Source organism: Cnephaeus nilssonii, assembly GCF_951640355.1.
Source record: "Cnephaeus nilssonii genome assembly, chromosome: 19".
Taxonomy (NCBI): domain Eukaryota; kingdom Metazoa; phylum Chordata; class Mammalia; order Chiroptera; family Vespertilionidae; genus Cnephaeus; species Cnephaeus nilssonii.
In genome coordinates this window covers 9,461,024-9,699,450 of record NC_137090.1, presented here as the reverse complement: position 1 = coordinate 9,699,450, position 238,427 = coordinate 9,461,024, and the positions used below count along the sequence as shown (strand labels likewise).

The window sequence follows — 238,427 nt, the reverse complement described above, 5'->3', positions numbered from 1 at the left end:
CTGAAGCTGAACAGAAACTTAAGGTAAGCATTGAGGACCCTTTCATTTTCAGATATTCTGCATTTTCTAGGGAATAGTCTCCAGTATGGCGGCTAGCCTTTGGGATCTGGTGACTTAAAAACAACAACACCTAAATGGTAACATCTCTATATTGTGAACTGAGTCAAGAAGAAGCCAGAGACAAAAAGCAATTCAAACTGCTTATATTCTTTAGTCCTGGGAAGCTGTACCCTGAGATTTCTAGATATGGTCTATTTTAGTTCAAAGTGTGATCACACTGTATAAAATATACATTCACTGAGAATGAGACATAGCACAGATACCCTAGGGACCTGACATCAGGAATTAGGGCAGGCCAAAAAAAAAGACAAAATTCTTTAGGCAAACAGGCACAATTCAAACATTCAAGAGGGATTTATAGTTTTCTTGCCCCAAACCTACAGTAACTATGAAGTGGGAGCCACAGTTTTAGGAATTCTACATCAGGGAACATCTATGTACTTTTGCTAAAGTGATTCATTACTGTCTCATCTCAATGTAAAAGGATATCAATATGTGGAACGGAAGGTGACAGAATCAAAGGAATTAAAGAGGTGGAGGGGAGGAAAAAGTCACTATTTTACAGAAAGTGTTATTCTTACTGTCTGATGGAGTAAATCGCTTACTTTTTTAAAATATATTTTTATTGATTTCAGAGAGGAATGGAGAGGGAGAGACACATCAATGATGAGAGAGAACCATCGATCGGCTGCCTCCTGCACGGCCTACATGGGACTGACCCTGCAACCCGGGCATGAATCGAACCCGGGACCCTTCAGTCCGCAGGCTGACACTCTATCCACGGAGCCAAACTGGCTAGGGCAGTAATTTCTTTTTCTTTTTTTAAATATATTTTATTGATTTTTTACAGAGAGGAAGGGAGACGGATAGAGAGTTAGAAACATCGATCAGCTGCCTCCTGCACACACCCCACTGGGGCTGTGCCCGCAACCAAGGTACATGCCCTTGACCAGAATCGAACCCGGGACCTTTCAATCCGCAGGCCGACGCTCTATCCACTGAGCCAAACCGGTTAGGGCAGTAATTTCTTTTAAGGCCTTTGTTTTCCATAACTTTCCCCCCTTCCTGGTAAAGGGACAGAGAAATCTAATATGCCATATTACAAATACTAGGATTCAAACTTAAATTTTGAGGGTAGGCATAATAAGTTGAAATGAGTTCCTTTTGCTTTGTTCTTTTTTATTATTGTTATAGGGGACTTCAAGTAAAAGAGGACCAGAAACTGACACAGAGCAGAGATAGAAGCAGTAATTTGTCCAAGGTTAACTGCAGAGTTGTGACAAAAACCCTGATGAGTAGAATTTCTGACTCCTAGTCCTGTCTCTTTTCCAAATATCCTTGCAGTTGTGGGTAACTGTCAGAGGACAGGTGTTGATATATTAGCGGGACTACTTGCCCTAGATTTTATCAGACAGTCCTGGTTTCACATTATTCCCCACCTTTGTCATAGCCATGTACCTGTCCTAGAAATTCCAATATTCCAACATTTGAGTTTAAAGAAAATGAAAGAAGAATTGTGTACCTGGGAGTCAAAGCAAAGAGGGCACACACGATAGCTGGTGTCAAGACTCGGTAACAGGAAGGAGACAGAAAGATCTGATTGCTAGAATAACCAGGCAGCTCAAATGAAGGTAATAGAATCCCATGCTGCAGAACATCAGCTGATGCTAAAAAGAATGCTCTCTCCATGAGTGCTTAACACAGACTCGGAGCAATATTGCTGTTTGGAACCCACCTCTGGAGCACTAAGACTCCAGCCTCCATTAGAAGCAGGCTTCCACCTTGGATATCTGACATAGTATGACGAGTCCTATAAAACGGAAGAATCATGGGGATAATCCCTTAGTGAAAGAGGTGGGGGAAGAACTTCATTAGGAAAAAAAACCAAAAAACATTTTCATGAAGCAAATTTGAAGTCCTCAAACTGCTTTACAAAATCAGGTCTGTTCATACCTCACTAAGAATAGCAAACCTAGCAAGAGAAACAAGTTCTCTAGGTTAGTCCTGGGCTCTTAGCCCCTACACAAACAATCCCTAGAGATCCTATTGAAGTATCCTCTTCATTTAGTACAACTAATCCATTACAACTCTAAATAAATGGAAACACATTTAAATGCTTTTCAAAGTATTTTTCAGTGTGAAAGAGAGAGTAGAAACCCATGGAGCACAAGAAAGGTTCAGTTTTTTCTCGTCCCATGACCATTGCTAACCTTTTCATTCCATGTACTAACCCTAAAGACATATTCTCATCAGCCAGGTGGGGCCTCTTGTTCTACAAAGTAGACCAAGTAATTCTCCCGTAAGTACAGGATATCTACTTAAATTTGGTTTTCAGGTAAACAATAAAAAGTTTTTTAATATAAATATGTCTCAAATATTTCATAGGACATGCTCATACTAAAAATATGCACTATTTGGGGGGTATACTTATACTAAAAACTATTCATTGTTTATCTAAAAATCATATTTTATTGAACATCCTGTATTTGTATTACCTAAATCTGGCAATCCCACCAGTAGTCTGCTTTCAGATTTTGAAGACGGCAGCCCCATGGCTTTGGAACTGTTTGATTATATAAAAGGGAATTTTAAAATAGCTTTGTGTGGTACTAACCATTTTGGCTCAGTGGATAGAGCGTTGACCTGCAGACTGAAAGGTCCCAAGTTTGATTGCGGTCAAGGGCATGTACCTCAGTTGCAGGCTCCTCCCTGGCTGGGACCCTAGTCAGGGTGAGTGCAGGAGGCAACCAAAACAATGTGTTTCTCTCACATTGATGTTTCTCTTTGTCTTTCCCTCTCTCTTCCATTTTCTCTAAAAATCAATAGAAAAATATCTTTGGGTGAGGATTTTTTTTTAAATCAATAAAAAAATAAAAGAAAACAGCTTTGTGTGTTTGCAAAACTTTTTCTTGAGAGTTGATTGGCATTCTGTCATGTTTAGTTTTTTTTTAAAATATGTTTTTTGTTGATTTTAAAGAGAGAGGAAGGGAGAGGGATAGACAGAAACATCGATGAAAGAACATGGTTCAGCTCTCTCCTGCATGCCCCCTCCTGGGGATTGAGCCCACAACCTGGGCATGTTACCTGATCAGGAATCTAATGGAGGACCTCTTGGTTCCTGGGTCAACATTCAACCACTGAGCCACACTGGCTGGGCATGTTTATTTTTTTAGACTATGAAACCCCTTCAAGGACTTTCTTCTAATTTTCGTACACCCCAGGTATTAACCTTAGTGGAAAACAGCATAGTTTAATGTCAACTGGCTCCATTAAAAAATCAACTTGTCTCGTCAGATATTTCAAATGCTTTAAATACTTTTTCTGAGATTAAATACCCATGTTCAAAATAGGGTGGTGATTGTGCCATATTTTATGAGAGAAATTGCTTTGAGAGTGATGTTGGCAAGATTATATGGAGTAGCAGCCAAATGCTGATCTACCACACTGGGAAACCAATGATAGTTTTTTATTTCTTTCTCTCACCACTGTTACTATATTAATATACTTTTTAGTATTTCCACTCACCTGAAAATGATGCAGTCAGACATTATAGACCTGATTCTGCCACTCCTGTAGATATTGCTAGTAAAGTTTAACCATTTTAATGGGGAAGGGAAAAAAAACTACTGTGAAGAATAAAAATTCACAGGATTTTCATAAGGAGTTTCTCAAAAGAATCTCACATTTTAACATTACTCAGGAGAAGGAAATCTTTCCATAATTATTAATAATTTGGTTCTTTAAAAAAATCATCTCTTCCAACCTGTTTCTTTTTCTTTTTTTCTTTTTAAAATATATTTTATTGATTTTTTTACAGAGAGAAACGGAGAGGGATAGAGAGTTAGAAACATCGATGAGAGAAAAACATCAATCAGCTGCCTCCTGCACGCCCCCTATTGGGGATGTGCCCGCAACCAAGGTACATGCCCTTGACCGGAATTGAACCCAGGACCCTTCAGTCCGCAGGCCGACGCTCCATCCACTGAGCCACACCGATTAGGGCCCAACCTGTTTCTTAAACATTTATTGCTACTGTGTGCTACTCTTGAGTGTATGTGTCTTCTTTTATATACAAAAATTTGTGCATGAAATTTGTGCACGGCGGGGAGGGGGGTAATTCCTCAGCCCAGCCCAGCCTGCACCCTCTCCAATCTGGGACCCCTTGAGGGATGTTCGACTGCCCGTTTACAGGGATCGGGCCATGGGGGTGTGGCCAGCCTGGCTGAGGGGTTGAGGGCTGTTTTCAGGCTGGCCACACCCCCTTCAGGGTGAGGGTCCCCGCTGGGGTGCCTGTGTGAGGAACTGATGGCTCTTTGCAGGCTGGCCACACACCCTGGTGACCCAAGCTCCCAGCCCCTCCTTTTTTCTTTTCTTTTCTTTTTTTTCAGCGCCTCCTTGACTGGAGGCCAGGGCCATCTGGGATTTATTTATCTTCCATAATTGAAACTTTGCACAAAAGATCCACCTAGACCTTGAGCGGAGGCCAGGGCCAGCCAGGGCTGGTGGGAAGCTTGGCTTCCTCCATCACTGGGGGCAACCCAAGCCTCCTGCTCACTCCAGCTCCGTGGCCGCCGCCATCTTTGTTGGGTTAATTTGCATACTCGCTCCTGATTGGCTGGTGGGTGTAGCGGAGTGATGTCAATTTGCATGTTTGTCTTTTATTAGTGTAGACTAGAGGCACAGTGCACAAAAGTCATGCACGAGAGGGGGGACCCTCACACCAGCTTGCATCCTCTTGCAATCTGAGACCCCTTGAGGGATGGCGGGCCTAAACCGGCAGTCGGACATCCCTCTCACAATCTGGGATGCTGCATGCACTAGTGACCATACTTTTCATACAGGTGAAAGGCCTCTTGCTGTTGTATGGGCAGCTACATTTTCTTGCCCTGATTATAAAAAGTAGAACATAACATGATCCTTCTGAGGCAGTAGTACCATCTTCCCCATCTTATGGGTGGAAAAACTGAAGCGGAGAGAAGTTAAGTAATTGGCTTTGTCACACAGTTATAAGGGTCAGAATCAGGGCTGACCACAAAATGTGCAAGCCAGAGTCCATGCATGGCATTGCTGCATCATCCTGTGTTTTCAGTGTTAGAGTAGCCTTGTCAGGTTTTAAATTTTAAGTCTAAGAGACTGTTCCCAATATATAGGGTAGGGTTCCTAGGCCTGGCTGGTGATCAGGGCCATCTGTGGGGCAACCAGTGGGCAGGGCAATGCGGGGGGGGGGGTGCCCACTGGCACCTGCCTTGGCTGGTAGCCCAGCGCCACCCGCTGGCTGGCCCCACCCTCCAATGCCACATAGCCCCCCTCTGCAGGGTGACCGGTGGGCAGGGCGATCGGGGGGCCTCACTGTCACCTGCCTTGGCTGGTGGCCTGGTGCCACCCACTGGCTGGCCTTCCCTCCCTCATCCCCCACCGATTTCCGGCCGCTGGTTGCCTCCCTCTCGGGTGGCAACCGATCGGGGGCAGCTCCTGCGTTGAGCATCTGCCCCCTGGTGGTCAGTGCATGTCATAGTGACCAGTTGTTCCTCCATTTGGTCAATTTGAATATTAGGGTTTTATTATATAGGATGGTTTTGATCTACACATGTTGGGTGTATCAGTAGTTCATTCTTTCATATTGCTGAGTAGTATTTTAAGACTATACTGCAACTTTTAAAGAACAATAAACACCTTTATTACATGAGCTAAGATAGGAGGGAGGAGGGTTTATTTGTCTTTCCGGGCTTTGGTTTTCCTTGGTAAAACCCCAGCTCCTTGCCTCTAGCACATAGCCATCTGCTTGGCAACAATGACCTGCATTCAAGAGACTTACCTTGCTGGAAGTTCACCTCTAGAAGACTGTTGATTTTGGCATTCTTTTTCCTTTCATCATATTTCTTTTGAATTTTCTTTGATCATTAAAATCTCTGTCTCCTCAGGAGTCACCTTGATCCCCTTCTTACAGTGCAGGAGCATTGCCTAGTGGGACAATGGTCAATGGACCAGGCCTGATCACCCCTAACTGCCCTCCCCTGCAGGCCTGGTCCCTCCCAACTGCTCTCCCCTATAGGGAGCAGTTATAGGGTTAAGCCTCGGACTGACCTGCTGGCAAAGTCGCAAACAAGTCCCAGCTTGGAGGGCACAACCCTCTAAGCATAATTCTTGATCTTGTGACCACACCCTAGATCTTTCCTGGGTAGCTAATGGGCTGTGGGAGGGGCAACAAGTGCTGCCAAAACAAGTGAAACTTACAAGAACATTGTAAGTTACCTTGTTTACCCCTGACTATAAATAAAGCATCAGCTTTGCAGTTTGGATCTGTTCTGTGGCCTCAGCAAGGCACAGAAGATCCACCTAGACCCAGCTTATTCTCTTGTCTGTCTTTTTCTTCATCCTTCACCGGCCCTCCCTCAGGCTTGCTGAGCCCTTGGCTGTGCTGGTGCGGCACACTCCCCTGCAGGCCTGGGTCCCCCCCAACTGCCCTTCCCTGCAAGTCTGGTCGCCCCCAACTTCCCTCCTCTGCCAGCCTAGTCACCCCTAACTGCCCTCCCCTGCAGGCTTGATCACCCCCAACTGCCCTCCCTTGCAGGCCTGGTCCCTCCCAACTGCCCTCCCCTGCTGGCCATGTTGTGGTGGCCATTTTGTGTCCACATGGGGGCAGGATCTTTGACCACATAGGAGCAGCCATCTTGTGTGTTGGAGTGATGGTCAATTTGCATATTACTCTTTTATTAGATAGGATAGAGGCCTGGTGCATGGGTCGGGGCCGGCTGGTTTGCTCTGAAGGGTGTCCCGGATCAGGATGGATGTTCCCTTAGGGCGTGGGGCAGCCTGGGCGAGGGGCCTATGGTGGTTTGCAGGCCAGCCACACCCCCCGGCGACCCACACAGAGGCCCTGGTATCTGGGATTTATTTATCTTCTATAATTGAAACTTTGTAGCCTCAAGCGGAGGCCAAGGCAGGCCAGGGCTGCGGAAAGTTTGGCTTCCTCCATCACCGGGGGCAACTCAAGCCTCCTGTTCTCTCCAGCTCCGTGGCTGCTGCCATTTTTGTTGGGATTTATTTATCTTCTATAATTGAAACTTTGTAGCCTTGAGTGGAGGCCTGGGGCAGCCAGGGTGTGCGGAAACTTGGCTTCCTCCATCGTCGGGGGCAACTCAAGCCTCCTGCTCTCTCCGTGGCCGCAGCCATCTTGGTTGGGTTAATTTGCATACTCACTCCTGATTGGCTGGTGTGCATGGCTTGTGGGTGTAGCGGAGTGATGGTTAATTTGTATATTACTCTTTTATTAGATAGGATGTTTGTGAGCGAGAGAAAGGTTATGAAAACTCATATTTAGTATATTTCTTCCTATCATATTAAGAACAAACGTATAGCCAAAACCGGTTTGGCTCAGTGGGTAGAGCGTCGGCCTGCGGACTGAAGGGTCCCAGGTTCGATTCCAGTCGGGGGCATGTGCCTTGGTTGCAGGCACGTCCCCAGTGGGGGGTGTGCAGGAGGCGGCTGATTGATGTTTCTCTCTCATCGATGTTTCTGGCTCTCTGTCCCTCTCCCTTACTCTCTGTAAAATATCAATAAAATATATTTAAAAAAAAAGAACAAACGTATAGACAGATAGATATTATAGATCTTCCCCCCACACACACACACACATTTGATTGTTTCTTAGGCTAAGTATCTAGAAGTAAAACTCTGGATCAAAGAGTGTGAACATGTTTTAAGGCTCTAAATACACATGCCAAACTGACCTCCAGGAATGTACCAATTTACAATTTACACTCCTTTTAGCAATATATAAGGATGTCTGCTTCCACATCCTCCAGCATTATTAGCTTCGTTTTCTTTTCATCTTGATTTGGTAGGTGAAAGTTATAGCTCATTGCTGTTTCCTTTCCATTTCTTTGATTTCTGGTTAGGAAGAATTTTCTTTTTCATTTTGGCCATATTTATTGCTTTGGTGAATTGCTATACACTTTACACTAAGTATTCTTTCACTTATTCCCCCAAGTACTACATGGAATATATGTTGTTATTTTCATTTTGGAAAACTGAGAAATGCATGAATTAAATGACCTGCCTGGGATCTCGGTGGCTATTAACTGGCAGAGCGAGTGCCAGAACAAACCCAAGTCAGTCTGATTCAGAGCAGGCACTCTTTCCTCCTCAATACTCGGTCTTCCCATCATCTCTTTCTATAAATTCCAGTGCTGACGTAACTTAACCCAAAGAATGGAACAAGACTAGGAGGAATAGAGCTTGAGTTCCTATTTAGCTCATCACTAACAGATGGTGCGTAGCACGGCCCACTCAAGAGCAGATGAGTTTCCATCACCTGTTTCACTTAAATATTAAGAACTATTAAAAGACATTGTTTTCTCTTGATGACTCTCAGAATCTCCTGACTTTCCAAAAATGCCACCCAAATCCTTTATCTATCTCTGGAACCTCTCAGCGCCTTAGTTTCTTCATCTATAAAATTACATGTTGGAGTAAGTTATATAAATGTCAAAGAATTATGTTGTACACCTGAAACTAACATTATATTGTATGTTACTATAATTGAAAAATACATTTTTAAAAAGGAATAAAAAGGTTAGATGTTGTATTAGATACTCTTTGAAGTTCTTTCTAGCTCTTAAATTATTTTTTTTCTACTAATTTTTTGTAGAAAAAGTTATTATACTTGCATCCATCAGCTTTGCCAATGAGGGCTACATTCAACAGTTTGTGAAGTTTAGAAAATTCCCCTTAAAAATGTGTTTTCTTACATACCTTTCCATCCTGACTGTCCTTTCCCCTTGATATGTTGTATTGTTTTCCAGAGGATCTCTCTCTCTCCCTCCCTCTTCCTCCCTCCTCCTCCCTTACCCTCCCTCCTGCCCTGGATTTGAATAGTCCACTCCACCCAATTTTGTTCCTATGTTGCAACCTTTGTGTTTCTACTTTCCCTCTCTATCTTTCTCTGGCATTTTAATTGCATCTATTCTCTATGTCCATCTCTGTGAAACCTACAAGGTAGCCATAAAGCCTGGAAAAATACATAATAGCTTATTTTTTAAAGATTGAACTCCATTGATTACTTCTTCTGGACTATATAGGTTTGTTCAGTGGAAATTAAAATTAAAGATAAGTTATATGAGACAAAGCATCACAGATTCATTTGCAGGAATTGATAGAAACTCTATAGCACTGTATGCCCTGTAGGTTGATGCATCACATTAAACATTTCTAATGAGGGACATTATATTGACCATATCATGTAATGTTATTGAACATAGAATATATGATATTATAATATTCACTAGAGGCCCGATGCATGAAGATATGTGCAAGAATGGGTCTTCCTTCCCCTGGCTGCCGGCACCGCCTTTGCTCCAGCCTGGAGCCACCTTTCTGCCTTTGCTCCAGCCCAGAGCCGCCTTTCTGCCTTCCCACGCTTCCCAGAGGCCCGGAGCGGTGGGGGGCGGTGCGTCGTCGCCATGGTGATGATGCAGACGTCCTGCACCGCCCCCAGCTGCTCAGCACCTGCGTATGCAAATTAACCTGCCATCTTTGTTTGGTTAATTTGCATACTCATTCCTGATTGGCTGGTGGGCGTCACGAAGGTACGGTCAATTTGCATCTTTCTCTTGTATTAGTGTAGATAAGCCTTCAGTTATGGATGTTCACCTATGTTTCCAGATTTTCTGGCCACTTGTGTTCATCAGTGGATTTTTGTTCTTGCCTTTTCTTTCATTTTGCATTATACATATTTCTTCTTAAGTATGCTCTTCATTAAAACTAGCCCATGTATTAATGATTTAGCTTTGAAGATAAAACCAAATGCTTAAGTGGAGTCTATCAAGAACCAGAAGTTGTAGAACAGTTAAGTTCTAGCTTGCCCTTCTATGTTTGTCAATGGCCAAATTTCTGTCCCAATTAAGAGGAGGAAGTTACTCAAGAGAGGCCCCTGAGCAACACTCAGCATCCATTTAGAAAAATAGTATATCAGCCATGTCCTTTTTACTTTTCTGAAACAGTCTGAGAAATTATTAAAGACAATAAAATATATCTCTACAAAGTGCTATTTCCTGAGCCATTAAATCTATATTTCTTACTCCTTTCTTTCATTTTTCACAATATTGAGAGACAAGAATTTATGATTCCCACAACACAAATGAGAAAGTGGATGTACAGATAGGTTGTGAATTTCCAAAGCTCACAGTAAGTTGGACCAGATCTGAAAGCAGAAACTGGATCTCTCTGCTGGCTGAGTCTCCTGTCCATGGCTCTTTATACTGCAAGAAGCTGTCTGGCTAATGTAGAGGATGTGGCTTGCTTATTCATTGCTCTTGGAAAATGAACCTTTCTCTTCCTCTCTTCCTTCCTCCCTACCTCCTACCTTCAAAATACACACACACACACACACACACGCACACACACCCCTTCACTTTATTAAATGAGCAAGAGGGGGAAAAAGTCCATAACAGCCTGCCATCTGGAATGGCTCAGGTGATAGCCAGCCACCTAGAAGCAGGGAAATGACTGTGTGGTCACTGGTGATTTCAGTGATTTTTTCCCCCCACCACCAGCTGTCATCACAATTTCCAGAAAAGCTGCCAAGAAAAAGCAGTAATTAGCATTTCACAGAACCCTCTCCCTCCACACTGTTATGGATCTTGGAACTTTTTCTGACTGCCTTTTGCCCACATTCCCTCCTTCCTCCACCATTCTGGATAAAGAGACAAGGTATTTGACCTCACCTACAGATGAAGAACTCTTGAAGATGCTTCCCTTCTGCCAGAAACCCTTACTGAGACTGAGTTATTATTCCTTTCCCTAATCTGGATTGTTTCCTTTAAATCAACCCCCCACCCCCTAGGAAAAAGCCCCTTATTCCTACTTTCCTTTCCCCCTTTCTCCTGTTGAGCTCTCTCACTCTCAACAATACACGCAGGCCTCTAGCTCTTGAGGCACCTTATCACACTGTAGGTAACTAGCAATTGAAGTGCTTATCTTCACTTCTAAGGAATGTGACTTAATGTATCCTAACCCAGCATATAATGCCTGGCCCATTGTTAAGACTCAGTCAATCTTTGTTGAATAGAATTTGCCTAAATTGGCCTCAGGCACCTCCCGAATTTCACAGTGTGCTGTGTAAACCAACTGCTCCCTTCCTGTCTGGGGAGACCCACCCAAAGACCAGAAGAGGGAGGTCACAGCTCTGCAGAGACAGGGGCTTGACTGATGTCCCCCTCTGCCTATAATCCTACTCCACACTTTCTCCTCTGCCACAGGCTAAGTAAGGCAGTCCTCAAACTTGTTTTTTCCAGACACATTTGTGCGGGCAGAGTTGCTAATAGAACCGGCTATGGACTAGGTAGGGATCAGGGTAGAGTTCAAAGCCTGAACTATCCTATATAATAAAAGGCTAATATGCAAAACGACCGAACAGCAGAATGAGCGGTCGCTATGACGCACACTGACCACCAGAGGGCAGACGCTCAATGCAGGAGCTGCCCCCTGGTGGTCAGTGGGCTCCCACAGGTGGAGAGCCGCTGCTCAGCCAGAAGTCAGGCTCACCGCTGGCGAGTGCAGCAGTGGTGGCGGGAGCCTTTTCGGCCAACCAGGCAGTCAGACATCTCCCGAGGGCTCCCGGACTGTGAGAGGGCGCAGCCCGGGTTGAAGGACCCCACTGAGTGCATGAATTTCATGCACTGGGCCTCTAGTATTATAGAAATCTCTAAGAAAGTTAGATTAGAATTTGATATGGACCGACAATGTACTAGACTGATAACCCAAGAGAGGTCTGTAGGGGTGGGTTAAGAGTGCTGTCTCTAGCCCTAGCTGGTTTGGCTCAGAGGATAGAGCATTGGCTTGTGGACCAAAGGGTCCCGGGTCCGATTCCAGTCAAGGGCACATACCTTGGTTGCAGGCTCCTCCCAGGCCCAGGCCCTGGTCAGGGGTCATGCAGGAGGCAACCAATTGATGTGTTTCTCTCACATCCATGTTTCTCTTTCCCTCTCTCTTCTACTCTCCCTAAAAGTCAATGGAAAAAATATCCTTGGGTTAGGATAAATAAATAAATAAATAAATAAATAAATAAATAAATAAATAGTTTCTTTAAAAAAAAAAAAAAAGTGCTGCTCTAGAAACCTGCTATCTAGGTTCAAATAGTATTTGTGCAATTTTTAATCTATGTAACCTTGGGCACATTAATCTCTACTTTATCTCTCTATACCCCAGTTTCCTCATGAAGTATGGATAATAATGGTACCTGTGTCATAAGGTTGTTAAAGGGTTAACTAGGTTAATACATGTTAGTGCTCAATGTTGTTATTACTAAGAAAAATGGCTTTGGATGGCACCAAATTTATGATGAGGATTTTATGTGTAAATGCAGGGTTGAAGCAAAGTTAAGTAGCAGGGTCTGGAGATAGCAAAATTTTTTTGGATAAATGAGTGCAAAGAATTTGGAGTTTAGGGTGGGGGAACAATTAGAGAAGAAAGTAGAGAAATAGGGAGAGAGGAAATTTTAAAAGCAATTTCAAATTTACAATAGTAGTTAAGAACAGGTATATTTAATTTGAAATTGTTTATGTTGCTGAGATCTAAACCACCACAAAAATAAAATGGTACAATACTCCTTGGAGAGTAATTTGGCACTATCAAAATTAAAATGTATATATTTTGGACCCTTTAATTCTATTTCCAGGAATTTATCTGACCTTGGTACTTGCAAACAGACTCATGACCTTTTTTGCAAAACCAGAGTTTAGGAACCACCACCTATCAATGGAATACTATGTGTCCATTAAAAATATTGAGGCAAGGTTATACATATTATACAGTATATCTATGCAATGGAAGACTATGTGTCCATTAAAAATATTGAGGCAAGGTTATACATATTATACAGTATATCTATGCAATGGAAGACTATGTGTCCATTAAAAATATTGAGGCAAGGTTATACATATTATACAGTATATCTATGCAATGGAAGACTATGTGTCCATTAAAAATATTGAGGCAAGGTTATACATATTATACAGTATATCTATGCAATGGAAGACTATGTGTCCATTAAAAATATTGAGGCAAGGTTATACATATTATAGCCAATCTAAAAAAGAGATACATATCTCAGGCAGAAGAGGAGCACTAAGAGTCAATGGAAGGAGCCAGAGTCTAACCACCAGGAAGAACTTAGAGGCTTCCTATTTGGAGTGGCTGGCGGGGGTAATGAGGGATGAGAATCGCAAAGCCTCCCACAGAGTTGCGTGGAGGGAATATCATCATGACAGCAGGTGGGGAATTAGCAAAGGGGAAGGTCCTTGATAATTCCTTTAAAAACATCAGGTGCTTGTAGGTCCCATACAGAAATCTGTAGTTGTGTGGTCCCTGGGGTGAGCCTGGTTTGCTAAATGCCCCAGGGACAGATTGAAGAAAGGTAGTAATGGAGCAAGAAGATGGGGCTAGGAAAATGAGCCGGGGAAGCTATGGGTGGATAATCACAGTTAGGTGGATTTATTATTATTATTACTATTATTATTATTATTATTACTACTACTATTTTGCTGATCTGACCAAAAAACAGGTATAATTTTGATTCATTCACACTGGACAGCTATTGTTGTGTTGGCTCTTGTCATTTTTAAATTTGACAATCTCAGGGAAAAGAGGTCAATGCCTCTGACTAAATAATCAGGTATTGTGTGTTTTAAAAATTCTTGTGACACACCACTTGAAAATTGCTGACTTAGATGATGATCTCGCTGGGACAGATAATTAATAGAATGGATGATAGAAGCAAGATTTAAAATAATCTTGACAGATTAGAACAAAGTGCCAAAATCAACAAGAAATTTGACAGGGATAAAGTGAAGACTTACATTTAGGTTTTTAAAAAATCAATTGTACAGGAAGGAGTGAGACTGGCTTGACAGCATTTGACGTGAGAAAGGTTTGTATCTCACTAAATCCGGTGCTGGCACAGTTTCATGAAAAGACAATGTCAGATCAAGAGAGCTAATAGTCTCGCCATGTTTTGAACTGACCAGTTCTGACTGCCCCGAAGATATTGATGAATTAGTGTATATCAGTGAGAGATCAGGTTGGGGAAAAAAAAATCCAGTAACTTCACCAAGTGAGGAAAAACGGGTCGAGTTTAGAGATGTTAAATATGGGGGAGAGAAGACCACGGTGCATAGATAATAGATGTCCTCAAATAGCTGATTTTGACAAGTGTAAGGTAACACTATGAAATTGCCAATGTTTAACCATTTTGATCCCTAAACTGGCCATTTCATTTGGTTCAACCTAGTGGAAGAGGATGTAGACTCTTTTTGTAATGCTGCAGAGACACATGAGAATCGTTGGGCGAAAGAGGGAAGCAAAGATTACATCAATGTAAGAAGGAGTTTGTCACAATCAGATGCTCTAGAGCAGACGGACCTGCCTTACAAAGTTCTAGGTTCCTTGTCACTGAGAGAGCCCAGGCAGAGCGGGGCAACAGTCCCTGGAGGATATTTAGAGTTTTCTGCATTCAGTGGGAGACTCCATGATGCAGCCTGAGCCTCCAGTCTCTCCAGCTCAACTCCACAACACACAGACAACACAGCAGCCTGCTGTGAATGCCTTGGCCATTCTGTGTTGTCTTCTACTGCTGTGTTTTTGTGCACATCAATCCTAGAATTTCACATCTCCTAACTATGCACCCTTCAAGTTCCTACTCACCTCTGCAGACTCAACTCAAGTGTAGGCCCATCTGAACTCTCCAAATGGTCTGCCATACTCTCGCCTGTGCACCTTGTACCTACTGCTTACTCTGTAGTGTCACTTAACATTCTTTTGTAATTTTCTGTGGACCCGTCTCTTTCCTACTAGATGTGAGCTGCTTGTGGGCCAGAAACATCTCTTCCATCTTTATATCCCCAGTGTTGGAGCAGATTTTGTAGCTTCATATTCTTTTAATAACATTAAATGAATGAATGATATTAATACTGGATGTTTTGATTATATCTGTAAAATTTAAAAAATTATTACATATGCATTTTAATAAAATATTAATTATTCAAAACTAATGCCCTTACTATGAGTGATACACATTGATATTTTCTATTTTATTTTGTTCATTTTTAAAAATAGAAGTCATAATCTAGGTCCCAAAATTAATGTAGGTTTCCAGCCTTATTCTGAAAAACACTGAACTGTATAGTCAAGAGCAGGGATTTGAGCTCTGGCCTGGTAGCTCATTTGATTAGAGTGTCATCCTGATACGCCAAGGCTGCAAGTTCGATCCCTGGTCATGGCACATACAAGAAGCAACTGATGAACACATAAATAAGTGGAACAACAAATCAATGCTCCTCTCTCTCTCTCTCTCTCTCTCTCTCTCTCTCTCTCTCTCCCCCTCACTCTCTCAAATCAATTAAAAAATAAAAATAGCAGGGGTTTGAATGGAAGGTATGAGAACCTAATGGAAGCTGTGGGCCTTCTTGTCAGAAAGATGCGTGTGTGCACTAAATAGACATTCCATTTCAGAGGCTCCGTGTACCCACTAAAGTCCTCTGTGCATCGTGGGTTATGAGAGTTTCTTCTAACTTCTGTTTTTCTGAGAAGCATGTAGACGTAGTCTAGGAACATCTAAGAGTCACCCATAGAGAGAGCACAAAATTGGAAGGGAGGTACATAAAGAACAAAGACTAGAGGGAAATTCGGAGATGGGGCAGGCAGGACAGTTAAGTCCATGTGAAAGGCAAAGGAATGGGGAGCAAAGTGAATCCTGGTTAAGGGTTAGGAGGAAGGAAAGGTGCAGCGCCCCTGGGTCAGGGGATTAGGCCTGCTGATCTGATATTCTTTCCAAACTCTGGGGCTTTCTCCCCTCCTCCCTGTGGCTCACTTTCCTTTCCTCCCCTTTAGGCAGCCCTATGGAAACTCTGAAACTTCTCCTCTTTTCCTCCAGATGGGGAGCTCTGGCAGAAAAAGCGTTCTGGCCCGTGTGCAATGACGCCGTTCCCTCTGCCAAGGGATCAAGTTAAAATCTGCTTCCTGGAAACCAGCTATTGTCTTTAGGAAGCATGACCCTAGTTAGGGAGAGATAGGGACCTTTGGGCAAAGGAGGGATAGGAAAATAATTTTCAGCATTCGCTGATATAGTAACGTACAAGGATAAAATATGAACACCGCTCTAGCTGGTTTGCTCAGTGGATAGAGCGTTAGCCTGAGGAATAAAGGGTCCTGGGTTCGGTTCTGGCCAAGGACACATGCCCGGGTTGTGAGCCCGATCCCCAGTAGGGGGTGTGCAGGAGACAGCCGATCAATGATTCTCTCTCATCGTTGATGTTTCTGTCTCTCCCTCTCCCCTCCTCTCTGAAACCAATAGAGAAATATATTTTTTAAATAAATAAATAAAATATGAGCACCAACAAATAATTTAAAAATGGAATCTCCTATTTCTTAGATCTAAACTCAGGATCACAGACTTGATAAGGTCTTCCTTCAATCTTAGATAACTCTAAAGTGTTTCCAACAACATGTCGAGGAGGCAACAAACATATATCTTACATTCCACAGGACATATAGTGAAAGGGACATAAGCATAACACAATTGATTTCCTATTGCCCCTCAGGAATTTGGGGGTTATAAGAAGTCCTGTAAAATCCAGAAAGCCCAAGACATTATTATAGTCCATAATTAACATGGCTAAGGGAAAAAGAATGAAATTTGGGGTGGGGTTAGGAACCTGAGTTATGTGCCTAGATAGGCCCTGACTCACTATGTGATAATGGCCAGTCACTTCCTGGCTCAGTGGTCCAGTCCCCCCTTTCCCCAGCCCCTTCGTCTGCCCAAGTAAAATAAAATAACAATTTTATTCTTTCTTAAGAAAGTTAAACCTGATTGTTTCTATAAAGCACTCTGGAAAATAGCCAGTCTCTGAGTGTAGCAATGTGAGATGATTTTATTCATTTTATAACCAATGTCCTGGGTGGTACCTAAAGCATGAGGACTAAACTTCTTATTTTCGTTGGAATCCTCAGATGGGGAGGAAATACGTAGGTGGTCCGCTTCCTCTTCTCTTCTGTCTCTTCTGTCTTCTGGGAATGACACTGTTGTGTTGCTAAAAGGTCCGTGGGGAGATATTTGGGAGATAACTGGGTAACACCCAACTAGGTCAGGGAATGAGTCAGGGCTCAAGGACTCGATACCAACCTCTCCCACTCCTGCCAGGAAACCTCCTGGGGTGAGACAGAGATGAGAAGGGAGCCAAGGGGCTGGCCTCTCGGCTGCCTGCCCTGGGGCCTCTGGCTCGCTGTTTCACCCTGGTTTGCCCTGCAGCTGTACTGTGTCCGCGGATGTGCAAGCCCTGACACACTCTCCCTCCCTCTCTCCTGAACCTCTGCTCAGTCTCAGGAACAGGCGGCACATTCCACCCCAGAAGTGACTATAAGAGAGACGAGAAGGAAAGGGAAGAACCGAACCAGGTGGAGATCTATCCCTTCAGAAAACACAGGGCAAAATACAAGAGACATTTTGCCTAGGAGGTGAAGAGGAAGTAGAAACTGAATTCACCTCTGAGGACTCAGGATAAGTAAAGAACAGAAGAGCATCATGGCCGGGCTGACACAGACAATGATAGAACAGGATTGAGAGCTAAGGCTGAGAAGGACCAAGTAATATCAGCCTGAAATCCTGCAAGACTCAAGAGTGAAATGGCAAAAAAGTCTCAATTCTTGTTTGGAAGTCCTCAGCTCTTGCAAATCCGTCTCTCTTTCAACATCAATCCCAGTTGGTGGCAATTCTTAGAACTCTCCTCCAGGACAAACAAAACAATTTTAGGCACCTAATGTCTACCAGTCTCATGTTTCCATAAGTGATTTCACTTAGTAGTACTCACAACAGCCTTACCAAGTAAGTTTTATTATCGCCATTTCACAGAGGGGTACACTGAGACTTTAATCACTTCAAGGATTAAAGTGATTTGTTCACAGAATTTGGAAGTAGTGGGGTCTGTACCAGCTACCAGAGTCCCCAGAGATTCCATTATACCAAGCTAGTGGCCCTGCACACGAATCTGTGCAAGAGTAGCTCACTGCTGCTTGCCTCAGCTGGCGGCCCCGCCTACTGCCACTGGTAGCTCTCCGCTGCACGTAGCTCATAGCTCATTGCCCCGCCCTCCTGTAGCTCTCTGCACACTGCCCCTCCCTCCCCACCCTCCTGCTGTTCGGTTGTTACCAGAGGGCAGTCCCGAACCAATTTGCATATTACCCTATTATAAGTATAGATTGCCTTTGATTTGAAATCAAATTAAAACAAAATGATGTCAAAATAGTAGAGATTTCTTAAAGCTCCCAAGGAGCAGTAAGGAGCAGACCAAGTAAAGAGCAATGGTCAGAGACCTCTAAATCTCTAAATGTAGGTACTTAAAAATCCTGGAATTGTTGGGTTTGCATAGGCCTCCCTGCAGTCTGAGATCCCAGTGCAGCCTTGGTACCCTCTAGTGGAAGTTTTCTGCATTCACACAGCTTCCCTTCAACCCCAAAGAGCTGGAGAGCATCCCAAAAGAATGGTCAGCTGGAAGGTACATGTTTATATGTCAGAGTCCATGGCTGGTAAACAAAAGAATACAGACTAAAGGTATGCTAAGCACTTGGCTCACAAGGGGCCCCAAAGGGAGTCCTTGCCAGTGTATTACAAATGAGCGCAGGCCTTTGTGCATTATTGATAAGAGCTAAATACACATCACATGAGACTGGAGGCTTTTGGGGCTCTAGAGAGTGACTTTTTAAAAAAATGAGGAAAATTAGTGGTCAGAAATGTGAAGTGACTTTCTTTAAAGCAAGGTAAGCCAATGTCAGCAATGGTGGGATTTGAACCCATGTCTCCTGCCTCCCAACCCAGAGCCCTTCCCACTGTATCACACTTTTCTATGTGTTGACTTTAGACATAAATTGATGTGCTTATAAGGACATGAGGTTGTAGGTATAATCAGGAAGTTGTTTTTGCCTTCATCTGCCCAGAATCTATACAGTTTTCAATGTTTTTGTTCAACACATTTATAGAATGCCTATTATTGCCAAACACTACTCAAGGAATTGCTTTTTTTTTTTTTAATATATTTTATTGATTTTTTACAGAGAGGAAGGGAGAGGGATAGAGAGTTAGAAACATCGGTGAGAGAGAAACACCGATCAGCTGCCTCGTGCACAGCCCCTACTGGGGATGTGCCCGCAACCAAGGTACATGCCCTTGACCGGAATCGAACCTGGGACCTTTCAGTCTGCAGGCTGACGCTCTATCCACTGAGCCAAACTGGTTTCGGCAGGAATTGCTTTTTTTTTTTTTTTTAATATATTTTATTGATTTTTCACAGAGAGGAAGGGAGAGGGATAGAGAGGTAGAAACATCGATGAGAGAGAAACATCGACCAGCTGCCTCCTGCACGCCCCCTACTGGGGATGTGCCCGCAACCAATGTACATGCCCTCGACCGGAATCGAACCTGGGACCTTCCAGTCCGCAGACCGACGCTCTATCCACTGAGCCAAACCGGTTTCGGCAAGGAATTGCTTTTTAAAAATATATATTTTATTGATTTTTTACAGAGAGGAAGGGAGAGGGATAGAGAGTTAGAAACATCGATGAGAGAGAAACACCGATCAGCTGCTTCCTGCATCCCTCCTAATGGGGATGTGCCCGCAATCAAGGCATATGCCCTTGACCGGAATCAAACCTGGGACCTTTCAGTTCGCAGCTCTATCCACTGAGCCAAACCGGTTAGAGCCTAGGAATTGCTTTTACAGGGTACCCCAGCATATGAGAACAGTGCCCAGGCTCCAGAACCCCGTGTCTACAGCCCTCCCCGCCCCCCCCCCCCCCCCCCCCCGCCCCCAGCTTCTTCCCCATTTCCCAGCGCTAACGTGGGTGTCAGATTTCTTTCTGTCTCCCTCCTCCGGCAGAGGTAAACCCTGGGAGCGAAAGTGGGTTAGAAACAGATTACTCTGATCCAGGGGCTTTGTTCTCTCTTCTCTAAACGTGGCTCTTGGCCCGGGGGGAGGGGTTGGGGGGGGGTGGACGTGTAGGGGGAGAAGGGACGGTGTCACAAATAGCTTGAAATTCCCTTTTAGGATTATTGCTTGATTTAGCCAGCTGGGGCGAAAGTGGAGCAAGAAGAGGCTAGGGATTAATTCTAGACCCAGCTTGAACAGCGGGCAGCATGGGCTTCTTTTCTGGCTGAGCTGGAATGAGCAATATCTTTTTCTAAACATACCTTTAGAAAAACACCGATCAGCTGCCTTGTGCACAGCCCCTACTGGGAGAAATGGTAAATACGGAAAAGGCCTTTGCCCTCAGCAGTAGGGATGAGTGGAAGGACAGATGAGAAAGAAAAACGGCTAGGAAAAGAAAGTCGTGCAGCACAGAAATAAGAAATCACTTTTGGACTTGGAAACTGCCTCTAGGTGGTCTTAGTTTCAACAGAGGTGAGAACTGCTCCCTAGGGGACGGGCAGCTAACTCACAGGGCTTCCTGAGGATTCCCAGTGCCTGTCTGAGTTAGGAGCCCTCTTGCTTTAGGGACATTGCACTGGGGTGGACTCTGGGGGCAGGGGTGCTCTCTGTGTCCAGCACACAGAGCACTCACACGTAGCAGGACTCTGCTGGGCTCTATACATCCCTTCCGAGGTCATAGGGCTTGGAAGCAGAGGCCATAACTAACCAGAATGGGAACGTGGATTAATTCATTTAATGATTTAATAACAATTGTATGAGTTAGGTACATATTTACCCGCTTTGTATAAGAGAGGAAAAGAGGTGGCGCTACGATGTAAATTTAGGCACTATAGCATTCTTAACCCTTATGTGAGAGTCATAGAGCGTTAACTCTTGGGGTGACAAAGAAGCTCGGCTAACATTAGCTGAAAATCACTTGAGAACATTTCCTAGAAAGTCAGAATTCTTGGCTTTTCTATGCCACTTTATCTTGGAGAATTCACTTCTGTTCTTCATGCTCTCAAGGGAAGGAAGTACAGCAGGAATACATGGCAAGCCTATTACTTGCACTGTAATCAATAAATACATTGTAATCTGATTCGTTCAGTTCTCCAGAAGGATTTTTCTTCTTTGAATCAACTGTGCTCCTCTTAGAATGCAGGTTACCAGAAAGAACTTCCGGAATTTCAATCTTAGACGCCACCTGCCCTGGGAGGGGGAAACAATGCAAGTACACGCCCCCACTGCTTATGAGATATCCCATTCTTTTTGGCTCCGTTTAGAAATTTCAGAATTTGGAGAAATAAGAAATCAATTTTGCCTTCTGCTTCATCATATTTCATCTGGGATTCTATTCATTTAATGAATAAATACATGAATGTCTACTATGTGCAAGACTGTCCTTTGCGAGGCTGAGCCCCTAACCACTTTATTCCTATCTCTAATTGCATGAGTTCCCTTCTCTTGCTTTTCCTGAAATGTGAATTACTAGGGTTATAGAATTAAGACATACCCGTGGTCTTACTTCCCCAGCAGACAGCTCCCAGTTTTCCATGGAATTAATGAGATTGAAAGATAATATGAATTTTCCAAAAGAGCGGCTAATAGGAAAAGAGAAGCTAATTCATTCATCTCAGAATGAATTAAATGATGTTAACTTCCCGTATTATTTCATCCAGGCTGATATGAAACAAATTTGCATTCCTTGAGAAGTTGATCAGAGGGCAGGCAGAGGATGACCTGTGATTTGTTGGCTACCATGTGAGGCCATCAAGAAACTCAACAGTGGAGCAAATAATGCCAGACAGACTATACCAATATTCTGTATTAATCAATAACTACTCAGTGGAGTGTTTTGTGTTTTTTTTCACTTCGGTGGTGAGACAAGTAAAATAAAAATTTAATGTTTTATTTTCTGGGGCATAGATTGACAGAAGTCTGTTAAGAAATGATTAGACATCTCTCATTTAACTACTTAGTGATATATGTTCTTTAATTAATACATACATAGAGCAACTAACTTCATGTTGCTATTAATGTGTAATGCTATAGGTTCAGTGCTGTGGCTAGGACTGATAGCGGAATTCTTACCCTTGAAGAATTTGCAGTATAGTTGAGAAGTCAAGATTTAAGACAATACATGTGATCCCCAAACCCAAAAGTAATCTCTCTCTTTTCTTTCATAGTCCTTAGCATTTTACCTGGAACTTTGTAGCAATTCTATTCCAGCCAGTAAGCTCTTGTATGTACACACTATAGTTTCTAACTCATTGCAAAATACTATAGGTAAGTGCTCAATAAACACTAATTGTCAGGATAAGAACCTATGGGTAAGAGGAAAGTGTTTGCCATTCAGCAATGATTATAGCACTGGATTTTCCAGGATGATGCCAACGTCATGCATCTTTAAACAAGTGAATGTGAAGCAGGACAGCATAGTAGTTCATGGGTTCTGGAATTAGACTGCTTGGATTTGAATCTCAGTTCTGCCAGTTATTAGCCATCGAATCTTTTTTTTAAATTATATTTTTATTGATTTTAGAGAGGAAGGGAGAGGGAGAGACAGAAAGAAACATCAGTGATGAGAGAGAATCATTGATTGGCTACCTCCTGCACGCCCCACATTGGGGATCTAGACCGCAACCCAGGCATGTGCCCTTGACCAGAATCGAACCTGGGACCCTTCAGTCCACAGTCTGACGCTGTATCCACTGAGCCAAACCGGCTAGGGCTAGCATCCAATCTTAATTAAAATTTGTAATTTCTCTGTGACCCAACCTCCTATGTAAAAGGAGAATATTATACTTCTTTGTGGTGAGAAGCAATTAAATTAATATATGTAAATGCTTAGAAAGTTGTTTGGCACCCGGTAAACATTTCTAAGTGTAAACTATTATTTGTTCATGTTGATCCCATGCCTCTTTCCAAAAAATGACAGATAAGAAATGTTTTTGTCATCCACGTGTCTTTTGCTTCAATAAACGCAGTGGCCACTATGTTTGTTCAATAAACATACTAGTCATCTGACATTAAGAAAAAAATTTTCTTTACACAGTACAGATCGGGAAAACTAGGGCTTCAGTTGAAGGTTACCCAGCACATTGAGGTCAGATACAGACCCAGAAACTAATGGTTATTGCCTATCTGGGATCCAAGTAGGCATGGGTGGGGGGTGTGGGGGGGAACATTTGTCTCAGGAGAGCCACACCTTTCCATTATCCTCCGAACTGAAACAAGGTGCAGCGACGGCCCAGTCACCTAAGAACGCAGCAACTCCCGGCCGCCTGCAAGCCTCCTGCACAGGCGCAGCTCGCGCTCCGGCGCTCTCGGGTGGGCGCGTGACAGCCGTGCGCTCCACCCTACCCCCCAACGCCGTCTCCGTGCGCACGCGTAGTCTACACGCCACGCGCACGCGCGCGTTCACGCTGCTCACCCTCCGGCGGAGGGCGCGCGCCCTGGAAAATTCCACACCCGAGTCAGCTCCGCCCTGTGCGCCTTCTCTCCGGTCCCAGGCTCTTCGCTCTGCGTCCCCTACCCAGAAGGCTTTGCGTGGACAAAATGGCTGCCCCCATGCCGCGGGGGTGGTCTTGCTTATCCAGGGCTTTGGGATGGTGGTCTCGACAGGTGGGTAGGGAGGGGGCGGAGGGGGCTGTAGGGGCTGGAGGAGGAGGAGGACAGGGTAGAGGAAGTACTCCCTTCGCAGTTGTCCTTGGGGAGCGTGGAGGATGCGAGTCACACCGAGGCGAGGGAAGAGTTTAAGGTAGACGGAACCCAGCTACTGAGCTAAGGGGCTAAGCGGCGAAAGCCTCGGCAGGGCCATGAAGGGGAGCACATTCTCGGGGACGAAGGTTCTCCGGTTTGGTCGGGTTTGTTTGGCGGTAAGGGTTTAAAGGGGAAAGACGTCATGGCTTGGAAGGTGAGCTCGCTTCCCCTGGATTGTATAAACGGAACAATACCTGTCACTGTACCTGCCTGAGCAAACCTCATGGTCAGAGAGAAAGGAGAACTGGCCTTTAAAGAGCTTATTAATCAGTTGGGAGCTATAATGACGGAAATTTACAGTGAGGATACCAATAGAATGAGCAGAATGTAATCTCAGTAAAAAAATAAAAAAAAATAATAATAGAGGAGATGCCAAGACGTTTCTTATGCTTTAATAATAGCATTCTGCTCATTCCAGCATCGGGTCGGGGTTTAATCCCCTTCCGACTGAAGGCTCTTTGAAAGCAGAAGCTTGCTTTAATCAGTCTGTATCCCTAGGAGTTGGCATAGCCCTGCACTATGGGGAATACTAAAGGGAAGCTCTTAGTAAATGTTGAGGCATTAGTAAAAGTTGCTTACTAGCTTCTAGTAAGAAACGCCCATAAATATTTAAGTAGTAATGCATTCCCCTCCCCCCATATGTGACTTTATAATTGTTCCTAAGTCATTCTTTTCTTTGAAAAAAATATTTTATTGATTTTTTTACAGAGAGGAAGGGAGAGGGATAGAGAGTTAGAAACACCGATGAGAGAGAAACATCGATCAGCTGCCTCCTGCACACTCCCTACTGGGGATGTGCCCGCAACCAAGGTACATGCCCTTGACCAGAATCGAACCTGGGACCCTTGAGTCCACAGGCTGACGCTCTATCCACTGAGCCAAACCAGTTAGGGCCCTAAGTCATTCTTGTATATTCCCTTTCTATCTTTGCTTAGAGTTTGTTCAAGATAGTTTTTTCCAAGTTTACTATATCCTAACCTTTCCTACCTTCCAGCCAGTCCTGATGACTCAGTCCATAGCTGTAGTTCCGGTGAGAACTAAAGCACGTTTCACACCTCCTGCTCATGAACCCAAATACAAATCAGAAAAGGATTTTATAGAACGTTCCCGGAAAGCAGGAGTTGTCATTCCTCCAGAGCGTTTGGAGCGTCCCATACATCTGGCCTGTACAGGTGAGGCATGATATTTCTGAGACCTTGACCCATTCCCCTTCTGTCAGAGATCATCTGGGAAGCAAAATGATTTGGACTATGATTGACACTAGTTAACCACAAAATCAGTGGATCAATAGAGCCTCAATAATGATTTACTTTGTATGCACTGTATTTCATGAGGTCATCTTTGATCTTGTTTTCCCACTATTCCTAGAAGACAAAGGTGAAATTTCCCCATTTTCTATGAGAAGACACTGAGGCTCTGAGAGGAGACTTAAATGATCTTATTCTATTTTTTTCTAATGTAACATGATTCCCTTTACATGAAAGTCTAGTTCGTTAATTTATTTAGGATCTCTCCTAATTTTATATGACTTCCAGATGACTTTTTCTCCGTCTTTCAATGCTTTCTTAGTTGTCTCCTTTCATTTCAGGTGGTATCTTTGACCCCTATGTTCCTCCAGAGGGTGATGCTCGGGTATCAGCTCTTTCAAAGGAAGGACTGGCACAGAAAACGGAACGACTGAAGAAGAATGTGGCATCACAGTTGTCGTAGGTGTCTGAGACAACTGGGAGTTAACATTAGAATAAAACTTCTGGTTGCTACTTTATTCCAAAGAGATCATCTTGGATTAATTGGATTGGATATAACTCTTATAACAATTTGACATTATTTTCTTTCTTTGTAATAGAGTCTGTAGTTAATGTAGAATAATATGGGCATTCTGATTCTTAGCATCTCAGCCTTTATTGGTTGTTTTTGTCACATCAATTAGGGAGTTGACTTTGAAGTTTGTAGGACTTTTAAAAAATATTTTTTTAATTAAAATAAATTTTATTAAAATATATGTTTATTTATTTAATTATTATTTTTTAAATGTTTTTTTAATTGAATTCAGAGAGGAAATATATTTTTATTGATTCCATACTGGCAGGGCAGTTTGTAGGACTTCTTTTAATCACATATTTTGTTTTATTATTTTTTTTATTATATATTTTAAAAATATATTTTATTGATTTTTCCAGAGAGAAAGGAAGAGGGATAGAGAGTTAGAAACATTGATGAGAGAGAAACATAGATCAGCCGCCTCCTGCACACCTCCTACTGGGGATGTGCCTGCAACCAAGGTACATGCCCTTGACCGGAACCGAACCTGGGACCTTTCAGTCCACAGACTGACACTCTATCCACTGAGCCAAACCAGTTAGGGCTATTATTATTTTTTAAAAATGTTTTTATTGATTTCGGAGAGGAAAGAAGAGGGAGAGAGAGAGAAACATCAATAGTGAGAGAGAATCATTGATTGGCTACCTCCTGCATGCCCCACTCTGGGGATTGAGCCCAGATCCCGGGCATATGCCCTGACCAGGAATCGAACTGTGATCTCCTGGTTCATAGGTCGATGCTCAACCATTGAGCCATGCTGGCCAGGCCTGAGTCTTTTTATAAAATATTTTTATTGATTGATTTTAGAGAGAGAGAGAGAGAGAAAGAAACATCAATTTGTTGTTCCACTTATTTGTGTATTCATTGGTTGATACATATATATGCACTGACCAGGGATTGAATTTGCAACCTTGGTGTATCAGGATGATGCTCTAACCAACTAAGCCACCCAGCCAGGGTTCATTCTGACTCTTTAAAATTATATATATATATATATATATATATATATATATATATATATATATATATATATCTTTATTCATTTCAGAGAGGAAGGGAGAAGGAGAAAGATAGAAACATCAGTGATGAGAGAGAATCATCAATCAGCTGCCTCCTGCATGCTCCCTACTGGGGATCCAGCCCACAACCCTGACTGGGAATCAAACCATGACCTGGGTCATAGATCGATGCTCAACAACTGAGCCACATCAGCCAGGCTCATTCTGACTCTTGAGCCTTTCTATGACACCTGTGTTTTCTTTTTTAGTGCTTATAGGATGTTTTCTTTGATGCCAGAATTATAAAATTTTACTATAAGAAATCTTGGTCTCTCTTTAGGATGATTAATTAAAATGAGAGTTAGAAGGTTGAATTCATAGGACTTGACACATTTAAAAAACAATTAATGAATAAGTAAATAGACATTAATGGAGGTTAATATAAGCTGTGAATTATAGAATTGAACAAAGTCTTTAAAAATGATTATCATGCTTAATTTTACAGCATACGGAAGATAAGAGACTATGATGCTAATTTTAAAATAAAGGACTTCCCTGAAAAAGCTAAGGATATCTTCATTGAAGCTCACCTTTGTCTAAACAAGTAAGTGAACTCCCTGTCCTATTCCCACTATGGTCTCATAGCCAGCAGTACTAAAACCATGGCATCATTTGCTCTGGTCTCTGCATTCCACCAGGCTGACCAAAATGTGCAACCCCAAAATTTCGGAGGGCAAGGTATCTACTGTCTGCCCTAGCACCAGCCATCCACTCCAGAAACACAGGCCACTATCCCCACAGTCATGACAGGGCTGGAGGAAGGCGGGTGATAGATAGTTTGCACATATTGTTCTACCTGAGATCACTAGCCTCTCCCCTCATCAGGCACTCCCCTGGTTGTTATAAGTGTCCATTCAGAATCCAGAGTTCTGAAATAGTGGTTCTGGTCATTTTTTCTTAAGTTACCAGGTGTTTCAATGGAGGGACCCACCCCTAGAGTTTCCTACTCCATTATTTTGCTTGATGTCTTGAGTCTGTTGTTTTTACTGGGTAGATTCCAGATCTCCGTTTGAAACGTTTAGTTGTAAGCTCATCTTCATTGGAGAGTGTCTTCTGAGGAAATCCTAAACAACCTAAGTTATGAACATACTCCCAGAGAGGTTTTGTGTGTGTTTCTGCCAGATACCTCAGGGATATCATTGCCCAGGTATCAGTTTTTATGTTAATTTCTTAGCTTAGGAATTCTTACACCATAAATTTCATATCCACATTTGTGTATAATGTGGGCTTAGGGCTTTAATTTTTCAGTTTCTTTGTTTTTATTTTTCCCCCACTCACAGCCCTAGACAGAGAGAAGAAGCTTTATCTCTAGATTGGTAGGCTATTTTTCTAGTCTCCATTCCCTGCAGGTGCAGGACTCTTATAGTCATAGCTTTATTCAGGGATTTCAGTTCCAACTCCCTGTGTTTTGAGGATCCAAGGTTTTAGGAAGAGACCAGTTCCTAGTCTTCAGACCTTATTTCTGGATCCCTTCGTCATCCCTGCTGTTGTAGCAGATTGTATTCTTTCCATCTGGTTTTCGTTCCCTCTTCCTTTCTGGCATCTAGGGATTTACCTATCTTTCTAGTGAACTAGGACAGCGTATTGAAAAATGTGTGTGTGTGTGTCTGTGTGTGTGTGTATCATATTCTACCCAACATTTCTAGATGTTTATAGTGGGTGTAGTTTTATATTAGTTCAGTCCGTTATGTTACCAGAAGCAGATGTCTTTATTTTTCAGTGTAAGTTCCATTGTAAAATAGTAAGTGAACTCATAGGAAAGGGAATTTATTTCTACTGAGGATTTCTAGGTCAGTACAGTGAGGAGGAAGGGTTCATTTAGAGGTGCCAGGCATAGTGGTTGAGGTAGCTATCACCACAGTTCAGTCTAGTCTAGAGCTACAGCGGGAGAAATGAGTTGGAATCTTTCTCTTAGAAATAGAGGTGGGAGGGAAGCAGATAGAAATAATACTACTCCATTCTGGGATTAGAGTCAAGAATTTTTAAAGGGATAAAGACTTAAACTGCCCAGGAAGTATTAAACTGTGAGGGAAGGTCATGAATGTATACATAAAGAAACTAATCTGTACTCTTAGGTTTATATGAAACTCCTCAGTTAGGAATCTTCCTAAAATCTTGTATGTACAAAGGCTGGGGTTTGCTGTTTTCTTACTCTTACTGCACAGAATCAGCATGACTAGGACACTGTGGCAGTAACAAAGATGGGCGTGGGGGAGGGGAGCATGGCTCAGAAAAGATAGATGATTATCTTTGGCTAGGTTCAAAGATGACAGTGTAAGATTCAAGGCCCAGCCAGTTGGTACTGGTGATGTGTCTGCGGTAAGAAGAGAAGATGAGCTTTTGATTGTTATTTATGTTGGGTTTTGTTCCCTGTTGTAGCTTAGAACAAAAACCAGTCCCCATGTCAGGGTCTCTTGCCCATCTTAAGGATGCATATAATAATTTCAGAGAAATTCCTTTCTGCTCCTGAGATTCAGACCTAACTTTACTCGGCTATGGAGCTCAGGATTTTCTGGTAAATCAGGTTACTGTTCATCTTTGTGTCTCCAGGACTTAGCATATTACCTGGCTTATGGTAGGAGTAAAGAAAATATTTATAAAAATGAATTGAATTGTTTTTCATTTTCAACTTTCATACAGGGTATCATAAAAGTAGGAGTCAATGATATGTATCTCTTTTTTAGCTCAGACCATGACCGACTTCATTCTTTGGCAACTGAAAACTGTTTTCCGGTAGGTTCTCGGCCTTAGAATTATGGGATGCTGAATGGGCATATTGTAGACATCACCTTTGGTTTTCTTAAGTAAGATCAGTTTCGACTGTGCAGGAAGTTTCAAGCAAAAAGCTGAAGTTCCATTGTTTTTGCCTGAATGATAATGACTTGATGTGGACTTTGGTAAGGGCCATGCAAATGAAGGAGAAAGTCCCTCAACAAGCAGTACTGAAACCTTAGGTGTGGATCTTGAGCTCAGGGTGTGGGCCACATTAGGCCAGCCTATACTTGCCTCCACTATAATAAAGGATTTAACGAGCATTCACAAGGCTTACATTGTGTGGTAACAGAGGTGCTAGGTACTTTGGGAGACCCCCAAGGAGGGGGACTTTGTGATTCAAGAATAAGAACTTCAGTTTCTATCAGTTTGGCCTTATCTTCCTAGGGACAGGGATAGCTAACCAGGTCTTAGCAGTGTAGCTTTTATATCCCTGTAAAATCCCACTCTTCTCGGTAGAAAGGGGAGGGGGGCAACATATATGCAATCAGCAGCAATACATGCAATAATTACCAGAATATGAAAGTGTATAGGAGGCTGGGTGGTGAACACACAGTGTAATATTCAGATGATGTATTATAGAATTGAACACCTGAGACCTATATCATTTTATTAATGAATGTCACCCCAATAAACTCAATAAAAAAGGGAAAAAAATAAAGCTGTCAATTTGGAGTGTGGTTTTCATTGATTTGGAGAAGGGTCCTCAAGGAGGTAGGTTGGTCCTGAGTTGTGATTTAAATGAAAAGAGGGTTGTTGTGAGGTGGGCTTGAGCAATAGTTCACTGAAAACTTGGGATGGTTAAAAAGAAAGCATTTGGTGGGAAATGTTGCATGTTGGCTGCAATATTGTAAGAGGTGAGAGCAGGTGTGGAAGGAAGCACCAGCTTTCCTAACAGGAGGGAAAAACTCAGTAGAACTTGTTCTCTTCTGCCTTCAGGACATGGTCTGGGACATCCAATATAAGACCGTCCGCTGGAGCTTCGTAGAGTCTTTAGAGCCAGCCCGAGTGGTTCAGGTTCGCTGTTCGAGTATGGTGAACCAGGGCAATGTGTATGGCCAGGTCACCGTCCGCATGCATACCCGGCAGGTAGAGTCACCAGTCTGCGTTCCTCCCAGCTGCCTTTCTTCACTCAGGTTGGGCACCTACCTCTGGAATTATGGCTACAGCTGCCAGGACTGTGGGTTCTCAGGAAAGGCTCACTGTGGTCTTCCCTGCCCTTTCACTATGCCCTTCCTCCTGCCGGAAGTTAGCTCTGCGAAGACAGATGCAAGGATATTCTCTCCTACCCTTCCTAGTCTCAGCTTCCTCCCTCCTCCCCTCCCCAGTCAAAAATACTTCTAAAAGTAAAGTGTCAGTAGTTGATCAGTTCATCTAGATTCAGAATTCTGAGATAATTTTTCTACCCATTAAAATGTTTTGTTACAATTGTTTTTAAAATGGTTGCGTGCAAAAAAACAAAACCAGACACGACAATTCTGAGGATTAACTGGCCAGAATTGGTTTCATCCTTGCAGACTTTGGCCATCTATGACCGGTTTGGCAGATTGATGTATGGACAGGAAGATGTGCCCAAGGATGTCCTAGAATATGTTGTTTTTGAAAAGCACCTGACAAACCCCTATGGAAGCTGGAGAATGCACGGCAAGATTGTGCCTCCATGGGCACCCCCGAAGCAGCCTATCCTTAAGGTAGGGCATCTTGCGTGATTTAAAAGAGCTGAGGCCCTACTAGCGGTATCCTGTCAGTCCTGTTAGACTCCCCCTAGGGGAGAGAGGGGGTGATGCAGCACCGGGGAAGGGGTGGGCATGAAGGTGAGGGTGAATCTCCTGGGTGAGCCTTGGGCTTGGATGATAGATAACTCAGCTTCCTGCTTTTCAGACGGTGATGATCCCTGGCCCCCAGCTGAAACCTGGGGAAGACTGTGAAGAGCCACAAGGAGAGGCCCATAGGTCTCAGCTAGCCTGATGGCAAAAATGACTCCTGGGGTGAAGTATGGGTGATGAGATGTCTGGGACTGTGAAGACATCCATCTCCATCACGCTGTAGCAAGGACTATCTTTGTTCTCTCCTGTCCTGCTTCGGTCATTACAGAGTCTCATCCTCAATAACTACAGCTGATGGCCGGGCCCAGGTGGGTGGCTGTTATGCACAGCCCTGGACCCACTTCTTTTAAATTGTATATCTGCCTTCTGGGTCCAAATGAAAGACACTGTGTTTCAGAGAACGTCTGACACCAGTTTTTCCTGCAGCAGGGACTGTCAGGAGCAAACTGGCAGAATTTTCTTCCTTACCACAGGACAGGGGTCAGAGTTTGAAATAAAACACTCTTGCAGTGTTGGATCAATTGTGGTTGGTTCTGTCCATATTCCCTGGTTCAGGCTAGAAGTAGACCAGCCTTCAAATGGCAGTAATGGAAAACAGGCTTAATTGTGAGTGATATGACTTCCAGGAAATCCAGACTTGGGAAAAATAATTACTGTTTATCAGAGATGGTATCATTTAAGAGGATCTTTTCTCAGACACTGACTCACTGAATCAGCATTCGTCTTTCACAGAAGAATATAAATCCAAAGATATCATTTCTCCCTCAGCCTTTGGATCGTGTTCTTAATTATCAGCTGCGCCCTGGCATGATCCCAGGAAGCATGGGGGAAGTTCATACATTGGTGTAATCCATCTGTAAATCTTGGTTCCCTGACTTTGATCGCCTTTGAGAGTAGGCGACTATTTTCAGCCCAACGCCGGGAAAGCAAAGGTACCACCAGACTATGGGCCTGTGTAGAGTGAAACAACCCAGCCCCTCCTGTTCCTCTGCTCCAGCTGGACTGTCAGGAGGAAGAAGTGGGACTGCCCATGTGTCCTGTGTCATTGGCGGGTAATGACATGGGAAATCAGTCTGTACCTACCAGCAAGCTTGGCTTATAGTACTATTGCTTTCGTCAGCCCAGTGTGGCCTTCCCTGGAAAAACAGGACTTTAATTCTCATACTTTGTATTTTTCAAGCCTAGAGTTTTCTTTTAAGGAGTCTGTAAGTTAGGAATAAGGATTAATCTGTTCTGACCTTGACCTGAGAGTAGAATCCAAATAAACTGGAATCGGTTGAGAATAATCTAACTCCTCAGTCCCTCTAAAGCTACCATCTCAGCAAAGCAGCAAACGGACCACGCCTCACCGGGGAAGATAGTTGTTTTTGCAACAGCTGCTGAGTGCTGGCTGTGGAAACAAGATGTGTGTGCTTAGGAAGAGGCAGCATTGATGGGTTAATCCAAAACAGCCACTCTCATCATGCTACTTAGTGTCATCCTCTTCGGCTTAAAATGTACATCATTTTGCAGCCCATGTAAGGTTTGGTCATATCCTATTCGTGTGATCCCCAGATTAAGGCAAAATGAGATGGGAAGTGCTTTGAGCAGGATCCACAGCCACGAGGAATAAGGGGCGGTAACGCAGGTTGGGTAGGGAAGCAGAGAAACAAAGCACACTTACTGGGCAAATGATACATTGATTTCTCTGAATATGTGAAAACAGTGCTTTAAATAATCGGTTTCACCCCACTCCCCTCGATCTGTCTCCGGGGTCTCTAGGTAATCCTAAATAGCAGCTAAGCAGTAGCTGCCACCAGGGAGCCAGAGGATAAGTGCAATTTTCATTTCCCCTTGGGATCAAATCCAGATGAGCGAATGGCCCAGATGTGAAGGATTGGCTAGGAAGACCAGGCAGAGACCATCTGCAGTGCCAGCCACAGAGCTGAAGTCCTGAAGGCTGCAGTGTTGTTACCTTGGGCTTTAGAGCAGGCATTGTTTTAATTCCTGTTCTTGTTTAAAAACATTGAGAAAAGAAAATCACCATAATGAATAAAGCTAGAACCAACTGCCAAGGAAAAGCATTCTTTATTTTTTTCTATATGGTTTATTTCACAGCAGTGGGTATAAAGATAATATTTTTGTTCCCAGCTAGACCAGACCCAATGGGATTGTTCTGAGGTGCACAGTTAGCAAAGTATGCATTGGTTCAGAAGCTGTGGGGTTAACCAGCCAGAGCCCAGAGCAACAACACACATCAAATACTTACGTAGATAGGAGAACAAGGGTATTTAGTCCCTGAAAATGTGGGTTACTCCATTCCTTTTCCTCCTTTTTGGAAATGTAGCTACTTTTTCTGTGACCTGCTGTATCTGCCCAGAGTATTCACATGCAGACTCATTTCTTCCCCATTGGGTATTTGGTTTTATTTTGCCTTTCCTCCTTGTGAATGGCATCAGTATCTGTTTAGTTAACAGGTGGGCATACTGCCATCTTTAGTGCCTCTGCCCAGTTCTGCCATGTTTAGCCTGCATGTTTCTACCCCCACTCAACCACTACCAATCCTGGGACTTCTTTGACCAATGTTTTTCTCTTTCCTCATTTCCCTCTGGTAGTATCATCTAATTCCAGCACTCTGTTATCTAGGATTGCTTAAGAAAGAGGAGCTTGAACTGACTTGAGAGAATAGAGCTGAACTAAGAACAAGAGAGCTCCCTAAGAAAGAAGGCTTTGTGTTTGCACGATGCCCTTTCCCCAGCCCTCAGGCCTCTCACCTGCTCTGGAGCACTACTCTTTCTGGGGGCAGTTTATAGTGCTGGCTGCAAACAGGACCTCCTTTCTTTCTCAGGCTTCTCAGGAAGGAGACTGATGTGGGCCTCTTGTTACTGGGCAAGTGATTTGGAGTGGTTCTTGCATCAGAACCAGAGATTCCCTCTGGCTCCAGTTGCATTGACAGCAGAGAGGGGTCCCTCTGATGACAGCACTGAAAGGCTAGGAGCTGGAGAATGAGCCAGTGAGATGAACTCTAGACGCAAAAGATGGGGCGGGAAGAAGGGGCCATCTGAAAGAGCTAAACTGGGAGACAGGGTGTCTAGAAGGGAGAACTTGACCTTGGCCCGCGTGGGGAGGACCTGTAGCGATTGCCTTTCCTTCTCTGCTCCGTCTAATACTGCTTTGGATGGCAGATGATACGGATGTACGAGTGCTCAGTTGGCTCTGCTTCATTAGTAAACAAGGCAGGTCTGAGGATCGATTAAGCCGAAACTGGAGATCCAAAGTCAAAATGACAAGGTCTTAAGGCCTTTCAGGCACCTCCTTTGAGCCATTTAGGTTTTTCCTCTTATTTATCTTTGAACTTCAATTAAGTGGCTTCTTAAGCTTCCCATGGTGACCTGTATAGCCTTCTGTAACCCTCAGCCCTTGTACAGTCAGCACCGTGTTTGGCTTCGTTTCTTCTTTAAAACAAAAAGGTCCTTTGTAGACTTCAGAGAAGACGAGGTCTCCCCATGAGAAAACGTGGGCGGGCACTACTGATTTCCTTTCATCCCTAACCTTGGCTTTCAAGTGAGGGTCTCTAGACACAGACGGCTTGTGTTGAGTACTCTAGCTGGATAGGAGGATTCCTTAGGAGCAGAGGGTCTGGCCTCTGTTCCCTACAGTAGGAAGAACTGGAGGTAAAGAGAGGGTACGACTTCCTGTCGGGATTTGAGCTGCACCCTTCTTGTACAGTTTGTCTTTGAGTGAATTGACTTCTGGCTTTCCTGGAAAGGCGTGGTCCAGGGTCTTTGTTTCAGCTCTTCGGGAACACCTAGGACTTGGACAGGACTTTGGCTCCTGAAAGCCAGCCACCCGATGTTTGACCTCACGCGAGTTTAAAGGGAATTGTTACTCCCAATCCCAAGGATAGACAGTTGGAGGGACGAGTTCTTCATGTGGATCTTTGGAAGCCACTTCTCCTTGGTGTTCAGTTAGGGAAGAAGAATTCTGAGCCTCAGCTTCTTGGAGAGTTGGCCCTGCAGCTAAGCTGGTTCTTGGCCCAAGCCCTGAAGGCCCTTGGAATTCTCTGACACCTTCCGGAGTGAAAGAGCTGGCTGGCTGGCTCATTTGGGGGCGGGAGCACTTGCTCTCTGGAAGGAAGCTACCCAGAGGCCTCTGGATGGAAAGGCCAGGTGGGTTCTCGGAGCCTCTGGGGGAAAATGTTTCTGTCTGCGTTGCTGTTAAAGCCGGGAGGCCAGATTCCTCAGATGGGGCTCCAGATTCCTCCCAAGGGCAGATGTCTGCCATGGTGCCTTTTATTTTATTTCCTTCTGGATCTGTGACTTCCCATTGATACAGCTCTGGCACCCTGCTCCCCACACTCCTTGCTCCAGGGGGACTGACTTTGGCTTGGTCAGCGTCCAGAGCATCTGGCTGGGGGAGGAGTCCCCCTGAATCCATGCCTGCCCAGGGGCAGACGGTCTCCTGCTCTCTGCTGCCTTTGGCTGCTGCTTTTGAAAAGTGGTCTTCAGCCCCGCCAGACCCTGCCTTTGGAAGGAACACCTCTCCTTGCCCTTGGAGTGCTCTGTCCACCTCCTGTTCGGGGCCCTCTTCCTCTGCGGCCGCTGTGCTCATCTCCCAAGGGCAGATTTCTGCTCTCTTGGCAGAGAGAGCCTCTGCCGCTTCCCATGGACACGCTTCTGCCACGCTGGCCTCCACACTGCCTGCTGCCTCCACACTGCCTGCTGCCTCAGCAGTGCCTTTGCTGCTGTCAGACGCTTGTGGAGCTGGTTGTGGGGACAGACCTCCTCTGTCTTGACTCTCCCAGGGACACACAGCCTCCTGCTTCCTGTCTGCCCTCTCGGGCTTTTCCTCAACTGCCCCAACTTGGGGCTCTGGTTTTCCTGGAGCTTTCCCCTCCTCTTGAGGGTCCCCTTTTCCGCTCCGTGTTGACACTCCTCCTTCAGGGATTCTTTCCGTCCCCTCCCAGGGACAGACCTCTGCTTTGATGCTGCTGTCAGGCTGACGAGCATTTGAGGCAGGAGCATCCCAGGGGCACACCTCCGCGCGCCTGCCCCCGACGCTGACCAGTCTCTGAGAGCCGGCTCTCGGTTGGTCGGGGCTGGGGGGAAAGGTTGCCGGGGCCGCGCCCTCCCACGGACAGACAGACTGGAGCTCCTCGTTTGCTTTCTCCCCGTCTTCAGTAGCGGCTCCTGCCTTTGAAGATGGGGCTTTTCCGTGGGTTGTGTGTTCCTGGAGGGGATCCGTGTTGGGGTCTTGGATCAGGTCTCCTTTCTCCGCCACCTCGTCATCGACTCCCAGGGAATGCGCCTCTGCCACTCCCCTGCTCACGCTGCTCGGTGAGTCTGAGACCGGGGCCTGAGCAGACGGTTCCCTCAAGTCCTCCCACGGACAGATAGCTTCCTGCTCTTGACTCAGTTCTGTCTCCCTTTTTGATTTGTCTTCTTGCAGGGAGGTGAGTCTCCCCCTTTCTGGAGTTTTCTCTCTCTGCTCTGCTGAATCACTCCCCACCTCTCGTTCCAGTCCCTTCCCAGCAGCTCCTCCATTCACTTCCCAGGGACAGATCTTGGCTCTTTCGTTGGTAGATGCTTCCTCTATTTCCCAGGGACACACCTCAGCTGGCCTGCCCCCCACGTCATCCAGTTCCTGGAATCCAGCTTTTGATCGGTCAGTGTTCACAGTGTCTGAATGCTGGGAGGAGCTGCCTGGATCCACGCTCGCCCACGGACAGGTCACCTCCCGCCCCCCAGCTGGCCTCTCTGGCTTCTTTGGAGCAGTAACAGCTACCTCACCGGGTCCAGGATCTGCAGAATCCTTTCCTGTAATGTTTGGAAGTTTCCTAATGGCCTCACCTCCCAGAGCTTGTTCCTCCCCTGCTCCGGCACTCACCTCCCAGGGACAGATCTCTGCCCTCTCAGCAGACAGGGTGTCCTCCACGTCCCATGGACAGATTTCGGCAGCTTTGCTTCCCACACCGCCTGACACCTGGAAACCGGCTTTGGGTCTGTCTGTGTCTTGAGGACCTGGTTGTGGGTGGAATCTGCCAGGGTCCACACTCTCCCAAGGACAGACGGCTTCCCGCTTTTGGAGCTCTCGTCCCTCAGGCTTCCCCCAAGCGGTGACATCTTTGATTCCTGGTGTTTCAGGCATTTTCTCCTTGTCCTTTTGAGATTCTCCTCCTTTGGGGGCCTGTCCCGATGTCCAGTCCTCTGTTGCTTCACTTACCTCCCAGGGACAGATTTCTGCCTTTCCCTCTGGCTCGAGGTCTTCCCGTGGGCATCCCTGTGTGGCCCTGCTTCCTCCATTGCTGAGGAGTTGGCCGCCGGCTCTGGAGCAGGAATTGTCCAGACCTGGGCTGGAGTGCCCAGGGGCTGTGCTCTCCCTGGGACACAGCGGCTCCTGCTGTGGACCAGATATCTGCACTGCTTTCCCAGTTTGTCCCCCGGTCTCCCCAAAGAGCCCATTTCTGGAGGCTTGACCCTCTTCTTGGACAGAGTCTCCACCGGTCCCCTGATGTAGCATTTCCTTCCCCACTTCCTCATCACCCAGCTCCCAGGGACAAATCTCTGCTTTCCTGATAGCAGGAGCCTCCCCTGCCTCCCGTGGACACACCTCCGCAACGCTCCTCGGGCACTCGGCAGTTCCTGGCGCCTCCGTAGAGATTGCTACGGGGCCGCGGAAATCAGTCCTCTCCCATGAACAGTGAGACTCCAAGTCTCTTCCCAGTTTCTCTTCTTTCCCGGAGGTTGCCTTCCTGGGACTTTTCTGCTCTTCCTGGGGCAGCTTCTTCACTCCCTCCTGGGATGGTTTCTCATTCTCTCCTCCTTCACTGGCCTCCCAGGGACAGAGCTCTGCCTTGGCCACGTCAGGTGTACACGCTTCTGGGCCTGTGACTTCCTGCGGACACTTTCCCTCCTCTTTAGCCTCCAGACTGCCCCCTGCCTCAGACCTGCCCGTGGTTCTCTCAGAGTCCTGAGGGGCCAGGTCCCTGGGATTGGCGTTCTCCCAGGGACACACTGCCTCCTGCCCCCTGACCAGCCTCTCGGGCTTTTTCCGAGCCAGGGCAGCCACACCTTTCGGCTCGGATTCTTCTGGGGCTTTCCCCCTCTCTCCTCGGGGGTCATCTAGATCTTGTCGTAATGCTCCCTTCTCCGGGCCTCCGCTCACCTCCCAAGGGCAGATTTCAGCCTTGTTGCTCTCAGGCAGACTTGTTTCTGACTCGGGGACTTCCCAGGGGCAAACCTCTGCCACCCTGCAGCCGGCACTGCCCAGGTGCTGGAGGCCGGCTCTGAGCAGCTCCTGCCTCCCTGCAGGCCCTTCTTGTGCTTGCTCAGCACTTTTGTCCCCAGCTGTGCCCTGCCTGACTTGCCTCAGTGTGGCAGGCCCTGTTCTACCTGCTCTCTCCACGGTCCCCTCCCCTTGGCCTTGAGCTGTTCTCCTGCCTCTGTCTTCTTGTTCCCTGCTGCCCTCCTGGTGACAGACGTGGAGCATTCTGCTGGTGTGTGCATTCTGCTGGTTCTGGAGGGACTCCTCATCTTCGCAGGGGGCGAGGGCGGCCTGCTTACTCACCACCTTGCGCCCGCCTGGCCTGGGGGACCTGGGGCATGCCCCCACCCCCTCTCCTGAAGCTCGGCCCTTGTCCTTCTCAGGACTCCCTTCCCCACTCCCCTTTTCCCTGTGTGTGCTCCGGGAACGGGTCAGAGCTTTGATCGCCAGTCCCAGGCTGCGCACCGAACCCTGCTGAACAGGGGTCTTGAGGCTGTGGGATTTAGAAAAGATCTTGGGCCTGTCCTCGTCCACATCATCAGCTTCCCCCTGGAGACGCCTGTCCTCCGTGTCCCTCCCATTCTCCCCAGCACCCCTTTTCTCCACTGCGACAGAGAGGGCCCGCCAGAGCCTTGCCCGAGCTGGGCCAGGGGAGTGGTTGCCTCGCTCTGGCCCTGAGGGGCCTTCTTGGGCCACGTTGTCTTTCTTGACTGGCAGCTCTGCATTCTCCCAAGGGCAGATGAAGGTGAGTAAGCTGGGGCTTTGGGTGAGTATCGGGACTGCCGCGAGGGCAGGGACTGGGGCCAGAACTGGGGCTGGGCCTGGTCTGAGAGCTGGAGCCAAGGTGGAAGTGGGAGCCAGCATCCTTGGCTCTCCCGGGCAGGCCCCAGACAGGGCCGTGATGGGCGTGGAGACCTGGTGCCGGATGGGTGAGTGGGTCAGCCTTCGGGCAGCCTCTTTCTGAGGCTTCCCAGGGGCATAGGAGCTGTCCATGCTGCTGCTGCTCTTGGCAGGGGAAGGTGGGGCTGACAGAGGGGCCCCTCGAGCTCCCTGCAGCCTCCTGGCCGATGGCCTCCGAACTGGGCTCCGCACTGGACTCCGAACTGGACTCGCCAAGGCCGCCTCTGCCCTCTTTCTCTCCTCTCGTTCCTTTGCCTGCCGATAGCTCTCCTCCAGATAGGCCTGGCTGGCCACCAGCAGGGCCTTTTCCCCGGAGCCAGCCATGACGCTGAGCGACTTCTGCAGGGAGGCAGGCCGGGCTCTGGGCAGCCTCTCTCCCACCGTCAGGTTGTGGGCGCTGGCCGACCTGAAGCCCAGGGCAGGAGGCCCCTCTGCCAACTCGCGGCTCTCCGCCGGGGAGGCCCTCCTGGCCAGCTTCCTCCGCAGCAGCGAGTCGAGGAGCGCCGGGTCCTGCTCCCTGCAGTGGTTGTGGTCGTAGGTGCTGCGGGACTTGCGCAGGGCCCGTGGCCCCTCGGGGTCCTGGAGGCTGGAGCTGAGGAGCCTGCGGCGGGAGGAGCTGGGCAGGCTGCCGCGGCCTGGGGAGCCCGAGTCCCGGGAGTGCTGCCGGGCCAGGTACCTCATGAAGGAGCGGCCCAGGCCCTGGCGCGAGTTGCCCCGCTTCTTGGGCAGGTGGGGGTTGTTAGCAGCCATTTCCTTGGTCTTGTGGACCTCCAGCTGGGCGTAGAGCTTCTTCAACTCATCCTGGGGGAAGGGAGGACCGAGGAGAGCAGAGCTGACATTGGGACCAATGGGCTGGTCTCTCCGTCCATTGGCTGCACTGTTATCCCCCTCAGCCCTTATTTAGACCATTTTCTCTGGGGGAATCGCTTCCCCCCAAGCTGTGTCCCTTCCTTGCTTTTAAACATTGCAGGCCCTAACCGGTTTGGCTCAGTGGATAGAGCATCAGCCCACAGACTGAAGGGTCCTGGGTTCGATTCCAGTCAAGGGCAAGTACCTCGGTTGCAGGCTTCATCCCAGTCCTGGTTGGGGTACATGCGGGAGGCAACCAATCAATGTGTCTCTCTCACATCAACATTTCTCTCTCTCTGTCTCTCACCCTCCTTTCCACTCTCTCTAAAAATCAATGGAAAAATATCCTCAGGTGAGGATAAACCAAAAATAAATAAATAAATAAATAAATAAATAAATAAGCCTCTCAGCCCAGCCAGCATGGCTCAGTGGTTGAGCATCAACCTATGAACCAGGAGGTCACAGTTCAATTCCGGGTCAGGACAAATGCCTGGGTTTTGAGCTCAATCCCCAGTAGGGGGCGTGCAGGAGGCAGCCAATCAATGGTTCTCTCTCATCATTGATGTTTCTATCTCTCTCTTCCTCTCTGAAATCAATAAAAATAAAAGAAACCTCTCAGAATTCACCGCTCCATTTCTGCAAGAGCAGCGCCAGCCTGGTTCGCAGCCGGACCCACTCAGCTCTGAGGACGCAGTGTGTACTCACTTCCCGGGGCACTGTGGTCTGAGGGGGGCAGGAAACCTGAGTTTGAGGCTGCTGACTGATGTGCCTCGAGGGTGTTTTCTTGACCTCTCTGAGCCTCTGCTTCTATAAAATGACAATAACTGGCTGCCTAGTGTTCGCTTCCTGAGAAGGATTATGTGAGATTGAGGGACGATGAGTATGAAAAGTGCCATATTCAGGTGTGAGTGAGACAGTGGGGCCTGGGAAGTCTCTGATACTCTGGATCTCTGCCCAGAGCCGGCCTAGGGAGAGTAGATTGGTTGCTGCTCCGCACAGTGGAGGGCCAGGGGTGGCGTGGCCGTGGCCGTGGCCTCCACACTCTCTGGGTTCCCTGCAGGATTGGGGTCTCAGTTCAGCCTATACCCAGGGGGCAGGAGGCAGGGTAGGCAGAGCTCAGACGGTGTAGAGGACACAGGGGGAATGAGAGCCAGAGGCAGTTGGGACAGGAAGGAATTGGGAGATGTAACAAGTCAGGAGGAGAGGTGGGCCCCAGTGGAGGGGGAGGGATGGACAGAATGGCTTCCTGAGGGTTCCCCACACTAGGTTTTATAAGACAACTAGAGGCTTGGTGCACAAAATTCGTGCACGTGGGTGGAGGGTGTCCCTCAGCCCGGCCTGTGCCCTCTCACAATCCGGGACCCCTCAGATAGGGTCCTAGGCCTAGCCTGAGATCAGGGCCCATTAGGGCTTTCCTTCCCCCGGCTGCCGGCAGCTGGCCCTGCCCCCGCCACTGCCTCTGCTTGTCATCTGTGCGGCGCTGCCCCCCTCTACAGGCGACAGGTGTGGGGTGCGATCACTTGGCTGGCCTGGGCCTCCCTCTGCGGGACATTCATGGGGTGATGGCGGGGCCCCTCCACCAATCACATCGCACCCGCCTTGGCTGGCCTGGCGCCAGTGCGTGTCATAGCGTGGTCATCCAGACAGTCGGTTGTTCTGCTGTTCGGTCGTTTGGTCAATTTGCATATTACACTTTTATTATTATTGACGGGCTTAGACCGCCAGGTCTCCTTATTTCCTACCCACTGAGCCCCTCATTAGGGTTCCCAGGACTGTAATGATATCCCTAAGCAGCAAAGTGAGAGTACGGATGCGCTCCTGTGAGACTCAGGAAGAACTTCCTTCTCTAAGAGCCAGGAAAAGGGACCCTTGGTAGCCACTCGCTGCCTGCCCGGCCCCAACTGGCTAGAGCCACCACTGCCCCAGTGTGCTGGAGACTCTGAGTCTGCCCCTTGTGATGCCCCTGCAGCTGGGGAGTGGGGGACGTGGGATGAGAGCTCTGCCTCTGACTTTAAAGAGAGTCAGGGGAAGGAGCTCAGGGCGATGGTAGAGAAGGGAGGGAGGCAAGTCTCGGAGGGAAAGCTAGGAGCAGGGCTGCAGCGCTCCCTGCCGGGTCCCTGGAAGCTAGCACCAAAGGGAGGTGGAGAGGGCAGAGGGCAGGGGGGGGGGTGCGGAGAGGGCGAGAGGCACCTACCCGAATGTCTCCAGGGTCCAGGCTGCGCTCGCTCCAAGCGGAGACGGTGCTGCTGTTGAAGTAGGAGCCTGAGCGCTGCAGGTCCAGCTCGTCCTCAAACTCCTCATCCACCATCTCCGCTCGGGGAGGAGCCCCCGGCCTCCAGAACTGCCAGGGAATGGGCGGGAGTGGGAAAAAGACTCGCCTTGGGTCCCTGTTCACGACTCCCCCGCCCACCTGCCCCGTGGAATAAGTCTTCATGAATCTTCACCCCCTCTCTGACTCGGAATTCCGGGGACCGAAGACTTGTGCTTCCTCTCATCCTCCCTGATCTCGAGCTTAGAGACCAGGGGGTCTCGGCCTCCTTCCTGCCTCTGTAACTCCTGGCCATGTCTTCAGCTCCCCACCCCTCTCTCTGTAACTGCTCCCCGGTGGTCTTCAGAGCCCTCCCACCTTAAAGCTTTGTTACAAAGACCCCTCCAGTTCTTCCTCTTACTTCCCTTGCCCCGGGGTTGGGGGTAGCTTCCTCCCCCCAAGTGGGCTCCTTCCTTAGGATCAGAGCCCGCACACCCACAGGGTGTCCTCTTCCCCAGGACCTGGGGATGGCGCTGCTGCTGCAGATCCGCGGGGCAGGGTGGGCGGGGGGGGGGGGGGGAGGCTGCCTTATATCCCGAGGGGGAAGAGCTTACCTTAGGGATGAAGAGCAGAGCCAGGGTGGCGGTGACTGTGCTGTGGGTGTGGAAGAAGAAGAGGAGGAGCGTCCAGTCCGGGTGCAGGGAGGGAACCAGCACAAACCTGAGAGTGGATGGGAGGGAGATTCTTACCGTGGGTGGGGTGGCCTCTTCCCCTCCCCACTCTCCCTTGCCCCAGCTCCAGCCTGATCTCCATGGAGCTGTGGGTGGGTGAGGAGGGCACTCTTCCTTCTCGCCCTCTCTGGGATGGAGGTCCTGCCTCCAGGAGCCCTCCCATACGCCAGCTCGCCTTCTCTGGCTGCCTCCAGTACAGGCTTGGCCCCACAGCCCTATTATGGATCACCTTGTGGGCAATTCTGCCTCCACCACAGGGCCAGGTCCTTATGGACACACGGCAGACGTGCTACTGGGACAGCTGAGATGGGAGGTGGGAGAGTCAGGGAGAACTGAGCAAGCATGGGAGGGCACTTCCTCTTCCTGGGTGTTGGGTGAGACATGGGATACGAGAAGGGTATCTACGGGGTAGGGAGAGAGCTACAGGCAGGTGGGCGGGGGGGGCTTCCTCACCTTGCTGAGGCATAGGGGTGCTGTAGGGATGGCCATGGGGAGGGGGTGCCTCATCTAGGAGGAGCGAGGAGTAGTGTTGGGGGGGGGGGGGAGTCGTGAGTAGGTGGCCTGTCCTCACCTGGCTGCATGGAAGGCAGCAGAGAGCAGCAGCTCGTTGTGCAGGGCGATGCCCATGTAGCGCGGCTCGTGGAAGGCGGAGGGCACCGCCCGCGTGGCGTAGCAGAGGAAGCTGCCCCAGCAGAGGAGCAGCATCTCGGCTGTGGGGAGCCGTGAGGGACAGAGCGGGCGCCCCCTCAGCAGCCAGCCTACCCCTTTCTCTGCAGGGTTTGCTGGGAGGGACCGGGGCAAGGGCTCGGGTACAGGGCAGGAGGAGCTGGACCAGAGGACGTGGAAAGGCAGGGCCGGGCCCAGCGTGAGACTCACCAACAACCATGGTGTAGTCCCAGCGGTCGTGATGGCAGAGGTAGAAGTGGCGGCCCGTGGGCGTGTGGCCTCGGGTCACCAGGGGGGTGTGCAGCACGCCTCGCTCCAGGACCCGCACTGTCCACACAGCCAGGAAGCCCAGCACGAGCAGCAGGAGCAGCCCCAGACGCCGAAGCTGCTGCCCGCTGCTTAGATGGGGGCCCCGCTGGGCCGTTCGAGACAGAAACAGCTGGAGCACTCTACAGGGGTACAGAGGGTGGGTGGGGGAGAGGGGAGGGCCTAGGAGCGGGGGCCAGGGCTCTGTCCTCTGACCACTGCTTCCCTCCCCTCCACATGTACCTGTTTCCCCATCCCTTCCATGGTTCGCTGCCTCCTGGACCCCAGAAAAGTGATGTGGAGGGGAGGACAATAGTGATGGGGGCAGGCCTTGGGGACAGGGCGTGGAGCTGGTACGGATCTGACTGTGAAGAACTCCATTCCACCGGTGAGCTGGGCTGGCGGAAGTGAGCAGCGTGAGAGCAGGCCTGCTCCAGCCCCTACCTGTAAAGCTTGAGTATAACGGTGCCGTAGACAATGGCAAAACCCAGCAGCCGGACCCAGCGGAGAGCGATGCAGCGGAACACACTGGGCTTGAAGTACAGGATGAAGACCTGTTTGGGGGGGAGATGGGGGCAAAAATGGCTGCTTTCCACTGCACTCCTACTATGTGCCAGGCCTCCTAACAACCTTGTAACGGAAGCATCATCACCTCCATTCTGCACAGGAGCAGCTTAAGAACCAGAGAGGTGCCCTGGCCGGTGTGGCTCGGTTGGGCCTTGTCCCATGCACAAAAAGTTTGCTGATTCGATGCCACATGCCCGGGTTGTGGGCTCAATCCCCTGTAGGGGGTGTGCAGGAGGCAGCTGAGCTGTTACCCTTTCCCATCGATGGTTCTCTCTCTCTCCCTTTCCCTTCCTTTCTCTCTAAAAAAATCAATAATAAAAAAATCTTTTATTTCTAAAAAAGAATCAGAGAGGTTAGGTAACTTGTCCTAAGTCACACAGTGGGTCATAGAGTTCTTTTAAGCCTGCCATTTGTTGATCTGAGTAGGGGGATTTAAAGGTCTCTTATCCCCTCCCCCCACAGGGCAGAGAATAAACATTCTGGGGTTTGGAGGGTTCCACGTTGGGACTGTGGGGACCCTGGGGGGTGGAGGTCAGCCGCTGGCCATGAACTCACAGGGAAGTAAAGCAGCAGGGATCCAAAAAGGATGGTTTCCAGCAGGACAACTCCAGACGCCCGGATCCTCTGTGAACCCAGGAACAAGAGAGGCGGGTAAGCAGGGTGGGAGGACAGCCTGGGTGAGGGTGTGGGAGGGTCGCAGACCTGTTTTAGGGGTCACTCAGTGGTCCTGGGCTAAGACTTTACCCCATAACAGTAGCTCCGCCCTCCATCCTCAGCCGCACTCCTATTCCCACCACAGGCTCTTAGCTCCCCTGGCACGAAGCCTGGCTAAGGCCCTGGTTTCAGCCCCCACCAGCCTAGCCCCATTCTCCTCCCCACCCCAGCCTGGGCCTTGCTGCAGACCTGGGCTCAGATCAGAGGCTGCTGCAGCTGGAAGGTACCTCAGGCACCCCCTCCAAGCTTTGGTTCAGACTGCTCCCTGGTCTAGAGGTCTCCATCCCTGCCCGGTAACCATCTGGTTGAACTTCAAATGGCACATTCTCCAGAACGTCTTTCCCAGGTCAGCTCAGGCAGGACAACGGGGTCCTTTCCTGGGCTGCCACAGAAGCCAACACTTAGCTCTGTCCTCAGCCCTGTCTCGCTGCGCTGTCATTTATTTGCATGTCTGTGTCCTCCATTCACCTGGGAGCTCCCTAAGGGTCCAGATCACATCCCCTAGTAGCTCCACACTATTTTGAATCAAGTCAAGTGCCTTCATTTTACAGGTGAAGGAACAGGTCTAAGTGGTGAGGTCACTTACCTAATGGCACACAGGGTGTTAGATTAAGAATCCAGACCAGAAACCCATTTCTCCCAGATTCTCGTAGCCTCTGGTCTCGTTGACGCTAGGGGCCCAAGATGGGTAGGACGTGTGTGTAGAAGAGAGACGTGGAGCCTTGCTTACCTTGCTCTGGCGGCAGCGGTAGGAGACCAGCATGCTCAGGAAGACAGTCAACATGCAGCAGGCCTGGCAGGCCAACACCGCTGCCCGCAAAGCCCGGGCCTCCTCTACCAGGCATGGCGTGGCATCCAGGCAGCTGGAGCAGCCCTCAGCACAAGGCTGGCACTGAAGCAGCCTTCCGGAGCTGCCTTGCGGGGACCCAAATTGCCCGGTAGGCTGGGTGGCGTTCTCCTCTAACCCTATAAAGAACAAGATGGGCGCAGAGAGAGCGGCACGGCTGGCGCATGCTGACATCCTAGCCTTCTCTCCCAGTGGTCACCACAGCCCTCTTCCTGCCCTCTGTGGTGGCTCTGGGATAGGGTCAGGAGGAGAGGAATGAGGAGGAACTCCACAATTACATACCCCTGGAGAGGTTTGCCCCGTAGAAGCCAGGTTGGCAGCGGCAGAGGTAGCGGCCAAGGACAAAGCCCTGACTCTCCAGAGGGATGCACTGTGGGAATGACAAAAAAAAACACAACAAAACAAAACAACAACAAAAAACATACAATAGATATTTGTATGGGGCTTTCCCTCCCGGTAAGAGATGGAGGATCGCCGAAACCGGTTTGGCTCAGTGGATAGAGTGTCCGCCTGCGGACTGAAAGGTCCCAGGTTTGATTCCGGTCAAGGGCACGGGCCTTGGTTGTGGGCACCTCCCCAGTGGGAGGTGTGCAGGAGGCGGCTGATCAATGTTTCTCTCTCATCGATGTTTCTGGCTTTCTATCCCTCTCCCTTCCTCTCTGTAAAAAATCAATAAAATATATTAAAAAAAAAAAAAAAAAAAAAGAAAGAGCCGAAACCGGTTTGGCTCAGTGGATAGAGCGTCCGCCTGCGGACTGAAAGGTCCCAGGTTCGATTCCGGTCAGGGGCACATACGTTGGTTGCGGGCACATCCCCAGTAGGGGGCGTGCAGGAGGCAGCTGATCGATGTTTCTCTCTCATCGATGTTTCTAACTCTCTATCCCTCTCCCTTCCTCTCTGTAAAAATCAATAATAATAATAAAAAGACTACAATATATATTTAAAAAAAAAAGAAAAGAGAGAGAGAGATGGAGGACCCATCTACCTTCCTATCCATTGCACCTGGGTCCACCCTAGGGCATCTCACCAGAAGCCCTCCTTAGTCCCAGGGAAGCCTTCCCTCAGTGGGGACCCTACTGTACCCCACACCCACTGCCACTCTTCTCCAAGAGACACCCAAGCAAAGAGGATGGGGCTAGACCACCCTTTTATTCAGACCAGCGGTGACAGGAGCCTCCCAGGTCCCACTTCCCAGCGCCCAGCGGGGCGAGTGAGGTGCTGCGGGAGGTGGAAGTAGGAAGAACTCTGAGCCCAACCACACCCGTGTGCCGGCATCCTGCTTCAAAGGGTGCCTTCAGCCCCCTCTTGGGCATACCAGTGGATTGAAAAGGCTCCCACAGAGGAGTGGCTTCCTCCGTCAGGGGCCATCTGGCCTTGGCACAGGCCTGCTTTCCCCAGCCCTAATGCCAGGCTAATGCCAGGCTGGTGGGATGCCAAGGCCAGCTCTTTATTCCACCTCCGCCCATTAATATTTACCCAGCAGGGGACAGAGCAGACCTCAGAGCCGGGTGAGGAAGATGAGCCCATGGATGAAACCAGGTCTGCTGTAGGGGAAGGCTAGAAACAGCATCAGGCAAGGGAAAGGGTGAACGCTCAGAGATGCTTTTTTTAAATTTTATTTTAATATTTTGTGTATATTTTTATTGATTGAAGGGAGAGGGGTATAAAATAGAAACATCAATGATGAGAGAGATTCATTGATCAGCTGCCTCCTGCAACCCCACTCCTCCCCCCGTCCCCTACTGGGGATCGAGCCCGCAACCAGGTCATGTGCCCTGACCCTGAATAGAACCGTGACTTCCTGGTTTATGTGTGAATGCTCAACCACTGGCCAGCAGACCCTTGGAGATGAGGGTGCTGATTCTGAAGCCGTGGCCCAGCTTCCCCTCTTGCCTGAACCACCGGATCACGTTCTGCTCTTGCCACCGTCTGCACAATCAGACTAAAGCCTGCCCAGAGATGTGACTGTGGCTAGGATTTAAAATGCACCGGACAGTAGGGTCCCTTCTCTGTCCCTGGACTGACAGCTTCAAACACATGTGCCTGGAAGAGCAGCAGATGCCCCAACTGGCCCCGGGGCTGCAGGGCTCGCCTTGGCTTCAGTCTAGCTCAGGAACAAGCATGCAGTCAGTGCGACTGTGGAGCAGATTAGCGCACTGGCCTCCCAGTTCCCCAGTACTGGGCTTGCAGGATGACCAGCCATTGCTTTCCATTACCCAGATTCTTCTGCATCCATGGCTTTGATTCTGCTGGCATCTGGCCTGGGTCCCATCACCTATACCATCCCAGAGCTCTTCACGCTCCTGCTTTGGTTAGATTCCTCCCACACCTCAACCAGCAATTCCCCTTATTTCAACAAACACCAGCTGAGCATCCCTTGTGGGTCAGAAGGAGCCTGGAGCCCTGGTGACATGACATGACAATGTGGTCCAGGAGAAGGGGAGGGGATGACTAATAGAGGCTCAGAAGACGGTCCTGGAGAGGGACCCTGGAGCCCCCAGTACCAGAAGGGACAGCAGACAGGGAGGCTCACTGACATTTCAAAGAAATGAGGGTGGCTGTCTTGGGTAAAGGGTGGGGGTAGGCTGTACATGTCCCCACTTTTTAAAAGCCTGGGAACCCGTTTTTAGCTCATCACTAGGAGCTCCCCTGAAGCCCTGAAAGGCTGGTGTGCCTTTGTCAGCTGCCCCTGGGAGCTGGGTGGTGGCAGTGGTGAGAAAGGGAGGAGTCAGGACCCTATGCCCCCCCACCCTTATCCTTACCTGGGTGCTGTTGAGATCACACAGGTGCGTGTTAGAGTACCATCCTGGGCCGCTGGCACACTGATTGATGTCCACCTTCTGAAGATCTATGTCCATCTGCACCTGCCCCCTAGGGCAGCGAACTGGCAGTTAGAGGCGTAGTGGAGGCTGCCAAGGTAGACATGTGTCCTTGGGCCCCAAACTATGGGCAATGCAAGCTCTGCAAACTAGCACAGCGGTTGCAGTGTGTAGAGCGAGGGCACACGTGCCTCCCATTCCTCCAACGCTAGTAACCCTCACTGTCTCTGTGGGCAACAATCCCTCTCCCCCAGGTCGTCTCCCATCCCCATCCCTCAGCTTTTCAACCTCCTAGCACTGTGGTCGGCAAACTGCGGCTCGCGAGCCACATGCGGCTCTTTGGCCCCGTGAGTGTGGCTCTTCCACAAAATACCACGTCCTGGGCGAGTCTATTTTGAAGAAGTGGCGTTAGAAGAAGTTTAAGTTTAAAAAATTTGGCTCTCAAGAGAAATCTCAATCGTTGTTCTGTTGATATTTGGCTCTGTTGACTAATGAGTTTGCCGACCACTGGCCTAGCATTTCCTGGTTTCTATCAATTGGTAGAGGGAGGGGGCATGTCAAGACATTTGGGAGCTGGGACTTTGATGATCTGTTTGAAGGGGATTTTCACACGTTCCCACTGCATGTACACACACACACACTCACACACACATACACATTTGGAACTCAAGTATTAACCACCCCTTACCCTGCCCAAACCAGGTCTGAATTCATTATAGCAAAGGAGATACGGAATGGAGAAGCCCTGAGTTACAGCTGACGGGCCCAAGGGCTCCCAACCCCTGCTCTGGTTGAGTGGGGAGAGAGCTGGTGGGGAGCCCAGCTTCCTGCCGGCAGCAGGGAAGCCCTGCTGGGGACAGTGAAGGGGGACATGCTGGAAAAACAAAGCTGATTGTTGAGTGTCTTGAAGTACTGTGCCCATTGGCTGCCTCCTTCCCACCAGGACTCCCAATCACCTCTTTATCCTGGTTGAGGGGGGTCAGTTATTTGAGGGGTATCACAGACTCCTTGGCCAGGCCAGTCAGGAGAGTGGAACTTACTTGACATAAGAATATAGCCATTGGGAGTGACCCGAGGACCTGGCCAACTGCTGAGCAGAAGGGGCAATGGTTTCAAGTACCTCCCCTCCCCCAGCCAACTTTCTTCCTCTGGGAAAACCCTCCTTGTACAGCTCTGGATTGCTAGAAAGCAGCGGGTTCAGCTCCTGAAGTGCCCACCTGGCTCCTCCAACGTGCCTGGTGCAAGGATTATCATTTCCATCCACACCAAGCCCTCTCATGCTTCTTATGCTCAGACCTGGGGGCCGAGACCTACACCTGGCTATATCCACACCTCTTACATCTGTGCACACACAAATGTGTATCCCTATGTGTAAATACATTGATTCATACACAGTACACAGTATGTACCCTCACGCCTGTAAGTGTTCACACAGCTACACATACAGAGTCAACTGCAAATACACACTGCTGAATGCAGGTATACACATCTGTGTCCCCCAGACACACATGTGCATGCTAAATGGCCCATGCACGGCTGGGTGGACTTGGGCCCCATCCCCACAAACCCACAAATGCATCGAATCCTGAGCAAACCCACTTACCTGATCTCGGGGCTGAGGTCTGGCTTGAGTCCATAGAAGGCGGCCGAAAGAGTGAGGAGCCAGCCTGGGCGAAGCCGGCCCTCCTGGCATTCCAGGAAGGGAGGAGACAGCCGCACATGCTGCAGGTCCCCCAGATACCCATCTCCCCGGGGCCACTTGGGGCTTCCGAGGCTCCCTAGGTCATTGGTCAGCACCCGCTTCTGCAGGGCAGGGGTGGCCAGGGCCCCGGCTAAGCTCGCTTCCAGCACCCGATTCCCAGACAAGTCCTGAAGGATGGTCTCCTCTCCCATGCGGGTGGCCTGCAGGGCCAGCGGCAGGTGGCTGGCTCCTGGTGGAGGGTTAAAGGTCAGCAAAGCCCGGTATGCCCTTGGGTCCCCCTCGGCCACGCTGCGGACCAGTGCCTGGTACCACTCCACGTCCTCCTCCACACTGGACTCGCGGATGTCGTTGGCTTGCAGCAGCATGTTGAGGAAGTTGGCGGCCTGGGTCAGGGTGCCCGCTGCCCTCCCTAAGACGGGGGGAAGCCCTGGACTGGCTTCTGCCCCTGGGGCTTCATAGCGCTCGCTGCAATTCGCCCCCAACAGCTGTTGAGCATCTCCAGAGTAGAGAAAAGCCAGGGCTGCTTCAGCCCCCTCCGGGGCCACCCACTGGGGTACATATCCCGGCCTGACTTGGGAGGACGGCGGGGGCAGAGAGCGGAGGGGCCGCAGACCCCCCAGAGCCCAGCCACAGAGGAGACAGCAGCCCAGCAGCCCCCACACAGGAGGGGGCATGACCACTTGCCTGGTGCCCATCCTTGGGGCAGCGCTCCGGGAGCCTGGGGGCCCTGGGGCTCAGGAGAGCCCAGGGAGAGAGTGGCTGCAGCCTGGGTCTGCCGGCCCTCCCGCCTCCTTTCCTCGCTTTCTCTTTTCCTCTCCCCCACTTTCTCTCCACCTGTGCTGTCTTGCCTGTTTCTTTCTTCTTCCCAATGTCATCAGCTGGCTTCTGGACTTAGGCACGAGGGCTCTGCCACCTCCTCTCCGTGTGGCCCCCATCGCAAACCCTCTAATCCTGGCTCACCGCTCTTCCCTCCCCCTCTTATCCAGTGTTTGGGCTCCCCCCACCCCCCGCCACTCTCCACCCTACATCTGTTCCAGAGAGAGATAGACGGGAGGGGAGAGGGGAGAGGAAGGGACCAGTCATTCTCTCTCTCCTTCCCTCTCTTCCTGCCTCCCTCTGCCCTTTGCTCCATTATGAGAGATGGGAAAATCTGGGATGGGATGTCATAGCAACCGCAGATGAGCCCGTGCTCCCCTCTCCCCCACCCCCATTCCGCCTCCTGGCAGCAATTGCGATGGGCATGATCAAGGGGCAAGCTGCATCTCCTGGCAATCTGCTTTGGCTGCCTGTACCTCCCCCCCGGCCCCCCCCCCCCCGGACAGCATGCTCTGAACTGGAATTTGAGATTGGGGATGGCGAGGGTGGGAAGCTGAGATTCATATAACTATGATTGTACAGACTGTGGCAGTTTACAAAGTGTTTTTCATAGGCATTACCTCAATTAATCTTCCCCACAACTACGTAAGGTGAATATTCTTTTTTAAAAAATATATTTTTTATTGAGTCAGAGAGGAAGGGAGATGGAGAGAGAGGAAAACATCAATAATGAGAATCATTGATCAGCTGCCTCCTGCATGCCTCACACTGGGGATCGAGCCAGCAACCCAGGCATGCACCCTGATGGGGAATCAAACCGTGACCTCCTGGTTCATAGGTTGAGGCCCAAACATTGAGCCACGCCAGCTGGGCACCATTCCATGTTCTTGGCATTACCAGTTACCATTATTTAAGTCTAAAACACACTGGGTGAAGACATAATAGTGAGCTGTTTTTACCCTCAAGAAGCTTTTCATAGTAATAACAACTAACATTTGTAGAGTGTTTTAGCATTTACATGTAAGTCATTTAATCCCCACAACAGCCCAGCGGAGGGAGATTATTATCGACCTGCTTTTACAATGAAACACAGGTTCAAAGATGTTTAATTCTTTGCTCTTGGTCATACATTCAGGAAACGGCATGATTAGGATTCAAACGAGATAGCAGGCTCCCTCCAGTGGGACAGGGACTGAGCCTCTCTCCCTCATCACTGTACCCTGAAGCCTGGCCCATTGCTGAGCGACTGAAGTGAACCTGGTTTACATGATCTGAATTGTTCTTCACGAACTTTAAAAACTAGGGTCCTGCCGAAACCGGTTTGGCTCAGTGGATAGAGCGTCAGCCTGCGGACTCAAGGGTCCCAGGTTCGATTCCGGTCAAGGGCATGTACCTTGGTTGCGGGCACATCCCTAGTAGGGGGTGTGCAAGAGGCAGCTGATCGATGTTTCTCTCTCATCGATGTTTCTAACTTTCTATCCCTCTCTCTTCCTCTCTGTAAAAACAAAAAACAAACAAATAAAAACTAGGGTCCTGCCACTGTGGGGGCCACTTTTATAGCGTTCAGTGAAAGAGGTATGTGTAGACACAAAATCTGCTCAACGAACATACACCCACCCAACTCATATACAGATATACTTCCTTTGCTTGCATCCACAGGCCTGGACACTCACGGAAATGGAGAAAGGCAGCATTCCTTGCCCTCCTTTAGAAAGAGGCTGTGTGCATTCCCTGCGCCTCTGTGTACTCGGGACAGGTGGAAATACTCCAGGTGGCAGGCCATCTCCCTCTCAGGCCCAAAACGCAGAGGACAGCAGAGGGCGCTGCAGAGCTACGGACCTTGCGTTCTCTGGTAATCGGGTCTGGGGCCAGAGCTTTCCAGAAACAGCCAGGGATCTTAGGTGGTCTTGGTAGGCCTCAGGTGTTCTGTGATCCTATAGCAATTTCTCTTCTTTTCTCTAGAAACCTCAGCGACACCTGAGAGGTAGCTGAGGGAGAGGAGTTAGAGAATAAAATATTTGGCATCAGACAGGGTTGATTTTGAATACCACTGCAACTTTTGAATTGTGTGATCTTAGGTGAATCACTGAGTTTCAGTTTCTTCATGGGCAAGGAAGGGTATTGTTGGGCTGAATGAGATCAATTTGTATCAAGAGCCATAAGGTGTGAGGTTGAACAAACATTCAATACTTATTATCAAGGGCTTACTCTGTGCCCAGAAGGAGTCCTTGGCACTGAGAGTCCACAATGGGCAAATGTGGCCCTGACCTTCATGGAACTGACAGCTTGGTAATGGAGAAAGACTTCAATCCAACAACTCCACCGATGACAAATTATATCTGTGCCATTAAGTGCAACAAAGGAGTGGTCCTGGACCTCAGGACCTAAGGAGGAATGCCCAGGCAGGGAGATTTCCCTGAGGTAGTGAGAAGTTCAGTCTGAAGAATGAGTAGACATTTACCAAGCAAAAAGAGAGGGAAAAGCCTTTCAAGGAAAGGGAATCGCTTATGCAATGGCCAGATGTGTGCAAGCCTGACACAGGGCGAGTGGAACTACCGGGGAGAGAGAACAAGGGGAAGCTTGGTGGGAAGAGGTTGGAGAAAGGCAGGGTCAGATCACACAGGACCCCAAAAGCCTCCTTAAGGAGTTTTGTCTTTAGCTTGAAAACAATGGGAAATCATGAAGCATTATAATTACTGGCTATTGGACAAATTTCCATTTTAAAAAGGTCTTTCAGGCTGCAGGACTCATAGCAGACCCTCCACCCTCTTCCCCTCAGTGCACCCTGGGGTACCAAAGTTGCTAAATTCTGTTGGCTGCTTCTTCCTCATGATCCCTTGCATCCCTAAACACTTCGCACAGGACGATTGCAGTGGTTTCCTAACTGGTCTCCCTGCCAACAGTCTGACCTTCTCTACACATCAAGCTTTTGTTTGATCTTCACAACATGCCTGCCAGTAAGTCAAGCAGCAATCCTTATTCCTGTTTTTTCAGATGAGAAAACTGTGGTGCGATGGAGCTGGCTCATACAGGTTTGTGAGAGCCAATTATAAACATTTCAGGAATTCTGCAAGCCAGTTGTGAAACATAGCCAGTGTTAAAATTAAATTATACAAATTTATAATGGAATAAATATTAAAAACAAAGGTAATGAATTCTCAAAACTCATCACTTCCTAATAATTTTACTATTATGAATTACCTATGCTCTTGGGATTATTTATGTTGTTGTATTTTGCATGATGAAACTACTACATAATGGCATGCTACTGCTCATCTCTTTCTAACTCTGTGTTCAGATTGAAATCAACCATGACAGGAGTATTTACACCATGGAAATTGGCAAACCATACAAATGTAGTGTTTTGTTGATTATCTAGACTTTAGGAAGTGATGGAGAAAATGTTAATAGTTCAGATTTAAATTTAATGTGTTATGCCTGTGGCCATTACATTGTGAATAGAACAAAAATTGTGGACATATTCAGTATTTGAAAACCGTTTTCTGATTCAGCAAAGAAGTCACTCCCATAATTGACAGTGAAGACTGTCTTTTTTTTTTTTTTTACTTTGCTCTTACATTGACATAGAGGAAAATATTAACCAACATTCACTCCTTGGTCAACTGACACCACAGGGCTACCCTTCAAAAGCGTGGCAAAAATCAATAAAAGCATTTTGCGAGAATCAATTGGTTACATGGAACTTGCAATTGTATATTATTACTAGAGGCCCGATGCACGAAATTCATGCAAGAGTAGGCCTTCCTTCCCCTGGCTGCGGGCACCAGCTTCCCTCTGGCACGGGGATCGGGGCTTCATCGGGAAGGTCCGGTCTAATTAGCATATTACGCTTTCACTATTATAGTTTTTTTGGTAAATTGCGTGCTACCTATCTTTACATCCGTAAAATTTATGCCAAACGTATGTATTCTATACATATATCTGCATACATCTCCTTTCCCCCCCAGAGTGCCAGTTCAACATGTGTCAGCACACCTTAGAACACATCATCCATGTGTCACTGCATATACATTCACTACGTGCCAGGGGTGATACAGCTTGTCAATGAAGAAAGGACTCCGCCTCGGTCACACATCGCCAGCGGCATAGGCAGGACCAGAAACCGAGTTACCCCCGAGGCCAGCAGCTCTCCCCCGAGATCAGACCTGGAACCCCAGGGCTGGTCCCCCCTCGCCGGCAGGGGCGGCTTCGGCCTGAGCGCCCGGGAAGTGAAAAGCCAGGGTCGGGACTGGGACCAACAGCCAAGCGAGAAGCAGCTCGCGGCCAATAGCGGGCCAGGCCGCACGTGACGTCACGCTCCCCGGAGGCCCGCGCGAGACCGCCCTGGGGGAAGGGGCGTGGCCACCGCCTCCCGGAAATGACGCCACCCGGGGGCGGTCCTCCGCGGTGGCGGCGCGCGGCCTGGGCTTGCGCTTGCCTCCGCGCGCCCCCCGCCCCCCTCTATGAGGCAGAGGCCGCGGCGGCCGTTAGCGCTGTCGCTCCGGGGCCCGTGGCGGGCGGGGCTCCGGCGGGGCCCGGCCTAGTCCCCACCCCAGCCCGGCTCCCAGCCGCCCGCCCTCCCTCCCTCTCCCCGATGCAGGGGGCCGAACTCCGGGATGGCGAGGCGGCGGCGGCGGCGGCCGCTTCGTACCGAGTCCTGAGCCGCCTGCTCGGCTACGGAGAGGCGGCCCCCGAGCCAGGCCCTCCGCCGCCGCCCCCGGGCCATGGCCCCCCGCCGCCATCCTTCCTCGCGCGGCCCGGTGCGCGGGGCTCCCGGCCGCCGCAGCTGATGGTGTTCCGCAACGTGGGTCGGCCGCCGGAGGAGGAGGACGCGGAGGCAGCCCCGGAGCCAGGACCCTCGGAACTGCTGTGTCCCCGGCACCGGTGTGCCCTGGACCCCAAGGCCCTGCCCCCGGGGCTGGCGCTCGAGCGGACCTGGGGCCCGGCGGCTGGACTGGAGGCGCAGCTGGCAGCTCTGGGGCTCAGGCAGCCGGTGGGGCCGGGGGTCAAGACGGTTGGCGGTTGCTGCCCATGCCCGTGCCCCCCGCAGCCGGCCCCTCCGCAGCCCCAGCCGCCTGCTGCCACCCCGCAGGCCGGGGAGGACCCCACGGAAACAAGCGACGCGCTGCTGGTCCTGGAGGGCTTGGAGTCGGAGGCCGAGAGCCTGGAGACCAACAGCTGCTCGGAAGAGGAGCTCAGCAGCCCGGGCCGCGGAGGAGGAGGTGGCCGGCTTCTGCTGCAGCCCCCGGGCCCTGAGTTACAACCCCCGGTGCCCTTTCCGCTGCAGGACCTGGTCCCTCCGGGGCGCTGGGGTAGAGGGGAGCAGCAGCAGCCGCCGCCCCCGCCGCCGCCTCCTCCCGGGCCCCTCCGGCCGCTCACAGGCCCTTCTCTGAAGGGCTCCCTCAAAATCCGCCTCAGTCGCCTCTTTCGCACCAAGAGCTGCCACGGCGGCTCCGGTGGCGGGGCCGGGGCCGGCAAGAGGCCTGCGGGAGAGCTGGCTGCTTCCGCGGCGAGCCTGACCGACGTGGGAGGCTCTGCCGGCCGGGAGCCGGACGCCGGGAGGTAAGACCAGCTGGGGGTCTGGCAGGCAAACGTGCCTTTTGTGCTTCATTTCCCTTTTATTCTCACGAGAGCCTGACCATTCTTAGGACGTGGTATTCGTAAGGAGGCAAAGAATTGGGGCTAAAGGTGGTGACATCGCTCGTTAGGTCAGAGCTAATTATGGGAAGCAGCTTTCACCCTGAGTTCATCCCCCTTGATATTTCTCACCTGGTTAGCATCTCGCTCGTTCAGAGATGGTTTGAAACCATGCCTCCACCCCCTACCCTACCCTGGCCCAGCTTTTAAAGTTTTCCCAAGGTGTCGGTCTGCCATGAACGCTCACAAAGAGATTGCTGGAGATGTTTGTCCTTTGGGACAAAAAGTTGGCGTTGCATTTTGACCACCTCGCTTATTGTTACTCTTTCTGTTCTACCAGCACCCCACCCCCTTCACTTTCATGCATACAAATGATGGGGTGAGTTGTAGGCCCACAGTCAGTTGGGCCTCTCCACACCAAGATTTCATGTTTTCCTGGTTGGTCTCTTACGTACTTGGTATCTCAAGGCTGTGTGCTGAGCACTGTCAGTGGGAATAGAAAATAGCTTTGCTGTCAAGCCCATGTGAGAATTCTAAGTCTGAGGTATAAGTATTGGTGCATGAGTCCCAGGTTAATTGATGAAACTTTCAATCTTAGACATTTGAGGGTTTTTCCCCCCTGCATTTCTGAAGGGTGGACTGCTCTGTGTCATCCAGTATATTGGTTTAGAAAGCTGTCAACTTCTGTGTCAATGAAATGAGACTTCCCTTGTGGTAACTGCCGTTGTGGTTTGTGCTGCTGAATGGATTCTTAGAAAGATTGGAATTGGTTTTGGTGCAGCTCATGTGATGGATCCTTGAGACACACTGGCAGCCACAACTCAAGGCTGAAGAACAGGTAGACGACAGATTGAGGACTTTGTGCACCAGAATCACGTGGGGAGCTTTGAGAAAAGATCAGTATGTCTTGAGGGCCCAAGAATTTGATTTTTAAAAAGCTCCCCAGCCCTGACCGGTTTGGCTCAGTGGATAGAGTGTCGGCCTGCAGACTGAAGGGTCCCAGGTTCGATACGGGTCAAGGGCACGTACCTTGGTTGCAGGCACATCCCCAGTGGGGGGTGTGCAGGAGGCAGCTGATTGATGTTTCTCTCTCATCGATGTTTCTAACTCTCTATCCCTCTCCCTTTCTCTCTATAAAAAAATCAATAAAATATATAAAAATAAAATAAAAAGCTCCCCAGTTGATCCTGAAGTATGACCTGGACTGAGAACCACTCATCCATGGACTTCTCTTTTCAAGGGAACTTGGGTACTCCAAAAGGAAAGTGTGGGGTTACTTTGATGTTGCTACCCTTCCTGAACAGCTGTGCCAGGGGCTTATTTTGGGTATCAAACCAAACCAAAAGTCCCTAAAGAAATCAGTAGGTTGATGCATGTTACCCCTTCAGGTAGACCTGTTTCTGCATTTGCCTCCAATGAACTCATGCTCAGGTCCTAAAAAGTGTGTGGCTGCTGAAACAGCTCTTTTGTAGTAGGCTCTGCATTCGATGCTCCACTTAACCAGTATAGATGAAATTTTCATCATATGGGGGAGGGCAGGATTGAAGCTGTGGGTAATGACATAGGACAGATTGCTAATTTTCTTGTGATTTGTCTTGCCTTTGTTCCATATTGACCAGGCCTTGGTCTGAGATTCCAGAGACGCTAGATATGAGGTGTGGCGTGAAATTAGCTGCTCCGTCTAATAGATTAGGAAGAGGAAAAGGCATATAACATTATACGGTTTTTGCCTTTGGAAGCAGAATTTAATGGTCATTGGCTGCTCTGTCACCAACCCTCACACTAAGCACAATACAGACTTCTGCTGCAGAGCAATTGGGCTGTAGATCTGCAGAGCTTAGTTCAGGGCACTGGAGAATTACATTTTTTGGTCCAAGGGCTTTTTCTGATGAATTGGAGAAGAGCTAGGTATTTGTGTACGAACGTTTGGTTGACTGCTGTTAGGAGGCAGCTTGTTGGGCAGAGAATGTGAACACCTAGACTTCATTTAGAACTCCAGCATCCGCTGTGGGATGCTGGCCAATTTTGTTTTCTTCATGCTTCTCTCTTTTTATTCTTTAGTAACTAGCTCCCTATCCTGACCTTGTAGGAATAGAGTGAAGACAAGAGAAGTGGAGATGGAATATTTTGTGCTTTTGGAGCAGTAATAAGATTGAACTGGTGATATATATGTTTTTTTTAATGCTAGATTTGCTTGTTAGCTTTTACACAGCTTACTATGTGCCAGTCTTGCTGGCAGCCTCGCAGCTGTGAGAAACTTGGTAAGTTTGGCCAGGGTAGTTGTGATTTCTATGGATCTGCACCTCCTAAGGAAGGAAGAATGAGTTTGGATATTTAGCTTGTTCTCTTGTTTTGATTGGTAGGACCTGGAAGCTGTGAGAAATCTCAGTCTCTTGCCAGAAGGTATATGCCTTCCTCCTTAATGATGGTTGGAATCTCTGTAGTCTTTGCTGTATAATTTGGGGCTTTTACAGTAACCTCTGGATAGGATTCTCTTTGCTCTGCTTAATATCTACCTTTCCCACAGTTATCACTAGAAAATGCTTCCTATAATCATTTTATAAGGCTAACAGTTTCCATATTTTAACATTAAGAAAAACTTTAGTTCCTTTCAGATGTTTAGAGTGTGCTCAGTGGACCTGCCTGGTTATTTTGAGCCTTAAATCTAGTTTGAGTTAGCTTAGAGAACTCTTGAAGCGAAGGATGAAATGGGCCCACCAACTAATCAGGTTTCTGTGGTGGAGAACTGGGCTAAGCCTGTAACACATATGTTGAATTCACAGAGCTGGGCTTGGTGCCTGAGGGCTTCAGTGTAATATAGAATTGCTATTTCAGGAAAACCAGAGAAGTTCCCTTTTCTGTTTCACATATGTTGAGCTGATTGTCTTCCTTTATATTTGGTGAGAAATGGTATTTGATCTGACTTTTTAAAAAATTATCACATAATACACACTTGGTTGTAAAGTTTCATTGTTTTTCTGAGTTAATGGCTAAGGCTATTACTACATCGATCTTCATAGTTGTGAGGTGGAAAAATGGAGAACAGTTCTGTAGTCGTTTTCTATCTATTTGTTTGCGGGGGGGGGGGGGGGGGGGGCGGGGAGGGATACAATTCTGGAAAGAGAGGCAGGCTGCCTTGGCATCAGTTTGGAACCCTGCTGTTGTGGACAGAATTGGCAGACATGAGAAATCCTTTTCTCTGTTTCCTTGGGTCTTCAGGTCCAAGGGGGTAGTTTTAAGAAATAGCATGACATACTGAGAGCAAAATGATTGTACGGTGTGTGAGGAAGTTCTGACTCTATGTTTGAGTTTTGGGTCCATAACTCTATTGATCTTTTTAACTATTTTTCACAAAGTGGTTGTGGTTGTGGTTGGCAGCTCTTGTTTGGAACGAGCAGCCTGGCTTCAGAAAGCTCTGTCCATTTGAGTCTTGTATCTTTCACTCCTTGGTATTTCCCCTGCTAACATCAGTCCTAAGCTTTTAGACCTTGCACTGTACCTTTTGGCTTTTCCCTGGAAGTCCCCTCCATAGGTTCTCTAGTTGGTTTATGATGGAGTTTTGGACCTGACCTTGCTGCACAGATGTCTGTGTATTGGAACTAAAAATGAACACAAGGTTTTTGTGCCTGTAGCACATGAACAGACACTGGCTTATGACGTGTTGGAAATGGCACAGGCTGGCTGACTTGGCACTGTGTGCTTCAGCAGGGGCAGAGGTAACTTGCGGCTGTAAAGCCTGATATTTGGACATTCTTGTTTGGAAGTTACTCTAGAAAAGAACATGTGTAAGTCTTAAGGCATCAGTAGAGGAGATTAATGGACAAGGAAGGGAAGGCATTGCTATTTCATTGTTTATATTTTACGTTTCAAGGAATTTGAAAAGTGGCCAGTGGTTATATCAGTGTGTTGTCGGCCTGTCTAGTCTAATTCTTTTAACTCCTTTTATCCCACAGATCTATTGCCATACAATTAGCCATTTTCAGAGTGGGGATGGACAGAGGCCTTCTGTCTCTTTGTTACCTGCAGCACAGGCAATGCTTAGCTGTCACAAAGGACAGCTTAGCCTCAAAGAAGACCTTTGCCTAAGGTCTCCTGCCACCCACCTGAGGCATAGCCCCCCAAATCCTACCGCACCCCACCCCCAAGTCTTTCTGCTACTAAGATGCACATCGCCCACTAGCAAAGTTACAGTGGCTTAACTTTGCACCCTAATGCTTGTCGAGGTGATGTGGGGAGAAATAAAATAACATGGGAATGGGTTATAGAAAGGTTAGTTAAAAATGTTATCCCTATCATTCATGCTTAAAAAAAAAACCAGCACATCCAGCTTTTATCATTTTAAATGTTTCATGTATACAAAAGGAGGTGTGTGTGTGCACTATAACAATAAATGCATACCTAGGCACTCATCTCTAAGCTTAGCAGATAGAATGTTACCAGCTACCTTTGAAGACCCCTGTGTGTTGTTTCCTGACTCTATCTCCACAGCTACTGTAACCACTGTCCTCAATTTTATGTTAATCATTCCCTTGCTTTGTTTTTTTAATTGTCATCTAGATTGGTCTTTTCATGAGTGACTGCCATTAGAAAGCTCCCAGGATCCTTGAGACAGAAACTGCTTTGGATTTTCAGTTAGTGTCTCCCCGAAGAGAGAAAGAAACATTTATTATTAGCCTTTCAGCCTCTTAGACCTACCTCTCCAAGCTTCCAGCTCTGAGGCCCCCTTATTTGCCAGGAAAAAACCCATCCCAGGGCTCTTAAATGACTCCGCCTGGGTTAGATTTGTATGTATTTCTTTTTCCAGATCCTAGAAACTATGATTTCCTTCTTCAAAATGCTGGGGGCGGGGGAGGAGACGAGGTGGAGTGAGAAGGCCTTCGCAAGCTGTGTGCATTTGGGTACTGCGTTCTCCAGTACTTGGCACTGAAGAGATTCGTCCCCAGCATGGGCAGATGGCAGAGGAATGCAGCTTCCTTTGAAAAGAGGCAAACAGCCAAGTGGCTGAGGTGTGAACCCTGTGAAAGACCAGTGCTTTAGGCTTCTCCGTGCTGGGTTTGATGTTGCACCATAGTTATCAAGTAAAAATCAGTTTGGAAGCTCTTCAGTCTTAAGTTCATGTCCAGTGGAATTACCTTTCTATTTCAGCCCTCTGGAGTGTTGGAATTAAGCTGCAGACGGTCATGAGCAACTTTTATAAACAGGGACCATGCATGCTTGTGTCTTGTATGATGCAGCCATGTCTCCCGTGGGTGCCATGGATGGGGCATTTATAGTGGGCACCATCATTAGACGTCTTGAGTCTCAGCATGGAGGGAGGTTGCAGAGGAGGGAGTTCCGGAGCGGAAATCTAGCTTCTGGGCTATTTTTGAGTAAGATCTTTACAGTATGGTTTTAAAATTTCGTTTGAAGTGAGTTCTGAGAATCTCAGATATCTATGCTCAAACATAAATGCATAAAGATCTGAAATAAAATAATTTTAAATACGATTTTCTTTGCTTCACCTCTCCTACATTGGTGCAGTTAAAGTTTCATTTAGTCCTTTGGATGAGAATAATTTTGGAAGGTCAGCCAGCTACAAGGCCCAGAGTCAGGCCCTCAAATCAGTGGTGGGAAGTTTTTGTTTGTTTGTTTTTTATAATTATTTATTGTTGAAAGTATTACATATGCCCCCCTTCTTCCCCATTGACCCCCTCCAGCCTGTCTCTCCACCCGCCCCCCTGCCAGGCCTTCAGCACCCTGTTGTCTGTGTCCATGGGTTATGCATATATGCATACAAGGTCTTTGGTTGATTACCTCCCACCCACCCACCCTCCCCCGCCTTCCCCTGAGATGCCACACTTGTTCCATGCTCCCATGTCTCTGGATCCACTCCATTCATCCGTTTATTTTGTTACTTATATTCTACATATGAGTGCGATCATGTGATACTTGTCTTTCTCTGACTGACTTATTTCACTTAGCATGATACTCTGCGGGTCCCTCCATGCTGTCTCAAAGGGTAAGATATTCTTTTTTACTGCTGCCTAGTATTCCATAGTATAAATGTACCACAGCTTTTTTATCCACTCATCTGCTGATGGGCACTTGGGCTGTTTCCAAATGTTAGCTATTGTACATTGTGCTCCTATGAACATAGGGGTGCATACATTCTTTCTGATTGGTGCTTTGGGTTTCTTAGGATATATTCCTAGAAGTGGGATTGCTGGGTCAAATGGTAGTTCCATGTTTAATTTTTTTGAGGAAACTCCTTACTGTTTTCCATAATGGTTGCACCAGTCTGCATTCCCACAGCACTTACCATTTGTTGATTTGTTGATGGTAGCCATTCTGACAGGTGTGAGGTGATATCTCATTGTTGTTTTAATTTGCATCTCTCTGATGATCAGTGACTTTGATTATTTTTTCATATGTCTCTTGGCCATCTGTATGTCCTCTTGGAGAAGTATCTATTTAGGTCCTTTGCCCATTTTTTTTTTTTTTGGCCCCGTTTTTTAATTGCATTGTTTGTCTTCCTTTTGTTAAGTTGTATGAGTTCCTTTTATATTTCGGATATTAACCCTTTATCAGATGTATCATTGCCAAATATGTTCTCCCATACAGTGGGCTCAGTGGTGGGAATTTTTTTAAAAGTCTGGTTTATTGAGGTAGGATTTATATACCACCTAAAATTCACGTTTTTATGTTCTAGTTCTATTAATTTTGATAAAGGTATATAGTCATCATGACGTCTGTCACAATCAAGATGTAGCATATTTTCATCACCTCCACAAGTCTTTCCCTAGTGGTTGTCAGTTCAGTCATCCTGAGGTGATTTTAAAATAATGTGCACGGTTTTATTTATAAAATTTATCTTTATTGTTGAAAGTATTGAACTTAGCACATTTCTAGCCAGAAGGTCTATCTTTTCACAGGAGATCTGGGTTTTTCCAGCTCGCTCCCTGGAGCAGCTTCAAGGGGAAATCACAAGGAGAGTGTGTGACTGGCAGTTCAGAGAGGAGAAGGGGCCATCTGGTTTGGGTTCCGGGCAGAGCCCCTAACCTAAGGAAGCCCCCTTGTTAGTTGCTGGCTTAACCCATGGCTTGGAGACATTTGTGCATGTCTTTCATGGTTGAAGATTACATGTGCATCCTGCAGTGCTGGTCTCCAACCCAAATATGTTCCCTGGTTCACTTTGGGACCTGCTGTCCTAGCGGCAGGCCCAGAGGGAAAGCACCTGGCCAGATCAAGAGGCTTTTTCTTGGTTCCCATATGAAAATCAACCGTGTTTCTGACTTCTTCTAGAAATAGACTTGCTAATTACCACTCAAGGTGTTTTACTCTTTCAATGTGGTGGGTGAGGAGAGATCCAAAGGGATTTCTCATGCTTTTGTAGGCTGGTGAATGCTGTAGCCAGATCTATTTAAGGAATTGCCTTAATTATTTTATTCTCCCCCTTTAAATTTTAGGCTTTATTACAAAACTGTTGCTGATAATGACTGGGTTTGCTTTGTTTTTCAGTGCATATGGAATTGAGTGTCGTAGAGATTTAACCACCCCCCACCCCTATTCTCTCTGTGCTCTCCACCCCCTAGGAAACCCAGGTTGACAAGAACTCAAAGTGCCTTTTCTCCGGTCTCCTTCAGCCCCCTGTTCACAGGTAAGGGTGGTCTCTTTTTTTTTTCTTCTTCTGACATCTGAAAGCAGGAGTGTTCTGAGACCTGTCAGGAAACACAGATGCATTGCAGAGGGAGCTTCAGGCCTATCTGTGCTTATTTTCTTCATTCCCTGCCTGCTGAGTTTGGGGTGGGGCTATTTTTATGGTGTAGAATGTGTTCTTGACTTTGGATGCTTTATAGGTTGAGGAGTGACTGCTTGCTGGTAATTAAGTGACCCTGGCAGTTATGCCGTCCTTAGTTCAGGGTCATCACTTATAAATTAAAAGGAGGAATTACAAATTTATAGGCTCGAAATGCATGAAGAACTCCTGAGAAGTCATACAATTCCTGTCTCTGCTTCCAAGGGAGTTCATGGATTATCTAATAAACATGACCTATGATTATCTGGTCTATTTTTAAAGACTTTGGGCAAAGGGGATTACATGAACTCTTGTCTTACCCATTTTAGGGGGTAGCAGTTCTTACAGCTGTTAGAGTTCTTTATTGTGGCTAATTTAAGTCTGTCATCTAACAGCAAGGAGCACAGTTGCTAAAGTAGGAAAGCAGTTGAATGTCCTTTGGGCAACTGCCTTCTCTTTAATGGGGAACTTTTTCAGAGGGAGACCTTTTGTTATGTCAGTCAGATGTGAAGCTCCTGCTTGAATAAGCTGGCTGCATGAAAGAAGGTCTTCGGCACATTGCTTCAAGTCTCAGAAACTGGGTACTCATTGATGGTGACTGAGAAGATTTAAAAAAAAATCCCAATTTCAAACTCTTTTGGTACTGTGTCTCTCAAAAAGATGATTGGAAGAATTATGATTAGGGATAGACATTTCCAGAGTTAAGCAGGCTAGTGGGACCCCCCACCCCCAGCCCTTACTACATAGACAGCCATGAGCTGTCAGAACAAGTGTGCTGGTACCTGTAATAGGCACAGGTGAAGAAGGAGATCTCTGTTTTTACCTCAAGCCCAGAATTAATATTTTTTAAATATATTTTTATTATTTTTTAAAATATATTTTTATTGATCTCAGAGAGGAAAGGAGAGGTAGATAGAAACATCAGTGACGAGAGAATCATTGATCGGCTGCCTTCTGCACGCCCCCTACTGGGGATGGAGCCCGAAACCCGGGCATGTGCCCTTGACCGGAATCGAACCCAGGACCCTCCAGCCTGCAGGCCAACATTCTATCCACTGAACCAAACCGGCTAGGGCCAGAATTAAAGAATCTTATCATGTAGTAATATGTCTTTCTGGTTAATAATTGTTTCCTCTCTAAAGTAAGGAACACCCACATTTGAAGGGTTCTTGTTTCACGCAGCTTAGCTCTTTTGAATTATATATTTTTATTGAGGTGCTACACCTACAACCTAGACCTCTCTGACCCTTCAGGAGGCACACTTGTCTGGGTTCATTGCATTGCTCTGGGCATCTAGGCTATCAGTTACTAAGCTATGTGATGAGTCCAGCATGTACTACAACTTCCACTGATGACTTTTAGAAGAGCTTTTCTGTTTATCTTAATCTATGTTCAAGAACTTTGTAAACAACAACAACAAAACTGTATTAGGTTCTAAAAGCCCTGCTCCTGACCTTTTAGAGACATTGGTCTTTAATAATAATAAAATCCAACTTAGGGGCTAATTGAGCCTCCTGAATAAGAAAAAGATGTTGGAAATAACACCCTCAAATTAGAGAAATCCCGAGTTCTGACCTATTTTTGGCTGTCAACCTTAGTTAATAAAATACCCTTCATCCTCTGGTGACTCAATGGAGAGAGGGTAGCTAGGGCTGGGTGGCGAGGAGGAATGTATATGGCAGAGAACAGAACTGCGTCACATGCTGGGAAGTAAAGAGAAACCACATGTCATCTCCCTAACCTCCCACCCCCAATCAACTTCCTACTGAGAAGCTTCCTCGAAGCTTACCTGACTCTTGGCTGACTGTGGAAGTAGTTAATTATTAGGGTTGTAAATGTACTTTTCAACCTTTGTAACCTCAGCTATTAGGAACTAATTCATATCTGAAATGGGTTCTCTTATGAATGAATAGTCTGAACACTCTAGACATGGAAAGCCATTTAGGAAGAAGTTAGGGCTAACATTGGGACCTTTATTTGCATGCAGTGTACCATGCAGCTCTTATATTTTTTGGCACTTGCTTTCTATGTCCACTTGGGCTTGTGATAAGCTGCTTGCTTTGCTCCCTAAGGCAGAAATTAGTATACAAGTCTGTAAAAATAGATGGTGTGGTGTTATTTTAGTATACAAGTCTGTAAAAATAGATGGTGAGGGTGTTATTTCCATTTGAATAAAGAAGATTGCTTGGTCAAGGTTATATTGTCAATGGCAGAATCACAATTAGTTGACTTTCCCACTGTCAAGTCCATGTTTTTATCCTTAAAGAATCCTTGACCATTAAGATGGTAAAGAAATGATAGCATTTAAAATTGACTTCCCAGGTGTTTAGGGGGTGATTCCAGCCCTGGGAGCATTAGATTTGGAGCTTTTTGAGAGCCAGGGACCTCTAACTTCCCTTGCTTGCCCTTTGCTTTCCTTTGCTCTGGCCTCAGCTTTGGGCAAGGTGTTCTATAACGTGCTTGCTCCATGAATCCCTCAGGTGAAACAGTATCGCTTGTGGATGTGGACATCTCTCAGCGGGGCCTGGCCTCTCCACACCCTCCAACTCCCCCTCCTCCTCCGAGAAGAAGCCTCAGCCTCCTAGGTATAGTCTCCTCCACTCTACCTTCCTGCTCTAGTGGGAGTGGGATCTGTTTTTCTTTGCCAGGAGCCAAACAAGCTCCTGGGTTTCTAATGATGAACCAATTATTTCCTGTCCCTTTCTCAGCACCCCTGTCATCTCCTTAAGCGGTTGAATGAGTGTCTTACCTGCATGCTATTACAGCATTTATTATCCATATGTTGATTAGATCTGCATTTATCTTGCCCTGAATCTCAGCTAGTGGGCTGCTTTAAGAATATCCTTACCTTCCTGCAGAGGAAGCCAGATTAAGATGATTGTTGCCCTCTGTACAGAAAGATAGGGTGAAGGTCAGGCCATCTTGCCCCAGAGGGCAGCCTGATGATCCTTCTCCCTCTCCTCTGCTTCACCTTGCCCAGTCTGTGCTCATATTTCTGAATCTTTTGCTTTTGTTCTCTCTTCTAGATGATATCAGTGGGACGCTGCCTACATCTGTCCTTGTGGCTCCGATGGGGTCTTCCCTGCAGTCTTTCCCCCTACCTCCGCCTCCTCCACCCCATGCCCCAGGTTAGCTTAGCTTAGAGACAAGACTTGCAAGAGTTGGGAGTACAAATGATAAACTTTTTGAAGGATGGGAGAAATCTATTTATGGAAATAACCGAACTTATAAGAAAGCTTATAGAACTCCTTGGAAATGAGGCCAAGAACTGATTTTACTAACCTGTTTTTATTTATGTAATTGAATTTGATTTTTGTTAGAGATAAAGGACTACTGAATTTTTTTTTGTCTTTTTGCTACTGAGACTTTGTTGTTGTTGTTTTTAATCCTTGAGTAGACATCACTGAGGAAACTAGTTTAATTTCAGGACAGTGAGGAGGTTTAATATATTGCTGGTTTTCAAAGTTCTGTGGTTTTTCTAAGCTTTTAGTACTGACTCTGCAGCCTTGTAAATATGTAGCAAGCATTTAGTAGCCCATACCTGCTTTGCCAGCCTCCAGTACCCAAGGAATAAAATGAATGAAATCGGCATTTTTTTCTACTTGCCTGGCAAAATCGTTACACTTCCTGGGCAAGTAAGCGAGTCACTATTTCCAAGGCTGCTTTACCGGCATTTCACCTCGAGGTGGGAGAAGTTGGAATCACTCTAGGCTGGTGAAGGCCCTGAAGTAGTCACCTTAGTCAGGTTAGTGAGCAGCTCCCCACCTCCTTCCTGGGGTTCAGTGCCCTCACCCATCCTTCATAGCTTACACAAGCCCACACAGCTTTTGTTCCAGCCCATCAGCTCTTTCCCACTGCTTTGGCTTTCACCCTTTCCAGCTTAGCTTCTAATGCCTTGCCCTCTTCGGTTAGCATCTCTGTTTTGGGAGGAGGGTGTACTTGTGGTTGGGAGCATTGAGGGTAAGCAAGTGACCACAACTCTCTCGCCTTGCAGATGCATTTCCGCGTATTGCTCCTATCCGAACAGCTGAATCCCTGCACAGCCAGCCCCCCCAACACTTCCAGTGTCCCCTCTACCGGCCCGACTCGAGCAGCTTTGCAGCTAGCCTTCGAGAGTTGGAGAAGGTAGGTGGCACTTGAGCACTGGAGGCTTGCCTCCTCTCCCACTCCCTAGTTCTGTATCTGGCTCCCTTTTTATTATTTTTAGAGGGAGAGTAGTTTCCTTGTCTCTATATTTATAGTGACAAAGCAAGATGCTACTGTTATCAATTCCATAAAATATATTGTAAAATTGAAACGGGGGGAGGGGGGGTGGTTGGGAGACCTGGAATTGAATGTGATAAGGAAAGGTGTGGAGAAATGTTTACATAGTCTAAACTGATTGTGGCAGATTAACTGACTCGGGTCCCTCTTCTCTTCTTTGAAGGGCCTTGGTAATGGAATTGTAGAATTTTCCTTCTACTTTGGAGGGTTAAAAGTATATTGAGCCTGATGTTTATTGCTCTTACAGCTTTTCCCTACTGAAATGCTTTGGAAGTGGGGTTCTCCTGTGGTAAGATAGATTGTGCTGAACACTTTGACATTTCTCTGTTCTGTTAACCACTTGACCCCTTTTTATCTTTGATAGTGTGGTTGGTATTGGGGACCAATGAATTGGGAAGATGCAGAGATGAAGCTGAAAGGGAAACCAGATGGTTCTTTCCTGGTACGAGACAGCTCTGATCCTCGTTATATCCTGAGCCTCAGTTTTCGATCACAGGGTATCACCCACCACACTAGAATGGAGCACTACAGAGGTAAGAGGTGCAAGTGTTGGGGGGAAGCCTTTCTCTACCTTTGTTATTTGACTTTTTCATAGGATGGGTTCATAGAAATGGAATTGTGAAATGGAGAAAGAATCTCATAGAGTCAATTGAATGCTGATGTGGGCACTGATTTCAGTCACTAGAAGAAAAGTTGGCAGGGGTAGGGATGAGAGAGAGTAAGGGTTCCATTTAAAAGTATTTTCAGCATCTTGTTTCCTAAATAGGAGGGCCTAAACAAGACTAGTGAAGAACAGAACAAAGCCAGTAAAACTCTCTTGGTAAAAAAAGAAATAACCTAGACAAATTCTCCCAAACTTTGTTCATAATTAAACTTAACATTTAGAGATACTTTCTATTAAATCGTATGGACGGAAAGGAAAATTTAGTGTTGATACTGGATTGTTCTGTTCTAAATTTCTTTGCCTGATAGTACATCAGCTCTTCTGCCAGTCAGCATGGTGATGATAGTTCTCTCTTGGTCAACTTTGTAGTCTCTTAGGAAATAGTCATCAGAACTCCAAGAGTCTGTGAAATCAATGTGCTTTATACACTGTCTACCTGCTTCCCAGGTGGTGCCTCTTTCTCTGTGGTCATGTTGTGCGGAATGTTGCCGTCATGTCTAGAAGATGACTTGTTTAACACCACTCTGCATTAACTTTGCAGCAGGGCATTCTGTACTTAACGTGGGCCAGAAACTGTGACAGTCATTGGTGGTAGGACTGGATAATATATCATTTGTTGAAACATCTGCATATGTTATAAATTTTAAAAGTGTAGAGAACTTTGGGGAGTTTTAGGGACTTGCCTCTCCTCTCTCTCACACTCCTCCCATGTGTGACCACCTTAAATGAGCTGTATTAGACATCCATCCCAAATGAGTCTCTTTCATGCTCTTCTGAGGCACCACCATGTCTTTTCTGCCTCCAGCCATGTTCTGCTGGATTTATTTGGTTTGCTTCTCTTGTGAGGCAGGAAGTAGCTGTTTAGGTCAGCATGGTTTCCTCTGCCTCTACCTTTGTCTTAGAGATGCAGGAAGAGAAAGGAACTTCAGTCTAAAGACCTGAGCATTAATTAGTTAGATCCTTGTGGGATAGACTGCTGCCTGTTTTCCTGCTGTTTCTAAAAGCAAAAATCAGACAAACAAATGCAAAACAAAGCATTTCAGAGTGAAGTATTTTTATAAACCTATTTTAAAATAAATGACTAGGCCATGGGAATAAATGTTTGACCTCTAGGTTCCTGATAGGTGAGATGCCAGGAATGAGAGAGCTCTTTCAAATGGTTCTCCAGTTACTTTTTATTCAAAGGGACTTTTCTTTCTTGAATAAATGGAATTTTTAATAGAAGCCTTGTGGGCCTTTTAGTTGCCAGTTTGCAATAGAGCATTTGTCTTTGTCTTTTTAAGTGATACTGTAAGACTAGCTAGCGAGACTCAGATCTGCAGTTTTCTTGAGTGATTTAGTTTCCCCTTTGTGGGTGATTCTTTTGGATTTAGAGCTTTAGTTTTTTTTTTGTTTTGTTTTGTTTGAAGTCCTGGAAGTTCAGATTCCTTTTTACCTTTGGGATCTTGAAGTTTGGGGTGGGATCTTTGTAACATGTTGGGGCATAGAATTTTAGAAGTTAAAGCAAAGACTTAGAATTTGATTTTTTTGTGCCCAACACATACATGAATGGGTAATACTCACAAAACCTCTCTTCTTGTCTTTCTTCAACTGTCCCATGAATACTTGAAAACTTAGATCTTTTTGAGGGGAATGTCATTTAAACTCGCTTTTGCTGTGGCAGTCTTTTTTCTTTTTCTCCAGTTACAGTTGACATTCAATGTTAGTTTCAGGTGTACAGCATAGTGACTGCACAGTTATATAACTTACAAAGTAATACCCTGATAAATAAATCGAGTACGTATCTGACACCATACACAGTCTCTCTCTCTCTCTCTCTCTCTCTCTCTCTCTCTCTCTCTCTCTCTCTCTCTCTCTCTCTCTCTCCGTATATATATAGTTAATCCTCACCAATGGATTTTTTTCCCCATTACTTTTTCATAGAGTAGGAGGGAGGAAGGAAGGGAGGGAGAGGGCTGTATGTCCTCTTTGGAGAAGTGTCTATTCAGGTTTTCTGCCTGCTTTTTATTTTACATATACATCCATCCATGTGTATGTGTATATGTATATGTGTGTGTGTGTGTGTGTGTGTGTATTTCAGAGAGAAAAGGAGAGGGAGAGGGAGAGAGAGAGAGAAACAACAATGATGAGAAAAAATCATTGACTGCCTGCCTGCTTTTTAATTGGATTTGTTTGGGGGTTTTTTGCTGTTGAGGTGTGTGAGTTCTTTATAAATTTTGGATATTAATCCCTATGGGATGTATCATTGGTGGATATCTTCTCCCATTCAAGTGCGAGTCTTTGTTGATGGTTTCCTTTGCTGTGCAAAAGCTTTTTAGTTTGATATAGTCCCATTTGTTTATTTTTTCTTTTGTTTTCCTTGCCTAAGGAGATATATCAGAAAAAAATATTGCTAAGAGAAATTCAACAAAGTATTTTTATATCTTTTTTCTGACTTGAATTTATTATTTACTTTAACAAAAGCCTTGTAAGACCTAATTTATGTCTTATTAAAGGCAATATCTTTCTTCCCATTAACTATAGAACAAGTAGGAACAGGTGGCTTCAGGGACCTTTGTCTGATTCAGCTTGCCCATAAAGTCTTGTCCTCCGAATGATAAAAATGTGCAAACCAGCTTCCCAGATCTTTTTAAAATGTTTTACATTTTTACCTCTTCTTAATTTTTACTGGTAGGAACCTTCAGCCTATGGTGTCATCCCAAGTTTGAGGATCGCTGTCAGTCAGTGGTGGAGTTCATTAAGAGAGCCATCATGCACTCCAAGAATGGGAAGTTTCTCTATTTCTTGAGATCCAGGGTTCCAGGTATGGCTGTGGTTATTATAAAATTATTTAACTTACTTGGGTATAGTCCAGTATAGTATCAAAATGCACCCTCCCTCCAAAAAGGCCACACTTGCTTAAAGCTTTTTATCTTGGCTCTTATAGGAAACACTCTTTCTAGAGTCCAGTGGTTAGTCCCCTACCCTTGTACATTAATCCCTCAGCGTATGAGAAGGAACCTTTGCTTCTCTAACCACATGAGTGAGAAAACGGAACCTTCCTCTGATGTCTAGGCATCATGTGAATATTTTACACTCTGAGATGTCTCCTTGTCCCTGATCCAGGCATCTTACACTGACATGTGAAACAGAGGTGAGAGCTCTCAGCTCATTTGGGAAGGTAAAAGAGTGTTCACTAGAAAGGCAATGGTGAGGGTCAAGAATAGATTCTCTTGAGTGAAATCTAGTAGTTGTAGTTCTGCAAATGGAAATCAGCAGCCTTTGTGGAAGGAAGCTTTTGCCCAGAACACATAGGTGAACTATAAAGAAGCCCATTTCCTTTCCCTGGACTCTTCATAAGGGAAGCCATAGCTGATTGTTCCTACTGAATATTTCTCTTGGTTTTCCTTCTTGAAGGACTGCCACCAACTCCAGTCCAGCTGCTCTATCCAGTGTCCCGATTCAGCAATGTCAAATCCCTGCAGCACCTTTGCAGATTCCGAATCCGACAGCTCGTCCGGATAGATCACATCCCGGATCTCCCACTGCCTAAGTATGATGCGGTCTTTAGGGCTGGGGCAGGAAGGAGGGTTACTTACAAATGGTAGTGAGGCCTGCAAACCAGTTGCACCGGCAGAGCCTGGCAGTGTTCACAGGTTTCACTTCTCCTTTGTCCTGACACCTAACTCTAGAACTGTTGTTCCCTTGCAGCCAGAGGGAGGAAGGTGTGTGCGTCAGCCTCCCTTCTGCAGTCTCTGTGAAGGTGGAGGGAAGGAGACAGAACTATAATAAAGTGGGAAAATGGGAATTTTGTTAGGGTTGCAAAGTCTTTGGTGCAGTCTCAACCATATAGGGATTGAAAAGAAGGAAGAGTTGAACAAAGGTGGTCTTTCTTTTCAATCTACATAAATGACACTTTGTGTGTATTCCTCTTATGTTTTTTACAGACCTCTGATCTCTTATATCCGAAAGTTCTACTACTATGATCCTCAGGAAGAGGTATACCTGTCTCTAAAGGAAGCGCAGCTTATTTCCAAACAGAAGCAAGAGGTGGAACCGTCCACGTAGCGAGGGGCCCTGCTGGTCACTACTGAGGGTATGAGCTCTCTGCCTCTCGTCCAGCCATGTCTCTTCCTGGGCAGTTGTCATCATGCATGGGCCTTGTCCTCCCCGCCCCGCCGCCCCCCCCCGCCATCCCATGTGTATCCAAACATCTGCCCATAGAGTTACCACATCTGATAGCAGATTCCCCAAGGGGCACCCCAATTGGAAAAGAGCAGGTAGACAAGGGAGACTTAAAGAAGAATATTTTTGCCAATAACGTGCAGGCTAACTACTGGATATGAAGAAGGAGAAGAACACACACGTGTAACTAAGTGTTCAGCCTTCTCTCATACTGCAGCTGAGCTCCCTGATGTCGCACAAATGATATACAAAGCTGGAAACCAAAATGGAAGGAATCTTCATCAAAGGAAACACAAACATGCCTTTAATTGCAATAGAAATACACTTCAAGGAGAGCTCCACTGTGTCCCATGGCTCGGAAAGGGGTAGAGAAAAAACAGCTCACTCTTCCCTTTAGAGATCCATTTAGGCCACTGGAAAGTAAATGGTTCAATAGAGTAAGTGAATTAACTAAGGAATTCATTTATATAAGAGGCTATTCTCCCATTCCACACTAAGTTCTACTCATTTATTTTCCCATAAAATATCATGGAATACTGGTTTGTGCAGATGAGTTCTAATTAGTCTTTTACATTTCATTAAGGTGAACATTGAAAAGTAGAGGTGAGTAGGGACCAAATTCCCACAGAATAGTGATTTTGGTAGTGTGGGTTTACATGCACAATCTCACATTCTAGTGATGGGGTGCTTGACAACCCATCCTCCTCTTCCTTTAGTGTGGAGTTTCCTTAAAAAAAAAAAAAAAAAAAAAAAATATATATATATATATATATATATATATATATATATGTATATGTATATATGGAAGGGAGAGGAAGGAAGAAATAGAAACAGTGATGAGAGAGACTCATTGATCGGTTGCCTCCTGCACGCCCCCTACTGGGGATCGAGCCTACAACCCGCAACCCAGGAGTGTGCCCTGGCCCTGGCTGGGAATTGAACTGGTTCATAGGTTGATGTGCAGTCACGCCTGCCGGGCTCAGCTCCTTTTTAATCCCTAGAGTACTAGTAGGTAGGCCTTGGTGGGGAGGGTGGTGGAAATAGGTGGAAAATTAAGGACTAAGGGAAATGGAAAGAGGGAAGTTAGAACTAGTTTTTGGCATCCAGGTTGTAGGCTACTCAGGCCTCATGACAAAGGCTGTTGCTGCATCCCCAGCCAGCTACAGTGTTTGTGGGAGTGTTTGGCTCCATTCTTCTTTTGAGCTATACTACAGAGGCTGGGCTATGCCTTCACTCTATTCTGGTTCCACTCTGTTGAACCACTCTAATTTTTTTTTACTTCCCCTCCCCACTAGGTATTTGGTTGCCAAGCTCCAGTTTTGAAGAACCAAATGAAGGTACCATGAAAAGAGGAGTGAGAAAAAAACAAGAGGAAATAGGAAGGGTTGGGATCCTCTGTGCAAAGACTTTGGTCCCCCTCGCCACCCTGGGGCTTGGAAGAAGCACACAACCACACTGAGTGGGGCTCCAACCTTTTCCATCCCTCCCATCTGGTGTCTTGGAACTGGATGAGCTCCTGGAAAACTGGAAGAAGTCTCAACACTGTTCCTTGTTTTGGATATTTGTTTTGGATATTTACATTTCTTGGTATGGAAAACTCAAAGGCAGCTGGGTTTTGCGCCCATTGGATTGGAAGTGGTGTGAAGGGTGAGCAGGTCCAAAGGAGGGCTGGGGAGGGGATTGCCAGTGCCGGTCAAGCAGCTGGTGCCAAAGGCAGAGTGCGAGTCTTCACCATTGACCTTGAAGAAGGGGAGAGAAGGAGTCAAGTGCAAATGAAGTTAGGAGTTTCTGAAGGATGAGAATCTGCTTCTCTGTAAGCATATGTAGCTTCAGTAGGAGCAGGGAAGAAAGGAGGTGGGTGGTCTCAGAAGATTACTGCACAAAAACTGGCAGATGGCCTCTGCTGGGGGAAGTAGTGACTCCTTGAATCCTTTCCTTTTAATTTAGGAACCTGATTTCAGAATCACCTCTCATAGAAGCTGGATTCGTTTTGTTTTATTTAATTTTTAAGCTTTGTGACCTCAAGTTAACCTCATTCTTTCTCCATCCTCAACCAGTTCCCCAAGATAACTGTACATTTCATTCTGGTCATGGTCACGTCATTCCTATTGCTTTCGCCAGCTGTCAAGGCAATAGTTTTCTCATCACCTGAGCAGTAGCGCTCCAATCATGGCTGCTAACGTTAATGGAGCATGCCTCCAGATTCTTAATGGCAAACCGTACCCATGACTTAGGAGCCAGTGTTACTTACCTCCAGATGTCTGTCAGCCAGTGAGAGGGACTGTGGAGGAAGGCCGTGAAATGAAGCTATCACGGTTGTGCTCTTCCTACAGAAAGCTCTCTAGTGTCTCAGCCATAACAGGATGTCCTTAGATCAGAGAGGAGAAGAGCGCTACATCTCGTGGTTTATCACTGTCGTCCCCCTTCTGGAATGGGAGGTAGCAAGGGCTTCTTAATTTTCCTGTGTTCTTTCTGGCAACCCAAACATTTCCCTGAGATCCTGTTTGCCCTCCTTTCACTGGGAGTCTGTCAGATGCTGATTTCAGAGTTGCCAGTCTTCCAGTGGAAGTGGGAAGGAGGAAGACAAACTCCAGTGCTTCTCACTGGTCCTCAGTTTTCTCTGAAGCAGGCCATTGTCAGATCATGTAAGATTATGCGTTTGCTTTTATGTAGTTACTCTGGGGAAAGGTTTGCTCCTAAGATGTGGAAGTTGAGCTGTTTGGTCTTTACTACTCTTTTGCAGTAGTGTTCCATTAGACTGCCTCTTTTGCTTCCCCTGTGCACATCTCTGTCTCATCTCATTAGATAAATAGTACTGTCAGGTCTGTGGTTTCCTGGTGGCTTGGGGTGAGGCCCAGTGATTTTGGGCCTCACCTTGTAGCTGAGCAGGGAGGAAATGTGCATTGTTATTGCCTCTGAAGAGGTGGCCCACAAAATGAACTGTGAACCATAAACACAGCCCACCTCTGGTTTGTCAGGAGGGACCTCTTTCTGGCTTCCATGGTAGTACTACCAACCAGTTAAGGCTGTGATCCCAGAAATGGACTTGACCTGTGAGTCTTGCTTCTTGAGGGTACAAATTAATTTGCCATCTTGCAGAAAGCACCACCCTCACCCCCACCCCACCCCCACCACTGTAGAGCCTGAAGTCTGGAATCCATTGAGATCCTTGAGTGGCTGGTGTGCAGCTACCTGGGATTTTTTTAAAACCATTTTAGCTATAATTTACAAACTATTCTTAGAGTTTGTTTGCCTGGCTCTGGGCTAGATATTGAGAAAAACACGAGAAGTGGAAGACATGGTATCTGGCCTTCATGACCTTTTAGGTGACTGCCACACAGGAAGCAATTGGAGAATGACTCTGTGGCAGAGAATTGGGGCTGTGTTGAAAGAAATTCAGAGTGGTAAGATCCGGGTAGACCAGATGGTGTAGGAAAGCTGAGGCGGTGAGGCTTTGGATCGTGGGCGAGGGCAGGACAATAAGTTGAGAAACACAGGAGCCAAAAGCATGGAGGCAGAAATCTGCATGGTGTGTACTGAACAGTGCACAGCCCCACGTTAGAGCGGAAGCACTTCAGAATCCATTCTCAGTGCGGTGGTCTAGACCGAAACTTCCAGGTATTGGGCAGATCTGATTGCTGATGGCTTATGATTGGGTCCAAAGCCAGAAGTCGCCTGGGTTCCTGCCCATGGCCAAGGACCTCATTGCTCTCAGTGCAGCCTGGGTGAGGGAGGCAGAGCTCCCGGACCTCTGTGGTACCAGGGTTTCTATTGGAGATTTCCTATGTTCAGGTACAAGTCCAAACCCTCCGAGGAGCCCCAACCTCACCCTGTCCTCCTCTTTTCTGGGAAGGGTGGTGTTTACCTGTGTCCGAGATCTGTGCTGCAGCCTTGTCCTTCCTCCGTAGCGTGGGCTAAAGACCGAGGAGTGCAAGGGGAGACGGGCTCCACCAGATGTGGAGGAAGAGGGGTGGCGGAGGTGCCAGCCTGCTCAGAGAGGAAACGGGGAGCAGGAGCGGCTAGCCTGTGGTCAGCACTTCCCTTCATCTCTCTGGCTGGGCCCACCCCCTCCTTTGCCAATTCTGTGCAGTGCTCATTGAAATGCAGTCTACAGAGGGTGCTTATTCCTTTTGGTTGTATTTTAAAGTCAAACTGGAAAAGGCTCTCACTCCTGGAGACAGACCCCTCATTGATAGCTAAGTGTGGGTGGGTGGTGTCAGTCCCCTGAGGCCCTCCACGTCTGAGGAGCCTGTTTCCCTTCGCACTACTCTGTCTTTAGCCCACTACTCTGGAACCTTCCTCACTGTGAGCTAGTGACAACTACTGCTACAACTTGCTACTACTTGAAACTCTGTGCTATAGGAGCACATGAGTAAGGAGGGTCGGGGGGTTGGTGTAGGGACTAGGTAAATGGGTGACGCTGGGAGTTTGGGACCATTGGTGATGACCTTGGCCTGGTCTCCTGCCTGTGCGTTATCGTGAATGTATATTCGCTGGAGTCTGAGCTGAGGACTGCAACCATCAGCCTCCCGTGAGGAAAGGCATGGCCGGAGCTCGCCGCCCAGTCTATGCTCCTCCACCTCTTTTCTGCTTTTCACTTAGTGATTTTGCAGGCCCCTTAAGAAGGCTGGGAATGATGTTAAGATAGCCTCGAACACCCATGCAGTGCACATCCAGGAAGAACTGGGGAGCAGGGAGAGTGGCTAGTGGTCCCAGATCTGGGTGTGAGAGAGTAGAGTGGAGCTGATGCCCTGGGGTGGCCGCCCATTCCGGCTTCACTCAGAGCCCCCAGAAGAGCTGGGCCTGCTAGGAGCCCTGAGGGCTCAGCAGTGGGTGGGGGGTGGGAGGAACTTTTCCCTTAGGTTCCATCTGTCTGCCCTGCTGCCTCTCCCTTGGCCTTGAGCCCTGAGCTTGGAGGACTGGGCACTGGGAGAGCGCTGTGGCTGCTGGAGTCAGTGTGAGAGGAGTGTGTGCATTGTGTGTGTGTGTGTGTGTGTGTGTGTGTGTGTGTGTGTGTGTGTGTCTTCATTTGTGGAAGTCTTGTCACCAGTTGGGGTGTTGAGAGCATCTCCATTGGCGGGAGACTTGCCATTTGTTTTCCACTTTTAAGAGAATGACATGCCCCCTGTCCCTAAGGGAGGAGCTTTTGAGTTAGACATTTTCCCTATGGGAATCCTCTTGGTTTTGTCTTGTGGGAAAGGGGGGAACAGATGAATGATTTTTATCTCTTAATCGTCAACACAGCTGTTCTTACACTGAATTTGTGCTATTGCATACATGTAGCCATCTTTCTTTTCACTGCAGCAGTGTTTATTAGTAGTTCAAAATGATTTATTTGCTCCTGGGGAGTAAAACCTTTTTTATTAAAAAAAGAAAAAGACAAAAAAATGTGACCCCCCTTCCCCCATGATCGTGATCAGATTATTGGGCCACAAAGCTCAAGAAGGCAGAGTCAAGTCTGCCAGTCGCCTGATCTGTCCTGTTTTGACATTGGAGCCTTCTTGCTCAGCACAAAATGACAGGAGGCCTGCAGATGTAGAGCAAAGCCTTGGGAAGAGCGAGGTGGGGTTGGACCGCAGAGACGGGCACTGGGGACTCGGTGCTGCAGCTAGAAAAATAGAATAATGAATTGTATTTAAAATATTGACTCTAATCTGCCAGAGCAAGACCTTTCTTTACATGCAGATTCTATGTTGTCTTTGTCCTTCTGATCCCTTCTTGCCCTTCCTTGGTGTAGGTGCTGTCCATTTCTTTCCTGTCCTTTCTACCTCCTCCTCCCATCTCTTTCCCGTCCCCTCTACCTCCTCAAAAGCCAGTCCTGCATGCTGAGTCTGTGACTTGCCTTCACACCCATTTCATCTCATTTTGAGGGTACCTGGAACTGCTCCCTCCCCGTCTCCCAGCCCCCCTCCTCTGCCATGCCAAAGGCATCAAGGGGCAGGCAAAAGGCAGCCAGCCGCGGCGGAAGACATGCATGTCTGGTTGCAGCTGGACTACGATCTCATAGTTGCCCCTGGAGATAGAGTGCAAGGAAAGCTTAGGACACTCTTGATCAGAACCCAGGGTAATCACAGCCCCGCTCAGAACTGCATCCTAAGCCCCTACCCAGCTCCGGTGGAGCGGAAGGCTGGTCTGACTACTCCATCCTTGGTGCTCCGCTGAACAGGGACCCTCCCTCGCTGTTAGGCCCAGAACCTATTCCAAGGGACAAGCATAATCCAGGCACCAGGCTGTGGGCAGGCCAGGTATTGGAATGCCCAAACTGGTGCTGCCTGTGGCCTAGCCACTGCTGTACATTTTTTGGTTATTTTTAAGAAACTCAAGACGGGTGTCATTCTGTGCTTGGGTAGTTGCCAATTCTTCACCAGAGGGGATCCACACCCCCTGCAACCACTTCTGCCCTTCAGCCCCCACCTGCCACCCATACCCCTGCCCTCCTCCAAGCCAAAGCGTGGCCTGGCTTTTATCTTCCCATTTAGTTTTCCTCCTCTCCTCTCCCTTTTTGTGCTTAATTTATTAAAATAGTTACTGTATAATTTATTTTCATAAGCTATAAAAAATTACTAAATGGTTAAAATAGACTTGCAGGCCAATCTTAAATGGGGTGGGAGGGGCTGAGGGTGGGGTGGGCAAAGATGTTTTGATATAAACAAAACAAATGCACTTTGGGTGTGTTTTGGTATTTTTCTGGGGCTAGAGGGGGTGGGTTGGGATGTCCCTGTAGATTAGTTCCAGAATGGGTTGTCTGTATATATTGTATTAATAGGCATGATTGACTCTTGTAAAGGGACGTTAGTAGCTGCTGCAGGTCCTGTTTGGAACCCCATGTACAATTCCCAGTTTTTTGTAAGTGTCAGTGCGGGAGACATTTGACTCTTGTGTTTGTATCTCCTTTTTATGGTTGCTGTACTGACCCATGTCTTTTTGGGGAGGGGTGAAAAGAGATTTGAAATAAAAATGTTTAGAAATTATTTCATGTTATTCGAGTGTGTGGTTTTCAGTCCCTCTCCATCTCATATGACTCCTCACACCATACCCCCTAAGGTCAGATGACCCACTCTTAGGGATTGGGGAACCCCTGTGACATTAGTCAACTTGAGCGCATTCAGAACTGGGCTTGTCAGAATTAGAGATGTTGAAAATGAATTTTGAGTCTGATGACTGCTGCTCAAAGCTGCCTTCTCCTTCCTTAGGACATGCGGGAGCTTTCTGGGACCAAATGCCTCAGCCGTTTGCCTTGGTGAGCAGTGGTATGGGCTCATGTTTTATCTTAGAACATAGTCATTCCCAGTATATATCTAGGCTGGCAGTCAAGGTTCTTTCATACATTTATCTGTATCCCTCTGCCTTTCTAGCTCATTTCCTTGAGCTGTACTCCTTGGGGAGAAAAAGATCAGGTATGTTTCTCTGACAATTGTGTGTACTTGGAGCCACTCAAGTCTCTCCTCTTCACCTTCCCACCCAATCCATTACCAAGTTCCCCACTGAGAGGGCCCATATACCACCTCGGCACATTTTGGGGAATTTTCTGCAAACTCTCTGCATCCTCAGGGTGGGAAGCATGCTGAGTAAAATAAAACCAGAGTTCTCAGAAGTTGCATTTCCTGAGGACTAGAAGTGCCTCAAGGAGGGAGTCTGGGAATCCCTGGTCCCCGTCAGCTCACAAGTCCCAGGTTTGAGGTCGGATGAAATATAACATGTCAATGACAGCATTAACTCCTGATTAAAGATTTCTTTTCCTTTTGGAAGAAAAGGTGCTCCAAGCTATGAATTGTGAGCAGCATTACAAGGGAAAATGCTTAACTCAGAATCAGCAATTCAAATGCTCTAATGACCAATACCAGTTGGACACAGTTGGTCAATCATAGGGAATCTTTGCTAACATTATCAGGCAAGAGTGTGAGTGTGCATCTCTGAAAGTAGAGACATAGGTTTTCCTCACTTCAAATTGGCATCATTCATATTGGGATTGGTTTGTTTGGAAAGAGGTACTAGTCTCTTCTGACCTGGGTGACAGAGCCAGGGAAGGAAAGACATTCTTTTGGAAACAGGGAGCCCAAAATTGAACTACCACCTCCCATCCTCTACCCCCCAAACCTGAAACCACTGCTCCATCTCCTGTGTTCCCTGTGTTCTCCTTTAACCATCACTTTAATTCTCTCACAGGCTGTTCCATCTCCTCTCAGCCGTGTCTCCTACACACACTTAACTTACTTGAATTCAATGATAAGCATGTGGCAGATAGCAATAGTGCAAGGGATTTCCTCCTCCGTTCCTTTGTGTGTCCGCCTGATGGAAGACGAGATGGGAAGTGAATTTTGGTTCCCTCCAGCCTCTCCCAGTGTGAGCAGCTTGTGCATAATGATTCCCGTGCCTATTTGTGTCACGTGGGTTCTGAAGACCAACCATGTTCACCTGGTGCTCAAAGGCACAAGAGTTGATTCTCGTTCTGAAGAGGCACCAGCTGGGTTGTCGTTCTCTAATGAGGCCCCTTCCCAAGAGGTTTCCAAGAGGAATTTTGACTGCAATGTTATCCCGTTTAAGCTGTGATTTCATCACGCATCTCCTTAATTGCCACCTCCTAGTTGAGGCAGTCGCCTTTTTCACCTGAACAATTCAACTATTGCCCAACTGGTCTTCATGTTTCCCCTCGATAGTCCTTCCTAAGGCCCTCTAAAAATAAAGATGTACTTCACTTCCTAGTTTAAAATCGTCCATGAGCCCAGCCATCATGGCTCAGTGGTTGAGCGTTGACCTATGAACCAGGAGGTCATGGTTCGATTCCTGGTCAGGGCATATGCCTGAGTTGCAGGCTCGATCCCCAGTATGGAGCGTGCAGAAGGCAGCTGATCAATGATTGTCTCTCATCATTGATGTTTCTATCTCTCCCTCTCCTATCTGAAATCAATAAAAATATATTTAAGACAAATAAAATCGCCAATGACTGTCTACCTAGAGAAGAAAATCTTGACTCCTCAACTTGACATTCCAGGCTGTTTCTCCTCTCCTGCCACACAAGCTGCACTCTGGTCACAATGTGTGACTCGAAGTTCTCAGATCATGGCAGCCCCTTCCTTCATGCCATCCCCTCTGCCTGGAGGACCTGTACTTGTCACTCTCTTTACCTGCAAATATTCTGCTCATTCTTCAAGGTTCTGCTCCAAGGCCTCCTCTGGAATTTTCACCAGTCACTCCCAGCCCAACACATGCTCTTTCCTCTGGTTAAGATATTTGTTCATGCCCAGCTGGCATGGCTCAGTGGTTGAGCATCTATGAACCAGGAGGTCACGGTTCAATTCCAGGTTAGGATACATGCCTGGGTTGCAAGCTCAATCGCCAGTGAGGGGCATGCAGGAGGCAGCAATCAATGATTCTCACCCTCTTCCTTTCTGAAATACACACACATACACACACACACACACACACACACACACACACACATCCTACCTAATAAAATGGTAATATGTAAATTACCATCACTCCGCTACGCCCACGATTGGGCCAGCGGGAGGTGCAGGGGGCGGGACTCGGGGTGGCCGGGGTAGCCGATTGGGCCAGCAGGACGCTGAGCTCGGTCGCCAGCGGCTGCGTGAGCTCAGCGTCTGCACCATGGCTGTGCTGCGGAACAGAAGGGGCCTCTGGGGCAGGGAGCTCACGTCCTGCCACGGACCATCAAAAGCGGGGGAGCTGGGTGCCTGTCTGCTCCGGCACCAGGCCTTTCGGAGGCTTCTGAAAGGCCTGGTGCACCAGCGGACAGGCACCCAGCTCCCCCGCGATCGAAAGCGAAAGCGAAAGCGTGTAGGGGACCCTACACGTGCATGATTCAATCATGCACTGGGCCTCTAGTATGTATATATATATATATATATATACACATACATATATATATACATACATATACATATGTTATATATATAGTTATATATATATATGTGTGTGTGTGTGTATATATATATATATATGTTATATATATAGTTCATGTGACTTCCTGCTCGCTCCACTGTGAGGGATAGAGCCCATGTCCTGTTCAGCTCTCTCCCTGCCCCCAGGCCTGGCATAGTTGAATAGATATGCCAAGGTGGTTGAAGAAATGTGAGATCAGCCCCCTTCCAGGGAGTGCTGCTTGTTTTCCTGGATCTCTAGTCAGCCAGCCTTGAACCTGGATTTTCACCTTTCACACAGGACAGCTTGATTGTATGGGGGGGAGGGGTGGCCACTAAATGTCTTCAGAATTTTCCCAAGGGTTTCAAGTTCTGGTGGTTGGAGTAAGAGTGTGGACTGTGTGATACAGCTGTAAACTCAAAATATTCCAAACCTGGGATGTGGACTGTGGACCATTGCTTCTTGGAGCCAATGGCATCAGGGAGAATGACAGCTGCTGCTGCCCTCTGGGTGGAAGGTGCTGCTGGTGTAGGGTCAGCAGGCTTCGCCAGTGACCAGAGGTTGCACTGGGAACCCGCCCTTCTCCAAATCCTGGGCTTCTCCTCTCATTCCTTGGGGTATCAAGGAGGGACGGGGCAAGCCTTTGTTCTTGGCTTTGTTTCTGGGCCTTTATTCTGCAGGTGGAGGGCTGGTGGGACAGGCAGGAGAGCCGGAGAGGCTAGCTGGGTTCATCCTGGGAGAGGGAAAATAGTGTGAGAAGGTAATGACTGAGCTTGGGACGGGCGTGGCAGGTTTGGAGTGGACAGGAGAATCTGGCGCCGCTATCTTATATGAGGGATTGATAGAGTTAAAGAAGATTTCAGGGACTCTCTGTGCACTGGGTGTCATCTCCTGGCGCCCCACCCCTGCAGCTGCCACCCTCCCCCACGCCCTGGTGTTGGTGAAGAAAACTGCAGCAGAGACAGACACCCTTTTCTCCTGGATTTGAGCATATGTCTTTGAATGGGACACCATAGGCAGGAGTGACTGCAGACCCAGCTTTAGACATGTTAACTCTTACCGCAGCTGGAGAGTGAGCTCAGGGTCTTTTTTTTTTTTTTTTTGCTTTTATTGATTTTTAAAGTGAGAAGAAGGGGAGGGAGAAGGGAGAGAGAGATAGAAAAGCCAATGAGCCCCAGCTGGTTTGGCCTGTGGACTAAAGGGTCTTGGGTTTGATTCCAGTCAAGGGCACATTCCCAGGTTGCAGGCTTGATCCCCAATAGGGGGCGTGCAGGAGGCAGCCGATCAATGATTCTCTCTCATCATTGATATTTCTATCTCTCTCTCCCCCTCTCTGAAATCAATAAAAATATATTTAAAAAAAAGAAAAATCAACCAGAGAGAAACATCAATTGGCTGTCTCCTGCACTCCCTCTACTGGTGATTGAGCACACAGGCATGTGTCCTGACCAGGAATTGAACCAGGGACCTCTTGGTTGATGGGTCGACACTCAACTACTGAGCCACAGTGGCTGGGCTGGACTCTGGGTCTTGTTCATCATCTGCTCTGCCCCCTACCCCACAACCCAGCACTGGGCCAGCACCCTAAGAAATGCCCCAGGTTTTCTGGATACGATGGAGTAGGTCAAAGACAGGAGGGAAGGTGGCAGTGGGGAGGGTCCTGTGAGTGTGGAATAGGAATTCTCATCGGAGGCAATACGGGTGAGGGGAGAGCCCAGAATGGCACGTGGAGTCTGGAGGAGAGGCAGCAGGGCGGGGTGCGGTGGTCTCAGCCAGGACAGCCGTTTTGTGGGCCTGATTGTCACTTGCACAATCTTTTCAAACCTCACAGTCTCCCCTAGACTAAGATACCTTCCCAGAATCTCAAGGAGGTAGATTCTAACACTCCTGGGGAAGACCCCTCCCAGCATTTGCACACCCAGGTTTGAGTGCCGGCTCCACCCCTTGCAAGTCATGTGATCTTGGGCACTCTATTAATGCTTTCTCAGTCTGTTTCCTCTTGCAAAGAGGGAGAGCATTTTTATTTACCTCCTGTGTGAGTAAAGGAGATAATGCATGTAAAATGCCTGGCACTTCTTCAGCACAATAAATAGCCACAGGCACTACTTATTACCATCATTAGCGGCATTTTGAGAAGAACTAGAAGCTTTTTGCCTTCCCAAAGGCAGAGGGGAAATGAAAAGACTTCAAGCCTTTTCAGGCTGCAGAGACGGGTGGGCTGGAGGGAAGAGGGAGGAGGAAGGAGAGGTGGCGGAGAGGAGGGCTGAGGGATGGTGGTGGGAGCCAGTGGGACTGGATGGATTATTGGGCTTTTCCTGCCACCTAGTGGTCTCCTCTGGGATAGGCCACCCAGCTGTCCTCAGGTCTGGTGGTGATGGGGTGAGGCTGGGCGTAAATATTCCTGAACACAGTATCTCCTTCCTCTTCTGCTGACCCCCTTCAATGCCCTGGCCCTTTGGGGACGCTGGCCCGTGACACACCCTCCACATGGCCCTGGTGTGTGGGTCACGTCCCCTCCCCCCGGTGGAGGACAGGGGGAAGCCTTTGTTCTCGGCTCCCAGGCAGAGTGGGGATCCGAGGCAGACACCCCAGGGGCTGTTGGAGGCCACCCTCACCCGCATGGGCTTGATGACTGCTAATGGCATTCTTGCCCAGGAGGATGCCAGGGCCTCCTGGCACTGGGGCTCCAGACCCGTCTCAGCATCTGCCTTGGGTTGTAGGTAACTCTATAGATATGTACTCCTCTGTGCAGGCCCTGGGCTAGGGTTATCCTGAGCCTTCCCCTCCCACCGTCTGCAGAGGATTTTTGCCCTTCATCTCCAGGATGAGGGGAAGGAGGGACAGAGCACTGCAACCCCAGGTCTGCTGCTGACGGGCCCAGCTGGGGCCTCTGAGGCAACTCGGAGTCTGGGTCTCTCATCATCGCCCTCCTCCCAGGGGCGGGGCCCTCCCCTCCGAGGAGGCCGCCTGGAATGATGTCCTAGTTGCATCATGTCCCACTCCAGCTGTGACTTTTCGGGGAGGGCTCTGACCCTGGGGGGGGGGGGGCTTCAGGAGTAGGCCAGGAGCCACGTGAAGGAGCCACATATTGAGCTGGGAATTTAGGGTCCGGCATCCACAGGCCCCCCGTGTCTGCTGTGCCCACTGCCCTCCCCACCCTGGACACCCACTCTTCCTCGATGCCTTCAGCCTCAGCTGCAGCAGCCAGGATTGCATCATCCTTGGCTTTGTTTGCAGAGCAGCAGGTGGAGGAGTGGGGCCTGCTGCCCGCCACCCTCCTCCCCTCTCACCCCCTGCCACTCCCTCCTGGGTACTCCTCCTCCTTCCTCCCTTCTCAGGCCCAGGGCACCCCAGGAATCGTCTGCCTTACCCTGAGGCTGCCAGCTCCCTTCCCACCTTCTCCTGCTCCCCAGGGACCCCCGAGGCTCCAGGCTGCAGAGGCAAAGGGAAGGAGACTGGGGGCTGGGATCAGCACAGGCTAGAAACTGCCTTTCCTCCTCTCTGCTCCCCACTCAGCTGAGGGCAGGTGCTTCCCCCAAAAGGAACACCTGGTTGTAGGCAGGGGATGGCCTCCAGAATTTAGGGACAAGGTCAGAAATGATCACCTGCTAAACTAAAGCTAATAATAATCAGCATAAGATGAATCAATTCAGTGTTTTTTTTGTGTGTGTGTTTTTTTTTTAAAGTACTTCTATTGAGTACTTATGTGCTTGGTCAGAGGACCAAGCATTTTATATTCGAATCTCCTTTCATCTTGCATCAGCCCCGGGAGGTGGTGCTGCTATCATTCCTGGTCTATGGGCGAGGAAGCTGGACCTCATCTGGTCTGCTACTCGATGGCAGATCTGGGGTTTGAATCTTGGCTTGTCTCCCTCCCGCATGACCTCAATGCTGACCAGTCTGGACATTTTTTTTTTACCCCCTAAAAGGAGGTTTTTTGCCTAAAGATACTCATCACGAGACAAGACTGTCCTCTTTTAATTTTATGAAGGAAATGAAATAAGATACATATCAAATGGGCCTGGGCTGAGCCCTGCCTCCACCCCCCCACCCCAATGCTGCCCCTCTGAGGTAAGCCTGTTGCTGAAGGCTCCGGCCCATGTGGGGTGTAGAAAAAGAAGACAAAGAGCAGGAGCTTTGAGGGGGGGGGGGTCCAGGCAGCCAGGGAAGACTGGGGGGTTGCACATGCGGACCCTGCAGGCTGGGGCAGTACAGCCCGTCTCTTCCGTTCACAGGGACTCTGCTCGTGAAGTCCCTGCAGTGCCCGAGGTGTGCTGACAAGCCAGCTTTGGGTTTAGCAGTCTAGCCACCACGACTCCAGCTGGCAGGAGTCTAGTCCTCAGGGAAGCCCAGCATCTTTGGGGACGGACAGTTTTCAGCCTTGCAAAGCTCAACTCGAGGCCTTAGGCCTGGCCAAGCAGCAGCTGTTTCAGAACCCAGCACGGGCGGCGGCTGCCACCCAGGCCACCTCCTCCTCGTTTTCTTTGCCCGGCGGCTGCTCAGCTCTGAAAGAAAACCAGAGGGAAGCCGAAGGGAAGAATGGAGCCTGCCTGCCGCCGTGGCCTGAAGGACGGCTTGCTGGCTGACACTCCTCTCTGTCTCTCGTCTGTTTAGCCCAGGACTGACTCCGTCTGAAGGGACAAAGGGCCCCATTGACCCTATAGCCTTGTGACCCCACCCAAGTCTGTCCCTTACCCCCCCGCCCCCCAGGCAGCCAGCAGGGCATTCACTTGGGTAACAGACAGGGGCCACGAGGCTGCTGAGAGGGCATGGCAGGGAAGCCAAGAGGAGCTGCAGCTTGCTGGGCTGGGAAGACTCGGAGTGCATGGGCAGTGCCCACCAGATGCCTGAGAGGAGGGGTGGCCAGGGGTGCAGGGCCGCCAGGTCTCCTGGCTGCAGTCCCAGGAGCAAAGCAGCAGATATCCCAAAGGGCCAAAGCATGGGAGGGTAAGGGGAGTTCAATCTCAGCCCCAAACTGGGCTGCCCCGGAGCTCAGGGCCTCCCTAGCCTGCATTCCTGCCTCCCTGCCCCCAGCACGCCCCCCACGCCCGGCCTATAAAGCCCCCTTTGTCTGGGCCCACTGAGGATCTGAACTCCCCTCTCAGCTTCCTGCCCCCCTGCCCCCTCATCCTCTGGTGCCTAATGAAGAGGCCAGGGCACAGCGAGAAGTGGTGAAACCCCCTTCATGCCAGCCTGGGCACCAGCCTAGAGGGGTTGGGCGGTCAGCCCCCAAACACTGATGCCCACAGCCCACCGCCTGCCTCAGGGCAGGTTAATTCCCACCCCTGTCCACCCTACTGCCCTGGGCAGCATGCCCGCCTCTCACATGCCTGCTCATGTGATGCCCCCCTCAGTCTGGCCCTGCCCTGCCAGGGCAGGACAGAGGAGCAGTGGGCCGGCAGCAGCCAGGCCTGCTGGAGGTGGGGCTGAGAGGAGGACGGGGCAGCCTTTTCGCCACCTGCCTGCTCTCCACCAGAGTGGGTGGGTTCACAGCCCACAAGGTTCTCAGTTGGCATCTGGGCTTCAGACGACCCTCCTCTGGTGGTGGACAAACAGTTCAGCCGTCCGGCTGGGCCCACGCCTGGGGCATGCGCAGGGTGGGCGGCAGGAATCTCCGTGCTGTCCCCACACCCAGCCCGGGGCCTCGGAGCACATGTGAATAGCGGCTGGACCTTGGCCACAGCGGGTGGCCCCTCCCCACTGGGTCCTTCCTTACAGGGTCACAGGGTCGGATCCCCACGCGCCCTGGTGGGGGCCACGCGGTGTCTCCCTGTGTGCCAGGCTCTGCGGGCGTCTCTGGCCTGCGCTCCGGCAACCCCTGAGGTGGGCGTCAGCCTGGGAGCCCGTGTTCCCGGCCGCCGCATGGGGTCAGCTCTGTCCTGAAGCTGCTGCGGGACCTGGGCCCGCCCCTCTGTGGCCCCTGTACGATGCGGGGGGGGGGGGGGGGGCATCTGGTTCTGCTAAGCCTCAGGAACGAGGAGAGGGGCTCCCCTTGCAAGGTGTCTCCTCTGGAATCACAGCGCCCCCAGGGCAGGCAGGACCGGGGGTGCCGGCAGGGATGAGCCCTTGAATGTGGAGGAGTGTGTGTGTGCATTGTGTCTGCGTGTGACTGAGTGCGCGCGCGCGTGTGAGCGCGGAGCCTCCGCCGCGTGTGGAGGACGCGGGCGGGAGGGGGCGGAGCCTGCGGGCGGGCGGGCGGGGGTCTGGGCGCTGACACCCGGGCTGCTGGGCTCGGAGGTGCCGCGCGGCCCTGGCGCATGGAGGGGCCGCCGCCCCCCGCGCCCCCCGGGGCTGGCGCTGCGCAGACGGCTTAGCCGGCCGCGGCATGGAGCAGGTGAGTGGGCGCGGGAGGGGAGCGGGGGGGGCACCAAAGGACAAGGTGCGTGTGAGTGCGTCCAGGGAGGGGTCGCAGCCGCCGCGGGAGGGTGGGGTCCCCGGGCGGGCGGGGCCGAGGCTCTGGGGGAGGAATGGGGCTGGTTTGGTGTGTACACACACACACACACACACACACACACAAACGCGTGCGCACATACGAAGTACCCCCCCCCCCCGCCTCTCCTCACCCCCTCCAGAAGGAAGCCCCCTCCCCACTCCTAGGGTCCCAGCCCTGCGTGGATCCTGGGCCCGAGGGGGCTGCGGGCTCTGCAGAAGGAAGGAGTGACAGGAGGCGGGGTGGCTCTCCCAGGCACACAGCGACCACCCCGTGGGACCCCACGATACAACTGTCTCCTTTGCCCCCTCCACATCAGGGTTCCCCTCAGCCGGCTCCCCTCCTCTCCCAGTTACAGCAGCAGCTGCTGGCCCTTCTCGGCAGTGAGGAGATGGGCTGGGGTGGGCTGGGCAGCCTCTCTATACCCCCCCCCCCCCAAATACAGACCTGCACCCCTCTAGGCTGGGGGCGCTGACTTTTCACGCAGGCTCCATCAGAATGGGGCAGGTCAGAGCTCAGCAAACGCTAGGTGAGCCGGCTAGTTTCCTTAAGAGGGGAGGGCCCTATCCCGACTGACCTGCGCCCCTGTTCCCAGGGGCTGGGCGAGGGGCTGCTCCGGGCCTGCCTCGCTTCCCCCCTCATCCCCCGACTTGGTGCCGAGGTCTGGGGTGGGGCCCGGAGTGGCGGTGTTTTCTGTTCCTGGGTGACTGCCTGGGAGAGCTGGGCTTGTGCGCACGCCCAGGCCCCCTGGGGGCTGCTCCGCCTGCAGCATGGCCTGGGGCCCTGGGCTGAGACCCCCACCCCCTTCAGACTGAGCTGGCCCCTGCCTCTGTGGCAGAGAGAGGGGTTCATGGGCTGTCTGGGGGGGGGGGGGGGGGGGGCTGAGGAGGGGTGGAGGGAGAGGGGAAGGGAGAGGTGGAGCCGGGGGTAGGCTGATCAGGATCACTAAGTCGTGCATTGGAGAGGGACACTGGGAGGGAGGACGAAGTGGTCTGGACATCTGCTCTGGGTTCCGAGGGGGGTTTGGGGTGGGACTGTGGGCTGGTCTCGTGTCCGGGCCTGTTGGGCATCTTGGTTGTTAATTTAAATGGCCAGTGGCAGCTCCCGGGAGCGCCAGGCCGGGCAGGGGGAAGGGGACTCGCTTCACCATTATCTGCTGTTGTCATTACTGACTCCATCCTCAGCTCCACTCTGAGCGCGAAGCTATAGTGGCGGGGAGGGAACTTCTAAACGCCACTGACTGGCTCCATGGGAAAGAGTTAATTTGATAGAATGTGAAATCCACCTCAATAGCAAAAGGGGGGCTAGGGCCCAGCCAAGCTTCCTGCCCACACCCCCCTAACCGCCGCTCACTGGGGGCGCAGCCTGGCCTGAGCTGCTCCTCAAAGCAGCCCCGGGTCACCTCCCTCAACCTTCTGTACTTCCTCTGGGGGTCAGCTGCTCCCCCTTTTCGGGGGGACAGAGCCTGTCTCCCCTGTTCTCCGGCATCGTGGAAGGGAGGAGAGAGCGGGCTGGAGGGTCAGGACGTTGGGCTCCTGCGCTGGCCCCGTCAAAGGGCCGCGGGGAGGCCTAGGCCTCTGCCCTCTCCGGGTGCTGGGAGACCCCTGCCCGCTGTGCTGAGCGGAGGTTTTCAGGGTCCTTTCTAGGCGTCCTCGGCCCCTCAGCGAGGAGCACAGCGGCCGGCCCGTCCCTCCACCCCATGGGGAGTCTGCTGATCAGCACAGAGCACCACCAAGGAGGTGCCCAGGCTGATGGCAGTGCCTCAGGCAGCCCCAGCCTGCCAGCCCCAAGGGCATGGCCAGCTTTCGGGATGTGCCGGAAGCAGAGAGCGTGTGGGGTGCTTCTGAAATCAGAGCTGCTCTCCCGGCACCAGGGGAAGCTCCTATTTTAAGTTTCCCATGTGCTGAGCCTTCTTGTAAAGCAAAGAATCCTTTTATAGTGCAAGAACCACCCTGATGTGTCTGTTTGGTATGTGTGGATTTTGGCATGTAGGGTTTCCTTAAAGGGGAGCATGCCTGGAATCTCTCACAGGGGCTGGAATTGCCCTGCGGTGTGTGTGGGGTGGGGGTGGGCTTGCCCCCCCCTGTGGTCAGTGCCCTGCCTCTCTGTCCTTTCCATCGAACGCCCCTCACCCCCACCCAGGGCTGGCTCAGGGCCAGACAGAGGCGAGGGGAGCAGCTGCCGGGGATTTCCAGAGCTTCCAGGGGGAGGTGGGAGCCACCCTCCCCCTCTTCCTTTCACCCCTTCCCTCTATTCCTGTCCCTTCTCCTTCTCTTCCCTTCCTCTCCCCTCCTCCTCCTTTCTCCGCCAGCCCCACCATGGAGGAGCGTGAGCAGGCCTGTCCTGTGTGCAGGGGTGTGCAGGCACCAGGAGGGGCTGGGCAGGGTCGGGGGGCCTGTGTAGACAGCAGGGTTGTAGGTCATTTGCTGGAAGAAGGAAAAAGCCCTCACACAGAACCATGGGATTGAGCATCTTGGAGCTGGAGGGAGCACCTGGCCTTGCTTTGTGGAGGTCATGCTTTGGAGAAGGAGGAAGAGCTTAACATGAGGCTTCAGCAAGTTGCTTCTCCCCCTGAGCCTGGCCCTGCCTTTAGAGAACGGGGCAAATAGGAGCTCCTGGGTGTTGTCACAGGCAGTATGTGAACACCCGTTTGTAAAGAGCTTGGCACCTGGCAGGTACTCAACACATTTCAATTCCTTTCCCCTCCATCTTGGTGTTTTCAAGCTCCTGCGAGGTGATGTCATGGTCCTTATAAGTCATCTGTTACCCTTGCACACACCCTCGCACACATTCCAGGCCCCCGGCTCTTCCATGGCCAGGTGGCTGCAGGGCTGAGACGCCAGGCCACAGCCACGTCTCCCCCCGCCCCCTTCCCCCAGGACACAGGTTCCCCGACATGGTTTCCCTGAGGGGCTGCCAGTTGACAGTGGCAGGGCCGGGGCATCTGCCCTGACCCAGGGCTTCTCCGGGTGTGGCTGGCTTGCCCTGCTCCCAGCCCAGAGAAGCCAAGCCTCTCGCTCCCACCCCAGCCAGCTGTCCAGAGGTTGCTGGGCTGGGGCCCCAGTGCTTTGGCCGGTGGCCAGTGTGCCTTGGCCCCAGCCTGGCCAGGGGTCTGTAACATCCCCTGCCCGAGGGCTTCTCCGGTGGGATTCTTCTTACCCAGATTCCTCAGGGAGCTGGAAGCAGGGATGAGGGTGGGGACTGGCCACACCCGAGGCCATTACAGATGCTCAGTGAGGTTCACTCTATGGGATGCCTGGAGCTTCTTCCAGAGCCTTCCCCCCCCCCCCCCCCCCCCCAGCGCTCAGTCTCCAGGCCTCCTTCCTCTGCCACTTGCCAGTTGAGAGCCTTCATGGTCTAGGTCGGTGGTCGGCAAACTGTGGCTCGCGAGCCACATGCGGCTCTTTGGCCCCTTGAGTGTGGCTCTTCCACAAAATACCACGGCCTGGGCGAGTCTATTTTGAAGAAGAGGCGTTAGAAGAAGTTTAAGTTTAAAAAATTGGGCTCTCAAAAGAAATTTCAATCGTTGTGCTGTTGATATTTGGCTCCGTTGACTAATGAGTTTGCCGACCACTGAGCTAGGTCAAACACTGCCCCACCCCCCTTCCCCTCTCAGTATGGAGGCTCACACCCTTTTCTGTGTCTGTTGCCCTTTCCTGGAATACGAGTTCCTTGCAGGGAGGCATGTCCATGCTTCAGTGAGCTGTGCCCACCACCCCACACAGCCATTTGCATATAGTCAACGCTCGATAAATGTCTTTGTTGTTGTTGTTAATCCTCACCTGAGGATATTTTTCCATTTGTTTTTAGACAGAGTGGAAGGGAGAGGGGGAGACAGAGAGAAACATCGACGTGAGAGAGACACATCGATTGGTTGCTCCTACATGCACCCCAACCAGGGCTAGGGTACCTGCAACTGAGGCACGTGCCCTTGACCGGAATCGAACCTGGGACCCTCTAGTCCATGGGCTGAGACTCTATCCACTGAGCCAAACCGGCTAGGGCAAATGTTTTGTTTACTTGAATGAACTGAGCCGCCACCTGCTCTGGAGATGAACATTTAGGTGAGGCTGGGTTGCTTTTGCGGGACAAGCAGAGGCTCTGGTGGCTGAAAGCCAGAGACGCAAGAAGAGGTCAGGTCTCCAGTCTTCAGCATTCCCCTTTAGTCCTGCCCTCTTGCCCTTCTCCACAAGGGGGTGCTCTTTCACCTCCGGTGGAAGGGCCAAGAGCTGCGGCCAGGTTCATGGCCACCTGTGCTATAACCCGCCTTCCCCCATTGCTTTTCCGTTTCCGCTCAGAGCCTGCTTTGAATACATATCAGATTGGAGGCAGGCGGATAAGGCCTTAATCTGACAGAGGGTGAATCTGAGGTTCAGAGAATGTTCTTTTCCTCAAAGACTTACAGCTGCCAGGTGGGCAGGATGGGGACCTGAACGCAGGTCTTGGGACTCAGTGCTCCTCGATGACACCATTCAACACCTTGCTGGCTCCTGGGCCAAGCCTGGTCCCGACCCTGGATGGTCTGGTCTGGGGACCCCCTGACCTTCCCCCATGCTTCCCTTCTAGCCCGACCCGGCCCTGGCAAGATGTGTTGGTTCTTTTCCCTCCACTCCACCCATCACCCCCTCAGGCTCTCTCTCCCTTGGTGCCTGCTCAAGTCTCCCCTCCCCAAATGGAAACGTGCCCCGCCCATGGCTCACCTGTGCCACCCCCTCCCACCCTTTCCTGCTCATTCTCTTAGCAGGCACGATTTCATGACCTCACCCCTGAAGCTCTTCCTCACCGCACGACCTGGCCTCTGCCCCCACCGCACCCTGACGGCGCCCTCTCTGCCCAACACCGTGCCACTTCCTCCGGCCTCCTCTGGCCTCCTGGCTGCCTCTTCCTCTCTGACCTGCCACGGAGGGTGGGTGCCCCCAGGGTCCTGTCCCACGTCTGGTCTCCTCTCCGCTTTGTCTCGGGAGAATCTGAACCACACTCCCGGTCTACCAATGACTCAAAGCCATGTCTCCAACTCAGGCCTCCCTTCAGGGAAATGCATGCGGGGTTTAAGCTGCCAGTCACCACGCCACGCAGCCTTAGGGTTAAGTCTGTGGACTCTGGAGCCCAAGTGCCTGGGTTCAAATCCTGAGTGGCCTTGGGTAAGATATTCGAGCTCTCTGGGCCTCAGTTTCCTTATCCATAAAATGAGGATTATAATATCTATTTCCCAGCCCCTTTGTAGGGCTAAATTTGAATAATACCTACAGAAGAGTTAGCATAGGGCCGTGGTCGTCCGAAGGCAAACTGAGGCTCGCGAGCCACATGCGGCTCTTTGGCCCCTTGAGTGTGGCTTTTCCACAAAATACCACGGCCTGGGCGAGTCTATTTTGAAGAAGTGGCGTTAGAAGAAGTTTAAGTTTAAAACATTTGGCTCTCCAAAGAAATTTCAGTCGTTGTCCTGTTGATATTTGGCTCTGTTGACTAATGAGTTTGCTGACCACTGGCCTAGGGCATGTCTCCTCTCCCTGAGAATTCTTGAAACAGAAACTTTGGAGTTGTTCTAGACTCTTCTATTTCCTTCCCCCAACACCCAGTTGGTCACCAAGTCCCAGGGCCTCTGATGTTTATTGCTCCATGCTCTGGTGTAATGCCCCACCTCCTTGCAGCCCCCCCCCCCCTAACCCGCCCCCAACATCACGCCACAGGGGCCATGGCACATCTTCTCTTGAATCCCTGCTCCAAGCCAGGCTAAAATCTAAGTGCCTCAGGCCCAGTCACTCCAGGGTCATAGCCCCACCGGTGTTTCCTTCCTCATCCCTCCGTGCTTCCTGTCCACGTACCCTCTGCTTGGCTCCAGCCACACCCACACCCCTAGTGGGCTCCCTCCTGCTTCCCTGCCTTTGTCCATGGTAGTCCTTCTCCCAGGAGTGCTTCCCCCCATTCCCCATCCTGCCCACAGCCCATCCATGAAGCCCTTAACAACGCAAGGCCACCTCCTTCGGGGAGCCTTGCTCTGCGTCTCCAGCCTTGCCTTCTCCTTTTCCGGGATCTCACCCTGGAGTCAGGACGGGTGAGACCCAGCCCCTCGAGGGAGGGAGCTAGGCTTGTCTCTAGACCCCAAGGGGCCACCTCCACTCCCCCATGTCCTCCTGTGTTAGGGCTCCCAATAAACATTTGTGAATGAAGAAAGGTGATGGGGTTGGGAGGGGCGTTTAGAAAGAGTATAAGGAAGATCCGTAGTGAAGGAACCCTCCACCTCACGCTGGGCTTTCCTGCCTGAAACCCCAGAAAAAGAGTACCCCAGGAAGAGAGTGGCGTTGGGGGTGGGTGGTGGGATGCAGGGAGTGAGATGCGGGAGTCAGGGACTGGGGAGCCAGGACGGAGAGGAAGGATGGAAGGAAGAGGTGCTGGAGAAGATGGATGGGGGAGGGCGGGGACAGGATGGGGGTGCGGGTCAAGGTGCAGGAAGAGGTGGGAAGGGCAGCCGGGTGGGGGCAGAGCACACTTTCTGGGAAGTGGGGGAGGTGAGTGCAGTGCATTGTGGAGGGAGAAATTGCCTGCCGGCCAGTGTGAGCTCATTTCCTCTCACCGCCTCCTGCAGTGTCTGAGGGGATCAGGCTCTGGAAAAAGTGAGCCAGGGGCACCCCAGGGGCCACCACTCTCCTCTCCTCCCCCACAGCCTCAGTTCGGTCCGGATCTCAGATGCCAGGGCTTCCCCCTGTACATAGACACCCACTTGTTTTGGGAGGAAAGGACCCCTCAGCCGGGGTGGCAGCGAGCTTTGGACCACTGGAGCTACGAGGCAGGAAGAATCAGAAACAGGAACCCGGTTGAAGATGAAGCAAAAAAATACAAAATAAAAAAATACAGTGTGATGGATTACAGTTAGATAGTAGGAAGGACTTCTCAGGAGGGGGGGATAATTCTGGCTGCACGTGACCTTGATGAAGAGGGGTGGGGAAGGAAGCGGAGTCATTTCTGCCCCTCTGTCATTACAAGAGCACCCATTCCATTGACTTCCAGGGGATTTAAAATAAATTAAATGAAACGTAAGATTTAAAAGCAAGTCAGTATCTCCTTCCTCAGGTTCACAGGAGTCGGGGTGGCCTTGATCCCGATCAGAGGTGAAGGGGTGGGGGGCTTGGGGCTGATGGGCTCTCAGGAGTCCAGGTGGTGGTGGTATGAGGTCTTGCCCCAGAAGGAGCGGGTGATTCCAAAGAATACAGAGTTGGCCTTCCCACTTTCCTCGCCTGCCTTATCCACATCATACTCCAGTCTATCTGTGGCCTCTCCCTTCCTTTCTTCATAATCTGTAAACCGCAAGAAGGCATGGGAAAGAGGTAAGCACGGGCTGTAGGAAATGGGAGGTAGGAAGGATGTGAGATAGCAGAGAAAACGGCCCCTCAGAAATGAGGGACCGAGGGACTGAGCCTTCCTGGACCGGCGAGAGGGGTCCTGCTTGGGGGCAGAAAGATGAGGAACTGGCTCAGAACCCCAGCGGCTCTTTGGGCCCAACTCAGAGTGAAGCAGGGTTGCTTGTGCCTGGGAGGCCTGAGGGGTCTCTGCTCTCACTGCTGCCTTGGGGGTGGGGGGGGGGGAGGTCTCTGAGCTGCCAAGAGGCCTGAGCCACAGGCTGGCTGGGTGGGCGTCCGGAGGGCTGGGGCACCTGCCAGCCTCTCTCTTCCGGCCTCCGTTCCCCAGCCTCTCTGAGGTCCTGGGCCGAGACTCTGACTTGGGAGGGGGTGTTCGACTGAGGGGAGCCCCTGCGGGTTCCCCTCCTCCCAAACCCACGCGGGCATCTCCGTCTCTGCCCTTGTCTCAGCTTCCCTGAGTCTCGGGATGGAATGTTCCCTAAGCTTCTTTCTGTCTTTCCCTCTCGTCCACCCCAGGTCTTTCATCTCTGTCCCTGACGTCCCGGGCCTCGCTCATGGTTTCTGTGTCTCTGCCTCTGTTTCTTACGTCTCTGTCCAGCTGCGCTTCTCTCTGCTCCCCTTCCCTTCCTGCCTCCCTCGCGCCCGCTCCCTGTGCCAGTTTGTGCCCCTGTCCTCTTTCCTGGGCCGGCCCGGATCGCCGTCTATGTGGGCCGGTCTCCTGCAGGCTGGCCCGGACTGTCTCCCCGAGACCCTCTCTCTCGCCCAGGCGGCGCTCTGCCCTCCCGCTCTGCGGCCGGAGCGGACCTGCCTCAGCCCCCGCGACCCACCCAGGGCCCGGCGGAGAGGCGGCGCGTGCGCCCCGTCGGGAGCTCAGGGGGCGGAGCGAAGGGGAGGCCCCGCCCCCTCTCGGGTCCCAGCCCGCGCGCCCCCAACAGTGTCCCGGCCGCAGAGTCGCCGCTGCCGCCCGATGAATGGAGTCGCTTTCTGCCTGGTCGGGATCCCGCCCCGCTCGGAGCCCCGGCCCCCCCAGGTGAGGCGCTCGGCCAGGGGTGGGGGTCCGGGCACTGCCGGGGCGCTGGCGGTGGGCCCGGGTCGCGGCGCCCCTGCTCGGCAGGCACAACCCAGGGCGCAGGGCGCAGGGCGCACGGCGGGCACGGCTGCAGGGGGTACCGGCTGCTGGGGGTACCGGCTGCTGGGGGTACCGGCTGGCGGGGGGCCGGGGGTGGGGTGGGGGGGGGGCTGAGCGAGAGTTGCCCTGGGCAGGACGTCGGGAAGGAGGACGGTAGGCCGGGGGCCGGGACTCCCGGGGCTGCCAGGGCAGGGGGCACGGGCCGGGGCGGCCGTGCCAGGACCCCGGCGGCGGGCCAGCGGGGGCGGGAGGTCCGCGCCTTTTGTCCGGGTTTTTCAGGCGGGGCGCCCGCCGCCGCTTCCTCTGCCCGAGTTTTCGTTTTCCGTTGGCGAGGCCCCGGCACAGCTGGAGGGAGCGGGGGTGGGGGAGGGAGTTCCCGGAGCGGGACGTCCTTGACCGCCGCGGCCGGACACCCCCTCCCCGCGCCCCCCGCGCCCCCTGCCGGGCCGGACGGCGCAGCGAGCTGCCTGGCGCGAGTCCGCCGCCCCCCGGGGTCCCGAGGAAGAGACGCGGGTTCGGGCCCCCCGGTGCTGCCCGCGCGGCTGCTCCCTGTCCCCTCGGACTGGCTGTGGGTGGGTCTGGGCGCGGGGTGCCAGGGGATTACTCAGCGCTGGGCTGCTTTGCTTGGGTTCTTTCATCTGCCAGCTGCTGAGGGCGGGGAGGGGCCGGCGGGGGCCTCGGGGCCCCATGGGGTCCGGCCCCCACTGCCGAGCCTGGCCGCCCACTCCTCCCCTTCCCGAGCTGAAGGACTGAACTGTCAGGCCCGGCGTTCCCCGGGCTGGGAAAAGACGTTCCCTGGGGGTCTGTGTTGGGGTCAAGGTCTGGGCTGAGGCCTCTTCCGCTTTTGACGGGGCTGGAGGGAGTGGGGGTGCTCCTCCCAGCCCTCCCCCCAGAGTTGGAGCTGGGGTCTAGCGCTTTGCAAACTCCGAGACTGCTGAGTGTCTCCGGAGCTGGAGGGCCGGGTGCTCACTTCCCCGGACTCCCCCTCCGCCGCTGAGCCAAAGTGCTCCTAATTACAAACTTGAAATTCAGGATGGACAGGGGGTGGGGGTGGAGGTCATTAAGCCTGAGTGAGTCCCTTGGATTACACCCCACCACCATCACCACCCCCACCCCCACCACCAACACACACTCCATCTCCACTCCTCTACCAGCTCGCCCCCACCCTTCTCCTGTGGCCTAGCCTGGGGTTCTCCCCCTCTGCAGGGCAACAGTCCCATTCCCAAAAGTGGCCGCTCGCTCTCGCTGAGATGCTGTGCTCATTGGCATTCGATGTGAGTCTCCATTACTTAACGTCATCTCACCTCCAAACATAACTCAAAGGTCCCCAACCTCAGCCTCTTCCACTTGCTCACATGGTGGTTGAGTCCACCCCCCAAGGGGCTAGGAGTTCCCAGTTTCTGCATCCCAGGCCCCCCAGTCTCTCTCTCTCTCTCTCTCTCTCTCTCTCTCTCTCTCTCTCAGAAAGGAAGGGAGAGGGAGATGGAAACATCAATGATGAGAGAGAATCATTGATTGGCTGCCTCCTGCACGACCCCTACTGGAGATCAAGCCGGAAACCTGGGCATGTGCCCTTGACTGGAATCGAACCCGGAACCTTTCAGTCTGCAGGCCGATGCTCTATCTACTGAGCCAAACCAGCTAGAGCCCCCCAGCCTCTTGATGGGAGTCACACGCTGAAAGCTTTTCGGAGGAGAGCGTTATCAGGAAGGTGGCTTTAGGACACCATGGGGAATGGGGCAGGCTTTTGGGGATCCCAGTCCAAGAGAGAGGGACTGGGCCTGGGGAATAGGCCCTGTGATTGGGCAGCCTGGATGGAGTCTGTGGGCCCCCTCCTCAGGCTGACCCTGAGCTCATGAAAGGGGAGCAGGAGGCCAGTCTGGTCCTCCAGGGGTGCAGCATTTTCGGCATGAATGGGAGTGGGGGTGAGGGAGGGTGCCGGTACAGAGCAGGGCAGTGCAGGAATGGGCAGAGGCGTTTATTGCTTCATCCTTCATTGCAGGGGTTCTTAGGAGGATTTCATGGTGTGTATGGTTAAGAGAGTACAAAGGAGGAGAATGGAATGAGTTACAATAGGAGGGATTGCAGTTAGCTCTTGGGGAGAACTTCCAGGGAGAGGCTTAAGAGCTGCAGCATCCCAGGCTAGCCTGGAGCATCATGCAGGGAACTTTCCTCCACTATAGCGGGCCTGGTAGATTCCGATGGAGTTGGATTCCAGTGCAGAAATACAGAGCGATTCATAGGGGATCAGATATAGTCAAATGAGCATATACATCAGTGCCCCTAAAATGTGTTTTTAAGGAGGGGGAGTTTCTTTAACAGTACAGCTGATAGCTAAGACATGGATAGCAATTACGCTGGGCCAGCATTCATATAAATGACCTCTTTAATTTTCACAACACAGCCATGAGGTGTGGGTACCATTATTCCCATTTTACAGTTGAGGGCACTGAGGCACAGAGAGCTAATAGCTTGAACAAAATCACATCACTCATAGGTGGCAGAGCCAGGGTAGGGTCCCGGCAATCCGGCTGGAGTCCGTCCTCTCACCCTGCGGTCCCTCCTCTCAGGATCTGCCTTGTGCTGCTGTCATTCGCACCCCAAAGCTGGGTCCATCTTGGACACAGCCCAAGATCAAGGTCAACCTCTTGGAGCTTGGTTGTTTTTCTTTCAGTTGGGTCAGGGGTGGGCACAAGAGGCCTCAGGGTGGCGAGGCCTTAGGTGCCCACGGTTGGTGGGTGGGGAACTAGCTCATTTACTGCTCCAACCCCGGGGCCCCCTGCAGCCCATGGCACTTGGTCCTGGTTTGGTTCATTAGTGTTTTCCTTCCAAAGCGACATCAGCCCTGGTCTGTGGGTTCAAAGGTGAGATATTGGCTTGGTCAGGGATTTGGATAAAGCCTGGGTTTAGTTATCCCGCTCTCTCTCCCTCCCCAGAGAGAGCCATGAATAGGGCCTGTGGGAGCTGGCTCTGCCTTTCCCCTAGCACCCCCACCCCTTCCAACAACCCGCCTTTAGATCCAGGCCCCCTGTTCCATGTGAAATGGTGCCAGCTCATCAGCAGGGCAGTGCCAGTTAGTGCCAGGCAGGCGTCTTCTCCCCACTGCCTCAGTGGGACAGCAGGCTGGGGTGGCCTTGGGACCGGACTTTGGGGCGAGTTTAAAGCCCTGTGGGGATGGAGCATATTCATCAGCTGTCAGTGTGGGTGAGGACCAGAGGGGTCTTCTTCTTCTTTTTTTTTTTTTTTAATATATTTTATTTTTTACAGAGAGGAAGGGAGAGGGAGAGAGAGTTAGAAACATCAATGAGAGAGAAACATAAATCAGCTGCCTCCTGCGCATCCCCTACTGGGGATGTGCCCGAAACTAAGGTTGACCTTGCCCTTGACCGGAATCGAACCTAGGACCCTTGAGTCTGCAGGCCGACGCTCTATCCACTGAGCCAAACCGGTTAGGGCCAGAGGGGTCTTCTTGTCCAACTCCCTCATGCTCCAGTGGGGAAACTGAGGTCAGAGAGTGCCCAATGGCAGGTGGCCTGTGAGTGGTGGACATGAGCCCAGGTGTTCTGATTGCCCAGCCCCCAGGCCATGCCTTCCCATGCACAGTTGGTTCTGTCCTTAGTGTCCCCCTCAGTGCAGGGTTCTGGGACTGGGCCCAGGAGGGAGAAGGGAGGGCGGAGAGGAGCAAGGATGAGTGGACAATGTGTCCTGTTCATCTCTGTGTCCCTAGTGGCCAGCACAGTGCCTGGCACAGAGTGATTCCCCATAAATGTTTGTGAAGTGCAGGCCAGGGAGCAGCGCCCTCCCCCCCCCCACCCTGGCCTCCCAGGGTGCACCGTGCCTAGCTCTGCCCCTGGCATTGTGACAGTCGGTCTACAAGTCAGTCTCCCCGACCAGACTGGCATTATTTGAGGGCAAGAAAAATAATAATAGCAACTACTTCCGAAGTGCTTGCCACTCTAGGTAGGTACATTATCATCACCCCATTTGACAGACAAAGAAATTGGCACAGAAAGATTACATGGCTTCCTCATGCCACACAGCCGGTGGCAGAGCTAAGGAGTTGACCTTGCTCTTAACCTCATTCCAGGCGGGCCCAGAGGTGTCCTATTTATCTTGGTGTCCACAGAGCCTGGCACGCAGTGCTGTTTGTTGACTGACCGAATGACTGACAGTGTATGGAAAAACCTCAGAATTTGATCATCTAACCCTTTGGAAGTAGCTGGGATTGGTGTCTTGGGAAGGCAGCCTAGAAGTGCATCACTGTGTTCTCTGCGCCAGGAGTGCCTGAGCCAAACCTAGAAAGAAGAGGGGAGCTCACCCACACCCTGTCACGAATGTCTTCCGCCGCTTCACAGGGGCCACTGGGGGCCCCCAGTCCTCGGGCTTCTCTCTTGCCCTCTCTCCCTCCCTTCTTCTCCCAGAGTTCCAAGGGGACAGTGCTGGGCAGTGGGCACGTGGGAAAAGACTACAGATTGGATTAAAGAGGCCTGTTCCTTTTTTCATCTCTCCGGCCCTGAGGTGTTCAGCTTAATAGTTGGAGGGCGCACGGCGTGTTTGGTTTGGGGCAGGGCCTGTCATAGGCATCAGTTCTCTCTGCCTCACAGGAAAGGGTATTGGATTTCCAGTCCTAAACCCTAAGATGGCCAGGGTCATCTCCTCCAACCTGCTCAAACCGGTGTGCTCCTAGGCAGGTGACTGCTTCCCCTCTGACTCCCCCTGCTCCCCATTTGCTGGTTTGAATGAACATCAGACTCCATCACCAGGTCACACTTCAGGTACTGACCAAGGCTGGTGGGGAGCTGGACCGGAAAAAAGGAGACTCAGTGTGGGGATGTGGTCTGCCCCGGCATGGCGCCTGGGCACACTGGGAGGTAGGTTGAGTGCCTGGGCCGCGACTTCAGCCTTGCTGAAGTCCAAATGTCAGCCCTACCCCTTGTTCACTATGTGACCTTGGCCAAGTTCATTGTTTTTGGCCTCAGTTTTCTTGTCCCTGAAATAATCCCTCAAAATTGTTTTGGATTAAATTGGATTAAGTGAGGTAATATAGGTAAAGTGGCTGACATCTGGTAATCTGCACTAGTAGTAACAACTGTGATTAAACAAACAATAATCAATGGATGGAAATGAGAACAACATACTTTGGGCTCAATAAAGGGAACCCTTTATGGTCTGAGTAATCTGAAGAGGAAATGAGCTGCCCCTGGAGGTGACGAGGGCCCCAATCAGAGGAGGTGAGCAAGCCCCGGCTGGACTAGAGAGAATTCAGGCACTGGGTGAGAGGTTACCTCAGCAAACCTGACAGGCTCTGCTTTGGGATTAGCACGGTGTGGTAGGAAATTAGAGGAGCAGGTGGGACCGGGTTCCTGCGATCAGGGACTGGAGAGAGGAATGAGAGGTTCGCTGCTGTGCTGTGAGGTTCCTCCAAGGACAGGGCGTCCTGGAAGACTTCCCGGAGAAGGCCTGTAAGCATGGGCATGGTTCTGATGGGTGGGAACCCCTTGCAGGCCTGCAAAGGGCTTGGTGGTTGAGGGGTGGTGAGGCCCCGGGACACTAGTCCTGAAGTCGGCCCCAAGGCTGCCTCCACATTCTGGCTGCCAAGGGGGTGGGTGTTTGGTGGTGGTGGTGGTCATGGGGGAGCTGGTAGCTCCCTGTCTCCCCCGACGCCCCAACTCCCAGTCTCTCTTGGAGGAGGGACCAGGGCTACTCCCAGTGGCAACGAGCAAGGGCCTGTAAGGAGCGGAACTGGGGAAAGAAAGACTTCTTATGCCCAGTGCATTTGGGGGCGTCTGGGGGTCGGAGGAACAGTGGAGCCTTTGTCCCCAGCCGCCGGGAATCTGGCCGAGGAGCCAGCCCCGGGTCTGGCTGGGCTCTCCCAGGCAGGTCCTCTTTGAAGTGACCCTTTCAAAGCTCAGCCTGAACCCCTGGGTGGAGAGACAGCTTGGGGCGGGGTGCAAGGAGGACAGATCTGCAAGCCAAGGATGGAAGCAGATGCAGTGTCTTCGGGCAGCCGGCTGGCGGGAGGTGTGTGGGCTGGAGGAATGTGGCCAGGCTGGGGGCACTTGTAGGAGCCTGTGGGAGGACAACCGACCCAGGGTCTTGGCCTCCAAGTGGGGGGTCAATATAGGGAAGGGCAGAGTTCATTTTGGCCCTGATAAAGGTTCCTTTGGCTCCTATCATGATTTCTGTCTGATTCTGGGCTCCTAAATTCATAGCTTCTCTCTCTCTCTTTAAAAATATTTTATTGATTTTTTACAGAGAGGAAGGGAGAGGGAGAGAGAGTTAGACACATCGATGAGAGGGAAACATCGATCAGCTGCCTCCTGCACACCTGCTACTGGGGATGTGCCCCCAACCAAGGTACATGCCCTTGACTGGAATCGAACCTGGGACCCTTCAGTCCGCAGGCCGACGCTCTATCCACTGAGCCAAACGGGTCAGGGCCTTTCTCTTTTTTAATTTCCTCAAAGAGTGTGAGAGTTCCTTGGAGAGAATGGGGGTGGGGGACGGGGGTGGATGCGGGGCTTAGAGCCCTTGGTAGGAGAATGGGGTAGAGATCTGGGTCATCAGAGCTTTTCCTGCTCCTGAGAGCCCCCAAAAGGCTGAAAGGGCGGGCTGAAGTGGAGACTCCCACCCTCCACCACAGAGATTCCATATCTGGATTGTTCTCCAAAAGAGAGAGAGGGGCGGGGTGGGGGGGGGGAGGAGTTCCCTAAGATGGAACAGCTTCAAAAGTTTCAGCTGGTGCCCTGGCTGGTTCGGCTCCGTGGATAGAGTGTCAGCCTGTGTACAGAAGGGTCTTGGGTTCAATTCAAGTCAAGGGCACATGCCCAGGTTGCAGGCTCCATCCCCAGTGTGGGGCGTGCAGGAGGCAGTGGATCTATGATTCTCTCTCATCATTGATGTTCCTATCTCTCTCTCCCTCTCCCTTCCTCTCTGAAATCAATAAAAATATGTTTTTTAAAAAAGTTTCAACTGGAGATAGGTCACCCCTACCTCCCTTCCTCTCCATTTGACTCATGGGGAAACTGAGGCCCGGAGACAGGACAAGGAGACAGAGGCAGAGGGCCAGGGAGAGGCTAAAGTGGGAGGAAGAGGGAGGATGGAAGCCAGCTGAGAAGGGAGCTCCGGTCGTTGAGTTACCATCCAAGGGTAGTGAAGAGTCCCTAGTCTCTTGTGACCTGCTGTGGTTCCATGGAAGGAGGGAGTGGAGGAGTGGGTTTCTGTTAGTTTTTGTTTTGTTTTGTTTTGTTGTTGTTTTTTGATTGAGTAGTGGATAGCGGAGCCTCTGGCCGCCCAGGTGAGAACCCTATCCTGATGCTGCTTTCTACACCCCAGTCTCTTGGCATCATGGCACTCTCTGTACTTGGGAAGACTCTCCTAAATCTCCCTTACCTCTTCCCAGGATGTGGCCCTGGTTCCCCTCCAGAGAGGGGGAGGAGGGAGCTGAGGGCCCGAGGTCCTCCTGATGGGGCTGCAGGCGGGCCTGGTCCTCTTCCGTATCTTGCACTGGCATCTGCAGAACTGAGCCCTCATTAGCTCTAATGAAGCCTTGGCACTGTGCCCCCCTCTGCCCTGCAGCACCTGGTGGGGATGACGGGGCAGCTGAGGTTGGGCCCAGAGACCAGGAGGAGGGTGGGATGTCTGTAAGAGGAAAGAGAGGGAGTCAGGAAGTGGGGGCCATGCAACAAGGCTAGGGCTGCTGACAGACAGAGGCAGATATCTCACCTGACCGGCGTGGCGGCGTGGCTCAGTGGTTGAGCATTGACCTATGAACCAGGAGGTCATATACCTAGGCACATGCCCAGGCTTGCAGGCTCAAACCCCAGTGGGGGGCATGCAGGAGGCAGCTGATCAATGATTCTCTTTCATCATTGATGCTTCAATCTCTCACTCCCTCTCCCGTCCTCTCTGAAATCAATATATATATATATATATATATATATATATATATATATACACACACACACACACACACACACACACACACACACACACACACATATAATATATATTTTTTTAATGTAAAAAAAAAAGATGCACACCCCCCCCCTTTCCTTCCCCACTGGGACCTTTTCCTTGCCAGTGGCTCCCAGATGCTTGGGTCCCATAGTGCTAGGGAAAGTGTTATCTGGGAGACGGGGTGTGGCCCAAGAGCATTAAGGACATTCCCAGGCCTGGCTTTCACAGAGTGTTGTCTTGCCCTAACCCTAATTGCAGCCTGGGGCAGGAGAAGGACCTGACTCCAGAGCCTGGAGGTTCCGTGCCTGGGAAAACTAGGCAGCAGCCAGATCTTAATGCCAACTGGCCTTTGTTCACTTGGTGATTATTCCTGTGTGCCCTCTCATTTCCTGAGTTTCAGGCTCTCTGTGGGTCTTGGGATCTGGATGAAAAAGACACAACCCTGCTCTCAAGGGGGTTCTTGTCTGTTTTTCCTGCCACCCAACAGCTCCACTAAGATTTTATAACCACAGGTTCTGAGATTTGCATCTACCCTGTCTGCCAGGCAAGAACACTCCTTGACACCCTCTGTCAAAAATATTACGGCACGGCCAGCGTGGCTCAGTGGTTGAGCATCGACCTGTGAACCAGGAGGTCGAGGTTCAATTCCGGTCAGGGCACGTGCCTGGGGGTTTCAGGCTCAATCCCCAGTGTGGGGTGTGCCGGAGGCAGCCAATCAATGAATCCCTTCCCATCATTGATGTTTCTATCTCTCTTTCCCTCTCCCTTCCTCTCTGAAATATATATATATATTTAATTACATAAAAATGGTCTGGCATAACTGGGGAGACAGAACCAAAGCAGACACTAGCAAGTATCTTCACTGTGACGTCATTTGAGTGTGCATGTGGCCACCAAGGTGGTAACAGCTGTTTAAAGATGGAAACAGTACCGCTGGGTAGAATCGCTGTAGGGAGTGGTTAAAAACCAATTGGTGATGTGATTAATCTCCTTTCTCTCATTTCCTGTTTCCAAACCTACCGTTGAGGATTCTTTAGTGAAACTTTTTTTCTATGAATTTTCAAGGGTCCTTGTGAAGTGGTTATGCACTTACTGATACAAGAACTGAGACCCTGAGAGGGTAAATAACCCCATCAAAGGTCACCCAGCATCTGAATTTAAGTCTGGGTCTTTCTGAATCCTAAGCCTGTCCTGTGTCACTGCTACCTTCCCTGACAAGGAAAAGCCTGGGAGAGGTGGACACTCCCACCCTGGGGAGGGGGACACTCCCACCTTCCCCCAGCTGAGCCCTGAAATCCAAGTAGGGGTCTGCATGATGATGAAGGAGGGGTGGAGGGTGCAGATGCATGATTATATTCTGCTTCTCCATGACTCTGCCGTGCCTGCTTCCCCTTGTGCCTGCCTAGAGTCTGGGTTTGCCCTTGAGTGGTATGGAACACCCAGGGCTCCATCAATAAACATGGCTGAGCCCCTGGTTCTTCTAAAGATGCTCGAGCTCTGAGGGAAAGAAAGCTTCATTGAGGAAGCAAGGCTGTCCCGGGCCTGAAAGATGTCTCCTGGGGCAATCGAGGGGTGGTAGGCATAGAAGGGAGAGATGGGCATTCCAGACCCAGCATGACTTGTTTTCATAGAGACTGTGGAGCATGGAAGGGTATCAGGCAGCGGAGACAGCAGACCAGATGATGAGGGCTGAAGCTGGAGTTGGGGATGGAGAGGACAGGATAGGAGCAGATACATCACCCTCTTCCCTTTCCAGAAACTTGTCACACCATCGCTTCACCTTCTCTGAATAGCCTTTCCTGTCTTCTCTATTTCTCAAACTCCTATTCATCCTTCAATGCCCAGTTCAAATATCCTTCTCTGTAAAGCACCCCCCCCCCCACTAAGTCCTCAAATATATGGGGACTTCCTCCTCTGGGCACGAGGCTGTAAGCCCCATGAGGGCAGGCTTTGCCTTGTTCACTGTACTATCTCCAACTTCTAGCCTAGGTCCTGTTGACTGAATAGTGTTGACTCATGAACTGTATGTTCCCATAGCATCTGGCACTGCATTGTGGGAACCACATAATAACAACAGGAGTATCGGGTGTCCTAACATTAATTGAGCATTTCAGTGCCAGACATTGCTGTGCTGAGCACTTGACACACACTATCTCTTTAATCTTCCCAGCAGCCCCATGAAGAACAGATGATCTCTGTTTTATAAATGCAGAAAAATAAGCTCAGAGAGGTTAGTAACTAGTCCAGCGACACACAGGAAGTGGGACCAAGTTGGGATTCAAACCCAAAACTCCTCTGAATTCTGTTTTGGAACTTTTAAGCACTATGGTCTGCATCCTCTTTATTTGTTGCATGTTTATCTCTTGATAAAGTCAGAGACTACTTTATTAATTTAAAAAATCCCTTGTGGACTACCAAACTAAGATTTGTTAAGCATCTTGTAGGTGCCAGACCCTCAGTGACACCAGCCCATGGTTCTGGAATGAAAGAAAAAAGCAGTGGGGCTGAGGTTGACTGACTTGTTTGGGGGTACACAGGGGCAGGGCAGGGCCGGGCTGGGGACTGGGTTTTTGGCCTCTAGCCCAGTGTGCTCCCCACTGCGGTCACTGATGAGGAAAGGGGGTCCCCAGGCAGGGCAGGTGCAATTCCCAAGGGCCCAACTCTCTAACTCCACGGAGGCGAGGCTGACCTGGCACTGGGGTGGGCAGAGACGGTGTCCGAAGGCAGTAGGCCCTTGACAGAGAGGGTGCGAGGCCTCCTGGGCACAATATCAGTGGAATTTGAGCCAGGGCGACTCCAGGCTTGGGAACCGCAGACGCCAGGGAAGCGGAAGAGGGCGGAGGCCCGGCGCGTAGCTGAAGGACGGGGCGGGCTCTCGCTGATCCTGGTTGAGTGCCCATTGGGCACATGTTCCCAGGCCGGCAAAGACCCGCCAATCAGATAAGCCCGCTGCTCCTTATTTGCATGACCACACCCCTTCACTCAGGCTTCGCCCCCCAGCGTGCCTCCTCCGACTCCGCCCCTTTTCTGGCCCCTGTGGGCTACCAGGGCTGGCGGGGGAGGGCGGGGAAGGGCGGGGGCGGGGGTGGGGGAAAAGGGGGGGCTGGGTGGGGGGCTGCGGGCGGGAAGCGCAGACCTAGGCTGCCAGCCTGGCCGCACTATTCATAGCTCTGGGGCTGGCGTAGTTCGCATACTTGGCGTTTCTCACGTCTGGCTGGCCCAAAGCTGTCGCCCCTTCGCGCTCCTCCCTCCCTCCTCTCGCCTCCCCTTACCTCCTCCTCCCTCTGCCCCCCCCCCCCCTACCTTCATCCTCTCTGCCAGTCTTCTTGAAATCTAGAGTCCGAAGTGGGAAACTGAGGCCGTGAGAAGGGGCGTGCCTTCGGGCCGGGCCTCCAGGGAGAAACTGGCAGTCAGGAGGCATGTAGTGCGGTGGCCCGGAGCCTGGGCTCTGTCGGCAGACAGACCCACCGTGGTCCTGGGCTTGAATCGGAGCTGCCACTCGCTGTGGGACCCTGGCAGGCTCCTTAGCTCGCAGTCTGCACTCCGGGAAGCTTTTCAGAAGCAGTCAAGCTGAGACCTAGAGGATAAGGGATCCGTCAAGGGAAGATGAGGGAGGGGGAGAGGCAAGGGTTCTATTCCAGAGAGGGGGAACTGTGGATGTGGTGGGCCAGCCCTGAGTGGACAAGGACTTGGCCAGCTGGACTGAGGGGACCGAGGACACTGCAAAGGGGATTGAAGCAGTTCCCCCCTCCCCCACCCCTTATCCTTATTCCAGCACCCCCACTTTCTGGATCTGGTTCCCACTGAGGAAGGGGTAGGATGCAAAATAAATTAGACAAAGATCTGAAGCAGCCCCTGCACCAGGCAGACACCTCCCAGAGACTCTCTCTGAGGAGAAGCTCATCCATCCCTTCACATTCGGAAGTGGTATGCCCAGCACTCACCTTGTGCCAGGAGCTGGGGATTTGACACCAGCAAAGCAGCCGGTGCCTGCCTTCCAGAACTCACAGTCCTGGGGGTGGGGTAGGAAGAGGGTCAAAATAGCCTCGTAAGTATATAGACGCCAACTCAAGAGTGCTGTGAGCGGGTGCAGAGGGGCCAGACCTGGTTTGGGGCCCAGAGGAGGTGTCTCTGGGGAAGTGACTTTTTTTTTTTTTTTCTGAGAAATATAGGGTGGGTAGTAGTTAATTAGGGTGTGTGTTGGTAAGGCAGGGAGGGAGCTGGGGAAGAGAAAACAGCATTCCAGAAACAGCATGTGCAAAGGGCCTGAGGCCGGAAGGAACTGGAAGGAGGCCAGGGTAGCTGGAACACAGAGGGAAGGGGTGCGGTGGGTGTGTGCGAGCCTGGAGGCATGTCCCACGGAGTCTGGTGGTCATAATAGTAAAGCAATCAGTCTGGACTGCCAGGGGTGTGATGACGGCTTGGGGCCGAGCAGTGCACATGGTGACGTGGAAAACAGAGTTCGCTCTGATGGGCGGAATGTAGGGCTGGGGCCATAGCACCTCCCATTTATCAGTTCCCCAAATGCTTTCCCAGCAACTTTGTCAGGCTGCTATCCCCAGCTTCATGTTGCAGCTGAAGAGATAAGAAAACCCGCGTGACCTTGAGGTCACATAGCTGGAAAAGGGCTAGGGCCAGTACCAAGAGCAAGTGTGACCCTTTCTCCATATCAGCCTTCTCCGTGCTGGGACAGTGACCTCTCAGTGCTCCTGTGGGTTAGCCCAGCATTTCCTACCTAGCACCAGACTGGGGCTTGGAGGCAAGGGGCCAAGATGGCGTGTGTGTGTGTGTGTGTGTGTGTGTGTGAGAGAGAGAGAGAGAGAGAGAGAGAGAGAGAGAGAGAGAGAGGAGATCCCAAGAGGCTGCTCTGCTCTTAAATGAGGTCATGCATGTGCAGCCTGCCTGGCACATAGTAAGGACTCAACAACTATTAATATGGGGCCAGGCCAACTGGTGAGGGGTAGGAGCTAGGGCTGAAGGCAATGCCGTCTGTCCTCTTCTGACCACAGAGCCCAGCCCAGAAACCACCTCAGCTCCCTCATGGGCCAGAGCCAGGGGGGGGTGGTCCCTGCAGAGCCATCGTCCCCTCCACCCTCCCCGCTGCCTCTGGGGCATCACGGACTGGGTTAGGGAGAGGTTCAGCTCCTAGGTGGGGTGAAGGGGTGACCTGGGCAGGTTGGGCAGGGCCTGGCTGAGGGGGTGGGTGGTTTCAGGGGTGGGGCTGAGAGCCTCTCTTCACAGGGAGCCCCGGGTGCCCTGAGGGAGACTTTCGGAATCTGCAGAGGCCTGCCCTGGGAGGAGATGTGGTCTCAGCTTGACTAGGACTGAGGTCTCCCCTGAAAAACAAAACAAAACAAAACAAAACAACAGTGGGTGCACCTGTTGTCTTTGCCCAGGTGGTCAGACAACAGGCAGGTATTCATAGAGAGAGCCACTCCCAGAGTTCTCCCCCCCCCACCCCCCTCCTCTTGTCTCCACTGAAATGGGCTTTCCAGTGTGGAGTCTCAGAATGGATATGATGATTTTGGAGAAGAGTCATTGTATGCATTCTCCTGCCTCCAGGAATGACGGCCCTTAACTCGATCTAAGAGGCTCTAGCCTCTCTCCAGTGCTCCGGGACCAAAGTGAGAACCTTCCTAAGGTTCCATGGTCATCTGCTCCCCTGAAGGAGATGGAGAGGGGTGGTCCTGGGGTGTGGTTGGGGCGGAGGGGCCTGGAGGATGCAACGGTGAGAGGCCGGGTGGAGGGAATGAGGGCCATGCGTGTGCTAGTGCTGGGCCAGCAGGGGGCTCTGCTGCACATGGACCTGCCTGCTCTCTGACAGGACTGCCTCCTTCCGTGGGCAGGCGTGTTTGTCTTGGAGTGTGCGCCTAGGAGAGCATGTGGGAACAGGAACTTGCCTGTGTGTGTGCACCCTTGTGTGTATATGTTATGGGTGTTTTGTAGGCTTAGCATAGACGTGTGCGCTGTGCGGGGTCAGCCCTCAGGAGGCAGGAACCTCACCCTTAGCCCAGCTTTTGCTAGGAAAATTCTCCCAAGGTCCTGACACCATGGGATATGGCATCCCCAGAGACGGTGCCTCCATCAGGTCAGCCTCTGATAGATGGCAGGTCCTCATCGATGCCAAGGACCTACGGGATCAAAGTTCAGACTCCCTGGCAGCCCCAGAGCGCCCCCTGTGCGGGGAGTACGAGGGCCCCCAAAGATGACAGTCAGGGGTCTGAGAAGGCAGGGAGGAGGGAGGGAAGGAAAAGTCCCTCAGGCAGGAGGTTCCCAGCCGTCCCGGACAATCTCTGGGTCGGGCTTGCTGCTGGGCCCCAACGGGAGATTTGTTCACTTGTTCTATCTGCTTTCAACAGAGTTGTTTTTTCCCATTTGAATTCTGATCTTGCCATTTTTTTTATTGTGGTAAAATATATATAACATAAAATATACCTTTTTTATTGTTGTTGTTAATCCTCACCCGAGGATATATATTTTTTTTTTTCTTTCTCCCCCCCGCCCCCATTGATTTTTAGAGACAATGGAAGGAAGAGAGAAACATCAATGTGAGAGAGAGAGACACATCAATTGGTTGCCTCTCACAAGCACCCCTGGCCAGGGGTTAGGAATTGAATCTTGACCAGGTATGTGCCCTTGACCAGGAATTGAACCAGAGACCCTTTGATGTGGGCAGATGCTCTAACCACTTAGCAACACTGGCCAGGGCTAAAATGTACTATTTTTAAGTGGTATTAAGTACATTCACATTGTTGTGCAGCCATCACCACCATCCATCTCTAGAAATTTTTCATCTTCCCAAACTGAAACTCTATACTCATTAAACAGTAACTTATATTTCCTGTTCTCCCAGCCCTTGGCAGCCACCATTCTGTTTTCTGTCTCTATGAATCTAGGTATCTCATATAAGTAGAATTATACAGTATTTGTCCTTTTGTGTCTGGTGTATTTCACTTAGCATAATGTCCTCAAGGTTCATCCATGTTGTAGTAGCATATGTCAGAATTACCTTCCTTTTTAAGACTGAATAAAATTCCATTGTATGTATATACAACATTTAAAAAATTTTAATTTAATTTTCTCCCATCACCATTTATCCCCCCATACCCTCTTCCACCTCCACTCACTCCTCCCCCCCTCCGCCCCCACGCAATCACCGCACAGTTGTTCGTGCCAATGAGTTCTTTCTTTTTTTTTCTTTTTTGCTCAATCCCTCCACCCCTCCCAGCCCACTCCCCACTCCCTGACAGCTGTCAGCCTGCGCTCTGTCTACAAGTCTGTCTCTATTTTGCACGTTAGCTCAGTTTGTTCATTAGATTCCATATACGAGTGAAATCATACGGTGCTTGTCTTTCTCTGGGCTCATTTCACTTAGCATAATGTTCTCCAGGTCCACCCATGCTGTTGCCAAGGGTAAAATTTCCCTCTTTTTTTTTTTTTTACAGCTGATTAGTATTCCATTGTGTAAGTGTACCATAGCTGTTTTAGCCACTCATGGACTGATGGATGCTTGGGGAGACCACATTTTGTTTATCCATTCATCTATTGATGGACATTTGAGTTTTTTCCACCATTTGGCTTGTGAGTAATGCTGCCTTGAACATGAGTATGCACATCTCTATTTGAGTCCCTGCTTTCTTATCTTTTGGGTACAGAGGCAAAAGTGGAATTGCTATGTTTAATTTTTTGAGGAACCACCATACTGTTTTCCATAGCAACAGCACCATTTTGCATTCCCACCAGCAATAGCATAAGGGTTCCAATTTCTCCACATTCTCACCATTAACAAATAGCTATTGAGAGCCTACTATGTACAAAGCACTCTAGAAATACAAATCTATACCTGAAAGTTCAGTAGCTCCTGTCCTTACGAAGCTCTCAGCCTGCTGGGGGAGGCTCAGGTCATGCCCTTGAGCCGTCTCCAATCTGAGGAGAAAGACATAGGCCGTGACCTCTGGGAGACCCTAGATCAGTGATTCTCAACCTTTTTAATGCCTTGACCCTTTAATACAGTTCCTCATGTTGTGGTGACCCCCAACCATAAAATTATTTTCGTAGCTACTTCAGAACTGTAATTTTGCTACTGTTATGAATCGTAATGTAAATATCTGTGTTTTCCGATGGTCTTAGGCTCTACAGCAGCGGTTCTCAACCTGTGTTTGAGAACCACTAGCAGGGTCCTAAGACCATCGGAAAACACAGATATTTACATTACGATTCATAACAGTAGCAAAATTACAGTTCTGAAGTAGCTACGAAAATAATTTTATGGTTGGGGGTCACCACAACATGCGGAACTGTATTAAAAGGTCGTGGCATTAAAAAGGTTGAGAGCCACTGCCCTAGATGGATATGGGGCAAAACAAACAAACAAAAAACCCCGACCCTGCTGTAGGGAGCCCCCAATCTGAGGGAGGAGGCAGAGGCCCTTCTTTTGGGGGAGTCCCAGACAGACCCAGAGACCAGCGTGGACACATGGAGGGCATGCACGGAGACACGCAGGGGCTGCTGAGTGGAGTAAATCAGGGGTTGGAGAGGGCTTGTGGTGGGCCCTGGCCACACTGGCCTGCAGTTGCCTAGGCAATGGCCCTGCTGTTTACTTTGTGGCTGGCTCTAGACTCACCCTTTTCTTCAAGTGCTCATTTCCCACCGCGAGGAAAGACGCTCTTCTGTAGCCCTCCCTCCCCAGGAGGAAATGGGCTCTCTTGCCGGGAAAGGCCCTGCCAGCCGGGCACTTTTGCCAGGTTCCTTGCCGGCTAAGAGCAGGCCCCGTCCTGGGCTCTCACGTCGCCCACCCCCTCCCCACTCCCAAAGGACCTACCGGACAAGGCTCTGGGCCTGCCCAAGTTCTGCTAGGGAAGGGGGCTCCTGAAGATTCCTCTCAGCTTGGGGAGGATTGGGGCATGTAGGAGCCTGGCGGGGGGCTGGCAGGGGGAGGTGGCGGTGATGCCCACGTGAAGGGGTTCACCTGGCTCTGGGCAGATCTCCCTACGGGTCTGCATGTGTCACCGTGTCTTTGTGTACCTGTGGCTGAGTTGTCTGTATGTCTCAATGTGAGTGTGGCTGGGTGTGTGCGAGTGTGAATATCCAAAAGACAATCCAAACAGCTTGCATTGACCTTGAGGGCATTATGCTAAGTGAAATAAGTCAGACAGAGAAAGGCAGGTACTGTATGATCTCACTTAGATATGGAATCCTAATAAAAAACACCCCAAACCAAAAACCCCACCAAGCTCATAGAGGACGGATTGGTGGTTGCCAGAGGCTGGGGAGGGGGGTTGGGGAGCTAAGGGGGTGAGCGGGGGGGGGGGGGGGGGAGGGTATTGAGGGAGTTGGCCAAATGGGTGAAGGAAGTCAAAAGGTACAAACGTCCAATTCTAAAGTAAGTCATGGGGATGTAATGTTCCGTATGGCAGCTATCGTTAATAATACAGTGTTACATATTTGGAATTGCTCAGAGAATAGATCTTAAAAGTTCTTATCACAACAACAAAACATCCTGTAACTATAGATGATGACAGACGTTAACCAGACTCATTGTGATCATTTCGCAATGCATACAAATTTTGAATTATTATGTTGTACATCTGAAACTAATATAATGGTGAATGTTAATTATATCGCAATAAAAGATTTTAAAAAATATATTTCTTTATTGATTTCAGAGAGGAAGGAAGAGGGATAGAGAGATAGAAACATCAATGATGAGAGAGAATCATTGATCGGCTGCCTCCTGCACGCCCCCTACTGGGGATCGAGCCCACAACCCGGGCATGTGCCCTTGGCCGGAATCGAACCCGGGACCCTTCAGTCTGCAGGCCGACGCTGAGCCAAACCAGCTAGGGTGCAATAAAAGATTTTTTTTTTAAAAGGAAAACAACAACAAAAATCTTGCATTTATTGAATCCCTACTATGTGCCCAAGGGCCTGTGTGTGCTAAGCACTTTCTTTAATTTACTTAATTCTCCCAACAACAGGTGAGCTGGAAATTAGTGTCATTCCTATTTGATTGGTGAGAAACCGAAGCTCAAAGAGATTAAGTAACTCTGGGCAGGTCTCAGCCAGAAGGAGGTAGAGACGGGACTCAGACCTGTCTGCATCCAGGACTGCAGAGCCCATGTGCTCACCCCTGGCCACGCTGACACTGAAGAACTAGGTGATACTGATCCTTGGTCCCTTCCTTGAGATGACAGTGGAATTTCTGGCATTGCAATTGCTCCTCTCCTCCTCCCCCCTTACCCCGCCTCCCGCCCCCCCCGCCCCCCCGCCAGCCTTCCTTGGCTCTGGCCCAGTTTGAGGGTGGGAGAGGAGTATCACAACTACCCCAACTCAGGGCGAGCTTGGTCCTGGAGGGGGAAAGCATGAGTCTGGAGAGACTCTTTGAACTACACCCTGTCCATGGGACCATACCAAGTCCTCCCAGGGACTAGGGGTTATCTGCACATGAGAGTGCTGGGGAGACGCAGGCTTGCCGGGCCGGCTCATCAGCTTGGCTTGCTGGGGCATGTCAGGATTGTACACAACTGGTGCTGGGAACCAGGCATCTGAATGGGGCAAAAGGGTGGGGGAGGACCGAGGGGGCAGCTGCCCTTGAACGAGGAGACTGGGTCAGGGGTTGGAGGCCCAGGCGTGGGCGGGCAAGATGCCGTGGGTATCGCATTGCCCGCATGCCTGGGATGGACGGAACCGGCGGCGGATTCGCTCTGTCTGGGTGTGAGGTTGTGGGGTGGTTGCAGATCTGCTTTTGGTGGTATGTGACGGGTGTACGTATGGGGCGAGTTGAAACTTCCGAAGTGCCAGATCATTCTCTTGGGGTGGGGGGTACTGTTTGTCTCCTGATTTGGGGCCTACATTCTGGGAAGAAAGCCAGAAGGAAAAGCAGGCCAATTGACCCCAAGTCCCTCTCTCTCACTTCCTCCAAGGTGTCAGTTTTCCTCCTCGTATCCCCTGACCCTTGGGCCCCAGGACACTCTCCTCTTCCTGCTCCTCCAGCCTAGGCCACGCTCTGGTTCAAGGGCTGACCTGGGAGGCCCCTGACCCCACCCTCAAACAAACTGTCCTCTCTCAGGGAGAGGAGGCCCCAAGCCCCTGATAAGGCCCCCGGACCCTGTTGATGTGGGAGTCTCCCTGTGTTCTGGAGGAAGGCAGCTGGCTCTGGCCTGACTCTGGACCTGGGGGGGCCCCCTAACGTTTCATGAGCTGGGGTGCTAGTAGAATTCTAAGTGTCCCGAAGACAAGGTCTGCACTTGCCTTGTTCTCCAAGGCGCCCAGGCTCTGGCACAACACCTGGCCCACAGCAGGCACTCAAGGCATGGCTGTTGGAAGGGTAAACAAGAGGGAAATGGAAACAGATCTGACTTGGGCTTTAGAACTTGGGGATCTGGTCCCAGCTTAGTAAAAGTGAAGCTTTGAACCAGTCACTTTTTCTCTTTGCGCCTCAGTTTCTACATCTGAAAAATGGGTATTAAAATATCCCTGGACATCCAATTCTTAGGATAAGGGTCCAATAAGATAAAGCCAAGTGCTTTGAAGCAGTAAAAGATGATTATCTCATTTGGAGAGAAGACTGGATGCCCTCCCCTTGGGAGTGCAGCCCCCAATACCTGTCCCAAGGACCCTCAGGAAGATAAGGTTGAATGGATTTTGCAAGCTGGTCAGACCAGAGGATGATGGGAGGGACTGCTCAGCTGGGTCATTCCTGATTTGCGGGGAGGAAGCTGGGGAGGGTGTAGGGAAGGAGGACTCACACTAGGCAGGAAGGCTTGGAATAGAATCTCAGCTACGCCTGGTATTTCCCAGTCCTTGGCCCCCTCCCCCACCGCCCTCTGGGGCCCACCCCACATTCCTTTCCCAGAGGAAATGGGGGAGGGGGTGAAAGGCTCCCCAGGGCTGGAGGATCATTTATTCAAACTATGTACAACCTTGGAGGCCCTACTGTGTACATCCCCCTCCCGATGTCCCTGAAGAGGCAGCTGGGGCTAAGGGGGAGGAGTGTGGGTTTGTGTTGAACCGGGCCGTTACCTCCTTTGCTGGGCCTTGCTGTCCCTGCCCAGTGAGAGGGCAGGAAACGGGCATCACCTATGTCTCATCGTTTCCCAGATGTCTACAGGCCTGGACACAGAACCCCGAGTCCGGGGGTTGATCCAGACACACAGCAGCACCTGTTGGCTGAGAGGGGAGAGTCACTCCATTTCCTCAGAACCTGGGACTGGCCTTGCAGCACAAGGACAGGAAGTTAGGTGTCGGGAAGGACTGACAGGCTGCTTTCTGGGACACCAGGCCAGGCTGAGCGAGGACAGTCCCGTGGCCACTGCCCTCTGCGTGGGGCCACGGAGTCTGACATGGCTGACGGCATCTTGGTGCTTTCCGGCTGGGATGTGACAGGGAGGCTCAGGGTGGGGGGTGCTGATGGAGATGTCATGAGTTCTGCTCCCTTGACTGAGGGCCTTTCCCGCCCTGCCCTAAGCCCTCCTGACTCAGCGGCCGGTGGCAGCCTCACTCTTCCCGTCTGGCTTCCGCCAGGGTGGGGGTGGGGGTCCAGCTCCTGCACAGGGGACCCAGCAAGCAGCAAACAGGAAACAGGAGAACAAAACCGCTCCCTGGCCCCCGCATGCCTCACTCTCACCCTTCTTCCTCCCTTCCTTCTCCCTCCCTCCCTCCTGCTCACCCCTATGGCCCTCTATTTCTCCTCCCTCCGCCCCCAGGACCCCTCTCCTCTCTGTGCCCCTCCACATCGTCGCTCCCCTACCTCCCGCAGGATCCACCTTCAGAGTGTCCTTCCTCGGATGGGATAGGAGCCAACTCTTCTGCTCGGTGCTCCCTCTGGGTGGCTGCCACAGGGGCCCCGTTCTAGAGTCTTCCTCCCCACACTCCTACCCCCAACCTCCCTTCTCTGACTGCTGGCGAGAATTTGGGAGTAAGATCCAAAATTGGAGTGAGGGGCCTGGGGTTTGGGGTCCCGGTGCTTCCATAACAGCCTGGGTGCTCTTGGGCCTCAGTTTCCTTCTCTGGAAACGGGATCATAGCAGCGACCCCAGGCCACGGCGAGGGGCTGTGGGGAGAAGCACGCTGTGTGTGAACAGTCAAGTGGGATAGAAATGGAGGTAGCGATTACAGACCCACCAGCCAGGGCCTCTGCCAGCCCCACCCGGGAAGGGGAGGAGGGCAGGGTCTGCCATCAACATGGGCTTCCTGTCTGACTCATATGCCAGGGATGGGGTGGGGGCAGCTTGGAGCCCATGGTCAGCGTGGCCGGTGGCCCCTCTAGGCAGAGCGAATGGGAAGGGGGTCCCGGGGAGGAGGGCCAGTCACACCTCCCCACAGGGATGGTGGGGGCTCCACCTGTGGCCTGAGGGTGTGTCTGGTGTGGGGTGTGAGGGGAGTGAGTGCTGCTCCCTGTGCCGGGCAGTGTGTGCACATGTGTGCGGCTCGCGCCCGTATGGAGTGGGTGTGCTGGGTGGTATGTGCATGTCACCTGTCTGCTTTTGTGGGGGTTGTGGGTGTCTCTGTGGGGCGTATGTGGGATGGTTTTATGGGGGGGGGGGGGGGCGTGTCGGGTGTGCTTTTAGGCCACAGGGGGTATGCTTGCAAATGCGTCTCTGTGGGATGTGTGGACCATACATGTATGGGAGGGTGTCCAAAGTGTGTGCGCATACAGAATGGAGCCCATACAGTGTGTATGTGAGGGGAATAGTGTGTTGATGTGTGTGTTTCTGTGGGGTATGTGGACAGTGGGTGAGTGAGCAAGTGTGTGTGTGTGTGTGTGTGTGTGGTTGAGAGGGTGTGGGGTCTATGGATGCGTATGTGTCGTGCGGGTCTATGGGTGGGGAGGGTGTGTGTGTATGTGTGCATGTATGTGAGGGGCATGCATACGCATGTGACTGAGTGTAGGAGGCGGGTGCCGGGTGAGTTCTGTGTGAGGGAGGTGCAGTGGGTGTGTGCTGTGTGCTGCACAGCGTGTGCCGTGTGTGGCTGCGGGGGCGCTGTGTGTGGGTGTGAGTGTGGGCTGGGGCGCCGAGGACGGGCCGCCCCGGAGGGGGAGGCGTCTGCCCTGCGCGACTCGCCGGCGTGTCCGGGCCTGGCGCCTTCAGCCGGGAGGCGCGGGAGGCGCGGAGCCGCCCCAGCCGTCCTGCCGCCCTCCGCGCGGGCCGGCCGTCCCCTCGGGGCCCCCGGGCCCAGGGCCCGCGGCTCTGGGGGGCGGGCGGGGACCCCCGGGGCCCGCCTGCCACTAGGAGGACCGAGAACTCCGACCGTGGGGCGCCGAGGAGCGGCCGCGGTCCCCCGAGAGTCGCGCCCTGCTCCGGAAGCCGGGCCCTGCGCGCCATGGGGCCGGGGCGGCGGCCGGGGCCGGGGCCGGGGGTGCCCGCGGGCTGCGGCGCTCGAGGGCAGCGCCGTGTGGCGCGCCGGGGGCTGGGCCTGGGGGCGCGCCGTCGGGGTGGACTGCAGCGCCCCCGAGCCGCGCTGCCTCTGGCTGCCCTGCCTCAGTCGCGGCGACCGCCACGCGCCCGGGTCGCGGCGGGCCAGGGTGAGCTCCGGGGTGGGGGCCGGGGTCGGGGCCGGGGCGGGCCCCCTGGGGAGGTGGGGCAGGGTAGGGGCCACCCACTCCCTGTGATCTGTGAGCTGTGTGCGCCCTGCGTTCTGGGACCGGGGCCCCCAGTGGGGAGGGGGGAGGAGCTGGAAAGATGCCTGTGAGGGCGGGGGGGCCTGTGGCTGAGAGCTTTCCCAGGGTGCTGGGGTACAGGCAGCCGGAGGATGGAAGGGACCAGGGTTGTTTGGGGAGATGCCAGGGCATCTGGGGTCCTGGGGAGTTTGGGCTGGCAGGGGCCTTGAGCCAGAGGCAGGCAGGAGTGCCCGGAATGGAGTGGTGGGCACCCCCGGTCTGCCTCCCCCTGGTAGTGGGCACAGGGGCTGACCGGGGTCTTCTAGTGGGTACAGGAGGCTGAGGCGGCAGGGTGTGAGAGATCTGTGGGTGAGGATGGACAGGGTAGGAATGGGGTGGGGGTGGGGACAGTGTTTCTGATGTTGGGGATCGACCAGGCTGGTGGGGTGTGAATCATAGTGGGCGCCGTGCCCAGCGTGAGCGCTGTGCTCCCTGCAGTGACCTCTTTATGCTCCTGGGGGAGGAGCAGGACTCCTGGGTCCCAGTTCCTGGTCTTGCCAGCCCATCCTGGGCCCCGTTCTGTGTAATGTGTGGCCCTCAGGCCGTCTGTCCGCCCTTCCTCCAGAGCCAGTTGGTCTTTCTGGATGCCGCTTTCTTTCCTGACACGAGGGTGGGAGCGTTGGGAAACGGGTCTGGGGCCGGAAAGTATGAGTGGTGTCCCTGTGTCCGCCGAGCCTCTCCCTCCGCGTCCCCTTATCTCTGTGCCTATCTCAGAGAGCAGAGTTGGGGGTGTGTAGGGGCTGTACCCCATCCCAATCTAGTCACCTTCCTGCTTCTCACGGGGCTGCCTCCTTGTCTGCTTCTGCATTTACCACCTTCCTCCCCCTCAAGCTGAGAGCAAGACCCGGTATTGCCCCGGGCCTGCGGAGGGGAGAGGAAGTATGCATGTGTCATAGCGTAGAAGGACGAGGCCTTCCTATGGCGGGGCGGCCAGAGCCGGCTGTCCATGGGCAGGCCTCCTCTCCAGGCAAGAGCGTGGTGGCTGTGGCAGCCAGCGGGGTGACCAACTGCCACTCTCAGGAGCCTGGTTGGAAAGGGTGGGGGAAGGGAAACGGGACGAGGGAAAGAGCAGAGGGAGAGGCTGAGATAAGGGTGGGGGTGGGGGTGCACCGTGCCTGGGCGAGGAGGGGACCTGAGGAAAGAAGGCATGCCTACTGCCCTGGATTACACACAGGCCCCCCAGAGGTCCTCCCCCCCCACCCCCCCAGCAGCTGGCAGCTCCGGGCAGGATGTGTGCCGGGAGGAATGGGGGGCATGCGGGGACCTGTCTCAGCCACTTCTCGTCACGGGGGCAGCTGGTGGCTTAGACCTTAATCCAGGACACCAGCAGAACAATGGGCCCTGCAAACAGCCTCCGCTCCGAGCCTGGGTGGAGGGTGTGCAGGGGCGGCCGCCACGCTGGAGCGGAGCTGGGGCTTCTGGAAGGAGGGCAACGGAGGGTCCTCTTTTCTCCCCCATCAGTTCATCGCCAGGTCAGCAGAGATAGGAAACCCAAGGGAATTCAGACCTCAGCGGAACTACAGAGAATTTTCTCCCCTGACCCCCACGGGACTGTGGGTCTAAGTGGGAGCGTCCAGGCGGCCGCCATAGGTGGAGGGAACGGAGGGGCCATCACCGGACCTCCGTCCCCAGCCCGGGATCCCAGCTAAGACTGGGGGTCGTCCAGCTCTTGCTTGGACCCTTGCGAGGACAGTGAGCTCACAACCTCATCCGGGTAGTTTTCCAGATGTACATGTTAGAATAGTCACCTCGTACCTCCCACCTCACTGTGTCCTCTGGGGCTGCGTGCAGCCGGTACTGCCTCCGTCCCATTTGTCTTGCATCTTCCCAGCGCCCAGCAGAGTTCCCTAGCATAGCCCCGGGCACCGGGCAGGCTTCCCTCCACCGGATGTGCTCACGGGGGAGTGGATGGATGGATGATGGAACTTCTTAGTATCAGATTTGAGTGGCAAATCTGAGCCTTCTCCAGCTATTAGACGGGGAAGAAAGGGGGGGGGCTTAATAGTAAAGTGGGAGCTCCTCACCCCAGAACTAGTGGCCTTCTTCCTTCTGCGCCCCACCTCGCCTTCCTTTCCGGTGCCAAGGAGGAGTGAGGGGTCGGAGGACTGTTTAGGGTGGGGATGAAGGAGCTCCTTGTCCTCTGAGGGGTGAGGTTAGGCTGCCTGAGGTGGGGGCTTGAAGACCCCCCAAGGGAGGGCCCGTTCTGCTCTTGGCTCCCCTCCTCTCCAGTCGGCCCCCTGCCTCCCCGTGACCACATCTCTCCGACACGCTCCTGTCACTCACTTTCCCTCTGTGTGTCTGAGCAGGGGACCTGAGGGAGCCCTCCCTCAGGCACTGTCCATCCTCTTGTCCCAGAAACAGTCCTGTGTGTCCCCAAACCCTTGTCCTCAGACATGTCATCCTGGGGAATCTCAAGCATTCCAGTGGGTGGGCCAGGGGGCAGCCAAGTGTCCCCCACCCCCACCTGGTTTCTCACTCTGTTCCACTGAACCAGCCAGGCCTCCCTTGTGGCTCTTAGTCCCCCACTGTTCCCCTGGCTGCTCCTGAAGGATGTGTGTGGGGGACCAGTCTGTCTGTGCATGTGTATGTCTGTATGTGTGGCATGTGCTGTGTGCATGAGACTGATTCGGTGTGACTGTGTGCACATCTCTGCGAGTCGACATGAGTGCGTGTGTGTACTCATCTGTGTGTGCACTTTGCACATGAGGGTGTTTGTCTGGGTGTTGTGGTGTGTTCTGTGTGCATGAACCCGTGTGGCTGTGTCTGCGTCTGCATACGTGTGTGAGCATGTGTGAGGTTGTGCAGCGGCAGGAATGAGCTCAGACAGCAGCAGGCACTGCGTGTCCAGCGCCTGGCACACAGTAGGTGCTTAGTGAACATTTGGTGAACTGAACTGAGCCAACACCTGGCTCACTGCAGCGAGTCATTTCCTTGGCGGCAAAGGCGTTACAAGGGGATTGAGAGGAAAGAAAGAAGGAAGAAGCGGTCGGGCTGATGAGTGTGAGAGAGGAAGGAAGGTCTGAGGAGGAGGAGGGTGCCTGGAGCCCCATGGACCCCGTCAGGTCCCCGTCAGGTCCTTGGGGCTGTGGGTCACAAGGCCACTCACCCGTCTCCCTGTGCTCCCACAGCTGCCCCTGGGCCCGAGAGATGGGTGCTCTCCTGGGCGCCCCCTCCCCTGGCAGGGGCCGCGGACACTGCTGCTGCACAAAAGTCTCCAGGATGGCTTTGGCTTCACCCTGCGCCACTTCATCGTGTACCCGCCCGAGTCCGCCGTGCACTGCAGCCTGAAGGTACGTCCCGCTGGCCCACTGCCCTGGCCCGTCTGAGGAAGCCGTGCTGCGGGAGAGGAGAGCGCTTTGCACCGTCCCCTCCGGCACAGTCCTCCTCCTGTGGCCTGGGCCATCTTCTTCTTCTCAGGGGAGGGGCGGGCGGCTGGTTCAGGACAGGCCGCCTGGAGGGGAGGGAGCCCCGGCCCTGGAGTCACTCACACCTCGGACTCTTGGTCTCTGGAAGGTGAACAGCCGGCTCGGAGAGATGCAGTCCTGGGACCCCCTTGTCCACTGGCCACTTCTGAGCTGGGTTTGTTGCCCCCTCCCAGCCTGAGCTCTCAGGGAGGCTGTCCTAACACACCCCTGGAACCACCCCTCGAGCGCCCCGGCCCGTGCCGGCCTAGGCTCCGGCTCCGTGTGCGGGAAAGAACCCTGGGCTCCAGCCCTGGCACAGCTCCTCGCTCACTGCGGATCTCTGGGCTGCCTTTTCCTGCTGGAACCCCAGGGCATTTCTCTGCTTGACCCCTGAGGGCCCTTCTAGCCCTCATGTAAACGTCAAGGTCTCTGAGTCTAGGAGCCAGGCTGCTCAGCCCAACCCGCAGTGTCCGCCGGGAGGAGGGGTCCCTGAAGGTGAAGCAGGGGTGCAGGAAGGCATGAGGGGCCCTGGGCCAGCACACGGGCTCCCAGGAGGGCCCTGCTCCCTTCCCCAAGCCCTTCCCAGCAGCAGAGGAGGAAAATTTCCTTTGGAGTCAGTGAACCCATTTCTCCCCTCCCCCCCGAGCTGAGTCCAGCCTCACCGCCGTCAGGAGACTCTCCCACGGGGAGCTCGTTGCCAGAGAACCTCCTAGACACTGGATTTTTCACTGCCTGTGCGTGCACTGCTCTTCGTGGGCACACATGCATACATGATATGCTGGTCATGTACACGCATGTGTGTATCTAGACATGTGCATATCGATGTCTGTGAATACACATCATGTGTACATGGCTGCACACCGCCCCTAGCCATGTCTGAATCTGGGCCGGGGGCCGCAGCAGCTCTCCTCACTGGCTGCTGAGTGTGAGTGGGGGCGGATGGTGTGTGGGAGGGGCACTGCCCCACCCCGTGATGCCCAAGGATACCAGCCCCCTAGTTCCCTGGAACCTTCCGTTCTTTCTTCCCTCTGTCTTCCTGGCCTCTGCAGACTTCCCTCAGGGGTCCCTGCTGAGGGGTGACAAGAGCAGAAGCAGCCTGGGTGGTCTAGGCTGGGTGGTGGACCTGTCTCCAAGAGCTCACGTGGGTGGGGTAAGCCAGGGACAGCTCCATCCCCTTTCCAGAACCTGCCCGGACTGGGAGCCTGCAGGGAGCTCGGCCGTCTACATGCATCCGTCTGCCTCTGCCACCCGCTCCCATGATGTCCACTCATCAGCGGGCAGGCACCCCATATGGGAGGGCGGGGAAGGGGGGTCTCTCCAGCAGTGCCCCGAGCCTTCTTGTCCTGGCTGGCGTGCCAGAGTCCTGGGTTCCAGCCCTGGCTCTGCGTCTGAGTCCGAGCGAGCAGCCCTGGACAAGTCACCTGTAACATGGGTGATCTGCGGGGGAGGGTTAGATAAGATGACGCCGGAGGTCGGATCCTGCTCTAAAATGCTGCTCCTGCTGGCCCTTTGTGTCTCTCTGACCTCCTCCTTTCTCTCATTTGTTTCCTCCCCAAATCTAGTGCCCTCCGCCCTCACTCACCAGGATGAGCCCAGAGGCCTCCCCAGGGGGTCCCCTTGACTCAGTTCTTCTTAGCCCTGAACCTAGATGCCAGAATCCTCTTCTCTAACTGGTATTTTCACACCCACTCTCTCCCACTCAAGAACCTTCACTGGCTCCCTCTTTCTCTCATCTCAAACTTGAATGCTTTAGTCTGACTTCTGTGGCTTGCTGGTATTGACGCTCTCCTTCAGCTCAGCTGATTCAGTGCTACATATGCTTGCTTATTTCTGATACCAAGCGCCTGCACACTCCACTCCCCTCACCCAGAATGCCTTCTTCCAGGCTTTACAGTCCCCTCCCCCAGAGGGACACTAATCAGGCCTGCCCTCCCCTTCTCTAAGAACTGATAGCCACTGTTTGCACTTGTCATGCCTGCTTATCTGTGTCTGTCTGGGTTCTCTCTGTGTGTAAGTATGTTTGGTTTGAGCTCCCCAAGGGGAGGGGTTGTGGGTCCCCCATTGAAGTGGGGGCTTTCAGATGGCTGAGATGTTGACCTGGTGGGATCAGCGTGAGAGAGAGCGCTCCTGTCTTTGGGGAATCCTGCCTGGCACTTGGTGTCCCCATAGACACCCCTCCCGCCGCCTCCAGGCGCTGGGCTATTTGGAGAAGATAAGAGGGGAGGCCGTTGGGTGAGGGAGATTGAAGGGGCCCGCCCAGGTGGAGCTGGGCCTCCCTCTGTGCTGCTGAGGGCCAACACCCATCTCTCTGTCCCCTGCAGGAGGAAGAGAATGGAGGCCGAGGAGGAGGTAAGGAGTCGGCCTGGGTTCTGCTGTGCCCCTCGCCCTCGACTGCTGTTCCTGTCTTTGCTCTTCTCTGTGTGGCCACTCTGGACATCTGTGCGCTCTCTCTCTCTCTCTCTCTCTCTCTCTCTCTCTCTCTCTCTCTCTCTCCCCTCCCTTTCTTTTCCCACATTTGTCTCCCTCTGGGCCTTTCCATTTCACACTAGAGGTGGCTCTGTGAGGAGCTATCGATTTCTAAGACCTGGCCCCTGCCCTGGAGTCACTCCCAGCCCAGACTGAGGCACACACAGAGGGTGTAGGGCCGGGGAGTGGGGGGCAGCTAGGGGGTGCAACCGATCAAGGGCTGTCCTCGCGGATACGTTGGGCATAAGGGGACCCTGACGTCATTATCTTTTCCAATGTGAGCCTCCATCCCCTGGCTGGCACCCTTGCTATTTCGCAGGGTCCCTTGCTGGCACCCAGGCTCCCCAGGGTGTTCAAGACAGGACTCCTTGAACAGGCAGCCTTCCTCCTCCGCCACTGGGGTTTCTGCGGGGAAGCCACGGGCACGCTCTCTTCCCGAGTCCCCATCACAGAGGCCTGTGGTGGGGGAGGCGCCCACTGACCTAGAACAGGCCATTTCGGGTGGAGACAGCTAGCAGCAGAATAGTGTTGCTGGGGAACACTGTGATGTTGGAGGGTGCTGTGGGTGTTGGGGCCTTTCTGCAGCTCCCCTGATCTGTGGGTGTGCATGGGAGTGTCTCTCCCCGCTGATGTGTCTGCAGGGCTTGATATAGCCTCTCTTAGGGTGCCCTCTCCTTTGTCTTGTGCTGTGTGTGTGTGTGTGTGTGTGTGTGTGTGTGCGTGTGTGCGTGTGTGTGTGTGCGTGTCGATCTGTCTGTCCCACCAGACAGCGAGCTAAGGAGGGGAAGAATAGTGTCTCCTTTTCAGTGTGGCACGGTGCTGGGACACAGGAGACATACGAAGCCACTCAGTATCAGTGTAGGTTTTCCCGTCGGACCCCGTGCATCTGTGCCCCTGTGGGCGTGCGGGTCTCTGTGTGTTTGTGTCTGTGTGAGTGTGAGTGTGAGTATTCTCTGAGTGTGTCCTCTGTGTGTGTAGCTGTGCATGGGTGTGACCTTCAGCAGCCTCTCCCAGCTAACCTGGCTGATGCTCACCAGGACCCTCCCCCCGGCACCGCCTGGAGCCCATGGATACCATCTTTGTCAAGAATGTGAAGGATGAGGGCCCTGCCCACAGGGCGGGGCTTCGCACAGGTGAGCTGTCCCAGTTCCCTGGCTCATCGCACCCTCTGGGTCTCTTCTTCTACCCAGGAAGGGACTCTAGGACCCAGGTGCTAGGAAGGCTTCTGCCGCCCGCTGCCATCCATACCGGACAGGGGTTCTTAGGTGGGGCCACCGACACGCCTTGGCCTGCTCACACGTGGTCCTGTCCCTTGTCCCCAGGAGACCGGCTGGTGAAGGTGAATGGGGAAAGTGTCATTGGGAAGACCTACTCCCAGGTCATAGCTCTGATCCAGAACAGGTGAGCGCCCCCTGCCTCACTTCTCCCAGAGTAGCTCTGCCCTCTCACTGAGTCCCTGCACCCCCACCCCCTTGGCCCTGGGGGTGCCCTGGCGACCAGGATCCCTGTTCTCCCAGACCCTGTTGCCTCGGCTGGGCCTGACCCCCTGCCCTGTCTCCGCAGCGATGATGCGCTGGAGCTCTCCATCATGCCCAGGGACGAGGACATCCTCCAGCTGGTGAGTCCCCTCTGCAGCCTGCGCGGCGGAGCCCTGGGGCCCGGGGGGCAGAGCGGAGAGTGAGGGGCAGCACCGGGCTGGCATTGCCCAACCGGGGATGCCAGGTCCATCCCTGGGCGGGGCTAGTTGTTGCCTCATTCAGGGCCGCTCTGGGGGAGGGGGAGGTGCCAGCCTAGGCAGACGGGATTCCTGCCAGGGAATCTGGAAGGAGAGTGGCCCAGCGGGCCCTGCCAGACGGGCACGTTTTTGTCAGCTCCAGTGAGACTCCTGCTACCCGCCCCTTCTCGCTGCCCGGCCCCAAGTGAGCGTGTCTCTTATGGCTGTGTCCACACTCAGGCACACCCCACTGTCGTGTGCTCTCGTTCACACAACACACCGCACAATACACAAGCAGAACACGCCAGATACACAGCCACACCACATAACCCCTCAGCACCCCTTCACCCAGCACGCCACATACCGCGGTACGTGACACACACACACAGTGCGCCCAGCACAGCACACCAAGCGCACGCCACCACACACACGGCCTCTCCATGCTCCACACAGGCACCCACTACCACACAGCCCCCCTCAGATATCGCCGTGCAGCACACACCACAACACACGTGCTCGAACTTCTCACCGCTCGCTGATACCACAAATACTCGCCGTTGTCACAACACAGATGCCCACAAACCTCACAGCACGCTTCAGCCCGGGTGCTAGCGCTCACCAGCATCGCAGTCACCAAACCCTGCATGATCATGGTCCAAGCACCCTCCCCCACGGGCACGTCAGCGCACCTGAGCTCTGCGCCGGGCACAGAGGATACCAGGACATCGCAGGCAGCATATCCTGCACTCACATGTGTACCTGTTAACCCCACATACTCCATGCACACATACATGCCCACACACATGCACATGCTGCCTCTCTCTGTTCCCCCTCCCAGCCTTGACCCAGAGCCCAGGGCTGTCCTCTCTGCCCAGTGCCCGGGGCCCTGGTCTCAGGGATCCCAGCCAGATGTCAGCTCGCTTGCCCCCAAGGTCACTGCCCCCCAGGGGAGGGCTGAGTGCCAAGCCCAGGAGGCCCTGAGAGCCACTGTGCTGGCTTCTGCCCCGGATGTGTCCTCATAATTCCTGCAGTCCTAGTGCCATGCTTGGCACCATGCCCCTCTGGGAACCTCCACCCCCTGACCTCAATTGTCCCCTGGCCCTTCCTGGCGAGGGGGAGGCAAGAATGGGGGCCTAGAGAGGTTTGGGGCCCCAAATCTCAAACACCCTGCCCATACACCCCAAGGCTGAGGCTAGGCAAGCTGTGAGATGGTGCCCCACCTCCAGCCTGGAGGGGGTGACAGGGCAGGGCCAAGGGCGTGTCCTCCCACTCCCTCTTCAGCTGGCGGGGGGCAAGAAACAAGGGGGGCAAGGAAGGAGGAGGGCAGCAACCTGGAGCTCTGCTGCTCAGTCTCTGGTGGGCAGCCCCAGATGTCAGCATCTGGGAGCCTCCGCCGGCCCCCCTGTCCCTGTCCGCCAGAGGGTGGGGCCCAGGCATTCCTGTGGTTGGGAGCCAAGGATGAAGGCCAATGGGGCCGCGGCAGCCGCTGACGCCACCGCCGACGCTGCGAGGCCCCTCCACACCCATCCTTCCCTCCGTCCGCCCTCCTCCTCCCGCCAGCCCGGAGAGCCGGTGGGGGCCAAGGGCAGCCGCCGGGAGGGCAGACTGGTGGGGGGGCTACGGAGGCCAGGGCTGGCCAAGTGGTCAGAAGGGGTTAGCGAGGAGGCGGTGGGGGAGGGGGGAGGCGGGAGGGATGCTGCCGCCACCCGCGTGATGCGGGGAGCCCGCCTGCGGAGCCGGCAGGATGGCAGGAAGGAGAGGTATGTGTGTCCCTGGCCCGGCTGTGTTGGCCCGAAGGGGGGGGCTCAGTGTGCGGGGGTGTGGTGTAGCTCATTCTCCTGTGGTGTGTGTGCCGGGACTGGAGGTGTAGTTATTTGTGTGTGTGTGTCTCATTGTGTTTCTCTGTCTGTGTTAGTGTGTTTCTGGGTGTGTATTTTCCTGTGTCTCCTATGGTGTAGTGTGTGTGTGTGTGTGTGTGTGTGTGTGTGTGTGTGTGTGTGCTTATTTGGTTACACCCTCCCACCCTTTGATACTCACCCTGAGATAGGCCACCGGGCAGCCCACCAAGGGCCAGGCTAGGGCAGGGCCCCAAGGCTGCTGTCCCTGGGGGCTGCCTCCTTTTTTGGCCTTCCTGGGCACCGGCCCTGTCACTCCTCAGCAATGCAGCGTCAGCCTCAGCTCCTGGAGCCAAATTCCAGGCCTGGGTGGCAGAAGGTGGCCCAGGGCCCCTCAGCCAGTCTGGCCCCTCCCCCAACCTGGCTCAGAGGGAGCAGGAGGTGAGCTAGTTCCTCCTCACCCCAGCGGCCACCCCCCCCCCCCCCCCCCGGGCCAGGCCCCCAGCTCCCCATCCAGGGGAAGGTTGGACAGCTGGGCTTTCTGGCTGCCTACCACCCCTCCCCCCCCAGACACACCCCTTAACCGGCTTCCTTCTCTGTCATTTGCCACCTTGACTGGTCTCTGGTGGGACTTCCCAGCCCCGCCCAAGGGGCTGTGGGCACTGTTGGACAGAGGAAGCAGAGAGGCAGCTGAGGCCAGCGGGGGGAGGACCCCAGAAAACAGATGTTGGAATGTTTGTGGCTAAAGGCAGTCCTTGTCATAAGTCTTAGAGAAATCCTGGCTCTTTCTCCAGTGTGAGTGTGTGTGAGTGTTTGTGTGTGTGAGTGTGTGTGTGTGAGTGTGTGTGTGAGTGTGTGTGAGTGTTTGTGTGTTTGAGTGTGTGTTTGTGAGTGTTTGTGAGTGTGTGTGTTTGTGAGTGTGTGTGTGAGTATTTGTGAGTGTATGTGAGTGTGTGAATGTGTGAGTATGTGTGTGTGTGTGTGTGTGAGTGAGTGTGTGTGTGTGAGTGTGTGTGTGAGTGTGTGTGTTTGTGAGTGTGTGTGTGTGTGAGTGTATGTGAGTGTGTGTGTGTGAGTGTGTGTGTGTGTGACTCTCAAAGGCCTCTTATTTCTGTCCTCCACCCACTGTCTTTGGAGCACGCCCTCCCTCCCCCACCCCCTCAGGACTGCTCCTGCCTGGTCCCCTTCTCTGTCATCCTTTGCTCCCAGGGCTTCGCGGCCCTGCCCTGTGGGACGTGTGCAGCCCTGCTCACCTGCCTCTGTCCCCTGCCAGGCCTACTCGCAGGATGCCTACCTGAAAGGGAACGAGCCGTATTCTGGAGAGGCCCAGAGCATCCCAGAGCCGCCCCCAATCTGCTACCATCGAAAGACGTACGCCCCGCCAGCCCGGGTCTCCACCTGGGCCAGTATGGTGCCTGAGCCCCACTCAGCACTGCCCAGTGACCCCCGGAGTCCTGCTGCCTGGAGTGACCCGGGGCCCCGCGTCCCATCTACTGCCCGCACCCATTTGGACAACCCTTCTTTGGGGATGAGCCAGCCCCGCCCCAGCCCTGGTGCCTTCCCCCACCTTCCCTCAGAGCCCCGGACACCCCGTGCCTTCCCGGAGCCTGGCAGCCGGGTGCTCCCCAGCAAACTGGAGTGCCAGCAGGCCTTGTCACACTGGCTGTCCAACCAGGTGCCCCGCAGGGCGGGGGAGAGACGGTGCCACGCCATGCCCCCTCGGGTCCGCAGTGCCTCCCAGGACCGGTTAGAGGATGTGACTGCCCGCCACCCGTGGCCCTGTTCCACCTCCCAGGGTGCCTTGAGCCAGCTGGGCCAGGAGGGCTGGCACCGAGCTCGCTCAGACGACTACCTGAGCCGGACCACCCACTCAGCTGAGGCGCTGGGGCCAGGGGCCCTGGTGTCACCCCGATTCGAGCGCTGTGGCTGGACTTCCCAGCGTCCATCGGCCCGCACGCCAGCCTGCCCGTCCAGAGACCTCTCCGGGCCCCAGGCTCCACCCGCACCTGGTCTGCAGGGCCTGGACGACATGGGGTACATCGGGTACCGGAGCTACAGCCCATCATTCCAGCGCCGGACTGGCCTCCTGCATGCACTGTCCTTTCGGGACTCACCCTTTGGAGGACTGCCTACCTTCAGCTTGGCCCAGTCCTCCGCACCGTTCCTGCCAGAGGCCTCTGAACCACCCAGGGTTGTTCGGCCAGAACCCAGTACCCGGGCCCTGGAGCCTCCCGCCGAGGATCGTCGAGATGAGGTGGTCCTCAGGCAGAAGCCTCCAACAGGCCGCAAGGTCCAGCTCCCCCCTGCAAGACAGACGCACCGTGGGTTTGGTGACGAGTCCTCAGAGCCAGAGACCGGTGGGCGAGGGGAACGCCCGGGCAGGAAGGTGGCCCCTTTGACCACGACGGAAGACTCTCTGGCTTCCATCCCCTTCATCGGTGAGCGATGGTGCAGGGGGCTGTCTGGGGCGACTTGGTTATCGGTGCCCTGTTGTACCCCACCCACCTGTCACCATGGGAAAAACTCCGGGTTGGGTGTTGATGGGATCAACCTGTTTCTTTGTCCATCCATCCATCCATCCATTTTTTTCTTCCTCCCTCCTCTCTTTGTTCATTCATTCATGTCTTTCTTTCTTCTTTCCATTCTTCCATCAGCCTTTCCTTTCACCCTTCTTTCCATCCTTCTATCTTTTCTTTGTTTCTTTCCTTCTTTGTTCTTTCCATCTATCCTCCAGCCTTTCATCCATCTAGCAAGTAGTTGGTCAGGCCCTGTGCTAGGCTCCATGCTCTCCTGGAGTGTGTGGTCCAACACGGGGATATATGATCAGACAAGAGCAATCCAGTGGGATGAGTGTGTGATGGGAGTGCAGGGGGATCTAGGAGACGGAGAAGGGCCACCTAGCCTAGATTGGGATAGTGGCCAAGGAGAGAACCTTCGAGAAAGGAGGTTTTGGCTAAGCCTAGAAGGACGAGGAGTTAGCTAGGGGGAGAATGTTGAGGGGGGGAGACTGGAGTATGCAAGGACCTTGAAATGATAGAGGCAGGAGTCTCTTCCAGCCATCAGAATGGGTCTGGAGGGGCCTTGTCAGGCCAGGGGGTTTGGACTTCATCCTGAGAGCAGAGGGAACATGGGAAGTTTGCTGCCTCTGGGACAGATGTTGGGTAAGGGAAAGACAAGAGAGTGGAGAGGCCAGGCGACGCCCAGGTTTCTTGCCTCGCTGGAGGGTGAGGCCTCCCCTCCCTTTGGAAATGGGAGGGAGGAGGGCAGGGAAAGGTTCCGGGTTTGCTGAATCTGAGGCACTTGTGAGGGAGCAGGGTGGGCTGGGCTGGGTCGAGGGGCTTGGGAGAAAGACTGGGTGCAAAGTCATGGGACTGGAAGCCAGGAGCTGAGAAATGGAGCCGAGGCTCGTGAGCTCACGGTAGTGTAGCTGTGGGGAAAGAGGGCGAGGAGACCCAGGCCTGGCCCCCCACAGCCAGCCTTCAGTCTGAGTGGGCAGACACAGCCCTAGTACGCTCCCAGTCTGAGAGGGAGGTAAATCTTTACTTTCAAAGTACTCCCAGGCTGAGGGGGAAACAACCCTGCCTTCAAGGAGCCCGCAGCTAAAGCAGGAGACGGTCTTTATCCCCAAGCAGCCCCCAGTCTGGTTGGGGAGACGCAGCCCCTGCCCTCAGGGGCGTGGTCTAAGAAGGGTAGCTCCACCCCTTGCCTGGTGCCCTTGGTGTGCTGAGGAAGGCAGGGCCTGAGCCGCCATGATAACAGTCTGGTTGGTGGGCACCCTTGGCTGTGGGCATGTTGTCAGCAGGGCCCTGGAGACTTGAGGGGCCTTGGGAATGTGGTCTGGGCCCAGAGGCAAGGCTGGGGGTGGGGGGACAGGCAGGTTCAGCTCCCTGCCACCTTCACCCACCACTCCCTCCATACTCGCAGATGAGCCCACCAGCCCCAGCATTGACCTACAAGCCAAGCACGTCCCCGCCTCTGCTGTGGTCTCCAGTGCCATGAACTCGGCTCCCGTCCTGGGCACCAGCCCATCCTCCCCAACCTTCACCTTTGCCCTCGGCCGCCATTACTCCAAGGACTGCAGTGAGTGCTCCCCACACCCACACCCACCCTCCCCCTTGCTGCATGGCCTCCACAGTCTCTGTGGGGCCGGCTACTGGGTGTCTGACCTCCTGTCACTGGCTCCAGCTCCTGGCCCTGCCCAGAGAGGAGGGCCCCATGGAAGCCCCCAGCCTACGGCCCCCCTGACCCTTTGGCCCAACGCGGGCGTTTTGCAGGCAGCATCAAGGCCGGCCGCCGCTCCTCCTACCTGCTGGCCATCACCACGGAGCGCTCCAAGTCCTGCGATGACGGGCTCAACACCTTCCGGGACGAGGGCAAGGCTCTCCGGTGAGGACGGGGTGGGTCCAGCGCAGCCAGCTTGCCTGGGCTGTGGCGGGGCTCCCAGCCCTGGGGTCCTCTACACACCAGGGCGGCGAGCCCCAGACGGCCCCTGAGCCTCGGGGCTTGGGTGGTTCAGGTCCTACCTGTGCTTCCCACATTCCTCACTCCTGGTCCTTGCTCCCCAGGCGCCTGCCAAACCGAGTACCCAGCCTGCGGATGCTCCGAAGCTTCTTTACTGATGGGGTGAGTGGCGTGTGTAGGGGGAGGCGAGGGTGTGGGAGTGCTGGGCAGGGCCTCGGCACAGGGTCCCGGCCTGTGGCCTCTGCCATCACTTAAAGGCACCGTATCCCCTCCCAGCCAAGGCCTTTGCGCTGGTCGTTCCCCCGTCTAGAATGCCCTTTCCCCAGCCCCACCGCAGCCATAGGACTCACTTTTTTACTGTCTTCAGGTTTCTTTAGGCCTTCCCTGAGATTTCAGCCTCCACCCCTGACATTTTATGTCTCCCTTCGCAAGTTTGTCTTTCTCCTTCGCACTTGTCATGTTCGATAATTTATATACCCATCTCCTTTCCTGCCTGTCTCCCAGCTGGGACGTAAGTTCCATGACGGCAGGGATTTTATTTGGTCTGGTCGCTGCTTGGTCTCCGTGGGTACCCAAAACAGTGCCTGCACTAGGGAGGCACTTGGTCAGTATTTGAGCGGTGTTTTCAGGGGACTCCGAAAAGTGTGTGTGTGTGGGGGCGGGGGGGGCGCGGGACACAAGGTTGAGAATGACGGAGAAGCTAGAGTTTCCAGCCTCAGAACCTGGGGAAACATACGGCCAATTCTGAAATGGCCTTAACTCCTTATTTATGGATGGGCTGGAAAAGCCATCTTGATTTCAAACTCTCGCCATCTTTGGTTCATTTAGCATCTTGCTGTATTTTCACTGGCTTTTTATTTTTTTAAAAAATAAAATTTCTTTATTGATTTCAGAGAGGAAGGGAGAAGGAGAGAGAGAAACATCAATGATGAGAGAGCATCATAGATCGGCTGCCTCCTGCACACCCCCTACTGGGGATCAAGCCCGCAACCCAGGCCTGTGCCCTTGGCCGGAATCGAACCTGGGACCCCGCAGTCCACAGGCTGATGCTCTAGCCACTGAGCCAAGCCGACTAGGGCCACCTGGCTTATTCTTTATAACTGCCTCTGCCTGCCTACTTCTCCCTCTGGCACGTCATCTCTGTGGCTGGAGTCCTATTGACACGATCATTTCCTCTGTTTAACCCTTTGTGGCCATGACTACCTGCTCCCCTAACTCTGTCCTCATTGATGTTCTGACTTCCTCTGTTTACTTAACTCTGTGTTGACACAATTACTTCCTCTGTTTCCTTAACTTCTTCAAGTCTATAAAATCACGGGTGTCTCCCGATTGGCTTTTCTGGCGTGGCAAGGCACGTGGTCTGCTGGTCAGAACCTTTCCTCCTTTCTGGCTTCCCCAGCACGTGTGTCTCATGACCTCACCCCAGAGGTTCAGAGTGGGCGAGCAAGGCCGCGAGGCCACACACAGCAGCAGAGCCTGGCACAGGCTCGCACCCGGCCCTGCGGCTGCGCGTGGCCCATGGGGTTCCTGAGGGGCTGGCCCTGTGGGAGCCACCTTACACTGCCCTCTCTTGTCTTGCTGCAGTCCTTGGACAGCTGGGGCACTTCCGAAGACGCTGACGCTCCTTCTAAGCGACATTCAACCTCTGACCTCTCGGACACAACCTTCAGCGATGTCAGGAGAGAAGGCTGGTTGTATTATAAGCAGGTCCTCACCAACAAGGGGAAGGTAAGATGGCCGGAGGAATGCGGTGACGATGGATGGCAGCTGGATCAGCAGAACCCTCCGGCTCCTCACACCACAGCCTCTGGAGCCAGAGAGAACCGGCTGAGGCTGTAGCAGGAGGGGTAGAGGTTAGATGCTGGGAAAAACTCCCGGGGACCCAATGAACTCATGAAAAAGAGGTCTGTTCCATGGGATGGATCCGATGAAGTTGCGCTCGGGATTCTGACAAAACCAGTCACAGCGATCCTTGGTTGGCAGATCACCCCCCAAATGGCCAAGGATATTCATGGAAAACGAGGGAGCAAGGCCAGGGTGATTCTCTTAGAGGGGCTGAGGCCCCCACAGAAAGCAGAGGTCAGCCTTTTCAAGGTCAGCAGAGGTTTTAGTCTTTATCCCAAGGGCAGCTGACAGCCCCCGGGGCCTCTTTCGTGTGGCTTCCTGGGGAGTGAACTAGAGAGGGCCCATGTGGAGGCCAAAGAAGATGAGTTTAGAGCCGCCATAGAGATCCAGGTGAGCGATGAAGGGGGCTTGGGCCTGGGGGTGGAGGGCGAGGGCAGATAACCAGGGTCCGAAGAGGAGAAGGTGGGACCCCTGGCCTGTGGAGACTGAACCTCTGTTCCAGGCCGGGGCCATGGCTGAGGGGGTGGGAGGGGAGGCAGCCCCACTGCTGCGCCCCCCCCCCCAGCCCCCCGCTTCCCCCCAGCAGCCCAGGCAAGGCTGAGCAGAGTGGTGACCATAACCTGGGCCTGTCTCTCGACGGCAACACAAGTTGCTGGGGAAGCTTAGGTGACTCACCTGTCCATGACTCCATTTCCTCGTCTGTACATGGAGCTAATAATATTCCTTAGTTCTTATGCCTGTTGCTGAGGATTAAATGAGATGGATTTACCCAGTGCCTGGCATGGGGGAGGCGGGTGGGGCTGCTGTTCTGCGTATTGCTGTTACTTGAATTTTCCACCCTGCCTCCTAGGGGTCTTGTACTTGGAAAGAAGATAAGCTTTGAGGTCAGACTGACTTAAATTCCTGCCCAGCCACATATCAGGCATAAGGCTTTGGGCATAAGGTCTCATCTTCTGAGCCCCACTTCTCTGACCTGCAAGATGGGAGACACCCGTATTCTACTCCAAGGGCCGATGTGTCATCCAGGCAGGATTGGCTTATCTGTGTCCCCATCCAGTCTGTGGATAATGACTAAGGGTGTGGCCCACCCTGATTCTCAGCTGAGGTTCTCAGGATTTCGTAGTGAGGGATCCAGGCCAGTCCTGCCCGGCTGGGGTTCATGACGAGCAGAAATAGCTCAGTTGCATAACAGCTACGAGTGCCTGATGTTGATGATGGGGGTGTCCAGGGCAATGGCATACAGTAGGTGACCCTAGCCTCGGAGCGGTGGGTGAGACATGAGGGATGTGTGAGAACCCACCAAGCTGGGAGGGGAGAGAGCGGTCTGACAGGGAGATGCCCTCCTGGATGGTCTGGAGAAAGGTGGGTGGCTGGGAGCCAGGGCAAGAGGTGGAAGCCAAGGTGGGGGCGTTGGGTGCCTGCTCGGGGGGCCTTGTCACCCAGGGCAAACCTTGGCAGGGATGTAAGTGGAGGGTGTGTGAGGCCAGGAGGCAGGTGTTGATCCTGTGACAGGAAGAGGCAAGGCCACCGCTGTTGTCCAGGTGAGCGAGGATGGGGGCCCTGACCAAGACTGTGGCAGGGGGCTGAGGGGAGGGGACAATTTAGAGAGATTCAAGGGGAAGAAAGGCCTGGGTTTGCTGATGGCTGGGAGGTGAGGGAGGAAGGGGGAGGTGACGCTGGCTCCTGGGGTCTCCGCTTGGGTTGTGGGGTGGTGGGTAGTGGGACCTTCCCCTGAGCCATGGGCACTGGAGGCACAGGTTTGGGGAAACGAAGCCAAGAGGTTGCTTTGGGGTCTTGTGGAGTCCAAGGGTGGAGGTGTCCTGGGAACAGAGGCTCCGAGGGTGTGGGCTCAGGATGGAGGCCCACCTGCCGGGGGGGTGGGGCATTGGTCCATCAGGGGGTGCTCGGCACCTGCAGCCATGTTTGGGAGCACCAAGGGAGAGGACAAGAGACAGGCTGCACCTTGAAAGGAAGTGGGGGGATGGGGGCCAAGGAGGAGAGTCAGCAAGTGGCTGCAGACCAGGGTGACCTAGGAGGGGCAGCAGGGGCCAGCGGTGTGGCTGAGGAAGGGCAACCAGGTGTAGACAAACTCTTCTAGCCCAGGATTGGAGCCCCGTGGAGGCCTCTGAGGACTGCTACTCCTGCCTGCCAGGCAGCCTGTCCCCCGGCTCTGGGTGGCCCCTGAAGCCCACCCACCATGTCTCCCAGGCAGGGAGAGGAGCTGGCCCCTTTCTGCTCAGTGAGCAGCTCTGGACAACAGGGGCTTCCACTCCCATCTTGACCAGAACCCACTCTCCCTCGTCACCTCGGTACCATGGCCTGGGAGTTAGGAGAGGGCCCCTCAAGTCAGTTTCTGGCCCTTGGTCTATTCAGAGTCCTGATTGCCAGTCAGCTGTTGGTTTCTCCCACAAGCCCAGCCTCTCCTGGGTCCCTCCCCCCTCCCACCCCCACCTAATACCAGTCTGTTTCAGAGACATTGACTATCAGGCAGAGGGGAGAGGGTGTGACATCTCCCTGCAGCCACGGACGCAGCACTTGAGCTGGATGCGACCTTGGAGGCCAGCTAGTTCACCTCTCGTTTTAGCAACAGGGAACGCTGATGCCAGGGGAGATGGGCTTGACTTGTCCAAGGTCACCTAGCTGGTTCAGTCTCAAAAGGGCAGCCTTATCACCACCTTACTTGGACATTGAAATTCTTCTGGAGGGTCCTGCTGTGTCCTGCCCGGGTCCCCAGGTCGGTGGTGGTGGGCAGGGCTCACAGCCAGACGTGGCTGCGTTCTCCCGTGCTGCTCTGAGGCAGCCACCAGCCAGGGGAAAGGAGCTCGCAGGCTGAGATGGAACCCCTGCCCTCAGGGTGCTCCGAGGAGGATTCATTCATTTGTTTAGTAAATATTGATGAGCACTTACCTTGGGTCTGTCGAGGCTCTGGGATGTGGGATGTGGCCTGAGAGGACAGACAAGCTTTCTGCTCTCAGAATCTTACCATAAACCAGAGGATTCAAACAGGGACATCAAACAGGCTGATGTGATTGCCTTTAAGTTGGGAGTGGTGGGGCTGCCTACCGAAAAAAGTTATCAGGGACGGTCTCCCCGAGGAGGGGATGTTGGTGACCTTTGAGCTCAGACCTGAAGGGCGAGAAGGAGGCAGCCACATGAAGCGAGAGAAGGGGCTCCTGGCAGAAGGAACAGCAAGTGCAGCCTGGCTGCTGGGATGGCTCAGTGGTTTTACCTCAACCGGTGAACCAGGAGGTCACGGTTCGATTCCCCGTCAGGCCACAGGCCCTGGTTGCGGGCTCGATCCCCGGTAGGAGGCCTGCAGGAGGCAGCCGATCAATGATTCTTTCTCATCATTGATGTTTCTATCTCTCTCCCTCTCCCTCTTGGAAATCAATACAAATATATTACTTTATTTTTAAAAAAGAAGAAGGAACAGTACGTGCAAAGGCCTCGAGACAGGGTGGGCATGGCTTGTTCACTGAAGAAGGCCCTGTGGCTTGACACAGTGAGGAAGGAGGAGGGAGAGGAGATGGGTTTAGAGAGGGAGCAACCAGATCACAGAGTCCTTAGATTTCATTCCAAGACCCTGGGAACCCAGGAGAGGGTGCTAAGCAGGGGAGACACATGATCTCGGTTACATTTTAAAACTGTGGCTGCAGCTGCTGGGCAGGGAACGGATTGTGGGAGGTGAGAGCGGAGACTGGGCAGGTTTGTGCCATTGTCCAGGCAAGAGGTGTTGATGGCGTGGACAAGGTGTGAGCAGGAATGAGGGAGTCAGGTGATGTTTGGGAAGCAGAAGTGACTTTCTGATAGGTTGAACGTCAAAGGTGAGGAAAAGGGAGGAGTCCAAGGCACCTTTCAGGTTTCTGGGCAACTGGACCGATTTCCTGAGCTGGGAAAGATGAGGGTGGCAGGGAGAACAGGTTTGATGGTGGAAATCAATTGTCCCATATGAGCATGCAAGTGGGGCTGCTGCTCAGGGGGCGGGAGGCTCAGGACGGGCTGAAGGGACGCTGGGCATCGCCATCAGCCGACACATGGCTGAAGGGACGCTGGGCATCGCCATCAGCCGACACATGACGTCACTGGGGAAGCTGCAGGGAGAGGGGAGCCCAGGACCACGTCCCGGAACTCCCATCCTTGCGGGCAGGGTCCCAACCTCAGCTCTATTGCCCTTTGGGGCCGGATGGTTCTGTGTTGTGATGCTCTCCTGAGCATCGGGGGCTGGTTAGCAGCACCCTTGGCCTCTACCCACTAGATGCCATAGCACTTCAGGTGTGACGGCCAAACTTGTCTCCAGACAGATGTCCCCTGGGGGTGAGTCACCCCTGTTGAGAACCACAGGTGAAGAGGAGGGACAGTGGAGACAGACAGAGCCAGTGGGATTGGAGGAAGACCAGGGACTGTGGGGTCCCAGATGCCAAGAGAGGCTTTGAAGAGGGTAGGCATGGCCAAAGGCTGCAGAGAGGCCAAGGAAAGGGCCGGAAGGGCCGGGAAGCTGCTACATTGGAGACCTGCGTGGCCTTGAAAGGGGCTTTCTGGGAAGGGATAGTGTGCGGAGTTCTGAGTGAGCGGCAGAGAAGCGGGGAGAGCTAGTGTGGTTGACACTCTTGACCGGTTTTGCTGTGAAGGGGAGCAATGTGGACTAGGAATGGCTTTATGGGGATTTTACGTAAGGTGGCACATGCTGGGTGGGGCCCAGTGGCCCTCCCAGAGCCCTTACTGGTTCTCCCAGTCATGGCCAACGCCCGGTGAATGTTGACGCTAGTCTTTAAGGATGCTAGTCTTTAAGGATGCTAGTCTTTAAGGATGCTAGTCTTTAAGGATGCTAAGCTTTAAAGATGCTAAGCTTTAAAGATGCTAGTCTTTAAAAAGAAGGTTGCAGACCCTCTGGGAGACTGAGAACGATGGGTGGGGTGTCCAGGCAGGCGAGGAGCTGAGAGTTGAGGACTCTGAGCAGGAGGCTGTCCCAGGTTCCCACGGAGTGAAGCAGGGGGGCTCCTGGCAGGCAATGGGGTGTCTACAGCTTCTAGCCCTTCTGGGGCGGGCAGGCAGGCCTGTCCTCTCACACCCTCCTCCTCCGTATCTCCTCCCTCCTTGTGTCTCCCTGCAGAAAGCGGGCGGCGGCCTGCGCCAGTGGAAGCGGGTGTATGCCGCGCTGCGGGCGCGCTCCCTCTCGCTGAGCAAGGAGCGGCGGGAGCCCGGGCCGGCAGCAGCGGCGGGGGCGGCGGCCGTCGCAGGTGAGGACGAGGCGGCGCCCGTCTGCATCGGCTCCTGCCTGGTGGACATCTCCTACAGCGAGACCAAGAGGAGGCACGTGTTCCGGCTGACCACCGCTGACTTCTGTGAATATCTCTTTCAGGCTGAGGACCGGGATGACATGCTGGGCTGGATCAGAGCGATCCGAGAGAACAGCAGGGCCGAGGGCGAGGTGAGGGCCGGGCCCAGCCCCCACGGGGCCAGGGAGGCCAGAGCAGGCCCCGGGGCCACCTCTCCCCGGCCATGGACCTCCCTTCCTCACGCTGAGCCTCAGTTCCCTCTGCCGTTACATGGGCCGACCACTGTACCCCCCTAGGGTCTGGTGTGAAGGGGCCGAGCACGGTGGCTCACGGAGCGCCCGCGTCTCCAGGGAGCCGTGACTGGCAGTGACAATCACTCTAGGAAGCACAGTGATTATTAGTGTTATTAATTATTGCCGTGAGCGCAGGCTCTGGCACAGAGAGGTCAGCCCCAGGCCAGCCTCCGCTCCCTGCTGCAGGGTCAGTGAGGGGGGGGGTGTTTCCTACAGAATGCGGCACAGAATGAGGTGTCCTTGTGCCAGGGCCCTTCTGACAGGACTGGCCTGTCTGCAGGGACATGAACACATTGACCTTGGGAGGAGGCCAAGGGGCCGGGCCTTTGGCAGCAGGCAGCAGGGACTGAGCCAAGGTTTTGGCAGGGACTCTGGAGAATTTGAAAAAAAGGGTGCCCCTTCCTGGGCAGCTGCACACCCGGGGCCCGGGCTGGTGTTTCCGCTCCACCCGGCCCCTCCTTGGCCAAGTGCCCGCACACAAGTATCCGGACACACCTGCACACGATGGCGTGGGGGCCCGGGCCGGGGGCTGGTCTCGGCCTGGCTGTCAGTGCCCAGCCTCTGGGCCACAGACCCTCTTGTTGAGGACATAGCCTCCCACTGACCCAGGCTCTGTGCACCCCTGCCCCCCAGGACATTGTCTCCTTCCTCACGGCAAGGAGGAAAGCACCTGGGATCTGGGCCCTGCCCTGGGACGCGTGGCTGGGCTGCCCCCAGCAAGGCATGGTCAAGGGTCCCAAGCCACTTTCCTGCCCGCAATAGCTGCCCTCCTGGGGCACCTCTCCTGGGCCTTGGCAGGACTGTGAGGAGTGCTGTGTGCATAGTTCTGCCCCCAAGCCCTGAGGCTGCGATATTGTCCCTCCCCTGCCACTGCGGAGGGGACTGAGGCTCAGAGAAGCGAAGTGGATTACCCAGGGTCTCACGGCTGGCGAGGGGGCGCCCAGGAGCCCAGCCCTGGTCTTGCTCGCTCCAGGGTCTGTGCTGTCCAGCTGGCAGATGGAGGAGAGGGGAGGCGAGGCTGAGGCAGGAGCCAGGGCTGAGTTCTGGGGCGGGCCGTGCGGGCACTGACCGCATCTGCGCTCTCTTCGCCTCCTCCAGGACCCCGGCTGTGCCAACCAAGCTCTGATCAGCAAGAAGCTTAATGATTACCGAAAAGTGAGGTGAGCCCACCCTCATGGAGCAGGCCTGGCTTGGAAGGGGCGGGGGGGGGGAACACCCCCAGCATAGGTCATCCTTCTGGCTCACCTCCAAGGAGGGCAGCCCCTGGGGACAGGGAGGGGGCAGGGAACTTGAGGCCTCCGGTCCCCAGAAGGGCCAGGAGGGTTTGCCTCAGGGATAGCGGGGAGGTCCATGGTGGTGGGAGGCCAGGGAAGGTGGCGTGCTGGGTCACCCGGATGAAGACCCCTCCTTTCCCCCTCTTCCCATGCAGCCATAGCTCTGGGCCCAAAGCTGATTCCTCCCCAAAAGGCTCTCGGGGCCTGGGGGGCCTCAAGTCTGAGTTCCTCAAACAGAGTGCAGCACGTGGCATCAGGACTCAGGACCAGCCTGCAGGGAGCAAGGGTAGGAGGCGGCTGCTAAGGGGGTGACATGCATGCGGCTGGGAGAGTGAGGTCAGCTCGGTGGGTCTGCAAGGGAGCAGAGGGCCTGTGAGTGTGTGTGTGTGTGCCTGTGAGTGAGTGTGTATGTATGTGTGTATGTGCCTGTGAGTGTGCCTGTGAGTATGTGTGCCTGTGAGTGTGAGTGTGTATGTATGTGTGTGTGCCTGTGTGTGCGCCTGTGTGTTTGTGCACCTGTGTGTATGTGTGCACGTCTGTGTGTGTGTGTGTGCGCCTGTGTGTGTGCCTGTGTGTGTATGGGGGGTGGGGGTGTGCGCACCTGGGTTATCCCGCTGTGTCTGCCCATGTGTGTAGGCCTGTGAGGGTCTGGGGTTCTCAGAGTCTCAGGGCTGGAAGGGCCTGGATCCTGATTTTCTTCCAAGACCTCCCTGCTGGATAGTCACCCAGTGAGTCTGTGCTGTGTCCCCTCAGGGGCGGAGGCTCGTCCTCGGAGGATGTAGCCTTTCCATCTTCACACACTCTCTGGGCTGTTAGAAGGTCCTTCCTTTGCGTGTACCAGAATCAACGGCTCCGCCCCCCTGTGCCAGCCCCGGAGGCCACACCGAAGTCCTTACCTAATTCTGAGGCCTCTCTCCTCCGGGCTAGAGCCCGCTTTCCTTTGGCCTCCACACTTGGTGTATGGTTTCCCATCAGCCCTCAGCATCCCAGGGGCCTCTCTGAGAGTCCCCACATGTCCAGGCGTGTGAGTGTGGTGGGTGAGTGTGGCTGCCACCCCTCCTGGGCCCAGCTCACCCGGCGCTCTCTGCCTCCCCCTCCAGATGACAGTGTTGCTGCCCCCAAAAGCCCCTGGGGCATCAACATCATCAAGAAGAATAAGAAGGCAGCGCCCAGGGCATTCGGGATCCGGCTGGAGGAGTGCCAGCCAGCCACGGAGAACCAGGTGGGTCCCCACCACACTGCAGAGCAGGCAGGGGGAGGGGGAGGGGGAGACAGAGCCGAAAGGGACCTGGAAGCAGCTGTCCGCCTGGTCTTACAGACACAGCTGGGGTGGGGCGGAGAGGGAGCAGCAGAGCTGAGGCAGAGCCCGGAGCCCCTGCCGCCTGGCCAGTGCCCCTCCTCAGACCAGGGCGAGGCGTGGGGGTTATTCTAGCCCCAGACCGCAGGCAGCGAGGGCATTTGTCCCCAGAGAGGGTTCCTGGCAGAGCTGGGCCTTGCACTGCCCCCATCTTGGTCTCCCCACCTCCTCTGGTCCCCTGGTGGAGAATGCTGCTCTCACCTTCCCTAACACCCCGCCCTGCCCGTGTCCCCAGCATGTCCCCCTGATCGTGGCTGCATGCTGTCGCATCGTGGAGGCACGAGGGCTGGAGTCCACGGGCATTTACCGAGTGCCGGGCAACAACGCCGTGGTGTCCAGCCTGCAGGAGCAGCTCAACCGTGGGCCCGGTGACATCAACCTGCAGGATGAGGTGGGCATGGCTCAGGGGAGCTGTGGGAGGGGGGCCGAGGCGGTGTGTGTGTGTGTGTGTCTTTTGTGTTTATCGTGCCCTGCAATGTGCCTAGCACTGGGCCAGGGCACCAAGATGGGTATGGCAGGGCTTGCCCATGCTGTCCAGCCCTGGGGATGGCATCCCCCCAGCTGAAGTTGAACAAATAGATGCAGTCGGGTCCTAGGAAGCCCTGAGACAGAGGCCGGCTGGCAGCAGGGTTTGGGGCCCTAAGGGGGAGTCGAGTTCACTAAAAGCAAGAGAGAGCCAGCCAGGGAAGGGCATTCCAGGCAGAGGAAGTGGCCTGAGCAAAGGCGTGGACTCTGAAGGCTTGTCATCCATCTACATACCTTTTCTGTGAAGGGCCAGGTAGTAAGTATTTGAGGATTTAGTTACTATACAGCAGGGGTCCTCAAACTTTTTAAACAGGGGGCCAGTTCACTGTCCCTCAGACCGTTGGAGGGCCGGACTATAGTTTAAAAAAAACTATGAACAAATTCCTATGCACGCTGCACATATCTTATTTTGAAGTAAAATACAAAACAGCAAAAACACCCACATGTGGCCCGCGGGCCGTAGTTTGAGGACGCCTGCTATACAGTCTCCATTGCATACCTTTCTTCCCTTCCTCCTCTTTTTCTTTGTTTTGTTCCCAACCCCCTCCCCCACTCCAATGATCCTTTAAAAATATAAAATCCATTCTTAAAATAAAATAAAAATAAATAAAATCCATTCTTAAGGGCCATGCGAAAACTGGCCGCTGGGTGGATTTGACATACAAGCCATGGTTTGTAGGCCCCTGGCTTAGAAGAAGGGGAGTATACGGTGTTTTCTGAAGTGGCCAGCAATTTGGGGGCTGCAAGAAGGGAAAGGAAGCGGCTGATCACAGGAGGGGAGCTCATGAATCTGACAGCCACCCTTGAGAGTTTGCAGCAGGGCCGTGGTTCCCAGACTGTGCTTTCCAGAATCTTACGTTCCTCTAGAGGGGCTGTGGGAGGCCAGGGCCGGCTCAGGACCCCGCTCCTCGCTTGAACTAGAGCAACCCCGCCTTATTGGGTTTTCATGTACAACTGGGTTTTCACGTGTGATTTTATTTAACAAAAGGGGCGCTGCTGAAAACGAGGTTTTGGGAAACCACGGATCTGGGCATTGAAGTCTCATGAGTCACGTACCATGAAACCTCATGTGATCCATGGCAGTCTTCCTGCCCTGGGGAAGGGGAGGAGGAGACAAGACAAGTGTATGTGAAATCGTGGGCCGGAGAGAAGGCTGGTCTCTCATCAAGGACCAGATTGTGCGATGGGGAAGGGGAGGATGCTGAGTGCTGGAGCAGATGGTAGGCTTGAGTGTTTGAATCTTTGAAGGGTGAATAGGAAGGGGGGCAGGTAGGCAGGAAGGCAGCCCAGGCAGGGCATGATGGCATTTTCTAAAATCCCGGAGGAGGGTCTAAGCATGGGGCCAGAGAGTAGACCTCACTCCTGGGCGTGGCCGTGGGGAGGGTGAGACGGGGGTGCTTTTGGCGGCTTCACTGAAGCCGTTGACCTTGATCTAATGGACAATAGGAAGCCTTCGACGGGGCGGCATAAATGAGAGTGGGGTTTGAGAAAGTAGAGCTTTAGTTTGTACCTAATGCATATGAACGAGGAAGGGCCAGAGCAGGGCGTCCAGGAAAGAGATGGCTGATCTATTGGAAGTGGACTCAGTGGTCCTCGGAGAGTAAGGAGGGTGGACGGGAGCAACTCCGAGGGTTGGCTGCATAAGAGGGAGGGACGAGGGCCAAGAAGAGCCACACGTTTGAGCTGGGGCTGGTAGAATCTACCCCTGGCAGAAATCGGGAAGTAGGACAGGAGAGGGAGGCTGAGGCAGGGAGCGGCCCCATTGGGTTTGGGGTGACGATGAGTCACCCACCTGGGGGTGACGGCATAATCAGATACTAGACCAAGAGTGGACTGGTGAGTGGGCAGGGGTCATGCTGGGGCTTGTAGCTGAGATGATGGAGGGAGCTGCTATGTGGGGAGGGGGTGGGTATCAGGAGCACAAGCACCAGGCGCTGGCGTGGGCAGGTGGAGAGGGGAGGGCAGGTGAGGCTGGGACGAAGGGTGGGTACTTGCACAGAGGAAGGGTCAAGAGATACAGGCCGAGGCCTTGGGTTTGGCAGCTGGGGAATGAGAAGAGCTCACGTACCAGGGCCAGGAGGCAGTGGAGGGAAGTGGGCAGGTGCTGACCGGGCAGGGGCGAGTGTTCACTGTAGCACGTAAGCTGGGCCGTAGCCATGGAGAAGAGGGCCCAGCGGTGGGGTGGCCAGCTATTGGGTGTGTGGTTTGGCCTTAGCTGTCAGCGGTGTCGCTCGTCCGTGGGGAGGTGCAGTGCTGGAAGTCAAGCTTTGTGTGTGGGTGACTCTAACTCCTGTTGACGCTGTGGGGAGGGGAGGACATGTGGGCTGGTCGGGCATGAAGCTATGCATGAAGCTACGGATCCGTTGTAACGAGCATGCATTTTGTGGAGCCGTGTGCCTCTGAGTGTGCCCGTTGTTGAGGTGTGTCTGTCTGTTGTGTGTCTGTTGTTTTCTGGGCATGAGTTTCTCTGAGCAGTTCCCATCCAGGGTGTTATCCTAGAACTTTGTGCAGGGTGATGGTGCCCCCTGGTGGGAAGAAGGGACAATGACCCAGCTGTTCATTCTTGTATTCAGCAACCATTTATTTAGATCAGGGTTTCTTCAACCGCGAAACCTTGGACAGAATAATTCTTTGTTGCAGGAGGTTGTCCTGCGCATTGGAGGAGGTTTAGCAGCATCCCTGGCCTCCAGCCACTAGATGCCAATGGCACCCTCCCGCGCCTCCCCGCTCCCCCCCCCGCCCCCCCCCCCCCCGCCCCGAGTGTGAAAAACAAAATGGTTCCAGATGTTGCCAAATGTCCCTGAGGGGCAGAGTCACCCTGGTTGAGAGCTACTGACTTAGACCTTTTCAGTGCCAGGCTAACAGAGCTGCTGGGCGATAGGAACACAGGGGGAATAAGACAGACACGACCCCTGCCCCTTGTGGAGCTGACGGGCAGGACAAGAAACAAGTGCACACCATGATGGCAAATGGTGGTGCGCGCCACGGAAGAAGCGAAGTCAGGGCCGTGGCACAGATGGCAGGGCAGTGGTGATGGTGGCCGCTTTAGCTGTAACAGTCACAACAGGCCTCTCTGAAGCGGTGACACTTAGACAGTGTTAGGAGCTCGTCATTGGAGGGCTGGGGGAGGAGAGTTCTGGAGGGGACCGGCACGTGCAAAGGGCCGGAGACAGGAAGGCGCCGAGCGTGAGCGTGTGCTCTGTCAGGGACAGGAGAGAGGTGTCCCAGGATGGCTCTCCTCTGCTAAATGGGGAAACACCAGTTGGCACTAAGTAGGCACAATGGAGGTCCAGTGGGCAGGCTTGCATGGGGATGGGGTTCCTTACCCTGCCCCTCACAGTGCCTGTACCAGAGAAGGCATCTGGTACTTTCTGTGGATGGGCAAATGTTGGAGCTCATTGGGCTGGCTGGAGCAGAGAGGGACTGGGGCCGGGTGGTCAGGGGGCTCGCTGGGGACTCTGTTCGGCTGCCCCCAGTGAATGGCCTTGGCCCAGAGATCCCTGATCTGGGCAGAGGTTGGTGTAAGTGGATCCCACGGAGGGCCTGGGCTGGGCTGGGCTCTAGGGCTGGACTAGCATGGAGGCAGGGCACCTGGGCGGGGCCGACCTGTGGCCTGACTTCTTTGCCCCCCTCTCCAGCGCTGGCAAGACCTCAACGTGATCAGCAGCCTGCTTAAGTCCTTCTTCCGAAAGCTACCTGAGCCTCTTTTCACTGATGGTGAGTAGGGGGTGGGAGTGGAGAAATGGGAGGAGGAGGGACGCTCTGACCACTTTTTAAATTGGGTTTGTTGGTGTTATTTTGTGTGTGTTTTGTTTTAATACAAAAGAAACATGTGCTTGTGAAAAGCAGGTAGTACAGATACAAACAAACGCAAAGGTCCCTGTCCTTCTCCTACTCCCCTCTCCCGAGGTTATGCCAACATTCTCTGAGCATTTCCTTTGTGCCAGGCACTGCTCCTTACAACAACTCCCTGAGGCAGGCACTATCATCTCCACTTCACAGATGAGGAAACTGAGGCACACAGAGGTTCAATGACCTGCCCAAGGCCTCACAGGTTGTAAGGGTTGGAGCCAGGATTAGGCCCCAGGCATCTGGCTTCAGGGCCCAGCTTTGAGCATCTGCTGAGCTGCTGATGAACAATGTTGTGTTTTCATCCAGACCCTGTGACACACAACAAAGACACATAGGTATTCAGCGGTGTGCTGATAAATGTTTAACCTCTGGCTCTCTGGGGGGCAGGGGGGGAGGCTTAGTCTGTAGTGTTTTTCCAATTTCCATGGTATAAACACCCCACCAGGGCTGATTTCCAGCCACCGATAGATAGGATAGATACCCTGTGAGCCGTGTGGAGCCAGAGGTGAACTCTGTTGGTCGGGAGGTGAAAGCTCTCCGGAGCCAGGGGGGCGGGGCCCCAGCACACCACTGGTTGGGTTACTCTTAACAAAAGGAGGCTTGTCATTGTGAGATTCATTCATGTCAGCACAAAGAGCTCTTCCTCGTTCTTCTTTTAAATCAACCGCATAGTATTTCATAGTCTGAATAGACTATCATTTGTCTAGTCACTCCCCTATCGATGGATATTTCGGTTGCCTGCAAATTTTTGCACAGGACACGGTGCAATGACTTTCCTGGCGTATGTCCCTGCACACCCGGATCAGTGTCCTCGGGGCAGACTTCTAGATCCACGTCCCTGGCAAACAGTTTTTTAAAGATATATTTAATTTTTTAATTAGAGTTGACACACCATTTTATGTCATTTTCAGGTGTACATCCTAGTGATTAGACATTTATAAACCTTGTGAAGTGATCCCCCGATAAGTCCAGCATCCATCGGACACCTTACATAGTCATTACAACATTATTGACTATGTTCCCTGCGCTGTGATTTACACCCTGTGACTGTGTTTATAACTGGCAATTTGCACATCCTAATCCCTTCCCTCGTAAACATTTTTGAAAGCTCACGTCAGATGGCACTCTGAGAAGTGGGGCCTCGTGCACACCCCACGAGGAAATGATAGCATAAGAGAACATTATGCTTCCCCCGCTCCCAGCATTGGAGGTTATTAATATTTTAAACCTTTGCTAGTCGGGTAGGGGAAATGGCATCTCATTATTGTTTTCATTTTCATTTCCCTCATTACTAAGGAGATTAACTGTCTTTTCATTAGTTTATTGGTCTTTTCTATGTCCTTTGTACTTGCCCGTTCAGACTATGTGCCCATTTTTCTATTGGATTGTCTGTCTTTTTTTCATATTGATTTATAGGAGACACGCTCTTGTACATTATAGACACAAATCCTTTGTTAGTTTTTGCAAATATTGGGTCTGCCATTTGCCTTTGAACTTTCAGCAGAGAAATTGGAAACAGTTGTTTCAAGTGCAGTCAAAGCTGTTAATCTTTCACGGATTCTGCATCTCATGCTTAAGAAGGCCTTATGATTACGTGACTATTTTCTTATTTTTTCCCAATATTTTAATAACTTTATACTTGGCTCTGTAATGCAGTTAAATGTGTATTATGTGAGCTAGATACAGATCCCCTCCCCGCCATTAACATAGCTCCGTGGTTGGCAAACTGTGGCTCGCCAGCCACATGCAGCTCTTTGGCCCCTTGAGTGTGGCTCCTCCACAAAATACCACCGCCTGGGCGAGTCTGTTTTGAAGAAGTGGCGTTAGAAGAAGTTTAAGTTTAAAAAATTTGGCTCTCAAAAGAAATTTCAATCGTTGTACTGTTGATATTTGGCTCTGTTGAGTAATGAGTTTGCCGACCACTGACATAGCTAATCATCCCAGGGCCTCCATCCTTCCACACGGATTTAAAGGGCCACCCTATCATGTAGGAAAGATCCACGTGGCCCATTTTCCTCCTTCCTGTGCCGACCCTTGTTAGCTTCCCCTCCCAGTCCCGCTGCTCTAGCTGTGCTCTCTCTATAGTTTGCTTCAGTATCCGGTGGGGCAATGCCTTCCTCATCATTCTGCCTTCAAAGAACGAGTAGAGGCTCTCCCTTATGCCTTTACTCATCCAGATGAACTTTAGAATAAAGTTACCACGTTCCACTTTTTAAAAGTTTCCCATGGACTTCTGAAGGGAGTTGGGGGAATCCTGACACCAGTAGGGTGGGGTGGGGTGGGGTGGGGTGGGTGTGTGGAGACTGAAAGGCCCCTTCCTCTGTCTAAGCGTTCTCTGAGCATTGACCTTGTGGTGTCCTTGTCCTGGAGGCTGGTGCCAGGACCCCTTTTCCAGTAGTACATGCAGCTCAGGTCTTATTTCTTCCCGGATGCGCACACCTCGGCGACCCCAGGTCAGGTGCACACTTGAGTACAGCTGCGGGGGGTTTGGTGCCGTGAACACGAGGCCATGGAGCCCTTCGGAACTGGATCAGAACAGGCCTCCCTGACCTTCAGCCCGAAGCGTCTCCCCTTTCTCTAAAGGGTCTTTGGTATGTTCTAGACAAATACAACGACTTCATCGAAGCCAATCGCATCGAAGACTCGAGGGAGCGGTTGAAAACGCTGCGGAAACTGGTAAGGAAAGAGACACTGTTGGGCAAAAGGCAGACTGGATTGGGAGAGCACCACGGTCCCAGGAGGCCCGGGGTCCAGGGCCACCAATTCCCGCTGTGACCTTGGGAAGCCCTTCTCCCCTCAAGGCCTCAGTTTCTCCATCTCTACCGGGGGGGCAGTGAGAGGGTGGATTCCCGAGCCCCTGAGCTATGGCAGTGGGAGCCCCTTCGGGGCGTGATGGACCAGGGAGGCCATGACAGTCTGGTCCCATGCCTCTTCTCTCTCCTGCCCAGATCAGGGACCTCCCAGGACACTACTATGAAACACTGAAATTCCTCGTGGGCCACCTGAAGACCATTGCTGACCACTCGGAGAAAAACAAGGTGGGTGGGGCTCCCGTGTGGCGTGTGGGGGAGGGAAGCATTCCTGGGTCTCCTCAGCGTCTTCTGAGCTCCTCTGGGTCAGATACTCTCAAGCCACTCCTCCCGGCCAGTGCTTCTCCCTCGGAACTGTCTGATGGAAATCCATCCTCCCTGCTGGCCCCTCGCTCTGCCCTCTGGGGGGCCAGGGCTGAGAACGAAAACTAGTTTCCCTCTGTCCGTCTCTGGCCCGGCCGGCGTGGCTCAGTGGTTGAGCATCGACCTATGAACCAGGAGGTCACGACGGTTCGATTCCCGGTCAGGGCACATGCCTGGGTTGCAGGCTCCATCCCCTGTGTGGGGCGAGCATGAGGCAGCCGATCAATGATTCTCTCTCATCATTGATATTTCTCTCTCTCTCTCCCTCTCCTTTCCTTTCTGAAATCAGTAAAAATATATTTTTAAAAAGAAAGAAAAGAAAACCCATCCTCTGATTTAGCTGGAACTCCTTGCACGGCTTTTTGCAAACCACACCTCGAGTATCTTCTGGTTCTGCAGCGGGGAAAGTGCGGGGAGCTATAGGATTTCTCTCAGTCCTAAGACAGCCTGGGGACTTGCAGGGGGCCCCCTCCAGGATCCCCCGTGGCTAGCACAGTATGGGTGTGCAGGTTGGGTGCCGCCCATGGCTGCTAGACCTGGAAGTGAGGGCGCTGAAACCTGGCGTTTGCTCGATGTACCAGGCACCTCCATGCCCACGCAAGGCGGCGTGCAGCCCCTAAGCCAGGGACAGCTCAGGATGTGGCCGGGAGGGGCCTGGGGGGCCCAGAGGGAGGGAGACCTGGGGGACTGGAGTCAGGCTCCCGGGGTTATTGACACTGACCTGCTCCCCCCACTGCCCAGATGGAGCCCCGGAACCTGGCCCTGGTCTTCGGGCCGACGCTGGTGAGGACGTCGGAGGACAACATGGCTGACATGGTGACCCACATGCCTGACCGATACAAGATCGTGGAGACGCTGATCCAGCACGTAAGCAGCCACGGGCCCCTGGGCACCCCGCTTCTGCGCCTGGGTGGGTGCGCACCCGGAAGGCTGAGGCAGCTTACGGAAATGCTGCTGGGATGGGGAATGTCCTTCAAGGCCAAACAGGAAGAGATCCTAGGATCCCTGTCGTCTGGGATCCCCCCAGTCCCTAGGAGAAGCAACAGGAGGCCCCTGAGTTTCCAAGATGTGTGTGAGGGTCAGAGGGAGGAGGGAGGTCAGGGGGGGTGCTCCTGGGCTGGAGAGCAGAGGGTGAGCGCAGGGGCACCTTCCGAGAGGCCCCCGAGAGGCGTCCTTGCATAAACCCGCAGAGGGTGCAGGGTGCAGGGGCGGAGGCAGAGCTCTGCCCTTTGGGAGGAAATGGTGATGCCGAGGGTGGGGCGCAGGCGGAAGGGCAGGGACGGGCATGGTCTGAGGCAGGGCCCTGCACCGTGCTCTGTTTATCTTGGGCTGGTCACCTCCCTTCTCCTGGCTGCTTGGAGCCCCAGAGGCCTGGTTCTTGTGATTGTCCGTGAAGGATGAGAACCGAGAGTGGCCAGCAGAGGGCCCAGGAGGCCTTCGTCTTCCAGAGCCAAACCCAGAGCAGCAGTGCCCCCTCCTGGGCACGCAGGGATTTTTTGATGAACCCTCTTAGAGTTCCATTTCCAAATGTTGGTATGGCCTGTGGTCCAGACCCCCGCCTGCCAGGAGAAATAAGATTGGCAGCTAATCAGGGGGAGGGGAGCCTTAGCCTCCCCCACCTCATACGGACTTCAGGGCAGGGAACCCAGATCATGTTACCCCATTTTACAGATGAGGAAATTGGACTGGAGCTCAGAGAGGTAAAGTGACTTGCTCAGGTCACACAGCTAAACCTTCCCAGTCTTCCATGCCTTCCTTCCACCACATCTAAAAGCCAAGTACTTAGTGTCCTTTCACCTGTCGCTGGTTTCTCCCTCTGAATTTGAATTCCAGATCATCATGAGCACACTTTGTTTGTGTGTGGGCATCATTCTTGGTTTGGTAACAATGGACTTTTCTATGCTACTACCCATCCTTATTTCTCAAAGCTTAGTGCTCAACTCTGGATTCATTTCTTTACTTGCGCATATACTCAGAGAGTTTAGCAGGGTATAAAATTCTAGGTTCAAAGTTCCTGCAGCTCTGGCTCAGTTGGTTGGAGCGTCATCCCTTATACCCAAAAGGCTGCAGGTTCACTTCCCACTCAGGGCACATACGTAGGTTGCAGGTTCCATCCCCAGTTGGGGTGAGTACGAGAAGCAGCCGATCGATGTTTCTCTCTAGCATCTCTCTCTCTCTCCCCCTTCATTTCTCTCTAAAGTCAATAAAAAACATTTCCTCAGATGGGGATTAAAAAAAATTCTTGCATTTGTAGCCCAACAATACATTGAAATAATTACTTGTTGTGCCTGTTGCTGCTGAAAGTTTTAATTACAGCAGATACTTGCTCATTTGTTGTTGTTTTTTAAATATATTTTATTGATTTTTTACAGAGAGGAAGGGAGAGGGAGAGAGAGTTAGAAACATCGATGAGAGAGAAACATCGATCAGCTGCCTCCTGCACACCCCCTCTACTGGTTATGTGCCCGCAACCAAGGTACATGCCCTTGACCGGAATCGAACCTGGGACCCCTGAGTCCGCAGGCCGATGCTCTATCCACCAAGCCAAACCGGTTAGGGCAGATACTTGCTCATTTGTAAGCAATCTGTTTTTGTTTTTTAGAAAACTTTTAGAGTTTTACCTTTGATTCTCAAATTTCACAAAATATATCTAAGAGTGGAATTTATGGCTTCAGTTTCTATCGCGTTGGCATTTATGAGAAGCCTCTTGCCTGCCTGCCCCTCAGGGAACCTCCTAAACCTTCCAGGCCTCCCCCAATTGTAAGAGTGGAGCCCAGGGCTGGCATGGGGTATACTCAGCACTGGCAGGCCTGGAGGGCCTCCTCCCTGCAGTGGACCCCGTCGGCCCCACGCCGCGCTGCTGGCCCGCGCTTCTGGCTTGCAGTAGGGAGCCACCCATCGTGATGTGCTCTGGGCAGCGTTTAGAGAAAGACAGGCAAAGAGAGAAGCTCTCCCTCAGCAGGTCCTCAGTCTCCGCTCCGACCCTCTCTCACTCCCGCCTGCATGTCCCTCCCACACGGGGGTACAATCTTTTCTTTCCCCAAGGGTTTCTCATAGTCTCTGGAGTCGGGTTCCAGAACCTGTCAACCTCTGAGCCCTCTGGCAACCAGGCCAGCCTGGGGTTTGTTGAGAAGAGGGGGGCCCTTGCCGCTTGGTGCCCCCTCCTGTCCCATCCCATCCGGCGCCTGAGTGGGTGCTCTGGACTGAGCAGGTTGGGAGCCCGTGCCTGCCTGTCTCCCTTCAGCCCCTTCCCACGCTGATTTCATCACTTCCTTCTGTCTCCTCTGCAGTCAGACTGGTTCTTCAGTGATGACGAGGACAAGGGCGAGAGAGTAAGTGGTGCAGAGGGCAGGTGGGGGGCGGGGGGGGGTGCTTTTCCCAGGTTGGGGGGGCGGGGAGCGAGATTCCAGCAGGAGAAGGTCCCTGCCCTGTGGCATCCCACTCTGACCGGGGAAACATAGACCCTCTCCTCAGGAGCACCCACGCCGATAGGAGACACATCCTTGCCTCCGGGAGTTCTCGGTCTGGGGGGGAGACACAGGCCTCCTCTAAAGAACAGAGTCCAGTAGCAAAGGCAGACCCCCACCTTTCCGTCTGAGGCAGAGGGTGTAGGCCTGAGGAAGGTCCCGTCTGTGGGGGGGCACAGCTCCTGCCTTCAGCGGAGGGAGCAGCTCAGGACTTTGGGGCTCAGTCAAGGTGTTGGGGAAGGCACAGAATAGTCCAGCGGAGACATGGCAGCCTCTCAAGAGTGCCTGCGTGATGAGGGAGACAGCCACCGCCCTGCTGAGCCAGTCTGATGGAGGAGACGTGCGCCCTGTCCTTCAGGGTACCCCATTCTGCAGGACCCGGTCTAGCCGTCTGAGGGCCTGGTGGCTGACCTTCCTTCTCTTTGCAGACCCCTGTGGACGACAAGGAGCCGCAGTCAGTGCCCAACATTGAGTATCTCCTGCCCAACATCGGCAGGACAGTGCCCCCTGGTGACCCAGGTCCGGGTGAGTGCAGGGTCCTGGGAGAGGGTGGCGGGAGGGTGGGCTCTGCATTCCTGAGGGTCCCAGATGCCATCCCGGATGCCCGGCCAGACGCCCAGCTTCCCTGCTCCTGCCCCGCGGGACCCTCCCCTCCCCCCACCACTGAGAAGGGGCTGTGGCAGGGCCTTCTCGCTCTCTCTGGGGAGGCCCAGCTTGCCTGTGTGCCCACCTCCTCATCTGCTCAGCTGCCCCCACCCCAGGGCTGGGTAGGAGTTTTGTTCCCCCTCCTTCACTGGTTTCTTTCCTGAGCTTTTTATTTCTCATGGGCTGTGTCCTTCTGGGCATGTTTCTCTTTTTAATTTTTCTTCCTTTTCTCCTTGCACCCCTCCATCCCTCCTCCCTCTTCTCCCTCCGCTCTCCTCCCACTCCCTGGATCCTGTTCCTTCTCTTCTCCTCCCTCCCCCCTCCTCCAGCGGACCTGTTGGAGATTTAAAGGGTACAGTGTGGCGTCGCGGCCTCGGTCACTAACAGTGGCGGGTGATTATAAGAAGGCTGGGCAGGCACGAGGGGCAGGCGGGGACAGCCGGGCAGTGAGGACCTCACCCTGACATGCCAGCCACCCATGACGGTTAACAACCCCGTCCCAGTCCCCTCCCACCTGGAAGGCCCTTCTCCGGAGGAGGGAGGCGCTTGCGAGGGCCAGATCCTGTCCCCCTTGCCAGGAAGTCTGGCTGCCCTCCCGATGATCCCCCCCACCCCCAGGCCTTCTCTCTGTGCCCAGCCCGGCTACGTCTGGTTTCTGGGCAGGGGGAGGCTTGGCTGGGAGCAGGTCCCCGCCTCTCCGGACACCAGTGACACCACCTTTCAGAAGCCTCTTATGGCCGTAGCTCCTGCCTCCGTCCCCTTCCAGGACTGAGTCTCTCTGCTTCTGAAACCAGAGCCCCTGGTCACTCAGCCCGAGTCCTGTTTGCAGGCCTCCGGCCTTCTCATAGCAGAGCAGCCTGGAGACCAAGGATTGCCCAGTCGCTCCTTGGCTCAAGCCACTGACCCCTCCCACCCAGGGAGTGAGCTAACCTCGGTGCTCTGGCTGGTCCTGGCTCTGACGGGAGGTGCATCACAGCACCCTTAGTTGCAAGAGGCAGGCTGGGGGGGGGGGGGGGGGCCAGACGCCATGGGGTGGGGATGGCAGAGGAGCCCTCGTCTCTTCTAGTCACCCGCCGCCGCTCCCCTGCCCCGTGGTGTGTCGCTGTGTGGTCAGCACATCCGCTCTTCTCACCGTGTGCGGGGTGGGCTGGGGGGAGTCCTCTAACCTGCTTGCCAGAGAGTGTGGATTAACTGCACTGCCCACTGCCCCCTCGGACCGGGCGGCCCTGGATCAGCCTGCTCCCTCCCCGTGCGGGAGAAGACGCTGCCAGGGCTTGTTTCTGGTTTCTTCTCCACCCCTGTCGTATGAAGGGAGGGGGACCCAAGTCCCATGGAGCTAATAATGACTTCACGCTCCTTCGTCACTCTGGTTATAAAGGAGGGCCTCACGTCTGGAGGTGGAACCTAGCAAGGCTCTAGCCCCCAGGCCACTCCACCTCCTGTGTCCCACCTGCTTCATGTCGGCCCCTGTATTCGATCATCCATTCACGTGGTCCTCTCATGTCCTGCAAGTGGGGGGTGAGGGTGAATGTCGGGCACCCTCCTCTCTGCACTGTGTGGTCTCCATGCTCCAGAGCATCTGTGATTTGCTGTGTCTCACTGTTGTGGTTTTGTGGACTGCATCTGATACTGGGCATTTTCCCTCCAGTGCTTCATAGTAACCGGGAGAGAAGGGGGAGCAGAACAAGGCCCCCCAAAAAGCCCCTCTTGCCCTTATCCCTGGGCAAATGAGGTGTCAGTGGCTGGCAGCCTCACCAGGAAGTGGTGACTGACATCCTTCTCTGCTCCATCCCTCTCCCACTGGAAATGGCCTCAGAGGCCGATGACGCTCCAGGGCCCAGGGAGGTGTCAGGTCTCTGACCTCCCTGGTTTCTGAAGCCTTTGAAGAGGGAATCGTGTTCACAAGTCTCGGCCTGCTCTTGCCCCGATCCAACCTTCCTTTTCCTTTCTCTTTGCACCAACAGATTCCACCACCTGTAGTTCAGCCAAGTCCAAGGTAAGTGCCAAGGCGGTTCTGAAGGCTTTATCGCAGGACAGGGCAGCCCCTGTGACCTTTTGGTCAAGGGAACTGGGGGGATTGCAAGTAGACCCCGAGGAAAGTTGATGGTCAGTGGGAAGGAAGATGGGAAGCACTGATGTCTGAGGTACAGAGAGGTGGCTCTCCTTGACCCTTACCGGCGAGGCATCTGGTGTAGTGAAGGATCTGGCTGGCAGGAAGTGTTGTCCAGTGGTTAGAAGTCCTGGGTTTGAATTCTGGCTCCACCACTTGGTAGCTTTGGGCCACTGGGCAAGTTACTTGACCTCTTCCAATCCTCACCTGTAAATGATGGCTACTATTTATCCCCATCAATGGCGTTAACAGTCAACACGTCCCATATAACAATGTTTAAGGTCTTTGGAGAGCCCAAAGCAAGCAGAAGGAAGGAAATAATAAAGATAAGAGCAGAAATCAATGAGATTGAAAATAATTGAGAAAAATCAATAAAACCAAAGCTGGTTCTTTGAACCAGACCTCACAGCCAGCTACTCGCCCACTCCAGCCTGCCCTCTGATTCAGAACCTGGCAGGCGAGGCTGCTGCCCCAGGCAGGCCCTGCCCTGCGGTGAGATTAGAGCTTGATGGGTGAGATTAGAGCTTGGTGGCCAGGGGCGTGTCTTAGTCAGCTCAGGCTGCTGCACAAAACTCACTTTCTCACAGTGCTGGAGGCTAGATCCGAAACCAGGGCGTTAGCCTGGTCAGTTTCTGGTGAGAGCGTTCTTCCTGGCTGGTAGGTGGCTGCCTTCTCCCAGTGTCCTTGGATGGCACAGACAGAGAGCAAGAGAGCTCTGTGGTGTCTCTTCTTCTAGGAGCACTAATGTCACCATAAGGGCCCCACCCTCATGGCCTCTTCTAAAGGTAGTCAGTGAACTCAGTGAAATATTGGCTGGTTGAACTGGGCTCATTTCCTTCTGGGCCTTTAAGAGCTGGCTGGGTCCCACTGAGCCCGCGGTGCCCGACAGAGCAGGTACTCAGTATGTGTCAGATGAATGCACCGGAAAGAAGACTGCTCCAGTCTGCAGAGGCCCCTGGACCTTCTCCAGAAAGCCTCTGCCTGCACACCTCTGGCGATGGGGAGCTCATTCCATCCCAGACTTCTGTGGCGGAGAACAAGGTCATTGCAGTAGCCTGAATCTAGCTCCTTGTCCCTTCCCCCCACTGCACCCGCTAGCCTCCTGGTTTCCCACAGCTTCTCCTGCACTGACCCCTTGACCTTCGGGTGAATCTGCTGACCTCTGCATTCACCGGAAGGGACCATTCTGCCCTCGTTACTTCTGTAACTAGTTGGGATGAGCGGGTAACTTGGTCAGATGGCCCTCCAGGCCTCTCACGTTTCTGAGAAAATGGCCAAGACAGAAAGCGGCACCGGGCACCCGGTGTCTCAGACTGATCATCGCAGTGCTGCCGTGCCGCAGAGCCCCAGGGGTGCCTTCTGGAACCGTGCAGTGTGAGCAGCCGTGGCCCAGGACCACGTGCCTGCGAATCCCGAATCCCTGACACGCTCCGGCTTCCTTAGAACTAACTGATGCGGGAGAGAATGCATAGGATGCAGCGGCCGCCCCGCCATCTCTGTGTCTCCACTCGTTGCTACAGGATGGCGGGAACGGGGTGGCCTGTGAGGAGGTGTCCAGGGGCATGTCACTGCAGCCCAGCAGGGGGTCACTCCCAGCATCTGCTTCTGCAGGCTTCCTGTGCTGAGGGAACTCCACTCACCCATTTGCTCGTTCACTTAACACTTACTATTTGTTGAACACCTACTGTGTGCCAGGCGTCATGGATGCAAGCACAGACAAGCCACAGACCTCGCTTGCTCTCAAAGAACTCAGACTTTTATATAGATGATGTGGAAACAAAGCTATTCTGATGTGAAAGGAGCTGGTACGGATGTATCTCCAAAGGGCTGTGGCAGGGATGGGGAACGGCCGGCCCTCAGGCTGTATAAGGCCCGCAAGATCATTGGGTCTGGCCCTGCCACGGCATCAGGGGTGCCTTAATTAAGTGTTTGACCAAGGGTAGCAGGCTAATTTTTAGGTTGGTAATTTTATGATGTTATAGATATCCAAATGGTCCTTGGCAGACCCAGCCTCACCCCTGGGCTGTGGGGACAGAGAAGGGATTCACCAGCTCAAAGGAGGGCCTGGGAGGGGGCTGCACGGAGGGAGCCTGGTTGAGCTGGGCCTGGTAGGAGCAGTAAGAACTCAGCCGGCAAATAGGGCGCAGCTCCTATTGGGCAGTGGAGCTGGCCTTTGGATTGATCCGGGGTCAAGGAGTGTTGGGGTTGGGCGCTGGGGACAAGGCTGACATGCATGCCAGTGAGGTGCGGTGGGAAAGGGAAGTGAACTTGAGCAGGCTGCCCTGGGGAGGCCTGTACACGGAGGGGGTGGGAAGGCAGGTTTCCCAGGGGGGAGTGGCGAGAGGGAAGGGGGGTGGGAGCTGTGGTCAGAGAAAGGTCCCTGCCAGGATCTGGCGATTATAACCCAGGACAGTCCATGTGCAATGGGTTCAAACTGTCAAGTATTTCTCACTGTTGAGACACTATTGTCACCAGAGCTGTGTCTAAAAGGGTTTATCTAGTGCTGCATATGGAGCATGGCACGGAAGTTGGGGGTGCCGGGGGGAGGCGCTAGGCCAGCACCCAGCCCACAGGAAAGAGTTGAGAGTCTGGATTAAGACCGGAAGGGGTGCCAGGAAGGCTTCAGGGTAGGGGGAGGGCGGCAGGGGTCTCTCCAGCCGGGACAGCGGTCCGGGGACGGTGCAGGATGCCCGTGGGGCTGGTATCCTGGTGGGCACGTGGAGGGCGCTGAGGCCTCCCGCCTGGGGCTGGGTACCCCCTGACCACTGACCCGTCTCCACCCAGGGCTCGTGGGCCCCCAAGAAGGAGCCGTACGCCCGGGAGATGCTGGCGATCTCCTTCATTTCGGCCGTCAACCGCAAGCGGAAGAAGCGGCGGGAGGCGCGAGGGCTGGGCAGCAGCACGGACGACGACTCGGAGCAGGAGGCGCACAAGCCGGGGCCGCTGCCGCCCGCGCCCGGACCCCAGGACCCGCCGGAGGGGCCGCTGCCGGGCGCCGCCGTCCCGGAGGGCCCCGCGGCTGCGCGGGAGGAGCGGCCGGCCGCGGACACGCGCTCCATCGTCTCGGGCTACTCCACGCTGTCCACCATGGACCGCAGCGTGTGCTCCGGCGCCGGCGGGAGGCGGCTGGGCGCCGGGGACGAGGCGGACGACGAGCGCAGCGAGCTGAGCCACGTGGAGACGGACACGGAGGGCGGCGCGGGGCCCGGGGGGCGCCTGGCGCGCAGGCCCTCCTTCACCTCGCACCACCTCATGCCCTGCGACACCCTGGCGCGGCGCCGCCTGGCCCGGACCCGCGCCGACGGGGAGGGTGCGGGCGCCGGGCGGGGTGCGCCCCGCGCGGCGGAGACGCCCGGCTCGGCCTCGTCCAGCAGCCAGGAGTCGCTGCGCCCCCCGGCGGCCGCCGCGGTGACGGCTCTGGGCGCGCGGCCCTCGCGCCTCGAGGCCCTGCGGCTGCGCCTCCGCGGCACCGCCGACGACATGCTGGCCGTGCGGCTGCGGCGGCCGCTGTCGCCCGAGACGCGCCGGCGCCGGAGCAGCTGGCGCCGCCACACGGTGGTGGTGCAGAGCCCGCTGACCGACCTCAACTTCAACGAGTGGAAGGAGCTGGACGGAGGGCGCGCCCCGGAGCCCGCGGGGCCGCGGGCGCACAGTGACAACAAGGACTCGGGCCTCAGCAGCCTGGAGTCCACCAAGGCGCGGGCCCCGTCGTCCGCGGCCTCGCTGCCGCCTGCGCCCGGGGACCCGGGGGCCCTGCAGAGCCAGGCCCCGCGCCGCTCGGCCGCCTCCCGCCTCCACCAGTGTCTGTGACCAGCCCCCGCCCACCCCTCCCCACTCGCCCCCGACTCAGCGCCCCTGGGAAACAGGCGTCTCCTCTGGCTCGCACCCCCCCCTCCCCCCCCGCTTCTGTTTCCCCGGGCGCTGAGGCCACGTCTCCGGTTTGCGCGCTGGAATGGAGAGGGAGGGGCAGAGTGTGGATGGGAAGGGGAAGGAGGAGGCTGCTGTGTCTGTGTCCCCCGGTAAAGGGCAGAGTGTGCCCTTATGGGCCTCTCTGGGTCTGCACTTAAAGACCCTTGTTGGCCTTGGGGTGTGGATAGGGAACCCCAAGTCTCAGACTACAGGAAAGACACTGGGTGATGCTGGTTCTTCCCTTCCTTCCTCTGTCCCCCCCTCCCCCTCCCCCATTAGCTCCTAGCTCCTAGCTCAGGGGGTGGGGTGGGAGTTGTGTATGTATGTCTGGGGAGAGGGTGTATAAGGTGTTGGTGTCCATGGGAGGGGTGTTGTGTGTGCAAATGTGTGTAGTCACTGTCCACAGGTGTTTCCAATAGCGACTTCTGCCACCCCGGCTTCCTTTGTCTCCCCACCCCGACCAGGGCTCCTGCCCTTGGTGCACACAGGGTCCTCCCCCCTGATGCTTTTCAGAGCCAGAGAAGGGGGTTGGGCCACTCCACAGAGGCAGGACTCACTCTCTCCAGGTATACTCCCCCACCAACCTTTTGGCAAACTCTAAATCACCACGCCCCCCCCCCCCCCCCCCCCACCCAACAGCGCTTTGACCATGGGGAGCTGCGCGTTCCCCTAGCAGGGTCCAGGGTCCCTCCCCTACTAGACCTCCCTTGCCTCTCTTTGTTCTTCCAGCTGTGCCTGCTTCTTCCACAGCTCAGGCACACAGACCCCCACCTGCTGCCCTTTGGGAGTTAGTGAAACATCCCAGTCTCTCTCTCTCTTCTCTCTCTCTCTCTCTCTCTCTCTCTCTCTCTCTCTCACACACACACACACACACACACACACACACACACACTGATTTATGGGGTCTGAGCTGGACTGGTCCTTCAGGATGGGCTAGACCCAGCCCCCCCCCCCTCCTCCTCCCTCCCATTGTAAATAGACCTCCCACCCCCAGGCCTCCCACACACTCACCAGGCCTCCCACACACGCCCTCACTCATTCCAGGGAAGCCCACGTGGGGCTGTGAACCCTACTGCCACGTCTGTCAGTCCTCTCGGTTCATGCAAAGATTTGCTGTAGATTTCTCTCTCCTCCCTCCCCCCTGCCTTTTATTGTAAATATTGTCTCTAAATGTGTAACATATTATAAAGAATTTATAAGGATTTTTAAAGATGTTCTGCTCATTTAAAGAAGTGTTGTAACCGTGTTGGATGAGCCTCTGGCCCACGTCCGCATGCCTCCTTTCACGGTGTCTTGGACACACCTGTCTAGGCAACAACTAAGAGTTCCTGCTTCCGAAAAGTTCTGTCTTAAAAGTATAGTCTATATCTTGGAAATAAATGGCCTTCCTTAGGCACAAGTCAGATGTCTCACTTGTTCTGGAGGGAGGAGGGGCCAGAGGAGGTGGGGGTCAGTGAGGGTTAGGGGGCCGGACCAGGTGGTGGCAGAGTTCTTCCTCCTGGTCATTTGTAGGTGTCTTGTCCTGGGAGACTAGCATGAGTGGTGGCGTGGGCACAGAACACAAGATGGAAGGCAGGCGACCCTCATTGCACGGAGGTTCCCATGCCTCCATAGGAATGCAGAGGGCAGGTGCACAGGCCCCTTCCTTCTCAGGCCTGCCCGGACCTTCAGAATGGTCCAGAGGTGCTGCTATAACCCGACAAACAATGGGTTCGTGCTGCCTGTCACTACTTGAGCCAATTAAGCAGAGACAGGGTTGAATCATTCATTATGAGCGTTTATTCCAATATCGCCATAGTATGGGAGAGCAGCAGGGTATCCACAAAAATGTATCTGCAGCCACCATAAGCCAGCTGCTTATAAGTACAAAGAAAAGTAGGCAAAAGGTCCAGTTTACAGATATGCAAAAGGACTAGGGGTCTCCAAAGGGCTTAGTGATATACAAGGGCTGGGGTTACATGGGGAAATGGCCAAAGGGAGTGCCAACATTAACAGGTAAGCAGGCTGGCGATTTGCATAGGCCTGCAGGTATGCAAAAGGGCTGGGATCTTCAAAGGGCTGGCGATTTGGGTTTCTATAACAAATCTTTGTTAATCTTTCCTTGGTAACAGGCAGCTCCGAATGGTGAGGAAGGGCTGCATCTATAGGTCAGCTCCAGCCAGGGTAGACTGTGCCTTCTTTAATCAGAATAAAACAATCATGGGTCACAGAGCATGATTAACATTTCTTACAATGCTAGCTGGTTCCCCAACATTCTATTTCTGCCCCCTTCACTGCCAAGAAGACAGGAAGCTTGGACAAGGCCCAGGCCACTGATAGGGCCCAGCCTAGCCAGCTGTCACCATAGGCACCAGCCCCAAGAGGGCATTCTGGGTTTTGCCCGTTGTCTCATTCACTGTGCAGACTTACGCGTGGTGTGTTTTCCTTCTGTGCCTTGGCTCTGCAGTTTCCAGGCTGCCTTTGATGAGCCTCGTCTTCATTTGTAAGAAAATCAGGTGATAGTCATCAAAGATAACCAAGGGAGGGGCCCAGGAGCTGGGAAGAGAATTGCTTACTGAATCTTCCTCTTTCCCCCACCTCTGCCCCAAAGGTTGTTTTTGTTTGTCAAAAGAGCTAAGAGCTAGTGTTATTGTGGGCTCACGTCAGCCCCGGGGCTTCACAGGTCCTAAGTCAATCCTCTAACAGTCTTTTGAACTCCACACCATGTCATCTTCATTTTATATATGAGGAAACTAAGGCACAGGGAGAAGACATTACTTGTCCAAGGTCACGCAGTTAATAAGTGGTGGAGCCAGGATAAACTTAAGCCCAGAGAAGGGAACATAAGAACAAGGTTACCTGCCCATTAGGCCACCTTCTGCGCTGTACTAGGCTTTGGATGAGAGAATGTATCAAAACCCTATGATCTCCTTCAACTCTCCTTCAAAAATAAAGAAATGCAGACATCTCCAGTAAAGAAAAACAGAGAATTTGTTGTTAGCAGACCTGCCCTATAAAAAATACTAAAGGGAATCCCACAAGCTGAAATGAAAGTACACTAGATAGTAACTTGAATCCACACAAAGAAATGAAGAGTACCAGTATTATGAAAGCAGTATAAACATTTTTCATTATGGTGAGAGTTAGGGTTGTTGGGGGTCTAGTTCAAGGGTCAAGTGCCAGGGTCAAAGGTCATGGGTCATATTTCAGAGGTCAGGGGTCATCCATCAAAGGTTGCCATTCAGGGGTCAAGGGTCAAAGTTTAGCAGTCAGGAGTTAAAGATCAAGGGTCTGAGATCTAGGGTCTAAGGTTATAGTGAGGGTTAGGGTTGTTAGGGTTGTCAAGAGTAGTTCAAGGGTCAAATGTCAAGGGTTAGGGTCAAAGGCCAGGAGTCAAATTTTTGTGGTCAAAGATCAAAGGTCAAGTGTCAAAAGGTTAAAGTTCAGGCATTAGGGTTAAGGGTCAGAGGTCTGAGGTCAAGGGTTATGGTGAGGGTTAGGGTTGTTAGGAGTCTAGTATAAGGGTCAAGTGTCAAGGGCTAAAGGTTAGTGGTCAGGGGGTCAAAGTGCAGAGGTCAAAGGTCAGGGGCAGGATAAAATGCCAAAGTTCATGGGTCAGAGGTCAGAAGTGAAACTTGAAGTTCAAAGGTCAAGGATCAGGGTATTGACGGTTAAAGTTCAGGGGCCAGAGGTCAAGAGTTAAGGGTCAAAAGTCAGGAGTCAAAGGTCAAAGTGCATGGGGTCAAAGACTAGGGGTTAAGGTTTAGGGTTGTTAGTATTGTCAAAGGTCAAGGGCATGGGGTCAGGGTTGAGGGTCACAGTTCATAGGTTGAAGCGCCAGGTGTCCAAGTTCAGAGGTCAAATGTCTGGGGTAAGAGGTCAAGGGTCAAAGTTGGTTTGAAGGTCAAGGGTCAGGGATCTAGGGTTATAGTTAGGGTTAGGGTTACTGTTGTCAAGTGTCAAGAGTTAGGGTCAAAGGTCATGTGTCAAAGTTTTGTGATTAAGGGTTGAAGGTCTGGGGTCAAGTGTCAAAGGTCATCAAATTTCAGGGTTCAAGGGTCAGGGATCAAATGTCAGGGGGATCTGAGGCTATGGCTATGGTGAAGGTTAGGATTGTTAAGGGGTCTAGTTCAAGGGTCGTGTCAAAGGTTAGGGTCAGGGGTCAAATATCAGAGGTCAAAGGCCAGCGCTCAAGGTCAGAGGTCAGAGGTTAAACATCAGGGTGTCTGGTGTTGAGGTCAAAGGTCAGCTGTTGAGGGTCAGGGGTCAAAAGTCAACGTTCAGGAGTCAAGGGTCTGGGGTCTAGGGTTATTGTGAGGGTTAGGGTTGTCAAGGGTCAAGTTTTGGGGTCAAGAGTCAAAGGTCAAGAGTCAAACGTCAATGTGTCAAGTACCTAAGGTCAGGGTGGTCAAGGGTCATATGTCAATGGTTATGGGTCAAAAGTCAGAGGTCAAAGTGCATGGTGTCAAAGACTAGGGCTAGTGCTAGGGGTTAGGGGTTAAGGGTTAGGGTAGTCAAGGGTCAAGTGTCAAGGTTTATCATCAAAGGTCAGGGTTCAGGGGGGTCAACATACAGAGGTCAAAGGTTTATCATTCAGGTGTCAAGGGTTAGGGGGCAAAGGTCAGCAGTCAGGGGGTCAAGTGTCAGGGTTCTAAGGTCTAGGGCAAGCATGCCAAACTTGTGGCCAGTGGGCAAGGAGGCATGGTCTAGGGCTGGTCTATTGGGGGTAGAGGAATCCCAATAATACCCCAGACCTCAGTGAAGCAGGAAAATGCCTAACAGGGCAGCTTTGAGGACCTTTAGGACGTGCTGGAGCAGTGGTGCAGCCTTCAGAATTCCAGGCAAACCTAAAAAGCCCATCAGGACATCTGGCCCACGCAATGGTGGGGCAGGCTGGACTCTGCTAGAATAACCTGGAAGGGTTCCGGCAGCTTGCTGGCTATAGGGTCAGGGTCCAGGGCCCCCACCCAATCAGAACCAAGAATAAATCTCCTCTCAGGGGTCTTTCCATTTCAGAGGAGAATGGGGGAAGAGGAGCCAGTAGGCCTTTGAGGAGGAGAAGGCCGAAATGCAACATGATGGGGCTGAAACTCGACCAGCAGTCAGTGTGTTTCAAATCGTGGATTTTGACCCATTGTCTATGTAAGTGCTGTTCACTAACTGTATGGGTGTTTGTGTGTGTACATGTCTGAATCATTAAGATGAAAAATGGGGACTACCAGGATAATCAGACCCTACTTCGTTTTGGGGAGAAAGCATTGGGTCTCGGGTCAGGTATTGCTGGGTTCTAACCCTCACCGCACCTTCCTAGTTGTATGGCTCTGAGCCAGACATCTAACATCTCTGGCTCTGTCGCCCACAGGTGTTAGCAATGCCACTAGCGACCTCACTGACGGTGGCGAAGCAGCTTAGCCAGGAGATGTTCCTCCCGAAGTTGGTCTCAGGGCCCTTGGGGGCAGCCGCAGCCCCTGGGGTGTTTCTACCCCTCCTCCCCTGAGCCTTGCCTGTGGGGCAGTTGGTTACCAAGATCCCCCTCCTCTGCCCCACCCATCCCTGCACCTTCCAGGGTGAAGCTGAGAAATAACGAGACAGCAGCCCATAGGAAGGAGATCCAGGAGAGGAAAAAGAAACAAGTTTTATTTAAGCCCCAAACACTCGGCTAGAAAAACCGAAAGAGGAGAGCAGGGAAGTGGGGAGAAGAAAAAGGACATTAAAAAAGAGAGAGACAGAGAAAACACAGCAACCCTTTTCCATTTAGAAATTGTCAAGTTACACTGACAGAGGTCACAGAATATCCACAGAAGCCATCACTGCTACACCAACACGGGCCCTACGGGGCGGACCGGGCAGGGGTGGAGCCAGGGCTCGCCCCGGGGGCCCCACCTGGGACCCCTCTCCGAGCCCAAAGCTCCTAGGGGAACAGCATATCGTGGAGGGGGCGGGCGAGGAAGCCCCCGTGTGAGTATCACAGCACAGTGGGCGGGGACTGGGAGGACCAGGTACAAGGGCCCCCCCAGACGGTTTAGTTTTCTCTTGGTCAAGCACACACGGATGGACAGAGCAGCGAGGCGCATGCAGCTGGGGGGCGGGGGCTGGGGCATTGACGTGCTGTGGGCTTTGAGAGGCCGAGGGGATGGGGGCTTGGGCGGGCGGCCAGAGCAAGTGGTGCAGGGACGATGGAACAGTTCATCACACAGGCACTTCCACACGCCCGGGTCTACACGCATTTGCACATTCCCACACAGGTCACGTGCACCTCCATGTACACCCCTCTGTCCACACATATGTGGCCCACATACATACAGTCTCTTGCAGCTACACACATCTGCACACACACATCACACGCGCTCTCGTCTGCAAAGCTCTTCCACACCGATGTGCAGGAGGGCATGTGCTGATGCCCAAGCAGGCTACACGCACCTACATGCACACACCTCCCCGCATACGGGGGGCGGTAACTCACACCTGGGCACACACGCTTCCCACCACGCACGGGTCAGTGGATGTGTGCAGTGTACACGGACATGCAGGCTGTGCACAATGCCACGCAAATGCCTCTCAGCCCGTCATGTGCAGGAGCCGAAGTGAAAGAAAGATGGGAATCCCACGGGGCTCCACGTGAGCAGGTGGGGCACAAAGGGACATTCAACTCAGGACAATGACGGTGGGGCACACATTCAGGTCCCAGGGCTGAGGGTGGGAGGTGAGGGCAAGTGAAAAGTAGCAAGCGAAGAGTCATGGAGTGGGAGGGAGGAGGGGGCACCACTCCCCCCTCCCCTCCCAAGTCAGGGGTCTCTGTACAGCCAAGTCAAACCACACCATGTTACTGGACCACAGAAGCCAGGCCATGTGCCCATCCCCCAGCCCCCCTCCCCCGCCAAAACAGCGGCCAGGGAGAGAATGCTGTGGTTTCCTTTTTTTTTTTCTTTTTTAAATATTTATATATATTTATATTACGTATATTATATATATATAATATGTAAATATATTTTTAAAACAATATAAAATGTTAAGACACTTCACTTAAATGTAAAGAGTTGCCTGCAATTAAAAGTAATTGCATCATTTATGAGGTCCTTTTTTTTTTTTTCTTTTTCTTTTTCTATTTTCCAGGTTTTGTTTTTTTCAGGAGGGATTTTTTTTCCTCTTCTTTTGTTCTTTTTCAAAAAGGCTTACTTGCCTTTGTACAAAAATGATCCAAAGCTAGAAAACAAGAATGAATCAAAAAAAAAAAAAAAAAAAAACAACACAAAAGAGAAATGAAGAAACACAACCCAGTGTTCCCTCCCTCCCCAACCCTCAGCAGCTCCCCGGGAGGGGACCTTCCCGCCAGGTCCCAGGGCCCAGAGGCGCTGCCCTTCAGTGGCTCCTACCTTCTGTGCTTCACTCAGGGAGACTCATCCCAGCCCTCCCTCCCCTGCGCGTACCCCACTTTGTGCTCCAAACAGAACCCCTGCTCCCTGGGGATGCACTCCATCCTCCTCCTCCTTCCCCATCCATAGAATCTCCCCGCTGGCCGCTCGCTCTGCCCTCTGCGGGGCCAGGGCTGAGAACCAAAACTAGTTGCCCTCTGCCCCTCTCAGGACCTGGCCAAAAGCCAGGCAGGCGTCCGCAGGTGGGGGCCTGGCCGCAGGGACCCTCAAGGATCTCACCGGTGGTCACCGGCTCCCCATTGGAAGACCACGTCTTCTCCCTTCCCTGGAAACCCTCAGATCTCAAAGAGGCTGGTTGAAGGTCAAGTCACCCTACCCCTGGGGTCAGAGCCATCCTCACTGCTCCCATCAGCCTCCTCTGTATTCCCCCCATTTCCCTCACAGCCAGACCCTTCCCACCCTCCAGGCCTCAACATCTCATTATCCAGGCCCTTCATCCCGGCCCGCCCCGCCCCCTGAAATAAGTTAATGTCATTTAAAGTGCTAAATTAGGAAACTAAAAGTACCAAACACCCCTCCGCTGGGCTGCCTGCTCCCAAGGCAGTGTCCCCAGGGTCAGGCTGTCTGCTCACCCCACCGTCCACAGCCAAGAGTCCAAAGGGGCTCTTCCTCCCCTTGGTGCAGGCCCGGTGGCCCCTCATCGCGGGAAGGGAGTCCCAGGAAGCCAAGTCCTCTCCAAGGACACAGATTCAACGGCCCCACGTACCCCACACCCACCCTGAGGCCCCTCACACTCCGAGGCCCCTCCAGCCCCAAAGTCTTGACTCTAGGCCCACCAGGGAGCAAAGAACCAGCCGCGTTCAGAGTCCAGTCCCGCGCGGAGCTGGGACAGGTGGGCGCCTCCAGGGCCAGGGTCTGCCTGCGTCCATCTCCCAGCCTGGCACGGCCTGGTCCGATGTCCAGCGTCCGGAGGAGGGAGAGCGGGCATCTTGCTGCTCCAAGTCTCCGTGGCTCAGAGTTTGTTTGGAGTGCTCTTAGGAAGTTGGGGGGAGGGGGGAGGAGGGGGGAAAGGATGGGGAAGGTACAGGAACTTCAGGATGGACTTGGACAGAAGAGTGGACAAAGAGAAAAGGGAGGGAAGATGACAGGAAGTGGGCCGTTTTAGAACAGGAAGTCAAAGGAAGGTGGTGTGTTTTGGTTCTTCGTTTTACTGTTTTGCTTTTTATTTTAAAAAAAGAACGATAATTAAAAGTGAATCGTTTAAAAAACCAAAAACACCAGCAGGGGGTGGGGAGAGAGAAGCGAGGAGGGCCACCCCGGGGCAGCCCGCCCCAGGGTCTGAGGATGGAGAGGGGATGGGGTGGAGATGAAGGGGAGAGCAGGGAGATCAATGTCAGGGTCAGGGAGGGGGGCGAGCTGGGGTGGAGGTGCGAGGGGGCTTCTAAAAGGAGATGGAAGAATTCCTTGCCCCAAACGAAGTCAATACGGGGATAGAGGTTCTGGAAGCCGAGGGCTTTTCTGAGACTGGGCTTGAGGTCTCATTCGACCCGCTCATCTCTTTAGATGGTTTAGTGGCCTGGAACACAAACAGGGGTCAGGGGTCAGAGAGAGGAAGGGAGAGCCTGCATGCTGGCCCCCAGCTGAAGCTTTAAAATAGGAAAAACCTCCACCTATCCGAGAGAAAAGTAACTGCAGAAGGAAGAAACCATCTGAAGAGAGTGGTCCCTTTGAGACAGGGCGGGGCAGGGGGGCACAGCAGGGCAGAAGGGGGCACAGAGTTGGACCAAAGGTCCTGGGAACTGGGGTGGGAATACAGGTCCGAGGTTACTGAGAGGAAAGAGAGAAGGTGGGACAGAGACCAGAAAAGCACAGGGGAGATGGCACCAGGGCCAGCAGACGGGGAGATGGGGTGGGGAGGAGGACAGGGGAGGGAGGAAGGAGAAATGAAATGTTAGCGGCCACAGGGTGCATGCCCTCGGAGGGAGCAGGGAGGGAGCAGGTGGGCTCTCAGTCTCAGAGGGCCGGCAGCCCCGCCAGGGCCCCTTCCGGCCTCAGCAGGAGGCTGATTCTAAGCAGAAGGTCTTGGGGTGGCACCTGAGGAGTGAGCTTGTCCTCCCCCGGAAACACTTCGCTAAAGAACCTCCCGACCCGGGAGGACAAGGCACTCGCTGCATTGAGCCTCACTCCCAGCTGCTTCCTGTACAACCGCTTCCCCGGCTTGGAGCTGGGCCTTGAGGAAGGGGGCTCACTCCCGGGGAACGTGTCCCGCACTCACCAGTCAGCTCTGATCGTTAGAAACAGCCCCATCCCGTCCCACCTCCAGAACTCCCAGCAGCTATTCCAGAGCCATCTGCATCGCCTCCACCTCCAGGGGAGGATGTGGGGCAAATGCAGAGTCCCGGGCCGGCTCCAGAACCCCCCTCTGGTGTGGGCTCCGGGGCCTGCATATTAGGCAGGTGCCCCAACTGAACCTGCTGCACCCGGCACTGAGGGCCACTGGGTGAGGGCTACGCCGGCCGGGTTTCCTCCTGTCCCTCCTGGCCTTGCTTAGCTACTAGCCTGACAGCCTACGTGTTGATAAAGAAGACAGAAAGGAGGAGGACTGGAAACAGCCGTGGCCCATGGCCAGAGACCTCCCGCCGGTGAGGTCTGCGCAGGGTCAGTCTGTTTCCCACGACCTACAGCGGCAGCCAGCTGCCGGGTCAGCTCTCTCAGAGGCCTTGCCCGGGAGAGCCAGACCGAGCCCCGAGCCCCCAGCAGCCTGGAAGGGAAATGAGATGGGCAGGCAGCCTGACTGCTGACAGCGAGCCCGCCCTTGCTGCTGGTGATCATTTCTGCCCCCCCCCCCCCCCCCAGCGCGTGATTCATCTGGGGTTTGCTCACCACACTGCAGGCTGCAGTCGACATGTCCCCCCACTCAAGGCACGGTCCCCCTTTGGGTCTTCCGCCCCCTCCTCTACTGTGGCCGCCCATTCCTCACGCAAAGGGCTCCGGGCACAGGATCCTTCCGGTCACTCAGGCCTTTGCCAAGAGCCAGGTGCCAGGCATAGCCCCTTGATGGCACTTACCCTGGGCTCCTCCGGTCCGGCCCCGCCCCTCCCCCCTTTCCTATTTAAAGTTCTTTCTCCCGTGTCTCCTGCGTCTCTGTCTCTTCACATCTCGCCAAGTCCCGGGCCAGCTGTTTGATTCCCTCCTGGCTGTCCTCTTTGTTCTCAACTCATCTCTAGTTAAAAGCTTTTCTCTGTTCCTTCCCTTTAGCACTTGTCAAAAGCCTCCACCTATGTCTATTCTGAGCTTTGGTCTTTAAAACACCTGCCTTCCCGCTTGGGCCTCTACCTGGCTCCTGCATTCACCCCCTCACCCCCACCCCCGCGCCGGGCCCTCACTCACAGCCAGTGCACGGTGCACGGCCTCCAAACATCGGCCCTTGGCAGACTCACATGGGTGGGATGCCCCCACCCCCTGCCCCACCCCCTGCCCACCTCTTCCTCAGGGAGACCTCTTACAGCTGCTCTGTGAGCCTTGGTTCGGTCAAGCTCTCAGGCCATAGTCCCTCTCAGGAGACTGGCTGCAGCAACAGCCACAACCCACTTCCTGAAGCCGAGGGAGCATGCCCAGCTGTGCCCGTGACCTCGCCCCATGCTGCTCAGAACTCTCAGGTGACACAGCTGCTGTCTCTGAAGGTTCCTGCCGCCTGCATTCCCCCAGCCAGTCCTTCCCTGTTGCTCCCAGTTATGCCCGGAGGAGCGGAGCGTTGTCCCCTGTGTGGCAGGGCAGACACCTCCCAGGTGTTGGGCTTTCTGTCGGGGGAGACTGGAACCAGTAGGCTGAGCCCTGCGCCCCTCCTCTGCCTGCTGGCACTTCCTCCAGGACCATCCCCAGTGCCACCTACCCGCTGCCCACAAGCCCTTCTTCCTTGCTATTTGCCTGAACCAGGCACGAGGCCGTCAGGAGAGATGGGGCTTCTCGAAGCCCAAGGTGGGTGGATCCTGAGAAATATATGGCAATTTCAAGCAATCCCTTCTCCTTGCCAGTGGCGGAGGTAGGCAGGGCAAAGAGGCGAGAGGGGAGATCAGACGGGGGCTTCTGGGAAAGATTCTCCTGCCCCTAAGATCTGTGTGCCTAGGACCCCTGGAACGAAGGCAGCTGTTGGGGGAAGGGCAGAATGATGGGCTAACAGGACCAAAATAGAAAAGAAACCCGCTTCCTGACCTCCTTGAACTGCTGAATTCCCCAGCCCTGGGTCCTCCCTGCCTCCAGACTTCTGCGTTGTTACAGAATACCTTCCTGACCGTTTAAGCCGTTTAGAATTGGACTTCCCGTGACTTGCCGCTAAAAGCATTCCAACTGATACCCGGGGCCCAGAGCTGCTCCCCAATGCTCCAGTCAACGGTACCCAGGTCCCTGGTGCCATCTCGCCAGCGCTCCCTGAGACCCACAGCTTATGCTCCCTGACAAGGCAGGAGACTCCAGCACGAAGGCAGGCAAACCCGGGCCCACATCCCAGCTCTGCCAGCTCCTCACGAGTGACCCTAAGCAGGTCTCCCAGGGCTTGCACGTGCTCACCTGCAGAGCAGGGAAAACGGTCCCTACAGCATCAGGTCACGCGAGATGCTGCCACACAGAGCACCAGGCCGTGTCTGTACTAAGGACACAACACGTGGGAGCTGTGGTTAAGGACACAACACGTGGGAGCTGTGGTTACTGTGATATTTTAACATTTCAAGTCTGCTCTGTCTGTTTCCACCTGGATTGGGCCTGATACGTGGCAAATTCATCCATCCATCCATCCATCCATTCATCCATTCATTCATTCACCTACCCAACAAATATTTACTGAGTCCCTACAGGGATTAGCAGTGACAAAGCAGATTAGGCACACTGCTTTAAGATATAAAGTTATGAGGATTAAATGTGATACATAAACTAGGTACACAGAAGGCTGTACCTAGGAGGCTGAAATGACTATTTTCTATCTGTCTCTCCACCCTTCCCCCCATTCAAGTCCTGCCCTGCTCTGTGCCCTGGTTGGCTGACCTCTCCCCCCCCGACCCCTCGACCCCACTTTGCTGACTAGCTTCTGGTTGGGTTATGGCAGGATGGAGAGAGAAGGGGTGAAGTTTCTTCTCCACTACCTCCCTCCTTGGGGTCATGTTGCAGGCGGCAGCCCTGCCCTCCCTGCCTAGTCTCACTGGGCTCCCTAAACTCTATGCCTTCTGCCTCCCCCGCCCCCGCCCAGGGAGGTCCAGCTTTCTGCTTTCACTAGTCCCTGGGTACCTCAACATCCCTGTGCTTCCCCTCAACCCTCTGGGTGGTCCCTTCATTACAGTCCATTCATCTGAGCCGCCTGAGGGACACAGTGGGGGCTCAGGGTTCCCAGCCCTCGGAGAGGAGGGGCTGTCCACAGATTCACAGGGGCACTAAGACCCGGGTCCTTGCAACCCCGGGAATCTGGCCGCCATGCCATCCCTGGGTCTTGAGCACAACATCCAAGGGGTTCTTCTCGATTGTGTCTCTGGTTTCTCTGTAGCATCGGGCACTACTGTACCATCTCCGAACCCCCATTTCCCGGCTGTGAGGTGGGAATGACTTTGGGGTTCCTGGGTGCCAGTCCTGGCTCTAATCCACCTTGCTCTGCACCCCTGTGAGTCCCTTTCCATCTCTGAGCTGTCCCCTCAGCTGTAAAGGAGGCAGCTGGACCCACCCATTTCTAACCTCCTGCCTCTGAGCCGAGAACCTTGTTTATGTCGCAGCATCTGGACGTTTCACAACCCCAACACCCAGAACAGGCCTGGCATCCGGGACCTGCTGAGAAACAGTCACGGAACCAAACCAGCTGGCCCAGGGGCCCCCCTGCACCTCTGAGCCAGCCACCCGGGCACCACAGGGCAGAAACAGCCACGGTGAGGTCAACTCTACACCCCACGGCTGCGAACCAAATCTGAAGGAGGGTGAAACACCCCTGCCGCTCCTTCCCATCTGGGGGTGAAGTCTCTCTCCTTCCGCCCCTCCCCATCCGATGTCCACGGGAACACACTGAAACCCAAGCACCAGACTGAGCCGCAGGTGCAAGCTGGTTTCTCCCTCAGCTGGGAGACGGCCTGGGAGCTAAGAGGGAGGCTGAAATGAGATTTGGGGGGTGGGGTCCCACAGAGCAGGTGGGACTGAGAGTGGAGAGAAGGCAGTGGGGAAGAGGGGAGGGGCAGAAGATTAAGGGGCATTTAAGTCCCCCTCCCACACCCCAGGGCAGGCCAGGTCTTAGAAGGACCCCATCCTTGGGGCTGGTGGGGACAGGAGTCTACTCGCTCCCCCTCCTGCGGAAGCAGCTGGGGAGGGGGCTCTCTCTGGCCCTGTGTGAGGGCCGGCGCGGGGGGAGGGGCCTGGCTGCGAGCCCAACTTCTAACCCAGACCCAGAGCCCTGGGATTAGGGAGAGGAGAGAGGAGATGGCTCAAGGGGCTGCTGGGCATCGGGCGGGAAGGTGACCACAGGGACAATGGCAGGAGGTGGCCAGCACACGGCACTGCGGGGGCGGGGCGGGGACTGGCCGGGGCCGAGGTCCTGTCCCCGTGGTGCCCACCTTACCTGCTGCTGGGCCTGGATCCTCATGTACTCGGCCCTCTGCTTGCCATGCTTGCCTTTGTCGGGGCTGCCTGCCTGGGCCTGGGCTGCCTTCAGCCTAGAGGCCCCTGGAGTCACCACCTTCATGGGCGGCACGCTGCCTCCGCCACTCTGCAGGAAGAAGAGCAGGGTCAGGTTGGGGGCGGGGGGGGGGGGGGTGGAAATAGGAGCCCCAGGCACTGGGCGGGGTCTCTGGGGCTAGGACCTCTTCAATGGGCCCTGGAGACCCCTCCTGGCTCCACACCCCTGCCCAGGACTCAGGGCCACTCTCTGAGGCCAGGTCTAAGGCCTCCCTGAGGAGAGGTGACAGGGGTACCCGCTAGGTCCCTAACCACTCTGCTCCCCAGTGAGAACGCTTTGGTGGTTTCCTTGGATAGCCCAGAGGCAGCTGGCACGCCCTGGGGGAGCTGCTTCTAACATGAGAGTCCATAGTAACACCCCCACTCCCAGCAAGGGGCCCCATCCTGAGCCCAGGAGAGCAGGCCTGAGATGGGGGCGTGGGGGGGTCTTTATAATGGCAAACAGAGCAGGAGTGACAGCCCCAAGTCCACATCTCCCCCCAATGGGAGGATGGGGGTGCAGTCTCCCTAGAGATGGACCAGTCCAGCCCCCTTGAACCACTCGAGGTGCCAGGCCTGCCCAGAAGGGCTCTGGGAGTCCACAGGTGCAGGCAGAGAACGACAGAGACAGAAAGAGTCACACAGGAGGGGGGGGGAGGGGGGATGGAAAAGAGGGCGAGCGCTTTATTTGTGGGTTTACAGATACAGAGCAGAGGAGAGGCCCTGGTCCCTGCCAGGCCTGGATGGGCTGGTCCCTGGGGAGGCCAGCTTCCCAGCCTCCTCGGGCCCAGCCTGCAAGCCCTGCCCGGCGGCGCCAGGCTCCCAGGAGGGTGGCAGGAGCTGAGAGAAGGCCAGTGGGAGAAGGGGGCCGTGTGGGTGCTCCTGCAGCCCCCAACTCCCTCCAGCTCTGAAGATGGAGAGACTGGAGCATTGAGGCAGGAGAGGAGAACAGGGGAGGAGGCAGCCACCTTGGGCCTGGGGGGCAGGGGTGGGAGGCTGCCAGGGGGCCTCTCGGAGGGGGCGGTGCCCATCTGGCTCAGCGTGGCTTCCAGCTCCCGGAACGTCTCTTCCAGGCTGTCCATCCGCTGGGCGGCGGCACCCCGCTCCGTGCAGCCGAGGCCAGCACCAGGCTGGCCCTTACCCTGCCCGCTGCCAGGTTGGGCATCGTGTCCAGAGTCCTTGGGGGTCTCCTCTGGGTGCGTCTCAGCAGTGGAGGGCTCTGGAGTTCTGACTGGGGCTGGTCCCCGAGAACAGGGGGCCCTGGCTCCTCCCTCTTCTGCACGGTAGCCCCCTGGTCCCGGTCTCCTCAGGGGTGTCCCTGCCTTCTCGGGCCTCAGGCTGCTGCTGGGCCCGGAAGCCTCGGCCACCACCTCCGGCGGGGCCCTCCCACTGCCAACCAGGGTCCGGGGTCTCGGGGTGGGGGTCCTTCTGGGACCGGGTTCCTCAAGCCTGGCCTCTGGTGGGGAGGGAGGGTTGGGGGCACACTCCGTCAAGATGATCCGGGGGATGCACAAGGCCCTGGCATCCAGGGCCGCCTGGGGGGAGAAGAAAGATGAGGGAGAATATGATCCCTGCAAACCAAACCACCGGAGCTGGGAAGGGGGGGGGGGGTTAGAGGATGGGTAAGCCCAGCCCCTTTCTTCCATAGAGGGGGAAACTGAGGCAGGGGAGGGGCCCGAGTTAACTAGCAATTAGAGGCAAAGCCGGGACTAGAAATCAGGCCTCTTTCCACCGCACTGCCAGCCTCCCACTTTCTGGCAGAGATGTCAGTTTACCTAGGAGTACAGACACAAGCTGACTCCCTGCCCATGCTGAGTCCTGGGAGCCGCTCTCCCAGGCACTCCCCTGAGCTTGCCCACCTGTGCCACGGGACGGCACTAGGAGGGGCGGGCGGAGTCAGTGAGCTCACAGGGACATGGCTCAGCACAGGGCCTGGCACCCTGCGAGTGCTTGATCAACACCAGCTATTGGTTGGATTGAACTGAATGACAGAGACCAGCAGCCTGGGTGGGTGAAGACCAGATGTTGGCCTCTGGCCTCAGAGGATTGGGCTCTCATCCTCATCACAGGCCAGGGACTCCTGGTCCCTCCACCCCCAACTTTCAGAACTTCCTCCAAGGGTTTCGCCGCCACGAGGCGGGCAGGGGGAGCTGGGCTGGACCAAGCCCCTCTGCTGCCCACAGGCTCGGGCTAAGCTAGAGCACCTGCTTCTGTGTGAACACCCCTCGCTTTGGCTTTGGAGGGGCCACAGAGACACCCCCCCCCCCAAACTGAGTGAGCCCTGGTCTAATTCTGAGCGCCAGTTTTGTGCCAGGCTCTGTCACGTACGCCTTCGCCTTTAATCCCTGCTGTAACCCACCACATGGCTCTCATCTGCTTCACAATGTAGAAACCAAGGGTGGGGAGGGTCATGTGACTCACTCAAGGTCATTTACCCACAGCTAGTTAGTGGCAGCGCCAGGATTTGAACCCAGGTAGTCTGGCTCCAAGTCCAGTGCTCTTTCCACTAATAGGAGCCACAGGGAACATTTGGGGGCGGGGGGCAGCAGGGTTCCCTCCCACCAGCCCTGCCACCTGCTTACCTGAAGATGGGGGTGCAGACTGGGAAGGCAGAGAGGGTGACCCAGGCCTGCCCGGCTCCACTGCCCGATGGTGCCTCGGGATGCAGAGGGTGAGCCAGGCCCCAAAGGCCCTCGGAGGGCTTTGCCCACTGGGCCCCTTCCGGATTGGCTCCGAGCCAGAAAGGAGCAGGGGCTGGGTGCCGAAGGCACAGCCCTCTGGGGGCAGCCCTTCCATACTGCTCATCCCCAGACGGCTCCTCGGACGCCTCTGTGTCCATCCTGTACCCAGCAGACAGCACTGTCCACCCATCTGGTGCCTGTCTGCTCCCCCTGGCCAGGGAGACAAAGCACCACCAGGCCTCAAGCCAGGCCAGAAATCAGGTGGTGGCCAGCATGGAGCCCACTGTGGGCCAAGGGAGCCAGACGAGGCGGCGAGCCTGTGTGCACTGGAGGCTGCCCGCCCAGCGCGGAGGCCCTTCTGCCCTGGAGTGACGAGCAGAGGGAGAATCCCAGTCCACCCTCCAGGTTGCCCTCCCGAGGCACAGTCCCCCATGGGTGCAGACAGCAAGTCCACCCCCAGGTTCCCAAGAAAGAGCAAAAAGGAAGTAAGTGCAGCGGGACAGCAGCAAGGACTGGAGTTAGAGAGAAAGAAGAACTTCCCAAATGCTGAAAGATACGGAGCCAGCAGCCAAGGAAGGGTGTGGGTTTCTTCCATTCCAAGCTCCCTGACCAAGAGGGCAAGATGGGGCCATAGGCCTGAGAGGGCCTTGAACCACTCCAGGCACCAGACCTCTTGTGGGAGAAATGAAGCCCCCGCCGGGCACGGGCAGCAGAGTAGGGGGACAGGAGGCAGCAGGGGAGGGGGCATGGCGGAGACTTAGACAAGGGCTCGGGACAGAGTCAGGTTTTGAGTTGGACTTAAAGTCATCTAGTGAACAAGGTCCAAACTCCCATCTTGGACCGAGACAAAACCCAGGCTGCAGGCCAGACCTCAACCCAGGCCGCAGATTGGGACAAAATGCCCAGACCACCATGGGCCGGCCCGAATGAAGCCTGTAGGAAAAGGCAGACCCAAGAGGCCACCGGCTGCCAGGCTGCTGGAGTCCAGGGATGGAAGGAAGGGCTGTGCACCGGTCCTTGGAGGGGGGAGGGGGGTCCAGGTGGGTGAGGCTGTGGCAGTGGTGGGGACCAGGGATGTGACTGGCATCTTAGCAGGTTAGCGTGACAGGTGCAGAGAGGAAGCTGTGGAGGCCCAGGCAGAGGAGCGCCGTGAGAGGTGGGGGCAGCCTGTTACCTTCCATGTGGGGCCTGGGGCTGAGCCCCCGGGGGGCCCTGAGTCCTGGGGGGGCAGCAAGGTAGGGATCGGCTGGCGGCAGGGCGTGGGGGGGAGGGAAGCCACTGAGCTTCTCTCAAACACCTGGGGAGCAGAAAGTGGGGGAACGTTTGGAGGAGGCGCACAGGGAGCACAGTGGAGGTGCTGGCCTAGGGCTCAGGCACCACAGGAAGGGGGGCCTGGGCCGGCACTGGGATCCCAGCTCCACTCCTTGACCCCTCACAACAGTCACTGGTCACTCTGCCCTCCCATGTGTCTCGCCTCCAGAAGCCCTGGGCGTCCAGGGTCTCTGGCCACTCAGGGAGGGGGCTGGGAACACTGAGTCTGAGTGACTTGGGCATAAGGGCATTAAATGTTCGAAGAACATTCAAGGGTGGGGGTCTCAGAGCACAGGGCGATCTCAGGGCAGTCGGGGGTGGTCCACAAAGACTGAAATCAAAAACCTCGCCCGGCCAGTGTGGCTCAGTGGTAGAGTGTTGACCCATGAACCAGGAGGTCACAGTTCGATTCCTGGTCAGGGCACAAGCCCAGGTTTGAGGCTCAATCCCCAGTAGAGGGTGTGCAGGAGGCAGCTGATCCATGATTCTCTCTCATCATTGATGTTTCTATCTCTCTCCCTCTCCTTTCCTCTCTCTGAAATCAATAAAAAAATATAAAAATAATTTTAAAAAACCCAAACCTGCAAGGAGAGACTTTAGGACCCCCTTCCCCCCCCCCCCAACACACACACACACACACACACACACACACACACACACACACACACTTTACAATGGAGAGAAAAATCGAGGCAACTTCTTGGGGTCCCGAACAGGCCAGCACCCAGCGGGCAGCCCGAGAGTCCGACCCCTGTCCTCGTCCAGCCACCTCACCCGGGGTCAGCTTGGCAGGGAAAGGGAGCGGGTCTGACGCACCTCCAGCTCCGCGATGATGCGGTCCTCGTCGTCCTCGTCCTTGATGGCAGAGGCCATGATGGGCGGGGTGGAGGCCGGGCGGGCCACCTCGGACACGGTCCGGCGCAGCTTCACTTGGGGTTTCTGCACCTCCAGCTCCTCGGACTCCGCCTTCTGCAAGGCCCAGGCCCCGTCAAGACCAGGCTCTGCCCGCCTCCAGCATCAGCTCACCTCCTAGGCTCCAGGGGCTCTAGACCATCTCCCACCACCTGCCCTGGCTCCTCGTCCTCCCAGGGTGGCCCCTTCCCCTGGGGGAAGCCCAAGCCCGACGTGGAGTCCCCATTGGCCAGCTTCTTCTTCCCTCCCACTTCCTCTGAGAGAGGGGACCGCCGGGAGGATCTCTGGAGGTCACTGCAGGCATCCCCCCAACTCAACCCCCTCATCCCCTGCCCCAGGTGGGGTGGTACCTTGATGAAAGTCGAGTCCTTCTTGCTGGTGACCACCACCTCTCCGGTGCGCGTGGTGGTCAGGCCGTGGGAGGAGGGGAAGCTCCGGCGGGGAGGGGGAGGCGGGGGTGACTTGGAGGGCTTCTCCGTGCGATACCGGGGCACCGTCAGCTCATCTGCAGCAGCCAAGGGGCTGGAGGTCAGGGGGCCCGTGCCACATCTGACTCCCAGGGGAGAGACCTGGCTTCCTCCCCCAAGCAGGAGGGGAAAGGACACAGGCCCCTCCTCCTCCTCCTCTCTCACCTCCCCCTGCAATCCCGCCCCAGGCCCCGTCACTCCTCATCCCTCCAGACTCAACAGCAGAGCATCTGGGAGCTCGTTAGAAATGCAGAAGCTCAGGCCCCACCCAGAGCCGCTGGACCAGAAGCCAGAGTTGGGCAGATTCTCAGGTGATGTCAGGTTCTTCACCTCTTTCCCACCCGCCCCGCAGCCCTGCCCTGGTCTGGCTCTGTGTCCTTTGTCCATCCAGAGAGAACAATACCTACGGCAAGAGCCTGGTCCTGCTCACCGGGCTCTCCCCCTCACTTTTCTGGTGGCGGGGACTGTTTCCAGGGCAACGTGCAGAAAAGCCACTCACACCTGACATTCCTCTGCCCTGGCTCCTCCGTGGCTCCCCATTACCCAAAGCCGCACCCGACCTCCTTGGCCCAGCACCCTCTGCACGGGCCAATCGTTCAGCCTCAGCTCGCCACTCCCTTGCCTGGACCCCGCTGGGCCCTCCAGGCTTGGGCACATGCCGTTTCCTCTCCCTAAGGTGCCCGCGCTCCCTGGCCAGGGAAGCACCTCCTTGTTTTCAAGACTCCGCCCATGGGGAGCCCTCCCTGCCCTCCCAGGGCTCCCTGGGGCTGCTCAACACCACAGCTCCCCTCCACCAGCGCACTTAGCGCCACATCCTGCTTCTGCTTTACACACCGGCCTGGGGCAGAGGACAGGACCACACGGAGCTGAGTGCCCTCATCGGCAGGATGGGGATAACCGCTGGGGTCGTTACAAAATTGTAAGAATTAATATGCAGGAAGCGTCTGGGCCGGTTCTTGTCACGTGGTAAGTGCTTGATAAACATATATGTTAGTATCCGTCCCCCACTAAACTTTAAGCTCCTTAAAAGCAAGCAGTGTCTTATTCCTTATTCCCAGCACCTAGCGCACAGTAGGTGCTTGGCAAAGATGTGTGTGGCAGGCATGAATAAATGAATGAATGATGATCGCCCTTTCTGGTTCAGATTTGTGCCTCCCCTGTGAGCTCACAGAAACCATGTCTGTATCGATCAGCGATGCACCCTATGCCAGCACAGCCTGGCTCAGGGCACGTGCTGGGTCAGAGGTACAGGCGGAGGACTCTCTGCCTGGGCTTGCTCCTCCTCCCTGCGTGGTCCCCTCAGCAGCAGCAGTCAGGGCAATGGGGGAAGCCCGGACGGGTCCAGCTCTAACCCAGACTCTGCGCCTCCCTTCAGCGGCTGAGGGTCAGGCTGCTGACGTCCCAGCACCCCCTTCTCCAACAGCCTGATCACAAGGATTCTCACTCCCCCGCGCTTCCCCCATCAGCCCGAGGGCTTCTGAAGAGGGGGCTTCCCTTCTCTGGGCTCCTCACCCACCCCTACCTTCCCCCGTACCTGAGCCCCTCCTTCCGCTGGGTTCCGTGCGGGGGGCTGCCTTCTGGCCGTGGGGGGCCTTGGGGGGCTTGTGGTCAGGGGTCGGGGCGGGGCCGGGGTGGGCCTTGCTCGCACAGTCCAGGTCAGGGATGGCCTTCAGCAGCTCGGCCTGCGTCTCCTCCAGCAGCCGGTTGATGTCCTTGGCGCTGTACTGGGTGAGGGCCGCCCGCTTCTCCTCCCAGTCCCGCTCCGCAGCCTTAAGGGGAGGGGGCAAGAGTCAGGGCTACAGTGGCTGCCCCGCTCCTGGGCCTTTGGGCCCTCAGCCCCTTCCCCCAGGCACACATGCGAGGAATGGGAAAGGAAGCCCCACACTTGGCCCAGCCCCCGGAGACCCGAGAACGTCTCCTTGAATATTTTACAAGCTTTCTCCATGAGTCTGGAATGCTACCTTCTTTATAGACTACTCTCTGGATATACTTAGACCTGTTTCGGGACATTCTCTTTTGTTTCATTGATCACATAGTCTATTCTTATGCTAATATCACACTGCTTTAATTATGGCTTTATAATATGTTTTTCTGACTAGTAGGCTGAATGTCATCCTTAATATGCTTCTCAGACTTCCTCCTTCACCAGGAAAAATTACCCATGCCACGTCGGCCCTTCCAACCTAGGATGGTGGGAAAAACGTGTAAACCAAGCGGGCCCCCTATCCCGGGCCCAGTACCTCAACAGACACAGCCTTGTCCACGCTTCTCTTGCCAAGGGCGTCCAGGCCTTTGGTGGGGTTGCCCCCCTTGGGGGTAGAAGGGGCTCCCTCCGCTGGCCCACTCAGCTCATGGAGGTTTAGCGGAGGGCTGGGGGGTGGCATTTCAAAGTCCAAGCTCTTGTTGAAGTCAGTCTCGGCTGTCACCTTCTTAGGGGACTGACTCAGGAGGTTGTTGGGGGGTGGCCACACACCCTCGTCCACTTGCCTGGGGTTGGAAGAGTTAGAAGCAGCTGTGAGACCAGCAGGGGGGTGGGCCCGTGGAAGGGAAGCCTGGCCTGAGGGAGGCGGGGTGTAGGAAGGGCTCTGGGGTCTTGCAGGACAGAGGCAAGGGCCTGGGGAGGAGTGCCTGCATCCAGCATTAGGGACAGACAAGCCTCTAACGAGTCAGAGTTGGGGTATAGCCCCAGTTGGACATCAATGGCCTTTAAAAGGGGAGTCCGGATCAGGGGTCAGGCTGATCCATCAATCTGGGCCCAGTGTGTGCCCCCGTGGGAAGTCAGAGGTCAGAGGTGAGAGGCCAGGGGTAGAGTGACCTTCGGATCTGGGCCAGCATGTCTGTGACCCCGCGGCAGCGCTTGAGCAGCCCATCCAGGCGCTGGGGCTCCTCCTTCAGGAACTTCACGGCCTCCACCTCCACACGCAGCACGACCCGCATCTTGCTCTGTAGGCCTGGGAAGTGAGCTGAGGGCACGGGGAGGAGTGAGCCGAGCGGGGAGCAGCTCAGAGGAGGGGGGGAAAGGGCAGCAGAAAGGGCAGTGCTTAGGCGGGGGGGCAGGGGGGAGGGACTGAGGGGGTGCAGCACGGACGCCCACCTGGACCACGTGCCACCTTCACCGGCCCCCAGGCTCACCCTTGAGCTCGGTCAGTGTCTCCCCGAGCTGTTTCAGCACCAGCGCCTTCTCCTCCAGCTCGGGCCCCGGCACCAGCCGGTGGTTGTGGGAGACATCCCTCTGGATCTTCTCCACCGACTTCTCCAGGTCACTGCAGCCACAGAGAGACCCGCTCAGCCCCTCTGGCCCCGGCCCAGCCCCCTGAGATTGGGCAGCTGGAAAGCAACCAGGCCACCAGGCAGATCGAAATGAAAAGCCATCCACCAGGCCACACGCCCCAGTGACATCGGAAATGCCAAACCTCAGAGATGAGACTTCAGAAGAGCCCCCTCACAGGGCCCCTGCCTCTCCTTGTGAAGTTCTGGTCTTGAGCCACATCAGCTCAACTCTCCCTCCCTATCCCGTGCATCCTTCCATTCTCACCCTGCCAAGGAAGCAGCAGAGAACTTGGCAGCCTTTCAGAGAGCGAGAGGCAGCTACACGTGCCCCGAGGGGTCTCTTTTCCTGCAAGGTGGCACTGCCATGTCCACCTACCTTTTCTCAAATGATCCAGGCGCTCAGCCTCTTTCTTTGAGGACAAAACTTCTTTTGATTTTCAATGGGCTTATGCTGAGCTTGTGTCGTTTCAAACCCCATCATCTCTTTAAAATGTAAATCAGACCAAGCCACCTCCCCCAGTGTTGAACCTTAGATGGATCCCATGGTGCTGAGGCTGAAATCCAAACTCTCCAAGGCGGTCAAGAAGGGCATGAGGGTAGTAGTTGAAAATTTGGCTCCAGAGTCAGACAGACCCAAATCCCAATCCCAGCTCTGCCCATCCCCGCGGCGAGATCTTGGACAACCTCCCTACTCTCTCCAGGCCTCAGCCTCCGCATCCAAAATATGGGGGTGGTAGAGTTCCTTCCTCCTGGGGCCATGGTAACCATTCAATCAGCTAATGCAGCCGGGAAAGGGGTGGCAAGGGGTCAGGCCCTGGGGACTGCGCTTCTTTTCCTTTCAGCCACATCTCTTGTTCTCGTCTCTCTCTCTCTCTCTTTTTTTAAAATATATCTTTATTGATTTCAGAGAGGAAGGGAGAAGGAAGGAGAGATAGAAACATCAATGATGAGAGAGAATCATTGACTGGCCACCTCCTGCACGTCCCCCAATGGGGATCAAGCCTGAAACCCAGGCATGTGCCCTTGACCGGAATCGAACCTGGGACCCTTCATTCCGCAGGCTGATGCTCTATCCACTGAGGCAAACCGGTCAGGGCTGTTCTCCTCTCTCTTGCTTCTGTTTAGAACCGTCCAGAATTTCTCCGAGGTCCTTGTATGTGCTGCCCCCTCTGAGCTTTGTGTGTGTGTGTGTGTGTACCGTTCCCGGAGGTACTGCAATACCGAGTTGATGCGTGGAGTGGACGGAGCAAGCTCCTATTCCATCTCCCCGCTCCAAAAATCCATTCAATATACTGTCCTTGGATAGAAGACGTATCAGATATTGAACTGATAAGAACAGATACTACACTTGATCTTAGCCAAAAGGCTGAGAAGTGATCTCTGGGCTTTTTTAATGCCATTTCCTCTTTTTAGAATACTCCATTCAACCACACACACACACACACGCCCACAGACATGTGTGCACATACACATATACATGTGACTAATACACTTGTTCTCAGGTCTCAATGGGAACCTGTCCTCTACTCCTTACACTTGAGGTTGGGGGTCTGTATCCTGCCCTGCCCCAGCCTCTGGGGCTCCTGTTGGCTGGACTGCAGCGCCAGACAGGCAGAGCCATGCCTTCTAGAGTCGTAGCTGATGCCCAGCACCTGGCAGGGTGCCTGGAGCAGAATAGCTTTCTAATAAATAATTGTGGACTGAATGATTAAGTGAAAGAAAGAACTGTTGATCTCAGTGGGATCTGCAAAAAGGACTTAAAAAAAGAAAAAAAGGAACAAGAAAGAAAGAACTGCTGCCCAGGTAGGTCACCTCAATTCTGTGCTCGAGTCGCTGACATCCCTGACCCACATGCGGGACTTGACATGCATCCCTGCCAAATCCCATCTGTGGGATGTCAGCTCCACCATCCAAGTGGAAACAACTTCTGAATCTCAGTCCTACCATCCAGCAGATTTGCTCGCCCTCAAAGCTCTGTCATCAGCAAATCTTATCAGCATGCCTTCTACATCTTCATCCCACTCGTGGGTACCAGACAGACCGCGCTGGAGCCCGGGATGAATTCCTGTGACTCAGCACTGCCAGGGAAAGCGCTAGCATGTCCTAAGCACTTCTTACGTGCCCGGGGCCACACGCAGCCTTCCCTTTCATTGCCTGATTGCAGTGAGGTTTAGCCTTTTTCATCTCATGGCACACATAAACCAGTGACTGAAATTCTGTGGCACACCAACAAATAAATCATTTTGCTGATCTGACAAAAAATAGATATAATTTTGATCCATTCACACCGGATGGCTGTTTTTGTGTTGGCTGTTGTCGGTTTTTTTTTTTTATTTGACAATCTAAGGGAAAAGAAGTCAGCCCTCGCACTGAAGAGTCTAGCGTTCGATTCCTGGTCAAGGCATGTGTGGGAGGCAACCAATCAATGTGTCTCTCTCACATCAGTATTTCTCTTTCTCCCTCCCTCCCTCTCTCCCTCCCTTCCACTCTCTCTAAAAATCAATGGAAAAAATATCCTCAGGTGAGGATTAACAACACAACAAAACAAAACAAAACAAAAGTAAGTCCGTGCCCCTGACTAAATACTCAGGTATTGCATGTTTTAAAAATTCTTGCAGCACACCGGTTGGAAATTGCTGCCTTATTTCATTCTCACAACAAATCCTGTGAGTGGGACCCATCATTCTGTCCAGTCTACACATAGACAAACAGCTTAGACACCAGACTACATTTCCTAGCTGTCCTGGCAGTCGGAAGTGGCCACAGACTGAGGTTTAGCCAGTGGCATATGAGTGACAGGGGTACATGCTGTTTCCAGGCGTGGCCCACAGGAACCTCCCATGTAAGCTCCCCCGCCCCTTTTCCCCTTTACATTGGCTGAAAGGCAATGACCCTGTGGGTGATCTTGGAAGGCACATATTGAAGATGGCGAAACCTCCATCAGCCCAGGTCCCGGAATGACTACATGAGGGAAGGCCATCCCACTAACCCACCCAATACTGTTCCAGGAGAAATAGAATAGACATGTCTATTACTTTTGAACCATTATAGGATTTGTTATAGCAGCTACCCTCACTAATCAATTAGCCACCTCAACGGATACTACTGGCTTTGGCATTTTTATGAAAAAGATGCTCTGGGAGATTAAGTAACTTATCTTACAGCTATTTTGTGGCAAAGCAGAACCTACTCGTGTCTGACTTCAACCACTGGGTTCCACTGCATCTCACTCCCACACTGGATGAAGCATCGTATTGGCCTTAACTCCCTGCAAGAGGCCAGGGCAAGAAGAAGGCGCAGAGGGAAGCCCAGCAAGAGCAAGTGTACAGGGGTATGGAGGGGCCTGGCCCACCTCATGCCTGGGGAGGCTCCGGGAGCTGGGCAGGGAGGGCCCTCCTGGCCAAGCTGGAGCCCCTGCAGGCCTGGTGTGCAGCTCAGCCAGGCACCACCCCAAAAAGGCAGGAACCCCCTTCCAAGTGGGTGGAGAAACCTGCCAGAAGCAATCTATCATCCCCCAAGCTCTCGCACGTGAGCAGTGTAACAGGTTTGCTAACAGGGCGGGAGGTAGTGAGTCTGTGTTCCGGGAGAGCCGAGGGCCCCAGGAAGCTGAGGACCAGACAACTCATGTGACAAAGGCTTAAATCCACCCTTTCCTTTCTTCTGCCTCTGTGCTTTTTCACTTCCTTTGATTTTCCTTTAATGTCTCAATAAAGTTGGGTGTTTTTTTTTAATTCCAACCCAGCTCCTATGTGGTGAGTGAAAAGGGCACGGAGAGAACAGAAAAGTCAGGTCATAGAATTCTCTGGGTTGGGCAGCTGCCCAGTCACCTTGGAGATGGCACCTGAGTTGTCACCAAGCTCTCACACCTGGAGTGATGGGTGGCTGCAGCCAGCTCGTTTCCAAGTGGGGTGACCCCTCATGTCATCCCAGCTACAAGGGCGTGGGAATCTTTGCATACGTGCCACCAGGCTGTGTGGGCCCAAGGCTGAGGAGCAGGGGACTTCTCAGGAGCCCCTTGCAAGAGGTGCAATCAAATACGACTTGGTGAGGACGCTGGGCTCCTCTGAGCAGCGTCTCCCAGCTCCCTGAGTCACTGTCCAGTTGAACCCATGCCCCCTCTGGAAAGAACTGCAAAAACCTTAACACTTGGCACCGATGAGGAAGCCACCGCACAGAGAAGGGCGGGAACTGCCCCGATCACACAGCCTCTCGGTGCTGGGGCAGGACCTCAGGTCCCCTTGTGCCCTGTGCCATCATGAAGGAGGCCAGAGCAGGGCCGCTGTCTCTGACAAGGGAAGGCTGCATGGGGTGGGGTGCTCACACAGTGGACCGACAGAGAAAGGTAGCTTCTTCCTTCACCGGTGCCAGACAATCGAATCTTGGCCAGACAGCTATTTGCTAAATTTGGTTCAAAGACTGTCTTCTGTTAACTCTTCCACATCTAAGCACTTGGGGGTGGGGTGTTCTCTGTTCCTCATTCCTTCTGGAAAAGCCAGAGTTATACTAGGAGGGGAAGAGGATTTTCCCTTGGCCAGTGGTCGGCAAACTGCGGCTCGCAAGCCACATGCGGCTCACGAGCCGCGGTTTGCCGCTCTGTTGACTAATGAGTTTGCCGACCACTGGGATAGGGGCTTAATCACAAGGAACAACAACAGCCTGTAATTATTGGAATCGAGAGTCTAGTTCAGTGGTCGGGAAACTCATTAGTCAACAGAGCGGCAAACCGCGGCTCGCGAGCCGCAGTTTGCCGACCACTGCCCTTGGCTATCCCTGGCCTCCGAGATTAGGGAATTGGGATGCTGGCAACTGTAGCTGGTCAGCACCAAGCTGACCAAGCTAGCAACACCTGCTCCTCCACCTGGATCCTCTGCTGGAGGGTCAGTTCACATGCCACAGGCCAGAATGAAAGCAGACAGACGGCGGAGCGAAATCAGGCAGCTGGCCACGTGAAAGCAAGGCTGCAGGCCACGGGGTATCCAGACTGTGGACCATTAGGGAGAAAGACCATAGCAAAAGCAGGCACCAAGCCAGAAAAAAAAGAACTCAGGAATGGCGCCAGATGGCCAAAGGTTTGTGGGTCACAGAGAAATCAGGCCACGCAGGAGAAGGAGAGCAGACTTCAGAACAGACCAACGTCATCCGTGATTCAGAAGGAAGGGCGCAGCGCCCCGGCACAAAGCAGGCTGCGCGCCGCCCCGGCCGGCCTCGCCCCCCCGCCCTCCCTCCAGCGCCAGGCCCAGCCTCACTTCAGCTGCTGGGTGATGAGCTCCTCGTCGTTGAGGTAGCGCAGCCGCTCCTCCTCCACCAGGGTGCGCTGTCGCTGCAGCGGGTCCTCGTGCCGCCGCGCCGCCTCCGACACGCGCATGCTCAGCTCCGCCTCCGTGCCCTTCAGCAGCGCGCGCAGCGACTCGAGGTTCTGTAGCTGTCGGAGGCAGATGGACCGATGGACCGGGGTGGGCGGGGATGGAGGCGCGCATCAGGGAAAGGGCCAGGGCGAGGCAGGCAGAGGACAGCCTCCGGGCCGGGCGGGCTCCGCAGCATAGGCGGCTGCTCGGCTGCGGCCGTGAGCAGCAGCGGAAGGCGGGGATGGTGGGGGGCAGAAGCCGAGGGCTAAGGTCCGGAGAACGGAGGCAGGAGGAGAGAGGCATGGGGGGCAGTGTGGGGAGGGGTGCTGCGTGGCCCAAGCAGAAGGTGCGGCTGCATGACTGAACGTGAGCAGCGGCGAAGCGGTGGGATGGTGGGGGGCGGAGGACAAGGTTACTGTGCTGGGTAAATACAGAGGCAAGGAGATCGGGGTCTTTGGGGGACAAGGAGTGGCCCTGGGTAGGGCCCTGCCGACCATGGCTGTGGCTTCGATGGACTCGAGCACTGGGGTTTGACAGAGTTTCCGTGGCTGGAACGGGTCGACTGACTTAACCCTCGAACCCAGTTCTAAGGCCTAGGTGGGGCAATGGTGGGGGTGGGCGAGATCTTATCTGTTGCCCAGATGGCAACTCTCTGCCCCCCTCCAGCCTGTCTCTGCTCATTATCCTCACCTGACGGGCTCTAGGGCCCTCTGGAGGAGCGGGCACAGCGATGCCAGGCTCCTGACTGGTGGGACCATCTGCCAGGCGGGGCAGGGTGGGGGAGGGAAAAGGGGGCCTGGGGCATCCTTGAGCACTAGCGGCGGCGGGGGGGCGGCTCCATGGGCTGGATGGGGGTTCCAGGAGTGCGGTCAAGATTCAGGGACGGGGAGGAAGGGCTCAGTGACGGGGACACAGCCGAGGGATGGGGCTTGGTCGGGGCACAGAGATTCAGCGAGGGGGCAAAACTCGAGGAAGGGGAAGGGGAAGGGGAGAAGCGTTCGGAGAGGGGCCCCGTGATCCGCAGGATCTCGATAGAGGGAGCAGGGGATGGGGCCGGACTTCCGGGGAAAAGTTTCGGCTCAAGTGGGTGGGTTGTGACGGGGCGGGGCACGGGGCGGGGCCCCGGAGGGGGCGGTACCTGGAGCTTCCGCAGCTGCTGGAGCTGGCCGCGCAGGTCGCTGGTGCTGCTCTGGAGGCCACGCAGGTGCAGCTGCATCTGCAAACGGCTGATGGCGGCGGGCTGCCCCGCGGGGGTGCTGCTGACTGAGGGTGGGGGAGGGCCGGACACTGGGGTGGCCCCGCTGCTCCGGCTGCCTGACCCGCAGGCTGCAGAGGGACCGTGAGGATGGAAGAAGACACCATGAGCGTGGAGGGGTTGAGGCAAGTTCCCCCCCCAACACAGTAGCGACAGAGGCACGTGGCTCTGGCTCCCTGCCCCAGATGGTAGTCAGCCCTCCTGTGGGGAGTCAGGGCAGACTTCTTGCGCTAAGGTGACTACTCGTTTTCCTTTCAAGCCCGGCGATATAGTATTGTTTACAGATTGGTAATGTGAAGCCCGGATAGTTTAGAGGGCGGGGGGGGGGGAGGGGGGGAGAGAAGGGTCACTCACGTGCTGAGGGCGTGGCTGCTCCATTGGAGCCTTCAATCTTCTCGCTGCGGCACAGGGAAAGATGGCATCAGAGGGCCCAGGCTGGCCCCAGGCAGTCAACGCTGGGTGAGACCTCAACATACTCTCCAGTCCCCTGATCTCAGGGTGGAGCCCGAGAGAAAGGAGGGACTCACACCCAGAGTCACACGGGGAGACACTGGCAGAGCTGAGCCCCGGCCCCTGCTGCCCACTTGCCCTCCCTCTTGCCCCAACCGCAGGCCCTGCCTGGCGCCGGGAGAGGCCTCACCTGGGGGTCTCGGGCTCCGAACCTCGTAGCAGGGCGCTCTGCACCAGGCCTGTGAGGCTAGCAATCTGCTTCTCCATGGCCTCCATGCGCTCCCTGGGGAGGATGGTGGCTTTGAGCAAACCCTGGTTCAGGCATGGGGTCCCTTCTGACCACGACTAAGATGAACAATTAGAGGAAATACCATTCCCTCCAGCCACCAGCACACAGACAATTCACAGGGCCCCAACACCTGAGGATCAAGCCCCCCTTCCCATATAACATTGGTAAGCCTGTCTCCATCGGACAGGGACCCCCTCCCTCTGCAGTCTCATCTCTCACCGGTGGCTCCCTAATGGGCCCCACCCTTGCCGCTCAGTGCCTCCACGTGTTTTCCCCCTGCCTGGTATGTCCTCCTCTCTAAAGCCATCCCAGAGCCCCCAGCAGCCTTGAGGAATCCCTGTACACCCTCCCACGGGAAGTACACGCATTTTTTTTTCAAGATAATATTTTTTATTTGAAGATATTTGAGCCCTAACCGGTTTTGCTCAGTGGATAGAGCATCAGCCTGCGGACTGAAAGGTCCCAGGTTCGATTCTGGTCAAGGGCATGTACCTTGGTTGCAGGCACATCCCCAGTAGGGGGTGTGCAGGAGGCAGCTGATCCATGTTTCTCTCTCATTGATGTTTCTAACTCTCTATCTCTCTCCCTTCCTCTCTGTAAAAAATCAATAAAATATATTTTAAAAAATAAAAATAAAGATATTTGAGCTTTCTAATAAAATATTTTTTTCTTTTATGATTATTTATAGTTTTGTTGGTGCTTTCATTTACTTTCTCTTTTTTTAGTACACGCATTTTTTTTAATTTTTTAAAAATATATTTTTATTGACCTCAGAGAGCAAGGGAGAGGGAGAGAGAGATTGAAACATCAATGATCAGAGAGAATCATCGACTGGCTACCTTCTGCACGCCCCCTACTAGGGATTAAGCCCGCAACCCGGGCATATGCCCTTGGCCGGAATCGAACCTGGGACCTTTCAGCCCACAGGCCGACACTCTATCCACTGGGCCAAACCAGCTAGGGCAGTACACGCATTTTTTAATGTGTCTCCCCCACTAAACAGGGCAGAACCGGGTTTGCCCAACTTGGCATTGACAGTGTCCAGTGCACTGCCTGGCACACAGGCCACAAGCGAGCTGTGTGAATGCAAATCACTCTCACCTCCCGGCAGCACTGCCTGGGGGCAGCGGGGGACAGGTCCGCGCCCTGGTCACCTCCTCCAGCCCCGCATCCTTAGGAAGGAGCTGCATGCTGAGCAAGAGTTCCCCCAATCGGAGGCCACCTAACGGAATGTACCTCCTCCCCATCCCTGTTTCTGACCAGCACCCCCTCCCTGGTGAACTTCAGCAGGCCCCGTGCTGGACAGCTCTCGGCTGCACCTTCTGTTTGGGCCAGAAAAGCTCTCAAGAGGAGAGCTGATTCGGCCTCGATTTGGGGGTTAGGAAAACCGGCTCAGGGAACGAATGCAAACCCAGGTCTCCAGAGTCCTTTCGATACGGCCCTGTGTCCACCCCTACGTCCTTGTGGACAGAAGGAAAGTGGCCTGTCCGTCTCTCCATTGCTTTCCCTGCCGCATTCAATGTACTCTGGCGCCCCCCCTAGGCTCCCCCAGGTCTGCAAAGGACTCCGGAGCACAACCCTCCACAGGCCGCAGTGCCCCCCTCTCCACCCCGGCCTGAGGCCTCGCCAGCTTCCCTCACCTGGTCTCTGTGTCCTTGGCTGGCACCGGCGGCCCGAACCCAACGAGCGGGCGCTCCCCAGGCCCGGGGAAGAGCTCGGGAGGGGGGACCCCGGCGGCGGAGGTGCCCCCGGCACTGCGGGCCTTGCCCCCCGGGCTCTCCGCGAAGACCGAGGAGGAGCCCGAGTCTTTGCGGAAGGACTGGCGGACCGGCGAGCCGCGGCTGGGTGGCCCGGAGTAAGGGCTGTGCGGCGGCGGGGGGCCTCCGGGGGGCGCGGCCACGTCGCTCAGCTTCTGCGGCGACGAGGGCGGCAGGCGGAAGCCGTAGCCGTCGCCGTAGAGCGGCCCGCCGCCCGCCGCCTTGTACAGGGAGTCCTCCAGGTCGGACTGCAGCGCGGCGGCCGAGTAGGTGCTGAGCGAGCGCACCGAGCCGCGCTTGTACAGGCCGCCGGCCCCCGGGTAGGCGAACGGGTCGCCGGCGGCCGCGGCCAGGCTCAGGCGGCCCTCGTGGAGCAGCCCGTAGGGGTCGGCGTAGAGGCCCTCGCCCTTCACCAGCATCATGCCCCCCGCCTTGCCCGCCAGGTCCTCGTCCGGCTTCACGTCCCGCCGCTCCAGGATGGCGCTGGGGCTGGGGCTGACGCCCTGCGCGGCGGGGGCGCCCCCCAGCCGCTCGGCCGCGTGGTGCACCGGGCTGCCCGCGTAGGAGGGCGGGCGCCCCCCGGCGTACGAGAGGCGCGAGCGCGACGGGGAGCCCGAGGGCAGCCCGGAAGGCAGCCCGGGCGGCGGCGAGCCGGAGGCCAGGTGCGGCGCGGGCGACAGGTTGTTGAGGCGCCGCGTGGGGGACGACTCCCTCGACGCGTACACCATCTCTCTCTGTGCGGAGACAGCCCGGAACCCCGCAGGGCTGGTCAGACGGGGGTCCCTGCTGGAGGAGCCAGTACCCCGCCCCCCGACACTTAGGAAGCCCCTCCTGTCCTCTGCCTTCCCTCGCTCCTGCTGCCCCTTGGCCTCTCCCTCTCCAGGGCTCCCAGATGGAGGAGAAGGGGCACGGTGCAGAGGGACAACCCGCAGCCCTGCGGGGAGGGGCGGGGAAGCCCAACGGGATGGAGTGGTTCCTGGAAGAGCCGTCTAGAATACCTGGGGGCCTGTTGGAGAAATCCTGAGCGGATGGAGGAGGGGGGGGGCGCTCAAAGGGGAGAGGAGGGACTCCTCCATGACCCCACAATTAATGGAGGCCCCCCTCTGCTTCAGTCTCTATGTTCCTTTCTCCAAAGCGGGCCCTGGTCCCTGATGTCAAGGGATTGTGCTCCTGGGCCCCATCTGCCCAGCCTCCCCCATGCCCCGGGCACCCCCAGCCATACCCGGAGGTCCCCGTTGGTGAGGTGTGAGCCAGGGAAGGCGGCATAGAGGGGCTCCTTCCTGTAGATCTTGATAATACTGCGGTCCTGGATGTCCCTGGAGGACCGGAGGAGGTTCAGGAGTCACCACCCCCCAGCCCTGTGTGGAGGAGGGGCAGCTACTCCAGGGAGAGGGGCCAGGAGCCCCAACCCCTTCCTAACCCCTTGCTCAGCGGCTCTTCTGCCTCACGCTACCTGCCACCCCCCCTCCCCCACCCCCCACCCCCCACACACACCCAGCAGCCTCCACCCGGTCACCTTCCTGGGGCTCCCAGCCAGTGTCAGGTTAGCTCCAGGCTGGGAGAGCGCACAGCGGATTCAGAGGGGAGGGGGCGGGGCTGGGACGGCCGAGAAGGGGGCGGGGCGGAGAGAGGAAGGGCTGGCGCTGGGCGGGGTCAGCAGGGGGCTAAGGGCTGGCCTTCGAAGTCCAGCCCGCCACCGAGGAGAAGTCCCGGGAAGCCCACCCATTCCCCCCTCCCCGCCCCCGCCGGGGCCACGCCCACCGGACGTCCTCCAGCTCGTAGAAGACGTTGCGAGCCTCGTCCTTGATGAGGATGGCGGTGTTGGGCGACTTGAGCATGCCCATGGTGAGCTTCTGCGGGAACATGTGCGCGATGAGCGCGTGCAGCGTGTCCAGGCTGCTGACCTCATGCGTGATGTGCACGCGCCGAGTCTCCTCCCCGAACTGCAAGAATAGCACCCCTGCGAAGGAGACGCTGTCAGTGCGGCCGCCGCCGCCTCCACGCCGCCCGCCGGGAGCGCGAGCGGGGCCTTCGGGGGCCACGCCGGTCCCGCAGCGGCAGGGCCTGAGACCCGCCCCCGCCCCCGCCCCGGAGTGCAGGTGCACCCAGGCGCTCCTCATGCTGCGGGCCTCCCAGGCCCCTCCCTGGCCCCAGGCAGCTGGGAGCCTAGAAGAGGAAATGGGATTGGGGGCGGGAGCAGGCGGGACAGAAACTGAGGGAGAGTCGTTGCTGATGGGTGGAGAGGGGAGAAGGGAGGGTATGAAGGGGGGCTGCTGAAGAGGGCGAGTGAGAGGGCTAAAGGAGAGAGGGGGGGGGCAGGGGGTGCTGAGGGGGGAGAGATGATGGAGAGGTGAGGGGAGAGAGCTGGAAGAGGGCCGGGAAGAGAAACCAAGGAGGGAGAGGCTTCTAGGAAGATGGCTGAAGAGAGATGATGGTCCAGGTCCAGGGGAAGAGGGCTGCAGGGCTGGCGGAGCAGAGGGAGGAGCCACGGGCCGGACGAGGATGGTGGGCAGGCGGTACCTGGTGAGCGCAGCTTGCTCTGGCTGGCAGATCGGGAGAGGGGCAGGCTCTGTCGGAAGCGGTTCATCCTGCTGAAGCCCAGAGGCAGCTCGGCCTCCGACATGGTCTCCAGCGACTCAGCTGAGGCGTAGGACAGCTTGGCTGCCTGGTCTGCCAGCCCTGGCTGGGCTCCCTGAGTGTGGCGTGAGCTGCGGGTCTGCAGGGGCAAGGCGAGGGAGAGGAATGGAGCAAGAGCCCTTCGCTCTGCCCGCTGCCCCCACCCAGGTCCGGGCAACCCCCCCAGCCAGGGACAGACACACACAGGAAGGTCTCCTGGACTCTGGACTGTGTGGCTGCAGGGGAGTTCCCGGCCTCTGGGGCCTGGGTCTCCCTGGGACACCCAGCAGGGAAGGAGTGGGCCAAGGCCTCGGGCACCCTGGGAAGCCGCACAAGAAGCCATCTGAGCAGGAGCCACGGGCAGGCCGGCTATTTTAAGCTTCCACAGAACAACAACAACACAAATGTGTCACCGAGGTGAGTGAGCAGCAGAATCGTGGAGCAAATTGGGGCATTAGTTCCAGACATTAATTAAGCGGCGCGTTTGAGAGCGGCGAATTTATCCTTTGTGGTGTTCAGAGGGTTGTGTTGGGTTGGGTTGGGGCAGGAGGCAGGGCCCAGGGAGATAGCAAAGAGAGCTAGGGACCCCAGGATCCCAGCTCAGGGGGGTTGGGGTATGGGCCCTCACCGAGCTGTGCACAATGTCCACAGGGTTACTAGGAAAACCACCCCAAAGCCAGTTGGACCCCCGTTTCAAACAGATGACCTGCCTATGACATGCAGTGTACATGCTAAGCCTTGTGTGATCCACACGCATACATGGCATAAGTGCTAGGCCTTAGCCCCTCCCTGCAAGGCACATGCTGCCACACAGCCAACCAGCTGGCCTTCCCCAAACGCCTCCCCTGGGACCCAGCAGAGCGGCCTCTTGTCCCAAAGCTGCAGCTGCAGGGGATACCTGTTCGGTCACTCTCTCCGTGGGGAAGGGGTCCCCCTGATTTCTATTGCGCTTAACCTGCTTTTAGGGCTGTCACTCAACCACAGCTCCTGCCATTCCGCCTCGGCCCCTCCCCTCAAGCCTGGTCATTGTCAGAAACTCATTTATTTAATGGAGAAAGATAATGAATCAGATCGACATCATTCCATGTTATGTTGCACGACAGACATACATGTACTATATATACATATGTTATCAGGAAAAAATCGTTTTGCCCAATTCTATTTTTCTATAAAATCAATTGCCTATTTTAAACAAAACATCACTCAAAACGATCAACATTGGTTATCTCGGCATTGAGACAGCTTTCCCTCTGACGAGTTTGCGTGTCATCCTTGCGCCAGGGCCGTGCTAATCTCCTCGGCGCCATTCACAATTTGAGTATATGTGCTACCGAAGTGAGCAGTCTCTTTTTACTTTATACATTTTCTGCTGGGTGAATTTTGCACAATCAGAATAATCATTTTTATAATTAAAAAAAAAAACCCAACCCACTAAAAGTACCTCTAAAAAGGAATCATTTATTCTCCTCCCCAGCCCTCTTCTGCCCCAAATCCTGATTAACCCCTAATTAATCTCCATCTTCATATTAACTCAATTTAATGTTCCAATTGGATTAGCACTCTTGACACGAGAAAGCATCTTCCTCTGATGGGCAATGTGCCCAGCTGTCCCCAACGTGGCCTCAAGGGCTGGGGATGGGGAGGACACATCTGGAGACCTCAGGGGGCCTTAACCAGTGGGTGGGCGTGGGTCTGGGGAGGAGGAAGGCAGTGTGGGAAATAGGTGGGGGGAGAAGGGCGGGGGGTGCCTGTGCCAAGACTGACCTGGGCTGACCACCAATGCCAGACTGTGCCCTTCTCTCTCACCTCAGCCCTGCGGCAGTGTGGAGAACCATGTCTGGTCTGGTGGTCATGAGGTTGCCAGGCAACTGCAAGGTCAGTGTTTGCCAGGCTGGTGTGGATGAGGGGCGACAGAGTTCAGGCGGAATGAGCAGCTGGCAGGGATGAAGAACGAGGGGTGGCCACGGTGACTTGGGGGGGGGCACTATGAGGTGCCAGGAAGAAGGTGGAACAGGGGCTAGAATGAAGGGGATCCTAGAGACTGCTGACTCCTGAGAAGGCCAGACCCTGCCCAGGGGAGCCTGGGGGAAGAGATGCCCGCATCCCCTGCCCCCCAGTTCCTGTCTCCATCCTGGCCCCATGAGCACCTTTCTATTCTCACCGCCCTGGCAGAAAACCCTCTTGAGAAGAGAGAAAGCCTGTTTGCACTGCTCTCCGTCCCTAGGGTGGGAACAGGGCAGAGAAAAGGGAGACATCCAGAAGGACTTCCCGATTAGGAGGGAGATGGCAAGAAAACAAAACAGTAATTCAAGCAGAGCTTCCCAAAGGCAGGGAAGGGCTGCCGTGGGAGGCAGTGAGCACCTGTCACTGGAGCTGTTCCAGGGCGCCCAGGACTCCTGGTCTGAGATCAGGTGGAGGGAACCTTGAGTGAGACTGTCAGACTAGGATCTTAGGCTCCCAAGCACTCTCCAGCCTGGGGCAGAATCATTTGGGAACTTTTCCTTTTATTCCTTAAAAATTTTTAAAAATATATATTTTTTATTGATTTCAGAGAGGAGGGAGAGGGAGAGAGAGATAGAAACATCAATGATGAGAGAGAATCATTGATTGGCTGCCCCCTGCACTCCCAACACTGAGGATGGAGCCCACACCCTGGGTATATGCCCTGACCTCCTGGTTCATAGGTAGACTCTCAGCCATGCTCAACCACTGAGCCATGCCAATTGGGCTGCTTATTGATTTGAGAGAGAGAGAGAGGACTGAATTCTTGTTCCACTTATGTATGCATTCATTGGTTGATTCCTGTATGTTCCTTGGCATATTGAGACGACGCTCTAATCAACTGAGCTACCTGGCCAGGGCTTCATTTGGGAACTTTTAAAAAACACTTTCGAGGTCCCCACATTCACTGAATCAGAATCTCTCAGGGTTGGGGCCTGGGGTTCAAGATTTTTTTACAAGTCCCCAAGGTGATTCTGATTTGGGAATCAAGTAGCATCCATGATTCTTATAGAGAATGAGGTAAGCTACCATGTAGGGCTCCCTCGGAGCCAGGCGCTGTGCTTGGGACATGCAGTATCTCATTTCTTCTCTCTGCACAACAGCTCTATGATGCAGATGTTGTTGTGCCATTTTACAGAGGAGAAACCGAGGCCCATGGGGATTATGGAACTTGCCTCAGGTCACCTAGCTAGTTAGTAGCAGCCTGGAATTCACCACCAGGTGGTCTGGCTCTCGGATTAAACCACTACACGCTACTATCCCCTCCAGAAAGGCCATGACTCTATTCCATGATTCTCTGGTTCAAGGACGTCTTCTCCCTGAGAGAATGCATGCCAACAAGATGCTTGAAGCAAGCCGACACTGGGGAGTGTGGGATGGATACTCCCTGCCCCCTGTCATGATGCTTGGGAGTTGAGGGGCTGGAGACTAGGACACAAGCGTCAGTCTAACTGGTTCAGCTCTGGGCCTGGGTGCCAGGAAAGATGGCAGGAGCACCCAAAGGGGCTCTCCCAGGGCCGTAGGATACCCTTGGAGGGGCAGACAGCTCCTCAGCTTTAGGCAGCCCAGTCTCTCCAGAGGAGGCAGGAAGGCACCCATCCCTGAGCTCAGCTCTCCACATGGGCAACAGGTTTGGGGGTGTAGGACTGTGAGTCTCTTGCCTGGCACTAACCAGCTCCCCACAGAGGGAAGTAAGAACAGGATGAGGGGCCCATCTTAGTCACAGGCCTCCCTGGAAGATGGAGTTTCGGGATCTGAGTTCAGAGAACAGGCCCCTCCACAAGATTATGGGATCCAGGCCCAGCCTCAGAACCAGCAGTCCTGGCCTGAGAAAGCCTGAGGATCCCCAGCTCAGATCCCCCTCAAGGGTGGCCCAAATTCACAAGCCCCTGGCAGGTGAACCCAGAGTCTCTCAAAGCAGCGGCCACCGCCTGCACCCCAAAGCCCTCCGCCCGCACCAGAAGGTCCCGTGCAGTCGCACACCCCTGTGCAAAGCGTGTGCAGGGAGGGGTAGGGTGGGAGGGCACATGCAGTTGTCATGGAAGCAGAAGCACCACACACTGACCTTGAAACTCCAGTAGTTTGGCTGCTGATGGAAATAAGAGAAGAGATGGTTATGATGGGGTTGGGAGGGGAGCGTAGGGCAGGGGTAGGTTAGAGACCTTAGGCGCTCAGCATCCAGCCCTGGGACAGGGGCCCTCACCCCTCCCAGGAGCAGGAAGGACGCTATGCCTGGGTACATCCCATTCTCTACTGAGACCCAGGACGGCCCTGAGCAGGCTCCGGGCCTGCTAGTGGGGGAGGGGAGAACCCCTCTGGGTGTTTACAAGCGGCGCATTCTAGTCACAGTAACTCTCCTCAGAGAGGTACAGATGGGAAAAGGCGTCAATGACCGATGACCGTGGTATAGGGAACCCAGGAGACCCCGACAGAGATGAACTGGAGCTGCAGGGTCAAGGAAGTGGCAGCTGGTTGTGGCAGGCCAGGGAAGACTTCCCGGAAGAGGTGGCATTTAAGCTAGGTCTTGAGAAATGAGTAGCTCAGATTGGATAAAGGGATGCTGAGCAGAGGGGACAGCGTGGGCAAGTGCCCTGGGCCAGGCAAGAGGAGAGCGTGTTGAGGGAATAGTCCATTGTCCAGTCTGGCTGAGGTGCAGGGTCTGGGAAAGTAGCAGATTAGGCTACAAAGAGGGGGCTGGGGGCCAGATGAGTGGGCTTAAATGCTGAGCAAAATGATGTAGATTTAGCAGGTTGGATGGGTGAAGGCATCTGAGTGAGGTCAGAACTGGACCCCGGGAGGGTTGATGGGGCAGGTAGTGGAGGGGAGGCCCGCGACCAAGGCCCGGGCAGGGAGGCCTGTCAACATGATAGATCTGGATCATAGAGGAAGGTGTGGACAGATGCCAGTCACCTTACAGCACTGGGCAATGGGGAGGGAGCTGGGGTAAGTGGGAGCATGGGCAATCCCCTGTGGCCGGAGAGAGGAAAGAGGAGGGCTCCCTGAACCTCTAAAATGGAGGGGGGCTCAGATTCCTCCTCATTCACAATAACCTGGGGTCGCCCTGCCTTCCCTGGAGGCCAGAAGGCCCTTTCAGATGGCTGAGGACAGGAAGGAGTGGCCGGGGGGCCTGGCTAGTTCTTGGCAAAGCTGACGGCACCCTGCTGACCGGTGCCAGCCTCAGCAGGAAGACAAGAGGCAGCAGATGGCCTGGCCCTGGGGTGCCTGGCACCAGCAAACAAGACTCCCCAAGCCTCAGAGCCACCGGCAGAGAAGAGGGACACCGAGGGCCCCCAATGGGAGAAGAAAACAACGTTAGGGCATCCTGGGCCATCTGAACGCTTTCAAGACAGAGAGGAGTTGCACAGGGGCTGCGTGGAGGGGTCTTCCTGGAATGGAGGCTGGCCCTGAGTTAGACCTTCAGGGTGGGGGTGGGATAATGAGGTTCACTGTCCAGGGCCACCCCCATCTGAGCCACAATCCCCAGCTCTCCTTTTGGCATTGGCTCCCAGAGATGAAAAAAAAAAAAAAAATAGTAACATGGCAGGCAGGGGAAGGGGACAACAAAGGCTGTGCCCTAGCCAGTGCCCGGAACAATCTATGGACACATGCCACCCCCATGGGTGCCAGGGGATGCCCACAGGTGCCGAGGGGAGGCGAGGGGCTGGAGAAACAGGCTCCTGCCACAGCTGCCTGTGGCCTTGGGAAGGGGAGGGGCCGGCAGAGCCAGGCAGAGGGCACAGGAAGGTTTATGATGAGAGTCGTGTCTGCAGCCCCAGGGATGATGGACGGCTCTGCAGAGCAGGCTGCTGTCCCTCATCCACCAGCACCATTACCCTGTGCGCACAGGGCCCCCCACAGCGCCCGGCAACACGCAGGCCCCACGCTGAGCCCATGCACAGACTCCAGGAGGACGTCACCGCAAGCACATCCAGAGCAACAAAACACCCCCCAAAAAAGACACAAGCATCCCTCCACAGTCAGAAACAACCCCGGAAACAAGCGAACTCAGAGGCAGAGCTGTTTGTCCGTAGACCACCCCCCCTCACACACACTCCAGTCCCACACAGAGGCACTGGCACCATTCACACACCCAATGTCCCCGGCAGGGTCACAGAGCCCACTCACGTATGTGTGCAGACACACACCAGATGCAGAAACACAGGAAGCAGGACACACACATACAAAGAGAGTCTCATCCCTCCTGCCCCCACCAGCGAGGTCAGGGGCCTCTGGCCACCTCAGCCACCGTCCCGTGCCTATGATGTCCCAAACCTCATGTGTCAGGTGGGTGCACCCCCGATTCAAAAGAGGCAGAAGGTGGCCCCCTCCATCCAGCCCCCAATGTCCACACATCCAATCCAGTGGGTGCAGATGGCTGGGGCCCGCCTCGTGCCTCTGGGAGGGAGACAGGGATGGGACCTGTCCACAGCCACACTGGCTATGCCCTCAACGCGGGCCTACCTCGGGGTCCCAAGGCTAGGCACATCCATGGGGCAGTCAGACCTGCAAGAGAGGGGTTACAAGCTGGGGCCAGGGGCACGGACTGAGTGGCCTCCGTGGCACAGGAAAAGCCAGGCAAGTCCCACTAGAGGGTAAAGATGGGAGAGTTGCCCTGACCGGTTTGGCTCAGTGGATAGAGCGTCAGCCTGCGGACTGAAGGGTCCCAGGTTCGATTCCAGTCAAGGGCATGTACCTTGGTTGTGGGCACATCCCCAGTAGGGGGTGTGCAGGAGGCAGCTGATCAATGTTTCTAACTCTCTATCCTTCTCCCTTCCTCTCTGTAAAAAATCAATAAAATATACTAAAAAAAAAAAAAAGATGGGAGAGTTGCTTTGTTTGTGCTGGGCGAACTTGGAGTGAGGCTACCATCACCGTCCCGGGACTTGGGGCTCTGCCTGTCCAGCACACTGACTGGATCCTGCCCATCCTCCTCTGGAAAGTGGGAGGAATGATCCTCTTCCTCGGTGGCCCCATCGGGAATGAGACAGTCTCCTGGCAACTCAGTGTCCTTGGAGGGGGAACTTGGGGGAGGTCCTTGGGGTTGCTCTGTCTCTTCTCAGGGTGTGAACCCCGTGGGACAGCCTTGGGTGACGGAGCAGAGGGCTCCTCCCCTGTTCACTAACGTGGGGCTCTCCCCATCCAACCTCTAGCACCTGTTACCTCCTCACCCTTTTCCTGGTTGTCTGTGGCTCCTGCTAGGCCCATGACAGTGCCTGGTATAGAGCAGACCCTCAACAAACATTTGGCTATGAATTAATGCCAAGAAAATGGGACCAGCCCACGGGGGGAGGGGGATGTCTCTGAATACTCTCCTCTGGCACCTCTCCCTCCATCTCCTGGTACCCAGCGCTGCTCAGCCTCTGGGCCCTTTCCCTAGGGGTTTCCCAGCACAAACCCCCCTGGAAGGAGGGCAGAGGACAGGAAGGGCCCAGGAGCGATGGGGCTCCCCAGCCCAAGCCAAGACCTCCAGCACCTCTGGTCAGGGAGGGGTCTCCCTCCCAGCAGACAGTGAGAAGGCAAACTAACGGGTTGAGTAGGGAGACCCTACCATGGCTCATCAGAGGAGGAAAGACTCTTACAGGGGCCAGGGACTGCCCGCTGTTATCAGAGGATAACCCGAAGCCCTCCATCACTCTCCAGGGGCAAGGCTGTCAGAAACGGGGAAGGGGGGGGGGCTGCTCGAGGACCCAAGGAAGCAAGGCCAGGGAGTCCTCAACCCCCCTGGAGAGAAGAGAGAACAGCTCCTTCCCTCTGGGAGATGGGGAGTTAACGCCCTCCCTCCCCCGCCCTGGGGGTCCTTAGTGGGGTTCTTCCTTCCCCTGGCACCTGCTCCCCACTCCCGGCTGCTCCTGAGAGGGAGGGGCTGTGCCCCCTGGGAGCCTTAGCCCAGCCAGACAGCTGAGGCCTTGCCCCTCCCTGGGCAGATGTCCCCTGGATGCTAGGTGCGTGCCTGACCCCTCCTTGACCTCGAGCCCCTACAGCGCATCCTCACCGGAGGGCGGACAACCAGGAGGTCTCACCCCGTCTCCTCGCGCCCCTGGCTCCGCTACACCGGCGCACACACCCACCTCGCAACTCCTGTGAGCGCGCGTCCGCGTCAACACCCGACCCCCTAGGCTGGGGCCACAGAACCCCCTGCGGGCGCCCCTCCCAACGCGACGCACCTGCATGACCCTCCCCTTGGGGTGCCCCCGACACTCATGTCCTACCCTTCCCAATGCAGAGTGTGTGTGTGTGTGTGTGTGTGTGTGTGTAAGGAGGGCAGGAGGGGGGACCTGCGCGGGGGGGGGGGCCGAGGTGCACCCCAGGGAAGGTCATGACTTTCCGAGGTTGGGGGAGGGGGCGCCCACGGCATTTCGGGGTGGGGGCCCGGCCCACGCCGTAGGCTGTAAACCCGGTGGGGGAGGGAAGGGGGCGTTTCTCAGGGATCTGGAACCGCAACGGCCTCCGCAACCCCACCCCCGACGGCCCCTCGCAGCCTCGGAGCGCCCCCCGCCCCCGTCTCCGTGTCCCCGCTCCCCGCATTGCCCGAGGCGGCGACCCCGACACCCGCAGCCGCTCCGCTCCTCTTACCTGCGGCCACAGGTGTATGCGCGGGGGGGCCCCCAGCCCCAGGTTCCGCGTCGGGCGGGGGAGGGCGGGCGGCCCCTACTCCCACCCGCCCGGGCTCTCCCCTCCCCCGGCCACCTCCGCAGCCGCAGCCGCCGCTGCCGGTGCCCTTTGCTGCAATGCGAGAGCCGCCGCCGCGGAGCGGGCCCGGGCCCCGGTCGCCTCGGTAACCACGACTCCACCTGGCGCGGCGCGGCGCGCCTCCGCGCACGGCCCCGCCGGCCCCCTCCCCGGCGCGGCCCCGCGGGCGCAGCCCCGCCGAGGAGCCGCGGAGGCTAGCGGCTGCGTCGCTGCGGTCACCCGATACTCCGGCCCTCCGCCCGGGACTCGGGTTGCAGAAGGGGGAGGGAGGTTAGCCAGCCAGCCTAGTGGGAGCGGGGGAGGGGCTGTGGTTTGAATCTAGCCTCGGCCCGGGGCCCCAGGGTCCTCGCCAGGCCCCCGCCCCCAAAGGTCTGGGTAGGGTGGGGGAGGAGAAGGCCCTGCCCCCTGACCCGCCACCCAGGGAGCTCACAGCCTCTCGCACCAGTACGCTTGCACCGTGGCCTTTCGTTCTCCCAGGACTCAATTCCCAGCCGCGTCTGGGAGGCCTGGGAGGCCTGCCTCCGTGGTGGTTTCTGATCCTGCTCGGCTGTGTGACTGGCACTGGCTGAACTCTGGCCCTGCGCTTCACCGAAGGGGCCCCAGACTCCGCCGCGGGGCCTGGAAGCCTTGGATACGCGCTAAAGATCAAGTGGTGACAGCATCCTGGGCCACAGCCCTTTTCTCTGACCCCAAGGTTCTGGGGCGAGGGTCCCTTCCAGCTCTCCTTCCGCCGGCAGAGGCAGATGTGGGCAGGCCAAGAACCCCTCGTCTTGGGACAGCTGAGCTCACCAAGTCCAACTCACTCCTCTTCATCCCCCCAACCCCATCCAACCCAAGACTCTCCATGTAGGGAGGGCTCTGCACGCCCCGGCACAGCCTATGTGTCCTCTGCCTCCTCACCATCCCTCTTCCAGCCCCATTTTGGCCTCCACATGCACTTGGCCACCCAGGACAAGTCTGTCCCTCTTGCCATTCAGTCTTGGGGGCAGACACATCTTTGTTCCCCGAAGTTCAGTCAAGATGGGGCAGGATGCCGGGAAAGGAAGTGGGCTGAGTGCCCTGTGAGTGATGCCAAGACATGCCAACCTGTTGCGAGACTTGAGTTCACTCAGCTAAACCGTCGGTGCTCCGGAGCCTCGTCCTTCCCTAGGCTGTCATACGTTTTTCTTCTAATTCTTACAAAAGTCCAGGCTTGCTGTGAGCTACCCATTGGCTCCCCTGCCTCTGCACCTCCTCTGCCGCCTAAAGCTCAACACCAAGTCCAAGCCCCTCGGGGCTGCCCTTCCTCCTGGCAACTCTGTCTCCCTGGCCCCTCCTCCCCGTTTGGTCCTCGGATGCCTAGCTTTCTGCCATAGCCGTGCTCTGGCCTGAGCTGAGAGCCCGAGCCTGCCTAAGTGTGCCCCTGTCTCAGATAAGATCCATCTTCTCACCAGGGAGACAGGCCTGATGGAGAAGCAGGAAACAACTTCCGAACAAATGCCCAGCTGCCAACATCCTCTTAAAATTGCGAAACTAAGCCTTGAACGTAGCAAGAAGGGTGGGAGAGAGACATCATGAAGGACTCCCTGGTGATAAGGCATCAGGGGAGGTTGGGTCTGCTCAGAGATGGAAGGGTGGGGGTGGGGGGACAGGGGACTGAGATGACCTGCCGCCGGTGGGAATTATGTTCAGGGCATAAGACGCCAGGGGAAGGGGACTCCTGTTTAAAGAAGAAAAGAACACAAAAATTTTTTCAAAACCTGAGTATTTCCCCTCAAAAAAATTCCTTCCCCAAAGCCAAACCTTGGCACAGGTTTGGAGAGGGAGTGATAGGAATTAGGCAACCGGGGAGGGGGGAGGCGGGGGAGAAAACAGGGTATAAGGGTCTCCTGAAAATGGGAGACTCCTGCCTAAGAGAAAAGGACGCAAAATAAAACTCCTCGATACCCCCCTCCAAAAAAAAAAATCCTCCCCAAAGCCAAACTCCGCCATGGGTTTGGGGTTGGGGTGGAGGTGGGTGACTCACCTGGGCCGGCTGGCCAGCCCCGGAGGGGGCGGAGTCGCCATGGAGGTGGGAGCAGAGGGAGCTGAGAAGGCACACGGGGTCCACGGTCCAGCCGCCAACCTGTGTGTGCGAAGCGGGGGAACACCCCATTAGGGGGAGCGGGCAGGAGCCGCTGGGGGGCTGTGACGGGGCAGGAAGGGGCATTCTCTCACACTGAGGAGGGACCCTCCAACATGGACTCCTCCCTTATGGAGGGCGGGGAGGCGGGGTCTCTAAGAGTCCTTGGTCTGTTTCTGCATGTTTCCCTCCTGTCAGACTTGGGGCTCCCTAAGCCTAGGGGAGAAGCTTCCCCATCAGCTATTCCTGAGGTCCTTTTCTTCACCTCTCGGCCACCTCCTTACACACTCTGCCAGGGAGCTGCTCCCCACTCCTCCTCTCCTCCAGCTCTTCATTCCCTCCTCACTGAGGATGTCACTTCCCACCCCACAGAGATGAGAACCATGGGCAGGGGTCCTCGCCCAGCCCAGCGTGCCTCTCTCCCCACCCCGCCTCTCTCCCCGGCCTTCACAGAGGGACCGACTCTTCTCCCACCTCAAGGCCACACCACACCTAAGGCTCAAAGCCCATCCCCTTCTGATTCCTCCAGGACTTTTTTCCCATGCCCTCTCCCCCTCAGCGTCTTCACATTCTCCCATCTTCATTCATTCCACAAATATTTGCTGATCCAGCACTCCGCGGAGGCACTGAGCATCCCATGGCCAGTGAACCGGCTGCAGGTCCCACCCACTTACACTCTCAGGGAGGGAATGAATGAGTTGACGAATAAAGGAGTGAATTTGAGAGTGAATGGCTGTGCTTTGATTCATTTCCTGCGTATTTACTGAGTGCCTCCTCACCGCCAAAGAACATGCCAGACACGGATGAGGCCCTCAAACTCACCCACATCTTCTCTCACAGGCCTGCTGCCCCTTGTGGCCTCCACCTTGGCTGTCTTCGTCTTTTTTTCTGGCTAAACCTCCCCAGCAGGTCTGCAGCCAAGGATCCTGTCCCTTCACCACCTCCAATCTCCTCTGAAAGTGGCCATTGGCTCACCACACCTCAAGAAATGAGCTCTCAAACCCCTCTGGACCCAAGTATCCTGGCCAGTCCCAATGGCCATTTCTCTCCCCATCCCTCCTGACTTCGGAAGTGCAGCGGGCCCTCCTGCTGGGCCTGTCTCCTCTCCCTCAGGTGCAGAGCTGTTCCGGGTCCCCCTTCCCCAACTGCCATGGCCTCTTCCCTCTCAGACTCCGTTCTGCCTCGGTGGCCACACTATGCACCAGGTCCCACTCCCATCCTGGCTCAATCCTGCTCAACCCTTCTCCTGAAGCTGTGGTCCCTTCAGAGTCTTGAGCTGTGTACACAGTGTTGAACAGACATCCTGTGAACACCCTACCCACTCCTCAAACTCTTCTCTCTGTTCCTGTCCCCACCCCCAAATCTCCCTCCCAATTCTCTCATTTCTCTCAAGGCACCAACAGCTCCCTGTCACCCAGGTTTTTCTGTCTTTGCCTTCTAGACCAAGGCAGCAAACAAGCCTTGTTCAGCCTTCTTCCCAACCCCCCTCCCCATCTTTTCCCTTTGTCTTCCATGACACACTCTTCTTCCTCTCCTTCTCCTGCCTCCAGCCACCCTTTTGCCCCCTGCTATTCACCCTGAAAAACAACCACAGCCCTTCTAGCTACCACCACCTGGCCCCACTTTTCCAGTTTGCCCCTGCCCCCCAGCCTTCTGCACCAGCCAGGTGGACCTCTGTGCCAGTCCCCAGCCCAGCTATGCTCAAGTCTATGCTCCCCTCCGCTTCCCAACACCTTATAAAACACCCTTCTCCTTCTGATGCCTCATCAGTCCTCTTTCATCCGTCTACACATAGTGTAGGTACCTCCTCCTCCAGGAAGCTTTCCCTGACCAGTGCTGCCCTTCTGACCCCCCTCCTCCAAACCCTCTCCCAATGACTGTGCTCCTCATATTTAAGCTGAACCGTCCCTTCACCCCATCTAGATCACAAAGGCCCCTGCTTCCTCTTCCCAAGCCAGAGCAAACAGAGGGTACCCACAGAGGGGGGCCCCTGAGAGTGGGGACCACACCCCCTTCATCTGCCACTCTCCCTATTCCAATCAGATCTCTGCTCCCAGGACAACTCTGGGGCTGGTTAAAAGCAAAAGCCAGACAGAACTAGAGGTGACGTCAGGGGACAGATCAGGTACCAGGAATGAGCCGATGCATCCTCATCCCCTGCCGTGAGGATGGGTAGGCACACTCTTCCCCTCCCCCAGCCACACCCAGCGGTGCCTGGAAAGGGGGGACAGAGCAAGGGAGTAGGGACTGACACCCCAAGGCTCGACGGAAAGGATGCTGATGGCATGGAGCACCCTCCCCTTGGTCCCTTCCTCCACAGTGGACAGCGCCTGAGCCTCAGCGGCCATCCCGGCACCGCACCCACGTGGAACCGTAAGCAGAAGGCTAGTCCCAAGAGAGGACTTTCCTACAGACGAGAAGGTCAGGTTTGGATAGAGAGATGCATCCGGGAACCCAAGGATCTGGGAGAGGCTGACAAAGGAAGCACCCCTCACCCCAATATAGAAAGGAGACCAGACAGGCCCGGGACTAGAGGCAGGAGCCCCAACCCCTCTCTAAGCCTTACTAATGGCAGGAGAGAAACCAAGGCACAGAGAGAGAGGGCCTCTAACTCAGTGTCACACAGAGTCTTGGGGAAAGGATGGGGGTGGGTGGGGAGGTAAAAGACCCCAGGAGTTGAGGGCTCTGTTCCTGCCAGGCCTGGGGGCACATCAGATCCAGCCTATTGAGGTTCCCACCGGGCCATATCACAGAGGTGCGCACCCCAAGCCTCTACTCCATCGCTGGAGGGACCCTCAGGTTCGGAACAATCAGTCCCCAAGGTGTTCCCTCTTCCTTCCCCACCGCACCCTTGGCCTCCGAGGCGAGCCTTCCTGCCCTCTGCCCCGTCCAACAGCCTGCGTTAGGTGCCCAGTCCGGTGCAGGCCGAGGTCTGGAGGCCGGGCCGCGTCCTCACCCTCCCCAGGCTCCAGAAAAGGCCAACAGGGGCCACTGCCCACCTCTCCCGCTCTTCCCTCTCTGCCCCAGATGCCTCTCAGAATCGGAAGGAGCCTGGGGGCAGGGGAGCGCGGGGCCAGGCCCGCCCCCGCCAGCTGGCCCGCCCCGCCCCGCCGCGCCCCCGCCAGCAGCCAGCCCGCTCTCACCTGCTCCCGGATCCGGTCCTGCTGGCCGCGCAGGGCCAGGGCGTGCTGGGGGTACTTGCTCTTCAGGTGGTCCATGAAGGCATCGCGCTTGCGCTCGGCGTCCGCCTTCTGGAGCCCGCTGAGCGCCTCCAGGCTCTGGGCTGCGATCACCGTGTGCCTGCGCTCGGACGTGTGCACCAGCCCCACGTTGGAGAAGCGCCGGCCCCCGCTGCCCGCCCCGCCCCCGCCCCCCAGGGTCCGGTACTCCCGCGGGTACTCGGCATCGTCCGCAGACAGCATGGGGGGGCTGCTCCGCTCCGGATCTGCGGGAGGGGAGAGGGGACACGGCGGGGTCACCGCGCGCCCGGCCTGGGGCTGCCCAGCCCCGCAGGAGTCACTATGGGGAGGGGCGGAGCGGGCCGGGCCCGGGAGGGCAGAGAGGCACGGGGTGAGGCCGGTGCTGCCCAGCCCCAACTAGAGGACAGAAGGAGCGGAGGCGGGGCTGGAGGGGCGGGGGGGGGGGGGGGGGGAGCCTGGGGCAGCAAGGAGGGTGGAGAGCCAGGGCAGGGTCCAGCTTCTTGCTGAGGTCCCGTCCTTTAAGGCCAAAGAGGGTCTGGAAGCCCCCTTCTCCTCCTTAAAGCGGGTTGGCCTGGGTGAGGGAAGGGGCTTCCTTTGGGGTGCTTCCTGAACGGGGTAGAAAGGAGCCTCCTGGACAGGTGGGCGTGGCAGCCTCCTCCCTCAGACTAGCATGTCCCCCGACACTCTTGTCCCTAGAGGCTGGGGGTTCGCTTGGAAAGGGGCCAGAAGTAGGACCCATGGGGGCGGGGCATGAAGGCAAAGGCCACACTCGGGGCTCCCCAAGGAGATGGAGGCCCAGGGACTGAGACATGGGACCCTCTTTGCCATCCCTCCCAGAGACAGACAGATGGACAGACAGGAGAGGCTGGGCACAGAGAGGACGGGGAGAGGCGGGTTTGGGATAAACTCAAAGGAAAAAGAAAGCAGACAGGACAGCTCAAGCCCTCCTCCTGGGACCCTCCCCTCCCTTTCTGCAGTCTCCCCTCCCAGCACACACACACACACACACACACACACACACATTCAAGACCCACAGGGGACAAAGGACAGTACAGAAACGAGAAAAAGAGAAGGCCGGGGGTTGAGGTCCCAGACAGAGCTCTGAATCCCTTCCCCACATGTTCACCACCCCTGAGCCCCTGGCCTCCCCTGGCTTCCCCAGGCCTGGCCCTGTGGACTCCCACCCTGAAGCCCCAATGTTGGCCTTCCCACAGCCCAGCAGGGGGCAGTGGTTCCAGAGGGTTCCAGGGGTGGCAGGCGTTGCTGGGGCTTACCTCCGCCATATTCCTGGGCATAAAATACATTGCCCTCCCCACCCCCAGAAGTCAACCGCACTGCGAGACCCACACTGTCTTCCTGGCACACCCCCAACCCCACAACCAACCAGCCTCAAAACAGTACCCCCCAAATATAGCCTTGGTCTGGGGGTGTCAGGCACTGCAGCAGACACATGCACCCCCTCAAGGGGCCGACTTGAAGGGGACCCAGCCAGATTCCATCCAGCCCAGCCCCTCAGCCCCCTGCCTCCACACACCACGGTTCCTCAGGCCTGCTGCCAGGCCTCCGTCACCTCCTGGGCACCAAAGGCGGGGAGAGGAGATTCGGCCACCTTTCAGGAAAAGCCACCCCTCACCCAACACACACAGACTCACTCCCCCCTGGGCTACGGCTGAGGCGTGTAGATCTGGGGGACAGAGCCCAAGAGGACCCAGCACCTCACACCAAAACCAAGCGAAAAGCGGCTTCTGTGGACACAGAGTCCCACGGCTTCCACGGGTCTGCCTGACGGCCATCGTCATGGCCCATGAGTCTCCCAGGACCCCCGTCAGGGGCTGTTACTGTGGTCCCATTTCAGAGATGGGGCTACCGAGGTCAGAGAAGTCAGCGACATGACCAGAGGCCAGATTTGACCCCAATCCCTACTAGGTTCTCCCCTCCCCCTCCCACCACACTTTCCTGACATATGACAGTTGCTTATTGATGGAACACGGACACACACACACACACACACACACACACACACACACACCACCTCCCCTCCGCCCCCCTAGGTGCTCTTTCTTGTTTACCTGATGTGTCCCCTGGCGCTGGGTCTGGGGTCTTTCCCTCCTTCTTCCCCAGGGCATCTGTCCCTCTCACCACAGTCACCCTGTTGTGCTCCCCAAAGTGAGGTCCAGAGACACAAGAGATGACTTTGGGAGGAGCATTGTTTTATACGTTAACCGTTTTATCTTCATTTGCATAAGGATTAGGAAAACCCCAACTAGGAGGTCCAACCACTGATTTCCTGAATAGCATTGTTTGGGGTGGCAGAGAGAGAAGGTTTCCTTTCAAGCAAATGTAAAATTTATGTAAGTTCCAAGTGAGCTAACGAACACGAAAACCGTATTGAGTTAATACAGCGCAAAGGTTCCCTGACAGGGAGGGAATTCATGAAGATGGCTCCTGACGGAGCGAGGCTGGAACCCGGAGCCAGTGCCTACCCTCCAGGAGCTGGTGGCCACCCCGGATGGCCAGCGAATGTGGATGATTATTATCACCCTAATAATCATCTGGGAGAAGAAGGGGCCCTGAAGAAATAGCCCAACCAGAGTCAGGGGGCTGAACCTCCTGTGGCCCTAAACCCCCCTCTTCCACTCGCCCTCAGCACCAGCTGGCGATTGCAACCTCATCGGGTGCAACAGAGCAGGAGGCGGCCTCTGTGGCCAAGGACCCTGGACACCCGTCGCCCTCTCTTTGCCCAGGCGGGCGCAGACCCTGCCCCGGCCTTGCTGCTGGAACGGGCTCTCGAGTCCTGCCCAGCTCTGCCTGAGCCGCAGGGACCTCGCCCTGTGCCCCACAGCCAGGCCTGCCGTGCCCTCCCAGGGCTCTGGGCACACACGGTGCATTGGGACAGGTTTCCAACTCTCGTGTGCCCTCCGGGGCCCAGAAGAGCTGCTCTTCCTGATCCGAAGACAGAAACTAGCTGGGGGAAGAGCTGAGGCCCCTGCCAAACCCAGGCGTCCTAGCTCCCTGCCCCGTGCATGCCCCCTCCTTTCCGCAGGGCCCCAGGGGACCGGGAGGGCTGGCCTGCGCTTCTGGGCTGAGGGGCCTTCCTGTTACTCTTAGGAGCAGGCGCCTGGGAGCTCGGGCCCAGGCACTTGAAGCGAGAGCACCACTAGGAAAAACCCAGTCCGGGCCACCGGGTATGGAGTCAGCTCCTTCCCTGAGGGACCCTGGGTGAGCGTTAGCCATTCAGTTACTTATCCGGTCTGTCCACACGTCTGTCCACACGCCTCCTCCCTCGGGGAGCCTGGGGCACTAATCTGTAAAATGGGACCTTAACCTCTAAACCCTGCGCACGGTGCTGAGTGAGGAGCTGGAGAGACAACGGAGGAGGAAGTACATTGTTTTGAATTAAAGACGTTCCTGGCACAGAGCTGTAGGCCCCTAGCAGGTCAGCCTTCCCATTTCATTACCCCTGGCCAACTGCAGCCAACACCACGTCCTCACAGCCTCCCTGGCCCTCCCCGGACTGAGCAGCCCGGTGACAAGCCTGGGAGATCGATTCCAATCTAGCAAGCAGCAGGCCCCGGGAGCCGCAGCCCTGAGCAGATGGATGTTTCCTGTTCAGTGACCGGGAAGGGATGGGGTGAGGGATCTGTCCAGGCAGGGGTCTTGGGGGTGTCAGGGAGGCCTTGAGGGAGTAAGCAGGACTGGGTTCTACTAGGGCAGGGACACAGGAATTGGAGGACTCGGGTGGAAAGGCCGAGTCAGAGAGCTCTGAGGGAAGGGGAAGGTTTGGAAGGAGGGGAGCCAAGCTGGGGTACACTGGGGAAGGGGCGGACTCTTGGGACTGAAGGTCTCTGAGGGATGGAGGTTGGGGGAGCCTGAGAGATAAGTTGGGGCTGGAGGGTTCGCCGTCTCTCCAAGGACCCTCAGTGTGCAAGGCCGACCATAATATTTGAGTCAGAGATTCAAGCTACGGGAAAGATGCTCCGGACTGGTGAAATCCAGCCCAGAATAAGGGGAAGGGAAGTGTGTGGGGGGGGGGTCGGGGGGCTCTAGTCACCCTCAGCTCAGCCCTCACAGCCTGGGCAAGGGGGAAGGGAACGCCGCCAAGCCTGGGGTGATCAGGAAGAGGTGGGCGCCCCCCAGTGGCGGCTGCAGAAAAAGGCGCAGGGAAGAGGGCTACACTGTTATTTGTTCCACCGATTCCAAATTTCATGTTTATTTATGAGCCTGATTTATTTTTATTCTCCGCTGCATTCTATTACATGAGATCACTGTAGCTCATGATGAGAATTAAGAGTCCCTAAGTCTTAGTGACACCGTCTGCGAAGCCATCAAGCCCAGCCCCACCTGCATCTTTACCCAGATGTCACCATTTCCTCTGGCTGCCCATGGGCAATGTTCACACATGACATCATCTTCAGAGGAAGGGAATGTGGGGAAGAGAGGAGGGGGAGGGAGAGAGGAGAAGAGAGAGGAAGGGGAGACAGTAGAGAGCAGAGCGAAGCTACCAACCACGGGAGAGAGAAAAGGACGCTGGGGCCCCTGTTTCGAGGACCCCAAGCTCAAGACCTGGAGTTCAGGTCCCCGTCTCCCTCTCCCTGGAGGTGGGGAGGCTGGTCAAGGTCCCTCCCTTGGGGAGCTGAGAGGCCTCACAGGTGTGTCCCCGACCATTGCCGGGGCAGAGGTGGGGGTGGAAGCCCCTGGGCCTGCCTAGACCCAGTGAGGCCCGCAGGCAGGGCAAAGGGAGGCGTGCGAGGAGATTGCTGGGAGGGCGGGGGGCCTGGCGCAGACCCCACGGGGCCTTGCAGCTCGAGGCTCCCCGGTCCCACTGTCTGCAGCCAAAGCAAGAGGAGCCCAAGTCACCCAGGAGGAGCCCCGAGGCGACTGCCACCATCCATTGTGCCTGACAACTTCATCCAGCGGGGTGCCTGCTGCGGTCATGAGGCGCAGTGTGCTGGGAGGTCAGAGGCCAGGGGCCAAAGGTCAAGCTTGGCAGAGGCTCTGGGCGGCACCTGGACCAGGCGAGGGGATCATCCCTTGCCCCACCCGCCGTCTCTGGGGGCCCTGGCTCTGGGCCGCCGTGTGCCCAGGCCCCTCCGTCCCTGCTGTCTGTCTGTGGGTCCTTGGAAAAGAAGCCCATCTGTGCCTGTTTGCTAAAACCATCTTTTCCACCCCATGCCACAGCAACCGAAGTCATTTTCCGGGCAATTGCCTTTCTGTAAACATTCCTGTGTAATATCCCCCCAAACTGCTAATGCCCAACGCCCTGTTGAGTCTCCCTGTCACTCCAACCGGAGCCTCAGGGGTGGGGGTGGGCAGGAGGGGAAGGGCAGTCAGAGAGGACGAGGCAGCTGGACTGAGAATTAGGGACAGGGCTTCAGGTCCAGCACCTGGCACAGGCGGGGTGCAGAAACCCCTCACCTGCCCCCCACGTTTCCACCAACCCAGCACCACCTCCCCAGAATGTCAGCCACCTCAGGAGAGCCTGTGTGGGCCGGGAGGGGAGGCAGGGAGGATGGGGAAGGGGAGCCCCTGGGAGGGAGGCCTGGGCGGAAAGGCAGCTGACTTGAAAGCCTGGCGGAGATGGTCAGACGATAAAGGTGACTTCCCGGTGACTGAGAGCGAACTGTCATCACTGGGTCCCCAGGGAAGGCCAGCTCCCCGCCCCCTGAAGTGTGAGAGGGAGGACAGAGAAATGGGAAGAGGCCAGATGGGACCCATCTCCCCGAGAGGGACCACTCACTCCCTGGGCACCGCAGGGGTGGGGGAGGCAGCAGGCACAAGGGCCTCAGAGGCCGAGGGGTCCTTGGCTGGCGACTCACATGATGCTCCTCCCCTGCGCCCGGCACTAACCTGCAGAGACACCGGAAGGGCCTGGGGCAGGCCGGTTCTCCTCGCAGTGCAGCAAGGGAAACTGAGGCCCAGGGAGGTTGAGTGATTTAGTGAGAGTCACCATGTGACTCCCTTCCTCAGAGCTGGGGGTGGGGGTGGGGGGGAGGAGAATAGGGCTGCGGCCTGTGACCCTCGGGCCTCTCCCACCCCATGCCCAGGAAGCCCTGCTCCCCCACAGCCTGGGGAAGCTGGGTATCCAGACCCAGTGGGAGAGGCCGGGCCCTGCCAGTCACAGCTTCATGCAGGCAGAAAAATACAAACCAATTTGCGCAGATTTAAAACCCACGGAAGGCCACTTAGTTGGTAAACGAGTTGGAATCTAATTAAAGGACCTTGCAGGGCTGGGGGAGGGAGAGCTCACCTGCCTAGGAGGAGCTGTTGCATGGGAAGCGGGGGGTGGGGGAGGGGGGGGACTCCCAGTAGGCCTCTGGGCTTTCCCCAGGGAGAGAATCGGAGGGGGTGTTGGTGCCCTGGGGGTGTGGGCACCGTCCGCGCCAGATGCTGCCTCGGCCAGCACTTCCCTCTCCCCCATCCCTAGGCTGGCTCTGTCCTGCTCACTCTGTCCACCTGCTCAGAGCGAGCACCCCCAGGGCAGGGCTTCTTCACTCAGGTGGGCGCACCCCATCTCCCCGAGAGGGGCCACCCACTCCCTGGGCACCGCCGTGGTGGGCGCGGCAGGCAAGGCACAAGGGCACCAGAGGAGGGTGGTCCCTGGCTGGTGACACACGTTTCGCCCATCAGACTAGGGACTCACCAAGGACCGAGCCTTGCCTCCTGCTCAGACTGGACCTTCCCTGAGAGCAGGGCCTGTGCCCCTCTCTGGGGGCAACAGGTTAAGGCCCCCGTTTACCTCTTTAGACGGGGGTGGAGGGGGGTTGGAGGGAGGCGCTCCCTGTAACTGGGGCCTCCTTGACGGCAGAGGTACTACTCTGAGCAGATCGGGTGGCCTTGCCCAGTGGGGTGAGGTGAGCGGACCCACAAGCCAGGTCAGGAGCAGGCTGGGCCTCAGCACCGCCTCCCCCAGCGGCCTGGCTCTGCAGGGCTGTGGGGTTCCGGCCTCTCCTCCCTGTGGCCTCTGTCCCCCTCTCCCCACGGGCACGGGCCACGGGGCACGGGCGCCCTCTGACCTCCGCTCCTATCTCCGAGGCAGGGAAGCGGGATGTCTGGAGATTGCTCTGCTCGCCTCTCTCTCTGTCTTGAAAACCATGCTCCGCTCTCCCTCCAGCCAAACGCCCTTCACGGGAAGGAACCCGCGGCACAGAGCGCACACCGGACCGGGTCACCGGGTCACGCAGGAGCCGCAGTGGGATCCAGGCGTCCCGTCCCCAGCGACAAGGATTTTTCTGCTCACGATGTCACATCCCAGAAAGCACCTGCCCAGGAGCCCCTCCCCTGGCGGCAGGCCCCTGGAGGGCACAGACGAACAGCCCCCTCAGGAGGAATCAGCAGCGAATGGAAAACAGCCACAGAGCCCCGGGCCCGAAAGAGAGAGCCCCGCCACACCCCTCAGAAATCAGGGTCCCCCCCGCCCCCCGCCCCGTGGTGTCCTGACCACACTCTTCAGAAATGACGCTGCTCCTTGCAAAAGAGCCAACAAGCCAGCCCCTGGAGCAGAATTTCAGAAACACAGGCTCCCTCTTCTCCCTGCACACCTGCCCGAGCAGACCAAGCCCTGGCATCACCCAAAATCCCGGAATGGGGGGACGAGAGAGCTCTATTCAAGCCCAGCTCTGCCCCCGACGAGATGTGCGACCTTGAGCAGGTCAGCAGCTGTCTGAGCTTCAGGCCTCTCGTTGGTTTTGGTTTTGGTTTTTAAAACCAGGAGCACAGGTTGTGCCCTGCACGGAGGGGGCACCGGCCTCAGGAGTCGGGGGGGGGGGCAGTTCCTAATCCACCCAATGGCCCGATTTCCTCTCCCTCCACTGTCAGAATGTGACCAGACCCAGGACTGTGGGGTTTTGAGTTTTAGTTCTAATGAAGAAGATCTGGCTAATTGGCTTCCCGGGCAGGGAGGGGGCGGAGCTGCAGAGGGGAGCAGGTCACCCCCAGTCTGAAGCCTGTGCTGGGAAAGCTGGGAACAGCGCTGGCCGCTGCCCACACAGCGCCGCGCTCACAGCAGCTCCCGCGTGGCATCTCCACCATCACGCGCCCAGGGAAGGTGTCCTGTCAGCTGCACATCTCCTTGGAGAGGCAGCAGAGAGGAACAGGCCGCAGGAAGGGAAGGAGGGAACGCCAGAGCGTGGGAAGAGGGAGGGAGGTGCCGGTCCTCCCGGCTCTGCGCCCTCTCCAAGGAGGCCAGCGCTCCTTCTCCCGGGGGGGGGGGGGGGGCCACGGCCAGGGCAGTGGGAGTGGGCGAGGGACCTTTACGGTGTCCCTTAACCTGCCCGGAGGGAGGGATCCTGCTCCCAGGGGAAGAGACCCCAGTCTGTGGGAAGTGAGGGGTAGAAGGCCCATCCACCACCCCACCTCCCCACAGGGAAGTGCTGTCAGTACCCAGTGATCAGCCGGGGCCTCTTAATGTTAAGCAGGAGACACCACCGGCCACGGGTCAGGCTCCCTCTAGGAGGCCAGGTCTCTGCCAGCACCCAGACAGCTGACCAGGGTCCTGCTGCCTCCAGATTCCCGCACACGCTCAGTTGCTCGCACACGCAGGCACACACGTCCGCTCACTCACACGTCTATCGTCACACTTGGGCACGGTGGCACCTGCCCGCCTGCCCAGCACATGCTCACCTCTACATGCGCAGTCCCCCTCCACAGGCATCTACGTGCGGAGGGGCACCCCCAGGCCTGGGAGGGCTGGGGTTACGGCACAGACGCCCCTCCCCCCCGACTCACCACTCTGCCATCTCATCTCAGATGCCACAAGGACAGACGAGGCGCTGTGCCCATGCACACGTGTCATGTATGTTTAAGACGCCCAGAGAGACGGCGGCACATCTGGGAGCTCCACCCAGCGCCAGGTCAATGCCTCTGAGCTTGCGTGCAAGAAGCAGCGACCCCATGAACCCTCAGAAGGCAGCTTCCCCGGCCCCTCTCCTGCGCTGTCAAGTTCAGAGTTTCTTTCCCGGAGTGTTTACATTCTGTCTCAAAATAGATGGATGGGCCTACTGACCTCCAGGCCACTCCACTCTGACCCAGGTTCAACCAACAAGGCAACGCCAAGGCCTGAGCGGCCCTCCCGGCCTGGCACCAGCCCACGTTCTGCCTCTACAGATGCTCAGCTCCGCCCCCAGGCCGAGGGGCCGGCGTGCCTCTGGCCGGCTTCCACCTGCTGCTGCAGGGTGAAGGGCGGGCTCAGCCCTCAGCGCACGGGTTCATCACTCCACTGCCCAGCAAACCGACCAAGAATCTCGGGTGTCAAGCTCAGTGCCATGAGAGACCGCCGGAAGCAGGAGGAACAGAGCCCCGAGATCGGAGCAGGCAGCAGGAGGCTCAGCGAACTGCCTGCCCACCGCTGGGTCCAGGCTGACCTGGGCAGCCTGATCCGATGGCAAGGGCATCTTTCAGAAGTTCTGCCTGTTGTCTAACCAGAAGCTCCCCAGGATCCGGGACGGTGGAGCACAGGCTGGAAGGCAGGGGAGAAATAAACAGTCTCCCCTCCCAACTTTCTGCAAAAGACCGGAAACCGACACCCCCTCTCCCCGCCGCCCCCAGTCATGACAGTCTACGGGGCTCTTACAGCCATTCTCATTCCACGTCAGCCCCCTGTCCAGGCTGCGCTCCCCATCCTACAGGGGAGGAAGCGGGGGTTCAGGAAGGGGGTGACTTGTCCAACGTCAGAGTTGAGCCGCATCTCAACTGTGGGGGTTCTCACACAGATCCCCTCCTTTCCCTGCTGCCCCCGGGGAAGGTGCTGATTCTGCCACCACAGCATCCCCGAGCCTTCGTCCCAGCCATTGAGCCAGAGCCCCCGGCGTCTCCTCCTGCCGTCCAACTCCCTGGGAAGGGAGCACGCAGACAACTCTCTGCCCTGAAAGCAGAGGCCCTCAGCCCCACCCTCTCCAAGGAGGCCTTCACTGGGAGAGCCACAGGGACTCTCCCCCCCCCCCTTCCAGGCACCGCTGAGAGGCTGAGAGGCGGGGGGCGGGGGGGGGGAAGGCGGGGAGCAGAGCTGCCCCAGGTGCATTTCGACGCCCAGGCCCAAAAGAACCTCTGGGAGCCTACCCTTCCCCGGCCCTCTTCTCGCCCCTCAGCTGGGCACAGGCTCCCCGGGCTGTGCCGAGACAGGAGAACTGCACGTCCTCCCTGTTTCAGGGACACCATGCCGCCAGGGCTTGGATTCCTCCCGGACCGGAGACGCGTCACATCCGAGGCACCGGTCACCTGGTGGGCTCCTGCTTCCTTAGAAGGAGCCAGCACTGTGTCCATGGCCCTCACAGGGGTCGGGGACACAACCTCGCCCTTTGGAGGAAGACGGAGGGTCCTGAACCCACATGTTCTCTGCGGAGCCCCACCCCTCAGGTCCCTCTTTGCACGGCCTGGCTGCTGTCCCCGTGCCCAGCCATCGGCACTGCCCTCTGTTGCCACCACCCCTCTGAGCTGGTGGCCTCAGAAGGACTCCTATGACCCAGATGATGTCCGAGCCGCCCAGGGGACCCCTTTCTGGGCCTGTCCTCGCCAGCCCTGCCCTGCCCCCCGCAGGTGTGCCAGGGACGAGAAATGCCCAGGGCGTGCACTGCCCTGCTCTGGGACCAGAAGGTTCCTTCCTCGCCTCCTGCTCCTCACTCTCGGGCCTCCCCTGACCTCAGGCCTCAAGGGTCAACTGGACTCCTGCTGCCTGGCATGGGTGGCACTCCCTGCCAGGTCAGCTGACCCTGCCTGCTCCTTCCAGGCACTTCCATCGGCCCCCAGCGCCTGGCCTTGCTAATGTGAGTCAACGAGTCTGCTCTGGGTTCTAGCCCCTTCCTAACAGCTCTGCCCCTCGCCGCCCCAGCAAGGCAGATCCAAGCTCGAGGCACCAAAGAGTGTGCCCAGGAGTCTGAGTGGGCAGGCTGCTCCGCCCAACACTCTCTGGTTCGTGGCCTGAGGCCCTGGATGCCCTGTCCAGCTGCCAGCCATCTCGGGGGGGAGAGCCCAGCCACACGGTGAGCACTGGAAAACCACAGCCCACAAGACACTATCTGAGGCACGTTAACCACACAGCGCTTCCTCCCTGCAACCTACTTCCTCCGCCCCCGTGCTGGCCCTGCCCTGCTGCCAGAGGGCCCCGGCTTGGACGGAGAGGCTCCCACACCCACCCCCTGCTGCTTCCCTAACTGTGCCCTGTGTCTGTATCCCATGCTCACACGGTGGCTAATTCTGGCGTCTCATCAGACAGTAATTATGGGGGAATCAGCAGCGCTGTCATCGCTGCCGCTCGGCACCTGTCACCACGCCGCCATCCCCAGGCTGCTGGGAGGAGACCGGAAGCTGAGGGAGGAGGGGTGCACCGGAGTGAGGGGCGTCCACCCCCTCCTTGCATCTGCAGCCCCCACCTCCTTCAACCCTGCCTACCCACAGGCATGCAATGCTGCCAACCAGTAGGCTACTAGCCTGTCTGTTACCCAGGGCGGGCACCGAACGCATGTGTCATGTGTCCCATGGACACACACCCATGACCCAACAGAGTGGGAAGGACACAGCAAACCAAGGCTCAAATCCTGCCTCGGCCGGTCCCCATGCACATGGCCCTGCACAAGTCATTGTACTCCTGGCTGTCAGTTTCCTCAACAGCAAATTGGGGGACACGGTGTCTGCCTCGGGAAGATGGGAAGAAATAAATATGTACAGTCTCTAGCGCAGTGCCTGGCACATGTACGATCACGTATTCGCTCGGCAAACGATTAGGACACGTCCACTCGGTGCTGGGCCATGGGTGAGGATAAATTAACCACCGTTCAGCAAGGACCACACGCGGGCCGCGCCGAGACGCGGGCATTTTGTTTGGCGGGTGGTGTTCTGTTTTGTTTTCTTTGGATTTTAATGCCGTGAAGGGGCACATGTGGTCTTGTCCTCACCACAGTCCCCCCCACCCCATTCCCTATCGCCCTCACCCACTGCTTCACCATGTCTTGCCCCCCAGAGTGAACCTGGACTAGTAGGCTGCTGTATCCAGAACCAGTGGCCACGGGAGATCTGACCCGGCGCTGGAGAAGCTCAGAGGGGCCCGGCCGAGGTGGTCCAGGAGGGGCCCTGCAGGGAGGTGCTGGCTGAGGGAGGGGCAGGAATGGGAGGGGGCGATGGGAGGCGGCTCCTGGAAGAGGAGTCACAGAAGCAAAGGCTTCTGGAGACAAAGCCGTCCCAGGAGGTCCCTCCTGCTGTGAGGTCTCCAGGCCCCAGGCGTGGGCACCTCCCACTTCTGCAGAGCCCTCCAGAACGCTTTCCTGGGTGGTCTTATGGGTGGAGCTACGCTGTAAGACCACCTCCCCTGTCTCACAAAGAGCCACTCCCCGTCCCCATGGGTCTCTTCCCCCTGGTGGAATGGAACTCTGCTAGAACCAAAAGCAGGTCTGCCGATGGGAACTCTCTAACGTCCAGTCCCCCTACCCCGGAGTCTCCCCAGGGACAGAACCAGGAATGGGGCTGGGGGAGGAAGATGAGGTGAACCTCAGAGTTAATTTCCAGTGGCACGGACCCTGCTTGCGGGAGCGCAGACGTGAGAGGAAGGTGCGCCGCTCTGCGTACAGCATGAGGGACGGAGGCTAGACCTGAGGAAAGCGGGAGGAAGGAGGCAGAGGAGGGCTGAGGCTGCAGGGAGGGCTTCTCTGTGTGGCCTTGGGCAGGTTACTTAACCCCTCTGGTCTGCCCCCTCCCCTGTAAATGCGACAAGAGCACGGCGCGCCCGGGATGGCTGTGAGGATGAAATGAACTAACGCACGGACAGAGCTTCATGTGGCATCTAGGGCTCATACATTATGGGTCGTTCGTATCTGCATTATTACTAGGGATGACTTTCCCCCCCAAACTCAGCAACAACTACATGAGCCCCAACCCCTTGCCCACCCTCCACCCTCCACTCCCTTCTCTTTCAGAGCCCAGGGAGGGAGCTCAAAGGTCTCTTCTAGCCGAAACCTGAGTCAACATTGAGGGGCGGACCCCACTGTGTCCACCTCCACGGATGCCTCCCCACCCCCAACCCAGGCGTCACTCAACAATCCTTCACAGCCCCTGTCCAACACCCACCCACGTCTCCTTCCCTGGGTGGAAGAGCGGGACCGGTTGCTACCCCTCTTTACAGATGCAGAAAGTAAGTCTTGAAAGGTGTGGAGCCCCCTGCCTGTGGAAATATTCCAGAAGAGGGGGGTGCAGGAGGGGAGCATTCGGGCCTAAGGGCCGAGGTCTCCTGTCACTCCGGCCTTCTCCTGGCAACAGCCGGGGATGGGGGAGGGAAGGGAGCACGCTTTTGCTCTTTTAGGAAAACGGCAATTTTAATTAAGAGGCAGACAAGCGGGCGCTCTGCATTCTGTCTCCGAGCGAAGTTATTAAAAAGCCATCCAGGCGGAGGCAGCCCCAGTGGCAAGGCGGGCTGCCTCCCCAGGCTGCCTGCCCGGATTGGGCCCAGAGCATCCTGCAGGGAGCTGACGAGATCTGGAGGACGTGGAGGCACAGACACCCAAGATGGGGAGGGAGTGTGCAGCCCCTCTCCCAAGGTGGGGGCCGGGCAGCACCCATACAGCACCCAGGGCACCGGCTGCCCAGCCCCGGGGCAGGGCAGGGCCAGGGAGGAGGGACGGAAAGGGAACCAGCCATTGGGCAGCCCCTGCTGCGGGCCAGGCTCTGAACGAGCCCCTGCTTTTCCTTTCCTCTTAGCAATGAGCCCGGTGGGTGTTCTTGCACCTTTTAACACAAGAACATGGAGGCGCAGAAAGGGACAGCCGTCTGTCCCGGCCACACAGCGAGGAAAGAGCTTCACTGAGGTTCGGAGCCCAGGTCAGGCGGACTCTCACGTCCAGGACTCCGGGGTGCTGGTCCTGGCACAGAAGTGGGGGGAGGGCTCCCTGCCCGTTCTCCCTCCCCCAGCCTGGGCTCTCAGAGGCCCTCTGAAGTGGCCTCCGTCCTGGCCCAGCAATGCTGCCTCGAGTCCCCAGAGCCACCAAGGACTTGAGGGGAACTTGGTCCCGGCTTGCTTAATGGGGGCACACTACGAGAGGGGTGTCATTGGGTCACACTCTACGAGGACACAATGTACAGAGCACCTGCCAGCAGAGGGAGCAGGGGCAGATGGGGCATCAGTGGACATAGAGTCATGGCCCTGGGATGGGGCGGGCTCTACAGTCGGCTGGCCAGGCCCCAGGCCCAGGCCCCACAGCTGGTGAATCAGACAACCCCTTAAACCCTATTGGCTCACCTGTCCTGGTCACTGTTAGGCTCTGAGCCTAGCCCAGTGCCTGGCACAGAGAAGGCACTCAGTAATTCTTTTTTGAATAAATGAGTGGATGAATAAATGAAGGGATGAACAAAGGACTGAAGAAATGAAATGAGACCTCAGGTTCTCAAGTGTCTATAAACTAAACAAAGACGTACAGAGGTCAGACGAGGTCCCATCTTCCCCCATCCCCTGCCTTCTAGCCATGGCCGGATCATGGGCTTCCTTCCCCTCAGGGGAAGGGCCCCTTGCTCCTGACGCCCTCCCCCAAGGCCACCAGTCCCCTCAGCAGAGGGTTCCTGTCTCCTCTGCCCTCCCCCGTTACATGGAAGCTCTGCCACACACGCTAACTCACATGCACACACATGCACACGGACACATTCTCTGCCAGGCGAGGTGCCCTCCCCAGGGTCAGGTCTCTGCTGTCCCCTCCCCTGGCAAAGGTCTGGGCCCACCAGGCATGGCCCCCTCCCCCATTCCTGGCCCCCTAGGCGGGGGAGGGGCATCTGGCTGAGGAGCAGTGGGCGTGGAAGGGTGGGGGAGGCCTCCCTCCTGGCTTACCCACCTGGAGACTTTAAACAGAGGGAGCAGAGTCCTGGAGACTTCCCTCCCGCTGCACGCTGGAGCCCTGGGTGAGGGACAGGAAAGGAGGAAAGTCGTGAATGAATGCCCAGCGCCGGGGGAGAGGAGTTGGAGAGAGGAAGGGGCTGGGGCAGGGCTCCCAGAGTGGGCTGGGCAGGGGCCTTGGGCCCTGGGGGACCCGGGGGCCGGGACAGCCAGGCAGAGCCTTAGGGGCTGTCTCTTTGGTGGTCCCTGGGCGCTGAGGGGAAAGGCAGACTAAAAAGTGGGTGTGGGAGGAAGAACAGGGGCGGAGGGAGCAGACAGGTGGGAGACAGACAGGAGGACAGACAGCAGGACAACACCGGAAACACGGCCTCAGAATGAGGTCGCCAGGACAGACAGCCTTCAGGCCGGTGCTCCTCCCAGAAATGGGGCAGACTCTCTCCTGGGAGGCCCACCCCAGACCCTGAAGGACAGCACCTTGGAGGGCTCACCTGCCTCCCCAACCAAAGTCGCCCTATTCTGGAAGGTGGGGGGGTTCCGAGTCGGAGAGGCCTGCTGTCATTCCTCTGCTGACAGCCCTCTCCCAGCCCGGGGCCCCAGGCTGCCCCCCTCAGCCCCTAGCCCTGAGGAAGGGCCCGCCCCCGACGGTCACCGAGGAGACAGGCATTTATTTCACACCCAGCAAGCAGTCACACACGGCGAGGGGGGCTGTGCAGGGAAATGGCACCCCTGCCCCCGCTGCCCGGAGCCCTGTATCTCACCTCGGCTCTACGCCCGCCTGACCCTCGAACTGCCTCTTCTCACCCCCCAGGGCGGTCCTTCTAACTGTCCTCTACCTCCCTTGTGCTGCAAGCGTCACCCCCGATTCCACGGTTTCACTTTCTGCAGTTTTCAGTGACCGGTGGTCAACTGTGAGTCTGAAAATATTCCCTGGAAAATTCCAGAAATAAACAACGCATGCGTTTTCAATCGTGCGCCTTCCTAAGCAGCATGATGAAATCTCGAGCCCTCCCGTCTGTCCCACCTAAGACGTGACTCCGCCCTCTGTCCGGTGTTTCCCCTGTGTGTGCTCCCCACCAGTCTCGTTATCAGACCCACTGTCCCCGTGTCACAGAGCTTGCGCGCACGTAACCCTTATTTTACTCTATAAAGGCCCCAGAGTCATTCCCGTGATGACTTTTACAGTGTGTCGTTATATTTTATTATTAGTGATTACGGCTAATTTCTTACTGTGCCTAATTTATACATTGAACTTTACCATCGGTATGGGTAAGAAGGGAAAAAACGTAATATATCTAGGGTTTGGTACTCTCCGCAGTCTCAGGCCTCCGCTGGGAGGATTGCTGAATCTGTCTATTGCCTCTGATCCTGGAGCATGAAGCATTAAGACCCATCCTACCTGGAGATCCTGCAGCCCGGGCACCCTCTTGGGCACAGCCCTCACTCGGCTGGCCCAGACCCATCCGTACCCACATCACGTCTGGCTGTAAGCACTTGCAGAGCCTCCTGCCAATCTCACGGTTCCAATTTTCCCACCGATTACCCAAGACGCAGGCGTCCCGGGGAGAAACAACTGTCGTATCCAGATGTTGAGACAGTGGCTAGGGGAAGAAATCAAGAATGCTCACTAACATGTCTGGCCCCAGAGGGCTTCCTGGGTGAGGCAGTGGGGGCTGCGAGGGGGGCGTGGGCAGAGGGCCACCGGGCAGGGGGGAGTGGAGACTCAGGGGGGCTAGCGTCCTTCTCACCTCCAGCAGGAAGTGGCTGCTCCAGGGGCCTAGCCCCAGACAGGCTGAGATCTAAAACCCCAATCTGGTTTTCTCACATAAGCACGGTCTCCTGTTCAATCATTCCATCGGACAGAGAGGAGGAAGATGAAGACAGAGAAATTCGTACTTATTGAAGGTTTACCGTGTGCCAGGAACTGGGCCCGTGGCACCTCATTCAGTCCTGGTTCCCACCCAGAGAGGAAACCGCCGTGATAGGCCCCAACGGACAGATGAGGGCACTGAGCTTCAGAGGGGTGGAGTGAGTCAGGGCTGGGATGCCAGCCCAGATCTGTCTGGCTCCAGAGCCCGAGCTCTTGACCACCGAGCTAAACTGCCTCCCGTCCATTCTCCCCAGGCCTGGCCATCTCCCATTCAGTGCCCTCTGGGAAGTTCTGCTTAAAGTCTAACTTCTTCCCATCCCACGCTTCAGGATAAACTATTTCTTAAGGACAATAAGTGGAAGCGAAAGCTTTGCTTCCGTCTCTTTCTGCTTCGTCGTAGGGGTGGGAGGCAGAGGATTCGAACCCTGAGCTGCTAGTGGGCCAGAGACCAGGGGAAGGAGGTGAGCTGCTGGGTTCAGGAGAAGTGGGTCCAGGATGTCCTGAGCTTCGTCGTTCAGTGACTCCTGGCTCTCCAGGCGCCCCTCTCCTGCTCCCCCACCTCCATCATGAAGAGGCTCAGGAAGCCCCTCACAGGCCTTCTTGTTTTAACATCCAGAAACCCCTGAGTACCTGGTGAGGGAGAGCTTACAAAGTCGGGGGGCACCATGGCTGGTTTGGCTCAGTGGATAGAGCGTCGGCCTGCGGACTGAAAGGTCCCAGGTTTGATTCCGGTCAAGGGCATGTACCTTGGTTGCGGGCACATCCCCAGTCCGGGGGGGGGGGGGGGTGCAGGAGGCAGCTGATCGATGTTTCTCTCCCATCGATATTTCTGACTCTCTATCCCTCTCCCTTCCTCTCTGTGGAAAATCAATAAAAATATATTTAAAAAATAAAAAAGTCGGGGGGCTGGCAAGTCCTAAGATCCCTCACTTTTTCTAAGAGCCCTACCTTTCAACTTAAGAGGCTGGGACAAGAATGGGGATTCATCAAGCCAGCCTGCCACGGGGCGGGGACAGAGTCGGCCGGAGACAGCCAGGACGCAGAGAGGCTGGGCGTGTCTGCAAGGGCCTCAGAACGCCTGCCCAATGAGCAGGGACCCTTAATTCTTCCCCAATGAGGCAGATGTGGGTGCCTGGGGTGATGCTGCAGAGGCACCATGTGTCTGCAATTATCTTACACCCCGGGGTGGGTGGAACACCCCCTCCACCTCCTATGCTCTGTACAAACCTCTTTAGCGAGGGTCTCTCCGTGGGGGTCTCTGTGTCTGGGGGCTCCCCTGGGGGCCCCTGGGTCTGGGCCTCTAGCGTGCTTTGTGGCCGGGGTGAAAAAGAAGCTAGTGTCCAGTCATGGGGATGTCTGTAGAGGTGAAGAAGGCAGGCATGCGAAAACCCAACTCCTTCCCAATCTTACAGGACTCCACACCAGGACATGCAGGCAACTGGGCCAGGTGGCTGAGGCTACCGGGAACCAGGGGGAGGCTGTCGGGGAGATGAGCCACCAGCCCGAGGGGCCTCAGTGGAATAAAATGCGGACTGGATCATAGTTGCCGGCTGGAATGGAGTGTGACAAGGTAGTTCTGCAGGAGCGGGAGGAAAACAGCTAGTTTATGTTCAGATGATAGCTGAATCCTATAGCCACTCCCTTATCTATCCTCCCGGCTGAGAGGACAGATTTAGGCAAGGTGTGCCTTTGGAGCAGGAGGGACTGTTTGTAAGGGGTGTGTGTGTGTGTGTGTGTGAGCGCGTGTGCACGCGCGCATGTGCATCAATATTCTCTTGGGCCAAATTTCCATTTTTCCTGCTTCAGCTGGAGCTGGGAGGTATTATTCCCACCCTCTGTGTGGACAGGCATGTATTATCTCAGGGGAGAGGAGGTGGGTACAACCTGTGACAGCTGGAAGGGGCTTTCGAGATGCTCCAGTTCCACCTTCTCTTCTCACACCAAGGACACTGAGGACGAGGGGCCACCTAACTTCGCCCGTGCGACAGCAGGAGGGGAGGTGGACACACTGACACCAGTCCAGTGCCTTCTCTTTACACGCCCTTCACCTCTCCAACCTTGGGGATCGAAGAGTGGCTTCCCTGTCCCCTTCTTTTCCCCAGCAGCTCCAAACCCCTCTCCATCATGACCCCTTGCACGCTGCCAATAGCCACAGCCACAAGAGGTTCAACCGAGCTCCTCAGGTCATCTCAAAGGTCATGCCAACCAGTCCCCTGCCCCTAGCCGACTCAGGTCAAAGGTCATGCCAACCAACCACCTGCCCCTAGCCTAACTCACGCTCATACACACACAACATTGAGGAAGAAGATGCCACCAGAGCTCCCCACCCCGGGGCAGCCAGCCTTCACACACCACAGCCCTGGGAGATGTTCCTCCCTATCTAACCTCCACCCCTCCCGCTGCAGCGTGAGCCTGCTTCCGCTCAAGCTGTCCTGTGCAAAGCTAGGGGGAGGGGAGGAGAACAGGCTTCTTCAGCCTCCAGACCCTTCTGTTTGCCCAGCAGCAGCAGAGAGGACGGGGGCAGGGTGTCCCAGGGTGGCTGGGCCCTGAGCCCCGTGCATGCCTGCGTGGGGCGTGAGGGGTGCAGTGAGGAGCCGAGGACTGAGTGTGGGAGAAACCGCTCTTCTGGGCATGGTCCCTCCAACTCCTCGTCCCCTGCAAAACCCTAACTCTCCGGCTCAGGGGCGGGTCTTCTCCGGCTTCGGAGACGGCTGTTCCCACACCCGCACCAATTCTCGCGTGTTTATTAGGTGCCAGGCACTGTGCTGGACATTCCTAGCTATTATTTCATTTCATTGTCACAACAATTCCATGGCATGAAACTCATCTTCCCCGGGACAGTCCCTCCCTGAGACTAAATCTAACCTGGTCCCTCTGGCTGCATCTCCTCGGGCCCAGTTCTCCTTGGCGGTGACGGGCATTTTTGCTCCTGTCTTCCGAAATGCCCCCCATTACTCAGTGGCCCCCCATTATCTTCTCCAGGCATCAGCCTTTACCCCAGTGTTTCCCCCATGTGATGGGCATTACAGGGGTGAAGGGCACGGAGGCAGGACTAAGGGCTGGGATCGGGGTACCGGCCTATGCCGGACATGGATAGAGCACATGCCAGGTGGCTGGCTGGGGGAGGCCCTGAGGACAGGCCCATGAGATCAGGCTGGGCCAGTGGAGGCGGGGGAAGAACTGAGAGCAGTAGGCTCTCCCTCCCTCCTTCCCCGACGACATCTGTGACCTCTGCAGTGTGGTAACCAGGCAGGACCCAGAGATGCAAAGATCTAGTTCTCTCCCAGTGACCATCTCTTAGGTCCAAGCTCCAACCCACACACACCCAGAGCCCAGGGGGCTGAGCAGAAGTGGGCAGGGGCACGAGGCCGCAGGACTTGCCCTGGGCTGTGGGTGGGAGCTGAAGCCTGAGGATGAACTCTTACACCTAGCTCAGCTCCGGGCATCCAGAGGGTACTCAGGCCTCCTGGTACAGAAGGGAGACTCCCAAGCCCCTCTGCCAGCCTCATGGGCTTCCTTCCACACATCCTATGGTAGCCATGGGCAACTTGAGTGAATTTCCACACCACTTGGCTTTCCTGTTTGGACCTTTTAGGGCAAAAAGGATGAGGGCAGGGGTCCCCTCCACTAGGGTCTTCCCCCATCCAGCCTCCAGCAGGCTGGAACACAGGGGCCAGACCCACCTCCCCAGAGAACGCTCAGGCCTCAGCTTCCACCCATTGGGAGACTCAAGCAGGGAAAGCGTGAGCCAATGGGCAAGGGGAATGGGAATGGTGGGTGGGACTCTGGTCCCTGTGGGTGGCACCCTCTCTCCCTTTAAGCAGGCATCATTAAGATATGCAAAGCGTATGCAAATCATCCAGTAGAGAGACACGACTCCCGGTGGAATGTCAGAAGAGACCTTGAAGACGATCCAGCCCATACCTCCTCCTTTCCCAGGTGAGGAACAGAGGCCCCACCAGGAAGGGACTTGCTCAAGGTCATTCAGACATTCGGGGAATGAGGAAGGAGCCTAATGAGGTCTTGACTCAGTCCAGTGATCTTTCCCTGGCCGTCTTATCTCTCCTGTGGGGGGCTTACAAGGCGGCAAAGGGAGCACAGGGTCTCGATGGGGCTCCAGGGAGGCGGATGAAAACCCCACCTTCCTGCCTCTGAGCCTGGAGATGGTGTAGTGGGTGTGAGGGGAACAGAGGGCAGAGATGCCCGGGAGAGTGGGTGACCAGACGGGTGGAGGGGCCAGAAGCCGGAGGCATTGTTTTCCTGCAGCCAAGCAGCAGCAGGCAGCCCAATGTCAGGGCAAGGTGCCTGCTGTGGTGCGGGGAGGGCATGGGGCCCGTACTACACACACACCCCTCAGTGCCCAGCAAGCCCCTTCTGCCTGGCTCTGAGGACTATGGCACCTGACAGACCATAATAAACCCGGGCCCTTCCGTGGCGGCTGCCGCCTTCCCACCCCCCAGCTTGGCTTCTCAGCCTTCCAGACAGTCCTAGAAAGCAGGACCCAGGCTGGGGAAAGGAAGACAGACAGAGGAGAGGAGCCAGGCTGCAAGAAAAAGGGGAGATGGAGGAGCAGAGGGGGAGAACGCATGAAGGGCAGAACAGGAGAAACGGGCAGAGGGAGGGGAGGTCACGAGGAAGGAAGTCGGGGAGACTGAGGGGCAGGGAGGGGACTGTGGGAGCAGCGGAGCAGAGAGGGGAGGGCTCCCAGCCTCCGAACCGGAGGACAAAGCTGGAGCCTGGATATGGGGCACAGGAACCCCATGGAGGCCTGAGGCTTTCTGGCAGGAGTTGGGGACCATGCCCCTGCCCCTCTGCCCACCTCCCCAGCAACTCTCCAGGCTGCCAGGAAATCAGTCCTCCCTCCTCGGCCTTCTTCCCTCCCTCTTTCTAACCCTCCCTTTCTCCTCCCTCCCTCCCCGCTCCCGGGGCTGGGGGGGAGGGGGGCGGCAGGCAAGCCTGCTTCCTCGCCAAATCCAGAGCCTTCATCTCTGCTTTTCAGAGCTGGGAATGAAAGAAGGGGACGCGAGCGCAGCCCTCAAACCCGCTGACGGCCAGATTTTTATTATCTTTGCTCCAATAGGCCCTAGCAAGTCAACAAGGGAATCTTCAAAGAGCATCTCAGCGGCTCAGTGGAGCCTGCACCTGCCCTGGCCCACTCACAGCAGGCAGCCAGAGCTTGGGGGGCACAATCTGTCCCCCAACTCCCACCAAGCCCAGCGACCAGATCCGAAGCTGCCAGGAGCCTCAGCCTCAGCCTCCGTGCCTAGGCAAGGGCCACTTGGCCAGGCAGCCGGGCTCAAAGGCCGGACCCAGGGCCGCTGGGCCTCAGAGACAGGCTCTGCCCCTCTCTGGACCTCGAGGACACAAGCGAAGGAAGAAATCAGATCTGCTTGCCAGGGCTCCGAGGAGATAAGTGCTTGGGATTCCTAGAAAGAGAAGCTTTTGTGGCAAGCCCTAGATTCCTCCCCTAGATCCTCCCCCTGAACTGTCTGCCTGCCCCGCACCCACAGACCCCTCCGTGGCCTCCTGACTCCCCCTCCTAGAAGCCCTCCCAACCACAGCTGCCCCTCCGTTCTCGAGCCCCCCACCCACTACTCAGGATGATCCTGGAACCCCATTCAAATCCTCCACTCCACCTGCCTTCTTTCCCCAAGACCTAACCTGGGGTGGGGGTGGGGCTAAAATAAACCTGGTACTTCAAAAAAAACCCTCTCCCTCCTAAGCTTGGATTTGCCAGAGAAAGCCAAGGTTGGCATTGGGCAGATGGCCACCAGCACCCCAATCCCCGCCCCCCCAGCTCTGACCACACCATTGAGATCAATGCCTGAAGCCAAAGAGGAATCAATGGTTCTAATTAAACCCTTTTTCCAGGTCCCTGGCCAGAGAGAGAGCACGAGCATCCGAGCTCTGCATCCCAGCACCCAGCCCTGTTTCCTGTGAATCTTTAGGAAACCTGGAATCAGGTCTTGAAGACCCCAGAACCCCCACATTAGGCAATGAGGCAAGCAGCAAGCCTGGAGTTGGGGCATCTCAATCCCAGGGACCCTTCCCCTAGGGGGGCTCCCCCTCAACACTCAGCAGAGCACACGGGGGGACCCGAGTCTCCATCCCAGCCCCAAGGGTCGTCATGATAATGGACCATCATGGTAAGGACGGGAGAAGCTGGGCTGTTGGGGGCACTAGACAAAGACCCTCTTGTCCCCAAGGAGGGGTGGCAGGAAGCCAGGGCAGAGCCTTTGCACTCGCTGCCAGCAGTGCCTGGGTGCCAGGCAGTCTGGGGTGGGGGGGGTGTTATTCTTGGAAGCCCCTCCCCTGAGGCCCATAGCCCTCACCCCCATCCCTTGCCTTGACACCAGGCCATCAGCTAAGTCTCTGCCCCAACAGCGCTCAGCTTGCCTGGAGCCCTCCTTCCTGGGTGAATGCCGGTCCAGACACTCGCCCACAGGAGCCCCAACCCCAGCCAGAAAACAGCAAAAACGCTCACCCATCAGCCATAACTGCCCTCCTCATACCTCCAAACGCACAACCCCGCCAGAAACCACCACCGTCACAGCCGCCACCAATCACGACTGAGCCTTATGTTTTCACAGTGACAGTCTCCATCCAATGCATCATCGATCCTTTAAGATCACCAACACCGATACGGAAGGGAATCAGGGAAACTGAGGCACGGGGTTAGACAGCAAAGCAGTTGGCTCAAGGTCACCCAGACCAAGATAGCCACAGTTGCACACCCAGTCCCAAGTGCTCCAACCCCAAGCCACAACAACATTCAGACCCGCAGCCTGCAAGCCTGGTCAGCTACTCCCCGCTCCCAGCCCTCGTCGGGTTCCCAAACAACAGCCGCTCCAACATCTTCTGAAAGGCTTCAGCCAGGAACGCTCAGCTCAGGGACCCCACGTCCCTTGAAGTTGGGGGCTGCAAGAGTATCGGGGGGAGAGGGGAAGGCAGTCCGGGATCCCCTCCTTGCGCAACCCCGGTTCCTGCTCACCTGGCTCCCTTCGGCCCCCGGGGTCCTTCGGTCCGGCCTCCTCCCTGGGAGAGCGGGAGCTGCCCTCAGCTGTCCTCTCCCACCAGGCCAGGGCAAAGCGCCGGAGGCACTGCCAGGGCTGCATGGGGAGGGTTGGGGCGGGGGTGCTCGCACCAGCAGCCGCACACACCGCGCCGGGCCCTGCCAGCCGAGCTGCGGAGGCACCCGGCCGGCCCCCTCGGCTTCCACCAGCATCCTGCTGCCCCCACCGACGGGACTCGGAGCTGGTCCGGGAGCTTCTGACGTAGCAGGGGGGTGCGTGGGAGGGGGGGGGGAGCCTTGGCGCGTCCCCTCCCCAGCCCCGCCCTCTGCCCCGCAGCCTCCAGCGGTTCCCAACTCCACACTAACCCTAGATGCTCTGCCCAGCTGGGGGCGCCCTCCCCTGCCCTCTTCAGGGGAAGGGCTTAAGATCAACTAGCCCCTCCCCGACCCCTCCCCCTCATGGCCCCTCCCTACCGGCCAGCTGAGCTGGGAGCGGGTCCCCAGTTTCTGCAACGGCTGCCTAGGCTCCGAGGTCTCCAGGGCTAGGGCCTCGAGGTGAGGGGGGTGGGGGGTGGGGAATACAGGCTTGTATCCTGGCAACACAGCCAACACCAGCATGCACTCATCCCCGTCCTTCCCTGGGGGACTACCACCACCCAAGTGTACCACCCCATTCTGGGACCTGAGGAAGAGGCCCCTGATGCTCCCCCACTTCTCCAGGGCCTTCGCCTCCCCTTTCACCCTCCTCTTCCTCCAGCTGGGATGGTCCGCTCCCCTCCCCCACTGTCCTCAGCATCCATCCCTCCTCCTCTCTCCCCTCCCCTGCCCCTCCACCCATACCCCTCCAAATTGTAACCCCTCGGGCCCCCTCCCCCGGCTTTACGTGGCCCTCCCCACCCGGTCCCCAGCCTCGCCTATTCCTGAACCCCTCTCGGGTCCCAGCACTCCGCTCGCCCGGGTCCTTTTCCCAAGCCGGGCGCGCCGCGGTCCCCTGCCCCCCCGCCCCCCCACACACACACACACCTGCGCCCGGAGCATCCCTCGCCCCTCCGGCCGCCGCCTCCCGGACCCGGCCACCGCCCCCGCCCCCGGCCGAGGGGAAAACACACAAAGAAAACAGAAATACCTTCCACTTAAGCATGGAGGCACATTAGGGAGGAGAGAGACAGGGACATGCCTTGGGACGGAGCGTTCCCCATCGGGCGGGGCGCGGGGGGCGGGGGCCCCCGGGCCGGCCTGCCTGGCGCTCGCCCTCTCGCCGCCTCGCGGGCTCCTTGCTCTGCCCCAGCCTCGGGGCGCGGTGCCAGGCGGGCAGGCCAGGGGCGCGGGCCCCGCCGGGGTGGACCAGCTGGGAGGGCGCCGGCGGCCGGGCGTGTGGGTGCGCGCGCGCGCGGGCGTGTCACCGAGTGTGCGAGAGCGAGTGTGTGTGTGTGTGTGTGTGTGAGTGTGTGTGTGCGCGCGCGCGTGCGCGTGTGTATGTGTGTGTGTGTGTGTGAGTGAGTGTGAGCGAGAGAGCCGGCGCGGGTGTGTCACTGCGGGCGGGAGCGCGCGCGGCGCGGGCACGAGCGTGTGGCCGGAACGTACAAAGGGCCGCCCGGGTGGCAGGGAGCGGGGAGGGGAGGGGGCACCGCGCCTCGTGCCCTCCAGCAGTGCCCGCGGCGCGCGGCGGGGCCGGGGTGCAGGGCGCGCTCACGGTCCCCTCCGCTTTCCACCTGCTTCTCCCACCCCAAGCTCTGCTGGCGCCTCTATAGGGACAAACGCCCAAGGCCTGGAGCCGGCCTCGGGGAGGGGGCGCGCCTCGAGGGCTGGAGACTTCTCGCTCTCCAAGCCCCCGCGCGCCTGGGGATGGAGAAGCTTTCGGGGAGGGACAGGGCCGGGAGGCCAGGCAGGGCGGCGGGAATGGGGGCCACTCTTTAGCCAAGGTGACCTCCGAGAGCCACAGCCGCGCTAGGCGCGGAGCGTCTGGACCCCCGTCCGCCTCTGCCCGGATGCTCCCCTCCCCGCTTCCTTAGACGCCGCTTAGACGCGGGAACCTAGTCCCCCCGGCGCCCCCTGCTGGGCTGTCTCCTTGCCCCCCAACTCGGGTTGCGGCCCCTCCTGCAGGCCTCTGCTGGAACTGCAGCGGCCTATGCTAGTGGTGAGGTGTGTCTAGATCATCGGGTCAAGTAGGACCCCAAAGGAGGGCGCTTCAGTTCCTGCCCCTTCTCACACTTCGCTTGGCCACGCCATTGCCACCTCCACCTTCGCCTGCAGAAGCCAGCACTGTCCCACCCCCAACCTTACTGCCACCCCCTCCGTTCTCACACCCCCTCCTTCCTTGGCCTACCTGTGAGGTCCACAGACGTTTCCAACTGGGACCAGCACCGGCCCCTGCTCCTGTCTTGGTTGCTTGCTCCCTCTCTCCCTCCGGTTTTCTGTCCGGTTTCTTCTCCCCCAACTTCTCTTGAGGAGGGGAAGGTGGGCTACGTCCCCTGCCCCATCAGCATCCCCACAGCCAGCTTAGAGGATAGAGGAAGGGGCACAGTACATCTCCTCGCTGTAGGCCGCCAGGCAGAGTGGCAGGCAGGCAGAGCGGTGAGAGAGGAGACCCCACCCCACCCAAAGAGGCCCGAATGACAAACCGGTTTCCCCACTTCCTGTCCTACCCAGTGGCAGCCTTACTCCAGGCTCTCCCACTTTCCTGCCCGCCCCAGACCTGCCCCTGAACCAGCCACATGCCTGGCTGAGGGCAAGTCCCTGATGCCCCTTAGAGATTAATCTCCAGGTGCAGTAACTCCGATGGCAGGGCCCGTGCAGGAGGAGGAAGGGGACTCTTCCCAGCTCCAGGCAAACAGCTCAGGAGGGCAGCCAATCTTGGGCACACGACCCCAGCAGTCGGCACCCTGACTTCTCCCCTCCTGAGCCAGCTGCCTCTCCCTCTGCCAACTGGACGGTGCCCATCTTTTGGCCTCTGAGTGCACAGTGGGCACTTGTCCAGCTCCCTGCCTGGCTGCCTGCCCAGGATGGGCATGGGAGGCAGCAGGCCCTGGGTCAGGGAGGGGTTGACAAGTGGAGGGGTAGCTTCCCCCTCGGCTGCATGGACACCACCTCTCAAGCCTCTCCAAGCCCCAAAGTTGGGGACTCACACTGCTGCTCCTCAACATTCAGCCCCCCCACACACACACACTCAACTACACAGGACTCTGTCCTTCAC

General features: G+C 54.8%; 5 protein-coding genes across 12 annotated transcripts; 3 read left to right on the top strand and 2 right to left on the bottom strand.

Annotated features, from left to right (window-relative positions):
* The first annotated feature begins 23,477 nt into the window (after positions 1-23,477).
* Positions 23,478-33,768, top strand: MRPL45 (mitochondrial ribosomal protein L45). Its single transcript, XM_079796842.1, has 8 exons — positions 23,478-23,636; positions 24,769-24,946; positions 25,363-25,480; positions 27,099-27,197; positions 29,338-29,386; positions 30,365-30,514; positions 30,943-31,116; positions 31,307-33,768. The coding sequence occupies exons 1-8, from the start codon at positions 23,571-23,573 to the stop codon at positions 31,391-31,393; spliced, it is 921 nt and encodes a 306-aa protein (XP_079652968.1). The 5' UTR covers positions 23,478-23,570; the 3' UTR covers positions 31,394-33,768.
* A 1,347-nt stretch (positions 33,769-35,115) lies between these two features.
* Positions 35,116-51,537, bottom strand: GPR179 (G protein-coupled receptor 179; the record flags this gene model as incomplete). The annotated part of the gene is made up of 11 exons (XM_079797756.1): positions 35,116-40,194; positions 42,437-42,583; positions 43,105-43,210; positions 43,793-43,931; positions 44,098-44,336; positions 44,638-44,747; positions 45,316-45,384; positions 46,205-46,440; positions 46,604-46,691; positions 49,084-49,192; positions 50,744-51,537. 11 exons carry the CDS (start codon positions 51,535-51,537, stop codon positions 35,116-35,118), a joined length of 7,116 nt encoding a protein of 2,371 aa, XP_079653882.1.
* A 4,531-nt stretch (positions 51,538-56,068) lies between these two features.
* On the top strand, positions 56,069-80,785 carry SOCS7 (suppressor of cytokine signaling 7). 3 transcript variants are annotated; one of them, XM_079798441.1, is made up of 10 exons: positions 56,069-57,220; positions 64,867-64,931; positions 67,550-67,654; positions 68,096-68,197; positions 69,064-69,194; positions 69,697-69,865; positions 72,671-72,799; positions 73,393-73,528; positions 73,923-74,071; positions 75,456-80,785. In XM_079798441.1, the coding sequence occupies exons 1-9, from the start codon at positions 56,253-56,255 to the stop codon at positions 74,041-74,043; spliced, it is 1,926 nt and encodes a 641-aa protein (XP_079654567.1). In that variant the 5' UTR covers positions 56,069-56,252; the 3' UTR covers positions 74,044-74,071; positions 75,456-80,785. The 3 variants fall into 3 exon arrangements, with proteins under 3 accessions (XP_079654567.1, XP_079654568.1, XP_079654569.1); XM_079798442.1 differs by lacking the exon at positions 68,096-68,197 and having other exon boundaries at positions 56,138-57,220; XM_079798443.1 differs by lacking the exons at positions 67,550-67,654; positions 68,096-68,197 and having other exon boundaries at positions 56,138-57,220.
* A 9,458-nt stretch (positions 80,786-90,243) lies between these two features.
* Positions 90,244-163,081, top strand: ARHGAP23 (Rho GTPase activating protein 23; the record flags this gene model as incomplete). Of its 5 annotated transcripts, none has more annotated exons than XM_079797468.1 (24): positions 90,244-90,376; positions 124,703-124,864; positions 127,300-127,327; positions 128,482-128,577; positions 128,767-128,845; positions 129,008-129,062; positions 132,267-133,431; positions 134,918-135,073; positions 135,268-135,379; positions 135,559-135,616; positions 137,039-137,182; positions 142,410-142,727; positions 143,967-144,028; positions 144,298-144,428; positions 145,243-145,364; positions 145,735-145,890; positions 149,663-149,741; positions 152,479-152,552; positions 152,825-152,914; positions 153,791-153,916; positions 156,340-156,381; positions 156,945-157,041; positions 159,126-159,157; positions 162,056-163,081. In XM_079797468.1, the coding sequence occupies exons 1-24, from the start codon at positions 90,368-90,370 to the stop codon at positions 163,079-163,081; spliced, it is 4,419 nt and encodes a 1,472-aa protein (XP_079653594.1). In that variant the 5' UTR covers positions 90,244-90,367. The 5 variants fall into 5 exon arrangements, with proteins under 5 accessions (XP_079653594.1, XP_079653596.1, XP_079653593.1 ...); XM_079797470.1 differs by lacking the exon at positions 90,244-90,376 and adding an exon at positions 98,729-98,857 and having other exon boundaries at positions 142,659-142,727; XM_079797467.1 differs by lacking the exon at positions 90,244-90,376 and adding an exon at positions 98,729-98,857.
* An 8,648-nt stretch (positions 163,082-171,729) lies between these two features.
* SRCIN1 (SRC kinase signaling inhibitor 1) lies at positions 171,730-235,337 on the bottom strand (the record flags this gene model as incomplete). 2 transcript variants are annotated; one of them, XM_079798143.1, is made up of 21 exons in its annotated part: positions 171,730-172,108; positions 177,116-177,262; positions 182,019-182,171; positions 182,465-182,619; positions 184,116-184,350; positions 184,822-185,068; positions 185,397-185,544; positions 185,714-185,844; positions 191,098-191,273; positions 192,335-192,522; positions 192,806-192,849; positions 193,092-193,184; positions 194,831-195,681; positions 196,170-196,263; positions 196,709-196,907; positions 197,468-197,663; positions 201,630-201,653; positions 208,260-208,358; positions 211,499-211,800; positions 226,354-226,416; positions 235,214-235,337. In XM_079798143.1, 21 exons carry the CDS (start codon positions 235,335-235,337, stop codon positions 171,974-171,976), a joined length of 3,804 nt encoding a protein of 1,267 aa, XP_079654269.1. In that variant the 3' UTR covers positions 171,730-171,973. The 2 variants fall into 2 exon arrangements, with proteins under 2 accessions (XP_079654269.1, XP_079654270.1); XM_079798144.1 differs by lacking the exon at positions 226,354-226,416.
* Positions 235,338-238,427: the final 3,090 nt, after the last annotated feature.

Coding starts and splice junctions, on each gene's coding strand:
- MRPL45 (XM_079796842.1), top strand. CDS start 23,571: ATGGCTGCCCCCATGCCGCGGGGGTGGTCTTGCTTATCCAGGGCTTTG. Junction 23,637..24,768: donor TGGGATGGTGGTCTCGACAG/GTGGGTAGGGAG, acceptor CCTACCTTCCAG/CCAGTCCTGATGACTCAGTC. Junction 27,198..29,337: donor GCTCACCTTTGTCTAAACAA/GTAAGTGAACTC, acceptor TCTCTTTTTTAG/CTCAGACCATGACCGACTTC.
- SOCS7 (XM_079798441.1), top strand. CDS start 56,253: ATGCAGGGGGCCGAACTCCGGGATGGCGAGGCGGCGGCGGCGGCGGCC. Junction 72,800..73,392: donor CTTGAGATCCAGGGTTCCAG/GTATGGCTGTGG, acceptor TCCTTCTTGAAG/GACTGCCACCAACTCCAGTC. Junction 73,529..73,922: donor CCGGATCTCCCACTGCCTAA/GTATGATGCGGT, acceptor TGTTTTTTACAG/ACCTCTGATCTCTTATATCC.